At 42.7% G+C, this 288358-nt stretch overlaps 1 protein-coding gene across 2 annotated transcripts; it reads right to left on the reverse strand.

Annotated features, from left to right (window-relative positions):
- Positions 1–2982: 2982 nt before the first annotated feature.
- On the reverse strand, positions 2983–205447 carry XYLT1 (xylosyltransferase 1). 2 transcript variants are annotated; one of them, XM_037385493.1, is made up of 12 exons: positions 205155–205447; positions 151877–151915; positions 102763–103288; positions 71631–71803; positions 70774–70976; positions 46095–46175; positions 33544–33760; positions 31346–31522; positions 29137–29399; positions 25595–25790; positions 19286–19619; positions 2983–10940 (listed from the first exon to the last, which is right to left on the reverse strand). In XM_037385493.1, the coding sequence occupies exons 1-12, from the start codon at positions 205380–205382 to the stop codon at positions 10618–10620; spliced, it is 2760 nt and encodes a 919-aa protein (XP_037241390.1). In that variant the 5' UTR covers positions 205383–205447; the 3' UTR covers positions 2983–10617. The 2 variants fall into 2 exon arrangements, with proteins under 2 accessions (XP_037241390.1, XP_037241391.1); XM_037385494.1 differs by lacking the exon at positions 151877–151915 and having other exon boundaries at positions 205155–205446.
- Between the last annotated feature and the right edge of the window lie 82911 nt (positions 205448–288358).

Raw genomic sequence — 288358 nt, forward strand, 5'->3', positions numbered from 1 at the left:
AATTTCCATTTGGCTAGCGGGGCTGGGCGGCTCCGTTCCTCCAGTGCTGCCCTGCGCTCTGCCAGCAGCTGCTGTGCCCGAGCCCATTGACGTTGCAGGGATTGTGCGTGGCTGAGGATGCAGCAGCGGAGCTGAGTGGGCAGCTGGTGGCTTCGGATTGCTGCATGGCGTGTTTTGGTGGAGGTATCAAGTCAGAGGTGAAGGGACCGCTGACAGCCTGAAACCAGCACAGAAGAACATGATGGATGTTTCACGGTGAGAAGGAAAAAATAGTTTATATCTTATAACTTACAGTGGCAGGTTAGGCACAAATGTCTGTTTCATGCCTTAACTATCTGGGCACCCAAACCCATGTCATATTCCTGCTGCATCTCAAATGTCTTTTCATTTCCATTCAAGCAGGCTGACAGAAGAGCCAGCAGGGGCCACAGCCCCTGATCCCTCACGCTGCTGCAGCAGACGGCTTTGCTTCTAGATTCACAAACGCTGTGGAGCCAACCGCTTCCCCAGGACAGGGCAGTTACTGGTGCACAGCAAATGTGTGCATTTACATTACACTTTAGCTGAAGCTGAAGAGAAACATCCACCCTGGCCTTTTCTAGAAAAGGGTTGCAACTACAGGGTGGATCAGGCTTAAATCTGCAAAACTTTTGATTAAAAAAAACAGTGTAACTTTTGATCATTTTAATACTAATAGTAAATTATCCTGAAACTCCTTGATTGTGAAATTAGGATCCTGGCATGAAACCCCTTTGACTGAGAGCTGCCCAGGACAAACTGGTGTTGGCAACTGATGCCAGACCACTCGGTGTCTGAAGCTGCTCTGCCGATGTCCCCCCCTCCAGGTCGACCTCCCTCAGCTGGGCAGGATTAGCAGTTCGTGTCCCAGCTGTGCCCTATTTCGAAGCCCTGGCAGCAAGGGCTTCCAGCCAGGGACGGTCAGGTGAAGGAATAAACAACAGTAAAGTGCTGATTTGGCACCAGAATAGCCAAGACCATTTTTCCTAAAAGAATGAAAAATTGCCATCCATCTCTGGTTTTAACTATAGTAGAACTTCATTAATCCCTCACTTTTTAATCATTTAATAGACAGCAAAGATTTAGTTGTTTGCATTTGCAAAGCCTCAGAATACTAAGAGTTTCTGATTTTTAGAAAATAGGCAACAGATTCTTCAGTAACAGATGAAGAAATGTCAAATACCCGGGCACTGGAATGAAATCCCTATTGTTAAGGCAATTAAATACCTCATTCCTGTTGCACTTGGTTTACTGTGCCTGCCTGTTGGCAAACTGCTCTGCAGTAAGTTTTGTGTCATTACTATGAATTAACCATGTTCTACAGTCTATAAATATTAATTATGATGAAGATAGATTAGGCATGGCAGATGCAAAAATGTGATGATGCTATCTCAAGTAGACTGAGATACATAGTCTTTCAAGCCAGCATGACACTGTAGACAGCTCGGGCAGATCGTTCCATGCTGCATCGGGATTTTTTGTCCATAGCCTCGAAGAGCATGCAGACTCTAGCTGAAGTCCATAAAGAAACCAAAACACTTAAGCACCTGGTAGATTGATGCTTTCTGTTCTTTTCTTTAAAGTAGCAGCCAGTGACACATTTGGAGATAATTAAGACAAAGGTTGAGTTTTTATTTTTAATATGCCATGAGTATTAGCAGCTGGATGAGGAATAAACCAGCAAAAAAGCAGCATACTTCTTGCATCATCTATAAATAAAACCAGGCTTCAAAACTGAGCGCACAGTCTTTATTTTTATCCCTTTTTCCCCCCACAGAAAATCTTTCCTTTGTGCCAGGACTAAAATATTAGCACTGTGTTCCCTCTTCTGTTTTAACAGACCTCATTGCATCTAAGTGCCAAAAAAAGTGGAATTCCTGAACAGCAGGTGAAAAGAAAACACAAGATCAAAAGCAGTTCTGGCTGCCAAGAGAACCTGCAGCAGTTCTTGGGGGTGCATGAAAAAGTCACGCAGGCTCCTGGTGGTGTCAAAGACTTCTGGAAGGTCGTCAAGGAGGTTTTTTCAAGCATCCTACATCAAAAAGCAGCACTAGGAGACAAACGTGCAATACATCATGAGGATGATGCTAAAGATGCCAATCATCCACTTGAAGGAGAATTTAACAATTTTTCTCCATTGCATCTCTGGAAGCAGCTCTAAGAAATCAGTGCTCAGAGTGGAGCCTGTGGGTAAGAAAATAAAGTGCTCATGCTGGGTGAACATTAGGCAATGCTGGTTTGGGCCATAACCCACTAGGGGACCTATGGAAGGAATGTGTCTTTCTGAGCTCATCTTTTCAGTAAAGGCAAAGGATGCATATTTTGCTGTCCTTGTAACCAGCCAGCCCTATCATTACTTCCCATTTCTGCACTCAGCTGCTTATTCCTACCCCCATGACTAAGTCTTTTCTCTTTGGGATGATGAACACTTTGGAGATGCATTGCATCCCACAGTTGATGGCCTTCAGCAATGAGACCTAATCAAGCTTCTTGTTAACATCATCTGTTTACCACTCATTGATATCTTTGGAAAAGGCAGGGAGAATCTGGCACAAAAGCCGCCACCTGAGTTTGAAAACTAGGAGAACTTGGCCCAAAAAGCTTGGATGTGTCTCCAGATCCCACAGTGCAGGCAGTGCTGGGAGCCCTGCGGGGTCCAACCTACCTCCCAACACTGCTGCTGGTGGCAGCACCCTTCACCAGGCTGCAGGTGAAGCAGCACCGTGTGCCTGCAAGCCATTGTCTGGGCCAACAAAAACTGATTTCTGCAAAGTGTCCATGAACATTTCCCTCATAATTGCTATGGCTGGGAAATAAAGCCTGAGAAATGACCGACCGGGCAGCATATTGGCATCAGCACTGTGATCACCGATCGGTAGTGCTTGGTCCCATTTTTCCTCCTAAATATCACCAAGCAGCAAAGTGCTTCAGTGGGTTTGAAAATAACACAAGGTGCACATCTACTCCTAAAGACAGCCTTTTTTTTATTTTAAAATTCTGCATCTGAAAACACAGTATGACAGAAAGCATTTATATACAACTGCAGTGTTTTTGGTATAATACAGTATTTAATACATCCATTTCTTTTTCTGCAAAAAAATTTGCTTTGTTGGACAATAAAACCAAACTCCCATTGACAAAGAATATAGCTAAGGCACATTGTTTTCTGCTAAATGAAAGACAAAAGGGTGCAAAAATGGGTAGTGCAATAATTGCTGAAAATCACATTCTACTACAAGAAAAGCATTCTGACTTTGAACTTTGATTACCGGTCAATTTAAGACATTTCAATATCTCATAAAATACTCCTTTAAATAAATAGCAAAATATCTACAACTTTCAGTGTGTTCCATTTGAATTCCCAGTATTTTTTTTAAACTTTGCTGTATATACATGGTTTTCTTTTTTCTTATTCAATAGCTTACAAAATATTTCTGTACAATTTTATGCATATTATGATCTATAACAAAATAGTTATTTCTTAAAACTATATTACCACCAGTCTTTGAAAATGACAGAATAGGAATAACTTATTATGGACTATGTTAGGCAATACAAAAATCCAATCAACCCAAAACAAAACCAAAATGACAAAGTCAGAAAAATCATTTCATTAACTCAAATTAATTCTTTTTGTTTCGCAAATCTGGTTTTCTACGTAACCCTTTTCAGTAGCCTTTAGGGTTGTATCCGCATCTGAATACCTAAACAGGATAGGATTTGGGATTCCTCAAAGCACTGCAGCCTGCCGGGAATATTGGTGCTACTGCAACATGACAGTTCTCATGGAGAAAACTAGTAAAGAAACCCAACATATACGGGCCTTGGCAGAAGTCCTTGGTTTCTGCTGATTTTGACAACCTTTGGATGAAGCTCCAACAGCCAAATTTTTGGAAATGCATTTACGACTTAGATGATACAACCAGACTCCCCTGTCTTCTAAATGTACTGTTAGATTCCCAACCATCACTCAAAATCTGGCCCCACATGGTGACATTCTTCAGATTTTAAGACCATACCATGAAGAGGATACATCTACTCCCAGCTATCAGCTATCGAATCTGAAAGGAATGCTACTACATCATGTCAGAATGAGTGAAATTACTCCAGAATTTGTCTTGTGCCTCTGAGAGCAGTCTGTCCTGTTACAGTCTGAAGATAAATTAAAAGTTATTAAGTTTGTACTTTGTAGGTAATTAAATCAACCTTCCTTATCTACAGTGAGTTGCAAAAGACAGAGCTCATAATTTCCTAAGGTTTATATGAACATATGAGCCATCCTTTTGCCCAAAGGGAAGGTCATTTTCTTCCCTTAAAGACTGCATTTGTAAGCAATTTCTATTGTATTTGTGAAGTGTAAGCTGACAGCAACACAACTGTGCTGTAATAGAAACCTCAAGGTGCCTTTTATTTATTCCACAACAAACAGAAAAAGTGAGCAAGACACAGACAACATCAAACTTTCTAACACAGTTTAAGGCCACATTTAGAAAGGATGAAAGTAAGGCTTTCTTTAAGGGGCAACACACTGGATGCTGCAATGGGGACAGACACCAAGCAATCCAGAGCTGATCGGATTCACCCAAGGAAAATCTGAAACACCACCCTAATTTTGGCCAGCAGGTCTGTGCCTTCTTTTGGATGTAAGCAGGAAAATAAAACGAAATGCCACAGACATCCTCCTCCAGAATATTCCCAGCAAACTGAAGGTGCTCCCCTAGCGAGAGGTTGCTATCTTCTCAGTTGAGGGTGTTAATTACAACAGAACCAAAGACAAGTCAAGTCATTACAATATACAAATGCAGCGCAATGAACTGCGCCTAGAATTGTCACTCTGTCATCAGAGGCACCTGTACAGTATCTTGCTGTTTATTTGGCAAGGTTACAAGTAATACTTCTAGGTTTTAACAAAGTAGAAAGAGAATTTGCATAGATTGTACATTCAGTTCAAGGAGATTTCTGGTACCTTTTTTTGTTGTTATCAGGTAAACGTGTTTGCAGACACAGTGAGGTAGCAGCTGTGATAGCACCCATGAGCAAAAGAAGGTAACCAAGGCAGAAGCAAAGAGCAGAGAGTGATCTACACACTACTGTTAGTCTACAGGAACAAAATCAACATGGTACCTGCAGTATCACACCGTGAAGGTTAATCGCTGCCAACACCAAACGTAACTGGAGACAGACTAGCGCTACTGTGGCCGTGGGGCTGTAAGGTTTGTTGCCTCAATTTTAAATGCTCTCAGCCCGATTCTTTTCTCCCTTACTGCGATGGTGGCTGTAAAGGTTTTCAAAGGCCAATCCCTTCTACTCTACCCCTCCAAAAGGAGTTACAAATCAGAGCATTTACTCATCCTTGAAGAGTCTACAGGAAAAAAGGTATTTCTCTACAGAGTCTTGCTCGCTGCCCTTAACCCTAATTTGTTTGGCTCCTCTGTGCCTGGCTGCAGCAGCAGCTGCCCTCAGCCGCCATTCCCGCTCTCCAGCTCCTGCTGGGCCCCTAGGAGGGCAGCGGCCCATCCCTCCAACTCCACACTGCTCCCACCCTCTCTGGGGGCTCCAGTCCTGGAGCTGTCTTGGCAGAAGCCTGAGGGTTTGGTCTAGAAAGACCTTTTTACATGATGTTTTCAATTGCCATTTAGCATGTGTTTAATTCATGTCCTATGAATGCTTCAGACTATCCTGGAGGTCTTGAATAGCTGAAATAAAAGCACGTACGGACCATTATCTTTGCATAACCAGGCTGAAACAAAGGCCAGTGCGAAACGCTGCCAGCTACTTGCTACCAGGTCTGATGCTGGAATAACTAAACCTACTATTACATGTATTAAATGCCCCTGCGTGAAAATTGGGAAAAGATAATTGCAATCACTTTTACCAACTCCTTCACGTGTGTTAGTACTGAGCTGACTGAAGGCTGCTCTGAAAAGCAAACTTTTCTGATTTGCAGCTAGGGTTTTTGAAGAAGCCTAAGGGATTTGGCTCACACAAGTACAAAACTTCCTGCTCAATGGAAAGTGGTGGAGCTCGCCAAGGTTTCATGTGGCCAACTCCTGAAGCTTTGTGATCTGGGAAGACAACGAGGGTGTGACAGCCGGCGGGAAGCTGGCAGTTCTCTGACAGCTGTGATGAAAGAGAACCAGAGAAATCAACAGAAAGTTGGTCCTCATTGCCTGGACACGATAAAAATCTGGATCTTGTTTTCTTTTTATCTGGGAAGTCAAAGCTGAGATCTCACGGTATCAGCATTTCCCAGCCTTGCTGTGCAGAAGGTGCCCAGATTGTTCAAAGGTTTGTTGGAGCACAACTGTGTCAAACTTTTGTGAAGTTTCAGCAGCTTCTTTACCCTTCATCTCTCCCTTTGGCCAGGCTCAGAATATCCCAGTTCTGATTCACTGACTTCACTACTCTGTCCACCATAATCGTGGCTAAGAGTGATGGAGATTTCATTAGTATTGCAATTAGTGCTGTAGGAGATGGACAGAAGGTGAATACACATTAGCTGGTCCTTTTGAAGGTGCTGCAGGATCATTGATAATGTGCCGTTAAACAACTGTACATGCATTGTGCACTGAAGCCAATACTTAGGAAAGTCAATTTGTAACAGATGAATGCACATTCCTGTATCTCTAGGCTCAGCAATAACGAAGGCTTAACAACAGAGATACAGAGGGACTTTCTTGTATAACACTTGCTATCATGAAGGAATTGTTAAAATTCTCTGCTTGCCGAGAGCACAAAAAATGAAGACATAATTCAACTCTAAAAAACCCTTTCAATATCAGAAAATGAAAATACAAATACTACAACTCAATGTCCCAATGACATCAAAGAAAGAATTGGACAAATCTGAAAATAAACTGTCATTTGAGCTATTTCTATTAGCCTCAAGGCTTAACATTACCATATAAACAGGTTTGCATAATGCTGAGACTGACTTTGGATGTAATTCATTAAATCATGTATGTAGATGTTCTGCATTGTGCCACATTCTTTTTCTGCGTAATACTGATTGATCACAGAAGTGTTACATGGCTGTCGTGCAGAATGGGCAGGGAATTTGAACGAGCAAAGCATTATGCACAGAAGACAAATGTGTGCCCATGGAAGTACAGCCCCCTCCCACAGGAAGGGATGTTCACCAAAACTGGCCTTCAGGTGGAGTCCTCTTCAGCCAGGACTAGCCAGCGTGGCTGGAAAACAACACTCGCACATTCAAATGAAGATGCGTAACTCGCTTGTTTCGCATGAACTGTGGGCCCCTGCTCTGAATTCTCCTTTTCACCAAATGTAAGATCTGTGAAGTTATTCTCTTCTCACACTACATAATACTCAACACAGGCTCCAGGTGCCTGCCGTTTCAGAACCAGAAAAGCCACCAAGCAGGATGTCGCTCTTAGCAGCGCTACCACAGCATCGACTTGGAGCAAGCTCTGATCCCTGATGCAAAGTCTTGCTTTCCATGGTTTTTCTTCACAACTACAGAACTTTGTAACTCAGACACAGTGTCCCATCTATAACTCATGTATCCGTGTCTGCATACTAATAGCTATAGTGGAGGTTGTCATTTAGGTCCAAAACTTGACACTGCCCCCAGAAGACATTCCAAACTCAGCAGCTCATCCTTTCATGACTTCAAACACAGACAGTATATACTCAGATCATACTGCCACACCCTTTATTTATGCTGGACTTGACCCTGAAGTCCTTACTCAGCGTTGGCACTCCATGGAAGTTTTGCCTGAGAAAGGACTGCAGGATCAGCCTCTTCAGTTTTATATCATATATTTCAACAGCAGCACTGGGATTGCCAGCTTGCTACAAAACTTCTTTGTGTAGATGCTTTTTGTCTTTCAGAAAATAAACTAATATAAATTTTGTTTTATTTTAAACCTAGCATATAATGTAAATAGATATATCAGCAACCATTTGTTTTTCTTTCCCTTTTTTGTACTAAAAGAAAATAATTTGCACCTTCCATTTTAAATGATAAAAGTGGCAGATTTTCTTCTAACCACAAAAGATGGGATTGTTGCCACCATCTGCTTGGTCTAGTTAATAATGAAAACTTACCAACAAAGCACTTAAAAACATTCCTGCTTAAGAATAAAAAAAGTATCAAATTTAAAAACCAAGTTATCTGCATGCATGTGTGTGGGCGCACCCTTATACATATGCTTATGTGCAAGACAGACTGAAGATTTTGCCGCCACCCCAGTAGTCTTATTGAGAACAATCACTGGCTGGGATTGTTAACGAATTTTATTGTGTGCCCAAATACGACGTTCTTAATTTAACCTGCAGGGCTTGGCTTGAACCATAGACTTGCCATTGCATCAGTGTGACTAAAGCCCTGGACTTCACAGTGAGGATTGGAGATCCCCAGAAAATTTGAACTTCACGAAGGAATGTCAGATTAAAAACAAGCGCTGTTAAAAAACCTCCACTGAATAAGTAATAACACTGTGTTTCTATTATATAAACCTGTTGGCAGCCCTGGTTTTAAACACGCTTGCTACTAGAGCTGGTTGTGAAGCTGGAACATTACCTTGACCGAAATATTTCAACCAGCTCTCACTGCTACAAGCTTTCCTAAAACTACTGCTCTAGTGACTGTCAAAATCAAGACAAAAAAAGAAAAGGAGGTGTGAGGGGAGGAAGGCCTTTTCTTAATAAAGGCAGCTTCAGTTAGTAAGATAACGTAATCTTCAAGCTGCAAAAGCAGCACCTACTAATTAGTCATTGACTAAAACATAAATAATAAATACCTAAATTGTTCCTTCTATGCATCCGTTTTTGTGCCAGATAAACATTTCAATGCTTTGCCTTAATGCCAGCACAGCTGACACTGCAATTTCAAGTCCAAAGCAAAATGCAAGTAGCTTTAAACCAATACGTCGGAGAGAGATACTAGAAGCCACTGGGATCTGCGTGTTACGGTCATCTTGCAACTGTTGTTTAAAAGGGAATTCAACCTTTCTGTGAGACGCGATTACAGCATGATTTAAGGGTCTGTTTCCCTCCTGCTGTGGATGCATAACTCTCATCAGCAGAAAGTTAGCCATAGACACAGAAGGGTAAACAGATACCTCACTTCATTACATCAACAGGATTTTTCTCCTAATTAACCCAATAGCTTTTAATAGCCTTTTTGGGTTACGTTGTTAACAAGAGATTACCACAGCAACAACAAACTGCATGTTTTATGTTAATGTAAAATGCATTAGTTGGAGATTAATTTGCATACCCCCCCTATATTTTAAAAGTTCTTGGAATGTAAATAAATCTTTTTCCTACTGTAGAAAATGCAGCTTAAAACGATGCAAAACATGCCATTTAAAACAGGATGCAGCCTGCTAGAAATTCTGAAGACACGCAAGGGTAGGTTGTTGACAGAATAAAGTCAGAGCACTGAGAACTACAGCATTGCTCTCCTTCGCTGTCAGCTCGTGGCTTCGGCCAGGAACCCATGCCCTGCACAAGCCTAGAAGGACCCTTCATGAACACGAAGAGCTGGCAGATCTGAGATCAAGGGAGGGAATTAGTGTTAAGACGTACTAGCCACTATTCGCATTAGGGAAGAAACATGTTGTTACAGATTTAGGTCCCAATTCTACCATTCTACTGGCTCCACACAACTCCACTGCCTGAGAAAAAACTCAAGCTCAGCTCACAAGCAGAATCGGCAAAGGCTGTGAGCAGGCACATTGCAGCCCACCCCCAGCCTACAGACACACCTGCTGCACTGCAAGTCTGCAAAAGTGCTTAGGTACTGGTGAGCTTAGAAAAAAACCCGCAGATTCCAAAGGGCTGAAATCCAAAATACTTCTTTGTTCTTCAATTTAATACTCTTCCTACCCAGACCCTGAACCTGACTGCATGAGACACAGAAATCTAATATAGCAAACTGGTTCCGTTTAGAGTTTATCATGGAATTAAGTTTTAAAAAATCTCTGAAAATAATCTGGAAGTTTCTGCTTTTGCTTGTTTTTTCCTAAGCAGGATAACAGACATTAACTAAGTTTAGAATTACTTTGTGTAATTAAAAAAAAAATAAAAAAAAATAGAGTGAGGCTGTACCATAATTATTTCAGGTCCTGTGAGGTAATGCAGCCATACAGGCTCTAGCCTGCAGTAACCGACCTCCCCAGGATGCATAACTAAAAGGGAATTTTGCTGTGATTTATTCAGGGTAGCAAAATAAAGAAAGCCTATGAAACAGCGGAGGTACAGACAGATTTATTTTTAAGAAACACTTTTAGCAGCTGCTCCTTTGCTGCCCTCTCCATGGCTTGCTGCTGCCGTTCTGGAGCCGTTCTGGAGCCTGCAGAGGCGGCGGGTGCAGTGGCACATGTGGCCGGGGCACCTTGGGGAGGCAGGGGCTGCGGGGTGGCCGAAGCTGCCCCTGACAGCAGGATGGAGAGGGCAGTGCCAAAGGCCTTGTCAATCTTTTTTTTTTTTTTTTTTTAATGAATTATATTGCAATAAGTAACAAAAAATTATAATGTTCCCTTAGGTTTCTGAAATGCGGTGTGGGATTCACATACGAACAAGGTTAAATTCCCTTTTAAAAACCTGTGCTGGAGGAGAGCGTACCAGATGCTACCTCAAGCGACCGTCGGGTTTGATGGGGCCCAGCTCAGATTTAGGGTCCGGGCTCAGGGAACTCCAGGCTGTCTGAGCACAGCTCTGCATGACTGGGCAGGCGGTGGGGCCGGTGCTGCAGATGTCCACGGCCGACCAGACGCTGCTGACCAGAGAGTCCACCCAGGCTTCTAGCCGGGCACCCACGAGCTCTGCGTTCCTCTTGGCCTGGTCCACACGGGCAGCGCTGATGGGGATATTCAGGACAGGGTTCAAGCCCTGAAAGCTCTGCTCCATGTATGCGTTCTTCGGAGGCCCGCTGTGATACTTCATGGCTTCCTCTGGAAATGCAGAAATAAAGCCAGACGTTAGTGCATTAAAAAAAATCCCTCGAACCTTCAGGGTCTAAAAGTACAGCAAACAAAAAGGCGAGAGTTAGTGGTGTGCTACAGTCTGTTTCCCCAGCGTTGAGGACATGCTGCAAGCTGAGAACGACTGGCTGCGTGCAGCAGTTCAGCTCCTGCTCACCACCAGCAGCTCTGCTCACCACGACGCTCGCGCTGCAGGTGCTGCGTGAGCAGGGCACAGCGCTGAGGCTGGAAGCCGCGTCCGCCTTACTAGCATCATGTACAGCCGGCGTCCCCAGAGCTGCCGGCCAGCCAGGCACCACACAGGGCTGTTCTGCACAGCACAACGAGGCAGGCCCAGCCTCAAGAGCATCTCAGCTGCAAGCTCCTATCTGTCCCTGGAGCCTGATCGACGTGCAGCTCCTCCTCAGAAGCCCATTCTGCGTTCATGAGAAGCTGATTTTGCCTCTTTCACCAGAGGAGCAGCCCGGGAGATAAGCCCCGCACAGCTGACATTGCCGCTGCAGACACCCGCGGAAGGCTGTGCTTTGAAATCAGCAAATAGTTCAAGGACACTTGGTGTGAGAAGGCTGCCGACTGTCGTCAGACCTTCAGGTGCTATCATTAATTTGTCTCAGATTGGTTTTTTTCCCCCTAAACTGATGAACCATGCCCTGCTGTGGAAAAGTCACAAAATTTGTTAGCTCAGCCTGCCTCCAAAGACTGGGTGGTGCCCCCCTGGCACTGGAAGGACACCACCACGGCCTCGGGCAGACCAGAGCCATAATGAAATACCTGCAGCCCCAGCATCATCCCTGGAAGTGCTCCAGTCTCGCTGAGAGAGTCTTCTCTCATGAAAATTACATTTTGAGCTCTTGTACCAAGTAACGGATCACAACCATTTCCTAATGACGCTTCTGTCTGCGCTGTGGTTGCTCCCCTTACGGCAGCTCTTCTGCCTCAGCAGAACGCAGTAGCTGCCCCGAGTCCGTGATGTTGCAGCTAAGGTGGTGTCAGGCTGTGACACCTTCAAAGACCACGAAGTGGCCACTGCTGGTCAGCCCGCCCTTGCCCTGGCTGGCTGACTGCTCCAGGCCTGCGAGCGCACCAGGGTGCTGCTCATAGAGGCAGTGCGGAACCTCCCAGAAATGTTCACCCAGTGCCTCCGGGGACTAAATTTTCAACCATTTCTTTCTGTTCTCAGCTGGCTTCCCTCGCATCCTCACTCCGGCAGCACAGAGGATACGTTCAGCTCTGCCAACATACACACTGTTGCACACAGAATGGGCCCATTCAGGGCGCTCCGGGCTAGGAAAGCCACCGTGCTCGGATAGCGTTAGGGGGCCAGGAATTACATATTCATGGCTACAATTCCTTCCACATGTCCTTGCTGCTTCCACCGCAGCCTGACACTGAGTCCTTTCTTCCATGCAGAGGACAGTGTCTCAGGCGCTGGCAGTAAATCAGGACATTTATTTAGAGGGAAAAGGGACGTTTAATTGGAGCTTTGCTGTTACATTTGCAAAGTCTTTAATGTCAAATACTGTGCAAGTCCATTACTTCAAATACCCAATTAGATTAGTTTGGCACATCCCCATCACCATTATACATCATTTAACTGCTCCTGCATTCATCTAAACTCCTCTCTCTATTTTTAATGGTAGATATCCACAATAACCTCTAGCCAAAATGAGTTTATTCCATGCACATGGGTCAGAAGTACGCTCTGCTAGAGCACTGCAGTTTAAGAAACAGAACAAGTACACATGATTAAATTTCCTCCTTTGGAAGCAATTAAATATGGAAGACTGTTTGTCAACATATTAATTAAATAGGAACTTTCTAACTAAAAATCCCCAAACAAATAAGAGTTGGCATTACTAGCAGGATCATCTGATTGAAACAGGCAATTCAGAGAGCTTGCTAAATTAAAGCCCGTTGTGCATGTGTTTAGCACACGGAACAAGAGAGATCTTTTTCAGACAAATAACAGGATAGAATGGAATTTGCTTTTCTCTCTGGTTCAGCCCTGCACTCACCCCAGGCTTCAGGACCTGGTGGATCACCGGGACTGGAAGGAGCGAAACCTTCAGGAACTGTAGGACCCAGTGCCTGGCAGTGCAGCAGGTCACCTCTCCCTGAACCTGTGACCCTCGCTGCTTAAGATCAGCGGGCTGCTTTTGCTACAATACAGGTGACAGCCCCAGCAACTTCAACACTTCTAAAGGTCTCCAGTCTGCTGCAGTTGTGTTGGACACGCCGTGCTACTCACACCAACACGCTGCTGTTTCATTCTGCCCCGGAACGGGCTGAGCTGCAAGGGCGTGTGCCGGCAGGTACGGCAGCAGCACTGCTTAACAGGGCTGAAGGTAAACTTTCTGGAAAAGCCACCCACAAGAATCAGCAGATATGAAAAGACTGCTGAGGACGGTACTAAAGGGAACAAGACACTGTGTTTGTCAGCATGTTGGGGGCTACTGCTCCCACAGCGACAGTGTGCTTCTCTGACGTGAGACACGGTGAAACCCTGACCTGGTACTGACAGGGGACTGCAGCAGAACAAACACCCCGAGTTAGGTGTCTGCATACCCTATAAAGAAAAAGCTGGGAAACAGCAATCTGAGAGCAGAGCCATGTATATAATCAATAGGAAATGCTGAGGATTCAACCCAGAACCCTCTCCTGGAGCCTCCAAGTCTTTGCTAAAAAGCTCACAGGAGAGCAAGGAGGATGCTGCTCATGCAAGCTACGGCACACGTGGGCTATTCTTCTTCGCATTAAAGGAAAGACGACAGAGATAATCCCGACTCTGTAACTCACTGGGCTGGGACAGGAGAAGGACAGTGTGGAACCCAGGCCCTGAAATACTGCATGAAAGGAGGCTGGAGCTATTGGGCATGCTTTTAAAGCACTGACACTTCAGTCCATGCTCATGAAAAAATAACAAAGAATGTAAGGCTTGCCCCATGGGATGTGTGTTTAGACATTTAAATCTGTACAGTTAGAGCAACCAATTAAAAATTAGCTAAATTACAGACACTAAGCCAGACTTTTTGGCCAGTAAACGCATCCAAATAGCCTGTTGACTGCAGGAGGACACATATCAATGCAAAATATATTCCACTGACTCTAAATTATATCTTTAAAAAATTAGTTATTTTTGTCCCCCATTTTGGTTTGCTCTTCATTTTGGGAGGGCACTTCATTTCTCAGCTGACTTTTCTTGGTATCACTTCTTTGCACTAAATACACAGTCTATAGTGGGCCGCAAAGGCTGGGTTTTCAGCATCTTTGTGTGGGTTTGTGCTTCTTTTTGCAGAAAAAGCAAATGAGTTTAGACAGAGAGTAGTGGGCTAAGGAATGAAAAATGTGGTTACCTTGATACACATTAAGGTGCCCGACCTGTGGGTTTTTTTTTTTAAAGCAACAGAGAATGTACAGCTTTATTTCTTCACTTGAATGGTGTTGAAACCCTCTGGCAAAGAGGTAATTTTTTATTGACATTTTGTTTGTTTTCTCTTGCAGCAAACAAGACAGTGCTGCATTTGCTCATTGTGAAGCTAATCGACTCCTTGTCAACTGGATCTGAGCTAAATGATTCCAAATTTCAAAGTAAATCCCTGTCTTCAGAGTTTTTCTCAGAATGACAATTCCGGGGCATGTCTACTTTTCTGCACTTAACGCGCTTGCCTGCTGCTATTACTGCCTTTATCAAGAACATGTCATGGGACCTCTGGTTAATTTAAAGAAATCACAGCAGTTCTGACACAAGTTGCCACCCACTTTATAATCCGTATAGATGCAGTTAGAATTGATTGACCCACTGCAAACAACCAATGGCAAAAACAAAGGTTTCCCCAGTATATACTTAATTAAGATGATCTATAAATATGGATTAGGTTAAAAGGCCTTTGAGACGCACGTGTGCATCGCAGTATGTCTGCTAATGCTGTCAAGCCTTTGAAAGAAGTGGCTGCAGTCTGAGGGCACAGGGAGCAGGAGATGGTGTTCAAGGCCCCCTGTCCTGTCGCAGAGCAGCAGGGATCAGAAGCCCCGTGTCTGGGGAACGTGATCGAGCCAGGAACCAAACATGAAAGGTCTCTCTTTAGGCAAAGAAGGAGGATGCTCTTCTTCACTGCCCTCCTTGTCTGAAGGAAGCAGGGGTTTATTTATTCACTTATTTATTTATTCGCAATCCAGCGTTTAGTATCAGCTTGAGGTTTGGGACTTTTTCTGCCCCAGAAGTGAATCTGCCCCTGGCTCACAGTAACCTGTTGAGCTTTAATCAAACAGGTATCCTGCATTAAATGCATGACAGGTCATTATCATCACTCCTGCTAGGAGACTGCTGTGGAAACTTTGCCATGAATATGAACTCAAATTTTAAAATGAAATTGCTTTGGCTTTTTCTCTGCCCCCTCTCACTGCCCCTGGGAGATGTGTGATCACACCTGGCACGACTGCTTCACATGGACTTTGGAGAGCACAGAAGGGTGGGAACGTGGGATGACGGGGATGCAGTGCCAACCTCTATTGATTATGCTGTTTTCTTAGGAATTGAAATCGACTTGGTATCTTGGATTATAGTCAGCGAACTGCTGGCTAAATGCTACAAATTATACCTGTTGTTTGGCTCTGCCTCTCCAGTCCCTACACAGGGGACCCGGACATCTGGCCCCAGGTCTCCAAACTGCGCTTAAATTCAGGCTGCTTAAAGCAGACAGCAAGAAACCCCCATTCCTGTCTATTATCCCTGCTGGCGATCTACCGATCTCCCCGTTTTGTCTCCTCCGTGTTAGATTCCCTCTCTGTCTTGGCACAAGTTAATCCTCGGGCATCCTGCTGGTGCTTGGCAGCCCTCCTGTGTCCTTACAATAAGCAGAGTACTTAGCTTTAACACACTCAGCCATATGGTGTGAAACTAAAAATCACCATTTAGAAGAGGAATCAAACAGAATCTGGCTGTGCAGGACATAGAGGGAAGGAGACAGTGGTGGAGCAAGTGAACCTGATTTCTCCCACAGATTAATTTAATTTTCCCTTTTTTTTTTTTTTTTCTTTCTCCAACCAGGCAAACATTTGAAGGCACTCTTGAGCCAGAGGATCTGCTGAAGGCAGAGTTGCTCAGTGACACAACTCAGAAGAGAAAATAAGACACAGATTTGGATGACTGCAGGGGGAAGAGGAGCAAGAAAGAATAAGTAACATTAGATTCTAGACTTTGCACCGAAAAAGTTTTGGGAGCCTTGTTTACAGTGGAAATACCCCAAACCTCCCAGCATACTCAGTAATTCCATGTAAGATCTGATCTCTTATAGATACAGCTTTTGAAAAGGTCAATTAATCTCCGTTTTTAAAACAATTTACATTGTCAGTTATGCACATCTGGACACAGTATCAAAGAAAATACCTGCTCTTGATTTCCCTTTATGGTTTTACTTGCATGCACAGACTTCAGGCCAAAATTAATAAAGAAATGGGAATAGAAAAATCAATAAACTAGCTGCATATACTGTTTTCATAAACTGCTAAACAAAATGTCTTTGCTGGTTGCTGTCTTTTTTCTTTTTTAATTGTAATCATGAATTTTGAGAGTCATGATACAAGAACAAACGTGTTTCCCTCTGATTATTCAAAGGAGGAGCAAGTAGCTCCCTTCATGATGCTGGGAAAACCAAAGCAACTTTTCCTTGTAGTGCTCTGTGCTGAACTGATGTGTAGGTGAGTAATGATTTAGGAGAGGCAGTGATGGTTGTCACGTCCATACTCTCAAGATACAAGACCATAGTGGCTGTTGTGCTGCTGCCCGATGTGCAAACACTTTTTAGAACAACGTGCACAAATTACACACAAGGCCATGGACATTTTTATGCGCGTAACTACGTCGACTCCAGTTTCTACATCTGGAGTATATAAGACAGAGAGGATGAAGCAAATGACATGCAAAGTGGTATGAAATGTATCAGTCATTCAAAAAGCTTCTGGAGTAGCAAATTACTTTCCAGGGTAATTTTTCCAACCCTAAAGCTTTTTTCTTCCTCTTTTTTTGGGGGGTGTGTGGAATAGGTGGGGTGGGGTGAGGAAGGATGGTTGAAAGAACAAAATTTTAAAGAAATACCTAATGAAACATATTCCCTTCCGCTGCTGACAACTCCTGGCTAAATCTGACGTATGTTTTATTTTCAGTGTTAAAACAAGACAATAATACTGTTCCTTCAGTTAAGAAGATTTTTGGCAGCTTTTGCGTTGTTTACAACAGAAACAGAAATTGCTCTTTTAGAAGTTCTAATTCTTTTGTCATACTCTGACAATGCCTTTATTTGGCAGAGAAAAATATATTTAAATAATAAAGTGGTGACAAACTGACAAAAGCTAGAAATCAAAGCTAAATGACAAGTGCCTACACAGAGCACAATAGTGTCACTGAAACAGAAAGCCTTAAAAAACCCAAACAACGGGAATTTGCATTGTAAATACAATTCTAACTACAGTGGAGTGTCACTATTTGCCCCTGTAATTAATTTTCTTCTTTACCTTCATGCCTCAGACATCTGGAGATTATACATCACATCATCAGTAGCAAATCACTCCTGAGGCTTTTCTCCTAGATAACATTGTTCCCAAGCTTTGTACTTCATCCCTGTAGTAGATTCTAGTTACCATACAAATGTGCAGGGCACTTCAACAAACAATAGGAGCCAGGTCGTCTCCCAGTGTACCAATGGGCAATACGGAGTAACTCCATAATTTCAGTGGAATTATTCCAGATTCAGAGTTTGGGCCAAAGGGAGTTCTGCCTTTACACCATCAGGTGTGGGCTCATGAAGTCTGAGACATGCTTAACTGTGTGCCAGGCCCTCATGTTATGGGGAAAAGCAGGAAGGTTGCTCGCTACACACCACGTTTTCCATCCAAATTATGCCTTAACTGTTAAATTACCAAAGAACATGGAATCCATTAATTTCCAGGAGACAAGTCAGTAACAGCTGCATTTAGAAGTAGGCTGCCTCAAACTTTAAAAACTTACTCCTTCTACACACAGTGTTTCTTTACAGTTTATCATTGCCTATTAGCTAAAAACAGCAGCAGGTTGTTGGTGGTTTACTTTCTGCTTAAGAAATGATGCCACCAAATGTCAGAAGAAGAAATCAGTAAGTTAGCTCTTCTGCTGAGAAATGTGTAGACTCAAGCTCCCGTTGAGCAAGAAAAGGGCTGCATGAGCTCTCAGCAGTTGTCTGGTGGTGTTTGCATTACAGAAGCAGCACGCTATCCTGTAGGTAAATGCCTGACTCAGTTTATTTGCTGCCTTGTCAGAAAGAAGAACTTCTGAAAACTTAATAGGATCATTCATGTATCTGGCAAATTTAAGATGTCTAAAGTTATGAATATTAATACAGGGCAGATGGAAGCACTTGAGCACGTTAAGAAGAAGAATGGTAAAGATATTCATAACAACAAACTTGTTTTGATCTTACTGAGAGAACAGGTGTGGCTACACAATGGTGGCTCTCCTCCCAGCCCAGTGTCCTCGGCGTTGGCTGAGGACCTGAGCGCTCGAGCAGTGCCTGTCCCAGTGCAACCTGCTGCTGGGAGCCCACAGACACCAGCAGCCCGGGAACGGCCTCTCCATTTGGATGGCTCGGGGCTGCTGTGGCAGAGAAGAACATAGCTTCTTTCTAAAAAATCAGCTTGGGTCTGATAGTAGGATCGCCATATCCATAAATATTTCTGTAACACAGCTCAGCCCCCTCCCCAGCTTCACCTTCGGGCTTTGTGCACACACGATGGGTGCAGCAGCCTCCTGGTGGCACGTACCGGGCACGTTTTGGCACCTGTTAGGCACAAGTGAATGCCTGGACCTGACAATATGCCAGGTGAGCTCTGGCCTGGGGTAATTTTTGTCTAATTCAGCATTTTGGGTAGTCATGCTTTTATCATTGAACACACAGACCTTGTCGAGGTAACAGTTTAAACCTCTGTAACTCTTTAGGAGCAAACGTGAATGAAAAGCAGCAGAAAAGGGTCCATTTTTCTTTCTATTTATAGATGACGGCTTTTACAATAGCTGTTAGATCACTGAGAGTCTGAAGTCCTCTGGATTCTGAACTGTGCATATTTTAAAGATATAAATAGCCTTTTGTTCAAAGTGGCTATGTTTTACGGACTGGATACAGGCACTTTCGCTTGTCTTAGTGCAACTATTTCTTCTGATTTAGTATCTGTAAAATTCCTTTCTTTTCTCCTTTTCCTATATAGCAATCCTTCATTTTTAACAGCACCATTTACAGTGAATACAGACACAATAACTGTATTATTCCTGTAGCAAACATTACACTTACCTTGTTTGATAGGCTGCCGATTAGAGAAGGTGAGAGGGGTAACAAGGAATTTGGTTTCAGCTACCTGTACCCAGTGATGCAGAATTTTTATCGTCCAGACACCGGGTCGCAGGGGCAAATTCAAAGGTGGTTTGTAATGAGTAAATTCGGCACTGGATTCAATAAGAATATCATATGTTGCTGCAATTACATTAACAGGATCCACCCAAATGACAGTAACGGTGACGTTGGGGCCTTTTCCCCATTTCTGCATGCCAACTGGCTCATCTGTCGGCCCAAGGAGTCCTCCGAAATTCCGGAAAAGCCTTTCCTTGGCGTCCCATTCGGTGCCAATCTGAAATTGAAGACCACATTGTTGCTAACGTCATCTCTGTAAGCACCTAAGACCCTTACGTCAAATAAGGGCTCTCAAGACACATCACGTTTCTCTAACGACATGAATTATGCATATATATGAAGGGTGATGGCAACACGACCTGAGATCATAATGTGTACACAAATTGTGAGACAACCTTGAATGCAAGGCTTAGGTTTTTTGGTCCAATTGTTCACTTTTGATTGATATAAAAGTTTTCTTTATCTTAAGAGTGACATAACAGGCTGTAATAGCTCTGCTTTTCCTCCACATGGAAGCAGTCAACAAAGGACCAAGCCTAGTGACTGAACACAGGCTATGCATAGAAAAAACAATATGATCCATCATCTCCTGGGTCATGAAAATGTATTATACATTTGAGAGATGGTCCCTGCAGTAGAGACCTACCCAGTTACTGCTCAGACCAAGGAAGAGGCTTTTGCTGTCTCCAGGACAAGTCGCATCAGATCCTCTACTACATCCTCATGAGATGCTGTCTCCTTCACTCCCTGCCTCTTCTGTGGGAAGTTATTTCTGGTAAACTCTTTTCTTAATGTCATAATAGTGACATTGTTTTTTATTTATTCACTAACCAACAGTAAAGCAGCTGATTCACAATATAGTGTAAATATTTAATGGACCCTTCTTTTTCCTAGCAGCTTTCATATTTCAGTGCTCTTTATATGAATTTTAATGGTTCACCCATAACCCATGGGATGATACAAACTTACAAGCTGTTGCCATTTATATTTGTACACGACTGAAAATAAGCATCTCTGAACAGATAGCATGGAAATGTAGAAACTGGCCTTCTTAGGCCAACTGAAAGACTTTTTACTGTCCCAGTACTAAATTAACCACATGCTTATGAGGGTGATGGTTAACAAACCACTTCCATCAATTCTCAACAAGGCAACCTAGCGGATGCAGTACTGAGGGCTGCAGGTTTGCTTTTAGAGGAAGTGTCCACCTCACTTGTCCCATGAGGTCCTGTTCCCATGATCTCAAATCAAAAGTGATCAATATTAAACACAAAAAGATTTGAGGGACCCCAGCTGAAGTGAAGAACAGGAGAACCCCTTGGCTCCTTTTGGCAAGCAGACATTTGATGTCATTCCTTGGAGAGACATAGAGATGTTTTGGCCAGCATGGTACTGAAACCCCTCACAGTCCATCAGGTCTTCTTTGGCCTGAATCTCCAAACAAACAGTGTAATGACCTAAGAGTTGATTTGTTCCCCACACAGAAATGATGGGATTCTCTCAAGCGGTCTCCAGAGGCCTGTGCACACCCAGGCAGGATCCCCTCTTTCAGCATATGTGGATATTGAAGACTCCCCCAACACAGAGCTGTCCTTGTCCCCAATCTTCACCTCACACAGGCATGGTCAGAACATGCTTTCCTGAAAGCATGACAAATAATTGTAGCTCATTTGCTTCAGAGATTTTTCTTCCGAATTTTATCTCATGTCATGAGAATATGTGGTTCCAATATAATGCCAAAATCCCCCCAAATCCATAAAATGTAACAATTACCTGATGTCTACTACCACTGATACCTGTGCTGGAAACCGTCCAGTCCTCAATTCTTTCTAAATAAATCACTGTGGTTGGCAGACAAATTACAGGAGGACTGCAAACAAACGACGACAAGGCCAGCAGAATAAAACCCTACCATCCTAAATCCATCTGTCATCATACGGATTCCTCCTGCCGGACTATGACACTGCAGAATATGAGACAAAATGAGCCTTCCACTACTCTGCAATCAACACAGCAGAATCGCTGGTATTTCAGAGGTATTTCACCTAGCACACCGGCTAATCAAACCAGACAGCGTAGCCCAGATATCAGACCCAAGCATCGACTGCCTCGAGGAGCTGTCAGTGCATACCCTCCTGACAAGACTGACTGACTATGTATGGAAATAAGCCGAGAAGAGAAAATTTCCTGACCAGATCTTATTATCTACTCCACCAACCATCACTGAGTGCAGCCACATGAGTCACGCCTACTGGAGCTCAAGGGATCTGGAAATAATAAAGCCACAATATGTGAAACAAATCTACACCCTCCTGGGCGAAGAAAAGCCCGTAAGGAAGCTCTTTCCACCACATTCAATATTTCTTATTGATGAACTCCTTGAAGAAAGCTTACTTCATTCTCAAAAATCAAACGTTCAACCTCAACATCCAAGAATTTCCCTCTCTTTAGTCTCTCGTCCCTGGGAAAAGAAATCAGAAAGGTCCAATCCCCATGCTCTGACCTCCAGGTGACACTGCACAACACCAGGGTGCACAAAGGATGCTGAGGCACGTTCACATGCGTTTATTAGAGTGGTCTGTGGAAGGGTGAAGCTTGATTTTGGGGAAAAATTCTAACAAATTTGTTGACTGGTTTTGCTTTGCGCAGGCACGTCACTGCGTTCCCTAACATTAAAGCAAAATTCAGAGCCAAAGGGCAGGAGAAGAGGGGGAGGATGGGACAACTGTCACGCTGGTAGCCATCGCCTCCCACGAGCACCTGTCCCACCACCCCTCTCGGGGTGTGCAGGTCCCCACAGACAGCAGCACAACCCCCCAAGGAGCAAACACTGCTGCAGAGCAGGTCCTCAGCAGCCAGGGCAAGGCACCCAGGCGCCCGCCAGCGCCCAGCCGGTGCTCGAGCAAGGCAAGGAGCTGGTGCTGCCTGGGGCTGTGCACCACCGGCACCCGAGGGGAGGGAACAGCCGGGAGCTGCCCACCACTGACATCTGTTTACAAGATCTGCCCTTTATGTCCAGTATCCAGCTGGGGACACACCTTCCCAGGCTGCACGGCTTGTAGTACAAGCTGGGTTTGGAAGAACAGTATTTTAAAGGGAATTTTACTCAAAGCACTGGTTAGAGGTTTATGCCTCTTCCCTTGAACTCTGCACAGCTGAGTTCCCAGTCCTGAGGTGTCTGATTTTATAGGCCAAGAGATACTACAGTCCTATAATATTTTTCATAGCCCCTTAAAACACTATAAGTAGGCTTTCACTTTCAAATGGAGTACACGAAGTATGGGATGGAATCAAGCAGTAATGAATATCTGATAAATTATGAAGGGAAGTGGCACAGAAACTGACATTTTCCACATCATTATTTTAATCACCATTATTTTGGGCTTCAAGAGCAGGCACTGTGCACGGGGCACATTTGGAAAGCTGGAACTCTCTCATTGGCTTAAAACTCCTGTTTCTATCTCTGTTCAGTCCCAATATAAAATTTTCCCAAGATAAATTATGCCTTGATTATGGGTTTGTATCTCGTTGCTCACCACAAACAGGACCATTAGGTTCACACAATGCACACTAATTGCCTGCCACCTAGTTTATTTTATTCTCTGTGATGAATCACAAGTCTTAACAAGACCAGAAATGAACTTGGTGTTCAACTGATATATGGTGAGCTGAGACACTCAGTACTGCACAGCAAATCAATCTTCTGCCCTCCATGTAGAAGTTGCACGAACCCAGGCTGGTAGGATACATACTGCGTGCATTGTGCACAAGCCGGTTTTAGGAGGTGGGGGAGTTTCATGCTTGGAAATAATTTCTCTTGGATTTCCTGTAAGTTTATTTTATTTTACTCAGCTCAAGACTGAGCGCAGGAGCCGTGTGTCTTAATTTCTTAAATTAGAAATTTCTTAAATTTGTTTAAAAATTAACCCCAGCTGGCTGATGGTTTTTTCCACTTGTCTTTACGCGGTGTATGGTGACACCTGCTACTTGGGAAGCAAAGGAGCGGAGGGCAGGAAGGGCTGACTGAAGGGGTCCCATCACCTCCGCTGCAATTTCAGTTGTACCTCAGGGTCACAACTGCACCTGGGAGCGCATGCAGTGCAGCATGTTTGTGCTCTTCCTGCCGGGCCCCGTTGTGTGAGCTGGGAGAGGGAAGAAAGCTCCCAGCTATAAATACCCCATTCAGATTTAAATTTCTGCCAGACCATGGGGTGGAAGTCATTGAAGAACCAGCAGTTGTATGTCCCAGTAAGCACAAATCTTCATTTTCTTATCTGGTGCTGACCCTGTAAACACCGATACCCTCATCTTAGGTGAACTGCTAAATTTGTTTTACACTTGCTGGACTTTGACAAAGAAGTGGCATTTTAATAAGCAGTAGCAGATCAAAGGTTTTCCAGCCACACTGAAGCTGAAGAGGTTAATGCTGGATTTATACCAGGGTAGCTGAGAGAATAATTTGGCTCAGAGGCAGAGATGCCTGCAGGCTGGAGGAAGGCAGAAAGTAAAATAAACAATTAAGAAATGATTGAATTATTTACTTTGTACCTCCTGGTCTTTTAAAATACGAAGCATCTAAGAAAGGAGAGGACAATTAAAGAGTTTCGGTGAAAAAAAAAATAATGAAAACAAGTAAGTAGCCACCAAAACTCTTTTTCTGTGTTTCAAATAGAAGAAAATGCTTCCTTAGCCTGAACAAAGCTCGCCAGTGATGAAATCCTTCCCATGCTTGGCACTCGCGTGGCCTCACTGCAGCAGCAGTTCCAACAGGGCTGCTTACAGACCAGCTGTGGTCTGTGAGGCTGTGAGGAGCAGCTCATTAGTCCCACGGGATCCAGGGATCCTCCCTGTAGGGCGACACACTCCACAGAGCTGTGGGCACACGGCAGCGAAGAGGCCACCTACATGCTACCACCTCTCCCGTCGGGGGAGGCTGACCCGGGGCAATGCTGCTGCAGGACGGCCACCCGTCAGGCTCACGCCCGCCGCAGGGCCAGCATGGGAAAAATGGGGCACTGGGGCCGGGGGGACCTGGCAAATGGCTAGCGAGTAGATTCTGGTCCCAGGTTTGTTTCCTCCCTACAACCACAGTGAAGTCAGAGGTATCTTTTCTAAATAGTTTTATTCGAGTTCTAGAAGACTGAGATCAGTATGTTTCTTTTCATCATACACTCAGAAAAAACTGCTGCTGCCAGCTCAGTTGCTGAAAGATCCAGAGCAGGCATCGGGACCAAAGTGAGATTAAAAGTACCAAATAAACAGCAGAAAACCTCCTACAAATCACAAGAATTAAAGCTTGTATGACCATTTATCACTGCATGAAATGGCAAGCCTACCATCAGACACATTGATAAATGAAACACACTTTCCATCCATCTCTTTAATGGCGCATTAGTGTCATGGATTTGCCATGCACACCAAAACACTGAATCCTACCTAGGCATTTCTTAATTGCCCAAGAAGATGGTAATTTATGGACTTAGCCATAATGACTGGAACACATTTGTTCAATCAATTTTATACCTTAATTGAAATTTGTGGCTTAACAAGAAAAATCATGAAATTAACTGCTCAGACAGTTATATCTTTAAAACAGAACACAGATGTCTGATTCTATTAGTGGTCAACATAAATTTGAGGGTATATTTTTTACACTCTATGTCAGATCCTGAGACAAATTCCTAGAAGAAAAAACAGGATTTGTGGGAAATCGCAGCCACCAGTGCGATAATTTTCTCTTTTGTGTTATAACATCAATATTCCGCTCACATGTGGCATCGGTGCCTGACTATCACTAATTTTATGAGGGTTTTTTCAGCATACCCTTGAGAGGAATGCTTACCACATCCCTGTTCACATCTGGAGCTGCAGAAACACGGCATTTTTCCCAGGTATCTCTCACAGCACCCACAACAATCAGAGTCACAAAACTTTTAAGTTACTGAGCCCCTTTTACAACAGCAAATGCCTCCAGTTTGTGCTTCAGTCAAGAGGGAGTGAGGATACTCACAGGACCACAGATCTGAGCCGGCAACAGTATCTACTTCAGCAAAGAGGATGTGCATTAATTACACTAAAGAGCCACTGTCAACTAAAAGTTACATGGAAATACAGTTTCCAGAGGCTGCTGAATTAGTGTGCAATCTCTCCAAAGGCGCCTGATGTTGTGCATGGGTGGCTGCGAATACTTACCTCTGAAAACTGCAGCCTTCCAAAATCACTTGGTGGACTTGCGATCTTAAAGACTTTCTTGGGCATCACCCACGTTTCCAGAGTTTCTAGTTTACTGACAGCCAGATTCGTTGCGTGGTGTCTAATTAGGAAGCCTTGGAAACGGTCAGCAAGGAAGTAAAGGTGGACGGAAACTGGATGGCCCATGGGGTAGTATCTGTAAAACGGCACACGCTCATCAGTTACACGAGAGAGACATGAAATCACCATTTACTTGGAGCTAACGGCTTAAGAAGTATTCATTTCAACTAGAAAATTCACCACTGTACATTAAGAGATTTCAAATGTGTTCATGACTCATTATCAAATATTCTTAGGCTGTTCCGATTACCTTGAAACATAAAAATATGCTACTAAGAATATATGCTCATTTAGAACATATTCACGGCTCTAAGCTCTTTAGGAGATACCTCTGCGTGCCCGAAAACTCCTCTCCTTTAATCTCTCTTCTGGGTAAAAGGCATGTCACCGGAGATACATATTGCTAGGCTGCAGCACTGTTCGCCAGGGCAAAGGATGCTTAAGAAATGTGTCTCGTTCCCAAACAGGTGGTTGCCTTTCTCCAGGGTTAGAGCCCAAGATGCCTGGCGGTGGATCCTGGGGACAGCAGCCCACACCGTGTCCTTGCCCGCACATCTGTCCCCAACCCACGGCCCAAGGGCTCGGTCCCTGTCGGGTGGCACTGCATCAAGGACACCAGAACTGCCCCCCCTGGCAGGTCTCCTTTATTTTAGGAAATAAACTTCACATTCCTTAAAGACTTGAGGTTGCTTTTTGCTGTGGATTTTCTACTCCTAATTACAAATAAACTGAAAAAAGGTCAAACAAACAGGAAAAGCTTGTCTTCAGGAGATTTGGAAGCTTTCAGCTACAGTTCAGATTCAAAGACAGCGTAGTCCTGGTTTTAATAATTAAAATTAATGGTCAGTTGTCTGCTATAGTCTCAGAAACATCTGTAATTATGTTTGTGTACATATGGATGCATAAATAATCAAAAATACATTATTCATAGCTCTGCAATCAGATATTTTGCTACTTTACAGCACCGTCATTAATTGCAAAACAAGTGTTTGCAACACATTTAAAAACCATCCACTATCACACCTTCCCTGCCAAGTCAGCTAATTCTGACTCCTCATGCTAGTTATTACATCTCAAGACATAAACACCAAGAGAGGCTAACCAGGAAGGACCTTTCATTACATGAAACCAGCAACACCCAGAAGGAAGTCTCTAGAGCTTAAGGAATAAACATAACAAGAGGGGGTACAAACAGGGCCAGCACTGATGGACTAAGCAAAGACACAGCAAAGTTATGCAGCCAATACAAGCAACAATCTGACTTCTGTTCCAAGTACTGAGACCTCCTGTTCTATATGTGTGCGGCAGCAAATATTTACAATATCCTTGAAACAGTCTGAGTAAATTGTCTCTTGGCAGCAGTGAGTAAAAATGCCTGGAGATGGAGAGAAATAAATTAAATCTCAATCACACATTAATGTTGCTTCCACTGAAGATGCTGATATGCAATCTAATTTGGTACCAGAGCAGTCTGCAGGGGGCACGGCTTCCTGAGGCTGGGAGCTAGCCCTTGGTAGAGCAGTGCGCAGGGAACAGCCTCCTGGGCCACTGTGGGTGGCAGCATCTCCTGTGAAATGAGCTGGGGTGGCAACTGCAGGATCAGCCAACTTCGTGCTGCTGTTAGCCCCAACAGCAAAGGGAATGCTGCTGAGGTGCTCAGTCCAAATACATCCCTGCCCTTCCCGCGTTAGAGGCATGCAAAATCACGAGAGGGACAGAGGCAGTGTACACATACATGCACACGCTCCGAAAGACAACATAGTATCAAGAGAGGAGAGGTGCGAATCATAAACCTGAGGGTCATCCACCTTCCTGTGATTTAAATGGGACACTGGCGCACAGCGTTTTTGAGGGGGCTCCGGTAGGGATGAAAATGAAGCCTTCAGCCCCGTCCCTGTTTGCACTCCTCCCTGCACCGTTCCGAGGCTCCAGCCTCTGTGAAGGCGCCATGCTTTATCCCGGAGACAGCTGCAATCAGCGGTGGATGACACGGCTGCCCTATCTATAATCTGAGCAAGCTTGAAAAGCACCTTGAGCTCCTGTGCAACGAAAATCTCCCCAGAAATGAAATTGATTACTGATATAAATCATCATCAGAACACCGGCAAAAGGAATAAGCACAAAAGTAATTGTCAAATTATTTCAGTAGTGGTTATACATAGCTCCCATCCTCTCTGCTGGCTTCGCGCTCTGCAGGACAAATGACCCAGGACTTCTTTAGGTCTCCCTTTATGTCATGTAAGGAAGACATGCTACTAGTGATTATTTCTATCTAATTATTATTGATCTTTTATTGCTTTGCACCGGTAACCTTTACTGGCAAAGCTGTAATAGGAATCTGGATCACTTACTGCTACATCTTTCTAAATGGGACATTACTCAGCACTTTCATGACTAAGTAGGAAGGTCAAGGCACTTTGGTTCCCTCTCGAGAACACAAGAGGGGCAAAGTCCATCCGTCAAAGCACAAGGAGCGTCTTCAGTATTTGCTGACTTAGGCTGTATGTTTTCTATTAGGATAAAAAAGGGCAAGGTCCAAAAAATACATTCTGAAGAAGGAATTAAGAGACTGTAAAGTAAGACTTTAAAAGATGAACCCTCACTGCTTTGAACATAAAGAGCTTCAGATGTGTTTGCAGGCAGCAATTATCTACCATGAAGAAAGCCTTTTCTGTGCAAGTCTAACTCCAGGAATTCTTCCTTCAAATCCCTTTTAGACTGAATTCTTCTTTGCTAGGCTTATAGGTGAAAAAGGAATCCAGAATGTGGGGGGCTTTCCCTTTAAAGAAAAAGGACCTTTATTTGAGAGAGAGTGAGAGAGAGGGAGATCTATACATGCATTCATTTTATTTATTTGATGCTAATGGATCCCATCAGTTACAGCACTTTTGGCACAGACAGCTGTACCAAGCAGGCAAACTGAGCTCAAGCAAGTAGTTCTCTGTGTTCCATGTATGCACCCAGGGGAACAAACAAGCAAGGGCCATTAACCTGCCTGTGTTCAGATTAATTCTGAAATCCTGTCCTCTGCTTTTGGTAAGCATAATAGAGGTGAACACGACCTCTGCTGCAATCACACAGAGGGTTTGGAAGCTGCGGGTATAATACACTTGCTGAAATTAATCAAGAAAATGCAGCAGTAGGGGTAGCACTGCCCAACTGGATCCTGTCTGTCTTCATCAGGCTGGAGAGGAGCTCCTTCAAAGTGCAGCGAGCAGGTCACAATGTCAACCCTGAATAACCAGTGCTTTGTTGTTGGCACAAATACTCCCAGAAATAAGCACCGTACGCTTGCAGCTCCTGGCCCTGTTCGCGACGGTACGCTCCATCTGGCACAGCCAAGTAGCTGAACATCTGCCGGCACGTGGCAGCCCACCCCGTGTCCCTTGGAGCACCCAGGACAAAGACAGACCCGGACTGACCTGCAGCTGTTGTCTCCAGCAGCGTGGAACGAAGTCTCCGCTCTCCTCAGGCCCAGGCGGGAGAAGGCATGGTACATGGTGAGGGCGACGTCGCTGAGGGTGTGCACGCCGTCGGGCTCGTCGTACACGTTCTCCCAGTACGACCGGAGGCCGGGTGTGCCCGAGGGGTAGTTGCCATACAAGTAGTAGTCCAGCTGGCCGATTATCTCCTGATTCACTACAGCTTCAAATTTGCGGGCAAAGAAAGTTGGCCTGGCAGTCTGCTGTGGTGATACGAAAGGAGAAGACACTGGGGTGAGTTTCCCATCTTCAGCCATGACATTTTGTCTTAAGCGATGGCTTGGAGCTGAAGACATGAACTGGTTCTCCCCATGGGCAAAGCTGTCTTAAAAGAGTCACTTTTCTGACAATTTGTTGTTAAGATTCAGATTAAAAATACATAATTACTCCATGAAAATATAGGTGTGCCAATCCCTCCGTAACAACAGCCACCCACTGCTGCCTTGCCCTGGCCGGGTCTCCAGCAGTGCTGGAGGGGTGAGGATGCTCTAAGCGACGGCGTCACCCTGGAGGTGGGACAGCACTGGCACGTGTTACGGGCGGTCGGGCCGGGGGCGAAGGGTCCCGTGGCACAGGGTCTTGGAAGGGCCAGAGCAGTGTGTATGAATCTGCTGCTGTGAGGGGGCACGGGGACCCTGGGAGAGCTGCCATCGGTGGCTGAGGTTTCTCAGCTTCTGACCGGTCCTATAGAGATGTTTTGCTCTGCCCTTGACACAATCTTGGGTGTATTACTAGTTTAGATGCTACTCAACTACCACTGGCTTTTAAAAAGCTTTTATTCTGCCCTGCTTATATTTAAGCATGGGCATTGAGGTGCCGAGAAGTTCAGAAGTGCCCCAGGTGGTTAAAAAATTCTTTTGAGGATGTTCAGTTTTACTCTGAGATGTTGCATGCTGCGGGCTCTCCATCTCCTCAGCAGCTTGCTTTGTGCCTCCGTGGGAACCGCCAGCCAGCCTTCTGGTGCCACGTGTCGCTGAGAGGGGCTCTCTCATCAGCCAATATCAGAAGTTGCCCTTACACATATCCTAATTTTGAACTTCCCCTTGCAGCCCAGTTTACCTGATGGTTTTCTGAAATGTCATTGTGGGTTGTTTTCCCAGTCTGGAGCAGGTCAGCCTCTGCAGACCGGCAGGAGTTTTTTAAAACTTGCCATTTATTCTGTGCTGCAGACTTTCCTGGGACTGGCGTTCGGGGCAGCAGCACGCCTCTTAGATAATGTCTCATTTGCTCTTTTTGTGAGCGCCTGTGTCACTGCCTTCAGCCTCGCCTAGTAGGCAGCATATTACAATAAAGAAAAGATCTCTGTTTTGGAGCAGTCATCATTTTTGTGCTGTAGGGTAACACATTCCCCATCCCACACAAAGCCTGAACAAACATGCTTTATGCAGGGAACCCCAAGGAGCTGCAGGGATGGAATTGCAAATCTGGTGACCTTGAAACAAGCAGTTGTTCATTCTTAACAGAAAATACACAGACCAGATACAGACTTGAGACTGAGTGCACCCTCAAGCACAAGGATTTGCTCTCATGTCTGCCTCGAGGAAACTGTATCACAAAGGAACAGATTAAACTTTTTAAGCAGTTCTGTCAAGCCTGGGTGATTAAAACCTCATGACTCTGGCCCCCAAGTAAACTTAAGTATAATCACGTTGATGAATATAATCACAAAACCTGATTTGCTTTGTGCTATGTAAGCCCGTAGCAGACACTCTGGTCAACTTTCAAGTTTTTTTCAAAGATGAAAAACATTACTTAACAATGAAAGCCAGGGGTTTCATGAAATCATGACAACACCTGAGCTGGAACTTAGGAAAAAATCCTTTGCAATAAATTCACAAGAGTTGCCAAGTAATATTGGTACAGTGAGGAATGTTTCAAGCATCCCTCCTTTCTAGCACAGCAGACCTACCAACGCCGAGTAGTGCAAAGAGCTGCTCTGTGCCCTTACCATGCAGTATTAAGTCTCAAGGGCCAAAACAGAGAACCAATCTTTCATTCTCCTGAAATTAACAGCAGAGCTTCCTCACCTTTTCTCCACCTTGCTTGATAGGGTAAAAGCTTCCCTTCCCACTCCCCACTGCAGCCATGCAGCCCGAGGGCTCTCCACACCCCAGCAGAGGGGGAAGAGCGGAGAGACTGCTTCAGTTACCTGGAATCGGTGGAAGTCTGCTGGTTTGAAGTCGTTAGGTGAACAGCCACACCAGTCAACAATGTGCTTGTACTGACACTTGCAACCGAGTTTTCGGTTCCAGTTCGTGATGCGCAAGTTGTTGTCCACCATGGAGTCACAGTACGGGCTGTTCTCCAGAACAGTGTGAAAGAAGGACTGCAACGTTTGAAGACAGAGCAGATCAGTACATTCAGCTCCTCAGACTTCCATCTTCTCCTTCACTTCAGCCCACGGGCTGAACTGAATGCAGGTGACTTTCTTTTGAAATGACAGAATTAACAAGTGCTGCTGTTCTACCATATAGGAAAAGCACTCCACATGTACACATTCCATACAGTATGAAAAAAACCACAGCATGCTATAGACCCAGCCAAACTGGAAGAACATACAGTTGAAGCCTTGCTACAATAACCTCCAGGAAAGGCACCAGTGCCAGGAATTATTTTAATTTCATCTGTATGAGCAATTTTAAGAAATTCCCATTATTTCTCTTCTACAAGTTACTCTCTGGTCTAACTGATTTAGGACTATTATCCTGAGCAATGTGTTATATATCTCAGGCTGTTTCCTAAGACAATCCTCAAACCTTCACCACAACCCTGGTTACTATGAAAAAAATAGTCTCAGACAGTTCTTCTCTATCTCCAGCACTCCAAAATGCATTGCCAGTTGAACGGCCTTGTTCTGAAACACACAGCTCACCCAGGCACCAAAAGGACATTCTGCCTCCTGCAATTACGTCTGAAATCATAAGTCTTTATTTGCTGACTCAAGGCAGCAAGGAATTCCTATTGGGCTATCCTAATTGTACCATCATAATATCAGCTGTTACATAAATCATGTGTAATGGGGACTGATGTAGCAGGTTAACAGGTCAGTGAAGGCAGGGTGATTTTAAGAAACGAGCTATGTGACTTGCAAGGAAAACCTTGTAGAAAGAAGCTACAGAATATGATGAAATTTAGCCCTCTAAGAGATGCTTTTTGGAGCAGTGACTTCTCTTTAAAATCAGCAATAGCAAGACCTATAAATAACTAGCATAACATTAGCATGGCTGGCCCCCAAATAATCCCCCTACCCTTTTTAATGTTAAATGACAGCCCAGTGAATATGGATTTTATGCTTGAGCTGTTTGGTTAAACCCATAAAGGCTCATTCAAGCGAGAGGGGAAAAAAAAACAACCCTACCCAATTACCCATTGCCCTGTGTCCTTTTATAATGATACAGAAATTTCTCCTAGATAATGGATAAAAAGGTTATCAGAGTTGAAAGAAAAGGTGATTTTTAACAGAAATAGGATTAAAGCAAGATTATTCAATATGTGCACGGAATAATAAACCCCTATCAAAAGATGACAGTGGCTGTGCTCCACCGTAAGCTAATGAACCTGGCTTTGCACGATCGGTCTCATCAATCCCTCAAAATGTTCAGAGGCCATTAGCGAGGAATGAAGTTATCGTTTTAAAGACAGTCATCAGGCCCTTCCTTGGGATGGCTGCACGCTACGTACCCTGGGAGCAGAGCCTGACAAGCCAGGGGAGCAACGTACCTGCTGCAGCAGGGGTACCACGGCCTGACAACCCGCCAGGCTCTGTGCTCTATTTGCAGATAACGCACATCTCCCTGACACGCTGCCGCATGCTGGATGAAACCCATCCTGGTGTGCGCTCCCCTTCTGCACCACTTGTAGCCAGAGCGATTCCTGAGTGATCTAAATGATTTGTGACTATGCCTTGTAGCTGAGTTTTCAACTGAACAATAAACCTTTGTTTGTAGGATTTTTATTTTTAAAGAAAAGGGCTGGATAATAGTGAGGAAAGCTACTTATGAAGACAATTTGCCATTTCTAATAGCCTTCAAAGGCTTTGTGGAGGAACAATTTGCAAGCAAAGGGCAGTTGGATTTTGGTTGTTCAGTAATAGATTAATAGGCTTAATAGTATAAAACAAGGCCACTCCTTGCAAAAAAGTCCCACAAACAAAGCAACAAAACAACTGCAAAAGTTGTTCTAACACTGAAGGACTTACTCGTCATGGGAGTAAAATTATCATTACTCACTGTGGGATGGCCCAAAGCCCACCAAAATCAGGTGAAAGCCCTTCTGACTTCAGAGATCTTTGGGACAAGCACAAATATTGAGCTTTGAACAGAGAGGAGCTGGTTTGAGTTCACATACCTCAGCAGGAAGCAACGTGTAAGAGTAAAACCTCTTCATCTTTGTTACCAGATCATCATTAGAAAAAGTGACATACTCCACAAACTTCCTGTTCAGGAGAAACCAGTCCGACCCTCCATCGACTGTGATTCCTTCTGGGATCCTGCGGTCCCCCAGGCGCCACATGTGGGTATCGCATTCCAGGAACAGCCGATCCAGTCCTTGTTTTCTGATAAATCTGAGGGAATACAAAAGCAGTCATTAAAAGTTAATTTGTATTTTGTTATCATCACGAGCTCTACAAATAAAGAAGCTACTTTCTCAAGCAAAAAAAAGGATAAAAAGGTCACTTGTTTATATTTCTATTCTACTCATAAATAATGTAGAGAGGTTTAATAAATGATTAATCAGTTATACATTCACTTATAGAGACAAAGATCAACAGATTCCTTTTAAACACTGTTTACACCTTCTGCTGACCTAAGACAGAACTGTGCAAGTTACAGAGCTCTATGGCATGAAAATGCATAATCTTCATTAACTCTTAACAAACGACTGCAGAAGAACTGTAACATGAACATGAACTAAACACAATCTGTGTGATTGGCTTCTGCCTCTAAATAAATGCAGTTTTTGAAAAACAGCGAATTGCACATAAAGGTAAAATGACCAATTTTCTCCTATGTTATTATACCACAAATTTTTCTATTGGGGTATAGTTAATTAGGAAGAAATACAATTGCTTTGCTCTTTGCTGTAGAATGAGTATGTCTGCTCCATTTTCAAGTCTATTGGGAACAATGTTTTGTTATGGCTGAACCGTGAATAAGAGGAGCAACTGCAGAACTGTAAAGTTATGGAAATGAATTATTTGAGACCAATATAAGAAGAAAAAAAAAAACGACTTGGAAAATCAATCTGTGTCTGAAAACAGTATGAACTGGATGCCCGCACATGTTTTGAGACTGTCCGATCCAGGTTTCTATTTGTTATTCCATTTTCAGAATTATTTCCCAGAAACGGGAGCAGGGCAGCCACAAACCAGCACATACCTTCGCAAGGGGGGTGACTGCTGTTAATAAGGGTGAGCTGCTGCACTGACTACATCCCACGAGTTCTGAGCAATAACAAATGCTAGCTAACCAGACCGCCACAGTCACTGGCATCCACTAGACCACCGGTCTCACTGGGTGCAAGAACTGCAGCTAACAAGAGCCGTGGCACCTACAGTGCAGAGGACATCCTAAGACCTCTCCTTCCTTCCTGAACAACACACAGCTACACCAGGGCTCTTAGGAATTTTTTAGGATTAGGAAGTCAAGAAGACATTTTAGTGGTCCTCAAGTGCATGCAACTGAAGGAAAAAAAAAGCCAGGGAACACCATCAAAGCCTTCTGGACTCCTGCATCTGTAAACATGAGTGTTAACCCTGTAGGCTAACTCCCCGGTTTAAGTTTTGTTCTAAACCCATCAAAGAAGTGAGGCGCAATTATGAAATGGTGCATATTAATTTTCAAAAGGACCGTAAATTACTCCAGGGTCTATGTCCTACTGATAGCTATATCTCTTCTCACAGTATGAGAAGAGGAGCTCCTCTGTTAACACAACAGTGCAGAAAATGTGTAGATGAGAGTGGAGAAATTTTTCTTTCCATGAACAAGTTTCTAATTTCATGTTCCATTATGAAGGATAATAGAAAAGTCTTGCAATTTTAATGCAGCGCTCTGGAATGTAATCTTCAAATTCAATATTTATGCAGTTATCTCCAAATAAAATATTAATGTGCCTGAAAGTTTGGTCATTTATTTATTTTCCTCAAAACTAAATGCTCATTTGAGTTAATTATTTTAAGAAAATAATAGAATTTTATCGACCGTATTTCAATAGGAACATAAAGTTCTTTTCCATGAAATAAATTCTTTCAGCTGCTATGTCTACCAATTTATCATCCTTTATTCTTGTTTTCAAATACAAGTTTTCTTTGACTGCAATAGAAACCTTCAAACCAAAAACCCACCCGACCATTTCAACCCCCCCCTCTTATTTACAAACTCCCTCAGCCTACAGTTCTTACAGCTCTGTTATACAACTTCAGCCTCGTTGTCCGAAATTGGCAATAGAAGAGTATGTCCACACTCAAGATGAGAAGGTCTCAGCAAATCTAGCCTCACAGCTTCATGTTTTTCAAAATAGCTGACAGGCTCCTTTTATATATATGTACACAGTGTATGCAGTTCTATGACTTTTTTGAGCTAATAGCTTGGTCAAGCTGCATATGGAGTGAAATAAGACAATTCTTGGAAGCATGAGTGTTTTCACAACAAATCTCAGTCCTAAAATCCTACACAACAAGGTTACTAGAAGAAACCTCAATGGACTGTCCCCTCTTTCATCCTCCACCAAGGCAGTGTAGCCCAACTGAAGAGCAGCAACGACTTTGGAGACTGGCAAAACAATGACCCTTTCGCTAATGCTTCTTGAAACCTCCCTAGAAACATCCTATCGGGGTTTAAATGCCAGTAACAACCCAAAGAAAGCAGGCATTCCTCAGAAGGCTCACCCTTCCTGGGCCCACCTCACACCCTCATAACACCTGAACGCAATAACGTGTTGGCACAGCAAATAACTTCATTTTATCTATGAAGCAATGATTTATACAAGAGGCTTTCAAGATACAGCTCCCCATTGGGCAGCTGCTTGCTATCTATGTTCCTTGGGAGCCGAGGGGACCAAGGATATTTTAGATCTGGTAGATCTAACAGATCCTGCCTGAGGTGGCAGTCGGTCACCCTTGCAAGCCTTGCCTGTGCTGCTGGCACACAGAGCTGAACCGCAACCCAAGTGGAAAAGGTGGATAAGCCTTTATTTTCCCTTTCAGACTCTCTTCTAGGATAATGGATGCTCCTAGCTATTCCAGCAACAGCAATTCTGGCATCCAGGGAGGCAAGAACTTACCCTGAGCATATTGGATATTGCCTGAGGGAAGGGAAAGGTGCTATTTCTATGTCGCGTAGCCCTGTTAAAGAAATCAAAAACCTTCAGACACTACAAATTGTCCACAAAGATTCTTGACTAGCCAGCCAACAATGCTGGCAGCAGCCACCTCTGAAAAGAAAAATAAGAGGATGGAGGGCAAAAGTATGACCCTACTGATTTGTTTCTAGTCTATGCTGTATTAGTTTTGGTTATGGTTGATGTAATACCAAAACAGTGCATTTGATGAAGGCACATCAAGCTTCAGAGAGAAATGAAATGCAAAAAATGGTGGGGGTTTCCTCAAGTCTTTCTCTCTTGGGTTTTACATGACACCTAGCATATAACTCCCAAATTAAGTAGAAAAAATGGATTAGTAACAGCATGTCATTAATCTCAGTGAATGTGGAAAAATTCAGGTGCCCTGAACTTCCACTGAGCCTGGCACACCTCCGAGAACTGCCATACTTGCCCGGACAGTGACACACAACTGACCAAGGTATGGTTAGCCAAATACAACAGACACTGATGTCAGATGAAGACACTTGGCCTTTCTCCTGGTCTAAGATAACCAACAGAAAGAAAATAATGATGATAAGCGAATCAACCAGGAGAAAATAAAATTGAAGTAAGAAAAAACATGCCATTTTTCCTTATTTCATAGACCACCCCATCTGAGATATTTTATGCTTACCCTTAATGAATTTTAACTCTTCCTAAAAAGCCTCCAGTTCTGAGCAGCCTGGATTACCCTTGCAGGTAAGCAGCAAGCATAGCACGACATGAATGCAGCAAGCATAGCACGACATGAATCATCTTGCCAGCTGAGCTCAGCGATGGGGCAGCGACATGCGTGAAAGGTGCCGTTTGCGCGCTGGCTATGTGTGGATGCAGCCTCAGGGGTTAACGGTTCCGCATGATTATTTTTATACATTAAAAATCCTCCTGCCTGCAGCATGTGGTCTGTCACACTGGGTAAAGATAGTTAACTGTCCAGACAGCTCATGATTGCAATCCAGCTTAGGGAACTCCTCTTACTTTGTAATGTATTTACATATTTATAAATACATTTCAGATGAGGCTCTAGGACTGTATAACACAGAAAGCATTTGTAAGATGTTTAGCACACGCTCCTACAACACAAATATAAACACAGCTCGGCTCTTGTTATGATATGTTATATCTACTAACAAATATCGTTGCACAGTTACTTAATACCAGCAGAAATGTCACAAATCTCACCCTTTTGGATAGCTTTCTCCAAGTGACACTGCCTGCCACAGCAACCCTGGGAGACCCCCACTCCTGAATGCTCAGGCTTACGCAGTATGTAAAACAGTTTGCTGTTTTCTTCTTTCCAAAGTTCATGAATGAATAAAACTTTCTTAAGTATCAGAGACTATCAGATTGCTACATGTTACTTATCACTAACAGGTTTTTGTCTGGAAGGAATATATTTTTTTAAGGTGAAAAGGTTTTTCTTAAATCTTTCCTGTTTCCAGCCCGTTGCCCAGAAAACCTCCTGTTGACATTTTGCTGTTAATCAGGTGCGCCTACCAGAACCTCATCATCATTACTCACAATACAAGAGGAAGAACTATGAATAAAAGTTAACAATACATCAGCGAAATAATTCACCACAAGTTGAAAGTCAACGTCAGAGCAAGGATCTGCAGAGCTGGTAGCTCCACTAGCACCACATCCATGTTCTCCTTAATACATGTGGACAACCTCTGCACGCCGCTTTGATGATCTGCTCCTCTTTTAACTCTCTTTAGACAAAAATTTGAAGAAGTCAGGCAATTTTCGTGGGAGAAGTCAGGAAAATATTTTTATGGATGAGAAATACCAGAGGCTCTTGCCAGCAGTGTTTCCACAGCCACCATGCAACACTGACCAGAATCAATCAGTTGGGGAGCATAAAACAATCATTTGCAATTTAGGTGTCCACGTAGAAAGCACAGAACAGTAATTTGACAATCTTGAGCATAACAGTCGCAACAAGTAATTTGTGAGCAATCTCTAGGCTACAATATATCTCCAAAACCCAGTCACTGAGTAATTCTTTGTAATAAGCAACTTCATAAAAGCCAGACCTGCATGGAGCATTCCCTGCCTGCTGCAGGCCAGAAATCCTGGCCGCCACTGACTATGTGATGGATTTCCAGTTGACTGTGCCGTAAGGCTGACTTCACCCCATTTCCATGAGGAACTATACTATGGAGGGTTATATAGCATTTAAAAAATCTGAAATAATTAACAGTTGGCTATCTGAGCACAATGTCTGCACTGTACCAGATAAACGCCTGTTTTTCTAAGATATGATCTCACAGTATGTTTCCCAAGACCTCTTTTTGTCATGCCAGAAGCCTCCAGGGCTGACCCCCTACTCCCGACATGGAGTTGAAGCTTGAGAAGGGGAACCACATCAAGAAGAGATAGCACCTACTCATCTGTCAACAGGGGGAAGGTCTCCCGGTATGACGGGCAGCACGCAGAACGCGCAGAATGCACAGTTCCTGCTGTTTCAAAAGGCTATGAAAGAACTCTCAGTATTAGTTAAAAACAACAGAAGAAAAGAGGGAGCGATAAAAATTGTAACCTGCTTTTCGGTGTGCTTAAACTGCAGCATCCTGAATGCAAATGTTATGAGGTCAAAAGCAGAATTCTTCTTACCCTTCTTTAATTCCTTTACTCTGTTTTACTATAAACACAATACTATTCTACCCCCCTAAGCTTTAATGCCAATGCACAAACAAACATCAGCAATATCCTAAAGAATTTCTCTCTGGACTGGATTTGCTATAGTGAGATCGGGCTTATTTCACATGCAAAAGCCAAACCCGTAAGTAAACACACATACTGAAGGGCTTTAGTAGCTTTGCCCACTGTGCTAAATGCTTGGAAGTTAATAAGGAACGCAGGGAAATCTTGCTTTTAAAATATGGTTAGTGTTTGTCGTTCCTACGCCCTACAGGAGAGAGGGCACCAGACCTGGTGGAGCAGCAGAGCACGGCGGGTATGTGACAGGGCGGCCAGCGCCGCACCATGGGGTCACCGGCTGCCCCTCGGCAAGGACAGCATGCCCCCCCCCCCCCCCCCCCGTGGGAGGGCAGGGACTGAATTCAGAACAGAAAACACAGGTGACAAGACCTCAAAATTAAGCCAGCCCTGACAGATGCAGTTAGCGACGTTTGTTCCTGCAGTCTGTGTGGGTCTCCAGGAGCTGGGCTGCAAAGAACCATGAGACCAAGCAGCTCTACTGCAAGGGCTTTCTGACGGTCCACGTTACCACAGTTGCTCCCAGTGCATGTTCAAAAAGTTTTATACTTGGTGTGCAACTAAATCTGGGGCAGACAACTGGTCTGCTGCCACAAACACTTGGACAATATAAGGTTAAGATCATTTACAGCGTAGCAAAAAAGGAGCAGTATTTTAACTGGCTCTTGCAAGTTACAAGTCCACCTCAAAATTTTATCTTAAATATGGCCTTTCCCAATCAATGGCATCTTTATGGAAACCAAATGTCCATGGCATTTAGAGCATTCCACATGAGATGCTGTTAAAAGCCAATAGATACATTTTATCTGGTCATTATTCCATCTCTATATGGGCATAATTAGATTTTTCAAGCTTTATAGTAGGTGCCTCATACTCCACATAATTTGTTTCTGCTTTTTTCATATGTAATTTTCTCAGTATATCCATGTAACACTTTAGTCATATCACATCTTTCCATTATGTTTAGAAGAAATTCCTCAGGATTTTTTCTTCTTGTCCACCTTTTCCTAAGTGTTAACTTCCACTGGTTTAGAAAAAACTTACTTTCTATCTTCTGGAAATCTCTCTTTCAGAAGAAGTCTTAAAAAGCCTTAATGCTTCTCAATATTTTAATGTTGCAGGTCATGCAGCAAACTCTTCAAGCGTCCCAAAATAAATAAAAAAAACCCTCTCAAATTATTTTTAGTTGTAGGAAACTTGCAGAGTCTATTTTTTGCAGTAATGACTCTACTAGGAATTGTCTTGTTTTGACACCAGTTCCATACTCCTCATGAGTACAGGGCTCGAGGGGAACTTTTAAAGCCTTTCCTGTGGGTTTCTTTTCACCACTCTTCACTTACAATGTCTTTTAAGAAACACTGGAACAGCTTTTATAAAGACAAAAATTTAACGGCTTCCTCTTGCGATCTGGGAGGCCATAGCTCAAGTGCTTTTTTTTTTCTTTTTATATAGTACAAGCAAAACAGGGAGAAATCTGCAAATGCTCGTGTGCAGCATGTACCACGAATCCACCAGAGACTCAACGATATGAAACCTGACATTTTGCCATCTGTTTGTCTCCAATAAATGTCTTCTCTAGAAGATTTCTTGTCCTGTCTCCTCCTCCTCTTCCCAACACCCACAAGACCGAGCAGTCTCCAGCTGGGAATGCTGCTGGGCCTGAGTGACTGAGCTTGGACTGGCTGAGTGACAGCTAGTGCAGAGGACACCTGGGTGTCCACCACGACAGCACCTCACTGGGTGCTTCTACTGTGCTTAACGTCTCGGGGTTTGCATTCTAGGTGACTGGAGAAAGAAAAGGAAGCGGGGATTCAAACTCTCCAAGTGACTGAGGGCAAGTCTGAGTCACTTTCACACAGATTTTCAAGCTACCAAATCAGGTTATCGACCTGTGGGTAAAACAGGGCCACAATATCCAACTTAAAAGGATGTTCCCTGCCATAATTATTTTATAAAATGTCTCAGGACCTTGGGTGAAAGGACAAAAATGTTATTATTTATACCACTAAAAATGAAGTGCGCAGCTCAGCGTTCTTAGACAGCAATCAGATTTCTGATTACTTTACCTCAGTTTTCACTTCCCTCCTAATTCCCACCCCACTCCATGAATTATGGCTACTTCAAACCTTCACACTTACTGCATCTTCCTGAACTGCTGGATGACCTTGCTTGTATACTCTATCAAGACCAGAAAACATCCTGCTTTGTCCCATGTCAAGACATATGTCCTTTTTTACTACATTTTCCTACTGTCTTCAAACTATTTTTGGCTTTCTTTGCACTGACAACTTAGCATTGTTCTCCAAAAGTGAGCAGAAATAAAAGCCCTACAAGGAGGCAAGTTGTCAAGCTGAAGCAGTAAAGGCTTTACGGCTCCCCTAACACTTAGCATAAAGCAACAAGGAACATTTGAAAGTTAGCTGTAAAATCTAAAACTTTTAAGTGCAGTCTCTTTGCACAGAAGATGCATCTTGCTATTTCAGTCGCTACAGTTCACAGGCAACCGTTGGGCCGAACTACTTACAGGCAAAGAATGGATCTTCTTAGTCCGTGTGCTTCAGAATACCGAAGCGTTTAAAAAAGTTAACAAAAAAAAAGTATGATCAAGGGAAATTTGAGCCAAATGAACCAGAACATGTTTTACACGAGCAGCAAGGTAGGCTGGGACTTAAGTGGTTAAACTACTCCAACAGCAGGGATGATATAGCAATTTTTTTTCCTAGTATTCGGGTACTCTGGGCAATTCACCACTGCAATAACAAAGTAGCATTTTCTGTGTGAACCATTTCCTAACCGATAGCCAAACCACCATCAACCCCGTGTACAGAATGCCAACAAACAGCACGTGCCACAGTGGAAAAAAGGCATGCCTGAAAAGGTGAAGAAACAGATCCGCATCAACAGAGCTGGGCTGACAGAGGTGGAGATTTTGGGAATGTGATCCAGCCCTTCGTGATTTAAGGTCTCTCCAGCCTCTGAGAACTGGGATGGGCTTGTGATGCTCCTTACTAAAAGCTGAACAGTTCAGCATTGCCTCTAGAAGTATCTGGAACCCAGAACCCAGAAAGAGGATGACACAACTGGGAAGAATAACATCAATGAGGAGAAAAAAGAAAAGAACTCAGATACATAAAAACTTTTAATGGCCTTTCCTTTAGCTGTTTGTATTCTGCCTATGAGCTCCAGGTTCCTCAAAGATGTCACAGCATCCAGCCTTCACAGCATATTTACACTGCTTCCCAAATGACTACTGCAGCAAGGTTTCTATAGAAAAACCCCCACTCTTTTTCCTGTCTGTCGTTGAAGGTGTCACTTTTGACTGTCTTTATATTTTATAATACATTAGCCAGGTGCTGCTCCTGCCAAAACCCCAAATCTTCCAGGTGTTCCAAATTGTAATAGCTTATACAACTACCAGGTTATTCTTTTGCTTTTAATAGTCTAAGACACTGAAAAGAGGAGAAAATGTGTTGCCCGCTAAGTACTATGTAACGACTCCAGCCACTGTATGCAATTTCATTTCATACATCCAGTTCTCTAAGGAAATAATGCCTCTCCAGCTGAGTTAAGGAGCCATTTTCACATCCATTCCCTCTTCTGAAGCCACTAGAGGAAAATCAGAGCGATGCACTTTTTAATGACTTTGGCATAACTAAAAGAAAACTTCACTCTATAAAAGGAAGCCTGTTTTCTCTCCTTATTTGGCAGTAAAACATGTACTGATTGTGAACATGGCTTGAATACAAAGTACATTGTAATTGAGCTGTATAAGCATTTCAGTTTGAAGATGGCACTTCTAATTTTTCTCGCCGTTGTATGATCGAAAAACTATGATGACTTAAAATTCAGAGCTTCCAGTTGTTCACAAAGCAGACTTTAAGAGTTGAAAAGCTTATCGCTTAGAAGCCATTATTCACCCACAAATTAAAATAAAAAGTACCAGCAAGGGTTGTACATTGCTTTCAAAGACATTTAAATGCTGAGCTCCTGTACTATTAGTTCAAATGTTTTGAGAAAAACACCTTGGAACAGCAAAATTATTATTGTACATGGGGTGACAGTCAGTCTAGTCCAGTGTCCTCTCCCTTATCATGGCTTCAACTAGCCATTTTAAATAAAAAATACTGTTCCGCTCTGTTTTGAGATAGGATGTCCCAAAGGAGTTTTCTCCTATTGCCCAACAACTTGGAAACTGGCCTGTGTCCTAAATCCTTTCCAAAAGCTGTCCTTTAGGGTTTTTTTTTCCCTTTAAATTTTTGTTGCCAAACCTTGAGGCTGTTGCTTCTCTTCCAGACCTTACTAAGCGCTTGGCTATACCATTCCCCCTACGGGATATTCCTTTTCCACAGGGCTGTGACAAGGCAAAGCAAATGGCAAACCTGAAAAAGTAACTGGAAAAATTAATAGAAAAAAATAAAATCATCTCTCCCTCTAAAATGAGCAAGTCACCAAGTTTGGCTGTGGGAGTTTGCCAAGCAAAGGTCACAGGAGGCTGGGAGAACGTTGTAAGGAGGCACCACTACCCGCCTCTCCTTCTGCTCCTCTGGGGATGCCAGCCGTGGGCGGCGGGACACCGGGTGACAGCCCAGGTGCGCCCGTGGTCTCGTCTCACCTGCCTGTGCTTATACAAGGTATTTCAGCCCAGAGGATTTCACCGTTTTAACCAGAGGGACACATCTCACCGGCATGACAACGGCTTACAGACCTCAGGCATAAAATCAAAGTCAATTGGGAACTGTGTGTCAGAGGGGCAGAGCAGAAGGTCCATCTACCGGTTTAGACAAGACTGAGTTACCGAAACACCAAAACTGAAAGACTGGGCTAGAGACCTTCACAAGATACAATTTCTCTCTCAGCAGGTGTGAGTAGAGCTGGAAATTCACCCACGATAGAAACAGAGGGCTAACTGCTTTTTGATCAGCTTTTGACACCAATGGAATTAAAAAAAAAATTACCAAACGGCAATATTACTCGGAGGCTTCTACAGCTGCTGGCTTGAGTCCTGTCTCTACAGCCATCTGGGCTATGCAGGAGGAGGGCAGTCACTCTGTCTCCCTGATAGAAATTGTGGGGAGCTGCCAAGGGGCGATGTGAAAGGCTCCATTCATCCAGTGGTCAGCACTGGAACCGCTTATGGTACTCAGGGACTACACAACCACAGCAGACAGGGGTGGCAAATCCGCCCTCATGTCCCACACTATGTTCCCTGATGCACAGAGAATGTATGGTAGAAATCCAGGAGAAAAAAAGAAAAACACGGTGACATGTTTTCATAGGCTAAAAGGTATTTAGTTGTTTATACAGTCAAAGGGAACCACTGAACTAATAAATGGGTTGTTATTCCTGCGAGGGGAGGACAAGTGGCACATTAGCTCATTTCATTATTAAATTAATACCAGATTAGTGTGTTTAATTGATCCAAACTGTTCTAACCCAGCTGAGGTTGGCGTGTTCAAACCAGCTTGACGCAGGCATGTCATAATTCATTAGTTATTTTCCTTAGCCAGCTCAGGGAATTTGAGAAGAATCAGGTGCACCAGAGGAGCAAAGAGACGTAAGAGACCGACTTCTTTTCCCTGGCTGTTTCTCTTCCATTTTCTACTTTAACCCTGCTGTCGATCACTATTGCCAGCTAGCGCTGAGCCTGCCAATCACCCTGACACTCCGCATTGCCTAAACCAGAGACTCTTCTGTGGAATCTGTTCACTTGGATTTAAGTATTATTCCTCACAGTATTATTTTTTACTACCTGCTGTAGAATTTCTGCATGCACAAGATGAATGCTCATGAAGACTTCATTTAAACAACAACATGACAGAATTGATAAATCTAGTGACAAGAGCAAGAGCAGGCAAGAAGCAAGAGACCTGTGTGTTATTCTACCCACCCACTGTGCTGAACATGCGACTCTGTGTGTCACATTCTCTGGGTACGCAATCTGAACCCAACCTTACAGTACACTTGATATTTTCCAAAATAAAGAGAAGACCTGGTGACCCCAAGCACAATAAAACAGTATTTGTGGGTGCAAAGCCGCTGGGACTCAGCATATGGAGTTGTTGGAACTGTTGTAAGACCGCTGTTATGGTACAAAACTAGTGATAAAGAGGAAAAGCAAAACTATCAATAAAGAGGAAAAGAGGACCACTGCAATCAGACAGGAAAGTTCTTCCACCTGTAGAGTTTCTTTGACTATTTGGAAACACGGTGTTTGGTCACTGCTGCTCCCTCAAGCCACTAAGCTGGAAGTATTACGGATGTGCTGTGGGAAACACAGCACGTTCTCTTCTCCCTGGGACCCGCATGGGGTGCATGAAGAGGGATGTTGATTCAAGGACTTCAAAACTGTAGCAGAACATGACAACCCTCCAGCCACCGTCCTCACCCTCACTAGCCTGTGCAGGCTGGTCCAGGCTCCCACACCTTGCAGAGATGCTCTCGTTGCGCAAGGCTGTGCTGCAGACTCTGGCTGGTGCATGTCCTGGTCACCGGCGTGGCTGAGACTGACTCGGTCAGGGAAGTGCTGCTGTGTGCAGCAACTACCACTTGCTTCTGAAACATCGCTCTGTGCCAAGTCCCAGGAGGGCACAAGCGTCAGTCTGCTTAATGTCTCCCTCCCCACCCAAAGCATCTTTGCAAAACTGACTCTGGGGAAGAGGTATCCTGGACCAACAAACAAGTGTCCTCAGGGGAGGGTTTCCTCCTCATTCCACTCTCTTTCCTGAACTCTTCTTTACTCAGATAATACTGGAAAACCATCACTATGCAAAAAGTCTCAGTGCTCTGGTTAAAATAAGGTGAGGAAAGGGCCAGCTTACCTTGCATTGTCCCTCCCATGTGATTTCAAGAAGTTCATATCACGGTATCTAGACAGGAATGCTACTAGCTGGTCATTTGTCCTGCAAGAGAAAGAACAAGGGATGCACTGTGAAAACTACTATGTTTAGATTAATTTACATACTTCTTGTTCTCATTTGGGGACCATCAGCAGACTCTTTGATGGAGGCAGCTGCTGAAAAAACTTCCATCCTGCTGCTAAACTTCACTGCCTCCCTCTACTCAGGAAAGTGTATTTGGAAAGAAGTACAGCTTTATTAATTCTTAACAAATTTCATATCAACTCTTGGCAGATGTTTTAAGCATTGTAACAGAATATGTATTAAGTAATACTGCTCAGCACTTTTTAAGTATGAAAATCCGGCTGTGAGATGACTGCATTGATAGTCCCATTTTACATGCTTTGCTAGACCTTTCCTAGAGAATTTGGTTAAGTATCTATTGGCATTTTATTTGTTTTCATCCTTGTAATAGAGAAGAGGCCAAGGTTGGAAAGCATACAGCAAGAGAATTTGGATGTCAAAATGCCAATATAATTAATAGGAACAAAGGAATTTCGAAGGTTAATTCCAATTAGTGTGACTGGCAATCCAACACCAGTATTTTCAGATTTTCAGCTGACATGTCCAAGAATCTATTTACACTTGACAGCTTTTGTGGTCTGTTATTTCTTTAACAATGGAGCAAGCATGTTCTCTATAGGTCAGCATATTTAGGAAAACTGAATAAAACATATTAAAAAGGTCTTTACATCCTAAGTTGCATTCATAACCACATCATTATAGATACAAAACCATTTAAGCAATGGTTTGTAATGAAGTTCATGACAGAAAAACTAAAGATAAAGCAGCTGTCAATAGCACTGCACCTTGAAAACATTTCATTATTATAAGCCACAGAAAACCAAGTTAAACCAGAGTCCTGCACAAAACGTGTTTAACTCCTGGGGTCAGGCTGCAACAACTTGGAAATGCTGTCAGCCTAGTAAACTATCTTCATAATCTCATTGATTTTATCTGCACCAAATTAAGTATCTGCCTATCAACCAGCCGGAACAGCTAGGCTGTCGGAGCCTGAGACCCTCCTTCTATGCTCACTCATGTGAATTTTAATACCTCCTAGGGTCAGACTCTGCATCTCAATTTGGCAACCTCAGAAAACTGCTTTCTGTATAGTCAGCTGTGCAGATTTTCACATTTGCTGCTCCAGTGATTCTCCATCTTACTGGGATGAATAGGCATTTAGTGAATTTACTTAGCAATGCTTCCACATGAAATGGTTTCAATGGCTGACATCTTCGGGTGAGTTTCTAGGCAAAAGCTGGTAAGCAAAGTGATCTTTAGAAATATAACCAAGTTTGGAAGCACTTGAGCTTTAATTTCCTTACAGGATAAAAATCAAATCAACCAAAGTAATAATCCGCGCCACTCAATAAAACATCATCATTTCTAGATTGCTCACCAACCTATATTTCACTACTCAGTAGTGCTCTAACAAGTGTATTTGTACTTGTGGCTGCCATACAAACTTTTCAAAGCTTCTCGCTTTTTAGATACTGCTTATAAAAGCCCACATGACGTTTAGCTCTCAAAATAATTAATAATTGACATTTTACCACTTCTAGAAAACATGGGTAGCATCTCGATCCTACTTAACAATACTCAAAAAAATATACAGAGTTTTACTCTTTGTCAATTAAGTATGCTTCTTTTCATGTGTTGACACCTTGGAAATAAACCATCACATTTCCATTTGGTAAAACTTTCTAGTTATTTGACATTTAGATTTATGCGGGCAACCAATTCTGTGCTCAGCATGGCAGCACACTGTATTTCTATTAAGCTTTCATTCAAACTGCTTCTTATGGCCCCAATATCATGAGGACGCTGTACATCACCTCCGAATTATTCTACCACATGACATTAAAAAGAAAATGAAAGGTACTCAACATGTCATAAATGCTAAAATCCTCCTCACCTTTCAGGAAACTGCCTTCAGGAGTATATTTCCTAAATGCCTCTGGCACAGATTGCTACCACACTTGTTCATGTACGTAGGGAGCAGAGTCTCCACGCCATCGCAGTGCCTCTGGCACCAGCTATTTACAATGCCTCTGGCGCTCCTTCTGAGAAACTCTAAAGACATGGGGCTATTTATTCTCTAAGTAAGACAATGGAAAGCTGAGATTTTCAGCTCAAGACATCACTGGGAGCAACATCAACCCCATGCTGCCAAATTAAATTCCGCTATAGCTTCACAAATTTCAGGGACAATTCACTGAGCATAAATCTGGCACAGTCTTGTACCCACCATCGTGGTGTAATAGAAAGTAACAAACGCAACATACCCTTCCCAAGAAGGATATAAAAAAGTCATGGAGATGGGAAGAGTAGTTCATGCTACTGACTAAAAGACGCTAATGTACACATCAGTTTCCCCAGTGCATAACGCAGCACGAATACAGATCGAGGAAAAAGCCTTTCCACAATTGGTGCGTGAGGCCGTGGCCAATGGATGCATCCACACAGCTCCCACTTTTATTTCCTTTTGTTATTAAACTCACTCGGAGGGCAAGGTAGCAGGGAGAAGGATTAACCAGCTGGTTACCTGTGCCATTAGCAGGGAGGGAGGACGATGCCAGAGTACAGAGAGAAAACGTGCAGTGTTCGACGGTGCAGCATGTGGAGAGAAATGAGAAACTAATTCAAAGTGTGAAGAAAGCTCGTGCATGTGGGAGGGCTTCCATGGGAAGATGACAAGTGAACATGACTGATGGGGAAACAAAGCATTGTTGACTCCATCGATGTAGATCTGGTGTTAAGCAAGGGCAGGTCTGCCACCTGGGATGGTGGTGTCCATCTCCACCAGAATTTTAGTGAGGTCGCCTCAAATAAGATGCTGCTGCTCCCCTCCTGCAGCAAGGGTGGACGGAGGTGGCATGGTGGGATGCCGCTCAGCAAAACCCAGCCAAGCCTCCCGGGGGGTCAGGCTCAAAGGATGGGAGCACTTGGCTGGGCAGGTGGGGGGGCTCCAGAGGCTGCAAAAGCAGCTCCAGGGCTGACAGTGACTCAACCCTTGGCACTGCTCAACCTGGGGATGTGGCTGAGCCCTTGGGCTGGGGCTCAGCCTGGGGTTAGTGTCAAGATTAGAGTTAGAGGTCAAAGGAAGCGAAAGGTGAGTCCTATAGCAAGACGGGAACTGAGAAGATATTGCCAAAGCAAAGCACGGTCTGCCACCAGGGTTTTCTCATGAGCAGTCCCTGGCCTGGGACTCAGGTGTCCCAGGGTGTGAGCAGGCACTCAGTAAGCACATATATATGCTGATCATTGCAGTAATTTCAGAATATACCGTATACACTGGGGACTGAAAAGGAAAACTGGAAAGAGAAACACTGGCTTTGTGTTTGCATTGTCTGAACATGCTGGCAGGCCTGCCCGGGAAGTGGTACGAGTGCATCCCTGCTCGCAACCACGGCTGACCACTGCGGAGGACAAAAGGCAGTGCTGGGCTTGCTGGTTTTAAGCAGCCCTCCAAGCCTTGGTGACTAATCCAAGCAAAGAGCGGAGATCCCCTTAGTTTACAGCTGTGAAAATAAATTAAGAAAGTCTGGAGAATCTGAGAAAAGGAAAACAAGCAATTGTTACTTTTGGAAGACAGTGAAGGCTAACATTAATGTCCTTGATTCGGCAAGGTACTTTAAGGCATGGGCAACTCGAAGGATGTACGGAATAGCAGTCACTTCAATGGGACTATTCATACGTCAAAACTTATACAATTGCATAACAATTTGGCTAAGTTCAATCAGAAGTTCAGATACTTTTGGCAGCACACAGGTATGGATGATTCTGTATAGGAATCAGATGAAGGAAAGAGTAACTGCTCTGCTGGATTCTGGGGTTGGACTGACATTTTGGTACCGCGTGAGCTGCCCCGTGTGCCGAGAGCCCGGTGCCCTGCTCCAGTGGGGTATTTCAGACATGCTGTTGTTGGTCCGCCTGCCCCAGTATAGACTCAGCCTGGACTGGAAACTGGCGGGTTGCCTGGGCACAGAGCAGGCTGCAGCTCTGCACACAGACAAGTCCCTGCTGATTCAAACCGGGAGCAGTGACAGTAAGAAAAACTTCCAGGGCACCACAAATTGCTGCAATGCAAAAAGCCACAGATTTAATTGAAACCCAGCCCAAGCTTCAGAGCCCACCCACAACGATGCTGCGGCAGAAGCAGTGGTGCCAAAAATCTCTTCTGGTTTCTTTTCTGCTTCAGTGGGTAAGGTCACAGGTGGGAAGGTTCAGCTTGCCCTCTGCTTCAAGTGAACCCACCAGTGAGTTCTTCAAAATACGTCCTCATTTCAGGTAAATCCCCATGGGGGGTTATAAACTCCTTCCTTTATCAAGTATTTATCTTATATTGTCCCAACTTAAAAGTCTGTCATGAACTTATGCTGCATTACATGCACAAGCATGGGCTAGGGACAGCTGCTAAGCTGAATCCAGACTAAATTCCATTTTTAATCATTATTTTCTGGCATTATTTTGTTTTCTTCTCTTTTCCTGTGTGTCTGCTCTTACATGCAAGCAGCAGCACTGAGAAGCCGATTGTGCTACCCCTTCCAGGCAGCTGTAACTCACTTTAATCACAAATGTGGTTACGTGTAAATTACAATGTTGGAATATGAAAAGCTAGAGCAGGACAATTAAAATGTGGCTTTAAATTTGTTTACAACGGACTCGCTCAGTTCTGGTTCCACACTTCTCCAGAAGCAAAGGGCAAAGCCTGCTGGAAGCAACAGTATCTTGGCTTCTTAGCAGTTTCCCTCCCCAAGCACTAATCTGATTTGAATGCAATTTTTGCCTTTAGTGCTTTTGTCACTATTGTAATCTTAATGTGTGGAAGAGTTTTTTTCTTATGCATTTTCTAATCATTCAGGAAAAAAATTAACTTCTTATTGCTACATGCATGGGACAAAAGAAGTTTTTTGTTACCCTGCCTACTGACACACTCCCAGCAAAAGAAATGTCAGTGTGCCTAGGTTGTGGCAATGCACAGTACTGGTCACAGTAAGTAATTGCTGCGTTAAACGTGATATTATCGAGATGACAGGCAACAGCAGGGCTGGAGCTTCAACAAGCTGCCCAATTTTTCCCTAGCAAACCATCCCACTGCATTCAGGTAAGTGCATAATTGTTGTTAGCTGCAGCAACCACCAACCACCAGACCTTGCAACCGAGTACAAATCAATCCCAGTCCTTGCAACTGAGTACAAACTGGCACCTACAGTCTTGCTGACAACCCTTCTGCAGCCACAGCTCTGAGACTTTTTTTACGTATTTACCATATTTTGCAAAGACAATGGCTGCATTCCCTAGGAGAACAATACTGAAGTGCTGAACTGAAACAGTTGCATTGCAGTGACTGCGAGGATGCTGTGCTGGGACACCAGCAGCTGGGGTCTGAGGCCAGATCCTGAGTTCAGGCAGCAGGTCTCGACAAACGCAGATACATGTGCCTCCTCGCTTGCTTTCGGTGCAATTCAAACAGCCCAGGTTAGTACAGAACAACATGCCACTTGGGAGGAGTGGGCACACTGAAAATGGGTGAAATCATTAATCACAATTAATTTAGTGTTATCGAAAGGCAAGCCTGCTAGCTGCTGCACAAAACTATACTGCAACAAAGAGGGGTGTGAGCACAGGGAGGGGGTTAGCCACTGCCAGGGTGAGCAGTGGTGTCAGCAAACACAGCGGTAGCTCTGCCATAGCGTGGGGTGCTGGAGAGGTAGGCAAGTATCACGAAAACAGCTGAACAGACAAAAAATCCCAGAGTAACAAACATAAAGGGGAAAGTGTTTGGGAGAGTAGGGCAAGGAGGCTAACGTGGTTTGAAGCAGCAATGAAGGGCCTCGGAAGGAAGGACAGTGAAGGCGAATACATAGTCAGAAGAGGTAAAGTCAAAACTGCTGCACGTTCTTTCAGTGCCCAAAGCTTTGGTACATCCACCCACACCCGCCTGACTCCTCTCCACAGTTTCCTTTCCCAGGATCACTGTGACTGTGAGAAGACACAGCCCTGCAGGGCCCAGACACACAGCAACCCTAACAGCTCTCTGCCAAGAAACTATTTCCAGAAGGTCCCTAGAGAAGAAAAAAAATGTTGGAGAAGAAAACTGGAATTATGGGGCAAACTCAATCTGCTCAGTGTTAAGCATGACATTACCCCATGGTTAAACATGCAGATGTGCACACAAAAGCCTGAAAGTGGAAGAGCTGAATGCCTTTGATTTTGCTACCTTCTATGCAATAAATCCTAATAATCATGATTAAGCTCACTGATTTCAATAAATGATTAATTTAAACTTACTTAATACATTAATGTAAATTATTAGGACATGCCATTGCTGCCAAGAGCCCTCTGGCAGGACACTTTATTCTCTGACTATTCCTGACCTGGGGCATCCCACTCTGCTGCCCTCTCCCCTTCTGCAAGGAGTGAGTGCTCAGAGCAGCATCCCTGCATCCCTGCCTGGTACAGAGAGGGGGACAAGGAGAGCAATCTAGGAAGGAGACAGGGAAGAAATATTGCTAATTCCCACCTACACCTGTGTCGCATCCAGTCCACTCCAAAAGCTTCACCTCTGTGTCTGCTGAGGACCGGGCAGTGAAGCTGCGTGGGATCTTCCTACACCAGTAAGGGACCCTGATCCATACTGGCCCTTCCACCACGCCAGCTAGCAGACGTGTGGGTGTGTGCACACTGTGCACAGAACAGTGGAATGATTCAGCAGAAAAAACCCAAAAACCTACAAGACCTCTTCCTGAAGGAAATGCTGACAGCAAGATAATCAACCATGTAACTGCCGCACAATACAGCAAAACCCCTCTCATTGCAGGGTCAGCTTTCGGACCCTGGATATGCAGCTGGACCCTCTCACCGATGCTCCCCAACAGCAGCTTAGTGCGAGGGAAGGCTCAGAGAAGCCTGACTCTGGCTATAGCAAGAAAAAAACCTCTACCATCTAAATAAAAATGCAGAGAAAGGGGAAGACTATATTTAGCCTTTGCTATCTATCACAGAACAAATATTAGCATGGCAGGCATTTCTCAGGGAAGCTGATTCCCCTAACAGCAGTCATTTCTAAAATGTACCATAAAAATGAGAACGACAGATAGGATTTCAGAGGGCATCTCCACCTGGAAGGCTCCAGGTGACTGTTAACACCTCTGCTTTTACAACAGCTTTGTCTTAAATGGTTTGTTTTGTCTTTCAAGTCAGGTTTAACAGAGGAACAAGATAATGGGAGAAAACTATTGCCTTAGCAGCTCAGCTTGCTGGAATACTTGAGAGATTATAGAGTTCTGCTCCAGCAACAGCGCTGCCATCTGGGCTGGGAAGTCGCACCCGTGTATTTCAGAGCATCAGCTTTCTGCATTTTGATGCTCCAGGCACTGATCAGTCATCATACAGGATGCAGTATGCTCAGTGCAGCACTGTCAGTGTTGTATGACTCTCAAGACATTTTATTAGTAATACAATGATCTTTGCTGTACTTTCAATTATTGCTTTCCATTCAACCACTGTTTCCTATGGAAAAGAAAAGAACTAACATAGTGACAAAAGAGTGAGTGTCTTCTTTAAATGTCACACTTCTGAATAAACCTCTTCCTAGCGAGAGTACGTAAATCCTTGGGTACAAAGGAGATCCACTGAGAGAAAGAGAATATACTCCATCCTCTGCTTCCTGAGCCACTCCACAACCTATTTTCTATAAATTCAAGGCTTCAGATGGCATTCATAAAATAAATAAATAAGCCCATTGCTGACAAGCAGCAGCACATGCTTAAATGAAAATCCTAAAGAGACCATATAAGAGAATTCCACCAAGGATTACTGAACAAATGTGATTAAAACTACCTACAGTTCTGGACTGCAGCCAAAACGCTGCCAGCAGTATTTGATATGTAAATGCTTAAAACATTTGCTATGTGCACAGCCGTTGATGCAAAGCCTCTATAGAGAGTTTCTTCATCTAATTAGATATTGGTTTAGCAAACTTTGGAGTTTATAAAAACCCTCAACATCTCATTATTCTTTTAAAATAGAATATTCATTTGTTTGGACTGTTTTCCAGCTATATCCCATGAAACCCTGAAACGCCTTTGGCTAATGAAAAAATCTAGCCCTGTATCAGCTAATAAACCCTACAGATTTTTTGAATACAAAATACTCACCACATGCACTCATTAAAACTTTTAATGTGTTGCATTTGACTTTCTGTAGCTATTTGCTAGGCATAAAGTAATCTACTCTATTTCCAATTATTTTATAGTTCAGTTTCAACACAAGCATTTAAATTACCCAGGACCTTATCCAACACAGCACAGTATAGCGCAGTCACCGTGTCTCCCATCGGTAAAGCACTTAACAGCATGTGCTTAGCTGTAGCACACTTGTAACTCTTCTGAAATGATGCAGCTTTCACATTATATTCTCATGAATTACTTTATGGGTAAGGGTCTACATGTCCATGTGTTAGGAAGCAGCACGAGCGATATAAGAGCTGAGAGCCGTCCTTTAACTCATCTCAGGTCTCTTAGGCACACAAGCACACTTAACTAAGGAGCCCTTTCCAGGGAGGTCAATCCAGTTGTACTTCAGTTTGTCCATCTCCACCACAAATACATCACACAACTCATTGATGGTTTGAGATTTAACTCACTCACATTTATAAAACATTTGAAAAAAAATCCCCTCAGTCCCAGGAGTACCTCTGAACTGATCTTAGGAACTCACCTGCCTGTGACAATGACATTTTCTGAGCATACCTACTGCTGTGATAAAAAGTAAAGAAATAAGAAAAACGCTATCCTATAATACCATGTCATATGGAGGTCTTTTGCCCAATTTTAAAGCAACCTAGATATTTTACAGTAAAATTAGAAATGCATTATTTGAAGCAGTTTTCCTTTCATAAATCTAGTTTTATGCAATTGCTAAGCCTAGATTATACATCTGCTTATCAATAATGAATGCACTGAAAAAACACTTGAACAACAAAAGCTTCCAAAGCTCCTTCCAAATATGCAACTGCACAGAACCTGGTACACATGAAAATAATCAAAGAAAATCAGCTACATGCAGGATGAATCAGTCCCTAAATAACCCGGGTTTAATGCATTCAACTCAGAGGCATTTTTCGAGAAACGAAGGAAATGTTTCATCCTGATTTGTTAAACAATTTTCTATTTATTTCTCTATTTAAGTTTATGAATGATCAGCACATCACCACTAGTATTGGTTCTTTTTTTTATCTTGCTATCCCAGAGCCTGAGTGCCTGACAGATAACCTTTGCTAAAAAGGCCTGTAATTGCCTATTTCCAACAAATATTTTTAAGTGAAGGCAGAGATGTGTGTCTAACTTAGATAAGGACTAGAAAACTTGTTAAAGATATATATTGTAGTAAAGCAAAATTCCTTTCCTGCTACATTCACAAGAGATGTCAATTTAGCTGAACTGCATGTATGGAAGCAAGCTCATTTTTATCTGTGCTGGCAAACACTGTTTATCAAGCCTTGCTGGCATTCCTGTTATTCACACTTGGAAATTAAAGCAAAGCAGACTGGTGAAGAGGAAATACAGCAATATGGGGTTTAGACACTTCAAACTAAACCCCGATCCAAAACGCCTAGCATTTTTAGATAATAGCCCAAAGTTTTGATGCTTACTCAGCATTATCTCAGCTCCAAACATGAGCTGGTTCTCCTGAACTAAGACACCAACCTTGAGTAAGCAGATTTCCTTTTGGCATTGGTGCATTTCATGTTCACAAGCAGAAGTTTCTGTTCATGGGCATAAAAAGAGAAAAAGTTGTGAAAGTTATTTAAGAGAGAGAGCTGCCACGCTTGCCTGCTCCCTACTTCAGTGTCTGTCTGCCTGGAGTACGAACAATTTGGCTAGCCATATTTTAGTCTGTTTATCTTGGCTCTGGCACATAATTTTTTTCAAGCCTTTTTTGGCTTTTGATCCCAACCAACACAAATGTGCAAACTGAGAAAAAAATAGCCCAACGTACAACCTTCTATTTTAATTTTTGTTCTCTGGTAAAGTCATTAATAAAGTTAAATATTATCACCCTGCTGTGGTGAACAGGCATGGATGGAATAAGCTATATAGGTGTTTTGGGTCTCTTTTGCCTTTGCAGACAGGATGCAAGATCCTCCAGCAGCAGAGTGAAAGGTGTCTGGCTGGCCGAAGGGGATGCTCCTAGAGGGGCAAGCTGCTGCTCCGGAGCTGGGCCGGGCCCCTCGACACCAGCGACGCAGCTCAGCTGAACCCGCGCTCCCCTGAGCAGCATAATCAATTACTTGTTCTCGTCCACTGTTGCTCTGCATTCTACACGGCAGACTCTCAGAAGACAAGGCAACAACAGTCATCACTTTGGTTCAAAACGAATTCTTCCCAAATCAAGGATACAAAGGGAGGAGAAGCATCAGTGCGAGCAGGGGCAGGTGAGCAAAGAACGTGATGGGAAACTCGTCACACGCGGCCAGATGGGTTCAGACAAAGTACAGCAAGGCCGGTGTTCCTAGTCACTTCAGCTGACCTTCCGCTAACAGCTGCCATTAACACTTTAGTCAGCAACTTTCCAAGGCAAGTGAGGTTAGGATAAATGGAAAAAATTGTGATTTTTATGATAAAACTGTACCAGTTAGTGAGTGACATCAATGAGTCCAAGTCTGAACATTTTTAACCTTTTTCTATTAAGACTGTATGAAGTGATTGAATGCAGAGTGTGAAGCTAATGAACACGTGCTATCTGCTGGTAATTCGGCACGGAAAGGCTATTGCAATATTATACTGCCAAAGGTCTATCATATTTTACATTTCCATCTCTAAGGAAGTTGAGTGTTGACGTAAATGATCATTTTGATAGACAGTGAGCAGGAAGCAGCAGCGTACCTGAATAGGTTAGCTACACAGCTTTAAGCCACATTGCTATTTACATTGAGATGCAGGTTTAAAAAGGATTCATGCCCAGAATGTCTAAATTTAATGATGTTATTTACTTAATTTTAACCCTACAAGGAAAAAAAAAATGTCTTGGGTGTTATTTTTTTCTCTTTTCAGCATGTTCCTGTTTAATAACTGCTGTGATATTAAGGGTTTTCTCCCACTATAAAAAAAACCCAAACTTGTAGAATGACAGAAGCATTGGCAAATGCACTATCTGCCTATTCTTCTACCAGGTGCATACTGGAAGAAAGCAGTATACAAATTAACTATTATTTTGTTCCATAAAATACTAATATTCTTAGTACCCTCAACAGTGAGTCAAATTCCCTCTTGCAATTCCTTTAAGCAATGAAAAAAATACTTTCTTCCTGTCCTCTTCCCACGTGATAAAGCCCTATGCAAAAGAATGCATTTAATTCTGTTTTCATATCTGTAATGCTCCAAAATCAGTGCAGTGCACTCAGTTTATGCTAGCGTAAGCCAGACCATAAGCCTGGCTCTGTGTTCTTGGAATGGGCTACAGAAAATTTTAACAGAAGTTTTGTGGTGTTTCCCAGTTTAGAGGCTAGACCGATTAGGCTGCGAAGATATGTTGTTAGCATGTGTGGAGAGCATGTTAATAAATGAAAATTAGCACCGTCTTCCTATCACTCTGGGAGCTGCTCTGTTTTTCCTTGCTTAGGTGTTTCATAGTAGGTAATTCTCCATAGGAAAAGTTCCTGAGCAATCATTTTTTTTCCATAAGGCCCATTCACTGATGTGTCAGAATGGCACAAAACGTTAATTGCTGCCAGTCATTACCACATGACTTGTAGAAGCTGCTGAGATGTATTTGCCCAGATAACTTGCTGTTCACAAAGTTGCCTCTACCTGTTACTAAAATAACAAGCTATTCCATTATTAAGCAACTACAATGCAGAGATCAATACAGAAAACTACCAGTTTTAACAAGCTAACACAAGAACTCATGATGGACCAAAACCCAAGCCACCCCCCTGTTAATGCTAGGGTACTATTTGTAAGGATGCAGCACTACAAAGAATTAAGAGACATATGCTATCCTATCTCACAAAAATAAATGAGCCCACTTAATATTTGCTGAAAAGTTTCTAAATTACAAAAAAAAAAAAAAGGTAAAAAAAAGTAGTGAAGTACTTGCCTAGCCAGCGCATAATACCAAAGGATATTTAAATATTAAACTAAACATGATTGATTTTCAGATTTATCAAAGCACTGGGCTTTTATTTAGTACAGAACGATGCTCCCTGCGTTGTGTTTTTTCAGTGTTTCTCTGCCATTGCATATTCATGTAGAACCTCATCTGCCTATACGATACATCCCATTTTGATGAAAACAATAATCACTGATTGAATAAGCAAGTGGAGTGAGTTGCAGAAATGACCAAGTCATTATTCAAATTAGGGAGAATTTGGTTAAAAGAAAAAAAATCTAGATATTGGGCTGAATGGGATCTTTTTGTTTGTTTATACTGTGTGTATTTTACATGGCATATTTGATATACAGCATTGTTTTTCATCACCTCTAAAATTAAATTACCAAGATTTTTGTGCAAAAGAGAAGAAATTAGAATTAAATATGAACATAGATTTAAAGCAACCATTCAAGTAACATAATTTATACATTCTCTGCATCTATCTGAAATTTCATTTGTACAAATCAATAAGAAAAATTATTTGCTCATTAGGTTGAGTAATTATAATAAAAAGTGCTCACTTTCTTGGAAGAAAGTGGGAAGAAAGAGACCTTGAGAATATTTTATGTGAAGTAAACTCAGTCACAAGCAGCATTACCACTACTGCCTCCTCCGCCCTGCTCATCGTCGCAGAGCTTTGCCTGCGGATCGCTGAGTCTGTCAGCCTGGGGGGTGACCTGCTGTGCCGCTCTGGCATCTGCAAAGGGACACAGCTGCGTGCATGGCACTCCTCTCCCCCACATCTCACCTTGGGGCTAGGATCCTCATCACCACATGCAGAAGGATTAGGGGAGGGTGACATGGACAGGTATCGGGCTAGGTCAGGCTGCGTACCAAGGACAGATCTACCCAGCCGATCCACCTTGGATTTAAAGTCCATCGTTGTGGTCTGCGTGCTCCTCCATCACCTGTGACAGTCTGGCAACTTAGGGGTCATGAAAAACTTTTGCTTTTCTGGATACAGTTGTTAAGGTGCCACTTTTCTAGCTTAAATGTTAAATTTCGGTCATTTCTCAGTTTCTGAAACGTAACTTGCTTTCGCTGTGACTGTGAGCTCCCCACGGGCCGTGACTAACCCCACCACCCCGCCCTCACCCATCCGTCACACCAGGAAATGAGAGCCATTCAATCACATCTTCCCCACATCACTTTCAAAATCAGCGCGTCCCTGGCAGAACACCACGGAGGGGGTCACTGCAGGACTCCAGTGGAAATGTTTCCCACCGCACACTCAGCTCACCACAGCCCCTCGTGGCAGGGCCACCCTCCGGGGCTGGGCAGGGCACAGCATGGCAGGCATGCTCCCCAACGCAAAGGTCCAGCATATTCTGCAAAACTCACCAGGCACATCCCCTGCTGCCACAGAACACAGTGGGCACCCAGCGCCGCGTGTCCATAAACAGAAAGCGCTCGTGCTAAGCGTGCAAGCAGCAGGAAAGCTGAGCGCACCATCCCAGCACTGGGAAAGAGAGCAGGAAAGTCCCTCCTGAGAGGCCACAACACATAGCTTGGTCAGTATTGGTCTTGGGTCCTGCCATCTCCCTGTTTAATTTGCAGCATCAACCTAGACAAGAAGTGGCCAACATAGTCTCACCTTGCTCTGAGAGCAAACGGTCCTTCTGATGCAGCGGGAAATATTTATCTGGGTAAAGAAACTTTTTTTTTTTCCATCCCACACTTTCCACGGAAGAGACAAGAGGGATTATTCACTCATCCAACAATGAGCTTCAATCCTAACTGGAGTTATCCCAGGAAATGAGTGGTGGGATCCCAGCAGCGGAGGGGCCACGCCGTGCTCTGCAGCAGGGATGCAGCCGGGAGCCCCTCCTCCTCCTCCCAGCAAGACCCCGCTGCTGAGGCCCTTTCACAAACCTCATTTAGAAGTAAAATGAATTAAGAGTAAACCAGGCCCTTCCCGAAGCTCCTTGCGGGCCTGCCACTCCCTTTGATCCCTGAGCTGCTGAACTGACCTGTCAGAGCGCATCAGTTCAAAGGACCATAAGGCAAAATGGGGGAAATGGGGTCAGGCTAATGGGATTTAATATTAATTCTGCACCAAGCCTGAAAAGATAGAAGAACAGGGCCTGGGGGGTGAAAGGGATAACGAACTGAGAGTTGATGGAAGGAAACTTAATTGGTTTTAACAACAGAAGGTCACATTTTGTTACCTTTATTTGGGTTGTCTAATAATCTTATTTTGACAATTCGTGCCAGCTGATGACCTGCCCTACTCTTCATTGGGTCTGCTTTGGAGTAAGTCAGTGAAGAATGCAGTGCTGGGATGAGGGGCACAAACATGTGGTAGAGGAGGTCTGACCAAGAAAACTACAAAGGGAACGTAAAGATCCATCAACTGGTATAACTGGGGCTGATGAGAAGACAACTGGAAGGGTGGGAGGCTCGTGTTCCCACTTGCTGCTGTGCTCAACAGAGCTGCAGCCAATACAGTCTTATTTAATCATGAAGAGAACCAGTGGTTCACTTCAACTCAAGAAAAGACTATAAAGCAGGCATGTGAATTTCAGTTAGGCAGTTTGTCCTGGACCCTGCCAAGCTCTACTGCCAGGCAGACAGGTGACCTGGAGCAATGTGCTGGCTGCCTCTTCCCTCCTGGGTTGCAATGGTTCACAACCCCGGAGGTTCTCCAGACATTCCGTGATGATACCCAGCACAGGCATCTCAACACACCACATGTCCCAGTTTCACATGCAGAAGAAACCAGCGTGTTTCAGTCTCCAGCTACAGTTCTGTAGCTGCCACCAGCAACAGGGAACAGTTTTGAGAGCCTACATGATACCACCTATATGAAGGTTTAACAATGACATCAACCCTCACAGGGCACACATAGCTACAGTTCCCGAAAGCCCTCGCCACAGAAACCATCTGGAAGCTACCTCGCACCTGACTGGCACGGTGCATCCCATCTTCTAAACACAATGATCTAAGCCAGAGCTAAATCATCCTCCAAGGCTGCCCCAATTATTTAAACAAATAACCAATTTGGATTTTAGACCTTTTAGTCTTCAGCTGCCCCAAGAATGCATTATTGCACAATTACTTGCTAGAAATTACTTTGGGGCAGCAAACTTTTAAACGGAAATCGACTCTGTATTTGTAAAAAGGCTTGGCCCCAAACCAGTTCTTAATGTAGCAAAGAGTACAATTATCCTGATGAAAGGTTAGGGATGCTTGTGCCTACAGCTGGTTCATGAAGTAATGCTGAATGATGGATATAATTAAACAGCGTGCAGCAGAGTGGAATGTGTGCTATGATGAACCACTTAGGGGCTAATCCCCTCTGATCAGCCTGGAACTACAGAAGGACGGTCACAAACAGAGCCAACAGTACTCAGCACCACTATTTATATAGAGGGAGATTCAAAGGTATCATATAAATGCATTGCAACTAGTAGTGCCATGCAGGATGAGCAGAAATTAAGTATGCAACTGGAATAAGGTACAACTATAAAAGTCAACTAGCCAGTAATTCTACCTGGGATGGCACAGCAAAATGTTGTCTTCAACTTCTGTACCACCAGGTCAAAGCTTCCACAATATCTCCAGATCTAAAGTTTTGATTAGTCGGCACTAGTCGGGACCATTAAAAATAATAATAATAAAAAAAACCAACTAAAAACCACCACCACCACCACTCTCCACCTTGGGAGAAAGAGCCATGTTCTGCAGCACATCCCAAAGGACAAAGCGTGCACGGAGGTCCCTTACTCTCCTCGGAACATGCACGTAGGTATTGCTTTTGGTCTACAGAGGCATGAGAGCCGAGCCAGGCCCCCTCTGCAGAACCTACGGACTGATGAAGGGGGGTTTGTTCCTTGCAGAAAAGAACAAAAGCAAAAGAGCCTCTCAAAAACTCCCGTGTAAAGGAGCACACTGGAAGACCTCAGCCTTGTGCTTCCCACCTCTGTCCTGCATCCGCTCTCGTCCATCCCACAGCTCCCAGAGCCTGTGGACTGGAGCATCAGCACATGGCACGGTCTGAGGGACTTCACTGGGTGATGACAGCAGGCAGAGCAACACCGGATAGTATCTCCTAGCAGTGCTCCCCACAAATCCTAGGGAGTAAGGCAGCTAGTGGTCAGGTGGCTCTTACCTTGCACCGCGATTCTGGTGAAAAAGATCAGAGTAAAGGGAAGACACAACTGGGACTGTACACTTGTGCCACCCTTGCTCTGTAACCATAGTGGGTTACTACTGCATTTTATTTATACAGAAGCGCTTTTTAAAAAATATCTGTTGCTTCAAAGCAGCTTTAATTCTGTTGCAAAGTATTTCATTCAAACCAGCCCTTCAGCTCATTCACATGCAGTAATCCTGAATAAAAAAATGTCCAAGTGCATAATTTAATATCAAGACAAGAATTTACATACAGATTAGTTGAAAAATCTTTAATATCAAGTACCGCTCAACTCTTAGATTTTTAACCCTATTTTGGAGGAAAAGAGTTAATCTATTCCTCTTTTTCTATTTCAATATCACCACTAAAAGACTGAATCAGAACATTTTTGCTCACCTTTTAATGGCCTTTATGTTTGCAACTATTTAAGAGTGACTTGGGAAAGGTGTGATAACACATGTTGTTGTTTCATCTTCACTTTGAACTGCCACCAGATACTATTTTGCAGCTGTTTTATTGTAAGTGGCATCCTGATATCTAAGCAAAAAAGTGTCTTAATGGCAATTTCAACAGATTTTTAATTTCCTGAGAGAATTCAGTGAGGCCATGATGGGAGAGCATGTTTAAAATGTAATGCTATAACAGGAACGTTTCCCTCTTTCAAACAGTTTTAGCTTTTGGAATTTGATAATGATTTTTCTGAACTTTCTAAGGACAACCCCCCCCCCCCAAAAACCAAAAACAACACCAAGCCCAGCTGAAGAAAGATTAAAGAGTTTCTGCTCATAAAATCCAGGTAAACACCACAACGACCGGTTTCTCTTCAGCTTCTGTTACCCACCTCACAATTAAATCCAGAGTAAAAGCCACTTGAAGCAAAGCTGCAAGTCACACCTGGGATTTCCTTAACAACCCACATCCCTCTACACCCTCAAACCCCACTGCAGCTTCTTGCCCAGGAATGCAATAAGCAGCCGAGTAGCATGGGAAGGGCTTGCCACTATGGGACAGCTAGTGGGGAATTGTGCTACCCATGGATTTAAAGTACAAGAGCCATTCTGCACAAAGGAACTTTTTCTAGACTTGGTTACCTCTGGCTATTTGTCCACAAAGACAAGTTGTAAGTGAAAAACAGGTTTCATAAATAGCCCTGGAGCTATGAAGGAGAAATGGACCGCTGGCAAGATGCCCCATACTGCTCAATGCCTTCCTCAGCCTCAACACATCAGCTACCACTACAAAAATACTATTCTAGATATTATTCTAGCATCCTGAAGACAAAAGACGTAACTGCGTTGCCTAGGAACCAATGGTGCACATTAGCACAACATTTGTGCTGTTATTGTTTATAGATCAAGCTGAACGGTATCCAGTGAAGAGTTGCATTTAACTCTCTTTTAGGGGGACTTTCTTCTCAGTCATAAATAAGTAAAAACATAAATTGCATCCAGAAAGCAAATGGCAAACAGATGAAAACCCTTTGGCTCTTTGCTAGAGAACCTCCCTGTGAGCAGCCCCAGAGCCAAGACAGAAGAGAAGAGGATATCAGCCAGGCAGCCCAGCAAGGCTCAGATGCTGTAATGCCCATCAAAATGTAAAGCCTGGCATCTGGGGCTTTCATCTGAGTGGTCTCAGATGCTGGCTCAGATGCTGCAGTTCACATAGGAAGAGATGAAGGGCTGAATGTTTAGCACTGTAATCAACAAAATAATGTGCTGCCAAGTACAAGGGTACTTTGAGTAATACTGCTATTCTAAAAATGTTCTTTATTGATGCATCTTTAATCTGCATGCACTATAGAGATGCCTGGATAGCCAAACCAGTCTCCAATTTAGGGTACCTTTATTTCTGTTGCCAGACTGAGGCCGCAATGAAGAACATTTCAGAAGCACTAAATATCCAAAAAAAGTTACTGAGAGCTGCAGATGTCACAATTCTCCAAAAGTAAAAACCACTTTATAACCCTAAACCCAGGAGAAGAGGTGGAGAGAGAGAAACCTCAGCTGCTGTGGCTGCACAGAGAAAGGGTGGGTCTCCCATCACTGACATTTGCCAGCTTGAAGAAAATATTATGTTAACACCAGATGTAAATAAAATTTTTAAGCCACAATAATTTCAACATTTCACCCCACCCATCTGTGACCATGCACAAAACCACTGCTTTGCCAGCCACTGATAATGTAATGGTAAAACAGAGAAGTGGGATAGCAAACCAAAACGATAACCTTCAAAATTTATATAAATCTCAGGCAAATGTGCTGGCAAAGTGAAGAAACAGGAAGAGAAAAGGTTAGAGGGATTTAAGAAAGAAGCACATCTGAAATTCTCAGAGAATGCAGATTCAAGAAAAACACCGATAAAGTTCCTTGGACAGGAAAAAAGATTCCCTGTGAAGCATTAAGAGCAGATTGACGTCTGGCTTGCCAGATAAAGATATTCTGAGCAAACAAAACCTCACACAATGTCAGCGACAATACTGAGATAAACACCTCAGGCACTGGGATCTCAACAGATGTACTGGAAAAGCTACCTGCACGGTACTCCCATCTAGATGTACAGATATGACTTACCAGTGCTTCAGCTCAGGATAATGTTTGAAAGGGCACTTTAAAGAACACTGTATTATTTACCTAGTGCCTAGTACGTTATTCTCGTGGCAAGGCCTGCATTTCAGAGCAGCATTGCAACCGGTGGCTTTGTATGGGGTGTAAGGTCAAATTCAGCCCTGGAAAGTCAGTATCCTTTATACAGGATTTCACATCCAGCACCAGCTTACCTATTGCCAGGAAGGAACTTGGTGATCCTATGCCACTACACAGCTTCCATCAGCCTTGCTGGCTTTGGAGTTTCTAAGTTCATAACCATTAAGAGGGCACAACTGGGTCTCAAACATTCCTCACGAAGCTAGAGTGCTGTATGGGAAAGCCAAGTGCTTTGTTTCAGTTCTAAGAAGAGATTTTCCTGCATTTCCAATATTGCATTTCAAGCCTGCACATTGCAAAAGCTGGGAATTTCTGCAAAAGCAGATGAACAGCACGAGTCTGGTTTACTCACTCCATGCCAACTGTATTCTCCCACTATTTTTCTCCCAGTCACCTGTTTCAAAGGTTCTGTCATTTGGTCAGTTGCAGAGGTGAAATCTGGGCAGGTCACGGTAAATTTGACGGAGCAAAAACCATCCCTGATACAGTTTATATAGAGTGGTAGTCACCTGTGTTTTGCAGGGGATGAATCTGGACCAGTGGCTGAAACAAGGAAATTGTTGTTCTCCCAGGTAGTTCTGGCACCTTGAAAAAGTGCTGAAGCATTTTTCTCAAAGATTGAACTTCTTTCTAAAACCTGTTGGTTATAATTATTTCTACCCAACGCCAGAATGAAAGCCTGAAGTCCTACTCCCTCCCCTCCCACCTTTTCACTCTTGGCAAACACTTTGCTGCCCAGGGACCTCGCTCAGAAGTCATCGCTTTGATTTCATATTAAACAATACTTTGTCTGGCTGCTTGCAGAAAAGAATAATTTTAAATAATTAATTTTCCTTACAGCCATTTTGTCTTCAGTTTTCTTTCCTGAAATCCAAAGGCAATAGCCCCGCTTTAGCCCCAGTGCAGGACCTGGTCATGTAAGCTATTAGAGATGAAAGCTGTGAAGACGACAGATGAGTGAAAGGACAGCTTTATCGCTACTAGGCAGTCTACCACATTTGGATTTGGCAGGAGTTCAAATAAAACTGTTGATTTTGGGCGGTTATCTTTGCTAACAACTCTCCTAAGAAGTCAGGAGTGCAGATCTGCTGGAGGAAAGACGGAGAGTCTGGCTGCCCATCTGCTGCTGGCTGATCAGGCTGGAAACATCGACCTGAGAAAAAGGGTTTACCTGCTTCAAAGGGCATCCTTCAAGTTTCTAAAGGAGCATTTAAATCTTTAGATGAATATTAACAATGTTACCTTGACCATCAGAGGACAACACAATGGAAGAACAGCAAGTCAGTCAATAGTTCTGTGCTAATTTTTCTTGAGTGTGATTCTGACTGACAAAGACGATATCCATAAATTACACCAAGTTGGCACCTGTTTAAAGAACTAGTCCCAGCCAGATCATCCCATTTACTCCTTGGAGTCTGTAGCCACCCTTCCGCAGGTGCTTTTTGTATGATGACACACATTTCATTCAAGTTCCAGACCAAAACTTCTATTGAATTCATCTCATTTGACTGAATCTTCACAACAGAGGCTTTTACGGAAAATAAGGCTGTGCAACCTTTTTTCTAAAATAGTGCCAAAGAGCAAAACACAAGCGTTTCACTGGGTTTCTTTCAAGTCCCTTTGTTATACCTGATTGCACATAATTGAAAATGTAGTCAGATCTGCATACCTGGCTCCATCAATAAGCCACTCTATTTTCTTACTATTCCGAAGCACTCCCCAAGCTTCTGGTATATAATTTTGCCTGACCTTTATAAAAGACCAAGCATTAGCTGGCAATTAATTTGGTGATCCCTTTGGTGATTGAGGCTCAGTGATTTACTGTAAATTCTAAATAGTTCAAATGTTTCATTATGTTTATTCTTTATACAAGCTTTGTGGCCAGGTAAGCACTGACATGACATTCACTGTTAAACGATCTCATTAAACTTCTTAAATTAAGTGGTGCAACACTTCACCTGCCACATTATCCAAGGACTCCTGCAATGCACATTAAACATTCAGCATCAATAGATGCTCTACCATAGTTCACCTTGTTGGGAGTGAAATTTCAGTCCCTGAACATAAGGTTGACTACCTGATGCTGTTTGTCTGAGACAATAAATAATGCAAATAGATGCCCATGTAAAGTAAGAGGTTAAAGACACAATAGCTTTCCCACTGAGTTTTGAAAGTGGCTCTCAAAAGAAAAGACTTTAAATCATTAAAAAATGCCATTAAAATTAAAAAAGTTAAGGGAAAGCAAGGAAGGTACGGGTTTCTTTCGCTTCTTTATAAATGCAATGACTGTGAGAGATGATTTCTTGAGAACCTTGAAGGCATGTGCCCTTTTTTAATTCACAATCCCAGAGCAAAAGGAGGGGAGTCACACAACTTCCCACCTCAGAGCTGCTTGTAGAGGTTTGTCTTTAGCCATTTCATCTCTCGTTTTCCTGCTGAGAATGTTTAACAGAGCTGAATGGAGTCAAGGTTGGATAACGCACCACATCATTTCACTTAGGGCAATAAATAGCATATTGCTTCATGACTAAAGAGAAACACAGCATTTTTGTTGGAGGTGCCTTTATGTCCAGACTCTGTTTGCCAGCAATTTCTACTGCAGTAACAACTAGACGCACATGGATTAGGACCTCCTTTGTGCTAGACGCTGGACCTACAGACTCCACAAACAAAACGTTAAGGCATGAGGAAGAATAATAAGGGTATCTGAATTTTCCTGACTTGCATATGTTTTATTTTACACGTTAAAATGTTTCCCTCCCAAAATGAAGGGTTCTAATATTTTTTTCCCCCTGCCTTTATACAGTATGATCCTTGACATCTGCTCCTGGACGTCTCTGCTGAAGGATGAAGGGCTCCTAGCAATTGTAGTGTAGCCTGTGAACATACCAGACTGCTCCCTGGACAGATTTAGGCTTCATCATACAGTATTAACACCATATACTGAATGTGTTTTTCTGACTTAGGAGGCTGGATTAGCTTTTATTATTGGAAGAGAAGTAGTAAAGGTTTCAGTGTTACAGATGGAATGGCAGATGGGAAGCGAAAGCTTAATGTGAAGCAGCTCTGGATAAAAACTATTAATCCACAAAATTCATATGTTTTGATGCAGGGAAACCTAGCAAAAAACATGGCAATATGACTAACCAGTGAGAGAAGCGTAAACTGTCCCAGCCCATTATCTGATAAATCATGGCATGAGGTCTGAACGAAAGAAAAAAAAAACCTTCAAACACCCTATTTACTCTTTCCTGGAAAAAATCAGTTCTTTATGGGATATGCAGAGAGGTAATGCCTTCCTAAAGATTATAAAGAATATTAATTTATAACATCTCCACTATGAAAATGAAATGGATTCATGTATATATTTGATGAGATAACATTTTCCAGGGTTTACAGCTGTAATATTCCATATGCAAAAAATTTTTACAGTACCTATAAGTCACTGTCATTAAAGTTGTAGCACTGAAAAAGGCTTTTTACTTTTTGTGGAAGTGCGTGGTGTGAAGAAGCACCACTTTTCCATCATTTCTGCTAACAACACTTTGGCGGGGAGGGAAGAGAGCACTTCGGATGCCTGCCTGGCTGGCAGAGCCCACCGTGCATTTCTGACAGCATCCGCAACGGAGAAGAACAACCTTCAACAATTCCTCCCGTGAAGAAACGAGTGCCTGGAATTTTCCCAGCTGAATGGCACTTGTTTAGAGTTTGAATGACTGCAAGATACCACGGCACTATTACAAAGAATCCATTAACACTGAACTGACTACAGTCTACTCAACAAATCCAGTGATTGTTTATGGCCATGTCTATAAGTGACTGATCCCATCTGGCCTTGTGATTTAACTTGTTCCACAGGGAACTAAGAGCAGTTGAGACTGCCACACTCACGGTCTCAGCATTACATGATGTTTAGGGTGGACGTAATGCCACAGAAGGATAACTGGATACATCTGCTGGAACCAGTTTATAATTATACTAGACCTTTAGCATTTATTCCTCCTACAATTTATCTTACTTGATTCCAAGTGTCATCACCTACCTCTTCCTTTATGGTCTTCCATTTAGTCTAGTTTTTATCATCAGTGCAGCATTCCTCACCGGGAAAGTGACAGGGAATAACAAACTAGCTTTTCCCAAAACTTAAGAGATACACAGAGAACTACATACTCTCCCTTTCAAGCAACGGTAGCGTGTCAAAATTGTTAGGTCTTTTGCTGTTGGACAACAGAAGCGTTTAAATTGGGTCCAACATGAAATATCAAGATTTAACTCAAACCTCTATGTTCCAATATCAATGCAATCTCTGTGACTCTTGTGCTCTCCCCTTTTCTCCCCAGAGTGTGTTGCATTTCACTGACAGTGCTTAGAAATGGGAACCAGCAACAAAGCCTTTTGTCAGTTTTCACAAAATCCCTCCTAAGGCGTACGCTCATGATTCTTTTCATTTTTCACTTCAGTGGGGATTTCTGTCTGAGTGGCAGCTTCAGGAAGGGACCTATACTTTGAGAGAGATCTTGCAGAAACCTTATCAGTGAAAGGCAGTGAAACCATCTAATATATTTCTTTTCTTTGAGTATTAAAAGCATGTTACGTCATCACTCATCAGAAAATCGCCCAAAAAATTTACTTCCCCTCTCATCAATTCATTTCAACATAGAGGGAAACAGAAGTCACAAGGAGAATTTCCTCTTTCCCTCTTCTTGATAATTCTCATAGCTTAAACCCAACAGTTTAAGGACGCTTGGGGGTTTTTTTGGAGTTGTCTTTTTTGGGGTGGTTTTTTTTGGGGGGTGGTTTTTTTTTTTGTGTGTGTGTGTGTATTCTGCGTTTTTGTTTTGTTTTGTGGGTTTTCGTAGGGACTACCCACTTTTGCACAATATAGTAAAACTTATGGAATGCAGCTGTGGGGCATGGGTGATGTAAATCCAGAAAGAATATAATTTCACTTAAAATCACGAGCCTTGTCATGTGGCAGTGTGTGAAGTTCTTTGCCTGACACCATCTGAATAAAGATATTCAGGCAATGACTGGTGCTGAAGACATAATTGACTCCTAGCAACTTATTCGTCATTTCTACTATCATTATCCTCTGCAGAAAAAGTACTAAAAAATGCAAGAGGAGATGAATCTATATTCGCATCTTCAATAGTTCCTGAGACATCAAATCAAACTGTTGATCAGAGCTCTGGGAGGGAAGAATCTCTCCATGCCTGGGGGTCATTTGCTGAACTCCAGTACTTCCTGCTACTTTACTCATCCTCTCTTGTAGGTGCCCTTTGCTGGAAATAGCAACTAAATAGAGCAGCCCCTGCTCCCACAGTAGAAGTGAAGAACCAGTGCTGCTAGCCTGCTCAGAGCTGCAGTCCCTCCCAGGTAAGCGGCAGACACACGAGATACAGCAAGGTGACTGTCTCCTTGGCTAAAGTTTGGCTGTCAGACACTAGCATCACCAAGAAGAGCATTCTGCTGTAAGACAGAAAAAACTGCCCCTCTGACCTCTGCTGCTTGCAGCACAGCACGGACATGTCATCCCTTGTATCCTTCAATACATATTTCCAATAGGAAAAAAACATGTACATTCTTAAAATACTCATTGTACCTGATTGGGTAGTCAGCAGCACTGAGGTTAATGAAGAAATCCCATGGCCAGTCATTCATCTCCATTAAGTCCCTCATGGTCCGCAGGTAGGTGGACAGAAGACTTGCTCCTCCCCAGATAGTTGCCATTCTCCAAGAAGTGACTCTCACATTTGGGTACCGGTCAGCAAACTGGAGCACTTGCCGGTGCAAGTAATTGGATCGCTTTACAGGAGAAAAAAGTAACATATTCAAGTTACTCTGTCCATACTTGTCCCTCCCTGTATTCACTAACCACCAACTCTACTTCTTGACTCGCTGAGCATTGCCATTGCTTTACCCTCACTTGGTGTGGCGCACAACCTTCTTTTGCTAAATGCTAATTTGGAAATGTAGAGACACCTCTGCTTAATTCTTTTTATTACAACAACTAATCAAAGTAACTACCTCTTACTTATCATTTGTCAACAGTAGATCCCAAAAGGCTTTCATAAAGGAGGTGACTGTTACTACCTCCCTTTTACAGTGTGAAGTAAAGTAACTTGCCCAGGGGACCTCGGGTCAGCTCTCCATCCAGTGGGCCACCACTGTCAGTCTGCATCAACTTATCAATTACTGTTAATGAAATGTACAACAAACAGACATGGATAGATACTCATAGGCATATAAGGAGAAATGAAGGCTGTTACATAGAGAAGATAACAAGAAACAAACAAACAAAAAAAACCAAACAAAAAAGATGCTCCAAATGTATAAAAGATGGAGAAACAAAAAGTGACATGCACTCTGTGAAGCAGAGGTAAAGAGAAGATGAAGATGACAAAGATGGGTAGACTGACAGATGGCAAGACAGGCAATTTATAACCAGTGATATATTACCTTGTCAACATGAATGTAATAAAAATGGTCTTTATGGTAAATAGCCTTAAACATGCGTTGGAGCTGCCGAGAAGCTCTGCCATGAACAACCAAGACAAATACGATCCTGACTGGGTTGGCTGGCATGTATTCTACGGAGTCCTCATCCCACTGTACATTGTTGTTGGCTTTTCCTGTTCAAAAACAAAACATAGGACATCTCTGAGTGTATCCACAGGGCAGGGGTGCAGAGAGTAGTACACATTTCACCGTGGCTCCTTCTTTAAAAGCACTTTCTAAGGAGAAGCGAGAACTCATGCATGGCACCAGCCTGCATGCCCATCGAGATCGAACCCCTCTCCTCTGCCACCCTGCAGGGTCACCACCCCAGGAGCAGCAGCCATGCCAGTCCTCCCCTGGCAGCCCTACCTGGACAAGGCTGCATGAACACGGGTAAGCACCCAAACGTTTAACAGTCGGCCCTGCCCCATGCCAAAGACCCTTACCTCTCTGCAGCTCCTCAAGGAACATCTATCTGCAGTAGGATTGCTCATAAATTAATGCAACTTTATTGTCCCCAGCTGTATTCAGGCTACCCATCAGGACATTTCCAGCCCCATGAGATACCCTTAACTTTAAATGGGACACAAACAACTTAAATGATTTCTTTAAAAAAACCCTCCACCACTAATTCAAATCAGAGTCAGATGAACAGCATTAAAAGATTAGGAAAAAGCTTAAATTTAATTACTTCTATCATTTTCAGTTTGTTTATTATGGCCATTTGCCTATGCTCTGTCCTACCTGTTTCTCCCACATAGCTGATGGGCTTCCCCATGCGTGTGCTTAGGGCTTTTGCACAGCAACAGGGACAGAAAGGGACTGGGAAAGAAAAAGGTGCCTGCAAGAACTGACAGGGAAATGAAGGGCAATTGTAATGGCTAAAACAACCCATTTTTCTTTTAAACTGCTTTGATTTGAAGCTGATTATGTTCCATCAATGGACTAAAAAAATTTTAGTGGTTTTCATTATATTTTTTGATACCTCTCTTCTGAAATTAGTGGTTTTCTGCAATGATACGTAGAAGGTTAGGGGACTTTAAAATAGTCATATTGTGGGTCTTTTATTTTAAACTAACTTGCTTTCAATACCCACACTATCATTTATCTAGCAACTACTGAGAACAAAATCCTCTTGAATTTTCACCTGAAATGCCACCTCACTTCATTGGGTTTCTCTAATAAATTCCTGTAGTGACTTATTTTACTCTCTGCTATTTTCCTACTCTAACCTCTTTTCCACGTGCTCACTTCTTCACTCTCTTTTAGGTTTAGGTTTTTATAGTCCCATTTTCCACCTGAATACTATTATGGCTTCTTTAATCTAATCCCATTCTTGGCTGCCTGGAATTTCACGAAGGTAAGAACGCTGTATTTTTTTCCATCTGGCAGGATATCTGCTACTTCTGCCCTATGCTGTTACTTCCTTGGGTTTAGCCCGTGGCTGATTAGCACCCTCTATTTTGCAGACTACTCTGTTGATAAAGAACCACCCTGGTTTGCAAATAAGACTAAATTGGTAGGAAACCTTCACTTGAGTACCTGCTTACTAAAAAATACAGTAGGGTTTCAGAGCTGTATGAACTATGTCAAGATCTGAATAGCTCTAGCTACTGCATTTCTATAAAACTTGTGCGTACCAAAGTCTTGCACATCATGTTAATACCTGCATATTAATGACTTGCCTCTCATGTAGGAGCACATCTTCTCAGTGTTAGGACTGAAGGTGCATCAGATGATTTCACTTAACATCATACCATTCAGCAGCGCTACAAATCTAGATGGATTTTAAGGCAGCACTTGCATTTGATGGCTACTTTAGTGCCATCACTCTATTGCCATTTGCCACATGCACTAAAGCTCGCTCAGAGTGCTAATTCAAGTGGCCTCCAGCCCCAGTCACTCCAGTTACAAAAAACAGCTGCCAAGATCACATTTCTCTCCCTGGCCCCAAGCAGCCCCTGACCATATTTTCACCTCTGTTCACTCTTCTCCTCCTTGCCCACCAGGTGCAGAGGAGTCACAGGCAGCTCCCCCTACTCTGCCTTCACTAACATGTGCCACCACCCGCCCTTCCAAGAAAAACGAGTCAGGCCAACACAAGAGAATTCCCATTCTCCTCCTCCCTCCTCCTGCACTGGTCCCTTGGTGCAGTCTCAGTGGGACTGCAGCTGTACCCCATCCCACCTAGAAAGCTCCTCAGAGTGTGGGCACTGCCTGTCGAGTGAACTTTCCTATTTGTTAGGGAATTCCCTTTTTCTAAGATAATTTGCACAGACCGGCGTTCTGTGAAATGTAATAAAAAGCCCACAATGTTAATACAAGGTAAAACAAAACCTGTGAAGAATATTATGTTACAGTTACATCTTATGAGCACGGCTCTAGCCTCGGAAATCGCTTTGCCTATAGGTGAGTGTGGAGAGGGAACGGAGTGCCTTCTTTATGGCCCTCTGGCACAGACCAAATAGCAGCTCTGGCCTGGAAGCAGCAAGACTTGTCCTTAAACTTCCTCAAAGTTCGCAGTTCCGTTACGCAATGGAAATGATGGATAAATGAGCGACTTCTCATACTGCCTTGCTTCGGAGAAACTGCCACACGGAACCTCAGCAGACATGCCAGTGCTCACCCAGCTCATAACACACATTTTCTAGCCTTTGTATCGAAGTGTGTTTATTTTGCTATTGCTTTTGTATCATAGTGTGTTTATTTTGCTATCCTATACTGAAAACAAACCTGGTGTTTTGCTCTGTGACTAAACGCCTTTCACAAACTTCTGAGAAAAGCAGAAGTTGCCCTTCTGGCTTCCTGCTCATAGTGTGCCAGGACTGGCATCAACATATGTTAGCAGGAAAACCTGGACCTATTTTTCAAGTAATAGGAGAACCTCAGCACTACCGCAGTTTCAGCTTGCACTTTCTAGTGCTCAGAGAAATCAATACTCATAATCAAGAGTTTAATCTTCAGCTATTGCAGTATTACTAAATGCCAGGATAATAAACATAGTGCAATCATTTCATATTTGTTGTAGTGCCACATTATGCTCAATCATCCACCAAGATCACTGAGCCAACCTGCTAATCTTTTACTTCTATTGCTAATTAATGAGATCATCAGACTTCTCTAGCAGCATGAAGCAATCTTTTAATGAATTTTGTAAGCCGTATTATTTTTTGTAAATCAATCCATCAGCTTCTGTTCTCAGCTTGGTATTATGCTGGCTGTTCAACAGAATTCCTCTGCGCAGAGATACCTGGATGCTGCTGACTTCATCTGAACACAGCTCTATGTGTATACCCTGCCCTGATAGCATGAATCAGTGGGCAGAGAACATCAGAAGAGTTATTGCTGTGTAGTTCAGCACACTATTTATTGCTATTACATCCATAAACGCAATCAGAAGCCCTGTCATTACTGCAAGAAGTACTAGCCATAATCACTTTGAAGAGGCAGAGCTCTGCAGTCCCTACTTAAACTCACAGGAGCAGCCCCATCCCTTCAGCGGGACCATTTCTGCAACAGCCAGCTGAGTGGTAGTTGCCAAACTCTGACTTCCACTATAAACTTGTCCTTTTCAAATCTTCACAACTCGTAACGGCACAGCAGGCTGAAAATTTCCAGGCTTGGCTTTTGTCTGAAAATGTTTTCCATTTTGCTTAGAGCAAAACCAGTTTTGCCTTGTTCAAATGGTGCGCAAACTCAAAAAAAAAAAAAAACCCCAAACCTCAAAACAACATTCCTTAATTTAGAAAACCCATTTTTTTGTGACAGTCATAGAAGTAGTTTGGAATTCTATAAAAACAACAACGAACTTCTCTGAACAATCTACCTGGAAGCCACCAGGACCTGAGGAGAAGTCTTTGTCTGAGGGCTTGGTAACACCAACATTTGTCTGGACCTAGCCAGAACTCTTGCTGGAGTTAAGGTCCAATGATCCATCACAGCAAGTGCCTCATTTGCTCGAGAGAGGATGTTCTGTCTTGCTGCAGTACCCTCCAGCAAAGATACCTTGTGCAGGTGAGGTAACTCCTAAAGCACAGCATGTGTTAATCATACTTAGATGAAAAAGCAATTTCTCCTATGCCAGAATCCAGAAAACTATCTTCAGAAACATTAATCCCAACTTTGAGATGCTAATTTTCACCTCCAGCCTAGGAAATGATTCATTTGTTTCCATGGTGGCTCCTGTGGATGTTTTTAGTGAAAGAAAAGATTTTAGGTGAGCACTGATTTTTATTTTATTTTAAAGTTATTATTACTATTTATCTATAAAATGCCCACTGGTCTATTCCCAGTGTAAGAGAATCCTCTGGCAAATAAGGCTATTCACCAAAAAGCAGGCTGAGCAGCATATGCAACTTTGGTGAATATGTACACTGAGAGCCAACGAGCTGCGCAGAGCTCTGTGTGTCGGGACTCATCCTGCTTGCTGCAAGGCCACTGTCTGCTTCCCTGTGCCTCAGAGAAGCAGCAGGAGCTGATGGCGTTCAGCATTCCAGGGATCAGCACCTCAGCACGCCCGCTGGACCAAGCACATCTACCGCTGAGGTCGAAGAGGGACTGGGTTTCACAAACCAAGCTCCTGAAGAAGATAATTAACTTGACCAGTCGTATGTGTGGCTTCTTTTAGTGGGTTTTAACTTGCTCAGCAAAGTAGGAGAGGTGAAATCAGCTAAGAAGATCATCATGCAACTGTCCATGGGGCACAGGTGTTTGAGAGGGATGCTTAAGGTTTACAGAATGAAATTGTTGCTAGTTATGTTACACAGGTTTCCTTAAAACTGCTGTTAGCCGTACTTTCTATCTGTGAGTTAGGGTTGAGCACTTTGGATAAAATTTCAGAAATCATGCTGCTATTGAAAAGTGGATATTCAATTTTTTTTGCAGTAATACTTTATTTCAACAACCTCTCTCTACTATTTTTCATTCTTGGACTCTACCATTAATTACAGAAGCAATTTATGACCCTCTCTAAGTTAATATGATCAAGTAAGCCATAAGCAAAAATCAATGCAAGGTAGGCGGGAAGCAGTGAGACATAATTTACAAGCACTCAATGGCTAGTCCATTTAACATTTAAGAGGTAGGTTTCAGTAATGTTCTTTCCATGCTGAGCAGAAGCCCTGGCTTGGAACGAAGTTGCTGCTGACGTGGGCATTTTGAATCTGCTTTAATCATTTCAGAGGGTGACAGTATAAACTCAGGGCAGTCGAGAAGAGCCACTGCCTTACAGCGGGACAATATTCCCTTCAGGAGATCACTGGAAGTTTCTCTACCATTTGTGAACTGATAAGCAGCTCTGCATCCCTGCAGAACTTACATGAAAAGCAAAACTCACTATCATTATGGATATAGGTTGAGTTCTGCTGCAACCCAACCCCTGTGCTGGAGAGATTTCTACCTTGTCTATGAACAGAAAAATCAAGTGCACGGAAGAAGGAAGGTAGGAAGATAGAGGACACATGTAGTACTGCTTCATATTCACAGCTGAATCGTAAGAAGATGAATTGTTTCTATCTTTTCCCAAGGAGGAGGGAAGATAATATTTTGTTTTGGAATCTGAAAGTAAACATTTCCATCTCAGCTTTGTAATCCTTCCATTACAGCTGTTTAACATTCGTGCTACATGTACCACTTCCAAGACTCACTCAACAACCCACTGGGGCAACCATCATCTGCTAAGCAAATCCAGAAAGATACCCTGCACCAGAAAACTTTGTGGACTTTTTTACATGACTTGCAGGATTCATTGTAAATGAAAAAAATGTAAGAACCTTGAGAAGAGAGACAGAAATCTTTTGTATCATAAACCCCATGAAAACACCTGGGATAAAAAAAGGACTGTTTGAAATCAGTCTTGGTACAGAACTTCAGGTTATGTGTACGTGTACACGTATATGTGCTGCAACACCGCATTTATATCCACCGGATTTCAAACAAAACCGGGAGCATTTGGTTTGAAGCAGCCTGCCCTACTGCCAACAAAAACTTTGTTCTATCTTGCGGTCGGTCTCAAGTAGTTACTGAAGCCATTTTTATGATTTGCAAATGACCAACTAATTACCAGATACCGCTACACTGCACTTGCAACACACACTAAACTTAATTTATTACAATACTTATCTAGGCAGGCCAATGTCTCAGTAACAAGCTTGCTTTTCTGACTATTCTAATTATGAAAATGGTAGCATTCCTAGGAGACAAATCTCAATTATTTGTAGTTTTGCTGGAGTGTGTTAGCCAAGCATTTTCTTCCTTTTCCCACTGACTCTCATGAATAAATAAATAACACTCAAAAGCAACAGTAACTTAATTAATGTTGAATTAGAATGAATTTCCTAATAATAATATTTATCATATCAATTAACAGCCAATTAGTGCATAATGATCAGTGTTATTAGGGTGAATACAAAATGCCTTCTAAGTGAGCATTAGGTTATTTTTACTATATTCAGTGACATTACTGGACTTCAGAGACCTAACAGAAAGCAGACCCAACAACAGACAAAACATTCCTTGCAAACACTATTCATTCCTTTTGCACCTTGGTTAGACTGCACTCTTGGAAACCAAAAAAAAAAAAAAAAAAAAAAAAAAGAGAGAAAGAACACTATTTACAGGTACTTGTACCATTAAAGCCCTAAGAAAATACTCTAATAAGAGATTTTTGGTTCTCAGGGCTGACCAGCAGCCCGTTCAGAGAGGGTCCCCCAGCCCAGAGTCCAAGCTTGTGGAGACCAACCAGCTAATCAACTAAACAGCAGTAATTCCTGAAAGTGCCAGTTCTGTGACAATGCACCCAAAACAAAAGAAAAAACCCAGTCTTGTCTTTACGCAGCAACGTGACTAGTGTCAGGGAAACCTTGTGCTGGTGAGGAGGGGAGAGGTTACAGGCAAAAACAAAAAGGCAAAAAACCCAAACCAAAACAAAAACACAAACAGGCGGTGAAAGGGTTGAGATGAGGTATGTGTTTAGATATCTCACCCACCACTGATTGTTGCTAAGGATGCTCCTTTCAACAGTCCAAAACTGATGAGAACAGGAATTTGTCAGACAAGATAAGTCATAGCACCACTCCCAAGAAAACTGATGACACAAACTGAAGCATTTATAAAACCTCATCAACTATTTGCATTTTCTGGACACAGCTACAGCACTCTGACTTCTACAAAAACGAGACTGCAGCGCTGGAAAGTCCCCGGTCCCTCTGGGCAGCTTGTTCAGCTGGTGTGTGCTGTGGGTGACTGCCCACCCACCCATCCTTCCTGCAGAGCCCCCACAGGGCTGCTGGCACCGAGCTGCCTGCAGTCCCCTGCCCCTCCGGATCAGTGACAGTGGTGAGCTTCACACAACATAATTAGGTGCCTAATTTAACACATCAGACTCTCCAAACTGTCTGTGGAGACAGAAGGAATCTCCAGAGGCTCTTCTAGCGATGGCAGAATTGCTCAGAGTGGCAACCAGGCCCCTTTCTGCTGATAGACTCGGGTTTCTCTGAAGCAATAGTGGTGGACCACATGTACATCAGTCTCCTCTTGGTACCATAAGCTGTTCCCTGGGGACATGGGTGATGGCAGCCCAGAGGTGCTCCCAGGTCCTGCAGTTTACCCTAAGGGCACCTAAATCAGACAATCAACTACTGATTTAGGTGGCCTCAATTACACACCAGAGGATGCCAGCCTTCTGGCTGCAGATGGATTACAACCTAACCTGGACACCAATGCCAGGCTCAGCACCATTCATGCCCAAACCAACACTGGGCTTCAGAGTCAGCTCTTCTCTACACTGAAGCACTTTGCTCCCTTCCTTGCTGGAGAAGCCTTTAGATTGCTTGTGCAGGACAAGAAAACATAGAAAATGTCCTTAGTTCAGTTCAGTTTTCTTCTTCCACCTCAATTCATCAGCAAGTTTAATCCTTCAAGGAACAGAAACTTGAAAGCCAACCAGTCACTACAGAGCAACCAAGGCATACATTAAACAAGAAGTAACAATATCAACATTTCAAATCCCAAGCATAATAGTGACAGAGCTCTATCAAGGCTTATGCCTCAAATTAGCATTTGAAACAGCCTTTGCTGATTCCAGTGCCTGTTTCTTTTTTGCAGGGTGTCTGGAGACTGGCACATCCGTAACCTTTACTCCATCTCTTCCTGTCATGCTCACAGCACGAATAATCAATAAGGAGTGAAAACATAAGCAATTACATAGTTAAAATAAGTCTCTACTTCACATAACCTCCCAGGAGATATTTATGTACTGCTGAGACTACGAAGAAATGAATAGGTAGATAAAAGCATGTTTGTTACCTGCTTGATCAATGCCTTCCCATTCTGTTTTACTGTGCTGTCATCTTTCAAGTCCTATGTAAAGTGCATTTTCCCCAGATATTCTTAAGAAATGAACAGTTAATCATTATAATCAGTTGGTGTAAGGCCAGGATCAAGTTAATTTATACCATACCAGGACCTGGTTTGCTAACTCAAAATTAATCCTTCCTTTGAGGTTCCCATTACATCTGTCTCCTATTTTTTGAATGCAGAATTGGAAGGACAGAGTGCACCTTTATTCTGTGCCCGAAACAATTACAGACATAATGTTGGAAACAGACCAAAAAAGTCAAGATTTTCACAGGTATTTTACGTAGCTAGTTTGAAGGGGACTAGTTAGGCACTGAGAATAAAAACTGACAGTAGCAAAAGCAAAAATAAGCCCACAAACCTCTGCCTTGTGTCCATGTGCTGTAAAATACGAAAGTTTAGCCTTACCTTTTAGCTGAAACTAGTTGCACTACAAGTTAAATTAATACAAATTTCACAACAGAATCAAAAGAGAGAAGAAAAGATAAACAGCACATGTCTGGGCAGATTCACTCCAAAGCTGTCAGGCTTTGCTTCCTCCTCATCCCTTTGGGTTAAGCTATATGGATTTCAAAAGCTGCAGGGCTGGGACATAGCTGAACACTTCGAAGAATCTCACACTGTGACAATAAAAGATGCGTGAGACATCAGATTCATGTATGTGCAGGTACCATAAATACATATATATGCCTTGTGTGTGTATACACACACTGTATATACTGGTAGGTTATTTAAGACATACCTGGAATTGAAATACTTAAACCAAAGTGCCACACCTAAAAATCTACCTTCCCACAGAAACACATGCAGTTTCTGCATTCAGAGTATAGATTTTTCAGCAAGCGTGCTGACACATAACCATAGCTCTTGTCAAGCATCCTTTATGTCAAAGGATACAGGTAAACATGGTTTTCCCAAACGACCCAAAGTAAATCCCTCCCATGAACGAGCTGCAGAAGCCTGACCAGTCAGTTTCTGCAGGCTTTTCTCTGCAGCACCAGTGATTTCTTGTTATCTCTGGTCAGCAAAACCAGCACTATACAGGGACATGAGCTCCAGTGTTCGCAGATTCACTTCCAGCTCTGCAGATCGCAGGGCTCAGCTCCACTGGCGCTCCCACCAAGACCAGGACATGTCCAGTCTCCTTGCTTAAAGCTCCCCAGTTTGTCACCCACTGCTTAAGGCTCCTCAGGCCACAAAGTCCTTTTGATGAGCAGAAGTGAGAACCATTAGACAGGAATTAGAGCACTACATACTTTTCAAAGATCCACGCCTTCCCTTAATATTGACATTGATCTATACGATCATTTTACTTTTGTCTGTATTATGTGCATTAAATGAGCTAACTCTATGTAATTGAAGTTTCTAAACAAGTACATAACCTTACCTTGCCTACCGCACAATCACTATATAAAGTACTTCTTATTTGTCCATCTGAATATAACACGAGTTATCTTATCACTGATCTGCTCTTGTACTTCAAGCAAGCTTACTACTATGTATACTAAAGGATGAGTGTGAATAATTTTACCCAACACCGAAGAAAAAGAGAACCAATCTTCTCCTAGCATATTACTTCTCAGACAGAGGAATGCAAAATAATTATGACATTTCCAACAGCAAATAGATTTTACTGTAAGCAAGTAACACTGGTTCCTTTGGCAGACATCGAAATATTACTCATATGGTATGCTAACTTACAATAACATTTTAGCAATAAATAACACCACACTACTTCAGCTAGACTTTAACATATACGGACAGGTCAAAACGCAGGAAAACAGATGTTAATTCTTGCATGGGCCACCCTTATATTGCAAAAATGTTCATTAACATGGAAAATGTTCAGGAGGTAAATAAGTGCACTTTTAGAAAAAGCAAGCACTGGTGACAATAAGCACTCCGGATCAAATTAAAATGGAGAATTCTGGTCTGTGCACCGTGTATTACAACCTACATCTCTTTTCCTGGAAACGGGAAAGGTAGGACCGGGCTCTCCTTCCTGGCTGGAATGCTTTCCAGAAGCTGCTTCTGATCAAGAAGGATTAGTAAAGATGGCTTAAGAAAAAAAATCATCAGGCATTAATCCTCTAAACATTACATAGCCAACATATCTTTAGTACAATCCCTCTAATCCAATTAGGGTGCCTTGAAAAATCATATCTTGAATTCCATGCTTCATTGTGATCGGGTGGAACATCCGTTTACAAGACAGCTGCTAAATGCCTTCCCTGCTTTCCAGCCTGCTTCCACCCGCCACTGCAAATACACCCCAACCCTGCCCTCCAACAGGCTGACTCCAGCCCTGCAAACTGCATTAGTTTGCCCAAACACATAGTCTGGGTGAGCATTCCCGGGAATTTCAAAAGCAAGTTCACCACTCGGAAGAGAGATTTTAGATATTAGATAAATCTCTTTTATTCATAAATGTATTTTAATTGAATATGTATGAGAAGCTGAAGACATCATTTAACTCCCCATTTCACACCTGAATAGTAGTTACTTACAAACATCACTAGTATGAGTAAGCGAACTACAGCCTTAGTAGGTGGGTATGGACGCTAGCCTTCTAACATTCATCCCTTTGAGCCAGCAGGGAAAACAATTCCTAACGCAATATTTTTGCAAGCAAGGAACAAATTACTACTCACTAACTGCGCTTGATTTTATAAATGTTCCCATGAAAATTATTTGGATTGGTTTTCACAAGGATGTATATTCACACTTGCATTTATAGGCAAAGAATAGAAAGGAACAGTGTAGTCTTGTTGCTAAAATAAAGGACTTTCACTCCATTACTCCATCACAGTATAAAAAGATCCCATTAACATACCACTAGAGGAAAACAAAGGAAAATCAAATTGCTGGCAATGGAAAATGTTCAACAAAAGCAAAATAAAGTGACTTTTCTGTATTTCACTAGACATTTCAGTTTTGCTGGTAAAAAAACCTAATGTGCAGAAAATGTCATTTTATTGACTAAATAAGTTACTGACTGCTGTTAAAAGCATCTGGGGAGAATTTCTATGTGAAATAAATTCTTGCAATAATACCATAATTTATAAACCAGAGTTATAAAAATTTTCTCAGATTTTAACAAGGCTATGATGCTCTTGGATGTGAAGGAGCTGCTTAAACAGTAACTTGTAGAAGAGTTCGACTCTATACTGCAAAATATGAATATTTGTGCAAAGTTTAAGATAAAAAAATAATGCTGACCTTTTACAGACAAAAATAGCAACAGATACTATTTCTAAAATTATTATAGGTCTGCTCCTCAGAGTCTGCCTTCCCATTCTGCAACTCTCCACTTCATGTTAGCAGTCAGAGGCACTAAATTTGGCAGCAGGTGCTTGTCATTTACTGTGGTTGTGACTGATCCTGCCCTTCCAACGCTGCCACCCATGTGCTGGCAAGGTTTTAGCAGGACCTTGGCTTCCCGGAGGCTCTGCTTGCATGCAGCTTATCCCACACCACTGAATTCGGGGAGTTTGGCAGAAGTGAGCATCATGTATTAGCGTGGATCTCTAGGAACAACTTAACGGTGCAGTGTACTATGAGACGGCACACGTTCAAGCAGTTACGCATTTTAATTAGGTAAAGCAAGCACTAAAAAATGTTTTGATGCTCTAGATGTAATTCAGTAATATTGGCTACCAATATAATTGTTTTTTTCCTGCGACCTGCTCACTCATACACAAGGTATTTGACCACCTCTAACACAAGGGAAGGCTTAAAAAAAAAAAAAAAGCTTGTGTTCAGATGTAATTCAGCTCCTTCTCTAAAAAGATGTGAAGCCCCAGACTAAACAAATTCATTCACAACTTGGGTTTTATGGTATAGCAGGGCATAAAAATATCAACTGGCAGCAAAACTGCTAAGCAAAACTAATTTAAGAGACAAAAAAGTGTGAAACGCAAGAAACATCTCACAGATTGTAAAACGACATGTTTATTTAAAAAGGAGACCAGGGAAAACATGAAGTACTGGCAGAGCATAGCAGTAACAACTGAAAGACTCCCTGGCTGTCAGTTGGTTAAAGCTTGCCATTAACTGCAGGCTCCTGGACGAAAGAGCAAGTGCTCCGCAGCCCTCAGACATGTAGCACCAGCGTGACAGCAACTACATCAGCACTAGAGCAGGTTAAGCCAGCCCTTCTCATAACTGATACTCGAGCATCCTCAGGAAGAGGAGGATGAAGAGGGAAAGACAGACAGGGGAAAAACCCTCAATAGATTTGTTGCAAAAATAGTTACATATTTTACTATCTGCAAGGGTAGGATTAGTAAGGATCTTAATGCTAGCACCTCAACTACAGAAAGGTACAAAGTCAGCACTGGAGCATCAGCAGTCGGTGAGGTCTCCAGTTATAGCAAGGTCTCCAATTACTATCACAACTGCTGCTGCCAACACTTCTGTGTGGCTGTGGATGATCAGGAACTCATCCTTCTCGCAGCTTAAAAGCTAAAACCCCCCAAAGATTATTTTTAGTTGTAGCTAAAGATAGATAATACTTTTTAAGGCAAGGAGTTAGTTAATACGTAGTCGCAACATAACTTTTTTCAGTTCATCTGCTAAATTCATTTCAATCCATCTCCTGCTATGCAGCAGAAGTCACTCATCTGAAATCAATGGAGAATCAACAGTGTAAAATTAGTATCAAAAGAGAATTAGCATGTCTGAACCAAATTCTGCTCAGTTTGCTCATGTTCCACTTCTGAATAATTCTTGATCTATAGAAATGCAGATTAACTTTGAGCTTCCTTAACAATCCCCCACTCCAGCTAAAAGAATCAAATACAACTGATCTGCAATTTCCTTCAAATATAATTTAATTTTCAATATCTTTATTTTGACATTAAAAGAATGATAAAAAAAAAAATCACTTCATATTAATTCCTAAGGCTGTACTGCTAGAAGGCAATCTGTTTATCCGTACACGCACACCTCTCACTCTCTCCCTTTCTTGGTGAGACTGACAGGGCAGGGCTCACCACCTGGCCCCCACAACAACCGAGGCATTTTTGAGGATCCTTCTCCTCGTGCCTCAGTGACACCTCCCGCTGGAAAACTGCTCTCTACCAACCTGAGCACCTGTGTCTCGCCACATGCACTTGAAGTGCTGGAAGACTGTAGATCTGATTAATACTGTCAAAAATACAGGCCAAAGTGGCCTGTTAAGGATGCCTGGAAGAGCCTTCAGCGGTACACAACTTCTATTCTTCCCCAGACAAAGCTGTCATTCCTTAGTAGATCGTGCCCATGCCTCCCCTTCACAACTCAGTTGGTTTTGCTGTAACCTGGCTTTAAAATGCGTAGTGGAAATGTCTTCATATCTAATAAATTTGAGTATTTATTTTTAGAGTCAGAAAAAAGTATTTTTTTTTTCACATTACAGAATCACAGAATACCTTGAGTTGGAAGGGACCCATAAGGAACATCAAGTCCAACCCCCTGCTGCTCCACAGGAGTACCAAAAACTGAACGGGATGACTAGCAGCATGGTCCAGATGCCAACATGCAAAACTTCAAAACTAATTTACAAAAGCTTTAATCAAAGCCAGGTTACTATTCAACTATTCTAGGTTATTCCTGTTAAACAATCCCTTCCCCTTCTATGTTTACATTCAATTTAATGGTACTGCTTATCGTCAAATGGAAGGTTTTATTATTACCACCAAACTTCAATGTTAAAAGAAAAAAACCAGAGAAAACGTACCTCTAAGGCGGTACTTCAAGAAATTTCTTCAGAAGGAAATATTTTAGAATACTTCAGAACATTATTTTAGAATAGGTGAAGTAAAAATAAAACTCAGTTTGCTTACCACCCTGACCGTACTGTCACAGTAAGCACCATCTTTCCATTAATGTAAAAGTACTTTTAATTTTTTAATGACTCTTTATGTAAACTAATTCAATGCCTTATGATTCCCGATGTTTACCATTCAACAGGACAACTTTCACAGAGTTGAAGACAACATCCAAAATAGAACGTCTGTTTGCTGGCAACCCTTTTATTAGAACAAAGTCAGTTTCTAAATCTAAAAGTCAACTAGTATGGAAAGGGTTAATATTAGGTTAAATGAAGATGTATTTAAAAATAACATTTAAAATAAAAATAAAATTTAAAAATAATTACACCTGACACTATAATTACATTGCCCTAGCACAGAACCCCAAAAGAATGCAGAGACCTTCTGCCAAAGGTGATTTGAGTGTTAATATGAAACCCAACGTGTGCTCATTTTAATTATATATGTGCCTGCTGAGAACATATGATGGAGTCCAAAAAGCTAATTCTTTGTCAGCATGACAGCAGGAACTAATACTAAATCTTGCACACCAAGTAAGTTTTCGAGATTACCAATTACCACACAAAAATACAATGTATTGCAAATGTGGTAATCAGCATGAAAGTAAAAGGCGAACAAAATATTGCTAAATAGAGCTCATCTCTGAGCCAGCAGTGGGTGTCGGGAATCTCCAAATAGTTCATCCTTTCTCTCCAAAAGCAGCAGCATTCAGCTGGCCTGACTCTAACACCACCTACACCAGGTTTGCACTGACTTTCACCATGTTGATCCTCACTGACTCCGAAATAAAGCGGTAACCCTGTTGCCTGTGAATGTCATTAATTAGTTAAAGTACACACTTCAACTGCTAACTCTCTTCAGCAACATATATAATAGCAATTCAAAGCAGATTTTGGTGTTTTTTTCCTTATTATACTGAGGCTTAAATTTTCTGCATTTCAAAAATGTTACTGAGTGTTTTGATGTTCTCTTCTTAAGAGTCCCTGACAGGTTTCTGGCACTGAAATCATGTTAAAGAGTCAGTCTATACCTTTTACCCCACACCAGCGTGCTAACAGGCATTGTGATTTACTTTTAATTATGGACATATTCATGCATCAGTCAGTATTTTGTAAAGAAAGTGCCTGGAGTATGAAGAGGAGAACCTGGAGTCAACGTGCACTTATGAGCTAACCCTGGGGAAACAAGACATAAACACAATTTTGAAGGCAGCAGAGACCAGCCAATGCTTATAACTGCATCTTTACCTGCCTTTTTGTTGCTTTACTGATGCATTATTAATTAATAACTACTGAGCCTTCCCAACAGAGCATTTAAAATAGCAGTTGAATTTCTTTATAGATGATTATGAATCATAAAAGTATGTCTGCATGTTCAAAGCAATAAACAAGCCCAGGTAGGGAGCCTGAACTGCCAGGGAAACTGCTCTTTGAAGCCTGAAGTTTTAGGGATGCTAAATGCCTACTGTGCCGTATTACGCAATTTCCAGTCTAGCTTAATCCAATTAATCTGAAGAAAGGTAAGATCCAATATGTTTTGCCTCAGCATAGGCAAATTCTGTTTGAAAGGAAGACGGTGGCATTTTAGAAAAGCTGCAGGGTCAGTCAGGTTCACTGCTTTATCAAAATGAAGCGCTGCCAATTTAGGCCAGCTAACAATTATCCTTTTCAGTTCTCAGCTGAGATAATGAAAATTGTCAAATCATAATAATTTCTACTCAAGATTTATGCAAATGATGAAATATGTTTCATCAGCTTTTAAATGTATTATTCAGGGATGATGCAAGGTTTTTATGTTCTGCTTGAATTCTGGACAAACTCAGCAAGTGCTGAAGGTTTACTTAGGGCAGCTTTACGCTATTGCATAAAAATGAATAGTTTTAGATGTAGGTTGAAATAGATTTGTAACACTTGAAGATAAAAATTCATTTGGAGATCCCATTTATCCATAAGGTAATTTTTTCCATCTCCACCTCAAAAAATAATATTTGAGGAAGATTCCAGCATTACTGTTCAACAATATTGCCGGCTTGAAGGAGGAAAGGAACTTGTGCTTCCCATTCACTCTTCATTAGGTTTAGTTACCATCTGAATGCGGATTCTTTTTTTTTTTTTTTCCTATTGACTGTGCTTAATATTTCTTTCTCATGTTTAAACTGGTACACGGGCAGCAAAAGGGCAGCTTCAGCTGTGGCTGTGTTTACTCATCCTGTTATGGGCCTTCTAGATATATAATCCAGGCCCTTCCGATATAACGCTTGGTAGGTGAGAAAAAAAACCCCAAATTATCTACACTGTTTACTAGACAATAAAAAATTGTTACTCTGTATTTAGACAAACTCTGGGCAAGAGAAGATATGCAAAAGGCCGTGCAGGGAAGAGCATGGGTTTCACAGAACACGGGCTGCTTTGGTGGCCGCTGGCATGGGATTAGTCTTAGCCACTAGCTCCAAGGGACAAATCCAAATGCCATCCTGCAGGGTTTTGTTTACAGCTCTTCCAAGGCCACGTGTTTCTATTCCGTGGATCCACCATGGATCCATGGTGGTACCTTCTAATACCCTGAGCACAAGCCAGCAAAGGTAGGATTACCCATCTGGAGCAGACACCTGATACGCCGTGGCCGACAAGGCAGCAGTGGTCCTTCTCTTTGCCTCCAGGAACAAGCCACCCCACAGACCTCTGGAAGGGTTTGTGTGCGCCCCACCCCCCCCTGCAGCCACTCAGCATGTGAATGTCAACCCACCCTATCCTGCTCAGTCCTGAGGAAAATCTTCACTCATCTTTCAAAGCAAACAGAATTTGCTCTCAATTCCCTAGAAAAACTACCACTGTGTGTTTTCTTTCTAATAGTTCTGTCTCCTAATCTTAATTCTTCTGGTTTATGGCTCACTTCTCCTACAGGGATTCATAGCAAATAGAAAGAATAGCTTCTTTCCTACTTTTAGATATTAAGATGGATCATTATTCCTTCTGATATGTTAGAAGATATTTATCAGCTTGAGTTATGAGGCCTTTCTGACTGTGAAGATTTAAACATCGATTTAATGCCAACTTAAAGACTCCTAAAAGTATAGGAGATTGCATTAGATAAATAATTTAACAATAAAAGGTATATCAAGGCAGACATTATTGCAGCCTTCCACCAATCAATCACCTTATTCCATGTTTATCCAATTTTCATCTCAAGGCTTTGCACATCAAATCGCCTAGACATATACTACACAACTGAAATAACTTCATCATTGAATAAAATCGCACAGCCATTAAAATTCTCTAATATCAAGATAGCTGACATTATGTTAAATATTGGCTTCAGTTCTGTACAGTAATAAATTCCGACCTAAATCCAATCTTTCATGGATAGCTGATTCATAATGAAAAATTACTGTTTTGTCACTTTACCTTAGGAAATTAATACAGCACCAGACAGTCTTCGAAATATATGATAAATAAAACCCCAGTTCCCTTTCTAGCCACCCTGAAACAACGGGAATGGATTTGGTTTTGATGCAAAAGTATCAGACATGCTAATACCTACCAGATCAAGACAGCAAGTTACTATCATGCTCTTCCCAGGTCTCTAATGCAGAAGCAACCAACTGATACACTGCACAACTGCTACATCTTACAGCAGACATCACACACAAGCTCCTGTACTGGGTTCGAAGCTGCTGAGCTAAACGGCTGAAAAGGGAGGGGAAACACTGCAGAAAACTCTTCCTCCAATTTCACACTTGTGCATCGCTGTGATGCAAAGCTGGAGAACTGCACCAGTGATGTGTTAACAAATTCACTCAAAGTACAGTAAGACTGGACCTACAGCTGGACTGCTGCCTTGCCTGCCCTCATGCCCCCAGGAAAACACCAGGGTCTTTCAGGGACAGAACTATGGATTTCAGCACTTAAATGAAGTCACTTCAGTGAAGCTCTGTTACCATTTTCCTCCTTAAAAATACTTCCGTTCAGCAAACTCCTTTAGCAGACTGAGAAAAAGTTTTTATTATTTCATAATAAAATAATTTCCAGGTCTCTTGATAAACAGGATTTTGAACCCACTTAAATACCAAACAAACAGCAATACCACCGCACACCATTTTCCTTTGCATAGGTTTGCAATGGAGTTAAGTACATGTTAGCCCTGGTCTGTATATGGCATGAGTTGTTTGAGGTGTCCCAACAAACCTGTGACACATCAAGGAATGAAACGCAGGTTTCCACAGTACTAGCCTAGGGCTCACCTTCTAGTTAATGCTTTTATGGTTGGCTTATGACATGGCATAATGGAGCATACTGCTTTTACTCCAGCTGGGAGCTCTCTAATGACTTCTCTGACTATCATTCACATTCTCAGGTGATAATAAAATAAATAGACTTTGAAAAAATGTTATTTCATCACAGGGACAACAAAAGAATCTTTTTCCCTTCTTCTTCCTAATGAGACTTCGGCTTGGATGGATTCCAGTAGAACTCTCTAAGCCATTTTAAGCTTGCACTGGGGCTTTCTAATATCGCTCATTTCTTTCCTAAATTTTTGCAGTCTGCAGCAATAGAAAGCAAACATCAAGAAAAACACAAAGATGATCCTGTCTGCATGTTTGGCAAATTATGCCTACAAATGGCCATAAATGATTGAGAGAAATGAAAACATGTTAACTTGTGTGTTAACTGCAGCCTTTTCATTGTAAATGATGGAGCTGAATCTAATGGGATTCTCATTAAGACCCAGAATTGAACCATTTTGAATAGACTTCCTGTTTGCTGACTAGGTGAAGAATGCCAGAGATATCTGAAGTCTCCTCATAGTATTCTTCAGGAGCTTGACAGAAGTGATTTTCCAATTTGCTTTTCAGGGATCTGCTGGTAGAACATTTTCAGAATTAGAAGTGCCATAAAGCTGGTCTTATTCCCAAAACACTGAATGGATGTGCTTTGCTTTGGACCATACTCTTCCACTGACTGGTAAGACAAGAACCCCAGCCCTGAACACCTCTTTTCTTATCTTTGCTTGCTCCTGTAGGAACAGAATTGCCTTGCTTTTTCTTAGTGATCTTGAAAATACAGAGATGGAAGTGCGCAAAGACATTTCAAGGTGCACTGATAAATGTTACTGAATAAAGTTACTGAAATAAGACATCATTTAAGTGAGGTAATCATAGCTAGTGCAATATATATCAGTTAAACCTCTACTCCACTTTGCTTTTAATACTTCATGGGGAGCTTGGTTTTGTGTTCATCTCCTGGCAGAAAACAGTAGAATTATCTACAAAAACACATAAAACTCCCTCCATTGCCTCCCTCTGCTGTGGCTTGGCAAATACAGTGTGTGTTATGTAGAAGTCTTATTCACAATTTATCTCAGTAGCTCTATTCACAGTTGATCTCAGCTACACCTCTTGTTAGCTATTTGCTTACTTTGGCAAGGTGGGCCACTGAGCCAGGCTGGATTCTCCTGTCTATGTCTAACTTTCCTTTCTGTAAGGCAGTATACTCCTTATGATGCTTTTGAATAATTGACCAAAGAATGTAACACTTCCCCAGACACAGAAAGTGACTGAGATAGATCCTTGAACCTGTTCAGAGACTTAGAGATATATTAGTGAATTTTTTTCAGAGCACCTACACCTAGGTCCCATGCAAAAGAGAAAGTACAATTGGGTAAAACAAATATTGCAGTAAATTCCTCTTTTAAAATTCCCCTTCTCCCCTCCTCCTATTCAGTAAATTGCCCAGAATGAATCACAGCCCACAAATAGATGGAGAACATGAAAATGTGTGGTTTTGTTTAGTCATGCTACTGTTGAGCTCAACAATATTATGCAGCACAGTAACACACTGCATACACAGAAGCTTTCAGTCTAAAAGTAGCATGGTTTAAAATACTCCACTGCACAGTAATAACCATTGGCTGGATGGAAACCTCCATTTCCAATTAAAAACACAGGTGAGTAAGCAGCAAGACTGCTTAAGCTGCTATTTACAGCCGGTCACAAACAAAGGTGCATTCTCACCAGTCAGATGTTTCTCTTGCAATTTTTAATGAGTTACACAAGTGATTCAAGACTCCAACAAAACACCTCACCATTAGCTTGGGCAAGAAAGTCTCCAGAAAAGAGAAGCAATCACCTCACAAAAAAGAGAATGATACAAGCAATTACATTCAAGTCAGAGGGCTGCCCTGAACATCAGTTGAGTAGTGAGGTTTCCAACAAGATTTGTAGAAAAAGATCCTTCCAACAGACAGCTTTTGTTGTGGTGCTCCCTGGTAAGACCTACATCTGCTCTAACTATGATGCCTCCAGGACAATGGGTCACTAAAGTAAACAAATGCAAGTCAGAGGAATTAGCAAGAAGAAAGTGGGAGATGACCTTCTTCAAGCTGATCTACACAAAGATGAATCAACACCCTTACAGTACCATAGTTTCATGTTCAAACTCACAAAGCTGGCCACCAAACCATCAGCGTGACAGAGGTCAGAAGGATGTCCTACAAGAACCTTCATGAGCCATGGTAGTGATTCCTCAGAGAGCAATACAGAGTAAGGAGAGCAGTGTCTAAACGAAAGCTTTTGATTCATGAGGACACAGGCATTTTTCTTCTAAACTCCTGGCATAACTCAAAGGCAGTATCCATTCTGCTGTTAATAAAAATGTGCGAAGTTGAAGTTGCCACTGACTTTCTCTGCCTCAGGAGAACAGTATGGTCCCTCCAAAGCACAGCCAGCGTGTACATGCAGTGATGATGAATGGGAAACCTGGAGCCAAGTCTGAACCAAACCCTCACTTGCTTACCAAGAAGCTTAATATGTACCACCCACTGACAACCTAAATGCACCCACTCTCCTCAGTCTAGACAAAACCCACTGTAAGGATGCAGAAGGGCCTTCAAAACCTCTAATGCCCAGAAAAGCTGTAGCAGAGCAGGTGGTGTGGCAGAGGAATGCAGCCACTGCAGCACCGCCAATGCTCTCCTGGCCCCACTGTCTGTAGGAGATTCTGTTTTGTCATGAGAACAGAGTATGGAGAAATTCTTTTCTGAATTGCTTGTTGCCTTTTAGCCCTACAGAACAAATCCTACAGATTTCAAAATTGCTATGCAAATTATTTTCGATAAACTGCCGAGTTTGAGTTAATAAATAATTACTTTCCTGCAGCATAATTCAGTTTTTTTGGCTTAAATCTCCCACCATTCTTACAGTGACATCCACTAGAAGATAACAGACAAGTAAGCACTGAACACAGGAGATGGTAGCGATGCTTCAGCTTCAGCAAGCTCTAGGAGAAAGGACTGAAAAATTCTCTGGCCTCCCGGGAGGCTGATGAGAAAACTAGAGAAGGAGAATGATGGACTTTTGCCACAGACCTTTCAGTAGGGCCATGACTTTAAAACTGATATCTTATTTTATAGTACAACTGTAAATAGAACTACTTCAGCATTTAATGTGCATTCAGTGAAGCCTGATGGTGACAGCAGTAGATACTGGGAGTTGGGAGTATACTATGCTCTTCCCTACAAAGGTGCCAATCAGAAATAATTTCTTTAACACAAGTAGATGACAAATCAGTGACATACCATGGATATTAAAATAGCATGAGCAGGGAATCAGGGCTATTCACTTCTAACATGCTCTCAAACTATCAAAGATGAGCATTTATTTGGAAGACTAAATATACATTGAGCAATTTCAAAATCTTTTCCAAGGTTTCTCAGCTACACATTCTTGTCATTCACTTTTTCTATAGGAGTCATGATTACTCAGGGAGAAAAAAAGACTGCTGTTTTAAAACTACCTTCTGCATAAAAAATATTTGCAACAGAAACAACTAAATTACGGTTTGGAGTCTTAAAATGGCATTAATGTCCTGTAAGACTGGCTTCATGCCTAGACTGCTGGCATTTTAATTCAGAGCAGATCCCTTAAACAACTCCAAGGAAAGACATTACAGAACAGTCACTGGCCTCATAAAGCCCAGTGACTCCTGAAATACATCAAATAAATGTACACTTCCAAAAACCTGTCTGAAAAGGAGTGCATTCCCATTAACTATATATTTAATCCTGTAACAAACTCTGTAAATAGTTAAGGCATGGTTTCAAGAAGCCACAAAAGAGGAAAATCTTTTGCCCCAGCTCAGGAGGAGGAAATTAAATGTCAAGACTTGTCCCCTCAGTTATTTTTAAAGTAATATAGTCAGTGACACTGACTTCAAACCAAATTGTGGCAGCCTTGAGCCACAGATAGCGTGGGATTTCTGGGATGTGACACTTCCCCATTCTCAAAATAACAGTTCATCAGCTGTAGATTCCTGTGAAAACGAAGTATTACTTCACAAAGTAACGGTACTTAGAGAAGTGCCATGATTAGCAAGGCAGAGCTGAATTTCCAGCGAGTCAGCCCCAGCAATCTCCTCGTGTCCTTGGTGACATGTTAGGCCTAAATAAAAAAGCAAATCTGAAAGTCGCTGCTGCCTGCTTGTAATTAGTGCATAACAATGAGATTTTAACAGAGTTTTTGTTACGGCTGCAAAGTCAAAATAAGAAAGAATATAACATTGAGGCTGCCTGTGCAACCTTAACTCAAGCTTGGTTCAGTACTACTGTGCATTTACATCGCACAGCTGCAAGCTTAGCACTGAATAAAAATAAAAGAATTAGATGCCATGCTTTCTCTTAAAGGTCTGTCTACTAAAATCACTGTAGTGAATCCACTCCAGAGGTCCAACACCTATCTTACATGAAAAAAACTATGACTGCCAGTATGGCTCAAGCTTTCCTGCTACAGGGGAGGCAGTTTTGTTTTTGGTTTGGGGGGGGTTCTTTCTTTTGTTTGGTTTTTTTCTTGTCATCTGCGTCCTGTCCCCCCTCAGTAATTTTCTCTAGCCATGGCTGTATTTGACCCTCCCGCCAGCGCTCTGTCCACACATTTCAGGATCATCACGAAGCATTCACAATCACTTAAGTACATTTTTTTAATCTCTGTACATACACAGTAATCTTTATCAAAACATTCACTGAGCTTCTGTTACCCTTGTGCTCTCTTCCCAGGAGGTTTGCAGTGAGGACATACTTAGCCATTATCCTCTCCCACGCTTGCCCACACTCCCCCTTTAATGCTCCATAAAACGATATAATTTTCCAAAACAGAAGTTTGGTGAGAAATAGGACTGCTGACCATAAATTTTTCAGCCCTTCTGCCCTCCATTCCTTGTGTCATGCATTGGTCTCAGCATTTCCTCAAGATGCCATTTGTCAAGATGTTTTTCTGCAAGCCTGCTGCCCTGGCGTGTTAGAGACCAACGCTGCAGCCACCAGATCCACAGGGGACCAGGCAGGCCTGACATGACAGTAGCATTCCATGCAAAAAAACGAGGACCAACAGCCTGATTGCAGTCTCCCACTTCGAAATTTGCAGATGATCAAGACAGGAACTTTCTGTATTTAAATGAAAGGGCTAATTGGCAAAGACACTCAACAGAGTTTTCCTCTCACTGAATTTCTTCTAAAACCAAAGCTGAAACTACGCAAGACAGTGCTGACAGAGCCAGCCTGCGCTCATAATGGCTTTATTTTTGGAAGAATCCCTCAGCTCTGCAACGCCACAAGCTCACCCATCCCTGAGAAACACGAGTCTTCTGTCCTCTACACTGCAGCTGTCCCCAGAGATGCAGGGAGGTGGCAAAACAATGGCACCCTGTTCTGGGATGCCACAAGGGCACTGCTAGCAAATCCAGCTCCCTTACAAGGTGTACACGATCTTCCTTCTGCAAAGAAGCTTGTCCAGTGTCTGACCCACCAGCCGGATTCAGTTTCTGAGGATAATTCATGCATTTGGCCCCCTGCCCAGGGAGCAATTCAGCTGTCAGCGAGGTGACACCTACATCAGGGCTGCCTCGTCCCTCCCTTCCAATGACTGGAGTACACTGGTCACCCAAACGCAACACGGGCAGCCCGACGGTGGGATCCCCGCCTGCACACCCAGGCTGGTGACAGGGGCTTGTGTGCACTTCAGGTCCTAGCATTTACGTGCATTTTCATCACATACATGATATATCCTAGTCCTCATCCACACGATGAGGCAGGGTCCATTTTCAACCAAAACCAATGAAGTATCTTCTCATTGCTTACACACTAATTTTAACTAACTCAACTTGTACATGTGGCTATGATAGAAGTTAATCTGAGAATCCATGGCCACATACATTCTTCCTGAGATCTCATTATACTCCCTACAATGCCACAGCCTTACTGATTTTATTAGAGTTGGTTCTGCTTTACACATGTAAGGGGAGAGGAGAGAGACACCACTTTACTTCATAAACTCATTTAGCCTCAAATGCAAGTACTGAATCTTGAAACAGCCCTTTCTAATGAAAGAAGTGCTGGAAACATGGTTTCTAGAACAGAACACAATCTCTGTACACAGTGTAATTACATCTTAGCGTTCTGCAGAATACCAGTGTATGGCTTAAATGCTATTAATTGTAAGCAGTTTTGTTCCACAGGATGTAGTTTGCTGATAACTACTCAATTAGGGTTATTTTGCAATTAGTCTACTCACAGTAAATTTATTGCAGCCGGCATCATCTGTGGTGCAGCAAATTAAAATGCTGTCTGGGCTGTGTGTGCAGTGGCTCTTACATGCTCCTTAAACCGTGTATAGCTCACCACAGCAATTTTGTCACACTAACAGATTAAATGTACAGAAAAGCAGCAGCCGCCAATGTCATTGGGAATCCTGAAACCAGGAGAAAAAGACAAATTTGGGCTTCAATCTTTTGACAGAACCCAGTGAGTCCAAAAATTCATTGCCAAAAATGTGAAAAGTAAATGAAGCCATACATTTATATGTCACTGTGTGCATATATGTGCACGTTGAGTGGATGAAATTCTGTATTTGCTTAGTTACAGCTTCCTTTCTTTTAGAATTATATACAGGATGCTTTCATTTCCATGCCTTGGAGAACTCCTTTGCTCCACCCTGTAAATATTTGGCATCTTAGTGGTTTATCTTCTCTCTTCCTGTAAATCACATTTCTTTATGTTGAGTGCTTTGAAGTAGTAGCATAAAAATATTGGAGACATGCAGATTACTACTACCTGTGCATATTATTCAGTAAATTGAGCTCCAGAGCTCTTTTCTCTCAGTTTGAAAACCAAAAGAAGGATGTGTTTTCTAAAATGAAATAGAAAATTTTCTTCTCAACAGCCTGTAAGAAACTGAAAACTCTTGCTTCAATGTGCTAGAGCAGTATTATCAATAAGCAACCAGGGAGAACACAGTCTAATCTACAAAGAACTCTTTTGGTGCTGATGAATGATGTGGAATAAGGGTAGCTTGATTATTTTTCTACTTTATTTATGAGTTGGGTTTACCCCACAGGGATGAAGATAGCAGAAAACCTGTTTGATTTATAAACTAAGAAAAGACAACAGAAGAGCCAAGGGGAAATAAATCAGGCTCACTTGAGGCTCTCTCCTTTCCTAGGGACCCTTCTTCTGCCAGAAATGCATCTTAGAAAACACCCCTCAAAAAAATCCTGTTATATACTTTGGTCTATCCAGGGCCATAGATCCGAGTCAAGCATAAACCCAGTAGGGTAATTAATGATGAGGATTAGGCCAGTCTACCCTGGGGATACGGCAGCCCTGAGAAGCTGGTCCAGAGGAGGACTGGTGCAGATACCACCTGGCACCATGCCTGTGATGACTCACTGACCTCGCACCAATGACTGAGGAACCCTGCTGCACACCCAACCAACTTGCAAGGCAAGGGATTCACAGCACAGTCCACGTGGGAGTGAAAAACCGAATTCAGGGACTGAATCCAGCCAGTGGGTCGGAAGCTGGGATTTTTTCATTGCAGAAGGAAGACTGTAAGTAGAAGTCACAACTTTAATATGCCTGTTGAAATGTGGAGCTGTGTAATTGTAACTGCATTGCTGCCCAGTAATCTGGGCAGCAATCAGGATCGCAGTGGCCATTCTAAACTGAACTCCTGCCCATGGTATAATAAGGGATTCTGCTGGAGGAAACATGGCACAGATCAGGTCACTTGTGCTTTGCCAAAGAGGAGTTCATCTAGGTACAGAGTAAAGCTATTTTAGAGCGAAGAATTCACATTGAACCTTCCACTTCTTCCCAGTACCTCTGCACAAGGAGGGCCACATATGATGACAGACAAGGAAGGGAGGCAGCTGGTCCAGGTCCACCAACAGCTTTGGTGAGCAGAAGAGTCTGGCACACTGGGGGAATCGGAGTCTCCAGCCGAGCCTGTATAGGACCAGGCTGGAGATGGCCTCAGCAAGGAAACAATCTGCCACATTGTCCACAGGTTGCTGATCTCCGTATCGTGCCTCCTGAGAAGAAATGAACGCCTCAAAAGGATGTCTCCCTGTACCCCCAACCTGCACAGGACTGGATTTGCCCTTTCCTCATTTAACCTTGTGCTGAATCTACTTTTCCTCTCTTAGCTTCACCGACTGCATTTCCCCTCAGAACACACTTCTACAAACTAGACGTTCCCTTCTGAGGGAAGGGTGACTTGCAAGTTGCCTGTTGTCCCAGTCTCAGCTGTGACTTTGGATAAGGCTGTACCTAAAGCTGCTGACACTAATCCCCTCTCCTGTAGTGTTCGTGCACCGTTTTCAGGACCGGCTTGTCAGGCAATGCCAGCTCACACCGTCTGCACATCAAGTAACTGGAAAAGTTGCCATGTCCCATTTCGTGTTTCAGCAGCACTGTCTCTTTGCAACCCCCTTGGAGGGACTGCAGCCCTTGTACTCCCATTCTCACGCAAATAATAGCTGCATGTCAAGCAGGTAGTAAACATGATGCTCTTCATTGTAACAATCCTTTCTTTCATACAATGAAGATAGTTATAGTCAATTTCCTTTGCCTGTTGCCTTTGGCAACAACAAAGCACTTAAAAAAGAAACAGCCTGTAAGATCCTGCTCCCATCGATAACCACTCAAATGAACATATCATTTAACATTTTTCTGTGCCCCCCAGCATGAGGAGGACACGGGCCTGCTGGAGCGAGCCCAGAGGAGGCCATGAAGACGATGAGAGGGCTGGAGCAGCTCTCCTGTGAAGCCAGGCTGAGAGAGTTGGGGTGGTTCAGCCTGGAGCAGAGGAGGCTCCGGGGGGACCTTACAGCACCTTCCAGTGCCTCAGGGGGCCGGCAGGAAAGCTGGAGAGGGGCTTTTTGCAAGGGTGGGAAGCAACAGGACAAGGGGGAATGGCCTTAAACTGGGAGAGGGTAGATTTAGAGAAGATTTAGATTAGAAATTCTTCACTGTGAGGGTGGTGAGGTGCTGGCCCAGGCTGCCCAGAGCAGCTGTGTGTGCCCCATCCCTGGCAGTGCCCAAGGCCAGGCTGGATGGGGCTGGGAGCAGCCTGGGCTGGGGGGAGGTGTCCCTGCCCGTGGCAGGGGGGTTGGGACTAGGTGATCTTTAAGGTCCCCTCCAACCCAAACCATTCTGTGATTTGTTCTATTAGTCTATGACAATCCAGCTGGATGGAGTAACATCCGTGATTGATAGCCACTTGCAGCTTTGATCAGATGAGACAGGATCCAAGGGGATTAAAATCTGGATGACATCTCAATGGAAACCATTTATATGGAAAATGGTTATATGTTGGGATAATGGATGAATGTGCTGTTCCAGTGCATAAATATTTATTCTTTACAGCTCTGCTGAAAACACACAGGAAACCTTTTTTCAAACCATACTGAAGGGAACAGTACTCACATACTGAATATACAGACTCAGTCCCTGGATATCTGACTTTTGCTGACAAACAGCATACAGATTTTTTGATGCATGAAGTGCCAAGATCTCTACGCAGACCTCCCCCTACCAGTGATCCTAACAGTGGGGTGTCTTATATTCCCAAAAGCTGATGGGCGGTGCTTAACATCTCCTAACAAAGTTCAACTCCTTTAAGGGACCTCTGGAGCTGATGAAGACACCTTTGATGAGGGACAGAGACAGTCTGTGAGTGAACAGCAACAGTATTTATGTTCTGCAGTGAGGAGGAGAGAACTGAGATCACAACACACAGTCAGGCAATGTATCTTTAATGGGGCTGTAAAATTTATGGGACCCACCAAGTTATATACATATAAGGCCTTCTGGTAGGCACCATTTTGGAGCTCCTACATGTCTGTCTTGACAGCCCTGTATTGAGACATTTGAGAATCAACTTTGAAAGTCTGGATCTCCTCTGTAGGTCTGGCATCCCAATGTGCTTGTGCATTGGCACCTCCTGCATAAGCAACTCATGTCTCATTCAATCTGTTCCTGCGTTATCACTTCCCCACAGCAAAGCTCCTAAATCTGCTCTAGAGAAACCCTGTATGTCAGGCAGGATGTTCAGATTTTCTGCCAAGGAAATCTGGCTGTTGAGGCAGTTACCTTCAGCTGTCAGCATGGTCAGGAGGAAATAACCTTGAGGCAAAGAAAAGTCAACGTTTTCCACAAGGATCCATCTGGCTAAGTTAAGAGACGTCCCTCAATTACTCTTTCTAAACAAGCAACACTCCCTAAAATAAAAATCAAAATGAAACTCTAGCACTGCAAACTGAAAACCTTTAGCCACAGTCTTTTACACGTAATTTTTTTAATGTGGTATGTATCCATACCTTGTAAGTTGTTACTAAATTCACCTGTATTCTACAATAAAACCATATTTGGACAAATTCTGCATTTCTCTAGTCAGGTTTGTAGCTCCCAGTTTTCCTGGATGTTTTACTATGTGTTATTACAAAGGAAGCATTTATATCAATGTGCAATGTACAAACATGCTGAAAGGCTTCAAGTGTAAAAGGTGACACTGTTTTTTGTTCTAAGACTACACTATTATCCTGACTGCAGGACATAGGAAGTAAATTCTGTATTTAAAAAAGCAGCAATAAGTATTTCTTGAGAAGCCTATTTTTAAGAATGGTAGTTGTTTAAAACTTCTGGAAAGTCACCCTGCATCCCTGGGAGACAGATTACCAGGCAGGGGATGGAATTATAGGTGTGTGCAAAATTGCACACAGCTGCAGTGTGTGTGTGCCTACACTAATGACAATAAATCTTCCAGCTCTCTCCAGGATATCACTTGCATATTAGTGTGTGATGCATTTACCCTAGACCAGGTATATAGCTTTGATGACATTACTAAGATATGTCCTTGATCCCAAACAGTGTAGGACAGTGTCTGCAAGGTGCTGACCTCCATCAGCGTTCTCACAGACCACAGCCGACTCTCCTGTCATTAGAGAAGAAAAGGGAAGGATATCAAGGACACGCTTATCACAGTGGATTCCACCGGTGGCACCCCCATGGGACCTGAGGGATGCCCAGGGGTACTCACTGATGCTCAGCCTGTCACTGATGTCTAGTTTTGCTCAATTCTTACCTCTCTACTGTTCTTTTATCTTCAAGTTGTACTGCCTTTGCTGTCTTTCTCCCTGCTACGCACTCAACCCAAGTCTTCTGCCTGCTCTATTAATTCTTTACCTCCAATGTTTGCCCACCCAGCTTAATGATTTCAAGTACCACCGTGATAAGAAAGGGAGAAAAAATACCAAAAGAGATGTGGTAAAAAACGAAAATGAAGGAAAGAAACCAAACTAGTCACAGATGCACTGGGGTGGGAAATGTGGTGCTCACACTTTTCATCCTGGTAATATGCATCATCTAAATTAAAAGCCTAAGCTTCCTATTACAGAGAGATTCTTTTGTTTGGAAACATACTCCGGGGCACCTCCTTTTTTTCCACTGTCTGTACAGGGAGTTTAGCCTCCTAATTTAGGCAACAGCACCATGGATCCTCCTCCCTCCCACACTGAAACACCCAACAGTAACCACTGCTTTGTGATGGTGCAATAAACAGGTGAGCCATGGGGGTTTGAGAATGTAACTAAACAACCCCTAATCCCCACGGCTCACCATGTTTAGCGTACCATCTCAAAGCAAGACCTATTCTCTTGTTTGTAAAAGTCCCTGTGCACTTTCAGCACGGACAAAGACATCAGCATATCCTCACATGCATGGGCTGAAGTGCCAATTACAGGATGGGGACTTTGGACTGCTGTACAAACAAGTGCTGCTGTGGATAATGCTGTCCTTTGATCAATACCTACTTTGATCAACTGATCAATGCTTTAAAAAGGAAAGCACACTTTACTGTATGGGAAGCACTCTTCTTGCAAAGTAGGAAAAGGTCAGCTCACACATGCAAACTGACAGCAAGCTGAGAGACACGTCATTCATCTGACTGCATGTAAAAAGCAAAAGCAACGAATCAAAGCTCGGCTTCGGCTAGCAGAAGTCACTGACTCTCTACAACGGTGATTTTGAAAATTACTTTTGCTGATTGAAGAACATTAAAAATAGAAGTGAACCACAAAATTAGTTTCCCCACACACTTTTGGATTTTTTTAATTATACTTCTGATAATTATCTGGGTTATCAAAATGCTTAGCAGTCCTGGTTACTAGCTAAGACTCCAACATGCCAGAAAAATGGCCACACGGCCATTAACAGCAATGCCACTCGTTTATCGGTTAGCATAAGGCACCAAAATTCACCATGGCTGTTCCCTGATCCCAAAAACCCACACAACTTGTACAGGATAACAAGACTTGAACTACACTTCTCTGTGTCTTTAGATTAAGAACTAAAAGAAACAGGAGCAGCAATTGAATACCTAGATCACATTGTGTAATAAAAATCTGGTGGAAGTGCAAAAAAATGATACAGGAATTTACAAAGGATCTTGTGACATCCATATAATTCCCTGTTTACAACATCCTCAAACCCTCCCTCATTTTCATACACTAAGTACATTACACCTTTCTGCAACAAAGCCATTTTTCTGTCATCAAGCCATTTTAATTACACAGAATCCCCTTCACCATCTACCAACTTACCCTCCAGTGTACAGAAACGCGTCACCTTCTCCGGCATCAGCTTTCCATGCTTGTGCTGACAATACACCTCCGCGATCTCCTGCCGACACTGCTTAGATTTAGACCGGGACATGGCTGAGATTGCCTCTTTGCCCGTTACCTCACACTTTGGTGGTTGGTCATATCTCAGTTCAGGGGAGCTGTTTCCACTTTTTTTCAAATTATGCTGTCTGGGAGACCTGTGAATGTCCTTCAAACTGTTGTTGCTGCTGCTGTTTTTTCCAGGGTGATCGCTGAATTGCACCACCTCATTGGAGTTCTTCCCCAGCAGCAAATTCGCCTTCATCTTCTCCTCTTCCAGTTTCTTTCTCAAGTGCTCCTTTTGCTTACTAAGGGGTTTTTTCACCAGCTCAGACTGGTGTTTTTGCCTCTGAGTCCTGGGAGCAAAGTTACTGTTATCAATATTTTCAAAGTCCTTGGGGACTGAATTTTCATTATTGCTGTCTGTTCGCATTTTCTCTTTCGGTCGGTGGGAAAAATAGCCATCCTATAAATGGGGAGAAAAATTATACTCATCTTACTAAAAACAGTCACATCCCATGCATTACAAGCATTTCTTACATGAAAACATAAATCAATTTCAATCCAACACACTGCAAAAAACCTGCACGTTAGGGTTCATAATAGGGAGATGGAGCTGAGAGGCCTCTAAGCCGTCCAGGTCCGTGCGGACAGCCACCACCCCGCATCACCCAGCCAGCATCCAGCCCCACCTCGGATGGAGCAGGGAGGTTTTACACAGGTTTCTGAGCTATTATTAACCACAGACTTCACCTTGACACCATTAAAAAAAAAAAAAAAATCAATGGCCAAACGGACACAGGTTTCAGTGGAGTGAAAGCAGCTCCTTCAATGCTTTCCCTCACTCCTGGTGGCGATGGCCGCAGTTTGGCACCCCAGGAACTGCCCCACTCCTCTGCAGGAAGCACCACGTGACTTCACAGCCCAAGATTTCTTTCGGTGAAGTAACTTTCCTGCAAACCAAACCCTTCCTAGTTTTCTGAGTTTCTACATAATAAAACTTTGGAGCGCTGCTTCCTGCGGTGTGCAGTGCAGCAGGTGGCTCAGCTGTCAGCCCTTAACCACCACGTTCGGCGTGCTTTGATAAATACACAATAACATCACAACATTTAAAATATATAATTTAAAGGAAAAGGTATAGACCATGTAAACTATTTGTCTGTCGTAGAACAACGCTTTCCTTCATGATTTCACTCCCACCTCCACCGACTACCACAGGAACTTGTCCCAGCCCATCGAGAGCACAGCAAGCTTTAGAACACCAAAGAAAAAGAAGCATTACCCCAGGGATCCTAGAGACAGCACCAAACATGGCAATCTGCTCGAGAAAAGATGTGACAGACCAGAACAGAACCAAGAAGCACTTATATGTGCATATTAGTATCAAATGGGAACCTGTCTGACAGTCGGGGCCAAGTGAGGTTGAGCTACCTTTGCTCCAGCCGCAGCAATTAGTCCTCTAGCTAGTGGGGGACACCGTTTTTAGACTCACAGAACAGGAGATATCTCCACTCATTAAAGTGATCAGTATCAGATGAAATAAATAAGGAGTTGTTATTAAAACATCTGAAGACAGGTTTTTTTTAATCTGTCCTTTTTTCCTTCCACTCATGAAAGACCTAACCAAAAATCAGAGGCTGGTAAATGACAGCACCCGTTAATGAAGACTGATGGGAGCCATGCTTAGCACCTATGAACCACATTTTGTATTCAAAACATTTTATCAGCATTAGCTAATTGTTTCTCACACCTCTTCCAGGAGGAACTATTTAAGTCAAGTTTTGCAGGGGAAGGAGAGGGAGATAATGACTTCTCCAAGGCCATGAAGGGAGTGAGAATCACTTTGACCTCTGCAGCTCAGCAATGAGAAATGTTTGAATAGTTTACTTGTTAGAAGATGTTCTGTAGGTGACTGAAGTGATTTTCTCTCCATTAATATCTTCAGCTCACAAGTAACTTTAGCTATCAGACATGGAGGAATGCAGGAAGTTAAACAAACCAATCAACCAAACACCAAAAAAGCCTACAAACCAAAACCCAAATGTTTTTCAAATAAAATACTTCTAGTTTGGAGAGAATGTTATCTTTAAAAAAAACCCCATACTTTTTAATATTTAAGGGTACATACGAAATCAATTTTTTTTCCATCTTATTTTTTCAAGGAGAAAAAAATTAGCATTTTCAATAGAACTGTAGAATCACTTAGGATGAAAAAGACACTTAAGGTCATTGAGTCCAATCGTTAACCCGGGACTGCCAAGTCCACCACTAAACCATGTCCCTAAGAGCTACAGCTACGCATCTTTTAAATACCTCCAGGGACGGTGACTCAACCACCTCCCTGGGCAGCCTGTTCCAATACTTGACAAGCCTTTGGGAGAAAAAATTCTTCCTAATACCCAATCTAAGCCTCCCCTGGTGCAACTTGAGGATGTTTCCTCTTGTCCTGTCGCTTGTTCCTTGGGAGAAACAGACCCCCACCGTGCTACAACCTTTCAGGCAGCTGTAGAGAGCAATAAGGTCCCCCTGACTCTTCTTCTCCAGACTAAACCACCCCAGCTCCCTCAGCTGCTCCTCATAAGACTTGTTCTCTAGACCCTTCACCAGCTTTGTCGCCCTTCTGCGGACACCAAAGAGAAAACAAAACCAAAAATAGTTTCAAGACAGCCCTCATCCCCACGAATGATCAAACTAAAAACCCTCAATCAACCCAATTACTTTCAGATCCCAGCTCCCTTCACTTAGCCTGTACCTCCAATGTATCTTCAAAGAAAAAGACCAGCAGCAAACTGCAAATAGAGCAAGACAAATGTAAAGCTTATTAACATCATACCCAAAACATCTCCACTGAGGTGCCACTGCTCTGAGACTTCAGATATCTGATAGTTGGCATGTTCCCTTTGTTGTTCAGCCAACTCCAAAACCTCAGCTTAGTTATGCCACTTGTATATTTTGACTTACTTCATTTTAATGTGCTTGGATCTTGGATTTGTATACATGAAATAGCTCAGAAACCTTAATTGTTGTACTGTCACGCTTCCTCTAAACTAGTGCCGGAATTCACTTTTTTTCATCATTTAGCGTAAACTGAGACACAAAAGGGTTGAGGTTAATCTATGTGGATGGTGCAATCCATAACCACAGTGGGTCACCCAGGGCTTTCCTTTGCCCCTTTGAAATGTTTTGGTTTTGAAATGAAATGGCCTCTATACAAAACTTAAATACAAGAAGGATCAAAGACGGTATTAAATTTATTTCTACAAATTTTATATCCCAAAACACACAGAGCTATTCTTTGTAAGTAGTCCTTAAGCTTCAACAGGTTAAGTATATGAAATATGAAGGACACTATGAAAGACTGAATGTAAACTTTATTTGCTGTGTTTCAACAGCAGCAGCGCAGAGAACTACAGGGACAACACTCCACAGTAATCAAAGCATCCCTATCATTAGTTTTTATCATTAGTACAGTTCAAAGCATTTATTGGCAATAGAAACATTTCACCATGCTGCAATTTACAACCAAAATACCTAGCTGCAATGATGGGGGCAAAATAAATAAATAAATAGATAGATAAATAAATAAATGGACAAATAAATAAATAAATAAATCTGCCTTCTTCATTCAACTCTTTCCAAAGTCTCTAAAGGTGATGCTGTGATAGGATATTTATGCGTATTTTGGCAACATTCCCTCTCACAGTTTGACTCTTAATAAACAATTTTTGTCTTTGAGCTAAATAATAATAATAATAATAATAATAATAATAATAATAATAATCCGTACAGCAAATGGCACATTGATAAAGGAGAAAGTTCACTGTTGTTGTTTTTTCGTGTAATTCTTATTACCCACAAAAGAGACATTGTCCTGAGCCAGAGCGACTGGCACATGCCCCTTCCCACGTCCCAAAGAGTGGACAGCGCTGCCCCACGCTCTGTAGCTTGACACAGCATCAAAGGACGAGGTGCAGGCCCGTTAGTGTTGGAAACAGCATCTGACATGACACTTATGTGACATTTCAGTTGGGATTTTCACCACCCCTGCGCGCTCATGAGTGGGGCTGGTCATCCCTACCCAGCCGATGCACTGTGCTCTGGCAGAAACCTGTGATGAAACCTCAGCAGAAAAAAGCAAAGAGCAGATATTCTGGTGTAGGGTTCACCTCTTCAAACTGTTTTCCTCCTTCAAGTGCTTTGCCCCCCTCTGGGAAATGCTTTTCCAAGTCTACATGCTGGAATCTGAAAAGACAAATAAATTCTAAATGCTTCAAAGCCAGACACAAAACTAAGCTGGGCTGTAACTCTTCCCTGCCTGCAGGGACAGCAAGCACCACAAAACCTCACCCCGACAGAGGACACCCAGTGTCTGAAGAGAAGTCTCTTTAGGAGAAGCAAGGACTAAAAATAAAGCAGTCTGTAGAACAACTGCACTAACCAAGAGCTACAGATATACATTGAAAAATAAGTATGTGTAACAAACACCCCAGATGGACAGTCAAATCCAGCCTCACACAATCCCACACCTGTTGATGCAAGTGATAAATGCCACAAAACCAGAAGTCTCCACCCTCCTCTAATCTGCATTTCTCTTTCTCAAAAACTTCCAAAGCCAAGCCTGATTTTTACAGCGTAATGATTTTAAGACAGGATCCATAAGTGATAGCAGAACATACATGTTCGCAGTGCAGGGGAAATGAAGCTCAGCACTCCAAGCCTAAAACAGCAGCAGCTGCTGACAATAAATTGTGTTCAGTTGTGAAGTTCAGGGGTACAAACAAAAGCAGCACATCTGGTCTTCAGCTGGCTATGGGAGGATGGGTTTTACTTGCTCTGCGATATATAATTTTTACAGTGCTGGCTTAATTGCAGACTTTATTTGCCATGGATGTCTGAGACAGTCAAGTCAGGACAAAGTCATCCTGCAGAAAAATGACACTGAAACCAGGCATTCCCAGTTCTGACAGTACCATGGGGTGTATGTCGGTGGGTTTGCTGTTTGAATCATGCTCTTTTTCAACCTCTGTCTAGCTATTTGTTAGCAGCACCTTCTTATTGCCCTCTGTGCTTGCAAATCACATTAAATACGCTGAAACATGGAAGGTTATGCCAGGACCAAATTAGAAGCAGAGAGCCAACTACTATAGCCCGTATGTATCCACATTCAAAGATGAAAGCAGTATTTTCAAACCGACACCTAATAGTGCTATTTTTTGTTGTTGTATAGACTTAATCTTACCCACAGAACGCACAAAAAAGTTACTATGGAAAGCACCATTTAGGTCTTTGCAATAGAGTAATACTCTCTAGAACAGCCGCAGCTTGGAAGAGGCTCTATCCAAAGCCAACTCATCTGAGAGACTACCCTGGCCAAACTACTCAGCATTACAGGTGTCAAACACAACACATGCCACCCAAGAACACATATTTCACCTGTGCTTCCACTACGGCCCTGGGAAAACACTCGCTTTGTGTGACTCTACGCATGCTCCTCCAGCAGCCTCAGTGACACGGCCTCCCTTGGGGACCAACAGCGAAAACTGAGCACCCTTCCTGCAGGAGGTCACGTTTGTCACTCAGTAACGACCCACGCCTGCTCCCGATGCCAATGAAAGCCATTCCACTCTGGCAGAGGAGTGCAGGATCAGGACAAAGTATTTTTTCCCCACATTTTAAAAGCCAACTCAGTGTACAGACTTTATAAAGAAACCTTTGGAGGGTTTTCGTCACTTTGCAGCACCGCATTTCAAAGACCAAGTGTGACACTGTGGATATCTATCACAGAACACAGGCCTAAGGGAAGGATTTCCACAAAGTTTTCTGTCCTAGCATTATCTGCTTCTCAGAAGATACACGGAGAGGTTAACTGCTGAGTAGTCAATGGTAAGAGCCCTGGCAGGGAGAGTTTTAACGGGGCCTCTTCTGTGTGTGTGCACACTGCAATTCAACAAAAACAAGCAAATACTCTCAAACTGGGAAAGAACAGTCTGTACCCAGGAGTGTGCATGAAATGCATGAGATCATTGCTAATTACATACTGATTGCCATTGATGCTAAAAATAATAATATAACATTAATGCAAAAACAACATTTTAAGCTCAGAGCCACTGCATGTAATAAGAATTTGAATTCTGCTCCAAATTCTGCTCCTTGATGAACACACAGGTTTTAATTCTCCAAACTCCACCTTTAGTGTGTTTTATTAAAATCTGCCACACAAAATGTGTGCTCTTTGGTATATATTAGCCACTGCATCCACAGTGATTGAAGGTCTGGTGCTCAGACACTGTGAGCTTGATTGAATTCGAAGTCTCATCTCTCTCAGGAGAGAAAGTCTGGGTTTCAGCGGAGACAGTGGCAGAGCCTTTGCGATCTACTTGAGAAGACCACGGAGTAAATTGATGCTGTCACCTGCTACATACCCAAGAACAGCTGCTGCTCACTGTATCTAGCACAAATACTGAGAATTTTGAAGAACTTTACAGCCATCTATGACAAATGGATTTTAATGACAGCCTGCTAACACTCTCAAAGGCTTCTGCATGTACAATACATACCTGCTCAGCTGGACCGCAGGTAGTTCATGTACCTGCAGACTGCCTCTCTCCACACATTTTTCACTTGGATCTGTCATGTATATTTGCGTCTAGATTAAGTACATTCAAGCATAAAAGTGCATTTTTGGGTATGCCCAGTTTAGAAAATCTAGGTAACAAATTCTCACGTCGTCTTTCAGGTACAGTTCTGTATCCTGCATGCTAAAGGCAGGAGGTGAAAGACTATAGCTGCAATATTGACCAAGGGAAAACTTCAATAAACCAGCATGTCCTCTGTGGGGCATCCCCATGGTAAGACAAGAAATATGCTACAAACATACTATGAACCAACTCAGACCAACCCTGGAAGGGGTGCTTCTGCCAACAGCCAGGGTTAGGCAGCATGACTGTTAATTTTTGCAACATGCAAAAAGCCAACACCAGAACAATTTCAAATCTGCTTTCAGAAAGACAAGCTAATGCGTATATAAATCAGCAGACACACAAACATCAACAGCCTGATGAGCATCAGCTCTGCACACAGCAAGGGCACACGGGCTTTATGTGGCTGAGGGATCCAACCCAAGACACCTAACCCAAGGGGAAGAACCCATACTGTGGCAGGTAGTCACTGCTCCAGCATCACCTGCTACACACCTGTAGAAATACAGTGCTGCTAGATGACTCCTTTTGGAGAGGCTTTGTAAGGAAAGTTAAAGAAAATCGTAATCAGTTCACAAAGGCACACAATAAGAGCTTGCATTTATCTGTGAAAGGTGTTCACTGCATTGTGCAGAGCATTTCCTCCCAACAATAAGAAAATGCTCCCTTCTCAGGAAAAGTTATTCATTGTATGATTTTTGTATCAAGGAAGTCCTATAAAGTCTACACAGATGGACAGACCATGTGCAATCAAGCCCTGAATGGCAAATGTTCACAGTTTCAGTTTACCTGACACAGCTGATTTTCTTCCCAGCACGGAAGGATTTGTTGTCTTTTTGTACTAAGAACGTATTCTCGTGTTCTTCCCCTGGCTAAGCTTGGTTCCTTAAAGACAGCAAAACAAACTAGAAATATGCATATGCACACGCTGAGCAGCAACAAAACACGCAAACCTTCCTCTAATTACAAAGTACTAGATGTGCTGGCCTTGAGGGCCAGGTATAAATCAATCCCCTGTACTATAAAAAAACCTACATTTTTTTCTTCTCCTGTCACATAATAAAATATATAATAATTATTGATCTCATGTGAAAATATGCAATCACTGGGCAGTCATGCATGTCTTAGACAAAATAAGCTCTCAGAGCTGGTGCAGATGCCGGTCACCGTGCTGGGGCGAACTGTGCTGCTGTGGGCTCCAAACCAGCTCACGGCTCTTGGAGGTGACAAACGGCTTCAAAATCTGCATCATATGCCAGAGCCTCCAAGAGGCCTGGTCAGTTTTTACAGGACCACCTATTTTACCTGTCCTGTGACCAAGAATTTAAGTAGCACTATGAGAAGATAATTAACACAAGTTTCTGTTCAATTAATTACAGCTCTGTGACGTACTATATTTGTAATGCTTGTTAATTATTCAATAATGATACCTTCCAATTGCCAGAGGAGTCAGAGGATGGCATCTCTACAAGCAAGGGCTGCTCCTCGTAAATCATCTTTTTTTTTTTTCCTGTTTTAACCTTTGCATATTTGAGGGGTATTTCTTAGCTGAAATCAAAACCTTCCCCGCCCCCCCCGCCCCCGAACTACATATATTACACTATGGTCTTCAGAACAAGAGCGGAAATTATAAATACTCCTCATGCTCCAGTGGGCTCAGAAATCGGATTTAATCCCATTTTTGAAACAGCTGGGCACCCGCCTCCCTTGGCACATGGCCAAAGAAACATCTTCAGACCACTCGTTCCACGGGCAGCTGCAGGCTTCCCAGCTGAGGAGTACGGCAGCTCCAGCCCCACAGCCGATTCCTGAGACCATCATGGGAAGCAGCTTCCCTCCATTCTCCTTTTGAGTCCAAGAAAAACTCCTTCTCCATCACTATGAAGTAGAACTACAGGGCATTTGCCTGGAATTGCCCATACGCTCACTCTGCTGCTAGATGGATACAAAAGGCTGGTCACTATCAGAACGATGATAAACAATAATTAAAAAAAAAGTCACAGCAAAGAACTGTTGAGCCAGTTACTTTGAGAACTGTTGAGAACAGGTTAGATCCTCTCTCCTTTCCCACTGTCAGACCAAGCAAGCCCATTCCCCGGGATGATCAGGCACGTGGAGCCGACACACCGCTGGCTCTGCAGGAGCTTCGGGCACCTCACCTGTGCGCTGCAGCCCATTGTGTTCCAGAGGCTGAGCATCACAGCAGTGTCATCTCCTGTGCTCAAGGGCAAGGATTTCAGCATCCTTGAGACACTCGTTTCAATGGCTCAGAAAGCCACTAGGTCAAGGCAGCTGTTTCCCCAGTTCAGGTAGGAACCTGCCGATATAAAACCGACAAAGCGTCACCTGTCCTAGCCCATCCACATCTTTCAAACTACAAAACAACCACTGCTCTCGTTGAAGTTGTCATGCAGCCACAGGGATGCAGACATTCTTCCATGCCATCAAAACTTATAAGAAATTGTGAACTTTAATCAAAGACAATTGGAAAACTAATACTTTTTGCAGGTTTTGACAAAAGCACAGCCAAAGAAAGCAGATAGAGAGGACAGATGTTAATGTCTCTAGATTTTTCCATGTATTTTTCCATTTTGCTGTAACAAGTACATTGTACTTTAATTATCAGTGTCTGAAGACTTGCAAGAAACAGTTTGTGACAAATGTATTAAGTTACTTTATGCTTGACATTAAAAAGGGAGATACAAAAGGTGAACACAGATTTATTGCCTTTGAATTTGCAAGCTGGTGAAGACAAAAGATGTAGTTGTTTCAAATACAGTCCTTTCTGTTACATAAAAAGGTTATGAGAAAAAGCCATCATCTGGGTTAAAAGGGGGATTCTGATACATGAAAAAGCATGAGCCCTTCAGGATTCAGTGCTAATAAATACTTACAGGCACTGCTTTCCCAACACTATTGTTACACTTGCATTTCAAAGCTGCAGAGTAATGGCTGGACCACGACAAAGTGCACAGACACAGGGGACCTTGAGTGCATTGGTAAGTGATTGCTTGGAGGATTATTTCCCCCTCCTTTCCAAAAATATTATCACTGATTATTTTTTTTTTTAACTTCAGCAATGTGTTCCAAAACACTGGAATCAACATAATATCATTAATAGAAGTTGCTTTCTTTCCTTCTTGCATACGTAACATTTGTACATTAAGGAAAGATGTTCAGGTTTGGAATGGAATGAAAACAGCTTAAAAACTTTGGTTCCTTTCCTCAGGAGTTTTTCGTTTCCTGCTAACAAAATGTGACTGACTTTCAGAGTAATTTTGATTAGGGAGTAAAACAATATTGCACCCCTCAGGAGTCCAAGAAGATTTTCACATTTGCTCCAGCTTAGCATAGTAACTGTATGAACAGCCATATTCTGTTAACAGTAATTTCAACTGTCCATCTGGTTATTAAAAAGTTTGGAATACTGCTACAGGGAGCTGTGAAAGCACATATCCACAGTATTTCAAAAACTGACAACCTCGTTTTCTGCTAATTTACACATCTCAGGAAAACTTGTACTTACACAGGAGGGCTGAAAGACACCACAGTCTAGTCAAATTCATTCCATCTGTAACAGAACTTGATTTATAACCAGTAACTGCCCCCACTTTACGCACATTGTTCCCTTTCAAATGATGCTTGATCTCAGTAACAGGCTCCATACCAGTACACACATCCTTCCTCTTGGCAAAGGTCCCTCCCAGTCAAACTCACCAACAGGAACATCAAGACTGACCGCGTTCGGGCAGGGTTTTTTTGCCTGCATATACATATAAATACATATTCACACACATGTATCTGAACAGTTTCCATCTCTGCTTTGCAGTGCAGTTAGTTCTGCCTAGGTGCAGGCAAGGGAACGCACCCTTGCATGACATGACACATTGCTCCATTCCCAGGCGAACAAACCCTCAAAAGAGCATCCACTTTGAGCAACTGTCCTGGAATATGTACCAGCGTTAATAAGCCTCTTGGATTCATTTCAGCTTAACCTCATCTTTAAGCAGAATTCACCACAGAACTAGGAAAGACATGAAGGAGGACTGGCCTGACAGCACAAAACGCGGCTTCTGAGGAAGCTCAGGAAAACCCTGGAGGTTTATTTTCCTAGAGCTTCTTCCCAAGAGAAGGTGAATCTTATAATCCTTCCAATGAAGAGTTCAGACATGAAGGACCTTATAAAGAAGTCAGCCCTTTCTCGAGGGAAAGGTAATTTAAGTCACTTTTTATATTAATGTCTATTACTTTGGGGTCCTTAACAGGACCCTCAAACAGCATTTGAAGTGACATACACTTTTGTAGAGCAGCAGTAGATGCTTATGTCCCACAACTTTTTAACAGGCATAGGGCTACCTGTGCGATGCTGGTTCCTTCCTGAGGAGGCTTCACACCCAGGGACGGTGTGGCACAGCACAGCGCCCGTGTCCACGGCCTTCACTTGCAAATGCCATCTCCTGAGGCATGGGACAGGAATTCAGCAGGTAAGGTCAAGAGCGGTACATCTACATAGTTGTTTTTCCTGATGGTTATTCTAATACTGAAAACGTGATGTTCTGTGTCTTTAATTATCACCAAATTGTACTGCTACATTATTCAACAAAGGTCCCCCCAGAGAAATTGTAAATAAATAAATAACACCAAGTAAGCACAGGAGTAAAGATCAGTCATTTGAATGTTCAGAATATGGAAGTGATAACCACACTGAACACCCGTTACCAGCCAACCTGTTCATCAGTTTTTTCCCCCACCTTCCTGTGACCCACCCCATAAAAAAACAACATGGCTAATCTGAACTGAATTCCTCTGCTTTCATCTCTATTTCTTTCATCCAAGTCACCCAATATTCACTTTATATATTTCAAAGCAGTAGTAAACACTTGAAATTGCTTCCTGGTGACTTGTTATTAACTAGATTCCAACTAAATTCATCTGGAGGCCTATTCGAACTCCAATCTAAACAATCTTGAGCAGCCCAGGGTGAATTCCTGAGACGCAGAACAAGATCACTGGCGGCTACAGAAGTTAAACATAATTAAAACATGGATGGTAGAACCCAAAGACGCCCTCACATACAAATGAAAACATCCTTGTAAAATATGGTCACTTTAGTTCAAACGTATTCAACCTTAATTAGGTAGAAAATCTATTTAGATGAATACAATGCAAAGAATAATAATGAACTTCAGGATTACATTTTGTTACTTGGAGGGAAAAAACAACACAAATAAATGGGAAGTAATTGGAGCTTATTTAATAGTCTCAGACTATCAGCTTGAACAACTATAATCATTAAAGACCCTGCAGTGATCTTCTACTGATAAATGTTGTTAAATCAGAATTACAAAACGACAAGCATGAAAAGCAAAGCCTATTAATATGAGCAGCACTAAAAGAAATAGATTCATTCACATTTTTTTCATCTGCCCAGCATCACAAGAAGTCTTTGAACCAAGCACATTAGAATGAAAGGCCTCCATGTTTCCATTCTCTTTGGGCATGGATGCCTACTGCAGGGTGACTGCAGGTGAGCAATGGTTATCCACTGCTGGATATGTGGCAATGCAATGTTTGGTGTCATGGGGCCTAAATGTATTTTCCTGTATCTACTAATTGCAACGAGCCACACAGACCCTTTGATGCAAGTCCAGCAGCAGTGCTCTACACCCTATGGACTGGGAGGGATGCATGGACATTTGCAGCGTTTGCTTGTAGTACAGACCATTTTCTCTAGCAGTTGCAAGCTTAGCTGCACATGTTAACCTTGGAAGGTGTCCTGTCTCTTGGTCAGGCGGCAGGCTTCCAGACTGAGGACAAAGCATCTCAGGAAAAGAGGTTTTATGAATACTGATTTGTATCTTCACAGAAAGTTCTTCCACAAGATCAATAAGTTACATTAATAAAATAAAAATTGAAAAGGCCAGAGGATGAGGATATTATTACGGTGTCTGCCACCCGCCTCCTCAGCCACCCTGTCAGCAGTTCAGCCTGCCTGAAAATCAGCCCGGGACCTGGCCTCGGCAAGGGTTGCTTATGTGGTACTGCATTCTTTGTTCTTCCAAATACGTTCACCAAGAGCTATACAAATGAGCAGTTTTAACAGCCTGATGAAACGTAACAGAGATTTGGGGTTAAAAGATGTAGCAGAATACAAACTTACAACACCAAAAAAAGATGCACCTTAAGTTCAGAAACTTGTCATTTTATTGGCTCCAGTAAAGATCATGACGAATAGATGCATTAGTGGAAGCCACCAAAAAGTTTTCCAGGAAACTGCCCTCCACCCTTACTTGAATGGATATTCATTTTGCAGACCAAAACCTTTTTCTGTACCACACTAAACATGCTGACTACATCTGAGCCAAACACCAGATTGTGTAGTGCCCTACTTTCTTTAGCCACATAACAGCCTTTCACTCATGCTGGAAGCGCAGTGCTGTCAAAACAGTGATTTGTAATTACACTACATTTAACAATGGTTATATTTCCATAACTCCCCACTTACAATTATGTCAGAAACAAGGAATCACTCCACACACAGTCAATGACCATATCCCAGCATACACACATCTTCAACTGACAGAACTAGATCAACAGCACAGCAGAATGTTAACTTAGCTAGTCACTATTCATAGACGATGCCATGCAGAAAACTCAGATCACAATATACTCCATTGTTTTAACTAACATCATTACGTTACACAAAAATACTTCTTTCCGAGGGCAACCGCTGGCCTTGCAACTATGCCAAAGGTTTATTTACAATCAACAGTTCTTCATGTGATCTAAAATAAACTTTACTCCAGGGACCTTAAGGAAATATACCAGCTTTTTCTGAAAGCATGGGGAGATTGAAGTCCTATTACGCTTTTATATTCTCGGTGGATACGTAATTCAGTAACTTCAGGACCCGGACCTGAATGTTCCCCAGTCCCTGTTCTGGAGCCTTCCTTAACTCTTGGGCAAGGTCTAGAGTTTACTCACAGTCCTCCATCCCGGTCTGTCTCACAGGGTCAAAACTGCCTTCTACATAAGCCCAACAGAGTCCTTGGCATTACTGTCGAGATGTATTCTTGAGTGAGGGTTAAATGATTTTTTTTGTCCATTTCTAGTATAACACATGCTCACTCACAGTTTTATTAATATGTACTTACCTGTATCTGCCATTCTAACTCCCTGCTTATGCCATTTACCATTCCTAAAAATTCAATGAACTAAAGTTATGGTTGGAATGGCTACCATGAAACCCTGTCCCATACAGGCTATGAACAACTTGCACACCTCAGCACTTTTCCCAGAATATCCCCTCTTAATCTCCCAGTCATTTGCCCACCACTAAGGAAACCACAAATAACTGCTAATAAAAATTCAATCAAAATAGCAGCTTTGGGCTGCATTACGAAGTCATTTGTTTGCTCAGTCATCATCGGAGAAGTGCTTGCATGTGTTAGCAGCTCCACACGACATGCTCTCTCAGGTCTCATCAATGAGCAGTTTGTCAGAACCCACACGATTAACTTCAGCAGCATGAACCTCAGCAACCTCTAACTTGCATATCTAAAGGCTCAACTGACCAGCCTCTTCTGCAGTAGTCAGAATTTTCTTTGTTAAAAAAATAATAAATATTTACTGCCAGAGAAATAGTAATGAAAAGCAGGTCTTGTCTGTCAAGAAATTCTGTTTGTATCTTCCTCATATCTCCCTATTCTAAAGCAGCAAAATAATGTAAATTGGCACTGAAAACTTTAGTCAGGTCTACAAATACACATTGTGTGAATTTTATCAAATTACCTGAGATTTTCGTAAGTCTTCTTCTTTAGCATCAGCACTGATGCCAAACAAGCATCTTTTACAGTTCTCTTTTACAAGCATATTTAATGATCTAATTTGTGTACATAGTACTGTAATACACCTTTTAGAAAGAAACTTTGGATGGAGAATTTTCTGATTCATTTGCAGAAACAGTACCATGATAGAGCATACATCATGCTATGCGTATCTTCCAAAACGTGTTATTTCCCATCAGTATTTTTACTATACAAAGCAATTCACAACGTGACACCTGGCAAGTATAATGCTATATATTTACCAACATAATAATAATGCTTCAGCAGAGCAGTATTTTTAAGGGTTTGAAATGAAGAAAATCTCTCTCAAATTTTATCTAGGATGCATAAACTGCAAAGATGAGACCACTGCCAGAAATCAGCCTAAGGGAACTTATCAGTATTACAGATTTGAAGCAGACAGTTTCTAATCCACGTTTTGTAAGGACGGATAATATCAACAGCTCTACATGAAGCAATACCAACGAGAGACATACACACGCTGTGTACCTTTTGTGATGGGTGCAGATAAAAGTACTGTCAGTTTGCAGACTTGGTCATTTGGTTGGTGCTTTCTGTATATCCAAGAAAAAATGACTATTATTATCTTATTTTGCCTGATTACCTACTGCCTCTCAGTGACATAATGCTCCCATGAAAGGAGCAAATTCATCAAGTTTCCAGACTTTGGGTCTTTGTGCACATCTACCAGGCTGCAGATTGCTTCCCATGGAATCTGCACTTTCCTGGGAAGGCCAATTGTGACAGGTTGCGCATAATTCCAACTGCTGAGTTCAAGGAAAAAAAGCATGGGAAAGATGCCGAAACACAGTTTTACTAGCTCCCCCGCTTCCCATCCCATCGCTCCCCATGCCAGGCAAGCCCTGCTGCACAAGAAGGATGGCACGGAAATGTTTACTCAAGACTCTGCTGGCTGGAATACCAATGCAGCCCAGCAAAGAGCTTAACAGCAAACAGGAAGGAGGAAAAAAACCTCTGCCACAAAAGAAACAAATAGCCGGAGACGAGCTTTCCCAGCAGGTACCACACTGCAACTCAGCGCTTGGCAGTATCTGAGATCAGTGCTTGCGACACAGGAGGCTCCTCCAGGAAAACAAGCTCCAGGTTCCTATCACTTATAAAGGCAGGACCACCAGTTATTGTCAGTGGATGTGAAATTGTTGCCCTTTATTATTCTTTATTAGCATCAAATTACGTTAGCCGAGCAGATTTGAAGAAATCTGATGCAAGCCGAAGGCTGCTCTAAATACTGATGTGAAAAGATGCATTTTGCATGCAGTGAAAGCAGAGCATGAGCTGTCGTCTGTACTTAGTTTAATTCATGTGTTGTCCTTTATAACAGTGAAAGCCTTTATCAAGAAGAAACATTAGACTCTGTGTATGGCCCAGATTCTCTGTTTATGCCCAAATAAATTTTACATTCCTCTGAAAATAAAGACTTTGAATGACAGTTAAAACGTACATGGGCTATTATTGGCTCCTGGATTGCTCAAGGAAGTTCAAAAAGAGCAACACAGGAATCTATTAGGCAACATTTTCTCTGCATTGAAACCTCTAAGATAATGAATGACTTGGAAAAAGCAAGAAGATTGTTATCATCCTTAACGGTTTGACCCGCTGGGCTGCTTCCAGTAAACAAGTGGTTTTGTGATAATTTTACAGAAGTGATTAAAATAAGTAAAGAGTCACTTGAATTATTTTTTTCCTTCCCTGTTTGTGAATACATGTGTGCTAGTTAGCCAAAAGTCCCCGCTGACAGAAAATATTGCAGCAAGACAGGAGCAGTAGTTGAAAAAAAAAATGCTCTGTTAGTCTTATCTGCCATCAATTGTCCACAGAGAGAGGGAATGACAATGTTGCACAACAGATATTGATACAGATTCCTCTGTTCTGTACAGTCAACAAGTCTGTTCCCACATGTAAGTGTATTACTTTAGTGCTGGTTTTACAGGTGAAGGGGAAATTCTGGCAGTCCTCACCCAGAAGTCAATAAAAGGAGAAATTCAGCCTTTCCCTGCTGGCAAGCCATACTGTGCCCCCACTGACCCAGCAGGTTAGAGCATGGCCCTGCTCAGAAAATACGCAACAGTCTTCATTTGTGGGTCAGTGACTGAACCTGGAGCAAATCTAGATTGTAAACTACAATCCACAGCCACCAAGTGGCAGATACATCTCAATCCATGACATCAGCTGCCTGCCTCTTACCCAGACAAACTGCACTTCTACAAGATATCCAGCAACACTATTCAGCCCTTGGTCCCTCCAAAGATGCCAACCATGAACTATTTCTTAAATCATGAACAGCAACTGCTGTGGTAAAATAGTTTGGGGTGGGGTTTTTTTTTTTCTTTTTTAATTTCAAGCTGGAATATTCCTTTTCACCAACAAAGATGCACAGGCAGCGAACAAAGAAGTGAATTAAGCACATGTTTTTAACTGTACTGGGCAACTGCATTGCTTGCGATTCTTATTATTCCATGAAATGCCTGTATATTAGTGCAGTATCTTTTAGGGAACCAATACTTGTTTACAATGTATTTCCAGATATTTTAAAAGATTTTTGGTGAGTTGGCTGGGTTAGAAATTTCTGAAGCTCTAAACACACCTACCAAATGAAAATTGCCTCCAAGTATGTCCAAAGTAACAGACTTCTTAGCAAAGAACCACTAACAAAACAGGATGACACTGCACGAGAAACTTGCTAAAGAGTGAGTTTTCCCCTCCCCTTGTTCCTTACACCACTGCTTTTATTACACAAAAAAAAAAAAAAATTATCACAAACCGTGCACCAGTCTCTCTACAGTTACACTCGTGCAAGCCATGTGGAGAACACTGCACACAGTGGGGATTGGGAAAACCAGTGGAATTCAAAGCAGAAATAAAATAGCAGCAGTTGTATCTACACTGTAATTCATCTCCTCACTACCTCCCTGTTTAGTATCTCAACCAAGTGTTAAGGATTCAGTTCACTAGAGGTACCTAAGCTGGAGCACTTCCCAAGAACATGGGATAGACCGCAAGAGCAGGGATCTCTCATGGGCCCATCGCCACAGGAACAAGGCTGTATTAACAGGGCAGCAGATGGAACAAAGTTGTCCTAACAGAAGCAGAAAAATGTATTTACTTCCACTGCTCTTCTGGGCATTTGGGGAGGCAGAGCAGGGGAAAATGGTGAAATGAATATCCAACACCAGACAAAAACCATGCATGAAGTCTGATAAAAACTGAGTCTGAGTGAGGAAATGGTGTACCTATTGCATACAAGAGTAAAAATGCAGATACACAGCTCAACAAGCAGGGAAAGTGCAGTCATGTGTGTCAACTGCAAGGCAACTCTGTCATGAAAAAATTTGACAAGTATTTGCAGGAAATTGTTTAACACCAGATCTTGACTGTAAGTCTGACATGCATTGAGAGGGGGAAAAAAAAAGTCTTTAAGAAGCGGCATCTAATTACTCACAGAACGTTTTAATTGCTATTACAGAGCAGTAGCTTTTAGTTACAGATCTTATTAATACAAATATGATCTGATCTGATCATGATCATTAGGATTTACTGTAGTGATCTTGTTCACCACCACAGTGTCTTTGTATTTAAAGTAAAATGTCATTAAAAAGCCATGGGAACTTCATCATTAATGTGTGGGTAGTGTAATCTTAATTTCCTCCTGCAGATAATGAACTGAGACCAATCATGCAAGATTTTCCAGTATGTAAAACAACTGTCACTTTTCATTAGGAAGAATATGAAGCCAAAGGAACACTGAAATAACAAGGCTGAAACAATTTTCCAGATTTAGAAAATCCCAAGCCACGCTTTGTCTGGGAGCACTTCTTTCCAGGGCTAAATTTTCCCAGGAATTCTAAAAACAAGGTGTAATGTCCCTTTGTTCAGAGTTCAATTCTGGGTCTGTGAGTAAGCTAACAATAGCCTATTCAGCCTACCTCTCATGCAGATAATGGTACAATTTCAAGTGTCTGGCAGTTTTTATTTATTTAAGAAAACTGACTGAAGATCAGTGCAATTGCCAGAGGCTAAAGGTCTTAGCTCTTGATAATGCAAAAACGGTCAAGCAGATTTAATGGCAAAATGTCTAAAAGCAAGAGTAATGCATGACTCAGAAAAGGGAGTTACAGGGGGGAAAAAATTATCTTCAATAATAACTTATGTCAAGCAAGTGCAGACTCTGACATCAGCACATATGGACATGAAGGTAGACAGTCAGCTTTCAGAAATGTTAAACGAAGGTCCCAGACTCCCGAGATCCTGAGCATTTTACAAAGTCAGGCAAGAAGGAAGGAAAATATAAGGCAAACAACTTTCTAAAATGTAATACATGTAAATCTAACAAAAGTTATATACATTCATCAGAATGTACGTGGTATAAACAGAAAGAATGAGGAGTTTATAAATATTATTTTTTAGAAAACATGGACAGTTTAAAGAAATGAACTCTGGATTAAGTCTATTTATCACTTATTTAGCCCTCAATCTCCTTCAGACTATAATTTCTGACCCAATCTTGAACCTTGCTGTTGGGCATCCTTCCTGTTAAATGGCATCTACAGCCGATACAATGCCCTTTATGTTTGTCTTTTAATCTTGTCACATCTCTTGGCTTCTGCTTTGGTGTTCGATAGTTCACCTTTTGTCTGATTGCTGCCCTTGTTCTGGTTCTAACCTTTGCAGATCTGCAGACCTGTCAGGGAAGGAACAAAAGTCTCTTTTCTAAATAAATAAGGGAACACAAAGACAGCCATGGGTCAGGTTCCACTGGCAGACAGGACAGCGCCTGGATTCTGTGAAGTCCTGTCAAGATGAGTCAGGCTTCCTCATCTGTTGGCTGGCTGGTGAAAGCAGATGAAATCTCAAAAAACTTCGCAGCCTTAAAGCTGTAACACAGCTTCAGGTGAGGACCAGAACACCAAAGCAAAGGACAACTGAACTAGCTCCCACCCCATCTGTTCCTACACTTTTGTATTTACTTTTTTTTGATCCACCTGGGTGAGGCTGCCTCTTGCCCTTAGGTTTCTCCCTAATAACTCTTAAGCTCAAAATCTTACCTCTTCTTTGAGTGACCCAACAAACTGGCATCAACACTTTGCTTTCTTCTTCCCTTACTATTATTTCCAAAGGTCTAGATAAAATAACATTTTCACAATGAGTTTAATAGTTTAGATCTAAAGGCTTATTAGTCAAATCACAAGTGATTTGAGTATAAATGAAAACATGGATTTGACATTTCTAGCAGTTAACTCCCCAGGACATTGTTGCATTTCCATTGCTGTCAAAGAGCTGGAGCAAGCTTCAGGATTAACCATGCAAAGCCAAAACAAGGCTTTGCTTGCTGAGGGCTCCTAGGGCTTTCCAAATACACAGGCCACACGCTGCAGTGCACCTCGAGACACCCACTGGAACAATACAGTCTCCATCCACTCGGCAACAAGCCACACAAAAAGAATTTGCAGGCTGTGTTGGTCTGCAGGACACGGATTGCCCCCAGACAACATGATTGAAGTGGTATTGCAGCTGCAACCATTGTGGCCATCATGTTGATATGAAGGTAGTGGAGGCTAAATCAAGTGGAAGTCACTGGAAAGGTTAATAGCATCCTAAAGTTACTAAGTCTTGCATGGTGTGGTGCTGCAAAGCCAGCTAACTGCAGCAACAAAGGATTTGCCAGATCTAGCAGGCATTTATTACCCCCACAGCAGAAGGATATGGCAGTTTGCGGTGTTCAAAGAAACATGTGTTTTTTCCTATCACAAGGAAAATGCTCTGAGGTTATGCTCCTTGCACTATAATCTCAGTGCTTATGTAGATAATCTGTAATACGGCTGTATTAATCAGTCTCCCTATGATGGTGGTCTTGGAAAGACACAAAAGAGGCATCAAAAAGGCATACAGACTACATGTGTTACTTAACAGAAATATTTTCATCTGTATAAAATTAAGAGTTAACCAAGCCATTTAAAGTCAAGATAAAGCTACTCCAGTCCAAAATGTGTCCCTCTAAAATCTGGTTTACGTTATCACACAAAACAAATAAAGATTGATTCCTTGTTCCCTTTCCAGACATTTCAATCAAATTCTGACTCCTTGCAAGTCTCTGCCTGTCCTGCTGGTAATGACCTTCAGCCAGCAGACTGGACAGGGAAAAGCACACGGCACGTTCACAACTTTCTGCCTTCCTTTAATTCACCATCTCCGGCACCACTCTTGAATTATCACTCCCTCAAACAGGCTCATACTGACACTGCAGATCTGCCTCCTACTCTTCAAGTACCATTACTGTCCTTATGAAGATGCACACAAAATGGAAATATTTATAAAACTGTGAAACTCAAATAAGGCTACATATGCCAAAGACCAAAGTAAAAACAGCAGATGCCATTATTATGCATACTTATTATGTTTTACATATATTTTACATATTACACATTTTCCAATAATTTTTCCCCAATATTAGATTTATGTATCAAATAGCTTTTTAAACAACGCTTGGGAAAAGCCTGTTTGTGTTCAGTGCAACCTCATAAATTTGCAACCTCTCCTATGAAGAATCCAGTTTACAACAAAACAAACAAAGGAGTGGGTGGAAGGAAAAAAAAATACCTTTTTTGACAAGCATCCTCTTTGCTGATCCAGTTAAGGGAAGCTGGATATTCAGACAAGTAGGTAAAACGGTAAAATGCAAAAAAAAAAAAAAAAAATTTCTGTTTTGCATTGGCAACAAGTAAAGCTGCCGATGTGCCACTTTTCCAGTATTCACACACAATGTCTAAGAATTACAAGGTTTGCGATTGGAAGCTTTTCATGCCCCAATGAAATTTTAGGTGCTAAGGTGCCGAGAGGCAATTGCTGCTGCTTATTCAGAAAAGGCTAGGGAACAAAGGAGAAATCATCATGTTTTCTTCATCTCATATATTCACACAATCATGGTGACTCACAGCTGCTGACGAAGCCTGGACTCCCAAGGAAGCCTAGGGATTTTGGTGTCATTTTTTTAATTCTGAAGTGAGGACAGCTGTAATTATGATGCAGCTGACACTCATCCCACTAAAACTAGTATGTGCATAAAACAGCAAAGAAAACAAACACATTAGAGTGACATGATTGCTTGGTTAAGGGACCAGCTCTGTGCAGCCTGCACAGACTGGCAGCAGCGCTGGGAAGCTACCAGTTCACACTGGTTTTCCAGAAGCTTGCTTCCAGCCAGAAGGCATTTCCTTCAGGCAGCAGCAAACTGCGCTGGTCACAGACAAAAGACAATCCAGACTGAGGCCTGAGGCGTATGAATATGGTAGCACAGCACTGGATAAGTAGAACAATCCAGAAGTAGTACCTATCTAACTAAAGCTGTCCATACCTGTAAGAGAAACAGAAGGCGTTTTCCAGAGGAAAACTACAGCTCATCTAAAGCAAAACAGAAGACAGCAAATTCAATTTGCAGATTCAGCAAATTCAAAGGCAGAAAATAAGGATGATTAATCTCTCGAGTTCTTGCTGCAGTCTGTGGCCAGCCTTCACTAAAATGCAGTAGGTGTCTAATGCTTATACAGCATCTTTCATCCCGAACGCTCCACAACACATCTCCACTGAAATATTGGACAATTCGGTATTAGCACAAGCAATAAATAATTTCCACAAAAAAACCAAACCTAAAATGTCTTCCTGAACTGGTCTGGAAAACTGTGGGCAAAAAGACTTCCCAGTGAAGACATCATATACAAACATTAAGACAGGACTCCTATAATCAACATTCCCTTTCTAGAAAATCTAAACAAAATCTCGTTTGGGCTTATAGTTCACTTTACATATTCACAATCAACTTGCAAAGCCCATACAAAAAGAAATGAAAACCTGCACCGATACTAAATTTAGGTAAATTATGAAGTCTTTCTGACAGAGTTCTGCAGCTGACAGGCTGTGTTTCACTGATTTTATAGGTCAAATAATAGGCATTGTGATGCCAGACATTTGAGTACACGATCATTAAGCAATACTTTAGCAAATCCAAAAGAGCTTAGAAGCTACCCATATGGTCCACAGCTGATTTTAGCCACCAGTACAGCAAATGTATGTTGCTATAATAAGAGATACAACTCCTGCACTCAGCTGACACCATTAATCTAGAAATTACTGAGCAGAAGCTAGCAGTCCCTGCTATCCTGATTGTTCATCTGCAGCAAGGAACAATTTGTCAAGTGAACCACACTGGTTACTCAATGACATACAAGTCAGGACCAAGCAGCTTTTCAATAGCTCATGGCCATCACTGAATTACTGCGGTCTGTACTGTTGCTCAATGTGACATGAAGAAATGGAAAGCCACACGTGCACATAAAGAAGTGACAGAAGGTAGAAACGAACAGGAAAGGGAAGCAAGGAGATCACATGTTTTTCTGTATGTCAGGGCCCTGAGAATTTCACAGGAGTCTGAAGTGACTACAGCTAACTGACATCAAATAAATGGTAACTCCCGCTGTACTGGAGACTGTTTAATTACCTCGCTGCCAGCATGGCTTGGTCGCAGACAGTGCTGGAGATCAGAAAGCTGCAACTGTCACAGCACAGCCAGAAAAGTTATGCAGGCAACAGATGTAATACAAACACTCACTGATCAGCTTAGCAACTGTCAAGAGGGTGCCTATTGATACCATGTAACATATATGTGTTATTGCAAGCAGGCAGTCCAGCTGCTGACATAGCCTGCATGCTCTCTGCATGCCTGAGCTACACTTGGTACTTGCCACTGATCATCATTCTCAACTGCTATTGTCTTCACAGCCCTTCATTAGTTCAAGCAAACCACACGCCAAGTTTCCCCACTGCATTCTGCCATTTTTCTAGCCACCAAGCACTGGTGGCTGTGGCACCCACGTGCCCAAGCCTGCTGGCCACCTCCTCAGCCATGGCAGGAGCCCACCCACGTGCCTCTCAGTGACGCCGCCTGCGCATTTCAGCGGCTGCACCTTTCCAGAGTACAACAGAAAACACGTCATGCCGTAGTTCTTGCATGTAAAGCACAGTGACTTTCCCCACACGGTTAGGACGGGTTAAATAGAAAATGGTATCGAGGTGAGGCATTTTCCAGGAATTATTTACATATCTCATCAAGAAGATTATCTTCTCCTGATAACCACCTAGTAACTATTACAAGAACTATATGGACAGGAGCACGTTGACTTTGCCATTCCTAGCTCCAGCAGTAATGGTTGCCTCACCAGCTCCGTGGGGCAGGAAACGTTCCCACAAGTCCATGTCCCTCCCATGCAGGACAGCTCTGAGCAGAGGCCTCTGAGGACATGCCAGATCATTGCTGACAAGTGGACACCAACTCTAGAAACTTTCTTTTTTGAAGAATCACCCCTTTGTAGTGAAGTTTCCCACAGAAATGTCCACAGGCTTTCAGAGTCCCCCGTTGAATACCTGGCCTTACAAGCCAGCAAAGGTCGCGGCATGGGCGGCACTAGCACAGAAGAATGCCGCACTCTGCCATCCTGGAGGACCCAACTGCATGGCAATACACAGTGAGATGGAGTCAGTCAGAAAATTATCTGTTCAGATTTTCTTTTGGAAATGATGGGAATGTGAATCAGTGAAAATGTGTGGTCTACTATGCAAGAAGAATAGCATAAATCGAGAAATAACTGAGACAATCTGTAAAATGTTACGCACGCGTGGCTCTGAATTCCTGTTGCCATTTGAAGGAGCGTAAGGGCTCACTTAGCGCTAATGAATGACAGTTTGCTGCTTTGCGGGTCCTGGGGTTTTACCAAATCAACTATTACAACAATGCTTTTTAACTCCACACAGGGACTTTTTTCATGTGAAGAGATATCCTAATATAGAAAAAGAATTAATCAAATCAGGGACCCAAGTAGGTCCCAAAACATATTGAAGTTTTAAACAGTTACCCTATGAGATGTGTACCTCCTAAATACTCTACCTTATTTACTCACGTGAACATACACACAGAGGGTGATGGTCCAGGCTGTGAAGTTACCTGCAAAACCAGGGAGGAGACATGTATCACAGCACTACAAATTATCCCTTAAGTAGGAGGGATGTGGGAAAACCTCAAGGAGAAAGGATTGCTCATGTGCTATTTCTCTTGGTTAGTATGTCTGACTAATCAAAATTATACTCGTGCTACTGTTAAGAGTAACAGCCTCTGCAGAGCAATAGCCAAAAAGCCTCCTCTTTCTGCAGTGCCAGGAGGAGCCCAGGAGCCGGGCACGACCCCGTGGCTCAGCACCAGCACATCTCCATGGGCTCTGCCCATGCTCTAAGCTCCCGAGGAAATCTATAGCTTATACACAAGCTATAAAGGCTAAACTCTTACGTGATTTCTCAGCATCTAATGTAATGGGGTTTTGGGTTTTTTTTTAAACAACAGGTTAAATGAGAAATGGATTTAATATATTTTTAAAAAGCACTATGATTAGCAGATGTCAATAAAATTTCAATTTTTAAAAAAATCTTCTTCCAGTCTTATGTATGCAAAATAGAGAACACCAGGAAAATGAAGTTCACTTTTTTTCTAAAGACCTGGCATTTTCTGTATTTGCCTTTCACCCTTACTAGACAGCCCCAAAAGACAGTATGAAGGGATACACCCAAAGGATAACATGCTGAGTAATGACAGGTTTACACCCCTCGTTAAAGATCTTAAATTTCATACGGAGGCCATGCAGGGTATAAAATACCAACTCTTTGCTGTATTCTCCAGCTAACCAGTTTGCCAATTTTACCTCACCCCTTCTTTCTCATTTGTTTCAAAATAATCCTTGTAGTTAGTATTTTGAGCAGAGACAGACCTGAAACCGACTGTCACCTGAGACTGAGGCAAAACTGTAACCACCACGATATGACAGCAAAGGAGGCAAGAGGGCAATCTGGATTTTATGATTTGAAGATCTGGTATGTTATATTAAGTGGCTGAAGTACAAACACGGAACAGATCAATGCAAATATTTTCAGAGTTAAAAGAAACACCTATTAGTACTGGTGGCAAACCACAAACCAAAAAGGTTTCCTTCAGTACAGTATACTTTTTGACTCAACTAAAAAGTGATGTTCGCTGCTTTTTTTTTTTATAGCACAGAAAATGAATTGTTCTACAGATCTACCTTAGAGACTTTGTTCAGAGTCCTGTTTTTTCTGAAAGAATAACGTGACTGTCACACAGCTACTGAAAGAGCGCCCTGTCTGCAGCTGCAGCCCCACGGCAGTGGCCGCATGCTGCAATCGTTATCCTCCGGTGCACAGCCTTGCAAAGCGGTCCTTGAGCAAGCCCTGGGCGTCTCAGGACGGTCTCTAGACAAAAAGGGCCTGTGCAGGACCACAGAGGTGCTTTCAGTGCCCAGCCAGGGTTCGTGGAGGGCAGAGCCCAGCTGCGGGAAGGACCCAGCTTTGCCACTGTGGCTCAGCCGCCCGCCCAGCAGCTCCGCACAGACGGCGCATTGTCAAAAGGGGAACAAATCCAAAACGCCAGGCCAGCTCCGAGGAGCCGGCGTGGGTCTCAGAAGCACTGGGTTTGTTACCAACCCTTGTAACTGCAGGAAAACAACCTCACCGTGCACCCTTCCATGGTAATTCTCAATGTAATTCCTCTGAAAAGAGAATTGTTGGCTGCTTCCCATGGAAGCCTTTGACACACCTTGATTGCTCCTGCTAAAATTCAGAAATTCACACAACACTCAGCAGTTATGATTTAAAAAAAAAAAAAAAAAAAAAACTCAACAAAAAAAAAAAACCAAGAGTACAGGAAAAATAATAAAAAAAAACAACAAAGGAAAAACACCCAAACAAGCAAAGCCTCCCCTGTCAGAGCAGATCTTCAGCTGGTAGATCAGAGAAGCTCCACTGCTCCGTCAAGAACTGAGTTTAAACCAGAGAAATGCTCTGATGGAGTCAATTGATTTCCATTCATTTCATTCAATTGTTTTACAGGTGTATAATGGTAAAAGAACAAACACAAACATTTTCCTGGTCCTGCTAAGTGGCCTGACAGGCTCCTGCACCATTTCAGGTGGCAGTGGCACTGCCTGCAAGCCCCAGGGACCGTGGTCACTTTAGGTTACGTGCTTGCTCTAGAAGGCAGTGGCTTTTCTCAATCATACACCAGACCTTCAGGGGTACTTTATGAAGCAAAGCCCTACACAGCAGTTCGCCAGCAAGAAGCCCACAGATATTCCTACAATTTAAGGCCAAATTATATTTATTTGGGAAGACTTGTGCTTTCCAGAGCTGTGGGAGCTCTCTGTACTGGAAGGGGTGGGGTGAGCCCTGGCTGGGACAGAGCCTGGCTCGGGGGCTGATGAAATCATCTCTTCCACACCCTCAGCTCATGGCAGCCCATAACCAAACAAGCAGCAAAGCGATGCCTGTTTAAACAGAAAACAGAGTATTACCTTTTTAACCAGCTCCACAGAAAGTCCCGCAGCAAGATGTGCTTGTGCGATTCAAAGTACATGTACCTTGATTCTAATGCAGTTTTATCTCTGAAGAGAAATTCTGCTAGTCGATAAGAGTCAGCACAGCCTACACTTAACAGTCGAATGGAAGCAGCTCTGTAAATCCCAAAGGATTACTGGAAACAAATTATAATGAGCACATCACCAGCATAATTACACTGCAACTCAAGAAGCAAAGAACAGAAAGTTTCATGTTCTTTGTTGCTAACTAAAAATCTTAAAGTAACAGTTGCAAAAAGTTTAGGTGGCCAATTACTGCATATCACTTGTTTCTAGATGCAAGATTAGGCAATGAGAATTTCCTTGCACAGCTGCCAGGGTTGCTCAAACCGCTGGGAGGCTGGTGCCTCCTCCCTGCAGCCCAAGAACCGTTGGCCACTGCTGAAAGCAGCAGAAAGACCTCTGCAGCATTTACGCAATCAGGATTTGCATGGTAATTAGTTATTTAAATTCATGTTCAGTAACACATTTTCTGTAGCAACGTAACAGCCACAAGACAGGATTATGCAAGTCCAATGACACTGCAGGTGATTTTACACCAAATAAAGCAGTTTTTACAATCCTGCTGTTCAGATGCACCGCTGTTGAGCTTGAGAGAGATCAGAATTACTAACCACATCTATACATACTAAAAATCCATAGGTTGTATCAGTCCACCCCTCCAAGATACTTCCAAGGTGTCTCTCGGGGTCAGACAAACACCAGAGAGCACTTACTGGCAGATGGAATGTGTGGACACGTTTGCCCCCCACTGCCCCAAATCTTGCAATTCCCCTTAAACCCACGTGAGCACAGACCGTTCCTGCCCCCAACAAACCTGCCTGCTGCACTTCTCCATCTTGCTTCTTTTGGGCAATTCTAGCTTCAGTTTCAAATGGTGCTCTGCAGAATATGAATGTACAGAATCAATGTACATTTTTGACAATGAGAGCATTTATGCTTGCCATACAACTTATTTATGTCTGATATATTAAGTATTTATAAAAGCCAACGATCCCTTAACTGCATGACAGTAGTCTGCTGCTCTCTATTTATTCCAATCAGAAATTTCTGGGTTTATTTATGAAAGAAATTCTGTAAAGCGTGCCAACCTGAAAGCCATGACACTTAAAGATCTTTTACAAAGAATAAGTAGTTTTCATCAACAGAAGAGTGTTTTGGCTTGCCTCCGAGGTGAAAAGACTAATGTAAAAGTCTGATGATGCTGTGTTTTCTGAACCTGCAAATTCTCTGCCCATTTTCAGCTCGTCCCAGTGGTGTAAGTGATATTGAGCTTACTAACTGCCCCAACTTTTTTTGTTGTTTTCAAGACATTTCCTGAAATACAAAGTTAAGCAAATGCGGCAACCATTTCAACTTATAGCAAAATCAGCAATTTTTGGCAGTGGAGGAAGGCAATGTAATAATTAACAGCTCCCCCTCAGGTTTTGTGCAGAGAACTTCATATAATCAGCATGTTGCCTGCTAAGTCTATATTTTCTCTTACAGGAATTCAAAGTGGTGTGAACATACTGTGTCAGAAGCAGTAAAATAAAACAAGTTGGTTCCATTATACTGTGATTGCAGAACTAGCAGGAAGACATCCTGACTCCACAATGCCCATCAGTCACTGGACCTAAATACTGGCAGAAATCACATCCAGAAACCCAGCTGCTGCAGCAGGTCACACATTTACTGCCATCTCAGATTTCCTCTATTCTAAAATTCTCTGGGTTTAACTGTGGAAGCACTAGAACTAGCTCAGCTTATTTACACCAGCTTTAGGAAACCTTCACCAGGTTACACCTCAGCATAAATGTAAGCGGTCAGCTAATTACTGCTTAGCTCATTCTCCTCCTGTGACTGATAGAAAGCAGTAACTGCTTCTTGAAGAGAAACCAGACTTAATTCTCCAACCTTTTCCATCTTACATTGATTCAGCTCTTCTGATTTCAATACTTTAACCAGCCTATATTATTTAGTATCTCCTTACAGTGTAAGTCAGTGTCCCTTCACTGCCCACATTGTGCAAGACCCAGCAGTGTTCTGGCTCATTACCAGGTTTCTTAAGCTCTACGTGAAACAACAGCAGAATTCTGTTGGTAGCTGGATTGTGTTAGCAGGGAAGTTTGACTGGACAGATGGGCTGCTTGGTGTAGAAATGGTTCTCTGCACAACAGCAATGGTCACGCATGTTGGAGCTCACCATTTTCAGACTGAAAACCAGCCAGTACCATAAGAGTTGAGCACAGTATTTTCCCTAAATAGGCTGAGGTTTTCCACCCCCACGAAAAGAAAACACAAGCAGTAACCCTGGATGATAAATGGTAGGGGAAGGTTGTGTCACCATCACGCATTATTTACCTTTCAGTCCTTCTCAGGTACAGATCTACTTCAACTGATCAATTTTAATATTGTTACTGCAAAGCAAATAGTGAAAGTGGCAGTAAATTGGATCTATTAAGTGCTGCTTCTGATAGAGCAAATGTGGTTACATGTGTTTTTAAGGGCACTGGGATTATATATGGTTATTTCCTCTTCCTACTTTTACTCAGGTCTATAAACTGGAAAATGATAGATAAACCAATGAGAAAAAATAGCATCTTTCTTGTCTCCTTCCACATATATTTTACAGGCAGAAAGAATAAAAGAGCAGCATAAAGCCAACCTTACTTAATCAGTGCTTTGATGTAGCCAGTTTCATATTTTGGTAACATCCAGCTTCTCAAAACACTAAGCACTTGCTCAGTGACTTCCACAATCACAAAAGATTTGGTTTAGTGATAGGGAGCTTTTGTCTTTCACGCAGTGTATCTTCAAATGAAATAAACTAATAAATGCATTTAGATTTTAGTTGAGGTTATTTCTCATTGGACTAGTACAAAAGCCTGATTTTTTTAGTGGTTTCCCTGAACTGGACTCCTGCTGTAAACCTGGATCAGCTCCTCTGCAGCACTACTCAAACAAGGCATCAGATATCAGCTTGGAAATATTAATCTGACCCTTCTAAAAATTAGGGAGAACCCTTCAGATAACTAAAAGCATTGAACAAAAACTGTGTGAGTTCTTTTACTTCACTGACAAGACAATGATTATTTTTTTGTATTTGTAAACTAGATTAATCTTGATACACACAAAGTAATCTGATACAGATGTAAACTCACTTCTACTCTTTCATTAGCTCACCCATAATTACAGCTGTTTTTCTGGAAGTTTAGTTGATTTTGTTTGTGCGTCTGTGTGTCCAAAGCACTGGGTTTAGATTCAGGAATCTGGAGTTTAGGTGCAACAAAACCTGTTTTCTTTAATCTCCTAACGATGATAACATCATCTTATTTCATATGGCTTAAGAAAGAATAAACTCTTCAAGCCCCTGAGATTTCCTGGGTGTATGCCCAGACGAAGCATTTCCCAGGTCTGTGCCACACCTGCACTCTGACATACAAAACCTGAACTTACGCTGCCAATTCTGCTGGTGGCACTTGAGCATAGCGGCTCTGTCAGATGTCACCAAAAGACATAAGAAGTTGTATCAATTACTTTACAATAACATAGCACCAGCCAAATTATTCACATTTCCAAAGTCTGTGACTACAACCATTACTACAGCAATTATGTTTCTCTGGGAACGATCAATTTACACTCAACACCACTCACTTTAAACTGCGTGACCTACCTTAAGTCTGCATTTTCCAAGCATATTATTCCAACTTATCCCACATGCAATGATACTCAAAACCAAATTTACAAAGGTTATTAAGGACAAAGAGATAATAACTGGTAACTCAGCAGGTACCTCAACACCATCAAAGCAGGCATGGAAGCTGTACTTCTATCTCATGAAGCAGTTTTCCTGTATCTTTACATGGCTAAATACCATAATCTGTTCTGAAACAGATCTAACACATATGCTTGTGCAGAAATGTTCCTTGGAAAGCACAATTGCCCACTACAAACGTACCACTGCAGAGCATCTTTGAGCCTCTGAACAAAAACTCAGACAAACATAAAATAAAAACTCATCTCTTTGGAGAATATTCTGCAATTGTTCATATTTGGCAAGCACCTACTTGCTTTGCATGGTGGCAAGAATGACCTTCTCCTAAAAAGTGGATTTGCATGAACCTCAGCGACAGTAAAGATTATTTTGAAGCTTGTATTAGGGCTTCACACAGGATGGAATCTCCGCGTCAGATCCCCAAAGGCTTCTCTGCAACAGAGGTGGTTATTCTGGTGTTTTCCCCCAAAACTGGGCAATAAAGCCATCCCAGAAGTATGGTTATAAACCAACTTTACAAAGCAATCTGCACTTCATGGTAGCTGCTCTTTATCATTTTCCAATCAACACTAGTTGGCTTCTAATTGATTTTATATTATGTCCCTTACCAGAAGTAAGAATATTGTGTTTACTAGGGCAGCACAAAGAGGGCAGGCCTATTCTTACTGCTGTATTTAATGCTGCTGCTAATCATGGAGATTAGACTGAAACAATTACAACAGCTAATTAAAGAACAATGCGGTTTTTGGCATCTTTTCTCAGACAGCACTACTGGGAATTCCTAACTCAGGCAAAGCAGGGATAATTAAAAATTGAGCTCCGGTTTCCCCTGCACTGGCAGCTGGATCACGCTGATTAAACTGCGAATAAAACACATGAAACCAACACTTTGTAGTGTATCCAATTTCACTTAAAAGGGCCTTTAAAACTGAACCATAAACAGAGAAACAGTGCACAGCAAATTATTTAGCTGAAGCTAGATATACAGTCTCCACTGCAGTTGCCTCACAGCTTACTATCTTTTGTGTAGAGTGTGGGACACTAGTCACTGCAGGGCCTGATGAGGCACTCAAATCATTAAGGTCCCCTTCCAAAGGCATTGCTGTTCAAGGTAAACACTAGAAGCAACTGAGCACAGATTTACACACAGACATAAAAATTTGGAAGTCCCTTGGGGAAAAACATAGAATCGCACCCAATGACACCTCAGGTCATCACTAAAGGATAAAACAGGACTCAAACCCCTTTCAGCAAGACTCTGGAGATCTGAAGAGCTGGCACAAATAGCAGCTTTTTTATGACAGCTAGAAGTTCAAGACAAATTTCCATCTGCCTAGTTAGGGCAAAACTGTAAGTAGAATCAAGCCTTGTCCAGGATTATCTGCTACTCTGCTATAAGATACCACTTATAGAAGAGCAATCACTGCATCCCTTTCTCATCCTCAGACCACAGCATCACCCCGGTAAAAATGCAGTTACCCAGACAGACTTGCACGGCTTTACTTTATAATGATGATAATAAAAATAATAATGTTTACTCTTGGCTAGCATTTGCCTATATACTTTGAGTCACACCAGAACAGTATGAAAACAAACAAACCCAAAGGGTAAGACATGAAGGGTGATGCAGAAAGACCAAATTACTTGCCTGAAGCTTGTTTTGGTATTTAGAAATCTGCCTGAAGGTTGTTACTGTGCTCTCTGGACAAGTAGTTAATGCTTTGTTAAATAACAAGAGGATGCTGTTAAAATTTTGAAAGTAATGCCAAGAAATTCTGTGTTTATGTAGCTTTGTGGAGAAACATCAGTATTAAATCATTTTCACTGATCCCACTAACAGGACATACCTCATATGAAGTTGATATCGGGACAACCCAGCTACACCAAGACTGTAAACCAGAATGAGCACCAGATTCCTTCTGAAGCGGAACTACATTTAGCTTTATATATGAAGTAAATACATTTAATAAACAACAACAAATAATAATAAAAAACAGGGAGACTGCACTCGGCACCAGCAGCACTTACATTAAAGAAAAGTGCTTAAGGGACAGGGTACTGCAGCCAGATGATCCAGAGGAAGGCATACAATGAAGGGGAAGTTTGCTAAGACAAGGTCTTTCCAAGTTTTCGGTAAACATTTTGAAGTTTGGGCTACAAGGCAGAAAACCTGCTAGGAAAAGTCATTATAGAGAGACCAAAGAAAGGGGAAATACACACATCTTCTGCCTACATACGGTCTGAGAGATTACACAACAGTCCTGCTTCAGCCACATGTCATGAGAACAGTTTTGAAGGCTGGCTCAAAGTTAATTAGAAGAAAAGCAAAATTATAATAAAAGTCTTTGTGGAAAAAGCCCAGTTAGCAGAATCATATCTCAGAAGAAACCTTCAGGTGCCCAAGAAACAACCAGCCCGGGCATCTAAGTGTTACCAACATTATGTTGGCTTTTGTTAAGAAAATACCATCAGAGTGACAGATAGGGAGCATTCCCAGAGAACCCTCCTGTACCCTCTGCCACGAGGGGACAAGCCCAGGACAGAGCAGCCAGTACAGCTCTCCATTACCCAAGTGTCAATTCTTTTTACAGGGGCAAACAGGTACGCATGTGAACAAACACAGCCCTACCTCAGCTTCATATATGAATTTGGTGAAAATTTCAAAGCTCACAGAGGATTTTCAGACCCTAAACTGCAGAAGCCATGGTGAGTCGACTGAGGGTTCACCATGTATTCTGCCCAGAATCACCCTGAACTGTCACCTTTTATTCTCCTCATTGCCAGAGCTAGAATCCTTCTTTGCATTTAGCTCCATTTCTTTAACTTTTATTTACCTAAGACGAACTTCCAAAAGTATTTTAGCACCCTGCACTGCCTAGAAAACAATAGCAAAAACAAATAAAAGCAGCCTTACAAAAAAACATCACCCTTACAAAGGGCTGCAAGAAGTGGCTGTCAAGTAACAGAGGAGAACCAAAAAGCCTAATAACAAACGTGGTGATCTGGCTAGTGACTCATGATGTGGTCTTGAAGAAGATACTGCAAGTGCTTTGTGACTCCCATTTCTCCTCCAACTGATCAAATGATGATTGATAAAGACTGTCATGATTCCATTTTGTCCATTTTCTTGCTTAGTTGCATATATGCTTTATTACACGGGCATGAGATAATCTTTAAGCTATTTGTTCATATTGCTTTATTTTTCTGTTACTTTTGTTATAGTCTCTGGTAATACATAACTAGTTTAAACTAAAGAAGCAGCTTTCATATTTTTCTCTGAAATTCCAAGTTCCTTCTCAATCCCTGAGATAGTATCTCATGTTTAAATGAAATTTTGGCAGGGAAAAGCAAAGCACTTCACAGCTTCCTTCTACATCTAGCACCATTATATCTTTACATATCTGTGTAGAAGTAAGCTACACAAATTTTCCTAAAAATAATGATGCTGGTATAATTGTTCTTTCCAAGCTATATTCCAAAATCAGTTTTAAACTTGGAAAAACTATGAAAGGGGGATAGCTGGAAAAAATACTTTGGTTTTTACTTAGTAATAAATGCTTGAAAGGATCACAACATTTTATAAGGTCATATATAACACCAGTTAGGCACTACAGTAATGCATTATTCAGCTCCAGCAAAGAATATAAATCCTTGTAATGTACATGGTTAAAATGTGGTTTAATTCTTATTATCCTCTGGCTTTGACTCAAAGTTCCTGATGAGCGTTATAATGTTCAGACGATGCATATTCCCTGAGATTCTTTAATTAAACCTGTAATGTAAGACTTTGCCTCTGGCTATTGGTCACACTACCTGGCACTTGCATTTACAGAGATACCACCTACTGCTTGTGTTCTACTGCCCAGCCCTGAGCCGGAGCTCTGCCCCTCAGTCAAATGTGTGCTTTTGATATTTCTCAGGCTGAGGCAGACTGGTCCTTTGGGCAGACATTCAATCTTTGCTACTGCATGGTTGAGGTTTATGGCAAAAACATGACAACTAGGAGACTAAGAAAATAAAACTCCTGCTCTAACCTTTCCTCCCCCCCCCCCCCCCTTAAGAATTTCTAGGGGGCATATGGATGCTTAAGACCAAAAGTTTGCTGCACACATACTGCTTCTCTCCGTCAATAGGACACATTTCCACTATGCCCTGAAGGCTGGTAAAGAAAAGGCCTCTGAAATTTGTATTACCTGGTGACCACCGTTAATCACACAGCTTCCTACTCCACAGCAGGTCAGCAGGGAGAACACCTGAACCTCTAGGACTTCTCTAGTACATGCATGCATAACACAGCACTGTGTTTAAGGAGTATCTTCTGTTCGCCTTTTCTGAAAATATCAAAAGATCTGGTTTTGTTTTGAAGTGAAGTGAAAAACCACTTCAAATCTCTAAAACTTCTAACTGCTAAGAAGAAGGTTTCCCTACTCAGCACTCTGGGTCTCTCATTCAAAGGCAACAAGAGCTGGATGCCTTTAAGTACTCTAGCAAACACCCTTCAGCATTTTTAGGAACTTCACCATACATCTTTGCACAGCATTCGTGTTCCTGTGATTGTGACCAGCCTAATGGATCCTTCTTCCCTAGTGAATGCTGAAGCAGGCATTTTAAATGTAGTTGTTCACATGTGTTGACTTAAAGTGCATGCATCTTTGAAATTCACTCCCTTTCAGCATTACTGCCAATAAATAATTAAAAAGCCTATTAAGACAGCAAAAGCTGAAATTATAAGCAAATGTTTTTGCATCAAGGGCCAGACTCAGGGAAACACTTAAACATCTTCAATTTAAAGCATGTGAGCGTTCAGATTGATGCAAGCTCCCAACTTGCAAGTCTTATTGTGTTTTACTGAGTAAGGGCTATTACCCAGCTCTGTAAATTATTTTCCCTTGTGGAAACATACAGTTATTCAAGATTTCAAAATATCTAGTGGAAACATCAGTTTCATAAGTAGAAAGACATGTTACAATTCTAATTTCAGCCCAAGTCCTTCCTGTGATTTTGAATCTGAATAGAAAAATACTGCATTTTCCAAGCAAATAGCACTGACAGAATTTAGCCCCTGCTGTAGTTTCAGACACCAGAATGCTTAGTTATTTCCATTATTGTACGTCTTTGTGATATTGTATGCTTCTGGATAAGGACATCAAGCAAGTGTTCTACTCCAGTCAGCACATTTACCTATAGAGAACAAAATAAACTGCCACAGAGGGAAGACAAGACATTAAACAGAAGAAATCTCAGTTTGAAAAACATTCAGATAATGGAAAATATCAAACTAGAAGTTAAAACCTAATTAAGAACGTGGAACTAGGAGAAAAAGCATATGTTGTCAGAGCCACAACAGTTACATCAGGAGGTGACAAAGGAGGACAGGAAGGTTTAAAGAGGGACACGGACACTTTAAAGAAATAATAAACATTCTTTTGGGATAAGAGCATCTCTGCCAGACAGAAACCTTCCTCTCGGCCAAGTGACAAGCCCTGTTGCCCTCTACAGCTTGAATTTCCCAGGATGACCTTCTACAGCTTGCTAATGCTGTATTTTCATCACCAGCTAAGAGTCTGGGCAGGGGTTGGGGTGATCCCAACAAAAAAATGAAAATTCCATCCCCGACATCACAGGTCCTTGACCAACTCTTTCCAACTCTTTGCCATGCCCACTTTCCCATGGGGAGCTTCAGGTTCATGCCCCCTCACTTGGAACAATTTCAGCGCAGCAAATGGATGACATTTTCTGAATGATGCCAGTATTTGGTGTTGGAGTTTGTGGTTGCACCCAGCAACACAGCTGGGAATGAGGGAGCAGACAGGGTCAGCTGGCTATTTCAGCACCATCTTCAAGGAAATCACGGTTTTGAAAATAGACAACCTAATCCTGGAGTTGAACAGATTAGATCAAGATGCAGGACTGTCTACCGTGGAAAGTCATTCAAGCTAAAACAGAGCAAGAATACACCTTGGACCAACAATTCTTGATTAACTTCCTCTGCTGGCAAGCTTAGTGTAAACTAGGCGCTATGCCAAAGCCTCCCAATCCACTCTGGAGTAAATGTAATTTGAAATAACACTCTCGTATTTTAACAGCATGGCCTTCGGAGTGAATTTTCAGGTAATGGTCAAAAGTAGCACAGACCTGCGAGTCAGTCATGATACTGGTATTCTATGTAAAAATAAAAAAAAACCCCAGGTCTTTACTAACTTTTTCACTGAACTCTAAAGGAACAGCTTCCAAACCAATGTGTATATTGTAGCGTACGATGCAGAGGAAAGAACTGTTGCTTCTAAGCTGGAACTAGAGTTTATCAAAAATACCAAATTTTCATACAAGACAAAACAGTGGGAAATTTATATTAAAAAGATTTTTATATGTAAGCACATATCCAGACACAATCTATAAATGTCTGTCACATGAACCCCCACATTTACAGGCATCACACAGGCTCCGCTAACTCCACAGAAGTTATTCAGCATTTTGCTGTCACTTGAGACAACCTACAGGCAGTGGACACGACCTGAACGTCCACCTTCTGGTGTCACAACAAACAGCTGCACACCAAAGACCTCTGCTTCCCATGGGACAGGGGCCAGCTGCTTTGTCAAACACGTAGGCTACTCATACTCATGTCCTGTGGAAGAGCTCCTCATGGTCACTACTGCTGAGTATGGTCCCGAACAAGAGTTTCATCTGAATTTTATTTTCTCTGAAGCTTACAGCCTTCCCAAGCCTGTCAGAGTTTGCTTCAGGTGAGCTGGAAGCATGGCAGGATTCACAGCCCTCCCACAGGGAACCCAGAGAAGTTCTGCCCAGCAAACATCCACCCACCAAAAACCTACAGACCTCCCAGCTGCAACCAGAGCAGCTCCTCCTGCACCACACAACCTGCAATCAGGTACCTTTTAATTAAACCCCACCACGCTGCACTAAATCATTTCCTTATGAATGGTCAAGTTATTTGCATGCTAAATCTTCCACACAAACGAGCGCACCACTGACAGTAACAGCACATGCAGATCTCCAGCGCTTTCTGGCCCAAGCTGCCAACGGCCATAGGACCAGGGAAGTCACAAAGGGACTCCTGCACAGCGTGACACAGCAAGTCCGGAGCAGAGACCAGGCTGTGCTTTAACGGAGGGTCCACATCAGAATTTAAAAATAAGATCATCAGTTTTATGAAAGGCTGGGCTGTAAGAATACAGAGATATTTAACTGGAGAAAAAACTACGAACGGGAAAAGAATTTTAGTTCAATGTCTAAAATAAAAAGGCAATGACCTCCATTTACGCTACACTTCTGTGTTTTCAGAGGCAAAGGAATAGGAAGCAAACCTTGAGAAAGGTTAGCATGAGCCTGATCTGGCACTTACCAATAAAGCATCATCGATTTGTTATTTAAGTTCTCTTTTGCTTTTTTTGCGCCCGCCGCCCCCCCCCCCCCCTTTTTTTTTTTTTGACACAATTAACCAAAACTAACTTTTGGACCTTTGTAAGACACTGTCCAGCTACCAAGCATCATGCTATAAGTGCCAACGAAACTTCAAAGCTGAGCCGCCAGAAAGGTGCTGCAGAAGCAGCAATCAAACGTTGCATGTTTCCTGCCTACCAAGAAACCAAACGCTGTTGAAGGCCACAACCAAATTATCATCTGGATAATTTGCAAATAACGAACTTAGTGTCATTTTATAGGCACTAAGTGCTTGCTCTTTTAATATCATGATTTTATTATCAGCATTTATTAAAGATATTTTGTTTGCTGTATGTAAACTCAAACATTAGAAGACAGGCATATTATAAGCAATTACAAATGTTAGGTAACATCTACTACATAGGACAAAGTAAAATAAAACACCAAAAGACACAGGAACGAAGAAGCAATAATAAAATTTCTTTCTGGTTCCTGTGAAGTCATGGACTAATATGTATAATAGATTATATTACATGAAAATTTATTTCAGGTCCACAATTGTTTTAAAGCTGACTCTCCACGTAGAGCCAGGAGCTTATCAAACCTGCTTGTAGCACAACCCTTCATGGAAGGTCCTCTTCTAGCTTGGCTTTACTGTAATGCATACAAATTATTAACCCATTACAAATGTCAGCACCTGGCACTTGCTACCTAACAGAAGCCAGCACCACAGGCTCCCCAGCTGCTATTTCCACCTTGATGTGAATTTTAAAACTGCAGATTTTTTTTCTCCAGTGTAGCAGCACATACAAAATAGAGAAACAATCCTGCAACAAGGAGCAGGGAACTGACCCTTCCCCTGAGGGACAGCACAGTTTGCATTCTCCAAAGTGCCACTGCCCCGCTCAAGCAGCACAGGGCAGCATGACCAGGGCAGCTGTGACACTGGCACTGAGGGGTTGTGTCCTCCCGGCCCAAGGAGAGGGTCCCTCTGGGGCTCCTACCTCTCAGGGAAGCGCTCTCTGTGGGGGAAAAATCCCACACCATTCACAGAAAAAAGCAAGGCTTGGCAGGCTGTTGTCTTTGGCTTTGTTTTGTTCCGATAAGGGACACAAGCAACGCTTTGGGGCAGCGAGCAGGCAGAGAGGGCACGTTGCCGCTCCGTCCGCGCTGCGGTGGTGCCAGACTCAGAAGTCTCACAACCTCGGTATTTTCGCTGCATGACAGATTTTGCTAATCCTGTTCTGAGGCTGTCAGCTCTCTACATTCACACAATGCACGGAGCTTAGGCAGTAATACAGGGCCTGGCTTTAGCTTTGAAAGGCAAGTCCCAAATTCAGATGCTCTGCTGATTACTGGACACAGCTTCCGAAAGCTCAGACCCTTCATACAACCTTATCAAACAGACAGTTTGCTGTGGCTGGTTGCGGTCGAAACGTAACTGATGGAGGAGTGCGGGGCTGCCTATTGACTGGATGCAGTCATTTGCAGCCAGGGCCACCCTGTCATCATGACTGGGATGCCATAAAGAAGTGCTGAAGAGGAGGGAGAGCAGCTGGCACACGTGGGACACGCAAACCAAAGCACCCTGTTTGGCCTCGGCCAGCGCAAGATTTTCAGTCACAGAAACGACACTGAACCACACAGTTCCCACCAGTATTAACAAGGGTCCAGACCAGCAAGTCACAATTTTGGCTTCTCTTTCCTGAAGAGCAAATATAGGGAACATTTCAAGTAATCAAATATTATTAGCTTACTTCTAACTTCCCATGGAAAAGTGTTCTCAGACAAATTCCATCACTTCCATGAATGTCCAGCTAGCACCCTTGGGAGTGACTGTCAGCCAGCTGTCACTCAGTAGCCCACTGCCTCAGTGTCAACTGTAGCAATGAACACTGTTGTTAAGACAATAAAATGTTTGCTTCTTTTTCTTTTAATTTTTGCTTTGGCTTCAGCACTACAATCTATCCAGTTGCAGTCATTTTCCCAATCATCAAACAAAACACAAGAGTATGCAATAAAGATGTTACCTCCATAACTCCATTGGATTTACCAGCTACTAAAATGCTTTTATTGCCAATCTACAGCACAGTAAATTCCTCTTCTAGCAATACCAGTGAACTCTGACAAGGCAAAACTACCAGGACTGCAAAGTTACATCAACAAGTCTGTAAAATAAGGCTGACATGGGAAAAGGAACATTAATGTGAAAAAGCGCATGTGTGAACTGTGCAGCAGCACAGGCATGCGAGCAAAAGAACCTTCTGCATAATTCATCCTACTTCTGTAAACCCAGAATAACAGTTTTAGAAGTAGGTTCTCCTTGTACTGCAGTCTCCACTACTTGAAAAACCGGGTAATTGCAAAAACAGAAAAAACTTTGAGTGTTTCATGAAAAAGTGGAGGTAGCCACTTTGAAGTTGCCCTGGCTAGAAAAATACTGTAACTAGATCTGGAAAATGATGCATGCAAAACACAGCTGTGCATGTCTATACTTATCCAGTAATTATCTGACTGTTTTTCAGACATTATTTGTGTGTTTTTATTTTCTGTTCTATGCTTCACTGCCCAAAAAATGGAATTATCGCTTTAAACCACTTTGCTATACAAGAGCTATTTATGCCATTAAGGTCTAATCCCAGCATAACCAGAGAAAGAGAAAATTGCGGGGGGGGGGGGGGGGGGGGGGGGGGGGATGGAAACCAAAGTAACACTACAAAAGCCTTTTCAGTTGCATTTACCTGTAGGCATTACAGAAAATGATTAACACAGAAACAGACCCCACATTTCAGTATCATTTCTAAACCAACCCCAAAGCAAAATGCATCCCAGATGTCTCCCAAGAAATGCCACACAGAGAACACTGCACAAGTGCTAACATCAGAAACTGGTCACCTGCATGTAGCTTTTCATTCCACCTGCTGCACACAGCCTTCCACAACTACACACCAGTCACACTGGCAACTTGGCAGGCTGGCAAGTCAATCTGCATCTGACTCGCTGCTCACATTAATACAATTAAGTCACATCCTCAGCCAGGATAAACCAATACTGCTCTTCCTCAGTCAGGAGAGGCCCAGTGAATTAATTACTCACCAGAAGATCCAGTTTCCTGCATGTAAAAAGTCTCCAAAGATAAAAATGTATTTTAAACTACTGCAAAGTAAGAAACAGAGGTGTGATACATAGCGGGGCTTATACGAAAAGTTTTCCTGAAGTCAGCTGCACTTAAGTAGGTGCTTGTAATTAAGTATGCTCTCAAATGTTAGCCTAGGAGGTGCTAAATGGGGAGCTACCTAATATTTGACTAGAAAATAATATGTGAATTCCTCGTATCTTGCTGTTCTGAGCTGTTATCAGAACAACTTCTAGATGTATTTCACTTAAAGAATGGGAACAGATACCCAAGGATTCAATTAGTCTCAGAATATTTTGGTTTGTTGGCATCATCCTCTATTTGCTATCAGAACTGCATTAGAGCTTTATTTAAGCAATCAGTCAGACCTCATGTTATTAAATATTAATCTTTTAGCCTTTAGCCCAGTTACCATTATTCTGGAATAATCAAGAATTTTCCTGTTCTGTGATGTCATTTGAAGTACAGAGCATAACAGACAGTGTACAATAGCATTACTGTACAGCAGGGACAGGGTCATAATGAACTGTTTGGTTCTGATGGTAATTGATTATAATCAACATAATTTGTATATCATCCCTTCTGCCAATTTGCCCTATAGAATAAAAACAGGCAAGCACAGAACTACATTTTACAATTCTCTTTCCATCAGAGGCTAAACACAAAATTAGGTATTGCTGGTAAGCATTTCGAATGCTGTGCAAATTAAAAAGATATTGGCAAATCAGCTTCTGTTGGGAAATATCACAGTTGTCATATCTTTTTAAGATCTTAGCTTGGGAGCTTAGGGCTTTGGTAGTTGTACTGTTAAAGATATTCGTAACTAGAAGATAACTGTGTAAAAGCACCTTGTTTCTGAAACTGCAGCACACATGAATGGACTCATGGACAATTAGAAAATACCTTGTTTCTAGAAAGGGCAAGAATATTTTCTCAAATTAGTATTAAAAGGGACAGACAACCCACTGGACAGGTCCACTGAACACTTCGAGGAACAGAAAAAAATCAAAAGCAGAGCTGACATCCACAGAATATGAGCTGTAGTTCAGGCTTGATTAAATGAGAACAAGGATGCCTAGCAAGCTCTGGATGCAGAGTTCAAAGAGTCAAAAATACCATCCATTCTGTCACAGAAGCTCCCTTCCACATGTGCTGGGTCTGGGAAGTTTGCCCAGGCTGTACCTCTCAAAGATGAGATTTCATTCTCAGTGCCATTCATGGGACAGCTTTTACAAGGACCAAGCAGACTGAAAACATGCTGAAAATATCACATGTCCTCCAAAGAACAGGAGAAAGGAATTACATGCTTACATAGCACCCTGGTCACTGTGAGCTGATGGCTAGGTGCTTTTTTCTTTCACTACAAAAATAATGTGGAAAGCTTTATATAAGAGGTTTTTTGATTTATTTTTTTTTAAGAAGTTTCATATTAAAATTCAAGATTCACAGCATTAGTAGAAAGGAATCTAAATGACACGTGGTGTGTACCCTCCTCATGCAACAGACTGTTGCAAAGGACTCTGTTGGCCTTCAATGCCAAACTTCTCATGGTTTGTTCATAGAAATAACGGAGAACACAAGTGCTAGAGATGTGAGTTCTAAGCCATATGCTCTTCCCTTCTTCCTCTCTGTGTACACGGCCAAATCACATACAATGACTCTGTGTGTAACTAAAAGCTATAACTTTCCAAGATGCTGCATGAGACTGTACCTAGGTATCTTCAATGCAAATACCACCCAGTTAATCTTGCAGAGTATTTCTCATGTATATCCAAAAGGATCCACTCAGCAGATACATTTAAAAGACGTATTCTCCTAAACAGATCTAAATTCTCTTTGTGTGATTTAAAAATTGAGACATTTCTAGCCACTGTTTTTCTAGGTTTATCTTTGCCAAAACCAGTATATCTGATTAATAGGCAATAACAGCTCAGCAATTTGATTGCATTGGATATTTCTACGGGGACTGCATCATGAAGATTTCAGAGGTAAGTCCATGAAATCTACCTGTATTTTCATGTTCCTCAGCAGGAATGAAAACATGCTGTTTCCTCTTCCCTTTGACAGCAGAATGCAAAATCTTGCTTTTTAGTGACCACAGTGCACTGCAAGAAATTGCATCATTTTCTCCAGTGGCTGTATATCCCATAGGCATTTCAGCTCTTTACTCACTTCAGCGACTTATGAAATGGCATGGGTTCCTCCTTGCCCCCCAAACTAATTAGCTGGAAGAAAAATACTTCCCTGCGTTTTGAAAAGCAAGTACCTGGAAGCTTACTTTATCTTCACAACATGATTTTATGAAAGACTCCATGTTAACAGTGTTACCAATCACAATTATCTTGTTACAAAAGCTGCAACATGCTCTTTTCTAGAGGCTACAAGATTCTTGGATTCATGTTTTTTTCACGAATATTGACTAGAACTGGAAAAATCCCCGAGTTTCTAACTTGAGATAACCATAAGACTCAGAAAGTAATCCCAAACACACCCAAAACCAGACACAAAAGATTTGAAGTATTATTTTTTAGTCATATTGTTCTAAAAAACAGTTTCCCAGTTATTTAATGATTCTTTTCCATACGATACTCTAACAAATAATGCAGGGATTGTTTTCTGTTCTTGCTTTTAGTAGCAGATACAGTACCTTTCTGTATGCAATTCTTATCTACTCTTACTGGGAAATGCTGATTACATGGCACAGAGGTGAAATCATCTGCGCAGCCCCCAGTGAAGCAGATACTGACCAAGTCCAGGCACAAAGGGCAAAAGGATCACTTATCTGCAAAGGCAATCAGCACAATTAGGCAACTTGTATGGCTGCTGCTGCTGCACTTGTGCTCTGGATCCAAGCAGGGCTGACAGCACCCCGTCGTTCCCAGACAAGAACCAGGTAAAAGGTGCGCGAGCTTTCCAGGCAGCACAGCTGAGGGTTACAGTTTTAAATTTCAGGGTTGAACAGAAGAAATAATTAAAGGTCAAACAGCTGAACATGCAATTATTTAGACTCCTATAGGCAATGAAATTATTTGACTTGTACCTAATGGCAAAGACATCTTGCAAGAAACACACCAAGAGTACGTTTTTGCTGTTCAAAGCAGCCACTTAATTGTGAAGTGCAACACCCACAACAGTGGCGCACCATGAACCTTCAGTTCCGAGTCTTTTATTGAATTAATCCAGAAATCAATTTCAGAGAAAGGAATTACAAGATAATAAGTACCTTTTATTATGACAATTTTTGTTCCTTACATGACGCTCTCCAGGGTAGGGCATTTTCGTTCTAAAAAGAGCTAGCTCTTTAAAAAAAATATTAAATGAAATGGTAGAGAGGACAATGACAAACAGTCTCTTTAAAGGCACTACTGCTAGAATACAAATTCTGTCTGGGAGCGCTCAGTGTCTGAGCTGTTCTTAGAGACAGGAGGCTGACACGGGTATGAGGTGCTGAGCCGACACGCTGAATGCTGGGTATACGCTAATTACAGGAGGGTATGTAAAAGCAGTCTGGTTTTACTGTATTATGACAAGCACACTGCTGCTTGTACTCAAGCATCAATATTTACTTCACCAATGTGGGAGAGCACTTGTGTGTCATGGGAAGAGGTCTTCAAAGCATCCTTCACACCGGCTCTTTGCCAATGTAACCCTCTCCGGACTGGCATCCCCCCTTGGCTAAGGTAACTTTCCAGCTGAAACCCTCCTAGCGTGGCATGCGTTACACGCAGGTCTCGTGTTTGGATTCTGAATGCGCATGTTATTTCAGCAATCTCCAAGTTCCACACCTCAGTAGCACCTGGGAACCATATCCATCACTTCAAAGGCAGGCTGCAAGCCACCAGCTATTCTCACACAACAACCCCAGTAAGAGCATCTTCTGGAAACTGCACAGCAAAAACCAGTTCATATTTTGACTTCTAACAACACAGAAAATTCTGACTGGTATTCTATAGTCTGGGAAGACTGTAATTTTTCGATTGGTTGGGTTTGGGGTTTTTTTTGTTATTGTCATCAGCTTAAAAGAGATGCTGCTGACCCCCAAGCGGTGGAAAACCAACCACTTGCCACACAGGCACAAGGGTGCACATCTGCCTGCTGCAGGCTTAGCACAGCACCCCTCAGATGGTGGTGCCTCCCTGGGCAAGCACCGCAGCACACTCATGCTGGGATAGCACCAGCAGAAGGAAAACATGTGGCAAGATTTACCTTTCACAGATGAAGGCAGAGGTAAAAGCTGCAATTGGTGCACCAATTACTCAGTCCTGTTACCTGATACACAGATCCCCATTTCCTCCACCAAATGCAATACTCCGTGGTGTCCCATATCAGTAAGCCTTAGAGGGCTCCCCAGCATCCAGTCACACAGCTTTTATCAGTCACAAAGCTACAGCTTTGGAAGAAGACCAAAAACGAGCTCTCTAACCCAAAGACACTAACAAAACTCCATTGCTCCAAGGGAATGAAAAACTGGGCCAAAATTTCTCTCTGGGCTAACTGCTGCTGAAGCCATTACATTTGGCTCCTGGTATTTTTGTGAAATGAAGGATGGGAAGTGTGAAATGCAAACAGCCACAGTCTCATTGATGGAGATAGCTTTGGAAATCATGAGAAAAGTAGTCAGTCACCGCTGTTTCAGATGTAATACACAACCATCTCAGCTGCCGAAAACAGCTTTCATTCTCTCTTTGTTTTCTTCATTCTCTCCAAATTATGGTCAGTTTCCCTTTGCGTGACAGTGCAGACAAACATGCCTGAACCTTCCAAATGAATGCTGACATGACCTTATCAAACACCTCAAGGATGCTCAGGGGTATCTGGTTTTAGCATTAGGGCACAGTGAGATTTAGAGGTAAGAAATGGGAGGTTTGTTTTCAAACTATTTTTTCCAGTACAGTAAACCCCAAGTGTCTGGGTTTCACCCTAAATGAGTACTATTTTGCAACACAGTGCAATGCAAATAAATGTGCCACATCCTACTCCCTTGAACACAGCTTATTAAATAGTTGTTAATCTGCTGCACCAAATTTATACATTACATGAGTCATGCTTGTTACGCACCATTTAACATGAAAAAAGCTAAAGAACAGTTGTTTGTGAGCTGTATAATCTCACTTACAAAAACAGAGCAGGGAGAACAGGGACTGCCCAACTGCATCATCTCTTGGCATCCTGTCCCAGCACAGGTAGGTATAAATGAATCAGACTGATCCCCAATATACTGCTATTTGATTAACGTGAGTAGTGTGATTTGGCAGGTTCAATTTGAACAAAGTATTTTGACATGCTTCTAAAAGAGAGAAGAATGCGAGGGAATTACGTGAGGGAATTGTGCAAAAATTATTTTGTTTGCAGAAGCTGTCTATTCATTGGAAAAATATTATCTGAAAACACTTGGCTTAGCTCTCAAGTAAATGTTTTCCCTCTGTTCACTTACACACAACCCAAAATAGACCTTTATAGAGGAATTCAAAAAGAGAACTGCTGAAGCTGTGCTGGTTGGAAGAATACCCACATTCTCTCTTTAGAAGATCACTTGCAGCCATACCTGTAAAATTTGCAACAGTTGTACATCTGATTGGAAAACTAGGGAAAGGAGGGGAAGTGACATGAAAAATTCATGAGAAGGCCTCCATAATATGGTCCCCTTTCGACACACAGCACACGTTTGAAATGTCAACATTCAAAATACCAAGCAGAGCAGAGTCAAGACAGGAAACCAGAGGGCAGCGGAGTGAAAATCTCAAATGAGCCAACTCATCCCAAGATTGTGCAGGAAACCACTAAAGCAGAGAAGCTGCTCACCAGTCTACTCAACATGTCTCAAACACACACACTACTATTCTCCACTCACATCTGTCCCCAAAGAAAAAGGATGAGAATAAAACATGTGGGGAAACTTCTGCAAATTTGAGGATTCTTTACAAACCATGTTAGTTAATGTTATGTTTGAGTTGGCAAAACATTAAAGCTGCTGATGTTGTTTTTCTCATGCTGCTTTTTCACATCAAAGAAAACAGATACCCTTGCAGCTAAGACGGTGGCCCTGTCCTGAATTGCTAACTTCTCAGTCTGGATATAAAACAACTACAGCTAATCTGAACGCTTTTCACCACTTCACCTAAAGAGAAATGCATCCCTAGAAACCGAAGTTGTGCCCTGTCCTTCAGCTATGATACCCAGACTTACTTCCACCTCTCAGAGAGTCCCATCGCTGCCCACTCCAGGATACATGCCTGGTCTCAGCTCCTACATTTGAGCACCCCCCAGCAGTCCAGAACACTTTGGGATGTAAGTGTGTTGGCCATGAGACTTTGGTTTTGGCTCTTCTCACCTATTTCAAGGTCAGGAGTAAGCAGCTTTGTAGAGAAGATGGGACTCAGAATTGGATGTGGCTTTCAGTAGCACTGAAATAAACATCAACACCTATGAGCATACACTTAATTTCTACCTTATATATTCATTAAACAATGTGTTTATGCTCTCCCTGACCCCAAAAATATTAAGGCCCCTTGAAAGCACAGTGACTTTTGGAGTCACCCAGCACCCCTGCTGACAGTCTTAGCAAGGAGGCAACAGGCCAGAAGAGTAAAGGACATGCAGGCCAGGGAAGATACAGACTGGCAGGGCAGAACAAGGAAGCGATATGCTGGGGCTGAAGGCATCACCTCAGCCAGTAATCTGTGGCAGCTGTACCAGCTGGAGCTGATAATCTCCCTTTCACTTCCTTCTCCTTCAGGTGTGAAATCCTCACAATGTGCATTCTCCCCTAGTACCTTCACTAACACAAACTGCTGCTCTTACACTATTTTAAGTCAGTAATAAAATAAGTCTTCATTATTACTGTATATTTCCAGTTCTACATCACACACAGATTAGAACTTCATTATGTACTCTGTGTTTTGTTACAACTTTATAATGCCACTGTGTATAACTATTTTTGTGATTCTTCCTTGCCAGTTTCAACTCACAAAGGCTTAGCTCCAAAGTGAGGTCCATAAAAAAAAGATGTAGTAGGCTTGTTGAAACAAATAGCAAAACAGTCAAAAGCTTTCCCCAGAGAAAGGCCAACAAAAGACAAAGGTAGACATACTTATGCAGTCACTAAGGGACATTGGAAATGTGTGTTCTGAATAAACACCCATCTTCAGTATGCAAGTACCATTGCCTTTGCTGCCTCCCAAAGATCAGCGAGAATGAAAATCAATGATACTGCCTTGTTAGAAAACACAAGTCAAAGCATCAATGACTTTGTAAAATTCCTTCTGTCACTTTGACCTTCTGGTGCCAGGCATCTCCATGGATTCATTACCACTCACTGTAATGTCTAAAGAGGAAATCCACAATGCTATAGTATTTTAGAGTAACACGCTAGCAGCAGGGATCATAACAAAAGCTAGGAAGCTGAGTATGCAAAAAGAAAGGAGAATTAATTCCATGAATGGATTCTTGCACTGCCTTGAGCACTGCATCCTCTCTTCTAACAAGCACAAGTCAATTCTGCTGTTGCCCAGCTGCACACCAGGTCCCTTCCTCACCATCTGCACCTGTTTCCTGTAAAGAGTCTGTTCTCTCTTGCCCAGTCAGTCATGCTGGGAGCTACTGCTGTTACAGTTGTACCTTCTCCAGGGTCACCAACACAGTTAAATACCATAACTGCAGTGGGCAACAGCAGATCAGCCTCTTTCAGAGGATCTCTTAGACAAAAGAAGGGTGGTGGGGGTGGTACTAACCTGCGTCTCCAAGCTGGTGTAGGGACTAGGAGGTTCAATCTACAAAAAGAGCAGATAGAAACAGCCATTACTCTGGAATAGTGGAAAAGATGGTGTTTTGAGCCATTACTGGTCCAAAGCAGCGATGTAAGGAACAAACACATCTGCTTGAACAAGGATGGTGGGATTATTATTTTTAAGAGATCCCCTTTCCAGGCACCCTACCATCACACATAAATTACAGGATCTCTACAATATCTGAATGTGTGAAGCAAGTTGCAGTAACCAGAGTATATCAGAGACAGATTAGCTCCAGAACAACTCAAGGCTACACGCAGGCCCTTACATCTTTGATTTATCCCTCTGTTACATTTCTTTCTTACATTACAATTGACTGGTGCTCCTGTAATTTCAAGGCATTAGAACCTTTTCAGAAAGTTGATCAGGATTTGATGATGAAAGCACTGGCTGCATCATTGGCAACATTTTTTGCTCCCAACAGCTGCAGTTACGTGATGGTTGTTTTATTTTCCATTAAAATTTCATCCTGATGAATGCCTTTCTCCAGCTCTATGCGTTATATGTGCAAGTGCACCATGTATTTTCTGCAGTCTGGCATCTTCCTTGGCATCAAAATCTGAACTCTTAACTTTGCTTGGCCAGAGGATTCAAGCCTCATTAAAGAGCTTCTAAACACAAAAGCACAAAAATTGTCTATTTAGCCAGTTAATTAAGAGATTAGAAAGAGATAACATCCCTCCAGGAGACTCCATCATTAGTGCTCTGGGACTAGTGCTCAAGCAAAATCTTTAAAGGAACATCTTTTAAAGTACAAGGGACATTTCAAACCTTAGTCCTGCTGGTCCAGGTATTACTCTGCAAGGTCTCGCTTTCTACAACATTCTGTTTAATTGGAAAGCCTAACAGAGTGGAACCAGGTCAATGATGCTTTCTCTTCAATCCATCACATCTATTGAAATTAGACAGCTTTAGTTTCGTAGAGTAAATATTCTTATCTGTCAGATTATTGGGCTCCTGAGACTAATTTTGAATTTTGATATCCCCAGGTACTCAGGTCACTGTGATTCTCACTTTGGCTAAACCACAAAACAGAATGAAAAAAAAGACCTGGCTTTCCTCCAAGAAACCATGTATTCCTTTTAATTATACCTATAAAGCAGCTTTTGGTTTAGTATTCATTGTAAATATACTAATGAAGAAACAAGCTGTCAACTCGGGGGAAAATAAAGTCAAGGAGGAAACTGGCCTTGAAACCCTCAATACATCTCTCCCACACTCAGTAAATCCTGGGCCAGGCAGCACGCTATATCCAGATGAAAAAGTCCATGATTACCTCTGTCACACTGCTAACTTAAAGGTAATCTTTCATCAACATGTCCTAACATCGGAGTAGCACTATTATACAAATAAGTAGATACTATCTGACAACTGGCCAAATGATATCAAGACTGGAAGGAGACTGAGAAACCTCAGGGAAATCCAAGTATCATGTAATCAGCTAAACTGGGGTGGGCACTGAAATTATCTGAAGGTGAGAGGAATCTTGTCCCTGGATGGCTTTACGTTTCTAAAGACAAATGGTGTCAGCACTCACAGCTCTTCTTCATAGACTTAGCGGGGATAAACTCATCTATTTTGCAGATGGAATTGTAAGCAATGCTCGTTTGGTCACAACACGCTCCCACTCACATTTATATCATAGCAGGAAGATCCCAACACTGGCAGGTGTGCGTGGCAGATATAAAGTGTGTTTAAACAGAGCAAAATACTACTTTAACAAAGAGCAGTCCCGCTGCACAGACTCCCCTTTGGGAGATAGCTGGATTTTCTCAGTCACTGCCAATTTTATCGCAGACAAAAGCTTTTTCAGCACGTACTGTTCACTTCCAAATGACATGATTTCTATAAGAGGAAGCAGCTACTGTATGTATACAACATCCTGGAAAGATCTGGGAGTTCCTGTAATAGATAAGGCTTCAGACTACTTAAAAGCCAGACAAACTAAGTCCAACGCTTGCTGAACAGAACAGATTTCTGATATAGCAGGGGGACCTGTTTCTCCCTGTCATTACAGTCATGGAGTCATTTAGGTTGGAGAAGACCCTTAAGATCACAGAGTCCAACCATTAACCCAGGACTGCCAAGCCCACCACTAAACCATGTCCCTGAGTGCCACATTTACACTCTTTAAATACCTCCAGGGACGGTGACTCAACCACTTCCAGGGCAGCCTGTTACAGTGCATGACAACCCTTTCAGTGAAGCAATTCTTCCCAATACCCAATTCTAAACCTAAACCCACCTGGCACAACTGGAGGCCATTTCCTCCTGTCCTGTCTCAACATCTTTCTTAGAGCGAGGGGCTCAAAACCGAACACAGCATTGGAGGTGCAGCCTCACCAGTGCTGTGTACAGGGGGACAGTCACTGCCCTAGTCGTGCTGGTCACACTGTTTCTGATGCAAGCCAGGACATATCAATCACACACATGACACTGTGTTTGCTTTTGAATTATCTGAGAAAAAAAAATAATGAAAATTTGACTTTTATGGGCAAAAGTAGCAACAAAATAATGTACATTTCTCCCTCCCCATTTCCCACTTTCTTGCACCAGCACAGTTGCTAGAGATGGTGTAGGTTTGGGGGTTTTATCCCTTTCTCCCAACAGCAGTTCACACCATGTAACATCACTGCCTCTCCGCACCCACTGACTGTGAAACAAAAATGAAGAGACTTTGCCAGTTTGTTGCTGGATTCTGCCTCACACAGAGGCAGCTGCTTTCCCTCAGAGCTCAACTGCCCACTCTGCTTTTCTGCTTCACTCATGCGGTTACAGGTACTGCACTCATCACAGCTCTCAGAGCTGACCTGAAGGTCCCCAAAACAAAACCACAGAGTCTGCATCCTAATTCCCCTCTTTAAATGAGGCACTAAGGAAGCTGATGAGAGTGACGAAGGAGGGAGAGCATAAACATAGTTAAATTCAGTTTTCAACTGCAAAAAATACTTTTAAAATTTGAGCTCAATGTCAGCAACCTAAAAGAAAGACTTTCACTCTTACTGTAGGAAGAGGTATATTCTTAAAATGATTTACCTATCACTAGTGCCAAATAAGTATGTCACATTTTGGTAAATCCCACTGCTCTTTCTCCAGCTCCTGTGTGTGGCCTGATGCACAGTTATGTATGCTAACAATAGCCCACAAGTGAGGGATGAGGGTATGCACTTTTTTCTTTTTTTTTTTTTCTTTTTTGAAAGTTACAGCCTCTCTGCTTTGTCTAACCTGCCTGGTCTCATGAATTATTAGCTGCTAATGAAAGGTCTGAGTCAGAAAGAGTTATTGCTTGTCCTCTTATATGCACAGAAATGCTTAGGAACAAACAGCAACAAACAGCACTGTTCTGAGTGAAGTTTTGCTTGGTCTGTGCATGTTTCACTTAAACTCTCCAAGTTACAGCAGCCTGCCATAGTACCACAAGAGTCGTTACAACTAAACAGTGGAGACATCGGCAATCGTCCCATCTGAAATTTCAGACTGCCATTTTTGAGCGCCATGAATGATTAATCTCCAGTGCTTGTGATCAAATGAAATCTGTCGTGGAACTGGAGTGTAAACAATATGTGACAGTACCGTATAAATTGCACGACACATTTATCACGTTTAAAGACTGATCAGGGTAAAACTCTTCACTATTGAAAGGTGACACTGAGTACAGCAACTCTCTGCTGGGGTCTGGTTACCGTATTTTTTATGAAGCGTTAATGTCTGTCTCACATAAAGACACAGCTGTTTTTACAGACCTTGCAACCTTCCCAAAACAAAACTAAAGGATGGGAAAACTCAGAGAAACTGAGGTACAGCCAAATAAACCAACTACTCCAAAGTCACACAGGAAATATGAGAGAAATCCCTAAGTCACTGTCTAGAACCTTGACCACAAGCCACATCTCTCCCATACCACAAAAAATTTAAATGTTTTTCTAGCACCATTTTAAGAGACATCAGGTTTGAATATGGTAACTCAACTTACCCCTCAGTCTAGTCACACATATTTTTGGTGATGGTACAAGACTGACTGCAGAAAAGCCTAGTGCTTAGACTCAGCAAGTGCTGCTGTTGACCGCACTGGACCGTTCCTGCAGATGTGCCTTCCACTCACTGCCCCTTCTACCACTGTGCGGTTTCAGTCCTCATGCAGCTCTGTTCAGCTTTGACGAGCGTGGCACACGCTTGAAAAACGGGTTTTTTTCACTCTATGAGCTGATTTCCACTCAGTTACTAGTCATCTCTTTCCATCCCTGGAGCAGCACGGACCCGCATGTGGCTTGGCACAGGGCAGCAGCTCCCCAGCAGCATTCCCAGTTGCAGGTGCCCTCATCCCAGAAGCACAGCAGTCACACCACAGCCGTTTTTGCGCCTATGTTTTGTGGAGCCAGGCCCTGACCCACACAGGTGAACCAAACCAGTCTGTTCTTTTTTAAATTTTATTTATTCTGTGTCATTTTACAGCTCAATAAGTTCCTCCCGCCAGCTTATGACACAAGGCACAGAGAGTTGTGCTGGCACAGCAGAGGGGTGGCCAGCAAAGCCAGGAGGGGGAGGATATGAAGGAAGAACCAGCAGCTGGCGACAGGGTCAGCAGGCAAGTAGCAATAGCAAATGTCAGCATCACCACCAAATACTTCTTCCCATGAAACCAGAGTTTCAGATGAAGACACAAAACATTCACCTGAAGGTGACATTTCACACATGCTCTCCAGCTCGGCTGCCTGCAAGGCAGGACCACGTAACAGCAGCTCCCTGTGTGGGCAGTGCTGTTTTCACAAACTGCAGTTGAGGGCTACAGCTATCCCAAGGGACTGTGGCTTTGTCTCTTCTGCTGACTCATTTTATGACCCAGGGGTTTGTTAGCCTGCCAGCCTGTGGTTTTTATCCTACACTCAAATTTGGCTCAAAACCTTTGTATATTCACAGAAACAAACAAACAAACACAAAACAAAAAAAACCCAGGACTGGAAGAGACCTCCTGGACTGCCATTTCCCCACATTTCTGCCCATCTGTCCACTAGCAAGGGGGAGCCCACACATTGCAAGGACAGAGGTGGGACAAGTGCCCTGGACCAGAACCCTGGGCACCAGCACTCAGAGCTTCCCTGCAGACGGAGGAGGTGCAGCACATCCCTGCAACGAAACCAAGCGTCTCATTACAGGAAGTGTTCAGTAACCTTAATTGTAACCCTTAGATATAAGCCACATTAACAGCCGCCTCTACACCACCCGCTAGCTCATGCACGCCGACGTATTTGGGGAAGAGAGACTTCCTGGTGGCACCAGCACCGTTAGCCTGGATGGGAGCCGCGGGGCAGGGGTAAAGGCAATCCTGAATTCACCAGCTCACGTTCCTGTACTGAAAGGCAGAGGGGTCATGGCAGCAACACCTCCAACATGCCTAGGCACTTTCTAAGGGGCAGGGCTTGTGCAACAGGATGTCACTTAGATATAAAGAAAATAAAACCCAAAAATACTCCTGCAGAACTGCTTTTTTATCACACTTCCCACCATCACAAACTGCACTGATGTCTGCAAGCAATGACTCAAAGGGAAGGGTAAGAAGGGTTAGCATTACCAGGGTGATCTGCATGGCACTAGCCTCATTTTTCTTTTTCTGTTTCTTGGTCTTAGCATCACTTCACAGGCTCCATAAGAGGGTTTGCAGCAACAGGAAAAGATGGGAAGGACTCACTAGTACTAATGTACCCAGAGCCTCAGTATAACTGCTCTGCAAAGGATCCTTTCAAGCAAATACACCAATTCCATAAAAAATCTCAGCTTGTCATCACAGGCTACATAAATCATAATTCTATTATTTCTGCTGGACATCTTAACACACATCCAGGAGGCTCTAGTACACAAGGTGTAAAAGCTGTTAATTGACTTTTTTCCTCCTGCAAAAGGCAGCTACGAGAAAGGAAAAAGACTATAGAGAATGTTTCGTACTACGCATTAAAACCAATTATTCAATGAAAGGCTGATCTTGAAATACCAAGACTGGAAATTAGCACATTTGCACCATTCCTCACCCACCCCACCAACACTGTTCAAGCTAATAGTGGTTCTCAGGAAGAAATTACTGTGTTATCAATATACCAATCTTTCCACCACTTACGACAGCTGCAATGGTCTGGAAACAAACGTTTAGCGAAGACAGGATTTCAGCCAGTGCGGCAGGCTCCGAGCAAGTGGTAGCAGAAGCCAAGCCTGAAGCTGTACAACTTCCTGTTACACAAACTAACGGTGCAGAAAAGGGGCAGCCAACCTGCCTGCTCTGCAAGCCACATACCCTAATTTTCATATGACAAAGAGCCGCAGACACTTATCATGCCCTTTGAAGAGACAGAAGGGAGATGGAGCATGCAGGCAATGACAACAGCTTCCGAGGAGCAGAGACACCGAAGGATGTAGTTAGCATGAAGCAACCCGGTCAGGCTGAGCTCCTTCAGCAACAGGGCCTCCTGTCACCCAATAACAGCACAGCCCCACTGCTGGGCACGAAGTGTCAGGGCAGGATGACAGCTGCTGTTCAGTGCCTGACAGTGACCACCTACTGCAACTGGTACCCACCTGAGCCCAGGTCTCAGCCCTGTCTGTGGTGAAGATCATCACCGACAGATGGTGAAGCCCCAGGAGAAGGGAGAACTCCCACAGCGAAGCCAGCATGAAGAAGGTGCAGACACCTCGGAGGGGCTCCTCTCTCAGCTACTGCCTGTGACAAGGTGTGGCCATAAGGGAGGTGGAGCAACCCCAGCTAAATGTGCCAGGTGGTCCCGCAGCTCCTGCAAGCATTCAGGATGCTGGAACATGCAAAGGCTTCTCCAAACCACTGAGTTACAATTAGTGCACTCACTGCTAATCGCTTCACTGGTACACAGCTTAATGAACCTGTTCTTCAGTAGCAACATCAGCCCACGTGGCCTCTGCCAGCCCTTAATTTTGACAAATGAAGTGCTTGTGCGGCCAAATTGGAGAACTGATCCTAAGTAAAAACAAACCATCGGGGGAAAATATATTTAAGCAAGATCATTTCCTCATCCACTTTGCTACGAAACTGCAAAGAGTGGGAGGGCAGCTTAATCCAGGACATCCACTAAAATTCAAGACACAGAATTTCATCATCAACTCCATAATACTACTATCTTGGTCAACATCTTTAAGTACACAATACAGGCACTTAATTTGGATTCTTACTCATAAAATCATAGAATCGTTTAGGTTGGAAAAGATCCTTAAGATCACCAAGTCCACCACTAAACATGTCCCCAAAGTGCCACATCTACTCTCTTAAATACCTTCAGGGACACTGACTCAACCACCACTCTGGGCTGCCTGTTCCAGGACTTGACCACCCTTTTCATAAAGAAATTCTTCCCAATATCCAAGCTAAACCTCCCCTGGCACAACTTGAGGCTGTGTCCTCTTGTTCTGTCACGTTATCTGGGAGAAGAGACCAACCAACCCTACCTACAGCCCCTTCCAGGGAGCTGTAGAGAGTGATAAGGGCCCATGCCAGCCTCCCTTGCTCCAGGCTAAACACCCCCAGTTCCCTCAGCCGCTCCTCACAGGACTTGTGCTCCAGACCCTTCATCAGCTTCATTGTCCTTCTCTGGACACGCTCCAGCCCCTCTACATCCCTCCTGAAGTGAGGGGCCAAAACTGAACAAGGATTCAAGGTGTGGCCTCAGCAGTGCCCAGTGCAGGGGCACAGTCACTGCCTCGGTCCTGCTGGCCACACTGTTCCTAACACAGGCCAGGAGGCTGTTGGCCTTTTTGGCCAGCTGGGCACACTGCTGGCTCATGTTGAGCCAGCTGTCAACCAACACCCCCAGGTTCTTTTCTGCCAGGCACTTTTCCAGCCGCTCTGCCCCAAGCCTGTAGTGCTGCGTGGGGCTGTTGTGACCCAACTGCGGGACCTGGCGCTCCTCCTTATTGAATTTCATACCGTTGGCCTCAGCCCATCGGTCTAGTCTGCCCAGATCCCTCTGCAGAGCCTTCCTGCCTTCAAGCAGATCAATGCTTTGGCCCAGCTTGGTGTCATCGGCCAACTTACTGAGGGTGCACTCTATCCCCTTCTTCAGCTCATCGATAAAGATGTTCAGCAGGACCAGCCCCAACACTAAGACCTGGGGAACACCACCTCTGACCTCTGCACACCAACTCTAGATACTACCAGAAACAACTGCAATCTCTTTAATAGCCAATGGCTTTGGTAAAAAACACTCTACAGTCCTTGGCTAGTAAAAGTAAATCTGCGTAGCTCCTTCAAAGTTAAAAAGCTGAGGGTTTGCCCAGGATTTGAACATGGCATACGTGTCTTCTGCCAAATGAACAATCACATGCTTAGCGAGCAGTTGAAGGGCAGCTCAGTTAAATTTAAGACCTGCTGGTTCCCTGCTTTTCCACAAACATAAAGCTTTTTTCTTGCCTGCAGGAGCTTTACAGAAGACTATATTCATTTACAGAACCTGAACTACAGCAAGACCTACTATTCCTTAGCCTGCAATAACAGACAGTGCCCAGAAATAGCACAGAACTCTCAAATGCCTCTGTAAAAAACATTACCCAAAATAAATCCACACCATATTACTGAACACTTAAGACAGACTGAATCTGCTGTCTATTAAATCCTGAAATTCCATTTACAAATGAAGCTAGTACTATCCCTTATCTTTGGTGTCTCTTACCACCTGAAAAATATCTGCTGCTACCAGCTCAGCACAGACCCCTGAACTCAGCCAGGGCCAGCGGCAGCAGCATGCAGATAGCAGTAGGAAGCTTTCCCAGATGTCTATAAAATATGTCTGGCCACAGAGATGCTGCTGCCCAAGTACTGCTTTGACATTCTGAATATGTTAGCTACCCAGGCCAAACATGCTGTCTCACAAGCTGAAAGACAGTTAATATTTTAACTTATTAACTCTGGGCAGGCTTATCTTTCAGCCTTGACACTTTAATACAGTATAGCTGCTCTGACACCACCTTTTTGAATCTGTGCTTAAGAATGATACATCTGACCGACTCAGAGCAAGAGTCAATTGTCCTGCTTTCTTTAATAATTTATAAAAAGCCGGCAGGCACAGTGGCTTTGCTGTGTTGTTCAGCTGTCCTAACAAACTGGACAGTTTAAGACAGCAAACAAAATGTAATGGAAATGTGTAACAAGACGAGGAATACTAATCTAACAAATCAATATAACAGAGTTGTTAAGAGATGGCAAAGTGTACCAGATGCTACTGAAAAAGATGTTTCTCCCCCCATGCCCCAGCTCATCTCTAAGCCCCACAGCTCCTCGCTGCTGTGAAATGCAGTTTCATGCCTGCTTTTCCAGCAGATGCTGCCATGGAAGGCTCCAAGAGGGCACCCCAGGAGGTACAGCCTGGGTATGACTTTGAGTACAATTATATTCAGGAGCATGGATGCGGGTTATTTGTAGTTCTAGTGATAGAAATGTGAAAGCAGAAAAAATGTCTATGTCCTTATGCAACATTTTCACAACTTTAATAGAGCTAGGAATCTACATTTATAGAGTAACCAATGTTATAAGAAGCTACATTAAAAACGGTACATGGAGGGAGACACTAATTCAGTTCAGTGTTTAAGCACAACGTTTAAAGGAAAAAAAGAACTGTCCTGGCAGATGATCACTTCAGCCACCATCTCTTACAAGAACAATCCCAAACCACTCTGAGTATTATCCGAGACAGGACACAGTGCAGAAAATCAGCAGGAAGGCCGTGACCAAATTCAAAGAGCAGGCTCATTTAAAGTTTCCAGAAGAAAATTAAAGCCTGTACTAAGTAACATGTTCAAAACTTGAGCATGAACTGCGGAAGAGGACAGACTTCAGGTACAACAAGCTTCAAAGCAGAGTCAGGCGCTGCTACGGTGTGAACACAAGTCTGCCAGCTGGCAGAAGAGTTGCAGTTTCACTTGCAGCTATCACAGGCAATCGAGACTGAAATCTGTATCAAAGCACTTGGATAACTGGTGTCTGCACAACCCCAACAACAACAAAAGAAAGCAAGTGCATTTTTACCAGATTTTGCACTGCACAGAGAAAAAGGACACCCACCCGATCCCTTGTCTCAAAGCAGAGTAAACCATGGCTATTTGGTGACAGCCACACTGTGGACAGATTCAACTCTCTGCTAGGTTCAGCTCTTCACAATCTTACACCCTTCTGCAATCACTTGGGGCCCCTCCAGAGAGGGGCGCAGCCTGGCACAGAGCCTGGGTCGTGCCCCGAGTGCTTCCATCCTGCTATTCTCATGCACAGGATCTTTCAAAATAATAAACTGAGGACAGCCAGTGGCTGGGAACACAGCCCTAGGTCTTTCAGGAGGGAAAGCAAAGAAGAAAAAAAAATACAAGGGAAATCCAGCTAAAAATTCTGAGGGCAACAGAATGAGAAGCAGCCTGTATACTTTATACAGAATAAAGCCTGCCAGACAAATTTAATTGCTTTATTTGTTCTTTGATAGAGTTACAGACAGAGTGGATTAAAGCAACACAGTGTAGGTTCTATTTTTTGGATTTTTGGACAGCATTGGATACTGTCTCATGAAATCCTAATTGAAAAATTAATTCAAAAAGACTTGGGAAGGACCAGTGCACAGCACTAGAATTGAGAACTGGCTGCAGGACAATAAACAAATGATAATGATAAATGGCACTGTACTGGGATGAGGGGAGGTCGTATTGAACAAATTCATTAGGATTAAAGAGCACACTAACAAAATCTGAAGATTTCATTAAAGCCAGATTGTGTCTGATGGACACAAGCCTGCTGTAAGGTGAAGACAACACATCCAGCATCAGGATACTGCCGCCAGCTCCCTGGCAGGCAGATCAGACACGCTCCAGCAGCAGCCACTCATCATCCAACCCCCGGTCCCTCACACAGACCCATGCACTGTACAACATCTCCTCCCCCACCACTGGCCACCCTGAAAATAAACATAACTTTTCTCTGTTTCCTGAGAGTCAAATGAGATGCATCATAGAAATTCAGTCCTTGGCAGATGTCAGGTATGCAGGAGTCCACTGATGGGAGGAAGAGCAAGACCTTCTGTTCAGGCACAGCCAGAAAACAAACAATCCCACTACCACAAATAACACAATACATTAAATCCCACCAAGATTTGTTTTCCCTGCTTCTTCCCTCGTACAACTTAAAAAATTGTGGGTTTATGGAATAACATCCCTGATTAATTAATTTAGGACCAGATTACTTCCTCTGCAAAAACTTATTACATGCGAATCTTTAAGACAGAAAAAAAAAAAACAAAAACACAACCAACCAACCAACCAACCACACCACCACCCCACACCCCCCCCAAAAAAAAAGCCCTAAAAGCCACAACAAAAAACTAAACCTGAGTCTTCCCAGGAAATTCTTGAGCACAGAACTTGGTAACGCTGATCTTTAAAGGATGAAATACATAAATAATTTTAAGTACAGCTGCTGATTTTCAGCTTTGGCTGTACTGAGTTTAGCACCAAGCTTTGAGTTTAATCAATACGCTACAGGAAAAGATAAAGAATATGCAGGTTGAACAGCAGTTTTGGCTCCCTTCTGTAGTTCTCATGCCAGAACTAAAACATAGTTTTCCCAAATAACAGAACCTATCCATCATTTTTATTATCAGCCTGGATGCAGATCCAAGTTTCATCACTTGGTAAGTTGGAAAAACTCTCATTAGCATCTGTGTGTGCAGGAGCCCGTAAGAACACCTCATTAACTCATTAAAGAGGATTCTCACAGAGATTCGTTTAGTCAATCCTTCATTTAGCTACCAATCCATTCATGTGATGCCATTAAGCCCCTCATAAACAGCCAAGTACTTAGTAATACACTGTAGGTGTTGGTTTTGTATCATTATACTAGCATACACCACCCTGGTATCACTAAACTGGTATACACTGCTAATGTATTTATGCTACATCAGTGTGAAAATTACTGCTGCCCAACACGATCATGTATTTTCAACATAAATAAAACATGCCCATGTGATCAACTGACCAGCTGAAGCCAACATGGTTATACTAAAAGGGGACACAATTTATTAATGCTCAATTCCATCCATTTTAAAGCATTCCTGAACCAGCCTTGTTCCACGTCATGCATTTAAATGGTACGGCAAGAAACAGGCACAGGCAGAAGAAAGGGTTGCAGTAATATCTACTGCAAAGTGACTTCACAGCTGCTCACTGTCTGTATAGGGAAGCAGTCCAGAAAGGAACCTCTCATCTTCATCCTTAATTTCCAGGTCTTCTTTCTTTTCCTCCACCCCCTCACCTTTCTTCTGTGCATCGCAGCTGTCAGAGCAGCCGCAATCTATTTCCTATAAGTAGTTTTCTTCACAAACAGCACAGCTGCCTCTGCCAGAGGAGCCTCCCTCTCCCTGCTGGAACAGGTTTCCAGCACTGCTTTGGCTCACTACAGTCGTGATGATGGGAGAAAGGCAAAGTCTGCCACTTCTACATATAATAGAATCATTTAGATTGGAAAAGATCTTTAACATCATAGAGTCCAAGACAAGTATTCTGTGTTGGTAAACAGCAGTTGTCATCTAGACATGAGACAGCCCTACAACAGCTTGATTTTGCACTAGCCTTCAGACACCACAGTGATGACTGCTCCTATAAGAACGTGAATAGTCTTGCAATTCCTGCCAAAGCACCTCCATTCACCACACTGCGGTCAGTACTGCTTCCACACATGTGTAGGTCAGGGAGATTCAGCCCATCTGAATTCCTAACTTTAATAGAGATGCACGATTTTATTTTCAAACTGAGTAATTCTAAGAATGTTAATTGAGTCCCACCTGCTTAAATGAATCAGAGTTTTAAGACCCTGATTAGCTCGTTATGTCCACAGTGCCCTTTTACACAGACCTCCAAAACCAACTTAATGGTCTTGTTAAAACAGGCTCCAAAATTGTTTATTGCAATTCACTTAGTACCATCCCACTAAACCAGCAAACTGCTCAGCTCAGACCTAGCAACTGCTCTGTTCCTAACTGCACAGAGTATATGCCCATCCAGTCCAGTCTGGAAAACATAAAATAACCTCTGTTATAGAGGATAAACACAGCAGCTTACTGGACATGCAGGAGAGGAGAACCTGCTGCCCTCAGCTGAGCTGCTTGGTCCCAGGCAGCCGTCTGGAACTGAAGCTGAGCGATAAGTGGCTTTCCGTATTTCAGGAAGTCCGACAAAAGATGCTATTAATGGCACTTGGGTCTGGAGGGGGGAAATCCTTGAATGTGAAGTTTCAAGTGACCGCGCATTGATGAAGTAAATAGCAAAAAAAAAAAAAAAAAAAGAGTTGCCCACAGTAAAGGATTTTGTGAAAGGGAACTCCACAGCTTGATAATATCGCAAGCACCCTAGGAATCTGGAGAATGAGACTGAAGAAACTGTGGGGAGACTGAAGTTAAAAACTGCACACTGCATGGTTCATTTTCCTGTAATTCCTTTTATTCATTGCTATAATCAACTTGACATGCAAAGCTGTTCCAAATTTACTGACAGCTTTTCAGTTGACATCTAGTTCTCAAGGTATTTTTTTTAATAAAACTTAAATAGCTAATTATTCATTGCCTTAAACCAGGATATATAACAATGTCAGGAAATCATCTGTTCAAGTTATATCAAAAAGCCTTTGGGGATTAGTTCATCTCTTTTGTATGCTGCAGAAAACACTCACTTGTAAACAATTAAATCATCATTTGAAATCTGTCTACACTTTTAGCATCTCTGAATGTAGCCTGAAAAACCATATAAACAAGTACATTATTGTTGCATCCAGGATCCAGTGCTGAAAGGTTTTCCTCTATAATATTTTGTTTGGGGGAGACTGAAGGCAGAATTTGAGGGCTCACATAGGCCCTCTGTAAATCCCATAACAGCACATCTAAATAAATATAATAGCTGCTTAAAAAGATTAGAGCTACAATATTCTCAGGTTATGCTGAGAGCACAAGACATACCATGAGGATATCAGTGTATTTCGACAGAGGCATATTACCTCCATCTAACATAGAATCGTGTCCGATAAAAAAATAAGCATTAAAAGTGGCCATAAGGCTCAGCCTTTGGCCTGAAACTACACTAACCAAACCTCAAAGTACCCCGCTTTAAGATGTAAAGCTCTTGTGTAACATACATGTTAAAAGAGATAGAAGAACATTGCTGGAGCAGAAGCATTTAAAACTGGCTTTAGATTTCTATTTGAAATTGAACCTATTTCTCCTTGGTGTCCTACTGACTTGACTGAGTTTTTAAGGGCTGTATCATTGTGGAATAACACAAACACAATGTAAGCAGCACATCCCATAGGAAAAAGCTCCCTTATAAGTCTGCCTTGGGCTGAGCGCTCTGGCAGTAAGTTACCAAGCCTGGACAGCTCTCGTTTGCACATACAATTATAACCGTGCAGCATACAGGCTGTTTCCATAATGACTTCTGAAAGTGAACAGCAGTATTCCACTACCCACAGCATTTCTCAATTTTGAAAATCTGCTTGTGCAAATACATACTTTTACAAATCTGGTCACCTAAGGTTTTTCTTGTAGAGTTATATCTACATTCAAGAATTTGACATTCTGTTTCTCTGAATGAAAAGTCTGTACAGTATTGAGATGAAAGGCCAGCTTTGCTGTTACCATTTCACCACTAATTGTATGATTTTATGGCTTTGGTATCTTGATAAATGTTTTGGCTAATTCATTTTAATCACTACCGCTATATCCTTTCTATGATATAATAGCTGACCAAGTAAAGAAAAAAAAAAAACAAAAAACAAAAACCAGAACAAAACAAATTCCATTGTCTTCTGTATGGAATGAAAGGCCAGTAAATCCTTGTGAAACTACAACTTCCTTTCAATTTGTGGAAGAAAACACATGGCATTCATAACAGCACACAGACGAAAGGGATGCAAACAGTCCACGACTGTTTCAGAGAGGAACTCCTTCATAGCCAAGAAATCTGCTGAGATGGTATCGCTGAGCATTAAGGCACAAAGCCCTCACTTCTCTGGCACTCAATATGCCTTGTGGCTGCAAAATGGGTCCTGTACACCCTCTGCCAGCAAGTCAGTGCCACTATCTGGGACAGCGTATTACTACAGTGGAAATGAAAAATACAACTGTACAGCAAGAATGACTTACAGAAATTCCAGTAGTGTTTCCTGACGTATTGCATCCCCATCTCAGCCACACAAGAAAATCTCAAGGCTAGAACTAAAGGCAAGAGGGATGAAACCAGTTCATCCCAAACTCCCAGAGGACAGAATTCCACAGACTGATACTCCACAAACTCCAGACCAAGCATTATTTTTAACAGCAGAAAAGGGCAATACACAAGCATACTCTTCTTTCTGACACACAACAGGTAAAAAGAAATAACTGACTCTGTTACCTGCACTGCTATCCCTCTGGACAAAAGACAAAGAAAAAAGCAAATTCTTATATTTTTATTTCCTGGAAGCAGGAAATCACCATGTAAGGCTAGCAAAGAAGATTTCTACTGACACTCACGTGTATTTGAGCACCTTACACAGAAGAAGCAAGAAAGTGCAAATTTCCCAGTGGGCTTCGTGCTGCACATCTAGCATTTCTCCCCTTTCTGAGCTGAATTTCAATGTCATTGGGGTTATTCCTACAGTTTGATTTTTGTTTTTGAAGGCTAGGAGCTACTAGAAAGTGAGGATTAAAATGACTAGGTGAGTTATGATTATGATGAGCCCTGTCTCAGGGGCTGCTCTATACCTACATGCACAACAATTTATTCTCGGCTAATGTGAAATTTCCACTGTCCAAGCACTGCACGTAACTGTTGCAGGATGCTCACAGAGAAAAATGCAGGGGGTTGGGGGGGGTGGGGGTGGTGGTTGTTTGGTTTTGGTTTGTTTTTTTACTGTTGTGGTGAATGCCAGGTACCCACCAAAGCTGCTCTATCACTCACCACCTCAGCTGAAAAAGGAAGAAAAAATAACACAAAAAGCCTGTGAGTTAAGGACAGGGAGATCACTCAGCAATTACCATCATGGGCAGAACAGGCTTGGCTTAGAGAAATTAGTTTAATTTATTACCATTCAAATCAGAGTTGAATAATGAGAAATAAAATCAAATCTTAAAAAGACCTTCCCCACCATCCCTCCCTTCTCCTTGGGCTTAACTTCACTCTCTATTTCTCTGCCTCCTCCCCACCAGTGGCACAGGTGGAAGGGGAATGGGGGCTAAGGTCAGTTCATCACACTGTCTCCGCTGCTCCTTCCTCCTCAAGGGGAGAGCTCCTCACACTCTGCCCCTGCTCCAGTGTGGGGTCCATCCCCCAGGAGACAGTTCTGCATGAACTTCTCCAAGGCGAGTCCTTCCCACGGGCTGCAGTTCCTCATGACCTGCTCCAGCGTGGGTCCCTCCCATGGGTGCTGCCCTTCAGGAACGGGCTGCTCCAGCCTGGGTCCCCCACGGGGTCACAGCCCGGCCAGCAAACCTGCTCCAGCCTGGGCCCCTCTCTCCATGGGGGGGGCACACGTCCTGCCAGGAGCTGCTCCAGCGTGGGCTGCCCACAGGTCACGGCCTCCTTCGGGCATCCCCCTGTCCGGCGTGGGGTCCTCCACGGGCTGCGGGTGGACATCTGCTCCACCACGGACCTCCACGGGCTGCAGGGCACAGCCTGCCTCGCGTGGGCTTCAGCACAGGCTGCAGGGGAACCTCTGCTCTGGCGCATGGAGCCCCTCCTGCCTCCTCCTGCGCTGACCTGGGGGGCTGCAGGGTTGTCGCTCTCACATGTTCACACTCTCCATCTGCAGTCCTCTCGCACAGCAACCTTTTCCCCTTCTTAAATACGTCATCCCAGAGGCGCTACCACCATCGCTGATGGGCCTTGGCCAGTGGCGGGTCTGCCCTGGAGCCAGCTGGCACTGGCTCTGTTGGACGTAAAGGAAGCTTCTAGCAGCTTCTTACAGGAGCTGCCCCTGTAGCCCACTGCTGCCAAAACCTTGCCATGCAAACCCAATGCAACTGTCCTGGGAGCCATTAATTGCCTTTAAAACACAACTGAGGCTAATTGGGAGGAGTCTGAACACAAGCCTGACATCTGCCTAGCAGCCTCGATCAGGGGAACTTATCACTTCTTTAGTTTTTTCCTTTTAAAAAAAAAATAAAACTGAGGACTATGTACTTCAGTTTCTGATATGATACACTAAAGTAAACCAACATCGAAACTATAAATTAATGGCATGTTGCAGGCAGGTTCTCACCCAGGGATAAGGAAAAATTTCCAACTTGCTGGAACAAACCCAGCACTATTGGAGATGAGTGCAGCCTGATTATCCAGGCTTAGGAAACAAAAAAAAAAAAAAAAAAAATCCTAATTGCTACGCATACATATCTTTTCTTGAAGATAGCATCACTGATCTAAAGCATAAACAAACACTCTTGCTCTGTCAGAGGCAGATAATTTACTGAACATAATATTGCTAATGGCAATATTATCCAAGAAGCAAGTGTTTCAGAAAATAAATAATAAAAATAAAAGGAAGGTGTTTCTCATTCTAACTGTTCTGCAACTGACAGGTGACTGCCAGGCTGCAGATAGGAAATTCAGTTTTATCCAAGAGGAAGCATACCTCAACTCATTCTGTTGGTAGCTTCCGCGAGCAACAGTTCCTTTAAGCAAAGGCAATGTACATCAAACATCTCAAACTACAAATGACAAGATCCCTACATTTGAAAAACAATGCAGTTTTCCAACATTATCTTGCATCTGGAGTAATTATGTTTTTACAGAAATAACAAGAAAGTTTTTTCCACTTAAAGACTTAAAACAGAATTTCCACAGAAAAATCTGTCAGTCAGATCAAGGTTGTTGTTTTCTAAGGTGATGGCTTTTTTTTTGTTTTGAAGAGACTACAATATTTTTTTATTATTATTTTTTAGAAAACATCTGATGTATTCTTACTAATTTGATTGAAAAGAAGCTGAAAATTTCAGGGGAAATAAACCATAGGTCTACTTTAACATGAGCTAACACTGTTCATGCCAGATCAGCCAAGAATTTGACTGGGTATCTTTTAATTTGGGACAAAAAAAGCAAGTCACCAGACTGGGGGGGGAAGGGGGGGGGGCGGGTTTCGAGGGGAGTAGAAAGGTTCATCAGAATAGCAATCATTGGCTTTTTTAAGCAAATGTCTTTGAAAGCAACCAAACACATACTCTGAATTCGTTCATTCCTTAAGTGACCAGGAAAAAACCTGTCCTGAGCACCTGAAATGGAGCTCATGCTATCTGAAGTCAGGGTTTTCTCAGTAAGCAAGAAGTACCATTGTACTAAGCTAAGCAGAAATGTAATCAATGCACAGCCCTTCAGAGCTGTGTTAATGGACTGAAGGGTAGGAACTCCATGACCTTCCTTAACATGCGGTAAGTGGGATCTTTAAATAGTAATGCATGGGTCTTATCCTCAAGTTCAGCTAAAAAAGACAACTCGTTTCCAAAAAAAGAAGCAAGGAAATGAGCTTCTCTGTTTTGGATTGCTACCCCAGGAAAAGTAATACATAAAACAACAACAAAAAAAAACCCCAACAACAAAAAAGGAATTTACAGTATCAAACCAAGATGACTCAGAGTACTGTAATTAACAGCTAAAACCTACCTTCAGGAGGGTAGAAGCAGAGGCCAGGGTGGTCTGGCTCATATTAATCCTCACCACAGTTTTCTGGAAGTAATGAAAGATCCAGAGTTGGATTTAACAACGGGAGATGGAAAGGATGTATGCATATACCTCAGAAAAGTCACTGAGTTACTCCCACTCAAACAAATAGAAGTTGCAGCAGTTTACAAGGGAGATCAAGTCCTTTTCTTACAGTTTATTTACCCATAGCAGGCAGAGTGTTTGCAAAAGGGAGATTTCAAAGCAAAGTACACAAACTGTTGCACCCTGGAAATGGAAGCAAGAAAGTGTATAAACTGTGCTATAGTTTGTAACACTGATTTATTTTAAAATATTTTGGTCAAAGCCAGTATAAGCAGACGAAATTCCACTCAGACAATAAAATTTGCTCCATTTTGTATCTGGAGTTAATGTGTGGTTCTCAGGTGCTGCTAGAAAATGTAAAGTACCTCTATTCTCCAATTTCTATACTTTTTCTAAAACAGACTCTGCAGTTGTAAGATGTGCTAAACTAATGATCCCCATTAACCCTGGTTACAATTCTAGCAACTAACACCTGCCAGTAATTTGATCATGGGTTCCTAGCTGAGTTGATAATACAAGTTATTACAGAACTCACGCAGTATTACTTGCTAATTACAGCACAGATCTGCACATAAGTGGGCAGGATGAGAAAACATCACTGATGAGGAGAAAAAAATACCATCAAGGTAAGGGCTGAAATGTGTAATTGATGAGTACTTCACTGAAACGTGCTTCAGCAAGAGCTAGGGAAGAAAGGCACTGCAGAAGAAAGCAAGCATGCATTGCTCTTCCTGAACACTCAAACGCATACATTCAAACACCGATGTGCTGCAGCACTGCTCCCAATAAGCCCAAAATGCCTCTTTATAATTAGGAAATTGCAGTCTTTTGCTCCATCTGTATCCACAGGTATGGAAGTCTCCATTACAGAGCATTACTCTGTAGAAATTGAGCATTCAAGGTGTCCACACCCTTTCTACACTGCCAATGCTATCACAAAACTTCCAATGGACTGAATTATTTTCATTCCTATTCTGCATCACAACAGATTTTAAAACTTTCTCTGAAGTCACCACAGCAGGTCTTCTGTGCCTTCAAAAACTCTGTTAAGGCAGTAAGAAAGACTTGAGCTTGATTTCTGATGAAAAAATAAACAGGCAATTTTAACAGAAAGCTCTACATGCAATAACATGAGTTGATCACCTACTCAGGAGGCAAAAAAGGGAATTTTGTAAAATGCTTAACACATTTATAAATACCTTTAACTACTCAGCAACTTTGCTTTTAGCATTAACTTCTCCAAAATCTCCTTTCTTACTGCATGGGATGTAACAGCCATTAGGATGCTCTTCCCTTTCACATGCACATCTTGGGATGAAAACAATGCCGTATAAATCAGACTTCTACTGAACAGGGAGATTATTATACCACTTTACAGCAATCTATTACAAACTAATGCCTTCCAATTTAAAGCCAAGTATGCCAGCTGATGGTGTCTAAGGAAAAAAAAAGTATCAGGCAATGAATAAACTCTAACGGCAATTCTGCTCACTGCTGCACAGGTCTTGAAGGCAAAGCAAATGCTTTCCTCCTGCACAATCAGTCCTTGTTAATGGCAAGGCAGAGATCTCTCAGAATGCAAACACTCGCTGTGCCGGCATCCTATAACATTTGGCACCAGAGCTCTAACTTTTTTATTTCCCCAAGGAGCAACAATTTTCTTTGTGCAACAGCAGGGCAGTGTGTCTTTCCAAACCTGCCTTACAGCCAAGTTTTACACTTTGGTGAAAGAAGCCCATTGAACATGCCTGCCAACACGCAGACCACGCTCAGGCAGCATCCCAGAGAAGCAAGGGCAGAGAGAGAGGGCTCCTTGTCAGACTGCACTCACCTGCGAGAGCCCAGCGCGACATGTTAACACTTGGGATTATTAAAAAGCGTGCTGGCCAACTTAAATGAATAATGATTATGAGGTTTTAAATGAAGTGGTTATGAAATTTTACGGGGCCTCGCTCTTCTTTTTCTTGGACAAGAACCTACTTCACTGAGCCCCACACAGTAACGCCTGTTAAGTGAAGAAAGCTGGGACTGACTCTTGAAATTAGCAGTTACACAGAGATCCAGTTTTCAGCTGCTCAAACTGCAGCTGAGACAAAGCTACAACTGAGACACCAGCTGAAGATCTGCCACGTTGTCTCACTATGTTTACACACCGCTTTTTCTATTCTTGCAAAATACTGGCCAAAACTCTTCTCTTTTGGCTATACTTCATGAAACAACTAAGATACTTGCTTTTCAATTTTTAGGAGGCCACGAACAGTTTCAGTGTGACCATAAGCTGCTGCATGGTATTTTCCAAGTACTTCCTAATGGGCACATAGACACAGTCAAGCCCATACAAGTTCACAATATGAAACAGATGCACATTCAGCACACATCAGACCTAAAATTTCACACAACAGTGTATTTAAATATTTCTGCGCTGACATGAGACACTGCTGCAATTTCATCCCAATAATAGATTAATAATAGCAAATACATTTGACAAACTTGTTTTGCTGGTTTGGGTTTTTTTATTCTGCTCATTATTTACGTAACTGACCTTCTCAATTGCCAGCAAATAGCATGGTTAAATGTGAAAGTATCTTGCCTAGATACCAAGGTAAATTCAAAGTTTATAAAAGTAAACATTTAAGGGCAAGTGTCAGGACCTGCAGCAATAAATAGCGTTTGCAGAAAGAAAGTTCAGTGGCAGTACTATTTAATTTCTAGGTAAAGCAACCATAAATCTCTGTCCATGCTGCAAACTGAACAAAGCTCCATCATCTGGATTACGTTATGCTTGTTAGAGGACACCACTGCCAAGACTGGTGAGAAAAAAAGATTTTTCTGGGGGGAAAAAATGTTTAAGTGGAGAACACCATTTTTTATGGCTTTCCACTCCCCAGCACAGGAACCATCCCCATTCTCACTGTTGGTCTCTCTTGCAGCCGCATATCCTGACATTTGATTTTATATTCTTACATGCAGCCACAAAGCAAAAACGTACTTCCAGCATAACTGCAGATGAGCCCAGAAACAGGACTGTCTTGCAAAAACCCAAGTCAACCAACCAATCTCACAGCAGTTCAAAGCTCAGGACAAGTTTTGCAACACAAACAAGTTGCGAAGAGCGGTGGAAGGCAACTACAAACATCTCCGGCTGTTCCTGAGTGGTGCAGGGAGATGGATGTGAGTGGAAGCAACGTGCACTGATGCACGAGGCACACAGTGCAGTGGGGCAAAAGAGAGGCCCTCTGCATTGCTCCACTGCTCAGCTCCCAAAGGGACCAAGCTCAAACCCAGTTTAGCCACCAGACCAAGATTTACCCCACCCTGCTTCATCTAGTGCTTAAAACATTTAATCAGATGCAGAAGAGAAAATAGTGATATTAGGCATGCAACATAATTTACAAGCCTTTTTAACTGCCAGGTGTGAGTATCAGGAAGGGCGAAAAAGTCAGAGGCATGCCACCACAGAGTATTCTGAAAGTAAAAACTGGTAAAAAGGATCCTCAGCTAAAAAGAAGCAAACCCTCCTAACTTTAATATGTAACCCAAAAGCTTTGTAAAAAAAATAAAAGAGCCGAGACAATTACTCACAGACTATCAATTAACATGTTCTTATTCATATCCTCCCAGCAGCCGCCAACAGCTAGGAGCCAGGGTACCACGTGGTAGAGATGAACCAGCATATCGTGGCCACCTTAAGCATGGAGCCAGTCATACAGATGCTCCCTAAACTTTTTTCATGCTGCCATTAGAAGTTGCGGCCAAGAACAATTCGGATTCGTAGCTCAAAAAATTATACAATTGCCTACCTACATATCCATAAATAACAAGGATAAGCAATATTATTAGTAACTTAAGCCAACCTACACAGAGCACTTAGCAGGAGAGGACTTGTTTGGGATTTTTTTCACGGTGTATGTAAATATTTCTGCTTGACATACCCTTTTATGTCAGGGAGGTAACACAGCACTGTTTGCTGAGCTTAATTTATGCCCACTATGCAAAGCACAGACATTTGTGATTTCAGTTAAATGAGAAATCCTTACTGCAATAATAACCTCATCACTTCAGGCATTAAAGTCATACTTCCACTTTCAAACTTAGCCTGCTTATTTAAAAAAACAGGGGGGAGGGTTAAGACAATAGTTTTTAGGTGATCAAGCTAAAAGCACAAGTAAATGAGTTGCTTCTATAAAACAGGTTTGTTCCTCTTTGCATCTGTATCCAGCAGGCTCTGCTGTGGCAGAGCTCGAGCAATGGGCTAGGGCTGCCTCAGCCACCCCACTGATCGCAGCCATGCTGGGACACAAGGCATGGGAACCCAGAAAATGAAAGACAACTCTGTTTTGATTAAGATGAACGATGCATGCACACACACAGTATCAGTTTCTGACAGGGTTCCAATGCTTTGCCACACCCTTGCATCACAGTTTTAACAGCCAGCCAGCAACTCCAACACATCTTTCACTCCTTTGGTGAGTAACTGAGAATTTTTCAAAACTGCTTAGTATTCCTGCAATGGCTAAAGGCAATACTATCTGTGGATGGTGTGGAGAGATGTATGTCATCATTGATGGAAAGAAAGCATGGATCCAGACAAACGAGAAACAGATTCAGGTAGTCCAGATGTCTTGAATTCTTATTCTAGATCTGCCACCAATCCTTTGCGAGGCCTCAGGCGTACCTTTCCGCTGCAGTTTCCTCATCAGATGTGGCAACGTGCTCATGCACATTTACAAGGCATTACACTTGCACCAAGATCAAAAAATAGGAGTCTTAACTTTGCCACAATGTTTACTGCAAGCTTTGAATGCAATGAAGCAAAAGGAAGTCTTACTGCTCTCGCAATCTCTCAAGTATTTGCTGCTGCTACGGTGGATATCACACACTGTCGTGAAAGGAAAGGAAGGAAAAATAAAAGAGAAAAAAAAAAATCAATCAAATAATGATCTGTCATTTTACCAGATTTCCAGCATTATTATGAAGTGGATTACTTACTCTAGCCTAATTCAATCTAAAAAAAAATTGATGGCAAAAAAATTCGAGATATTTCAATTTCATATTACAGCCCAACCTCAGCAAAATATCACGGGCCAAAGAAGAGGCACCTCCTTCACCTGAGGGCTCTCTTCCCTTCAAAGTTTAAAGGCTTACCACAAAAACAGGTGTGACAGCATTTCAAAAAAAGGTTGCAGCCCCATTTTCTTCTGTAGGTCTGCAACAGAGCAACTGAAGTGACAAAATTTACTTTTCTGATAATCTGCATTTATTTTCTTTTTTAAAAACACATCATATGACTTCCCTAATGGGATGACACCTGAAATTTTTATAAATATAACTTCTCATTTGTCTATTACATCATAACTGTAAGGGGATAAAAGTTAGTAATAAAAAATTAATTCCTACCTATAGTTGGGTGGAAATTTCACTGTTTTAATTAAAGTTGGTTTTCAGCCAGCCCATGCTCTCTACCCTTAGTAAGCTGCATCCTCATAGAACAGCACTGTGGAAATGAATGCATCCTCATAGAACTTACACCACTACTACCTGCCAAATGTCTACCAGTCCCAGCTTTCTGTAACTGATGCTGACTCCAGAGGTAACTATGTGTGCCTCAAACATGTCTGAAAAACCACACACACACGGGCAGCTTCTGATAGTGTTTCCCAGTGCAAGCCCACGGTGCACTTCCCAGAGACCACAGGGTGCCTAGCTGATGTCCATAGCCCTGCCTCGCCACAGACACCACGCAACACGGCGCCACAACACTTACACCTATCCCCAGTCCAAACTTAAGTAAATCAGGCATTGACCCCGATCCCACGCATGGCAGCTTTTTCTGAGTAAGCATGCAATACAACAGATTTGTAAATTATTATTTATTTTTGAGATTAAATGCCATTTCTGTAGAATGGAACAGTAAAACTTCTTGTAGGTAATGCTGTCAGACTACTAAGGGGAAAAATGTATGTGACAAACTAGGGATCCCAACATGGTGTAAATGAGAAGCAACTGGTGATCCTAATGTTAGCACTGAAGAGCACAGCTGAGATTTTCAAAAGGAGACAACTTCACTCAAAACTAATGGTATCCATATGCCTAAGTGTCATAGGCTCTACAAAATCGCAAGTGTTAACAAATACCCAACTGGGACCTAACTAAAAAGAGTTTCTCTGGACAGTGCCAGGGATCTTCAAGTCTTTACTGAAGTTCTTGAAAACCAGGGGTAGTTGGCACTCATAAGAACGGGGCTCCATATATGTAGCCTAAAAATCCCAAAGCTTCAGCCTGGGTGCAGTCTTCATTTTGAATCTCGTAACTATACCACCTAGCATCACATTTCAACAGAAAATCATCCAGAGGCAACAGACAAAAGAAATATATAAATATATATATATATACACACATACTGTTTCCTTTTCCTATGTAATGTTGGCTCAGCCCTGTCAATAAAAACAGCAGAGATGCTCCTAATTGTGCCCATGTAACCATTAACCTCTAAAAAAAGTAGCCACTGAAAATTCAACAGTCATTTCATTTCAGAAGACTCAAAATTCCTACGGAGGGGAAAGGGGGAAAATCTGTTCTGCCAACAGAGGACACGTCATCACAACAAGCATATACATAATGCCATAGGCTTCATCATCAGCAAATGCAAATTATTTTCAGCACTACACAAACTATGCAGATCATCTAAGCAATTACTTATGCAAAGCTGTGAAGCTGCTGAATGTACATCAAGGATGATCTGCTGAGCTGGCTTCAGCCACTACGGGAATTTAAAACAGATATCAAGCATCAGCAAAACCCAGCACACAGCAACCCTGCTTATGTTTACAGGAGCAGGAGGCAGATTTATACAGCATTCTGGCTGTATACAACGCCGGCCTCATTGCAACACACATCTGTACAATAAAAAGCTTTCTTAAAACGATGTAGCCTAGTACAATGACATATGTTAAATATAGCCACAAGTGAGCTGGAAGCAGAAACCCATGAATAACTGTATTGATTGCAGTAAAGAAAACCTGAACATATTTGGAGACATTTCCTGATTAAATTCTTTCCGTTTGGTAAAAACACAGACATTGTCTTACACTTTTTCACACAGTGAAATAATAAAACAAAACTCCAGACACCATTGTTAGAGGTAAAGTATGTATCTGCTCAACTACTGTTTGCAGACAAGGATAGAAAATGGATCTTCCAGCACAAACCAAGCCTGATGCTTTGAAGTTAACTGTAATTCTTACGACTAAACAGAAGTTGAAAATTTTGAATTTAATTCTTTGGAAATTATAGATAAAATTCTTAAGTGTTTTCTATGCTTTTCACTTCAAGGACATAAAAAATTCTACTATTGATTAATGCACACATTATGCACATATACTTAGTAATAAGTACCATATATTCAAACATTATTGTAACTAATGGGATAGAACGAAAGATGAAAATGCTAGGAGGGTGGCAATGCGGTAGTGCCTCTTCTGGGCACCAGTTATTTAAAATCTTACATTGAGTTTTCACCCATGCCAGGTGTGCTGTTCTCAGCAAAACAGCACTTCCCAATGTCAACTGCTTGTTAACAAATAAATAAATAAAATAGAACAACTACACTGGCTAACTAGTCTATCTGTGAAACTCTTCACAGAAGATGCTGGCTGAGATATAGATTATGGCTGATTTTATCACCTCTGAAAATACAGGTGGATACTTTATGCAAGAAAGCATTTCACACTATTTGCCAATAACTGTTGGGAAACTTCCCCAGAGGAAGCTTTTCCCCTCCAGAATGCAGAAGCAAGGCTTTTGAGAATCACCTTCCCAGCGGTCCGTGACAGTCACTTGCCTGACACATTATCCCTTAACACCCCTAACTTTCTGTGCTGCTGCTTGTCCAAGTTTCCCCCAGCAACAGAAGAACAAATGTCCCAGTGCCCAGTGGCTCTGCAGCCGTGCCGGTTTGTGGCCACTGTGCAGCACTAAAAGAAAACAGGAACTGGCTCAGCCACGGCCATGCCTCGGTGGGCGGCTGCTACGAGCACCCAGCAAGAGCTGGGCTGAGGCTCCTTGCAGAAACCCTACACAGGAAGCACCACAGCAAGAGTACAGCACGCACACTGCCAGGATTTACAGTGGGGGAAAAAAGAAAAAAAAAAAAAAGAAAAAAAAAAAAAAAAGAGTGCTTAGAGGATGAGGAACAGTGATAACATCCAGGCAGCAATTAGGAAAAGAGAGGAAGAGGTAGAGATAAGAGAAAACCACATAAGATAGGAAATTTAAAAGTGGGAAACTGAGGCAGACTTTTACAGGAAGCACAAATGTGAGCTCATCTTCTTGAGTATCTACCTGTTCTGCAGGGGTGTGAAATACCAAACGCTAACATCATCTCCATGACAAGCACTTCAGCAAAAATAAAATCTTCCTCTTCCCAAAAGCTTAAGTTCTGCCCTGAAACATAATCCTCTGCTGTTTGCTTTTCTGCTCGCCTGCTTCCATCAATCATTTCAAGCACCCAGAAACACACAGTCCTAGCTGTTTCCAACGCAGTTTTCATTAAAGATACCCCTGCTACCTTATCCAAAGGATTAGAATTTCAAAATCTGCAGTTCTATGACACCTCTAACATTCTCTTTTAAAGAGACCTACAAACACGTAACAAACATCCAATAACCTATATTGCTACTTTGTTTGCCATAAACTTCTTCAGGGAATCCTCTGCATAACATTTATAATCCCTTTGCACAAGACTTCCAGCCATGCATGAATTAGACTTGCAGTGAAAAACTGCATGAGAAAACCATCCTTTTCTCAACAGGCAGGTGAAACGGCAATGTTCCAGCACAGAATGGCTCCCCTACACCCAATAAAACTCCTCCTTTGTCATTTACTCACATTTAAGTGTTCATCTTTTTGTTACCGAAGTAGTAGCATGGAAGACTCCTGCTACACCAAGCAGTACAGTGTGAAATAGAGTTTTTAAGCAGGTAAGCAGTGGTGGAAGTATTTCAAATCAACACAGTAACGAGCAAGAGTGGTACATGCTAATTTGGGGCTCTGGACCATCACGTTACATAAAAGTCTGCTGCAACTGAAAAATCAATACTGACACAATGATAGCCCATAACAACTAATTACTCCAGCACCGAAACCGCCTGCAATATTCTGAGTATGCGTGCAGTACAGTACAAATAAAACCTGCACACGCACAGGATGGACCACTTGTTTACTTCAGATAAGACTAGCAAAACTTCTAAGACACTCCATAAATACAAAGATACAGATGGAGACACAGGCTAACCATGTACTTATCAAAGCCCAGTTAATTTATGTGTTCCATCAGCTATGCTAGAATATTTTGGCAGAGAGAAGCAAACTTATTTTTTTTAAAGCTTCTGTTCTTTCTGCTCCCACAAAAAAACACAGCATACACTGTTTAACACCCCTTTTTCCCTGCAGCACGTGCTCCGAGAGCACCACCCTGCCTCAGCAGCCATCCCCTCGTAGCTGCTGCTGATTGATGTCACGTTAAGCTGCCTCCTGACCCCCGATCGAGCGTGGTATGAGGCGCTCACTGCTGTAACTCACAAGGACCGGCGTTTGCAGCCCCGCACCATCCAACAGCAGCTGGCAGTCGGGCTCATTCAGGCCCATTAGCATGGTCTGCCCAAGGTAGGTCCACGCGGGTGGAATACTGATGGGCTCTCCACCACTCTTCTGCATTGCTGGGCTTTGTAATGATACCATTTTGACAACACTGGGATCTTTTGAGACACTGTGAATGAGGCTATATATATTACTGTGATTTTACAAGATGACTTGAAGCATCACATCCCAAACAGTGTCTACAAAAAACTGGCCAAATGCAGATCAAGCCACTGCATCAGGAGTCCCCAGAGGAGGAAGAGCTGTGCACCTCAGCCCACAGAAACCCATCTGACAATCTTGAAATAAGGCCTACCAGAAGTTTCTCCCTGACAAGAGTCCACACCAGGCCTCTCGCTCTCCAGAAAAATAGGATCAGGCACTTTTGTTTGGAAACACTCTGTTCCTTTGCCTCCCGAAGGCTCTGTAATCACACACACACTTAGTTATTCCATGCAGGCATGTGAACCTTTGCACTTGGGTGTTGAAGGAAAGATTTATCCTTGAAGTAAAAATCAATCACATTAACAGAGCGACTTTCCAAACTCCTGCAGGTTCACTCCAAAGACAGCACTAATTCTTTTTTTAACTTTGAATGAGTTAGATAAAGCATCTGCTCAGGGCTTTGTTTATAGGAATTAAATGTTTATGTGAGATCCCTGAAAATTTTACGTAACAGCATTAGACAGAAAAATAGTGTTCCCAACCAATTTTTCTTTGAATTAGTATTCAAAACCACATTTCTCATGTGTTGGTATTGTAGCAACTGCTTCAGAGCTCCCTTACTTGTTCTCTTCCAAACTAGGAAAACCTGGTAAATCGATCAAAACCTATGAGACATTTGAAAGAAAAGGATAAATGGCAATACAAAGAGTTTGACAAGTTGATGAATAATCCGAAGGCTAAAAGGAAGAACATCTTAGCGGAAAATGTTACAAGGTAGTAATTTATCACAGAGTAATATGCCTCCATGAGGTACAATTCAATTTTAAAAGGTTTACCTTCCCTGCAGTTCAGGGATTTGTTTAACTATCATAGTTAGGCAACAAAATATTGCAGTTTCTAACATGACTGCATTTCTGACAGCAGCAAACAGCAATATGTACCAGTCAATGCTTGTAAATCAATGCACTGGGAAACAAGAAGTGTTAGACACATCAAAATTCCTAGTCAACAGTATATTGTAGAATATATCTATAAAGAATACAAATAGGATGACATAGAGCGCTGAAGAGAATCTGATAGAAGAATGCAAAGGTAACACACAGAAAGCACAACTTCAAGAGACAACAATAAAGTTCTAAGAGTCTTCCAGTCAAGCTACCAAAAAAAAAACCAAAACAGTTTGAATAAAAAGAAGTGGTTTGCCCCTGTTGATAGCTTCATAAACCTCCTCAGACCAGTTACATATATTAAAATAGCAAAACGGTGGTTTGGAAGAGGTATTTTGCTGGACAATTTAGATGCAAGGAGGAAGAGGGGGTGGGGAAGAAAAACTGAAACACACAGAAAGCTACTGCTAAGCATTTCTTTTGAACACACTTCAGTTTCCTAAAGTTGAACAGTTATTTATGCACAAACCTGCCTTCAAATCAGAAACACATACACTTCCTTCTCTTGGTTTGTTTACTTTGTCTTTTTTACAGTACAGACTGATCATTACGTGTAACACAAAAGCCCCCGAATATCCCTGCTGAGCAGGGCCTCTCTGCGCTAAGCATATAGCAAAGTAACATTCCTGCTTCAAAGAAAACTTACAAGATCCATAGAGACAAAAGACTAAACACTGAAAGAAACAGAGGCACAAAGGCCAGCAAAGGACACAAAAAAAGGTCAGCAAGAGTAAAACTTATGAGTCCTGTCCCCTCGCATCCAGTATTACCCCTGCAGAGTCAAGAGGTCTCCCAGCATCATCTGATCCTTTCTCCCATTCCCAGTAATAAAGTCTAACATCCTCTGAACTCCGGAGGAGACACAGGACAATAAGAAGCTACACTTAACTCTGGGCAGAACAAAAGTCATCTGTATATAGCCCTCCTCGCAAGGCTTAAGTGTAAAGTTCACCACTCTACAGGAATCAAGCATAAAGATCACTCCGTATTTAATTTAACAGGGGGAAAGTTACTGCAGAGGTACTGGACAACTTCACTAGATGGCCTGAACTGCAACTTGTAACATTTATCTGAAGTTATTGCTAGAACTCAGAAATTCAAGGTTTAGTAAATTATCAATGCTTTAGTAATAAAAAAATAATTCAGGTTATGAATTAATTTGGAATTATAAAACTAGAGAGCTTTCAGATAGTTATTAATTTATCAATCTTTGGCTGCTTTATCATGAATAGTAATTGTTTCAGTATATATTCTTACCGTAAGATACATCACTTTAATACGGTTTAAAACCTTACAGAAGACACTACCAACTGTAAGGTGGCAGCAAGAACTGTAAAAATAGTGAATAAACAATGCATACGGTGGTAGTTTCTGAAAAAACGCCAGATGACAAAGATAAACAAGGTCAGCCCCTCACTTGCTATGTCACCTTGTATTTCTCCAAGTTTACTACAGGACTTAATCTGTGGTATAAAATAACGCGCTTGTTTAACTGCAAGCACAGTTTACTTTCTAAGAGAAGGCTCTGAGGCCCTTGCATGTTGTATTTTCCTATCATGTCTGCCCCTTCATTTTTTCAAGCTAGAAAGATGCAAGCAGGCAACTGGAAACACAGGTGCATTTAAAAAATAATAATAATACTTTGTGAATCAGTTCCTCTGTGGTTTTAACTGACATCACATCCCTACATCTGAGGTGGTACTTCTGATTAGTCACTGCTTCAGCTGAGGTTACCAAGTTCTGCCATATACCATGTATCCTCAACCATAACATGTTCCAAACACTCCTTACAAACAGAGTACTCAACCCTCTTCACGACAACATGCCCAGTCTGGTACTGAGAAGCAACTCCTATGTACTGGGAAAACACTTCCTGAGATCTCTTAAAAGTGGACTAAAAAAAAGCAAGCCAAGAAAGGAGAATCAGTTATTTCTTTGACAAAGAGGGGTTTTTTTAATACAGCTTTAAAAAAAAAAAAGTTATTGTCTTGGTTATGCACAGAATTGCCGGTCTGTATTAGACAAATAACTCTTTAGGTTTAAAGGAACAACTCCACTTAGACACCTTTGAACCTGAGGTTAGAAGTAGCCCCAACAAGGAGAAATGAGACTGGTTTTCGGTTTGGCCTTCTGGGGCTGTATTGTGCAAGAACACAAAGCATCAACTGAAAGTCAAACCCATTTTCCTCTCCTCCTGAGCTTCCACAATCCTAGATTTTAACCTGGATTTTAAGCAAAGACCTAGTGATTCTTCACATCCAACAAGTGGATCAGGAGCATGGCGTGCTGGCAACCCACAGGTTCTGGCCGTGGGCTGGGGAACGTGGCTGGAAGGGGCAGACTCAAGGTCCAAGACCCAGAGAGAGAGAGGGAGAGGAGCAAGAGCCTCTCATAGAGTCCCTACAGATAAATAAGTCAGAATATCCACACGCTTTTCAGGACCGTATATGAATAAAACTACGAGACTCACTACATCCACTCCCCCCTGGATTTCCCCCCAACCTTTCTGCTTGCCCCCAGTAACACTCCCTCTCCTATATTTCTGCTGCCCACTTTGTCTCCCAGCAGCAGGAAGCCACTCAGGCTTAAGGAAGTTGCTGGATGTGCAGCTGCCCAGGAGCACGCCACAAAGCAGCAGAGAGGTATCTGTTTTTAACGGCAAGATGTTTAAAGGTACACTTTCTCTGGAGTGGGCTCATGCACATAATAGAGTAGTTGTTACAAGGACCAAGGTGCATGCAGTCCCTCTCAGTAGTCCTACCAAAAGTATTCCATGTTTGTTTTTGGACCTCAGAGAAAACCCTTAATATGGTTAATTGATTTTTAATATTTATTTTTAATCTTTCAGGCAACATCTAATCATTGCAGGATGCCACTCCTTGCTTCCTAACAACTTTACTTTCTCTAGCAGTGTCCTGTGAAGGGCTCTGGAACGGAATTGCTCATTACTACGTTGCAGACTCATAATTCTTCGCCTCCTTATCATCTATTTTGCTGATAACTTCTAGTAGATTAGCAAGACTTCATTTTCCTGTACAGAAACTGAACTGTTTATGCTCCTAACTCCTGACGACACATACATAAACACAGGGTGGGGGGTGGAATACAGAAACTGGCAAGAGATGGGTAGGATCACACTGACAACCTCAATAACCAGGGAGACTGCAAATAAGTAACAAGATATCACACTTCTATGCTGTTAAAAAGGTCACCAGATTATCAACATTTGTTTTAGATAAAGACAGGCTACTTTCCAAATCCTTCTGTTATGGTGCTCTCTATTCCAGCTATATAGAATTTGTGCCAAGGATGTACTTTGGTATTTTGCAAGCAGGAAACAAAATTTTGTTGGCAGTTTTTGTTACAATAACCAAGAAGAAAAGTTACATGAGGAGAAAAAAAAAATAAAAATGTAGCAGGCAGACACCACTTCCCATCTAAAAGAGTAGGAAAATTTAAGTATGTTTCTAAAACCTGAAGGCTTTGCAAAGCTATGTTTCTAAAACCTGAAGGCTTTGCAAAGCTTAACCTGAAATCAAACCTGACAAGAGCTTTTGGATGTGCTACAAAAGACTAATAGCAACAATTTTGTTAAGAATTGGAAAGCTAGTTTGTCACAACAGCACAACTCAGTACACAACCTATACTCTCCAAACACCTGAGCCACGTAAGAATACAAATTTCACCTTGTTATCTGTTGAAGTTCTTTTTCCTCAAGATTCGCTCCCCACAGATGTAATGTCCTTGTCTTCCTCTATGCAACGAAATACAATATTCACTGAGAGTCTAAAGCTGATTCATTCAGCATGAAAGTCCTCCATCAATCCTTTTATACAGTAACTGGGATGGGCTGACATCCTACTGCCTTTCAGGGAGTTAAAAACAGATACCCTTTGATCTCTGACGTTCACGTTGAAAGCAATCTCCTCCCCCAGGATTCTGAACAGGCCATGGGCAATGTGCATGTATAAACACATATTGCATACACATATACATATGCATATTTCAGTAAGGCTGGCTGGTTTGTCAATAAATGGACCATAGGGAAAAACATTTATTCTAGATGTATTTGCTTATGCTATATTTGGGACAAGTGCATTTGATATGCAGGGAGAAAAATCCATAAATGCTTTGCATTGGCAAAAGAACCCTAAACACTAGCTCAGGGTGTCCAAGCATCTGCCATCATATAAATGTCACGTCATGGCACACTGCTTTAGATAAGGGCAGATTTTGTAATGCCTCTTTGGCAATGTGAATCAAAACTGAATTTGATTTTGATTAAGAAATGTTACAGGAAACATCAACCTGAGCTTAGAAAACAAATGTCAAATTGGTGAAATGCTCCAAGCGACTCTGATGACAGTCAGCCACTACCAATCACTACGCAGTATTTCAGGTCTGACAGCTGTGCCGGGAGTTTATAACTCTGAGGACAAAAGCTGGAGCAAACAAGCCTTAAGGTGAAATCTTAACTCCTCTAAAGTAATTGGGAATTTTTCCACCAGCTTCAAAGGAGTTGAAAATTCACACTGGACACGACATATAAGAATAGTGGAAATTCTCATTCTAATTTAACTCAAAGTGATATTGGAAAGGTAGAAACTAGAGATATCAAGTAGCATGGTGTCCTTGAGGCTAGCTAACAAAGACATTAGCACCAGCTAAAGCTCCCGTACAGTGATGTGGATGAATCACACACAGATGTGTCCAAGGACAGTACTTCACCTAAAGCCTGGGCTCCACTACCCCCACCTCTCCTTTGACCTTCCAGAACACCACATGCAGACATGTCCCGCTAAGGCCAGCATGGCAGAGGTCACAGAACATTACCCTGTGATACCTGTACTAAATTCTAGTTACCCTAGAGCCTCTCTAGTCTTCATTTAAGAGATCTCAACATTAACCATCTTCCTAAGAAATTGCTTCTACTTTTAATTTCTTTTACTGTTAATAATGTATACGCTACTTCAAATACTGTTCGGAATTTTCCCATTATACCATACCATATCATGCTACCCTCGTGGGACACAAACCACAGTGCTCTTTGAGAAGATGCACACCCACCCAAAGCTGAAATTTACTTCAGAACTATTCACAAAATGTAAGAAGTGTGCTATACCCTGTTGCCATTGGCTCTTTTAACATCCATACGAGCAACTACCAACTTTTCCTACAACTAGTATTGAAAAGCAACACAGAAAGATGCTCCCATAAAGCAGCTGGTTATCATAACAAAAACACACATGTGAAAGGAGGAACTTCCAGGGAAACGGAGGAGAAAGGGGATGGGGCAAAGTAAGTTCATGTTTTATCCTGCTTCTTCAGAAAGTTCACCTTGGAGTTTTCACAGACCCAGAAGCATGCTCATCCCTTCTCAGCTGCCCTTCAGATTGAGTAAAAGAATACAACTGAGTAAAAGAATACAAACTCAGCAGCAGCTTCCTAAAGTAGATTGCTTAGGACCCCAAGACTTCAGTAATTGCCACTTCAATACGTTTTCCTCCAGCCACCATTATTATCAAACCTGATTTTTCTGACTGAAAAAATGTGTCCCCTATTTATTCACATTTCTAATTCTGTTTACATTGACTTCAGAGCAGACTTTCCAGTGTACTTTCTACTTCAGGATAAAAACTCACCTTGGAGTGGAAAGCCATGACAAATTCCTTTTACACCAAAACGTGGTTTGATGAGGACTTTTGAATAAGTTTGACACAGGATTTCACTGACTTTCTGCACAGAAATAAGTGTCAGCCATGGAGGAAAAATGCCATCGATGCAAAATGGGATGCAAACGGAGTCAGACATTACAAACCAGCCAAAGTAAGCAAAGACTGCAACACAGATGCAGCTAGCAAAATAACCTCAAGTTAACACAACATAAGCTATAAAGTGTCTTCCAGTACCAGTTTGTGTTGGTTCCTATCACCTCTGACCCCTCCAGCTGTCATCCAAAGAGGAAACTACAGCAACACATTTGATAGAGATAGAAAAATGACTTATTTTTAAACTTAAAGTAAGACACACAACATTATCATGGATAACATAACTTACTGTAAATACTAGTTTAAAATTACTCTCAAAGATCATGCTTAAAAACAGCAACTTGTTTGAAAATAAACACTTATTTCAATTGTTCTTTGCTTTATTTATATAAAGAATAAATGGCCAAAAATACTGACATTTTGGAACAAGTCATATACTCAGGACATGGGTCAATAGCCCAGAGTAACTAATCCTCATCTGCTTCCTATGTGGTGGCTTCCAACCATGGTACAAGCACCTATCTGCTGGACTTCACCAGCTTTGGGAGTGGATCAAGCAAACTCACAGAGCAGCAAGCACCCTACACGTGGAATCAATGTCCACACAGGGACTTAGTATCATGTAAACTACCAAGGTTTAAACTCACACCTTCACTTATTTTGCCATCACTCTCCCACGTTGCTAAATTTTTATTTATATTATTCAATATCTAAAAGGACTGTGGGTTCATATCAAACGTGAAGCGTGTGCAAAGGCTGCATAAATAAAAGCTACATGCCAGAAATGTGCTTCCAGAGGCAATATGCTAAGTACCAGCTACAAAGACACTCTACAGAGCACATGAGAAGTGCACAATGTGAATTTCTACAAGCATTTGCTTTTGCTGTTGATCAAAGTTGGTCTACCTCTGCAAAAAGGTAACAAAACTGTGTTACTTGAATGCTTAGGAACAAGAAGTATTCTTTGTTGAGAAAAGGGACGGAGGAACAGTAGTGATGTACATCAGTGAGAATAAAAAATGAAAGGGAAAGCAGGAAAATCTAATCTTCAGAAAGAAAAAAGGTGCCAGCAGAGAGGGACCACATAGACATGAAAGCAAGTTTCCATGGTGCACGGAGGGGGAAGCCAAACAGAAAGTTCATCTCTGCACCAGTGATGAGTTGTGCTGCAGGTGAATCAGACATGTTGTGTGGGATGAGGGGTGACTTAAGTTCAAGCCTCCAGCATTTTTGATACAACTCTGGCAAAGCGCTGGACAGCCTCGTACAATCGGTCACACATGTGGGCCCTGGGAAGCAGCCATGCCACCGTGCAGCAACTGAACACGCAGCTGAATGCTTTCATGTGTCACTGCCTTGGGCTAACAGAAACAGCAGCGACAGCCAGCTCAGTCTGATGGGGGAATAAAGTAAGTTTTCAATGAAAAGGGAGCTGGGGATAAGAGCCACAACCAAGAGAGGTACCAAGAAGAAGCAGGAGTTTATAGAGTAGTAACAGAAATCAGCAGCTCTGAGACAGTATCATCCCATACAGGTTGTTTCTAACAATTCATGAGCTAGATGACTAAAGTTATCTTCCTTCCAATAGCAACTGATACCTCTAAAATCCCTGAAATACATAGTCTGAAATAATTACTACAGGTCTTCAGACACAGGCACCAAGAACGCACTCTTTCTTTTTTATGATTATGTTTTTAAACACAATAGCAGATCCTGTAACGACAAGCAGGGTGTAAGTGCTCAGATTTCTCAAGTTTGCCTTAATGCCTTAAGGCAGAGCTACTCCACAGTTCAAACTGTGACCTCGCCTATAGGCAAGCTGTGAAAGCTGTCTAAGATCAGGTCACCTTGGAATCACATTCTGCTCCCAGGGCAGACTCCACCACTGTGGCTCAGGGTCACTGAAGAACTGGACATTGTTACTGGTTTCCCCCCTCTACCTACATCAAACTCTGTTCTATAAACCTTTATATCTGAATCTTGAAAAAAATTGCCCTAAGAAGGAAAATAATTGGAAAAAGAAAGAGTTAAAAAAGCCTGAGCAGTGTAACAGCAAAGGGTTGCTTTTTTACTAAATACAGACTGCAACCAATTCATAGTTGTTCCTCTTTCATTATGTGAAGAATTCTCTTACCAAATTGTTAAAATTGGTGTAAACACAGTTTAGCCAGAATTAAAACGCCCGTAAAGGGCTTCTGTACAGTACGGATTTTGATTCTGTTTCCACTCGAGTATGAGCCAATAGCAGCTCCCCAGAACCGCAGGCAAATGCCTGTTCCACGCGGTTCAGCCCATTCCTCCAGGAACAGGGCACAACCTCAGCAGCACATCACAGTCTCCTCGCAGCATCTCCATGTGGTAAGAAAACAGCTTTTTGACTAATTTAATGAATTACCCAGAAGTGTTTAAGTGGTTAATAAACTGCCAACACAAAAAGTGTTACTCAGCAAGCCTATTCAACTTTGCAGGAAGTTTTCTTGAGTAAGGCTGAATTGTTTGGTCAACAGATTTCTGCACACAAGTTCAAGTTGCAGCTGAGTAATGCCTTTAGTGGTATAGTCTTATGAACCATATCACCAGCGAGGAAACATCTGTGTTCATTTTGTTTATTCAGCTAGCTTCAGAGCATTAGGGATAATAGAAAAGCTTCTTCTCAAGGACTTAGTGCTCACAATTCAGCAGCTGGAATGGTTGAAGTATTTTGGATATGTTTGTTGGGTTTTTTTCCCCTTCACACACACACACAAAAGGAATACTTCAGGAGATCGGTAATCCTACTAGAAATATTAGGCTTGCAGTACATTAGGTATATTCAGAAGATACTCATATTTATGTTGATGTGCAAACCAAAGGACTTCATAACCATCAGGATTGATTTCTTACAAATAAAATGTGCAAGAGTGAAGCAGCACAAGCTTCCACTAATGGCAAGTGAACACCAGGCTGTGGGAAACGTCACCTTCCATTGACTACCTCCAGGCTGAGCACAGGTTTTAGGTCACAGATGTGTGCAGCTCACAGAAAAATTATCCTGATTACAGCTGTAGCAGAAAGAAGATAAAATGGGTTCCCTCCCACCAACTGCTCTGAAACAGAAACAGCTGCTGCAAGGCAAGCCAGGCACAACCCCAACTTTGCTTTGTTGTAACAAAAGCTAACTGGCACGTTTACCACACTGTCCCGCCCTGGACCATCCATCCCACCAAACCAGAGTCTATCAGACAGCTGAAGCAAGAGGGACTCTTCGCTTATGGCAGGAAAGATGCTACACAACCCACCTGGATAGGTTAAGGGCTAGCAACAGTTTTGTCAACAGCCAGGTTGTTTGTTTTTTTTCTCAAACAAATTCAAGCCTCTGAAACTGAAATAAAGATAAGAACTTGCCGGTTTCTGGGAGACCTGCATGTGCCTAACACACATAAGCTGTGTAAAACAGCTGCTTTCTGCACTGGTATTGGAGTAAGAATTAGTCACAGTGATTTACTTCTATGCAGTGTCCTTAGTCACAGTAATGACCAACAGATACTGTAGAAAAAAAACATCATCTGCCTTTCTTCAAATACACCTTCCTTTCTGTATTCCCCAGTGAGACACTTCTCAGGTTATGAATGCCCTTAAAAACCTCAAAAATTCCATTGGTTGACTAGTCTATCCAGGAGAGTCACTTTTCCAAAAAGAAAAATAATCAGACAAGGATATTTGGCAAATGTGGCCTCCCAGTGCAGCTTCAGTACATGTGTTTGTAGTCTGTCAGGAAGCAGTACACACAAGCAAGGTCTGCTATCCACTGACTTGGTCCTTCTGTTTGACTAACGAGAAGCAGAGACAGACAGCCCTGTATTTTCCTCCTCCACAAGAAGGCCACACAAGCAGCATCCTGTAAAGCTGGGAGTTGAATTCACATCCAGTTGCTGCCACATAGCCTCAGACACAGCACCTTTCTTCTAGACCCTGCGGTTTTGTTTTATTTTTTCATCCAAGTTAGACTTATAGAATCATTTAGATTGGAAAAGACCCTTAAGATCATCAATCCAACCATTAAAAACACTGTTAAAACTGACACACCGTAGAAGCTGATCAGAATACAACAGACCTTCAACAAAGATGTTCGCAGTTTAACCTAGTGCTGGCTGATCCCCGGGCAGACCACCATGTAAGAGTAATTTGGGTATCTCCTTAAGTAGGGATCAATACATTTAAATTAAATTCTAACACAGGTAACCCACTTGAATACAAAGCAGGCATTTTACATTCCTTTCAAATCTGGCACAAAGCAGCCCACCAATAAACACTTACTGAAGCATATGACCTTTAAAAGCTGACTGATAGTATCAGAGGTAAAGCAGAATGCAACACAGATGGAATTTAATGCACCTTCCATCAACACAGTATTTTCATGCATCAAACGTAATGCAAAACTCATGACTGCAGTCCTCCTGCATGAGCATCTTTAGTAATTCAGAATGGGATGAAATCATGAACATTGCTCAATTTAGAAAGAGACCCAACAAGGCCAGCAGAATACTAAGGGCCTTTGAGAAAAAAAAAAAAAAAAAAGAATTACAAGTTTCAACACTCCTAAAAATACTAAAAATAAGCAGCGATTGTTAAATAATTCCACCACTGCCAACAGAAACATGCAGGAACTCAAGCTGTACCTGTCCAGCCCCATTAATCTCTCCTGTAATGGGTAATCTCCATTCAGAACACAGAACAGGAATGAAGAGTTAAAAGAACGTCATAGCTTATTTTGGTTTTAAGTTACTGCTTAACAAAAATAACCATATCAGATTTACACCAGTTTTAGAGAACCAATATTTATAAAACCCACCTAAAGAAGTGTTGCTATTAAATACTTTTTTTTAGTATCATAGAACACTTTAGGACAACAGAACAACCTTTATTTGAAGACCCTTTTCAGTTTAAAAACTTAAATGAATATAAAAGAGTGACACAAAAAACCCTAACATAAACATATTCATGAGACTATTCTTGCCTCATTTTACACTTGAGTCTGCGCTCCAGCTCCTAGTGGAGATACTTGGTAGCTCTGAAGAATTATAGAACCATATAGGCTGGAAAAGACCTTTGAGATCAAGTCCAATCATTAACCCAGGACTGCCAAGTCATCACTAAACCATGTCCCTACGCACCGCATCTGTGTGTTTTTTAAACACATCCAGAGACGGTGATTCCACCAACTCCCTGGGCAGCCTGTTCCAATGTTTGACCACTCCTTCCACGAAGAAATTTTTCCTAATACCCAGTCTAAACTTCCCCTGGCATAACTTGTCTTCATCCTATAGCAAACATGTGAGTACACTGAAAAAGATACTACTACTACAACTAAATAGTTGGCAAAAGTGTTTCAAAATTAGTCCTGTACCTAGTCCCTCACACACAGGATCATGATCAAGGTCTGAACTAACATTAAATGCGAAGATTTTCAAAAGTGACTGGCTAGTAGAAGAGCATAAAATTGAGAAAGTGTTGCCTTGCCAAGTCCTAGGCTCATTTAAATTGGATACTGCAAAGCAAAATATGTCAAGGGAAGAGGCAGTCTGGAAAATCCTGGCCAAATCACCCAAATGGGCAACTCTTGCTCACTTTAATTGGCACTGAGATTCACAAATATTTGACCACCATGGAATACAGGTATGCATGCATGCCTGCCTCTGTTCACTTAAGAACTGCAAAAATAGAGCCCTGAGTACATTTAACCCTAGTAAACTGGGAGGGTGGGGAAGGGAACCAAAAACCACCAAACCATCAACTCTCTACTACAGAGATGATTCAGACTCCTGTAGCACCTCTACATTGCTACGGAATCTACCATCCTAACCATAGCAACAGATTTAAACATTTGAGGTTACATTTTGCTGTCTGCAGGCAGTGCAAAGCAGGCAAAGGCTGCAGAAGTGTTTATTTTAAGCAAATAGGAAACAGTCTTTCAAACTGGACAACTACAGTTAGGAAGAAAACAAGCTTATCAAAGACAGCGAGGAAAACAAAACCACACCAATTTATTCAAAGTAGAAACAACGTACCATAACAGAGTTACTATTTACCAAGTGTCTAACAGAGATCTCAATTATTTTCCTCTCCAATTACATTAATCCACCTCTTAAGCAGGTGTGCTGCCAACACAGTCCCAGTCGAGCTACTGAAGTCAACACCATAAGCCCCGGTGACTTCAAACCAGAGCTTGAAGCAGCCCCTGCAGGTACTGAGATAACCAGAAACAGGAGTGAGTTGTTCAAGGAGGAAGAAGTTAATATACAAGACTATGTTAAAACTAACAACAAAATAAAACATTTACTAACAAGCAAAACAAATATCACCTTGCTCATCGACTACCAAAGGCTTTAAAGCACTGAAGAGGTTTGTTGAGGTGACAGACTCCAGATCAAAGCCTGGCTACGTCTGGTAACTGATCTGGAAACATAACCCTGATGTTGAATCCAGAACAGTATGAAATTCAAGGGCTTCCCTTCACTTACCCCTTCCAAGTGACACACGCTCCTGAAACAGAAAGCATCTAGAACGTACTACATGACTGTTGAATGCTCATTACAAATTCAAAATGACACTTCAAAAGCAACACAATGCTCCATCAGTTGTGGAGGTGTCCACATTGTCCAGATACAGAGACCCTGAAGAACCATTTGAGCTGGGAGACCCTTATTTTCCTCTGCAATTAACGTTCATTCACGGGTTCTTCATATGAGAATTATTGCAAATTTACACCACCACAACTAGAAAGTGAAAACCCCCTAAAGGACTTAAACTACAGAATAAAATATTCTATTCATAACATTCTGACAGCATGAGATTGTTGTTCAGTCTGACAGACTGGTGATGGTATTAAAATGGACAAAACCCAAACCACCTTAAATAATTGTGTCAAACTTGTCTGAACTCTAGCAAAGCACTTTTTACTCATATATTTGGTTGTATAAAGGCAAAAAAACCTATAACCTATCTTTCACATAAAATACCTTTGGGTCAAATTCTGCTCTGTGGAATATGTGCATCTGGATCCCACAGCAACTGCAGAACCAAAGTCCTGGGCTACGTGAACCTACCCAAAACCCCAAATAAATCTTGTTCTTTCTCTGCATCAACTACATCTCAAAATGAGCACTCATGAGATTCACTTCTGGAAAGTTTCTGTGCTCTGAAATTGCAATAAATGCATTTAGATTTATCCAGTTTTTAAACTGGTTGTGCTCCCAGAGGCCCCACAGAGCTTTACAACCGCCCTCTAACTTTCTGTTCTACCCCATACAGAAGATTCTCCTGCAATGTAACACCTGAACTCTCCTGCCCATTTCACAGGGCATTTTGCTGAAGCCCAAAGCAGAGGGAACAATCATCCCAAAACTCACACTCCAGATTCCCACTGCAGCTTCACACTGGGGGGCAGGCCATGGCCAGTGGTGGTTGCTTTTCTTAGATATCCCGGGGTGAGAAAAGTCTACTTCAAAAGAAACCAGACAGAAAAATACCACAGTCTGTAACTGGGGCTTGGGGGTGAGAAGGGGAAATCACTGTTTACGCTGTCTGGAAAATGAGCAAGTTTGAGACCATCTTTTTCTAATAAACAGTCATTAATCACTTACAGTCACTTAGCACAGGAGGTCATGCAGTGGCAGCCCTGCTAGTGTAAATGTTTAATACCGAATTAGATTAGAAAGGCTCAGGGAAGTGTCATCACAGCTAGAGCGCTACCTGCTAATGGAAACCTTCCTTTGGTTTCAGTGTTATCAGGGCCTGACCCAGGCTTTTGGAACAAGATGACACAGTCTTGCCATGAAGTCGCAGACACAGCAAACTCCACAGTGCTAACTACAGAAAGCCAGACAGCCACGAGCTTATTACACCACTTTACCACTGTAAAACACTATCACCTATTTTCATCATATCTCTGTTATTAGAGACACGAACACAGGGATGACAATCAGCCTGTAAGGCAGACTGTGCGGGAATCTCCGGCTCTTTCGTATGGGGAGCCACGCAGCGCATGGGCGCTGCCATGTACTGGCACATGACATGCCAGAAATACAGACACGGACGTCCTCATCCGTGTGCACATAGCTAAGAGAACAGTATTTGGATGGTTTTATGCGAATATTTCATAATCCTCCTCCTGCCACCCCCTACCCAGTCAGCAGCTCTGTCAGAGCCAACTACAGTTATAATTATCACCGTAATTATTATTTTAATTAGCACCAATGACTTATCAAAATATTGCGCTGAAGACTTGCACATCTTTTCTTGTAAGACTGCCAAAAAGCTCGTTCATTGCTGAGGTACCGCTCCATGTATGCTGCTAGCAGACGGCACCTCCAAGTTTCTATTTATGCAACTGAGTGACTAAACTCAATTCAAGTGAATGCCAAAGCATATGCAATTTGAGGCACAGTAGCTGTGCAAAGTATTATTATTATTCTCCTGGTATACACACACTAACAGCTTTGTTTACTACATTTATTCCTCTTCTGCTTGTTTGCTTGGTTTTTACACACTGTAGGCCAAGTCACTGAACTTAGACACCTTAAGGTAGCCAACTGAATCCGTTTTTACATATTTAAACATGTGTCAGTCATCCACAGAAAGTTTTAAGGGCATAAGCTATCCTGTAAGCATCTAAGTCAGTATAATTAGGTGCCTAGATTTATCCCCAGCTACCCAAATGTGGACCTCTGCAGGCAACAAGTTGCTATATTTCATCAGAGTATTTTTTCCTACCAGGTAACATTAGCTTGATAGTAGGTAATTTTTTCTTCACATGCTTGTTCAAGATGACCCCAATCCAGATGTCTGGTAACACTCATTTCTACGCAGAAGTCCAGTTTAAATTTTCATAATTAGCAAATGGCCATTTAGCTAGGTACAGCTCCAGGTATGCTGCCAGATTGAGGAAAAAGTTCCTCAGTTAAAAAGATAACTAATACTGGCAGCTGTGGGGCTCTTCATCAAGGGTGGCCAGTTGTCACCTCATTAAGTTTACAGATATAACATGTGACACAAGGACTCCACCTGCCTCTCAGATATGCAGTTGTATGTTTCTGAAGAAGCAAAAATTTTCATGGAGATATCATTTTTCAAGTTTGTCTGTCCATATCTTAAGTAAGGGTCAATGGGCCGGACATAGTTTCAAGGAACTGGTTTCACTTTAGTTAGTACAGCCACAACCTCCATCACTTTTTCTTTCAAAGATGACATTCTAATGGAACCACATGTCCTCCCAAATCAAAGAGTGCAATTACAAAGAACAAAGCTAACTACAAACAGGCTGAGTTTTAAGAACAAAAGACCTCTCAGAATTTCAGAGAGCATGAAATTCAAAACTCACTGTTAAGAAAAGTCAGCAAATAACATCAATTCTAAGAAAAATACTCAAGACTCCACCAGCATAACCAAAAAAGAAAGTATATCTGCAGGGCAAGCAAAGGCTGCAGTATGAAGTAAAAATGAGTGTCCATGACTCATTCAACCAAATCCAAGTTAAACTAAAGTTTGCAGTGTCATTCAGCTTTGTAGAATTGTTTTAAATAAGCATCCCACTTACACTCTAATAATATAACAGAACAGCAATAGAGCAGTAGCTTGGAAACAAAATACACGTGGGAAGCATTCAAGATCTGACCTCAGCGTCAACCACACACTAGTGTGAAATCTCTTAACTATCTTTTTTTACTAAACTGATATTCATTTATCATGAAGTTTAATTTCATTACCACAGAAAAAAGAAACCAATTATAGACTTGCTATAAATAATTCATCCCTTGGAGGAATCCTCTAATCATCTCTAAAAATAAAAGTCACGTGATTTAAGCGTCCTGCACTGACCTTTTTGGTTCGTCACATAAAAGAATGAACTCAGAAAGGTTACACCATATACAAGGTTAAGCAATGCTACATGTTGCTCAGTTTTTATATCCACACAATTAGAAAGTCTGGTCTCTTCACTTCTAGCTCATACTCAAACTCCGTAAAGCATTCGGTCCTGAATCTGATGTACAGCTTGGGAGTAACTCCATAGCGGGCACAGGTCCACAAGGCATCGAGACCATTTTCTGTTTCCAAGTGAAACCTAAAAATCTCCTTTACTTGCCTGAAAAGAGCTGGGTTGCCAATTTACAATACTAACCTCTTGTTGATTTCTTTCTTGATCCATCCATGCTAATCAACTCTTTGACTCATCCTATCCTTAGGCTGTATAGTGCCAATCACAGAAATTCTGACTGGTGAGTGGAAATCACCGAAGAAGAGTTTGTGGAAGTCCTGCGCTGAACAGGTCCCTGATGGTAGTAGCACTGCACAAGCTACACTCTTGGCTCTTCTTGGCTCTTTTTAGGTGCTAGTAGCTATACTTGCTATTCAGCCTGTAAGCTCTTCAAGGCAGGGACCTTTCCTCACATGTGTCTGTAAAGCTTCTAGTGCCCAGATGGTGCTATACAAATGAATAATAATTATATTTCCATGTAGACCATTATTGTGCATAACCTAAATTACTTTGATTGATCCAAGAGGAAATCATTTTCTCATTTTGAAATGAAAAGAGAGAGTAAAAATAATGATTACTTGTTTGACACTATTATTATAGCAATAATTACATTTGCAGGTCCAGAATCCTCAGCTGGTCTGTACTGACTTTAATGGAGCTATGCCAACGCATGGCAGCTGATAAGCTGGTCCCAGTCTTTGCTGAAGATCTCAAACTATTTCACAAGGACTGATTACTTCAAACCCACACCACTTCCATGAAAGATGGGAAAAGTTAATTAAGCATGCTTTGCATATTGGGGAAGAGAAACACCAGACCCGGCATGTGAAGGAACGGATTCCTTCAACGGCATGGCAGGTATCTGAGCATCACCACCACGGCACCCCTCCCTTGCAGGCGCAGGGGAGCAGGCTTTTGCAGAGGTTCAGACCTCAAGCAAGCTGTGTTGCCTTCCAGAAGCACTCACCCCTCTCCATTCATTAGAAAGCCTCAGACGGCCAGAATTTAGCACCCCAGTGTTTGTGAGATTCAGCCTGGGCTTAAGTGCTCAAAAGGGGACAGCTGTAATCAGCAGCACCAAACTGAAAGGGACAAATAAAGTTGGAAAAGTTGGAACCTGCCAGGGCTTGGCTCCTCTGGAGAGAAAAAAAAAACCAAACCCAAATCACACACACACCCCCCAATTATCAGAAAAAAAAAAAAAAGAGGGCTAGTCTAGACAGCCAATAACTGAAAACCCCAAAACTACCTGTTGCTTTTAGCTGTGTGGCTTTAAATGCTTTGCTACAAATGTCATGAGGTTACTGATGGGACAAGGCAACCAGGACTGTGAATTTCCCTGCTCCCACAGAGCACTCCCCTGTTCAAAACATACTCTGTGGCACAGCATCAAAGGCCTACCTTTACTTAAAAAATAAAAAAAATAAAGAGGGACCAATTCTGATTTTTAGACTCAAACACTTGAAAATGCTGCTCCTTATAAACTGCACTAACACAAGCAGTCACACACACCAGCACTGATGCACCCCTCAAGTATCCATGCAGGGATGCTCCTGCATCTGCTCAAATCAGACACCCCATCAGCCAAAATTTGAACAAAAAATACAGAACATTGTATCCCATTTAAAGAGTCACTGTAAAAGCTCCAGTGAAGTGCCAGACCCAATTTTAACACTGTAAAGAAAAATCAGGAAGTATTTGATTAAAATAATCCTTGAGCTTATATAATTGGACTGTTCCTACAAATGAAGTTCACCTCGTGCTTTCATTGTACCCCTCTCCCTTCACTAAGCATTAATAAGATGCTGTGTGATATATCGTGGACTTTCAATGCTGAAGTGAAAAAATATTTTGAAAAATATTTCTCAATACAGCTGGGATGTGGCAGGTAATGCGGGCCTTTTACACAAAAAGTACCCATTTTGCAATAGCTGACAAGAAGTAAATGGGATTTGTATGTCTCCTGTACAACAGCTGGTCTTCTCTTACTAAAAACCGAAAATGCTTCTATTTCAAAGGGAACATCTGCAAAATCCCATCATACATTAAAAGAATAAAAAAAGAGCACAACAAAAATACACCAGTGGCCTGAAAAAGACTTCCGATGGCATAACCAATTAACACACATCCATTTCATATAATACCTTCCCACATCCCCACTAAGAAGATGCTTAACGAGGTAACTGCTGCAGAAGTCCATCAATCTAATCTGGTTCTAATACTCTTCTTAAATAATGCATACATTAGTTCTCTGTTACTGAAAAGATTTGTTTGTTTTATTAACATGTGCCTTGTTAAGTGCTAAGACTTCGTAAAAATCGTTATGCAGCTTCTAGCTGCAGATGTATTGTCTCCTCCCTTTCCCATTACAAAATGATTAATTGTCTCCATTCTCCTTCTCAACTGTTATTAAAGCTGTACTGCAATGTGATTAAGCCTCTGTTAACAAGCAAAACTGTACTTAATGGTCAAATCAGTACTGTGGACCCATTCTCTAACAAATAGATCATTTTTGGCCACATATGAGCTTGATGCCATTAATTTTCTTCATGACCTAAGGTACCTTAACTAAGCTGTTTGACTGAGACCAGCAGGTGTACTAAAACGAGTGAGGACCCAGTTTCCAGAGCTTGATTCGCACTGGGCTGAAGTTGAACACACGAACTATTAGTTCCCATTAAGCTCCACTGCACCTTTCAGGTCTGGAAATTTTTCTGAAAACCTTTTTTCCCCTCGTTTCTTGTGTTCGGAGGTGAAATTACCAAGGCCACATGTCTACACCAACAAGCTACTTGGAGGGGAAGATGTTTAAGTAGGTACCATCTGGTTGTGTCATCACATATGGAAACCATACATTCACTGATACTAGCAAAAAGTATAAATTAGGGGTGAATTATTTTTTCTTGAAATTTGTTTTGTTTTCCAGAGTTTAACAGATTATTTTATGCTTAGGTGCAACACGGTAGAGTAAACTCCCAGTGACTACAGTGAATCTGTCCTGATTTCAGCTGGGACAGAGTCAATTTTCTTCTCAGTAGCTGGCACACCCATGTGTTTTGGGTTTAGTATGAGAATACTCATAACACACTAATGTTTTTACTTGTTGCTAAGTACCATTTATACTAAGTTAAGAATTTTTTAGGCCCTACCAGCAAGAAGGCTGAAGGGGTACAAGAAACTGGGTGAGGACACTGCCAGGACAGCTGACCTGAACTAGCCAAAGGGACATTCCATACCACAGAACATCATGCTCAGTATATAAGCTGGGGGGAGTTGGCTGGCAGAGGCCGATCACTGCTGGGAGACTGGCTGGGCATCAGTCAGCAGGTCGTGAGCAACTGTGTTGTGCACCACTTATCTTGGGGGTTTTTTTCCCCCCTTTCTCTTTGGATTTTACTCCTCCCCCCTTCTCTCTCCTTTTCATTACAATTTTTTTTATTTCAATTATTAAACTGTTCTTATCTCAACTCTCACATTTTACCATTTGCCTGATTCTCCTCCCCATCCTGCTGGGGCTGGGGGGAGTGAGTGAGCAGCTGCACAGTACGTAGTTGCCAGCTGGGGTTGAACCACAACACCCAGTTCCTTGCCCAAAGCAGAAGGTCTCTCCTTTGATGCCACCTTGCTACCACGCCAGCACAAAGCTATGCTTTAATGCAGGTGCTATACTGAAACCTGCGTGCCATGCAGAAACTCACTTACATGCCTCCCACACAGCTAACGCACTGATGCTCAGCAGACGGTAAGTCCGAGTTGTGTATTTGTTTCTGACAAAACAGCACTGGGAATTCATCTGCAGAATCTCAACATTACAGGGGCAAACAGACTGCAAAAGAAAATTATTTCCAAACCTGAAAAAGCACCAAGCTTCTGCTTGATATGCAAAGTGAACTCCACACTGTTCTTACTTTGGAGAAGCATTTGGAAAAGGCGGGGGGGAAATATTTGATGGGTGGACTTTAGAGGAAGTGGAGTAAAGTTTCCTGGGGGTTTTTTTGCTGTATGACTCTCCTAGTTTTCTCCGACACCTTCCCTAGTTTCAGTAATCAACAGGTGTTACAGTTTAGGCACAGATCATAACTTTTGGATTCTTGCACCTTTAACCTGGTGGAGCACAGCATGCATCACTAGGAGGTGACAAGGAAGGAAAAAGGACAAGAAGGAACAAGCAAGAAGAAATATAACCTGCTTGAACACGTTCAGCTGACCAACACATGGAAAAGCAGCGGACCCAACCTCACTCCACGTTCCCAGGAGAGTATACTACATTTCCCACTACAGAAATGAAAACAAGGAAGGGCACTAGTGATCCTCAGGACTGTCCTCCCCAGCTTAACTTTTGCATGGAGTTAAAACAGATAATCCTCAGTGTCCCCAAATATACAACAGTTTATCTTCATTTTACAGTTCTGAACATTCTGAGCAATCGACAGTTATGCCTGGTTCCTTTGACAGCTTCATGCTGAAAGAAAAATGCCATTTCTTTAAACTGAATACACAAAATTTCAGACTAAAGGCTTTGATCCCACACCAGCAGGCAAGAGCTGTATTTCACTCAGCTGACACAGTAACAATGCACTGGCATTTTTGCTCTATGGCAAGACAGGCAGTAATGAAAACCCTGCAGTGCCACAAGGCACGAAGGAGCATTACATACCCACAGACATAGCCTTCAACGCCTAATTCCAAGGCTGGGGCCACAGCTGGGTAATGTTAGCGCATCACTACAACTGCCTCTCAGTGCAGTGCTGGACGTGAGCTCAGACCACAGCAGATGCTCTGCTGTCACATCCCTCTCATCACCAGCTGCCCTAAAAATGGGGATTTGCATTCCTTCTTTTCCCCTTTGGGCTCCCAACACACAACACCCACCAACAAGCCCCTTCCAACATCACTAAAAGGCTGCATTAAAAAAGCCTGAGACTAAACGGCATGCTTTTGGTATTTTCACAAAAAGCTGTTGCATGCTTTTCAAAGATAAAGACCCTTACATAAAAATCAACCCATTCTCGGAAGGTAGCTTAATTCTTCCATGCTCTTGATACTAGAGTTTTGCTGAATGAATAAAACTTGTGCAAAGGGTGCTGAACAGCTGCAAAAATGGTTGCAAGTATCCGCTGAAGTCGCTGCTAACGATACAGTTCATACTTCTTCAAAGATATCTATAAGCTGGTTTAATTAAACCAGCAACTGCAGGAAACTACTTGTGAGTAATGCAAACCCCAGATGTAGCTGGCCAGGGGACCCAGCACAGTAAGCATTTTCAGTTGCAAAATAGCTCAACTCAAAATTGCTTCTTCCTGCCAAGCTGGCAATTCGTATTCAATTATGCACAGGTACAGCGGCAACGTTTTTTGCTATGGTACCTTGTTATTTCATTTTCCAAATGAAATTGCTTATTACACATATCTGACAGCATTTAATAAAAATCTAAATACCTCTTAAACACCTAGTTCAAAGGATTATGCTTCTTTTCACACAGACGCAAATTACCAAAACCTCACACAACTTAGGCCCAGCTCAGTAAAGTAAAATCATTTCAGTCTTGTACACAGAGACAAAATAAAAACAAGGTAAATAAAACACTGTACATGGCAACTTTCAGACATAGGTTTGAGAAGCACAATCTTCTGTGCTGTGTCCAAAATCTTCCCCAACTGTTGCAAAACAATACACAAACCATGGAAAACTTGGATAATAACTTTGCTTGGGCATTACATAAATTGCCTTGTAAGGTGGAAACAAAGCATTATAAAACATTAAAAAAAAAACTTCTTCTTGTACAGCAATTCCATATTGTGTAATTCCATTAACCAGATATTTTCCTCATGAACCGAGTCTGAAATCAAAACTAGGTTTGCCTCAGAGATGGGCAACATTGGTAGGGTTGGATAAATCATCATTTGCATGTCGGCAGTGCCTGTGAGCTTCACCTACCAATTTAAGCAAGCTGTCAGGTTGTTAAGGCAGAAGTCTGCACAAATCCCATTTCCCTATCATTTTTCCACCAAGCACACATTTTAATCAGTAGGCGGATGCTTAAGCATAGGGTTTTGTATTCCGACAAAGTAATTTTAAGGATGGTGGCCACTTCCCTGTGTGTAGGTTAAGCAAAGCCACAAGTACAATAAAGTCACCTTGAAGAAGCATTGCCAAATCATCTTTTGACAAAGCACTTTGTCAAGCACGCTGCCACTTGTCTGGAGCGTTGTTGGTTCGTTTTTCTAATACTGAAGTCAGACATTGCAGGACAGCCTAGCATGATCCATACTAGCCTTTTAGATAGCGAAGGGAAAATAGGTACACTCAGCATGTATTTTAAAACATGTTTTCCATTTGGAACCCCAGTGCTCCATCTTTAGGTCTTTGATCAAATCTGTACGCACAAAGGCATGATTCATTACTGCCAGCATCAAAATAATCATGTTGTACACCTGCATGTCACCAGCACAGAAAGAATTAGCTCTCGGCCCCAAACTCAGTGTTCGTCCTGACGCACCGGGTGCAAACCAGACGTGGTGCCAGGACGTTTGTAGGACAATTGCTAACACTACTCGTTCTGACAGCTGCCCCGGAGCCCAGAGAAAAAGGCTTATTTCCTAGAAAGCCTGGTGAGCTGGGAAGCAGGGCTGGAGCCCCAGGTGCAGCCTGCCCCCTCCCGGCCCCCCTTGTCTGCCTGGGTACCAGCACCCACCGACCTTCCACAACCCATGCTGGAGAGACCATGAAGGAGAAAAGCTGGAGAAGAATGAAAGACAAAAGAATAAAAGACTAGACAGACAAAGAGGCAGAGGGCAGAGTGCTTGAGGAGAAACAGCAGAGCCTGAACAGTTACATTGATGTACACAGCACGTACCAAGATAAGAGTACATGTAGAGAGGAAAACTGAACTCAGTAAGCAAGAATTTTGATTTTCACACACAGAAAGCACAGCGGGATCTGGACACACTGAATGGGTACGTAAGTACCTTTCAGAAAAGTTGTCCCAAACGTTAGTGTCAGAGCCCTCATGTGCTTGGGGCATGGTTCTCTGCAGCCCTTCTGTGGCCAGTAAACACCCACAGTCATTTATGAGGACAAGTCATCTCTGAGCCCCCTGCTCTTGCTTTCAAGATGTAAACAGAAATACAGAAGCAGACAGAAATATGCATGCCGACTTTAAACAGCAACACTCATTTAACACAAGCCTACTCCTAAAAGAATTGAATTAAAACTACAACTCTTGAGCTGAAGAACTGTACATACCGGCGGTACACACCAATGCGTATTTCTGAGGTTTGCATTAATTGATCAAGAACGCCGTTCGTTTGATTTTTCACGCACCTATCCAAAAATTCAGAAATGCCACCGGCAACAGGGCCAGCTTTGCAACCCCTTGCGGCTCCAGGCCTGAGCCTTTTAAATGAAAACTGAGGAGTTTGCAAAAGAATTTGGTAAGAGGCACGGAGAGGGCACCGTTTCAGTATCCTTGAGTTTTTAGCGTTTAATAAAATGATTGCATTAGATTTCATTGCCTGTCACTTACTGGGCCTGTTCGAGCTGTGCAATAAAGAATAGCGCCTGTGCGGTTCTCAGGTGGAAAAAATAAAGTAACAGTAAAATAAGCCCTGGGGGACACACGGGGCAGGCGGCTCCCCGCGAAGTTGCGATGCCGACACGGCGGCGGGCAAGTGCCGGGAGCAGCGGGGAGCGGAGAGGCCCCGGCGCTGCAGCCGCGGCCCCTCTGCCCTTGGCCGGGGGCAGGAGCCCACGCGGCGGGACCGGGCGGCACCTGCGCGGCGGCGTGGGAGACACGGGGGGACACGGCAGCCCCGGGCCACCGCGCCTCGCCCGCCCCCAGGCCCCCGCGCCCGTCGGGCAGCCCCCTCGGCAGCAGCGCGGAGAAACGCGGGGAGACGCGACCGCCGCCCCTCCCGCCCCCCGCATACCATCGCCTTGCCGTGCGGGGCGGCGGGTCCGCGGCGCTGCGGGTGCGCCCGCTGATCTCCGCCGCGGTCTCGCTTCCCGCGGCCGGCGCCGCCGCGCTGCTCCTCGCCGGCGTCGAGGGAGGTGAAATTCCAGACGAGGAGGGTCTGCAGGAGCAGCACGGTGAGCGCCGCCACCAGCGCCGAGCGGGAGCGCCGCGCCAGCCGCCGGGCGCACGGAGCGGCCACCATCTTCGCTGCTGCTGCTGCTGCTGCCGCCGCCGCGCTCCCGAGAGCCGCCGCATCCGCCGCGGCGCGGAGTTTTCAGCCGGGCAGGGCCAGACGTCAGCAGGAGGAGGGCGGGGGTGGGCAGGGACGGGCGGGCGGAGGAGGAGGTGTGCGCGGCGCGTGGGGCCGGGGAAGCCGGCGGGGAGCCCTGGCGGCGCGGCAGCCCGCGGCCGGGCCAGCCCGGGGCGAGGGGTGGGGTCGGCGGAGGAAGAGGAAGGAGGAGAGGGAGGGTGGGCTGGGGCGGAGGAGGGGGGGCGGCGGCGGGGCTGCTACTGCTGCTGCTGCCGCTGCTGCCGCCGCCGGCGGGCGGGCGGGCGAGCCCCGGCCCTTGCGTGAGGGGAAGGGGCCGGGGCGGGGCGGCCCCGCGCCTCGCGGGGGGGCGGGAAGGCGGGAGCGGTGACTGCCACCCCCTGAGGGAGCGCGGCCGCGCGGGAGCCGGCGGGCGGCAGGCGCGAGGCGGGCGGCGGCACCTTGGCGGGCTGGCGCGCGGGCTGCGCTTCCCGCCAGGTGCCGCCTCGCGCCCGCTCCCGCCCTGGGGCGCCGTGCCGCCCGCCCATCTCTTTTCTGTATTTCTCTCCCCGCCTGGCCGCCGCCGCCCCAGCGGGGCTTCTCCCGCCCCCGCCGGCCGCGCTAAAAATGGCCGCAGCGCCCCGGCGGCGCGGCTCGCGCTCCCTCACGGAAGGAGAAGCCGCCGCTCGCTGCGGCTCCCCGCGTGCGTGCGCGTGCCGCTGCCGCCCCGCCCCCGGCTCGGCGAGGCCGCCCCCCCCCAGCACGCCCCGCAAGGGGCGCCGCCCGGCAGCCGCCCCCGCACGACCGAGCGCGAAGCGTTGCACGGGCAGAAGTGGTCCGGACCCCCAGGGCGGGATCCCTTCCCCGGGCAAAGGGCTGCGGGCAGCGGGCAGCGCTCGGCCTCAGCAGGGCGCGGCCGCGAGCAAGGCCAACACCTCCGCGGCCCTGCGGGCTGGCGGGCACAGGCGCCAGGTGACTGCAATTAAATGCCCCGTGTCTCAAAAAGCGTACGTAAGGGATGCCATCAGCTGCCTTTTTCTTCCGTAGCGGTATTGCCTTTCTAATCTGAAAGATCTCATTATCTGATTATAGTAGTGAAGTTGGGAGTTGTTTTTTTTAATCTGCCTGCACAGTGTCTCTTTTTGTAAGCCTAATTCCACTTTACAAACCAAAGGTGAAAAATAGTATCTTCTGATAAGGACAGTTGCTTTTTCTAAATGATAGCCAAGTAAGATCTGCACAGACCAGCAGGGTTTTGTTTGCGTTGGAAGTGCTTTGGTTTCTGATCTGAAGAACAATGAAATACATAGTAAGATTCAGAAGCATCCTTTAAAAAAAAGAATATTCTTCACAATCCAGTGAGGCCACAAGTAAAATTGCATGGGAGGTGTCTTTTGTGGCAATGTTACAGAAGCAGATGAAGCAATCAGCAGGTTAGTGGTAAAAAGCACTGCACCAGTACGTAGCTTTACAGAGGTGTGCGTGATCGGACAAACAGGCTTCCTCATATTACAACTAATTTTTAGTAATAATCTCATGATCTGATGGAAGAATCCACTTTAAAAATAAATCAACTGTTGTTCCTAACACATGAATTTTGAGTCTCCAGTGAGAAATTGTATCCTCAAGAAAACAAGCAAGGCATTGTCCCATGCATGGCGGTTCCTGGGCTCTTTGGTGCCTGTACTGTCCTCTGATGTTGCACACTCACTTCATAGTGACTCTGTCCCAGTGTAAAACCATCAGCACACTGCAGTTACTCTTCACTTATAGTGAGATCTGAATTGGGCCCAAATACCCACAGGCAGTTTCAAAAAGGGTGGCGGTCAGAGGATCACTGACTTCAAGGTGCCTCTAAAGAAAGATCAAAATACATCGCTGGTAACCTCCAGGAAAACCAGAACAGGAAGTCTTCCTTCTGTGTGAAGGCTTAGCATCATCTGCCTGACCTTCCGTTCATGCCATGGCAGAGCGTCCATTTTTGCCATCTGTGGTGACGGCAAGTGCTCCTCACGGACAGAGAGCCCGCAGTAACAGATTTCAGCAGTGCCAGACTTCTGCACCAGTTGCACACGCATCAGATTTGCTGGTCACACAGCACAGGGAAGTAAGCCGTTTGAACCAAAAAATGACAAAGATTCAAAGTGCTCTTGAATATTCTGACAGAGTCTGCACAGCTCAGGAAGTGGATGGATAATTTTTATTCCAAATCATCAAATAATTGGGCATTATAAATTCACTCCAGCAAATCTGCTAACAAATACTAGATAAAAGTGTCTTCCATTTGGGATTAAGCTCCGCCCTCTGCAAAGGAAGTTGTGGTCTTAGCATGTGGTGGCCCCGTGCAGCCTTCCCTCGGGCTTTTAAAGGGCACGAGGTGCTCAAGGAGCCAGAAAGAGCAAATTTGGACAGATCATCAAGAGCTCTGAAGAGCCATGGATCTCAGGGCCCGATTCTCACCCTGCGTACCTTATTGTGAAATGGGAGACACGTTCAAATGGGTGCCCTGAAACGGCTAAAAGCAACATTCAAGCCAGGCAGTGTTTTAGCACAGGGCAACACTGCTCTCTATAACAGGAGCACAGTGGTAGTTATGACCAAATCGTGATCCGTGTTCCTTAAAATTTTTATGACCCATTGGAAAACTTCCTCCAGATTTTCAGGGGTAATTTTTATACTGGAAAATGTCTGTGGATTTTCCTAATCTCTGTATATAATTACTGTGACTGATAAGGCAGTGAGGAACAGCAATGCATGCTCAGTCTCACATGTGTCCTACTGAAAGCACGTCTGGAGAGAAGGTTTGTTTCCAAACCACAGTAATTTATAGGCCATAATGATCTGAGTCTTCAGTGTAAAGTCAGCCCTGCATATGGGTGGGAGCCTCAGCACGAGACACTTCTGCACTGAGTGAAAAAGCAGAGCGGAGAGAGGAGCGGGCTTCCCCTCTGACAACATCCTCCTTTCCCTGTATTTATAGAGATTATGTAAAATCTGGAAAGGGGGTCCTTTCCAAAGGAAAGTAGGTATGGCATTCATTTTTAAAACTGTGTTATGACCAATGACCACTAACTGCTCAAAACATCCTTCTTCTGTTCCTAAAGAAAATGGCCAAATAGAAGTAAGGAGGAAGATAATTTAACTGATTATTTTTTCCTGTGCAGATTCAAACTGGAAAGCAAAAAGGGCAAGGCTTAGCTTCTTGAGAATTTGAAGATGGGGAAAAAAAGAAATCTGAAAAACAGAACCATACAAATCCTAAGAACAAACTAAATTCAGAAATTACATAAAAATTAAAACCATAAAATGGAATCTTCTTACTATCACGTTCATATATAATGGCAGCTCAAGTGAGCTATGTTGCATCAAAAAGTATGTAATTCGGTTACACAGAGGACATTTGAGAGAGTTATCACTCTGAAAATTCCTGATGTTGCCCATGTTATGTGAGACTATTAGTATCTAGCAGAAAGTATAGAAGAGAGAAAACAGGTTTGATTCTTCATAGACAAATATTATCATGGTTGTACTTAACTGTCAAAGAGATGGTGTTTTAAGCAAGGATAACTAATATGAGACTTGGTTGATTTGCCCTAAAATCCTAATAGATAATTAGCTTAAATATTTTTTACCTCCGCATAGGTATAGTAAATTTAGCCTGGGTGTGTTTGGGAGGAGGTGGGTTATCAATCTTGGCTATTTAGAATGATGTAAAAAAAGACTCTATTCCAGCAAAATTTTAACTCTGATCTACTTCACTATATTCACCTATCCTGTTACAAAAATACATTTCCTCCTCCTTACAATGTAGATACAACCTAAAATTGCATCAAGTAACCAGACTTTGTACAAAGAAATAAGTGAAGTTGAGAGCAACATTAATAAGCAGTATCCTTTTCTCTACTTTGAAGAGCTTATGGTCCATCTGCTGAACAAACACTACAGGCTTATCTGAACTCCAACTCACAGGCTGACTCATAGGCGGTTTAGAAGCACAGTCTGTAATCAGTGAAAGACTTAAGTTATTTAAGAGTGAAGATTTGCATTTTTCTTAAAAACAGTCATGTTCCTACCACATCAAAAATTAGATTTCAGATACATGTTATCGGCGTGAAGGGGGAAAAGGCATATGTGGGAACAAACTGATTTGTTTAAGGATTGGTATCTCTAATATACTCAATCTTAAAATTGTGAAGAATCCAGAACAATTAGCAAATCTGTGTATATTCTTACGATTTCAAAAAAACAATAGCACCTAAGGAATGCACCTCAGGAATACAAAAGATTGAAAACAGGCCACGAGCATGAGCAGTGTTTTGTGAGTAATCCACAGCAGCAGTAGAGGTTTCTTCTGGAAGTTTGGGCTTGTCCCCAGAAGTGGCTTTTTTTTTTTTTTTTTCTTTTCCTTCTGTCATTAGCCAGAAAAACATACCACCCCTAATCACCTTCACAAAGCATTGTGCATATGGAGGACCCAGACCTTTTCCCCAGGAGGCTGGCCCAGTCTGACTGGCCAAATCTGAAAGAGCAAAACAGGGTAGGGAATTATGCTGAGAATTTAACCATGTCAGACTACAGTTCAGTGTCTGCTCTGCAACAAGTTCCCAACTCAACTGTTTTTTGTTTTTAAACACTGGTGAATTGCTATACTTTAAAGGTATGGAAAATGTATCGTGATAGCTTTGGAACCACAGCGTCATCATTAACTTATGCCATATTCTCCAATTCAGTCACTTTATGGTTTACACATACATTCTTCACCACTCAGGTATACTGTACCACAAATTCTCACTATTCCATCTCTTCTTTTCATAAACAAACACAACCCCAAGATTCCTTGCTACATACTTGTTTTACATCTAGCTATTCTCCAAGTCATTTTTAAAAGCCAGGTTCATTCTTAGCAGGCATTGGCAAAACTATAGTCAATGGAGATGTGACCATTGTGTGCAAGAAATGCCTTTAAACCACCTTTCTGGTGGTTTTGTAAAACGTGAGATTGCAGCAAGCCATTCTTAATCCACTCTTTGTTCCATTTTGCCACTTAATAGTTTGCAACCACAAACTCTGGTGTCAACGTATATGCAAAAGCTAAATTTTTAACACCATTTCATTCTGGTAACAGTATCCATAAATTAGCAACAGAAATAATTCTTATTTTTCACTTCTGGGTCAGTATAGTCAGTATATTTCTATGTTAAATTTATATAAAATAAATAGTATGTACATGGAATTTACATTACATCTTCCTTCTGAGAGATAAATTTAGTTCAGGACCTTGGCATATGCTCCACTTCAGGAAGTGAAGGAAAATGGAAGAATTATTCCCTTCACCATCACATTAAGGCATCCCTTTTTAATCTCATAGCATATATAAACTTATACATGACATTTCCCCTCATTGGTAGTAAGTGTACTTTATATACAGCCCTCAGTATTGTGACAGCTTTTTCTTTCAGCCAGTGGTTGAGGATAATCGCGGAAGGATTTCCCATCTGTTCTTGCCATCCGGCATTCTGTCTTCAGTAAGGAGATAACTGCAGTTCACAGCTTCCTGCAGTTCTTTTTTCTGATGTTCTCTCATTAACTAAAAATTGTATTATTATCCTTCTGAGTTACTAAGTTGGAAAGTCTGGAAGACTCATGAAGGTGACCTACTTTGGATTATCTAAATTAGAGCCAGCTACTGACTGTTGCAAATAGCAGTTTGTTTAGATGCAGAAGGAACTGGATTCTTTGGCTTGGGCTTTCATTCTGGGTTTTGCTTTTGCTTCACACACCCCTTTTCCTCTTTCCACTTGATAGAAAAAAGACAGGTGGTACCTATAAAAGGAAAATCAAAGGGGACAAGAAGAAAAAAACCAAGCTTTTTTTCACAAAGAGTGACACTGTAGATTGTGTTTGCATGAGCAGCCAGTTTTTCAAAATACCAACAGAGCAGTTATTAGACAACACTTATTACAACAACATATAAATGCCAAGTATATGTAAAGATTTTTTCCTCTAGTCACCTGCAACATTTTCCATGCGTCTAAACTTTAAGACATCACTACTGTTTGCTGCAGAAACAATAATTAGAAAGGAAACAAGTTTTTTAAAGAGGATTTCAATACTCTTTCATTTATCCTAACACTGAAAAATACAGTATATTAAAGACAAAGTTTTGTTCTTAACCTTCTGATACTACACAAGTTCATTGGTATGAAAGCTTGCTATAAAGAATATCAAAGCTTGCTATAAAGAATATCTAACAAAACAGCGTAGCTGTTCTTCATAAACTGGGCCATTTTGTGGTAACTGATTTAATACAACTTTTTATGCCAAGGAAAATTGCTTATGATATTATATCAAACCCAGTACTGGAAGCTTCAGCGGACCGTTTGCCTGCCCCTGATTCAATCATGTCCCTTGACCACACTGGGTAGTCCCACAGAAGACAGCATGTTAGGTGGAACTGGTACTGTACGCCCATGTGTGACAGTGAAATTTTGCTGAACTTTTCCATAAATTCTCCAAACCCTTGGACCAAGTTGCCCAGTGGAGAGGGGAGGTGTGGTCATGCTGTTTCCCCCTGGGAGAGAGGGACAGAACAGGTAGCCTGCAGCAGTTCCTAGCAGCCGAGTCAGCTAAGAAGTGTTTCAGCTTACCTCTGAAATTGGTCTGTCAACACCACAGGCTTATCAAGGATATTATAAACCAAAGACAATTATACACATGTAAGCAAACAAGGTTGATAACTATCATTAATCCTTCTGTATTTAGATAGGCATTAACAACAGCGGGTACAAAAGCCTGCCTGGCTATCATTTAGATGCTACAAGAAAAGGAAGTATTCAGACAAGTTATCTGATGTGCCTTAAAAGAAATAGAGTTTTTGGAGGAGTAAGGTATCAGTCCATGGAGAGCAAAGATGACTGCATTGTACACTACACGAGATTTTAACAGGTTTTGAATTTGTAGAACTGGTAACACATTGTAAACACTTGCTATTGAATCAGGGAAGATTTTGGTAAAGGCGATTTCTCTTTTACAGTCTTTAAGAATTAGTCTCATTTTCAATGGTTCAAGCACCACCTTTTGTCTGTGCCCCAGATCTTCCATCACAATGAAAAGAACTCCATAAATAGGACCAAAAGATGCAAGGTTTGTTGAGAATCTAGCAAACATACTCCTCTAGGGAACAAGTTCCCATCTTTCAAAGACAAGGTGGGTTCTGGAAGCCCTAAGGAGACTGAGGAGCCAGAGGAAAATCCTCATGAGCTCGCTAGCTAACGGCAGTTTTGCAGTAGCAGACAGCAAAAGCATCTTGAAATGCTCTTCTCCATCTGTATGGGTTTGGACTCATAATGATTTCTGCTTTGATGAACTTAAGGACTGGGAGGAAAAAGAGCTGGTAAACCAATCCGTCCACATCAGCAGTGTCATACAAAACATATCAGCTGCCCGTGATTTCCAGAGCCATGCTGCTGACCATGCCTAAACAATAGCTACTATGCACTTGCACACACATGTAATCAGTGGTTTGTCTGCTGGTTTGCATGCCTGCAGCTGCACTAATTATGTACATGGGGAGATGGCCAAGTTACACCACAGTACAGCACACGCTGTTGTAACCACCTTAAGGAAAAGGTGTGGTTTGGTGCCCATCATCATGGCTCCATCAGTTTTGAGAACTGGCATTTATCTCACATCAAGAGCACTGTAGACATGCTGACTCTTCAGCAAAGGCCACTGGGGGTAGTGGCTTGCCTCCCCTCTGTGGTCTCACTGCGGGAGAGTACACATGAGGCACCAAGTCCTGCTGCTTCTGCTTCCTTCAGGTCTGCCTCCTAAGACAGAGACACTTATAACTGCAGTTCTACCTTTTAGATAGTACAGGTTCTTGCCATGACAACTCAGTGCTGAAATTACTGGTTCCTTCCACCCATCTTATTATTAAGTTGTGGGTATGGCATGTCTGACAACTTGTTTGCCTAGGGAACATTCTGCTCAGCAAGGCCAAGAGGCGTTTGCTGCTGTTCTGATAACTGTTTGGATAACTGTTCTGGCAGTGACGTGAAGTCCAGGAGACATCCACTTCTCATGTAAGAACTCAGATAACACACTCCCCCCCCCCAACACACTGTAGGTACACAATGCATATGCTATATTGCAGAATCACTCAAATATCTGAATGTATGAGCAAATTTCAGGCATGTACCTGTATAGGCATTTTTGAATAGACAGATAGATGCCATGGGTAAACACCTTAGCTCACAGAATACAGATTAGGGGTTGGAACTTAAATTACAATAGTTTGCCCCAGGAGTGACATTAGTAAGTGTTACTTCTCTTGTAAAGGCAGAGATTTATAGAAGAAACTAAATATTATTCAGTGAAAGGGAAAATAAGTAAGTAGACCCTACAGTGATTACACTGTGCTTGTAAAACAATTCAAATATACTCCCATTGTCTCTAAGTCTTTGACACTAAATTACAGTATAGAATAAATTCTTCAGGAAGTTCATATAGCAAGTTACTTTATATAATGTGCAAGCCACCTTTAAGATCAAACAAAATGTTAAGTTTTGGTGAATTTTAATTCTGAACCATGTAGTAAATTCTGACAATGCATAAATGATCCAATTCAATACAATCTACGTTCTCAGCAAAGTGACTTTTGCAATATGTGGTGCTCTTTTGCCCTAGAGTGGCTTCTAATACGTAGCTGCAATTTTGCGTTAATAGTGGGATACACCCTTCTTGATGATTAGCCAGAGCAAAATTTTGCATTAGGCTTTTACTTTCCTGGAGAACTATTACAATAAAATATTTCAGATCTTTTATGACCTGAATAAGCACCTGGAAATTCCTAAAAATTCAAAGACTTAGGTCTCAACCCAAAAAAGCACATAATGACATGTATGATCCCATCAAATCTGGTGACATCTGCAAGAGCTTCAAATAAAGCATGTACTTATGAGCTTTGCTGAGTTGAGGCCTTATGGAATGATCCTATGCAAATCAGTTTTAAAATATTCAGAAACTAACTTGGCTTGAACTTGAATGTAACCACTGATCAACAGTGATTTCTTAGGCTTTTTTTTTTTTTTTCTTTAAATGTATTTGTGAAATAATTGTATGGGTTAAGTTGTTCTCCCACCTGCATATGCAGAAACATTTTTCAGGTTGCTGTTCACTAGCAGGTGTGAGGTGTTTTTTTCCTGAAAATTCATATGCACACGTTACTGTCTCTGGATGAGCTTTGCCAGTGGCTGAATGAGGAAACAAACTGCCCAGCTCAACAAAAGCTTATCCAGTTTATCTGAAGAGAGATCCATTTCTCCTCCATTGTAGACCTACGAAAGAAAACCTCAGAGGAGCAGAGGATGGAGGTTGGGGTCAGCATGCCTGTTTCTCCATGCTTAGCAGTGGCCTGCTAAGCTTTTGCTTAGGAAATGAGCTTCTATACTTTGCTTGGCTAACAGTAAATGTTTTCACATTTCATGAGAGGTATATTTATATCCAAGTCCCATGGTGACATCCAGACTGAGAGTCAGTCTACTTCATAGTCAGATCACGCAGAGAAAATGTTCTGGAAATGTTCTGATTCGGTATGCAGGCAGGTCCACAGCACAGTCATGATCCTAAATCTGTTCTCCAGCATCGTTGCTGCTCCAGGAAGCAGGATATAGCCAACTCTTCACACAGATTTTATACATGCATGTGCAAGCCTGTTTGGTTTAACATATAGCCCTATATTTATTTGTAAAACTACTGCTAGAACATCATTGCAAATACATTCATCAAAAAAAAAAGTCAGTTGCAGCTGGCTGGTAGCATAGGTTGATTGCATTTCATAGCCTTAATCTCTTCACCTCACTTTGCACACAGCTGCCATCATCACAATTATCTGTTTGCAACCTCGGAGTGAACACCAAAGATGAAGCTGGAGTCTAACCCATCTCCCTGTGGAAGGAGCCTCTTCAAGTCAGTCTTTCCAAGTCACTGGGTTAAGGGCAGAGGCAAAACCAGACTTTTTCACCAGTTTTAGTACATAAATTTTCTATGACTAAACAGAGGGATTTTTTTGATGTACTGTCAATCTAACATCTGTTCTCTAAGCATTAAAACAGGAGCAAAAAGCCAGGGTACATACATTTATTAATGATCAATTACTGTTTATAAAACACATTTAAGTGAATAAGGTAACTTGCTTGTTAGCCAGCAGAGAGGCTCTAGGTTTCTTCTCAATGAGTTATACACAAGTAGATATCACACTTGTACTACTTCTTCAACCCCAGCCCTCCAGATTTACACAGCTGTTGAGACTGTAGCTGACCTTGTACAACACAAATTTCTCCAATGGCCATATTCTTGCCTGGAAACTGAACCCAGAAATTTGGTAGCTTGTTTTGCTAGATGAGTTATGCTCAAACAGATTCTTATCTCAGACTTGGATTTACCTGAGTACAGATGGAAAATGCAAATAGGATCTGTAACGTTTATTTTTAAGTCCCATATTGTGAAGGAGGAGGCATGCATTAGTCTCTCCTTTGTGCTGCACATAATTGGCAGAGCTTTTCAGTGAAAAAATATCTGGCCAAAATCTCTTACAGCCTCATGCTCTGCAGAAATCTGTCTTAGGTTGATCTATATTAGGAGCAATATTCAAGTTGACTCTGCACTCATACGAAAAATGTGTTTAAAAAGCTCTAGCAGATACAATCCTTTTTTGTCTGACTTTGTTCCCTGCTGTTGTTGGTCTCTCATGGGATTTCTTGCAGAGCGGTTAAGTGATCTATACTGAGGTTTCAAAAGCATAGATAATAGGAGCTCTATTCATGGGTTAAACACTTAGCTCCTTTAATACAAGATGTGTAGGAGCAGCCCCTAATGACATTCAAATCTTGTTATTGCTGTACTTCAGTGTAGGATGTACTTGGTTTTGTGGCTGCAAGATGCAATTGTCAGAGATGACTGTAAATCCTGAACAGCAAATAAATCCCACAGCATGTAGAAATGATGCCTAATTCTGCTATTACAGCAGCCTTTATCTTCGGACTTCACTGTGCTTGCTCCTGATTTACACCAATGCCGGTGGGATACTGCAATCCATGGCTTGTACCATACCTACCATCGTGTCTGACTCCAGGAGCATCAGCTCTTCATATTGGCATAAAATTTCTAATGCTTCCTTTAGAAAAGACTGCTGTCTGTTCCTAGTGCCTTGGCTTGTGAGCATTCCCTAAAACCAGTATTGTGGCAAGCTCTGAGCCTTCAGTATTTCTGGATCTCATGTCCAATTACTTTTTCTTATGTCCTTTAGGGCTTGCTAGCACCTCCCTTGCCTTCCCCCACACTACACTAAACAAATTTGCTAATACTGTGGAGAAAAGCCAAGCTTTCTTCCAAAGAAACGTAGATTCTAGCTGAGTACACGTTCAATAATTTCATTGCTATCTGTGCCTCTGGAACCTTATGAACTGTCTTTGCTGCAAGGAGAAGCTGTAATAGACATAGATCCAGAGGCATATCACCAGAGGCTTTGTTTTACTCAATCCTCAAAGACATTAAGCACGAATATTAGAACCTAAGCTAAACATAAAGGAGGAGCTGCCTGAAAGCCAGGCTCACATTCATAAAGCAAAAGCTAGCTAGAGTAACAGATGAAGACATCTATTGATATTAGTTTTTATAGATGTTAGTTCAATTTTTTTCACACACTTGGTAGATTGGAAAAAACCCTAAGACTAGATGGAGAACCACTGGTCGATTAAACAGTATTGTAAAAGTTATTGCTAATTAAGGCCAAAGTATTTAAAGGTGCACAAGTGAATCTGGTGTCCAAATGCCACTGAATTTCAATGGATGTTGAATGCATGTAACCAATTTAAGTCTCTTTGAAGACAATGATGTAAACTTTGCTTCACAGGCAATGCTAACATGATACATGAAATGGGATTATAGGCCCTTGTTAGCCAGATAGAGTAATTCTGGCATTTTAAATGGCAACATAACCTGTTGAATGACCATAGGCATTTTCTCAGTTTCACGTGGTACAGTACACCAAGTGTTGTAGGTGTCAGAATAGCCTTCAGAAAGGTTGTGCCACCTAGTCGATGACAATCGCTGCACTGCTTACACAGCCTCAAGCTCTACCAGATTTGATGATGGCAAAATGAATCATTCTACCATATGAGCTCTGAAATGCAGGAGAAAGTGTTCCGAAGATATAAGCAACGGACACTTGTGGATCAAATACAGGTGAAATTCATAATACTGCATTTCCATCAAATTTGTAATTTTTCTTTCATGTTGCCTTTATCATCACTAGCTTGGATTATGATTTATTTGGTATATGTATCATTACAAACAAAATATTTCACTAAAAATTAAACATGATGAAACTAGATATCATATAGAAGTTAAATTTGGTACGGGTCACAGTTGCTACCACCAACTCAGAAACAGGTCCTTAATTCATTTTTGCTGTGCATAGTGTATTCAAAAGAACAGTTTTGCATGCTTCTTCCCTTCTCACTCCCAGTTTTCAAATTCAATGTGTTTGTTCAAATACCAAAGTCGTCTCCTTACAAACAATAGATGGGGATTCATCTGGAAACAGTTACAGTGCCTTTAAATAACCTGGTGTATTTACTTTTTATGTTTATTATTGCATGACAAAGATGAAATCACAGTTTATCATGGGCTAAGAGCACGCATAGGGTAAGTTAACATAATTCAGCTGATGCACACTAAGTTTCAAGAGGCAAGGAGAAGTTATGCCGGACTAAACTCAGGTGTAAATTCCTATTACTGTTTATAATTCCTGCAGGGATAACAGGATCTTTGTTTAAGGTATTGAGGGAACGGTTACACTAAGCTGAGAGAGTCAGCATGGATAGAGAGCGTACGGCTGATAAAACATTCATACACAGGTAAGTCCCCTCTGAAGACACAGCCAGTGCCACTTGCTGCTGGGGACTGGGCTGGAGACACATATCATCTCCCCATCCAGCTGTCTTAGTGGGAGAGAGCAGCAATGCCAGCCACTTGTCACCGCTCCCTGGCTGAGGTAACTCTACTGAGTACATTTACAGGAACACTCCTACAGTCCTTCAAGCAAATTTGTCTGCGGTAGCTCAGACCAGCCATTTAAAAACTGTTTAAACTCGCCCAGTTGGCTCTGTCAGAAGCCTATTAGGCAGCACTCTCACAAACTGCTCTCCTTCAGAGTGATAGTAAAGAGCATTTGAGGATGGTGACCTTGTCCTCTGACACAGCTGGATTGAGAAAGAAGTGGAAAGGAGTGAAAAGAGCAACTCCTCCCCGGGTTTCTAAATAATTGTGCAAAAGGGCTAAAAAAAGCACTTAGTCTTGCTATAGAGAAATGAAAACCAGTACCCTGAATGAGAAGGAACCCTTCTAGCTCTGCTGCTGTTTGTCTCACATCGCCATTTGGTTCCTCTTTTGGCTTAAGCTGTGAAATACCATCATTGACCAAGCACAATAACTGAGAGCCAACAATAAAAGCACAAGTATCATGCAAAATACCAAAAACCTTTGGAGGAAAAGGCCCTGTACAGCATCTTGGGAAATGGACCTACATCCTATCATGTTAGTCTTTTAGAGGAGCCTCTGAGGTTGGCTTTCTTTACCAGTAAGACAAGATATTTTTTACACCACTGTAACTGCATGTCAGAATTATAGCTTACTGTCAGATAACTTCAGCAGTGGTGCAAATTTAAACTGACGTGCAGTATCCCAAAAGGGCCATAAATAATTAGGAAAGAAAAATCACATATTTGCACTTAGTACATATAAATACATACTGAAAACATTTCAAGTTGACAAAATAGCATTGAACACCTCAAAATGGTTTTTCTTTTTTACAGATGAACAGTTAGGCTGATTGAATTTTGAGATATTGCTGAAGAGATAAGAAAGGCGAGAAGTCCAAAAAAGAAAGGTGGCACTAAGCCAACACAAGGCAATGAAGACACACACAGATTATGAAACAATATACTTAGGTGAGCTGCTTCTGCTACTGAAGAGATCTGTAGGCAGCGATGAAGCCAAGCCCTTAGGCAGGTGTAGACCCTACTGATGGCTCTGACCTACCTTCCGTGGTCAAGAGACATAGCCATAGCTTCATCAGAAAAAGAGGGGTGGGGAAAGAAAACTGTCATTTGCTAAATAATATTGGATACTGGCAAGAAAAGTAATAATGAAGGTAAGTCTCAAGACAAGTCTCTTGTTCACTGTGTACAGACCCTCCACTCTCTGAACAGAGTATTGCCTGGGCCAGCATGCCAAAGAGCTGTCTCTGAAGTTAATTAATCTCTGTTTCTCTCTCTTCCCCACTGTCACCATATCTGGGCAAAACATTGGGTGTTAATCCTTTCTGCCGCCACCAACAAAGAAGTCCTAAGCCTGGGAAGCAGTGCGCTAACAGCATGTAAACCACAGCACGTTGCTTCCTGACTGAAGCAGTGAGGCACCCAGGAGGGCAGAACAATAAGAACTTTATCCTTGCCCTGTTCCTGAGCTGATGTGCATTTACACCACCTCCTGCTAAAAGCCGGTGGGCACACTTTACCTAAGAGCCCTTACCACAGCATGGAGTATCACTGGACATGGTAAATCCAACGACACAGCTTATCTGACTGCATGTGCTGCGACGCAAAAAGGAAAGGTAAATGAAAATACCTATTGTACATCCTGGAGAAAGTATTAGTAAATATGCTGATGTCCTTCAAATATACATAAGACCATTGCAAAGAGAAAGGCAATAAACTGTCCTCTGAGTCCAAATGAAGACAGGACAAGAAAACTGCAAAGAAAAACATTTAGAAAGACATTAAGAAAACTTTCTAAGCATCGCTAAGACCACCTGAGGAGGTTGTGAAGTCTCCACAAAAACAGGTTAGACAAATAAGCTGCCAGGAATGGCTTCAGCATTTCTGACTTTTCCTTGAGAGCAAAACAACTTTCGGGTTCCCTTTCCACCCAATATTCTATGATTCAACAGAATATGCTGGCAGGTGACCGGAGCCCTGCCAATTCCACCTGGAAACTCAATGTTTCCCGTCTGCGAATCGCAGGATGCTAGAAAAATACTTTCACAGCCATATGTAGTAATAACTATGATTGTACTGAAAGGATCTAAAGTAGCAATTGCAATAAGAAGGTCCAAATCATGGCTTAAGGAACATTTGCAAAGAGCGTTATTTATCTGTCAGAAAAAAAGAGACATGACCTCAGTGCTTCTGGAAGGCTGGCACCACCCAACGAGCAAGCACCGCCTTTACCATGCCAGCGGGCAACAGCAGCAGGAGACACTGCAGTACCAAGGAATTCAGCCTAGACCTTTGCAGGCAACTCCTTTAAGTAGCTCATTTAGCCTTTAATTGACTGAGATATTCCTTCGGCTGCCAGTTGTTATTTTGCATGTAAATACCTGGCTGTTTCATGCACGTTGCATGCGCTGCGACTACTGGCCTGAGATCGCTGATTCCCTTTGGAATTGATGGTGCTCACAACCATTAGAAAGAACAGCTAAACACAGCTTTTGGCAGCCAAGTGCCAGTTTCATTGCTGTCAGAACTTCAGTTATCATGGCGGGCTATAATTTTCAGGCTGGTAAAACCTCAGTTGTTATGCTTGGCGGTTTCTTTAACATTTATTATAAATGCACGAATTTCATTTGTGTAGAGCGGAGTGACTTGCAGCAGCTCAGGGATTTGGCAAAGAGCTCCACATATTCCACCAAAACTCTGTTTAGCCTAGAGGGGTGTTACAATTCGAGATAAAGAATATGCTTTTCTATACAGAAGTCATTTGTAATAGAGTATGTTCCAAAACAATTCTGTGTAAAAAATTAACCAAAAACAAAATTATCTTTGCGTCCCCACCACAGGAATTAATTCAGATTCAGAAAGCACGGAATTGGAAAAGTCATCTTGGACAGATTTTGCAGAATGCACTGTGAGTGAAAGCAGGAGAAGGAAGCAATCCCATTACCATTAGTCTTGAGCAAGAGACCTAGAGATGAACCAATTAAGTTTCCTTTCAGTGATCTTTTGAGCTGTCTGGGATGCTTACATAGTGTTAGGGAGCAGAAACATTTGTGTAAATCATATCTAGTAACAAACCAAATTACAGTAAAAGCTCTTTGATGAGCAACAGAAAGGAGGAGACTACTGAAGTCTGCTCCCTTTAAGTAGGATGATTTGGATTATTTGGAAGCATCTGAAGATTTGGAAAAGTCTGGGAAAAATCTGAAAACGCTGTATTTTCTAAAACAAAAGGTAAAATTGTACCCTTTTTGGGCCATATAATTTTGACCTGTACTTACACATGGTTGCACCCACAGACTAAGCAAATACATTATGTGTGAGGTCCTATTTTTACTTTCAAACTTGTGGTTTTGGTAAATGCAAATGACTAAGAAGTTGAGATGGATACGCTGGCACCAGTTTGCAAGTTGTCTCATCACAAAGAAAGAGATCTGTGACTGTTCACCACCTTCATACAGGGCCTCTGGTGTGAACTAAGTCTGTTGCATGTTATGTATTGGTAATGTTTTCCACTTAAGGCTGAGAAACTACAAGCTCTGAAGAAGCCAAGGAAGAAATACAATATTTGAGCATGTTTACTGTAAAATGGAGGGCTATTTTATCTCAATCAAATAAAACAACAAGTGGGCTGCAAATCTGATATTGAAATAAATCCACTTTACTCTCATGTAATTGCTTATTTGATTCTCAAATATGACATGAAGTTAGAAAACAAATTGATATTCTGTCACTTCTGTTTCAGTAAACTTAACTCAAACAAGTTGCCCTTTAGGTGCATCTTGGATGGAACAGTACTTGATCTTCATCCCAAAGAAATCAGTGTATTACATTTGTTTGAAAAATTATTATCCGAACCATGATGTCTTTTCAGACAGTGTTTGAACTGCATACTAAAAAGACCAAATTTCCCCTGAGAGCCAGCAGAAGCACAGAGAAGATGAAGTACTGTAGTATATCCTCCCTCTGCAAGAAAATGTATCAGCAGTAAAGGTATATTATAAGCTCAGACAAATACAGTAAACACAGAAAGTGCACAAGTCTTGTGGGCACGGGCCATCTTCCTCCTCCTTCCTCCCCCCTCCCAGCCAAAACAAAGACAGTTTTATATGACCTTGATGTGCCTCAAGCATTTAAAGAATAATAAGTTATATAGACTCTATACTGTCTCAGCCATTGTTAGAATGCTATATCCAGGGTCAGAATCCACACTGGGTGAAGTTAATAAATTGAGGTGATAAAAAAAACAAACCCGAAGGAATAATAAAAGGGGGGGGTGAGGGGTGTAGGAGGAATACTGCTGCTGCTGAAAGTTTCTGGAGGTTGAAAATGTTTATTCAAATAAGAAAAGAATTAAGATCACTGTTCCAAATTCAGTCAAAAAATGGAGACTAGGTTGTTTAGCACAGCAGCCAAGGTCAGCAAGATATGCTGGCTGACGCTGCGCCTAGGCATCGTAGGGAACGGCTGGCAGCAGCGGCTGAGATAGCCTATGGAACCCACTAAGGACTCTTAGGGAAATCATCTTCATCATCTGCAATTTTAAGGTCAAATCAAAGCAGGTTTAGGGAAAAAAAATCCCCCTAAAAGGTCCAAGACATAATTAATTCATGCTATGCAAGCTAAGAGAAGATTACAAAAATGGTCCCTGGGATTTTGGTTTTTTAAATTATGAACATAGGAAAAAGGTTGTTCTAGACAGATTACCATCTTTAGTGATACATTCTACTTTAATTATAAAGAATTTCAGATTAGTTGATATGCTTAAAGTTACAACTATTAAAATCTGTGTTACACAAACAAATATTAATACAATGATGATGAGGAATAACAAGAGTGTAGCACTAAGTACCAACAGGTATGGGTTGCCAGTTTGTAGGAACTGAGAACATTAACTGAGAACTTTCAGAGCAATCCAGTTCCACCTTTCCAAGAATTCTATTAACGTATATTTATACTCTGCACGATAAGCACAACTACCTCTAAAACACGTAGACTTGACGTAATATGTCCTGTTTCCCCTGCTATGGTACTCTCGACCCTTAGGTAACAACATTCGCTTTCGAGGCTTGGCAAGACATGCCTCTAGGAGGACCTGTGGGCAACATCCAGACAGCCCCTCCCCGTATCCTCCTTGATGAAGAGGTTTGATGCCATATGCTTCACTAACAGAATAATTTCATTCAGATTTCACTACAGTTCTACATTTTCTGGTTTATGTCCTGTATTATTCTGGCACATATTTGCTTCTAAATAAATGTATCCTGTTAGATGCGGAGGGAGAACGTGATACTTTTCCAAGCAAAATATTTGCAGACCAAAAGACTGACAGAAAGCACTAGTAGAAGCTTTAATTCACTACTTAAGTGTGTAGGGCAATACAAATCAGTTAAAACCTCTTTTTTGCTGTGCTAGGTGTGACATCAGGTCAGGAGACAGCACTCATTTGTACTGATTCTCACTGCCAAAGTCAGCACAACTGGAAAGGAGTGTCATCCAAGAAGATGTGGCTGGAGACACAATAGATCCATCTGATGGAGCAATTGCTCAGCTTCCTACATATTTTCATGACAACCCTCCTTTTTGAGCTGCTAATAAATCACTGCCATGTTTCAGGCTGAAACTCCTCAGGTTTGTAAGCTCTAGGTGAACATAAAGCTGAAGTTCATACTTGAGATACATCCAGGCTTCCCGCTGAAGACTAACATTGATCAGGCGAGGGTACGCCACACAGATCAGAACGCTGTTACTGTAGGGAGTGCCGCAAAATTGATGCATTTGAAATGGGAATCAATCTGTTGAGGTGGGCAGATTGCGAAGAGACCTTGTATTTTGGTTACAGCCCTCTCTGCAGGAACTGGGGGCAATTCAGTGAGCTAATGGCAGGGGAGGGGCAGTGGGAGGGGAAGAGCACTCATCAACATGTTACAATAATGTTGTCCAGCGGAAATGAAGCATGGATGCAAAAGTCCACATTAAGCCAAGTTCTAAGCCTTGAAATTGTTCATTTGGATTACTATGGGAATTTTTAATGTAACCTTTAGCAATATTCTCAAAAGTATGTATTAAGCAGAAAGGAATCTTTTAACTTTTACTTCCTCAGGTGGAACTTAATTGAAGTGAATCCAAGGATGCTGTGAAGAAGGCAAAAGCAGCCATCACACTTCATGTATCTTGATAATGTGTCTGTCTACACAGCCCACGGTACGGTATGAAGATACTAGTTTTGGTCCCAGAAACAACCACGTCACACTAGTGCAGTGAGTTATCCATGGCAGTCTTGAAGGAAAGTAAATGTCAGTGGGATGTGGCTAACTAGCTCATTTAGACTTCCAGAAAAAAAAAACAAACCACAACAAACCAAAAAAAAACCCAAAACCCACCAAAAAGCAAACCAGCGAAACCCAAAACAAAACAAAACACGCCCCCCCCTAACAACAACAAGACCCAGCCTTCTGGGTTTTCTTGATCTGCCATCACTGTCCTCCAGCGTTCTCCACAGTCATTCCTAGCGCGAGACCTTCCCTGCTAACCCTGTTAGCTTTATCTCCAACTAGTCAACCCTCTGCAGCCATATCCATGGCCGTCTCTTCCATCATGCGACTGCAGTGAGGCTGATTTTGTTAATGCCTTCTGCTCGGGCCTCTGGAAAGTGCTTCTGTAGATCACTTGTGCCAGCAAGACTAACTAGAGGGATAACTGCCAGAAGTAGATACTAATGGGGCATAAAGGTGCCGAAAATGTCAGAGAGCTCACAGACCTAGTTACAGCTCAAAATATTAATCACAACAGTCACGTCAGCTGTAATTCCTGTGGGCTAATTAGAGAACTGGCAGCCATGCTGCTGCCATCACGGCCTCCAGCTCCACAGTCCCCATGCAAACCCAACCCAGAGACTCAATCTGACAGCCCAGGGACAAATATGGGATCAATTATCCATAATTTTTTTTTAATTTTTTTTTTTTTTTACACAAGGACACAGTGGATATTATTTGATTGCATTTTTAACAGTTCCTCTGGATTCTTGCATCAGTGGAAGTGCTGCTTTGTACACCAAGTAATCCTTTAACTAAAAAAAAGGAGGCAGTACAAACTAGATGTGTATGAAATATGATATAATAAAAAAAAATAAAGAAATGCAACCCAGTTTCCTGGAATTTAGGGCAAAATTCTGCTGAGTTACACAGATACAAGTCATTCCACCAAAACCAGGAAGTTAGCATAGCTTTACTCAGTACAAGGCATAACAAGATTTCGCAAGATCTTCCTAAAAATTGAAATTATTAAAGCTTGTCAAAGTAAGGTCTCTAAAACTGAGTGAACTGTTTTCAAAAAAACCCAATTCCAAAACATAATGACTTTCTCTGACTGGGTGTTTTCTACAAGCAAACTACATCTTCTGAATTTGCTCTTCACAATTACTTTAACAAATGGGTTATTACCACTTGTTTCAATGACAGAATTTGTGCTTTGCAATTCATTACCTGAGTCACGATTATCCAAGGGGAGAACATCCCATGGGAGAGCCACGAGACTCACAAAGAAGTTTCTAGACCTGTGTATGAGTACCTGCAGGGAGTAAGCAAATGTCTGTTTACATTTGCACAAGTAGTTACAGCATTTTTATTTAGGACCACGGATTTACGTGTATAAATAAATGTAGGGCAGCATTATTTCCAAAAGAAATCAGTGACTTGAAGAATTCTTTTGGTTTTTTTTTACCCCCCCCCTTCATCCTTTTGTGGACATGTAAGTGTTGATTATTCTAATAATAACAAAAATGAAGAAATAACAAAGCCCAAAGAAGATGTAAGTGATTTTAAAAGTGTAATGAAGTCTAAATCTGTGCGACTGAAACAAGGGTTTGGAGCAGCTCTTCAGGCTGGAATAAGCTGATACTCAAAGCATTTGTGTTGGTCTAGAAGTCCTTCCCAGGACCTGGCCATTAAAGGTCACTTAATGGCCACTGGACTTAAATCGGTTTTTGTCTCCAGCCCAACCCTCGTTTCTGCCTCCAGGATTTTGCAAGCAATAAGGAGCTTCCTTGGGAGCAGAAGGTCACAGGTGGGCCAGAGAGGAAAGAGGTATCATGGAGAGGCGTGCCGGAGGGATAAGCAGAGCAGGACTGATATTAGAAGGTTCAGAAGCTAGGGTGAGTTTGGTTAAATGACCACATTTTTGTGTGATTAACCAGAATTCTTCTGTTTAGAACTCAATGGAAAAAATCTTACGTTAGCACCACACCAGAACAGAACAACATCTTCAGTCCCAGCATGTAGTTATGTTTGCCTACCAAGACTTTTTTTTTTTTAACTGTTGAATAAATACCTGCCCGAATTTATGCCTAATGCAGTGTATTACATTTTAAATTTTTATTCTGTGTTCACCATAGTACTTTCATCCCCACTATCATTACATTAATGATACCGTGGAATAACACTGATCTTAAAGCTCTTCTTTTCTGCCTGATTCAAAAAAATAGATGAAGGCCCTACAACCTGATTTCTGCCCCCAAAACAGAATCTCGTTGGCCTGTGCTACAACATATGGACTAGAGACAAAGGCGAAGTCACAAAACCGAGTATCAGGAACTCACTTGAAATGGGAGTGGAGGGACAACAAACAACCCACAAACCAACAGAAAAAAAAAAATCACCAAACCAAAACCAGAAACAAAACTAAAGGAAAAATGCAATAAAAATTGGGTAAAATTATCCCTTGAGTAATGCTGGATGAAATCCAGACTAAAATCACTGAACAGTGGAGCCATTCCAATTTATGCCACAGTAACATCAAAATACTTCCTTCTCCTCTATAAACATCCTTTAATTCTTTCTGGAAAATGGAAGAGTACCTACATGAGACAAGTGTTCTTAAGCAGCATGCTGAGCACCAAATGTGAACTGTAATTCATAATTCATGCTCAATTAATCAGAATTTATAAGGAATGGCTCTGTTAATGCTTCTGCTAACTACCTAACGTATTTTGAGAGATACAGCCAGAATTTTAGTTATTTTGACTTGCCATTGTGAGTGACAGACTATGTATACCTTGGCAGCTGTTAAAGACAACAGCCTTCCCTCAATGAAGAGGAAAAAGTGATTCTCAGAATTGCAGAAGGTTAAGAAAAGCTCTGAAAGAGAAGCAGAAATGAAAGTACATGAGGGTGGAGAACGTCATCTATGTAAATCCCATTAAAAACCAGTGGGAGGAACCCTAAGGTAATCCACAGCCTTGGGTCAAGCTAAGACTTGAATAACCTTGATTTGGCAAATGAGCAATTTCCAAGCGATAGAACTGAAAGAGGAGAGGTCTGATATTTCCAGATATTGTTCTGGAGTTATTTTTACATGACAGCCAGATAGCAAATCCTCTTGATTGCCTTCATGCATTCATATTTCTGATGGTCAGAAGGAGGAGTTACAGACAGACGGGCCCGTTGTCCGACTTGATTCAGATTCTGACCAAAGAGAAACCTGAAGTTTGAATCGTTAAGGCCACACACACAGCTGATGGACCTGAAATCATCCTCTCTGCCCTGGGCCAACGTGTTCATGGGCATTAAAAAGCTGGACTTGATGGATCAGAATTTCTTAGCCATGTAAGCTGGCAAGAGGAGCAGTGACTTAATGAAACCTTGAAATCGTCTGGCCTAATTTGTGTCAGACATCCATCACAGATATGTGGAGATATTTTAAAGCTTCCCAGCACATATTTAGGTAAATGTTTGTGCTAGAAATTGTATAGAAAAGTACCGTAATGAGAAAGGAGAATTACATGCAGAACTCTGATGTGTTTCTACCAATAACATTTGGCTTACTCACCCCTGCTCGTTAAAACTTAGGGGCAATATGAAATATATTTTTCAAAATTCTGGCAACATCATTCTGCCAGTTTCCTGCAGCCCTCAGTACTTCAGGGCACTCCAGCCAGGAGCTCAGCTAACTCTCAGCGCGAGTTTGGGGGAGGGTTTCCTTTTCCTTCCTCTTCGCCTTCTGATTTTTAACCGCTATTTTCCATCTCAAACCGGTAAAACCTGCCACAGAAAGCTGAGCTCAGCAGCACCACTCTCGGAAAATCTCATGGGAAACTGTTAAAACAGGTAACGAGGTAACGAGGCGTTTTTCTCCCGGGAACGCCGATCCCTGACCGGTACGCCACGGTGGGCCAGCGGAGTCGCCAGCGACCATCCCCCGGGGGGCAGCAGGAGGCTCCGGAGATGTGCGGGACGTGCCCGCGGCCAGCGGAACCCCGAGCGCAACGGCCCGGCGCGGTGGCTCCGCGGCGCAGGGGGGCGCGGGCACTTCCGCCCCCGCCGCCGCCAGGTGGCGCCGCAGCACAGGCTTGGGGGCGGTGCGAGGGGCCGGGGACCGCCCTTCCCCCCCTCCCAGCATCCCGGCTGGGGACCGGGCACCGGCACACTCACACCTCCGGAGAGCGGCTGCTGCCCCCTGTCCCTCCCGGGTCACCGCGATTTAATGCGCAAATCCCGGGGGGGGGGCGGGGGGGGAGGGGGGGGAATAGGCCAGAGCTCACAGACAGATCCTTCCCCCTTTTTTTGTAATTCCGTGATTTAAACCCACGTTTCAGAATATTAATTTAAATTTAGGGAAACATTGCACTGCACAGGACTTCACATGTTTGCGCACTCGGATCATAGACTGTGACAGTAATAAAAAAAACATAATTGCAAAGCACTTTATAAAAATAGTTTGGATACACGGGGGTAAATTTATCCAAATTTCCCCAGATGAAGAGAAAGCAACCGAGAGGTTTGACATCCCTGCACAGCACGCTCCAGTGGTGCTTTGCAAGCAGGAAACGTGGCAGAACTCCCACGGGAGCCGACCACCCGACTGCATTTTCCTTCCTTAACGCACACAGGCACAGCCAGAAGGGCCCCAGTGACAGGAGCCCCCTCCAGAGCACATCCCGGCCAACCTCCCCTCACCCCGCCAGCCCTCCTGGCTGAACACAAGCTTTCCTCTTGGTCTGCTCCTCGACGCCTTTTTAAAGGGGAAAATTAATCCTGCAACTATTACAACATGCACCTAATTTTGAATCCCAGTATGTCAAAAAGCTTTTTACCTGGGGTCAAAGGGCTATATTCACACTTAATATCCATCCGCCTGCGTCCCCAAATATGTCACGTCCCTAACTGGGAGGTGGGAAAGCTGAAGGCATTCCAGCAAGCACAGAAAGGGTCAGACTCCTGCTCTGAATTGCTGTGGCCACAGCCTTTCCCTGCAGCGCTGCAGCTCAGGGCTCAGCAGCAGGCAAGGAACGGGAAACCTGCACCAGGACAAGCATCCAGGCTTGGCTTGGACAAGATATGCAAGGCTGATGCAGCGCCTGGCCTGTGATGGTTTGGGTGGCCAGTGACCTACCTTTACCTGGTACATAGGCTTCCTATCCCATCACTGGGTTTGCTTCAACTGAAGAAGCCAGTTTACATTCAGATTTGGCCTTGGAAAGGACAGAAATGGTTTCTTCTAGTGTTGCAATTTTAGCAGATGCCAGGGCCACAGCCCTCAGCACTTGCCAAGTTAGCTGCTGCCCAGGTCAGCGGGATTCCTGTGCACCAGTACAGGGTGGGCAATGCAGGACAGAGCAGACCTGACACCCAGAGTCAAATGCGTGGCTCACCTACAGTCACTGTGAATTTTTTCCTCATTTCAACAGAAAAAGTACTTGCAGCAGTGTGCTCCTGAAAAAATGCCCATGCATGAATAAGCGTACTCAAATTCAGAGTCCCACAGAATCCAATTAAACAACCCAAGAGCATAAAGTTATTCATGTATTCAAGGCTATGGACAGCTGGGTCCGACATTTATTTTGGTCTGGTGCCAGGTACAGTAACCATCCTTTTATCCGTATTTCGTTTCTCAGCTGTACAATTAAAAGTTAAATTCAAACCATCCTATTCCCAGTGAACCCTCAAGAATAAAACTTTTATAGGTCTTTAAATACATAATGTATCAACTACTTGTGTCTGTTTTCTAGCAAATCTCCTATGGATTCTATGGAGAAAGCACAAAACAATGAATTATGTATTCAGGATTTTGTGCCGATCTCAGTGTGTAATTGTTACAGTATTCAGAATAAAAGGAACATAGCTTTTTGATAATTAATTACACTAATGGTATTCACCTGGGAAAAATAGATAGCACTAAGAGGCAAACAGGGGTCAATAATATTAATATAGTTGATCACTAATCTTGCATATACAAGTACCAATTAGTTAAGCAGAGTTAAACAGAGTCAGTGATAATTTGCATGAGGAATTCTGAACGTAGAGATAAATTAAACAAGTAGAAAGCAAGAGAAATGAAGCTACCAAGTTAAACTGAAGTAATGATCTATTCTCCTTTTCTCAGGTTCCATTTAAAGGACTGTCATCAAGGCATGTGAGGTTACATTTAAGGCTTCTGTGTACCCTGGAAGTCAAGCTCACCACACACGTTACTTCCCTTGAGTGTAACAAAGGGCAAAGGTGCATTGTGGTTCAAAAAGGAACGTAAGCAGAAGACATCAGTAGATGTTAACTGCTGGAAAGAGGAACAGACCACAGCACAGCAAAGATATTTATCGAATCTGACTTTAAAGGTGGCGCTTGTGCCTACACCACTCTCTCCATGCTGGTATTCCCATACAAGCCCTGCACATGGCTGAACATGCAGATCTTTAACTTCAGTGAGATAACCGGACCATGCTGAGCATTAAACACATGCAGGTTTACAGGATTAGAACTTAAAAGAGAAGAGATGGAGGCTGTAGCAGTTTGGTTTGGTACTTCTTTTACCTATCAGGCAGGAGAGAAAGCAAATGAGGCTTAACAGTGTCAAGGAAGGGTACCTGTGCTGCTAGGAAGCCTCTCTGAGCTGTTTTGCTGGTGGTTCCCAGCTCTGCACACCCAGATACCAGGTGATGGGGGTGAGCAATCACACAAAAACAGCATCTCCCTCCTCTGCAATTTTCACAAAAGGCTGCTTTCTGCTCTGTCCAAACCGTGATTCTGAACAGTGCAGGTGTTTTCTGTGGGCTCCCAGGCAAGCTCAAGGCTGCAGCAGCAGGTTAACCCTGGGAGGGATGGGAGCGCTGACGCCTGCCCACCACTGCAGCTGCTCTGTGCGCAATAGAAAGTGGCAAATTTCTGGGCTCACACTTCTGCAAAGAGCTGCTCTCCACGTTCCAGAGTCCAGCTGTGCTATATTAACATATGTAAGTGAGAGAGAAAAACAGGCCGATTCGCTTTTTTATAATGAAAGCCAGATGCTACAATGTAACTTGACACAGAGAGAGCTGAAAACCAGCTGACCGCGCAGGGAAGCAGTTCGTCCGTCCGCTGTGGAGAAGAACTGCTGGTGAAACTCTGTTGCCGAGGGAGGGTGGGCCCTGCTCTGTCATCTCACAGAAGGGAAAAAATAGATGAGAACAGCCTTAACAGCCACTACTGATTCATAGGATGTTGCACCAGACCACAGAGTGAATTTTGGGCTGCTATTTTGAGAGCTCTTATTAATCCCCAGTACAGCAGAGCTTTTCCCCAGCCATTAGCTCAGCGGTAACAACACAACTGAATAGAGTCTTTCATGGGTTTGATAGTACCGAGCTCACCCAGGACTCCTTGGCTGGTGCCTACAGTTATCTGGGAGTCACATGTGAACCCCATCCAAGAACAGCATAAAAATCCTTCCTGTGTATCAGTGCTGCTGATCACATGCATTTAGCCTGGAGCAGTCAAGAAACAACAATTTAACACTTACAGTGAATGAAAGAATGAGATTTGTGACCCCGCTTTAACACTTCCCAAGCTGAAACACTGAGGGCTCTATTGCAGTTGGTACCCAGTCCCAATGCCACAGGTGCTGATGCAGCACAGCCCTGTCAGGGCTGCTGTGTTCAGAGGGGCTCAGCTCTGCCCCTCTCTCCCACCTTCACGTCACAAGTTCTCCTCACACATTGCCAGGGTAGGGGAGGAGAAAATCCATCACAAATAAGCCTCGCAGCATGCCGAGAGTACATCGTGCTCAGTTATTAAAGCGCAAGTTCTGCTGTTGCCCATTTATATCACCATATAGTAATTACAGACTGATGCCTCCTCTCTTGGGACTTGAAGCTAGTTAAGCATTACTACTGTCCTTCCCGTTTCTAATACTCAGTAGACATAACCACTGCCCATTCTGCTACATGGACCGCTTACGTGATCAAGTGTTTGTATACAATTCTGTTACTGTCTTGCTAACTACTGCTCTTACAACTCAAAAGCTCTTGCCTCTCAGATGGAAGGCTGGAACCCAAAATTCTTGGCCAGGGTGAAGAACTATTATACACTATTCAAACTGCATTATTTTTAAACTGAGCTATGATTGAAGATACCAACTACGAAATTATCTGTAATGAAGTTTCTAGACCTCATAAGGACTCCAGGACTCCTGTGTGGCTGTTAGAAAAGATTCCTCATTTCTGTTCTTGAAATTACTGTGACTCCCTGCATGTTCTTTTTTATCTATTTGTTTACAGCACGTTTGTAAAAAGACAATTTCTCATCAAAGGCCCCATCTAAAGTCCACTGAATGAAGAGCAGGCTGTCCAGCACACGGCTGGCATCAGGCCCTGGCAATGCACCTGAAACACAGCTGTTAACGCACTGCGAGAACCCAAGTATGCCTTTGCTGGTGGGATCCACAACTGGTGCTGATTACAGACACAGCCACGTACATCCCAGATCCTCAGTAGCATTATTCTCCCACACTAGTTCCAACCTTGAAGGTAACTTCAGCTCTCTTGTCAGTTATCTGCCTTACAATAAGTCTACATCCTTATGTGCTCTCGCTGCCAAAAGGCAACTTTTAAAATGCTATAAAATGAAACCGTGTACAAATTAAACAGTCAACACATTTTACTGCTGCTCAGTAACTAAAATGCTTTCACTGTGCTATGCAATCTATAACTGCTGAAATTACTTTCATGTGTGTTTATAAGTCTTCCTGTATTTTCTCCTCATTACTCCAAATACATTTTAAAAGCTTGTTAAGATAGATTTGTTGGCATTTTGTATCTAGCTGACTGTGCATGTTAAAGGCTTTGAGTGCGACTTTCCTAACTTGAAACACTATTTTTCATGCTGCTTGTTAACACACGTATCATTCCAACCATGTACATTAATTGGCTTGTCTAGGGAAACAGGGCTCAGTTTATGAGGTCTGTCATCCTGCTTTGTAGCTTAATTATAAAATAAAATTATTTTGCTTCCCCCCAGTCAGACTATTTGCTCTAGGGTTTGTTGGGGGGTTTTTGTTGTTGTTGGGGTTTGGGGTGGTTTTTTTTTTGTTGTTGTTGTTTGTTTTTATCCTTCCTCATGCTGCTGTTTTAAATTCCAGGGTTGTGTAACTGATCCATTAGGTCTTACTTCAGTGGCTGCTCCCAGGGCTGGTGGTTAATGCAGCATTCGTTAGTAAATCTGCATGCACTGTGAGGGTCCTAACTGCACTTGTAACATCTGAGTCTGAGATATGCTGAAAGAGAATAATTTTTAAAGCCTGCCATTTGTAATAAAGTCAAAGGACTATTTAAGTTATCACATGCTGGCTTGTGATGTTATGTATACCCGGTCACTCTACAGCACAGTGGGGGCTGCCACATACCAAGAAACCCAGAAAACAAGAGACCTCAAACATGATTTCCAGGTAGAAAGAGACAAAAAACCTGTAGAAAACAGAGGCATAGTAACTCTTACCAGAACCGACCCTCAATGACAAGAATGACATCAAGCTCTTTTGAGATGGACACTCTGAATAAAGCGCCCACCACTGAAGATACCATTCTTAACTCCACTGGGGCTGCTCCTAAGGGCTTTTTCAATAGCACGAGTTCTTACTCAATAGTCTATGGCACAACTAGAAGACAAGAGGAACCCGAATTAGACTGTCTAGGAACAGAGGTGAACTGTGGTGGCTCACTACAGACCATGAAGCTGAAGCGTAAAGTCACGGCTCAGCAGCTGTAGTCCACGCAGAACTCCCACTGACTTCAGAGGCACTAGGAACTTACCCCCCCCCACAAAAAAAAAAATAACAAACAACAAAACCAAAACAAAACAACCCCAAACTACCAAAAACCCCCACCCAAAACCAAATAAACCACCTTATTTCTACCAACTTAAATCTAATAGACTAAAGAAGGGATTTAAAAAAAATACCCAGAACTATAAAAAGATTCCATGAAAATTAACTTTCTTTGCTACGCCATCCTGCTCATGGTCTAAATCCACAGTTCCTACCCAGCAAGTCTCAGCTCCCCAAATATTCTCTCTGCTGAAGAAGTCCACTTCAGAGCTTGAATTTAAGGCAACTCTTCAACAGTGGAGCAGTGCAAAACAGCAGGAACCTGAAGCACTGTAAAACTTTTAAAATAGTTAGTTATGCTCAAACTTTCTTCCCTCTTAAAACTCCAAGTACTGTATTTGTTAAAGGTCTGATCCTGTAGTAAGTCTTCTGAATCATAAGCCATAATTTTCACTCCCTGCTAATCAATACTCCCAATTATTAACAGCTCCAAAATGCTTTTGCATAGCCCTTAAGAGTTTTTTAGGATGGATACAAAAAGATAGATATGCTTCACTTGCACAACCTCCTTAACCCTGTATTTATGCTGTGAAAAGCCCTCACTGCTTAGGTAAAAAAAAGCAAGGGACACAAATGGAACATGTTTTTCTCTTCAGATGTACACAGATCCACAATAATTTCAGATAGCAATCAAAATTATCAAACTTCACAATACACATGCTACTGTTAACATTACTTCCCATCACACAAAACATAATTTCCCTCTACAAAGAGATCAGTCTTAACCAAGACATGGGTGTTCCAGCAAGCAGGGCCCTCTAGAAAAATATTCAGGTAAAAATCCTTACTTTAAGAAAAGCACCAGGATCCTCAAAGTTCTCCCTTCTAACTGAGTCAGCCCACTCCCTCCCTGGTGGCAGGAAGGCCATATGTGCCAAAGAGTTATTGGCATCATCTGTGACTAGGCATTCTGTTAATGATTTAGGAAATCTGTTAATGGGAAATTAATTGGAGTCAAGATCAGCCAATTGCACAGATTTTCCCCTTGATTAACACACCCACTTATCAACAGGATGAATTGCAAGTTGTGCCATTCACTGATATAGCTAAGCCCCAGGGAACTTCTCGGTGTGTTTGCAGTATGGTGGCATTTAACGTGTCCAAGAATCGGCCCATGCTAGGGGGGTTTGCAAAGCTGGAGGTACCAAAATAATAACTGTGCAGGGAGAGCGAAGCTCCTTCCCGCACTGCGCCGGCCTGCGCCGAGCCGGGGATGGAGCTGGTGGCTCTCATCTGCTTCGCTTCAGACCTATCGGTTCTGAAGACTAGAACGACAGTATGGTGGCAAACACTGTGTAAGACTGCCTGTTAGCTGGGCAAGTGCAGCACCTGGGCTAGAAGTAGGGAAGCACTGAGTGGGGAAAGGTTAGTTAAGTGCAGATGTAGCCCAGCGCAGCGTATGGTGCCTCCCTGCTATTGCCAGGGCTACAGCCTGGCAAGGTCCGGTCGCCATTCCATCTTCAAGCCTTGCTTGCCAGCGCTTGCGCTATTAGAGATACCCTACAGGCAGCACACCTGCTCAGCCTTTGCTCTTCCACCCCCCCTTTTCCCTTTTTTCTTTTTCTTCCCCTGCCCCGATAAGCAGCAAGAGCTGGTATTTCTACTGTGCTCACGGCTAGGGTCGAATTTTCCTCTTTCTTAAGTTTGTAACTTTGGAAGCCTCCCGGTGAAGTCGCTGAACTCAGCTGAGTGCAAGGCAAGTGCGGAGTCAAGCCAGGTCAGCACAGGCCCAGCAGAGCCTCTGGGCTGAGGGCACTCAGCCCCCCAGGAGCACTCAGGACCCCGAGCTCTCTCCTTTGCCCACTGTGTCTTTCAACAGCCTCTTCAGACCGTGCCGGAGAACACCCCCAGCGAACACCAATGGGTAAGTGGATTATTTGTTTCTTCAGTCCCATGGGTGTTACCAAATTATTTCTGAACAAAACCCAGATGGGACCACCACAAGCATTCGGATCTGGCCTAACGCTGCTCTACCAGCGCAGGGAGAGCACGTCTTGCTATGACAGCGTGCAGTTGGCCACGTAACTTGAGGCAGACTGTTTTCATCGAGTTCAGTGTTTTACAATTCCACATTAAAACCAGTGAATACTAATAAGAGAGCCCTGTAGCTGCTCGGGCTGGTCTGTACCATGCAATGACAGGTCCTGAAGGAGAGGATCAGACTCCCCTCTAAGGTGACAAGTCTGGCCGTGTGATGCGCTGTTCTTCTGACATTTCCCATGCTGCCCTGTGAAGAAGGACGGCCTTTTATCTCAGGTACAAGGAGATGGGTTGGAGGCAGCTGACGATCAGCGTTGCTTTTGCATGGAGGAGCATGAGTTGCAAATTACCTGCTGTCAGTAGAAGGCTGAAGGCACAGCGGAAGGCAGTCCTGTGGCCAGGCAGGGTGCTGGGCTGGAAACAAGACATTGCACTAAAAGGGGAATATAATGCTTGAAGGGTACCGAGTCTTTTCAGGCAGAAAAGGTTTTGCAGATGCGATGTCTGCATAAGTAATGTCTTTATAAACAGGGATATATAGAGATGAGAAATTGTTCCTAGAGCTCTGAGAAAATGAAGATTTACTGCTTTAAGCAAAAAGGGGAAAAGGGATGCCAGGCTGTGCCCCTGCCTGGCAGGAAAAATATTACTACTTTGAAGTTTTGATGAACAGCTGTAAGGAAGGCTGAGTGGGCTTAGCTCACTTTGAAAGACAGAGATTGAACCTGAGCTCACTTACAACAGAGCACAATTGACCTCTGCTTGGTGTGAGAGAGCAGGTGGGTGATACTGTCCCCCATGGTGCTCCCGTGCTGCCTGGGGTATCCTGCAGCAGCACGTGCCCTCCCAGTACCTGGGCAGCCTGGCCACACACGGGGCCCGGGGGTGTGCAGGACTCAAGCCCTGGGAAGTCCCCAGCACCCAGTTCCATGGACAGGGAAACTGTTCTAGACACAGTCTGGGGAAGCACTGAAATTCTTTGCTCTCAGGTGTAACCAGAGTTCCTACAAAACCAGGTGGAGCAGGACAGCATGGTAAAGCTACCGGTGACCTGCAGTCAGAGCCTGCAGCATTTGCCCGGGAGGGATGAGCTGACATCAGACACAAAATCCACCTTGTGAGGCCAGTGCCAGCCCACTGGGCACATGGCATCAAGGCACATCACTCCAGCAATCCCTGCCTGTCACAAAAACACACATAAATCACAAACTCTGCATCCAATTAGTACTCAAAGGCGTGAAGCTTTTTCTGCATTTAGAAATTTCTAAGAAATTAATCCCTAAACTATTTGCTTTCACTCTAATGCCTCCTGAGGGCTTGGAGGGGGATTATTTGTTTGGATTTTTTTGTTGATTGTTGTCAGGCTTACACTGATTGCCAAGCTCCTGTTGATTTTACCTGTGTATAAGAGGACACTGCAAATACTGGAGACTACAGTTTTCTTTGCAGGAGACCAGTGCCTCCAAGCCAGTAAGGGTAGACACCCCCCCTCCATCATCTCTGAATTCCACAATCTGTACAGAGCGCATTGTGGTACATTAGTGATCAAAACTATGTCAGCTGTGAAAAATAAAAGTCTTTGAAGATTAAGCAGGGAAAAAAAAGTCTTTGAAATAGATACTGAAAAGTTACATCGTCTTTTCACTTACTCCAAAGCTTCCGACACTGGTGTCTCAGAACAGAACTGACCAGGGATTTCTTTATCATGCATGAAATTATTTTATTTCATCCTGGTGGAGGAAATGACATGAAAACCATGCAGAAAATAGTCAAGTTTTAAGTCTGACAGGCAGGAAGAAAAGGCAAACAGAATGATTTATGCTGAGCTCAGAAACAGTATCCCTCCTTACCCACTGACCATCCCAAACCATGTCTCCGTGTGGAGCTGTTAATTAAAAATACATCAAACTCCATTCAATTTGCAGGCAGCGGAGAGGTTTCAACTGGAAAAGATTAAACCATATCCCTCTCTCTCATGCCACTTACAGAAACCACACAGTGCACAGAGAGTCCCAAACAAAAATGGGATCTTATCTTGCTGGGAGACAAAGTTGCACAGCTCTTCTTCAGTCAGTCCAGCTGTTAGTAATTACTAGGTGAGTGGTAGCATTTTTTTATACCTTAGAAAACTTTATGAATCGTACTACACAAGAGCTCAATTCCCAATATTAACAAAACTATCAACTCACATCAACAGATTTTCTTTTCTTTAAAAAAAAAAAAAGACCAATGGTTAAGGCAGAACAGATTTTTAAGACTCTGCAAATGAAAACTTCTTATTCCACTTGTGAGGAGGTAGGGACTGTGTTTCTGATGAAGGACGCATTTATGTTCTGGGCAGAGGCACATATATATACCCACTCATAGCCTACCTTTTAGAAAGACCACTGGTTATACCCATCTCTTGAGTATGCTGCTTCCCGTTATTTTTAGAATACAGGCAACAAAGGATTTCCCTTTTCCCTCCAGAAAGCTGAGGAGCTGTTGTGTTGTACAATTTACCATTTACAATTTACAGTGCCCTTTGCGAATGCCCCAGCCTCAGCTGAAAACAGCAGTCTGTCTGCTTGTGTCACCCACCCCAGAGTGCCTTGAAGTTGCGGCTGCAGTGGCCGTGCTCTGGTGCGCTGGATTTGCATTTACCACCAGCTGTGAGCACACTGCCCCTGCGCTACTGAACCTCGACCTAAGTCAGTTAAGCAAGAGGAACTATTGCTTCGATGGTGTTCCCGTGCTCTGCAACCATCTCCTTGCTGTGTGCTGCAGCACCTTGAGGAAAGCTGGCAGAGATGCATCGGTCGCAGCTGAACCTTTGCTGCCGGTACCAGTGCATGGAGCTCAAGTTCCTCTGCTCCCAGGGCAGACACAGGGGAATGTGCAGCCTTCCTGGAGACTGCTGCCCTTGCTATTGATTCTGCAAAGTAAGTTGGCATCTTTGAGTGGCCATCATATCTGCATCTGGTACTGATGTCCAGGAAGCCGTTTGGAGCCGTTTGGAGAATAAAGCAAGCTGTGAGTTTTGCGGTGGCACACGAGGAGATGGTGGCCAGATGTGCGTACTCTGTGCTGAACATACAGGACGCAGCAGGTCTGGACTTCTTTAAGCTTTGTCTGTCTATCTGTTTGCTAACAGGATGGTTCATCTTTTAGGCTTATATTACCTTTATCAGAATTATGCAAGAGTGACTAGAAATAGCAGCAATTGCCTATCTGACCCCACATATTTCCCCGCCTCGCTCCCTTTTTTTTTTTTTTTTTTCATTCCAGAGGAGTCAAGGATTTGTTAGGGCAGCCATTCTAGTTCCAGCTGTAATGCACCACTTTGATATAAATCCTAGATGGATATACAACTCTTCCTGCTGGCTCCTTTCCTTCTTGCTTCCAGTTTATCCAGTCTTCATCCTCCTGTAATCTCATCCTGTGGCTGCAGTTCCAGTTCCAGAGCATCACCCCTATGGAGGTGGAGGGGCTTTGCCAATTTTTGCTGCCTGAGCATCCAATCACAGGAACGCATAAGGTTTACAGAGCTCAGAAATAATTATGTGAAGAGTATAACATCTCCTGCAATGCCAGCTGGTGCTATTTGTGGCAGTGAAAAGTACCTTCAGGCCTTGGTCTTGTCAGTCTTCGCTGGCTACAATGTCAAAAATGATTCAGTGGTGTGATGTTCGGAATGCAATGAACACTGGAGGTCCCTGGGCCCACTGCTCAGCAATAAATTTCTCCATTTTCTGGGGCTCTTGGCAATTCTAATGGAAGAACAGTGATTCATGTCACTGCTCCAAGCAGTTTGTGGGCCAAGCCGAATCACGCTTCACCTGTGCGTCCCTAATGGCCCCAGGTCCTCTCCTCCAGCAGCCACCACCCACTCCAGAAGCTGCCACACACTACCAGCCTGCGTGGCTCTGACTGGTACCAAGGCATCTAGACCTACCTGTACCATATCCAGGATTTAATATGGCTCTGCTTTCCCTTCTGCTGCTTGGCACCAGGACAGACCCCAGGGCCCTTAGATAAATATAATAGACTGTCCTGTCCTTGGCTTAGCAGTGTTGGGCTGACCCACAAGGCAGGCAAAGGACCTGTGCTTTACTGATTCCTCCTGCTGGCTTCCAAGTTAGGGTGCCTTATTTATATAAAGACACATTCCTGCAGGTAACTGCTGTGTTTGTGTGTAATATATAGAGAAAAAGAAATGTTATAAGCTGTTTGTATTATACCATAAACAGAGTTAACACTGACACTGGTTCAACAGCATCTTCAGCTGATGATCCTTCTTCCCTGTTAACACACATAGTGCTGTTAGAATGACTGACAATAAAACCACGTACCAAACTATCCCGTACTCCCCAAGTGCAGCGCCTTAAAAATAGAGTTGCCAATTCTAGTTTACAATTGCAGCAGTAATTGAGCAGCAAAAGAAGAGCAGTAATCACCATGATTTTTTAAGACAGTTGGCCCAGAGCTGTAATGTTGCCACTGCACACTGCACCCGGTGTGCCACGGCACCAGGGCACATGTAGCCCCTGCCTTTGCCAGCCTGGTGGGTCCATCCTGCACTGCCAGTGCTCTGTGCCTGTCCCAGCTGTATGATACCCCTAACCCAACAGCCTCATGCTGTCCCCAAGCTTGTATCCACCTCAGAAGTTCCTCATTGGGGTCTGGCCCCAAGAGCATCCTGGGGGTGCCCTCGGGAGGAGGAGAGAGGGATACAGCACCCCAGCCCAACACACCATCCTCATTCCCTCAGCCCCCCATCATACAGCCCGCAGACCTCCCACACATACTGCTTTTAGCCCCTGCCACAGGGCCGCCACTTCGTTTGGAGATGAATTCAGCACAAGTTCATTCTAAACCAGCAGCTTTAAAAGCGATATCTAAACCGACATTCAAACAATCACAACTCCTGTCACCAAAGTGAAAGGTTTTGAACTTGAAAGCCATTCGATCAGTAAGTGTAAAACCTGCTTTGAATTAACCTGAGAGCCTGGAACTGCAGTCTTGAAATGCACAGTCCCAAGCGCCTGCGGGAGTAACTGCCATCGTGGCTTGTGGAAAACACAGGAGAGGAAAGGAGAAGCAACGCTGCATCTCTGAGGGAAGACCTGAAGATTGAGCTGTTAGATATGGCACTTCCCAGGCTGCAGTTCTGGGTGTTTGGAGCCCATAGTGAGGTTATTAAACCTTCTCAATAAGGTCCTTGTGTACCTTGTCTTGGACGCAGGTCTGACCCGAGCCCAAGGAGGACGTGGCCCTTGGTGGGGCACCACTCACACGCTGCCAGTACACGGGCAGAGTCGGGGGGCTGGGGGCGAGCTGGGTGCAGGGAGACCTTCTGCTCCCATATGTAACACCAGCAGCTTTTGAACTGCAACAGGCACAGCCAAACACTAACACAACAGCCCTCCCTCAGCTGCTAGAGGTGCTATTTTGTACGTTGAATAATGGCACTTTGTGTCTAAGTTATTATGAATTCACCAGGAGTATTTAATTAATTATCACAGACATTTGTTTGCACTAACAATTATAACTCCAGGTAGATCACACACCTAATCTGAACGCTGCATGTGAATCTCAGTGTCAGTCTTGGTGTCTGAACTGATTGCTCCCTGGCTTTGCAGCAGCAAATCAGGGCCATGCCAACTCTGCCGTGCCAGAGGGTGACATCCAGGAGTGGCACTGATGTTAAACCAGCCAGACTGGGCACAGGCAGCAGGCTGCTCCTCCTGACAGACTCCCAAGCAGGAGAGGGCTGCCACCATCGATACTTGTATCGCCATGGCAAGGTTGTCCCCAGTCCCTGAGCTGATGTGTCACCCTGGAGAGCAGCTCCAGAGTATGTTCTCCCTGTGAAAAGGTGAGACCATGTACATATAGGAGTCTCTCTGGAGAGCTACAGCATGTGCGAGCGGCATGTTCCCCTGACAGCAAGTTTATCTGCCTGAACACATGCTCATATCACACCTTTCCCACTCAGAGTGCTCCACAGGAACTTCACATTACATTTAATCTGGTGCAACTGTAGGGTTCTGTCAAAATCAGCAGTTTGCATGCTCTCCGGCAGTTTGTCCCTGCTCCAGGTTCCTGTCCCCTTGCTTGTGTTAAATTTGATGCCTGAGCTGATCAGAAGGAAAAGGTAGGGTTTGAGATTTTGTGGGGGTTTTTTAGTAGGTTAGTTTTCCATCAAGTGTGGCCAATCAGCCCTGCAAGATCCTATGAAAAAGGGACAGCAGGAATGCAAAGCCAAGAGTGGAGCTGGGAGCGCTTCTTACAGCAACTGCCATTAAATAAGCTTAGGTGTAACGAGACTATACCTTAAGGGAACCATGTTCCCTGTTTCTGAAAGCCAGAAACAATGCTGATGAAAAGAGTGAAACTGGAGATATGCAGGAAAAGGCATGCAAAATAGCAGAGCAATCCATTAATATACTCCAATTCCAGGCAACAGATCTGATTCTCCTATCGTTCCTAAGGAGCACAACACATCTGCTTCACTCACACTGCTTCAGACTAACTGTAAACTTACTCAGAATTTGTTCAAAATCCCACAGCCTACCTGAAAATTCGGCTATCAGTCATGTCCCACTGCTGGGTTTCATTGAGTAGTGTGCTTGGGTGAGACCAAATATGTATGACCTTGCAAAATTCAGAAAGCAAATCATGTGCAAAGGAGTTACCAGATAGGCTGCCTTCCCACGATGGGTATAGGTGAGTTTTTAAAATGATTCTGTAGTTACTCGTTCCTTTGAAGTCCCCAGATCTTAGATGGCATTTCCCCTTTAGACTTCCTTTAAGCAACTGTGGGTTTTTTAACTAGAACTCTCTTGGATTCTTTTTGACAACTGATTTCTATTGCCACCCAGAGAATAACAGGCTCTAACTTCTAATCTTGCATTGTTCATCCTTTAAAGTGAAAATTGGCAAAGTCATCTGTTAATGGAGGCAGAAACATTTGCGTGCTAATTTGCTTCTGAATGACTTAAAAAATATGTTACCATTAGCTTAGAGAATTAATTATTTAAGAAGTCTACCCAATTTAATACTTGTATTATTGTTTGCTGTTTATACAACACCACAGATGTCCCTGGTGTTTAACAGGGATGCTCATCATTTACGTAGCACTTCACACTTTAAAGACCCACAGAAACATTAACTGCCTAATCCTAGCAAAATCCCTGTTGGGAAGATCAGTATTGTTATCTTTCCTCTCCAGATGGGGATGTTTCAGTGACACATCTCTGCATCTTGCCCAAGGCCACAAAGCAAGAGGCAAGAGCAGGCTGGCAAGGGGACAGCTCATGCTCGGGGCCAGCTCCAACCACACCAGGTGGCTTTCCTCAGTGAGAGGACAGTCTTATATCTTAGAAGAGCACTACCAGATTCCTGGTCAGTTGCCCATTTCCATGGCCTTCCTGTTTCTCCATTTATTCATGAATATGAAGCACACACACACAAATTAGAGTACACTTTGTATCTGTATGTGGTATGTGCCTACATGAAGCGTATGATGCAACACTGCATGATGCAACACCTCCAGACATAGAGAACAACCCACTCTCTGTCACTGCAGCGCTGGAGACTCCAGGTACAGGCAGGATGGAGCACATACGAGCACTTTGTACCTGACCCAACTGCTAGTAAACAGTGTTAACCTTCACGTATGTAACTATCACCTTCACGAATGTGAAATATCTTCCAGGTGACCACTGATCCGCTGACACACAGAGACACAACTATCCTGCTCGTCACCTAAAACCTGGGGACCATTCTCGCCCCTGGGCTCCAGGCTCGATCCCACTGCTGCCCGCACAGGAAGCTCGCTTCACAGCAGAACAACAAATACCTGGAGTTTTTATTTGTTTATTTTCAGGCCTCAAAATGGGGAAGACAAACCCATGGTGCCTCTCTCCAGAACTGCTGCCTTGTCTATTAAATCAACAGCAAATGGTTTATCATTTCATATAGACACTACTATCTTGAATTTCCCAGCTGTCATCTGACAGATATGAGCACTGGGAGAGAAAAATAAAACAAGCACAGTGTATAAACAACCCTAGGGACAAAATTTTGCAGACTCTGAACATCAATGATGTGCAATTCTTTGTTTGCTGAGGTGAGCAAGTACACAGGGAGATCTGTACACAACAATTATGTTAAAACACTGCACAGCACTTGAGTTTTAAATATCTCAGAGGGACAAAACATAAGTGCAAGTTGCTCTGAAATGAAAAGAGATATTTTCAGCTGCTTCTTTACCAGGGAGAGGGGAAGGTTACAAAGGCACCAGCCGGCTGGTGCGAGCAACGGCAGGTATTCTGAGAGCAGTTGTACTGGAAGAACTGTAGACATCCCTGGGATGTCACTACAGAGCCCAACTAGAGACCTCGCAGGCATGAAACGGAAGCATTGTTCCCAGAATTTCAGGTTAAAAATCTAAACCAGAAGAAACTAATTAGTTTTATTCCACACAGTATTTCTACTAAAACACCAGTGGGATGTTGTAAAGCAAGCAGATGTATAACAGATGACGCACACCCTCAGTGGCTGCCGCTGCAGGTGGGCGAGGTTTGCTCAGGAAGGAGAGCTCTCGTCTTGGGGACATCCTTGGAGGGGCCACATGCTCTACAGTGACAGCTCTCAAAAAACCACCTCCCCTGGCAAAACCTGTAAAGCCCACAGCAATATCGGGCCTCAGATGTATGCCTCTTCTCTTTGAGACAGACAACTCAACACTTTATAAAAACAGATCTCAACATCTGGTTATTTGCCATTTTTTGAGAGAAATGTCTATCAGCAACAGCACGTAATTTCATACCAGCATCCTCCACTCTTTCAAATTTCTTCAAATAATTTGACAGATGTCTTTCTTCCACCCAAACCTGTTCTCTTTTAAGGCTTATTTTGAATAATTTACTGACACAAAATTCCCCACTGATCCCAAAGACCTCAGTTCACTCTGCCACAGATTCTTTTCCCAACCACCCAGCCCTAAGAGTGAGTTAAAGAGCCAAGTATAACAAGCACAAGGAAAACAACCAAGAAAGCTTTAAGTAGCAGCATACTCCCAATAATTTCTTTAGCATAAATAATATTTTCCAAACGATGCCTATTAATGTTGATTTTCAACACCAAAGGAGGACAAAGTACACTACATTTAGCATAATGGGACCAGAGTAATTGCAGTAATGGTGCGTGCTTACAGGAGTGACACAGATGTGACATTAATCCTTGCAAGCAGGGAAACCCAAAAAACTGTAAGAGCAACAAGTGAAAACACAACAAAAACATCTTTCTGACCTCAAAATCAATTACAAAAATTACCTTACGGTTCCATATAAATGGTGGCTGTCTGCAGAACAAGTGCAAACATCAGCTGTGGCAGAGCTGACCACCCACAAGCTGCTCTGCTGAGCCAGAGGCCAGGGAAGCAGGGGAGGGGGGCACGAACTGGTGAGACTGATTTTCCCCAGAAAGGCTCTGGTCCAGCAGCGCTATTCCTGGGACTGGCGTGGATGTGGCAGGGAGGGCTGGTGGATCAGATCCAAGGGAACCATCCTGGACTTCTTCACAGCCCTCTCCTGGACCAGAGCTTGTAGACAGCAGGCCATCCTTAAACTAGGCAGATAAAAAACCACAAAACCTTTGTGGTGTTTTTTTTCTCTAATTTTTTTTTTTTTTTTAATATTATTTGCTTTCCCCCTGCATGTTTGACATCTTTGCTCACATTCAAAATTTAAAATATTTAACAAAATGAGAAAGTAATCTCCTATTGAAATGCTGGTATTTCAAGCCAATGGTAAATGATACCTCAGGTAATAAAAACAACAGCCAGGGCCCCTAAAGTGCTTGGAGAGGTGGACCAGCACCATGCACAAAGTCTTCCTTCCATAAGAGGACAGCACTGCCCAGCCAGATCTGGAAAGCCTGTTACAACCACAGCTTGCCTCTAGCGCTTCATTTCCAGCAATTCTTGACCTCAGGTCTCCCTGATCCCCATGGCAGGTCTCCTAGACAGACCAAAATGCTCAAAATTAATGAACAAAATTAACAATCAGAAGAAAGGCAGAAACCTGATTATTTAAATAATATTAAGATTTACACTCAATTAGGCCTGTTCTAATCCCCACGTGGAAAATATGAAATATTCTGCACTACTTACACCAACGAAATCCTTGGTGGCAGACAGAAGGGGCATATGTTTAATGACTAGAAAGGATAGACCAATATTTTCAAGACAAATTGAGGCAGTAAGGACTACAGAGCAATCAGATCTATTTAAGGATCAGCTTGGGAGTTTTTACAACTACAAACAGAAATAGGATTTTGCTGTAAGCATGCTATAAATGTAGAGCCACAGTAGACATTTTTGCAGCATTTATAAACACATCACAGTACAGAGGATAACTCCAGAAATAAGCTTTGGTTTTCAAAGAAAATTTGTAAGTGGTTGGAATAACTTGTGAAGTTTCAGAAACATTCAAAAAGTTTGGGGTCTTCCCATCTGCTATGTAACAAAACCTCCGCTTTACTTATGTTAAGGTTATACAAGTATACTTCCTAAATATAGTGGTAGGTACATTTCCTTGACAGTCACCTGTAAAATAGCACAGGTATTGTAAATAAATAGCACAGTACAATGCCTGAATTCTGTTCTTGTGGCATCTATATACTGCCAGAAGCAGTGGCACTTAGCAGGTATAACGGCTGCAAAGTTATACACAGAGACCAAACTTGGAGAGGTCAGTTCTAACAAAATAAAAAATAAAAAAGGTTTTTAAAGTTTCCTGCAGCACCTAGCTCGTGTGTTGCCCTACAGGTCTCCCTGCAAAGCCTGACTTCTGATGGTCAGCCCTCTGCCTCGGCCACCCTGCAAACCCTCACCCCTTCTGGAGTGCCCTGTGGCGTCACACTGCCAGTGCTGAAAGAAAACTAAATGTCATTGCCAATAAATCAGTATTTCATTAAAAAAACACACAAACACCTAAGTCTCCCAACAGCAGCAACATGCTGTAACCAGAGCCCCAACACCGCTGTCTGGCCTGCTGCCCATGCTAACCTTGCATCAGGACAAGTTCTGCCCCAGAAGCCCAGAATCAGGCCCAGTGCCTGGGTTAAGTAATTCAGTGCTGGGCCAGTATCAAGTGATCCGTGACCTCAGACCCGGCGCGCAGGGGAATGGCTGACCCGCCCGTGCGTCTCCAAAGGCCCACCCTGAGTAACGACGTGTGGCGACATCCAGGCATCTCTCCTTCGCCAGCCTCCCTGCTCGTTTGAAGGTTTTCTCCCCTCCCCTTATTGCAGAAAACATCCAAACCAGACTGAAACGCTTCCTCTAGCCACATGTTAAGACTATCGAAGCAACAACGAAAAGCCATAAACTGGAACTCCAGACACACAAGCTATCATTTTCTAACTGCCATGTGTCCTGCCACTGGTTTTATTCACACTCTAAAAACTACAGTAAGAAAACATTAAGGTGATAATGAGAAACCATAAAGGCACAGAAATTCACAAGTGAGGACAAAACAAGGCATATTTCCTCAAGTATCCTGGCACAAATGGGTGCAGGAAAAAGCTGTCGAAGAGCACCCCTCGGTGAACGGGTAATGAGGGACACAACATGGCAAAACCTGCACCAGCCTTCACCATGATTCTTCTTTCTCCCTGTCTCTCTTACTTGGCTTTAAGTGTTTTTAATGTGATTTTAATGCAATGTGTGTTGCATGAATAAAACAGTGCAACGGAGACACGGACTGACATTTATCCTAATTTTTGATGGATTAGGAAAGAATAGTTCCTCAGTGCTTTGTAACGTGCTGAGCTTACAGACGTATGCCGGTCTCTACAAGAGGACATCGTATTGATGCTAAGAGTTTGACAGACAGCTCCTCTTGTCACTGTAGAGATCTGACCTTGGTGTCTGAGACTTCCCTGATTTCTTCATTTCAGGAAATAAACTGCTTCCTTCCACATTAGGAATTGATCCTTGGAACTGCCACATACCCTAGCGAAGAGCAGAGCCTCTCCTGTCCCACTAATGGCTCTGGCAGCTGCAGCACTCGGTCTCTAACAGGCACGGGTCCCAGCAAGCTGTGCCATGCACATCCCCACCCCAGCAAACAGCCGAGGACACATGCAAATTGCCCTTGGTCATGATCTCCAGCTGCATCTCAGGACTTCTTGAACATCAGCAAAGGAACAAGTGCAGCAATGAAAGAGATGAGGGGGGTGAGAAGGATGTTGCAGTCCTAGAACCTCTAACTTCCAAAGATTTCATTCGAAGCATGCCATGGCAGGACAGTAGTGCTGCCGGACTCGTACCCAGGGGCACAGAGGACTGGGGACCAGCACCCCAGCACCCTCACACAGCGCTCGGCGAGCATGTGCGCTGCAAGCCAAACGCCACGGCTCTGCACAGCCACTGCACTGCGAGAAACGTCACAGCCTCTGCCAGGCTGCAAATGGGTTTATCATGTGATTCGCTTGACGATGGGGGGGAGCAGGGGAGAAGTCAAGAGGGGGACAAGATGTCACCGGCTGGGTGAGACGGTAGATGACAGCGGTAGGTCAGAAATCTGTCCCCATGAAGGGACAGCTGAGGCTGCTGGTGACTGCGAGCTGTACTGTAGTGCCACCCAGGGAAAGTCGCTCTGGTGCTAGACGAGGGAGCTTTGCTGTAGAAATTAAAACAGCTACAGAACAGCTTGCTAAGAGCCATCCTCGCTATTTCTGATTCACACCCGACTGTGCTGCACAGAAATGCATTTGCTAGCCGCAGCCTCTTCCCTCCTCCGGTTTCTTCTTCCCAGTCAAGAGCTGGGATGGGAGCCAGCAGGCTTTTAACTTTGTACACTTCACAGTTAGTCACTTCTTGTGACAAACCCTATCCTCGCTTGGTCTGCTTGAGTGCGGTGTGCAGCATCACCCCCGCACACGGGTGCGAGCCTGTTAGCCGCTCAGCTTCCTTCATGTAACCGCTGCCACTCATTAGAGGTCATTAGCAAAACGCCTACGCCATAGCAGCATTCACCAAAGGCTCGCAAAAACTTTCACTCAAGCTTAGATAGGGTTGTGTTAATAAAAAACAAGGGTGCCGTTACAACACTTACCAATCTGTAGTGTATTTTTGGAAGAACCTATATCGAAGCCACTCTCTGCTGTGGGAGTGGTGCTGAGAAGTTTGCATACAGCATCTCCAGTGCTCACTGCCAAGCCAAACGCGATGTCCAACTGGGGGAAGATTCACAAGTGAAATGTAGGATAATGTTATACCTCTAAGTGGAGGCAGAGGAACACTATGAGTGTAACATGTAATATTTATGTTAGGTTGCAGTCAGAAGCTTTGAAGACAATAAGGGTCTTGTTATGCTAAAGGACTGTGATAGGAAAGACACAGTTTCATCCTCGTAAGATCTTCTGTACTAAGGAGCTGAATATGAGGTGTATACCATAAAAAGCAACCAGCAGAGAGATGTAAAGTGTTCCTTACATTTGCATTTTGCTCGGTTCACCTTTCAGCCACTGTGAATTTTAAAACCTGAGCTCACTGCATGGGAGCTCTTCTAAAAACTTTGAGAAAAACCTCCACGTGCAATCAGTGGCCCAGCTGCAGGGGCTTTAACAAATCTGAAAGTGGTGTCATGCAAGCGAGGACAAATGACTGGGAGAAGACCAAAGCCATCCAGCCAAGCACTTACAGTAGATTTCTGTCAAGAGCTATAGGCAAGGTAACTTCAAACCTGAAAATCAGGAGTATAGGGACATATTTATATAAAATAAACTAACTAAAATAAATAAATGAAGTTAACTAACCTTTCCAAAATGTCCCAGATGTTTTAGTTTCAATTCACTTTGAATTTTGAACCAGAGGTGCAGATTCTTTGCTATTTCCCCCAAAGATATTTCCACAGACTTACACTGTTCCTTAGGAGGAGGAGTGTGAGACGTGTTACTGAGCCTCTCTCCACATCGTGTGTAAATCTTAAATGCTATAGGCTACACCTAACTATGGTACTGCACACTACTACATTTAAGACATGACTAAACTACCTATACATCCCAACTTCTGGTATAACAATCCTTTCTTCTTCAAACAACTGAACCAAGGACCCATGAGCCACTTAAGCATTTTTAGTAGCCTTTAAGGAGCAACAGCACATCTCAGGTCTGGCCCCTTACACTTGGCTGCGACCCAGGGACAGGCACAAATACCCAGAACCTCGCTATGCCAGCACAGCTTAGTCTTCCAACCACAAGGAACTTTGCACAGCAGATGAAAATACTTATTCCACAGCATCAACATTCTTTACTATAATCTTTGCCTTCTTCCAGGAGAAGAGCCTGGACCCAAAGGACCAAACCAAAAGTGCTGAAGAAGCGGTTTGTCCAGAGAGACCTACTGCACCGCTGGAGGAACCGTGCGCTCCGCAGCCCCACCAGGCAACCTGGGCAAGTCTCAGCCATCACCTTTGCTGCCACCCACAACAGCCAAGGAAGGCACATCCCCACAGAGAGCTGAATTTTGTAAATCACATGAATATTGACAGCCACCTTTATGGATTTCTGTTGTGCTTTACCGTATGAACAGACAAATCCTGCCAGAACATCAGCTTGTTTTTCCATGGTGAACTTCTACTGTTTTCTTGCACATTACATCACTTTCTCAGACACTTGGTTGCTCTCAAAAGCTTCTGAAGTTACTCGTTCTGGCTTTCATTTTTCCTTGGTGAAGTGCAATCTAGAAAGCCCTACTTAACTTCTCCCACTTGCGCATCTTAATGTGAAGAGACTACCCAGGCGGAAGCAGAGGCTGGGGAAGAAGCAGATTTCTAGAGCACAGTAAACCTCCATGGTGTTACATTGGCGCAAACTATTATATAATTTAAATACAGATTTCCTGCGCTTTCTTAGACAAGTTAGTGCTCGCTGAGACACGAGTGGTAACGGTTCTCTTCACAAACAAATGGCTTTAGTTACACCCTGGCAGCAGCCAGGCTGTTAAAACCAGACACATTAGCCATTCATCCGTCAGCCCCGCAGCGCCTGGCTCCAGTGGTGTTAGCAGCAAATGGAAGAGCACAATGATACTTAGTTCTTCACAGCCAAGAACTTTGATAAACAGCAGCAGGCAGCAAAGGCCAGTCGATTCATATTTCTTCCAGTATATATTCTTAAGAATGGCAGTTACCATTATGGAAGCTATCAAAAAGCCAGCCCTGACCTTAAATAAGTGTGCTCCTATGTCAGGCAGTTCCAGGAAGGAGAATTTACGAGGCATATGCTAAATTCAGGGAAGGAAGAAAAGTTGGGTTACTCTTGCTAGAGATGCAGTTCAAGTTCACAGCGCATGATGCAGCCACTGGTATTCAGCCATTTGGTTTATTTCATTGTGCCCCTTTAGGATAATAACTTAACCACCCTTAACACTTGGGTCAGACTAGCTCCTGGTCTACTGAATATGACCATCTAAAACACAGCACACAAATTCACAGGGCTGCAGGCTGCTAAGTGTACAGGAGGCAAGCTTAGTCGTACTTGCATGCTTTAACTCCAGGTAAAGAGTAGAGAGGAATACAGTTAATTCTGTGACTTCATAGACAAGAAGAAGTAATGGAGGAGCAATTCTTACAGTGCAGGTTGGCTACCTTTTGCATACGCTTTCCTCACTGGAAATTTTGTGTAATAACCAAAAATCTTTTATATCTCCTTTGGTATTTCAGAGGATGAAAGCATTCATTAGTAATTTACTTTGCCTAAGTATGAGATTCTTTTGCAAAAATGGAATCCCAGCCATACCACAATGTGTTGGTCATCTTTCTTACATCTCTTTCTGCTTAAATAGTGCTTTGCAGAAAATGCTTATTTATGTTTATGAAGCCAGCTGAAAATTATATTGCTCAAGTTTCTTTAATATATTAATTTGGAAAAAACAATTACTTGACCCTTCCTCCAGCTCTATTGCATTTTTTATCATTCATTAAATTGACTTATTTTAAGTTCATTTGCAAGCAAAATGGTATTAACTTAAGATCCATAAATCATTTTCTTTGTAAGAAAATAGCAATGAATGCAAACTAATTATAAAAGTAGGGGGGAAAAAAGAAGATAATTGATGCTGTTTTCCCTTACTAAAAAGATACTTGGGGGGGAAAAAATACAGAACAAACTTTTCTATGCAGCCCAGTCAGCCAGGTACTGCTGCATTACCTAAACACACCACTTCAAAGACTTCTTAACCAGTGGGACAGCATGTCATGCTATCAGCTTACCATGCCACCTATTGCTTTGCCCAAAGAAATACTAGATTATTGCTAGTTTTCTCAGATATTGTTCCTCCCACTGCTGCTCAGCACTCTGCATCTGCAGTGTGCTCCTCTGTCAGTGCCTGACCATAGCCCCCTGGGGGCTCACGGGGCTCCCAGCCACTGCAGGCTGCAGCCAGGCTCTCGCAGGTGAGCCCAGGCTATCTATGCCCTCACTACATCTGGCTTGTCCAGAAAGAAGCAGCATTTTCCCTATGTACAGCTGTTTTCAGATTTTCATCCTAGGAAAAACTGCCTGGGAGGAGGTAAAGAAATCAGGGAAAAAAGTAATATTTTCCTTCATTTTGCACTGAGCCAGTAGAAACATCTGGATTTGGAAAAATGATAAAATGGCAAAGACAGAAGTAGCAATGGTTGTAGGAGGAAGGAATAAAAGCAAAAAGGGGCAGTGTTTTTCAAGCATTTCTCTCCTAGTTTGATTAATTTAAAAGCAATTTAAAATACAAGTCAGCTTTACACAGAGCACGGGCAAAGCAGCACCTCCTTTGTATCGCTTCCCCCGCCAGCAAGGGAGAATCACTCCCTCCCTGCTCCTTGCCAGCTATCACTTTACTTTTTCTTGTCTCCTTGCACTGCTTCTGCTGCCTCCCGTCCTGTCTTTGTCTCTTCGCGAAGCATTCTGGAATCCAGCCCAGCTTGTTCAAGCTCCCAACACATCTCGAATTTTAATTCACTCTCATTTCAAGTCATCTATCTCTTTTTTTAAACCAAGTCACAAAGTGAAAGAGAATATTATTAATATAAACCAAAACAAATCTGCAGAGAAAGCCTGTCCACTCTCAGCACATCACAGCATGTCCAGCTCGGTGGGAATACTGACTCTAAGGGGTGCAGGTAAGCAAACTGGGGTCACAAAACTTACTGTTCAGTGACAGCCCCCATTGGAAAGGAGCTACAAATATTGCATACATCAATGGCGAAATAGATGACCAACTGCATAGATCAATTTGACCTGCAGGTCAATGAAATGCCAAATAGCCTTCTGGTGGCCACCACTAGTGTACCGTGTCCCCTTGTGCTCAGTCAGCTGCAAAATAAATCAGTTACCGCTGGCAAAGAGCGGGTCAGAAAGGCATTGCCTCCAAAAACTTGAGTGGGAATGTTCTCTGTCTGCCACCATGGAGTGACCATGCTGCTGCAAACCTGTCTACTCCTCTGGCTTGGGATTGCTCCCTCCGCCCCGGCAGCAGTGCGCATCATCGAGCCAAGTGGGATCAAAATTTGATTTTGACGAGCTTTGCTTCTGAGTTACCCTAACACAACACTGTCAGCGATGACCGCGCACGGAAATGTTAAACCTCCTTGGCCCCAGTTTCAACACCAAGGGTACACGAGTGGCACCTGGCCTCCAGCAGGACATCGTGCCCCTAATCACAACCTCTTGTGACCACCGAGAATTTCTGAGGGCAGTTGCCAGGCTACTGCAACTGGACTGAAAATTAACAAAGACCTCACTGAAAACTGTGGCGGGCTGTATATACTTTTTGCCGAGTAATAATTAAGCTACTTTTACCCTTTCATACAACTGCTTTCATCTCTTCCCTGAACCTCCTCTTTCACAGCCTGTGCGCTTTGCAGTGATGCTTGTATGCTATTTCCTAGTATTCTTAGGAATTCTTTTCTCCATCCTGCTGACAACCTGCCAAGCTAATAAGAACAAAGAAAGTGTGAAAGTGAATGAGTGTAAAAGCACATGACAGGTTTCTTCTCTCTCCTCATGCTCACCCAGCACATATTTCTGAGATAAGAAGATACAAACCCCATCTAATTAAGCCGCCCTCAGGACTCAGTAATTAGCGCATGTTCCAGCAGGCAGCACCCCTGAGACCCTCAGCATTGCTGGGACCAGAGAGGTGGGCACCACGTTGGAAGCCACTTGTGGTAGGGAGGCCACAAAGGGACAAGCACTCAGTGACCCCAGTGCCCTGCAGATAGTGGTATGGCCCAAGGCAGGGGATCAGGCCTGGCAGTCTGCTGCAAAAGGAAAGGGAAAGCCCCAAGCACCCTCCAAGCCTGGTGGTGCCGGCTAGAGCACCCTGCGCTGCAGCTCCAAGTAACCCACCCGACGGCTCACAGAGACCCTGCTGGCAGCAAACTCCTCCTGGAAGGCACCATGTATTTGGCAGGGTTTCAATGACTGCTGGCTGGCAACAAGCGAGCTCACCTTGGAGGAGACTTGCCTTATGCAAGAGGCGGAAACAGAAGCTATAGTTTACCCCACTATTTCCCTGCTTCTGCTTTCCTGGGGGGAGTCACGAGACATGTCTGCCCTGGGCTGGCAGAGTGCTCTGTGGCCAAGCACCCAGGGCAGTGTGAAAGTATGTCATTTAAGAGCAAAGGTGATAGAAGAAGTTGTAACAGCATCACAGCCTGTTCTCAGAGCACATTACTGCCTTATCTGGACTTTAATGCTACCTGGCCCATGAATTTCCTGCCAGCCCATGTCACATTTCATTCTAATCAGCATTTAGGTTGGTTGCAATGAAACCTCTTTACTATATATTTCATAAAGAACAAGGTGATCAGAATTAGGTTTTGTCTGTGAATGGAAAATCTACAACAAAAATAAATGGGGTAGGTGAAAAAAAGGATCTTTGTTGAACATGAAGATAGCCCACAAACACTTTCCATTAAAAGAAAAAATCAGAATACTCAGAAACAATTAAACAATTCCAAAGAAACACATTTGGAAGTAGGAAAAGCTGCAATGAAGGCCTGCCAGTGGCTACCCTGTAACTGCAGACATCAGCACAGATCTGGTGTCTGCCTCCTGCCTGTTCTGTGTGCTGCCCATCACTTATCACGTGCAGCGAACATGAATTTGAATGGAGGTAATCTATGAAAGCCATTTAAACCACCAGTATAAATATTATTTTAATGCATTAGGCTTTTAATTCTTGTCCTAATTTATTGATTAATCATCTTAACTGGTGAGAAGACAATTGGTCAATCCCTTTCCATTTTACTGCCACCCAGCAGTCCTTCCCCATTGCAACTCTCTGTCATCAATACAGAAAATGCAACTGCTTCAGGTGCTGACCACAGAACGACACTTCATGTTTCCTTCCATGGGAATACATTTGTAGGGATACTAAAAAAACACTGGATTATTTGTTGTGTCTATAAATAGGACTCCCCTGTATGGGATGTTTTTATGTCATTTGGAGCAACTTGGATGCACTTATCCTAAAGTATAGCCACGTAATTTTCATCTCATTTTAAAGTTCTGCGCCTGCAAGGAGTAATTGTACCAAAGTGAAAAGCCAAATGAGAAACCATGAGGATCAAGTGACCCAGGGGTGTGGTAACAGGACACAGAGCTGCTTCAATTTGTTTCATTTTATTTACAGCTGTGACTAAAACTTGTTTCCCTTGTGGCTCTTCTGATGGCCTGCAGGAAACAAGCTGACAGTGGAAAAACGTCTGCTCAAAGCAGTTCAAAGCCAACGTCAGATGAAGTCAGGAGGCCAGTGGCAGGAGACCCTCAGCTTGCTTCCTCCTGCCACAGTGTGAGAGGCCGATCCCTGGGGTGGGGGTCATCGCTGGTGCTGGGACAACTGCAGAGAGGCAGAGACAGCAAAACATTTCTGCGTAATGGCATTCACCGTGCTGTTCCTGCTGCCCTCATTAAGCAGCTGAGCTGGAGACCTCCAGCTTCATGTGATCTCATTCACACCTTTTCTTTATAAAAGAAATCTTGTGTCAGCAGCACATACTATTTTTTTCCAGATTTGCAAGTCCCATTCATAACTTGTAATTTCTATCCCTGGAAAACTCATTTGTTTGCACCATTTGGTTTAAAACAACCCTCAAGGTTATTATTCTCAAAATAATTAAAAAAGGTCAGGCATGCACAGTGAAACACATCACGTGAAACCCCCTGTCACTTCATCACCAACCCAAAGCACAACCTACTGCACACGCTAAAGGCACACATACACCAGCTTTTATGACAATTCTACAACTGTAAGCCACCATTTACTTTTGCTTCAAAAAAAAGCAAAGAAAAATCTGTAGAGCATTCAGAAGGACAAGGGACTAGCTCGCTACATATATTGACTGAATATTTATATTTGCAGCATTCAGGAATGCAAATCCAAATGAATCAATGCCAGCAGGGATGCCTAAAAGACATAAGTGAGAATTACAGCAATTAAGAATGTTGTCTCAAAGGAAATTAGAACAGTCCATTAATTACAATGCCTGAAAGGAAAATGAACCAAAATGAGAAAGAAAGAAATTAAAATATCAGGGAATTTGCAGAAAAATTGGGTAATAGAAAAGATAATGAGCACAGTAGGTATTTCCCACCCTCCTTTTATTGACAACAAAGAAATAAAAAAATAAATGGTGATAGGAAATGAACCACCATAAATAATGCAGCTGATCTACTCTGCCACAAGATCCATGACCGGCATGCTCAAGGCTTTGCTGATATAAGTCCAATTTGTCATTAAATTCTGTTGAAACTGGTTCTGCGGAAAAGAGTGCAAAAAAGAAATTGCCAGGCTAATAGGTACAGCAAAAGCTGTATTTATGATACAACGTAGCTGGAGCCCCCAATAGCTGTGAGGAGAAAAATATATGTTTTGCACCCTACAGATAAGTGGGGTTTACGGTGCTAGGACCACACGCACACTGGCAGCTCTCTCACTTCACCTGCTGGGGCAGTCCAAGGGCCATACGCTCTCTGCCTGGCCCAGGTGTGGGCTGTTGCAAATCCCGTTGCACCCTGTAAAATCCAAATCCAGTAGTTAGAGATGGCCCTACACAACTCTTACAAACTCAACTTATTTTTTATATGGTACAGAACTGACACATGAAAAATTCTTGATGAACAGCCTGAATGTACAAATGCTGGAAATGGTCTCGGTGCAGCACATCTCCTGGCCCTTTATCTGCAGGAAGATGAAACACCAATGGCCCGTTTCAGGGTCTATACGGTATCTTGGCTAAACAACACACCACTATCTACTGTGTGTGTACTTTCAATTCTTTTTTGTTTTGGTTTGGTTTTTTGGGTTTTTTTTGTAAATAAAACCTTACCAGGTCAGTAGCAACACGTTACAGTGCACCACAGGCAGCTGTCATTGGTGGCAACAGCCACCTTTCACTGAGGACACCTATTAAGCTTCCCCTTAAACAGCAGCTGCAGACAAAAATGGAGGCACACACACAAGTTTCCATCAGCTGCTCTTCCAAGATTTTTTGCCTGTTTGTGTGAAAGAGGCAAAAATGAACAGTGTGCAAGCAAGACAGGACCCCAGAGAAGCTGTGGCTTGAATGAGCACTGTCACATCACACAGAGGGCAGCATCCCCGCCTGCACGGCCAAGTACAAAGACAGCATGGGGACACTCGACACCTACCCTTGCATCCCAGCTACCTCTCTAAGATCAGAGAGGATGAATTTAGGGCTGCTTTGTGCCCGATTCCTTCTCCAATCCACACACCACAACTTTTCAAAGAAGCAAGAGCACGCCAGAGACACATAACCCCATAACCTTCCTCCCCCTAATGGGGAGCAGCTACAAACCTCCTCACTTCGGCTTGTCATCCCTGGCAGAGTGAGCATGGCGAGGTATTGTCTGTGTTCCTGACTAGTGTGACAGCAGCGAGTTTGCTTGTGAGACAGCCAAGTGTTTCTGTGCAGCACAAGGGACAACACCAGATGGGAAAAGTCTGCTGGAGAAAGTCCTTCCTCCCAGAACTGAAAGGTCTGGAGAACTCAATGCATCAGGTTTATACTGTTGTTTTTTTTATTATATCTAAAACCAAATTTAAAAATACTTTTTCCAAAGCAAACTGACTTATGAGTATGTAATTTTCATCCGCAGCTGAACATCAAATATACTCAGCCTGTCTCCCTAATGACCTCATTTCACAGCAAGCCTGTGGACAATTCCTCCCTTCATGAGAAGTGCCACCTAAGTGCATATTTCTGGGCCTCAGACACCACATCCAGGAAGACACTGAGAACGCGTCAACCCTGATGACAGGATCTGAATGGAAAGACACAAACAGCTTACAAATAATAATCATTGATGCTTCTTGCTGATGGCATCATGCCGTCATGCTGGTTTTCAGGTTCATGAAACACATTTATGCAGCTTCTAACCTGAAAACCACCCTTGCCTGTGGAAACGTGTTTCTGCTTTCCTAAGTTATAATGCTTTGCCTTTCCTCTTTCAGGCTCAGCCAGACAAATCCTCAAGAGCTGGCTGAGTCCAACTGCTGCTGCTTGACTGGATTTTAGCAGGAAGAGGTTCAGCTGTGGAAAACTCCAGAAACTCACAATGAAAGTGAAAGAACCACCTCCGTGCCCGACTCCCAGTTAGGATAAACTGGTGTGGCCACATTCACTTCACTGCAGATCTGGGCCTGTATCTTTTCTGTCTACTGTCCAACTGTACAGTTTCAATTCAAAACAACTTTCAAATCATTGAGTTCTGGTGACATTTGAGGCATTCAGTTATTTCTGTTAGTGCAAAATCTGCGTTCCTTCTTCTATTAGTTGTATATACGTAGTACAGATTGAACAGCGCCTGCTGACTGGATGACTCATTTCCATCCAAGTCACAAAATGGGAACTTAAGGACCTCCAGTGTTGTTGAAATTGATGCTACTGCTGCTGCCAATTCAACTCCTGTTGCTGATACTAATCAGCATCTCTTTAAAATGATTACAGCATTCACACAGGGCCATAAAGCTACCAGGTGGGCTATATTTTGTAGTGCTTCCTGGTTTTTCTACAGTCTTCCCTATGGGAATGGATTTATTGGTCCCATCAATCCCTCTTACAGTCTTTAGCATGGGAAGGAGATGTCACAGAGTTTTAATGTCTCATATATTTTCTGAATTACACGATCATTATAACCAGCTTGGCACAAAATACTGTTTTCATTAAATTCAGTATTTAAGGCAAAAATAGCATTTGTTATCTTAGCTGCAGATTAATGTAAATATATATGCATGTTTGAAATAGACAATTTTTATTGCTTATTTAAAGGTCTTCTAAACTGCATTTGCATGAGAACTTTATGCAAAAACACACAACTTTTATCAGGCCAGATTGCTCTCTAGCAAAAGTTGGCACAGCAAATTCAAGTCAGTAAATCTGAACCTGCTGAATCCAGCTCCATTGGATGTCAGGGGACTTGATAAAAGATTACTGTTTTTTAAAAGAGAACTCATATGAACTATAAGATGGCTCCTTGGGTGTGGGGTGGTTTTATTTTGTTTGGTTGGTTTAGAGCAGATGTAAATTTTAACGGGAAGACAAAAGGCAGCTTGTCATTTTAAGCACAGTAAACTGATATTTGCTAACAACACTGATACTGTTCCTTAACAGTACTTTCAGATCAACACATGTTTATTCTCACAATGCTCCTGAGGAGGAGGCAAGCTAGATCTCCTTACAGATTCCCTACTCTGGAAAGCAGTGGCACGCCACGACCGCAGGGAATCTGGTACCACTGAGCCCGCCTGGTGTAGTGCCGGACCACGGCGACAATGCAGCAGGTGCCCAAGGCCCAGCCCAGCGCCCCTGCCCCTTCACTTTTAGCTTGGGCTGAGCATGCTCCAACATCTGGTCCTGCAGATATGCCCTAAACAACTCTGTCAAGGTCTTGCCCAGTAACACTGACAGAACCATCTTTCTACTGCTGCGGTTTATAGCACCACTCCGTCACAGGGAAGGAGATGGGCCCTTCCTTCATGCCTGTGGAGACTCGTTATGTTTTATGATACGGGGAAGGGAGAAAAGTCAAATTCTGATTTACAGCAGCGCTCTTTCTGTTACTTGCAATGCGTATCGAACACATTGACAAGTTTAGAACTCCGTATATTTGCTCCTTCTTTTTAGTTTTATTTCATTTTTACACCTTGCTGTGATCCTTGCGTGTGCACCAAGGAAGGGTTGGTTATGAACTTCAGGACTGACTCCTTCACAGCTGACATACACAATTTGGGTTTTTTATATGTAAACAAAAGAGAATACTTTTACCTACCTGTCCAAGGCCTTCCTTGTTAAAGTCCCATCAGAAAGACTCAGATGTCTCTAGTACACCTTAACACAGCACCTGGGGCTCAGAAGACCATGAAGAGTTTCCCTTGTTGTCACCAGGGCTGTCATGGTGCTCAGTCACCCTCCTGAAACTATGGCTGGATGTGAGCAAGGGAGGCGCCCGTCACTCCACACCCTCTCTTCTCCACCTGCCCACCTCATTCCGCCTTACACAGCGGTTTTGCTCTTATGCCCCATTGAGAGGGCAGTGGCACGGCAGCCATGGGACATGAGGGATGCTGATGGGGAGCTCTTGGCTGAACAGGGTCACCCTGATGCAAAGCGCTGAGTTGGTACAGAGTCAAGCTTGGTCAAGCTCACTCAGGTGGGGCTGCCAAGGTGGTTTCTTTGGAAATGCCAGCTGTCTGAGTGCCACAGCAGGTTCAAGCTACTCCAGAGACTCCTGTTATGAGACCAAGGCATACCAAAGGTCTACCCAGCCCTGCTCCTGCCTTTGGCAGTGCCAGGAGAGCACAGAAGTGGCTGGGCAACTATCAGTCTGAGTTCCCTGGTACACTCACACAAAGTTGCTTTTGGTCCTTGCCTACAGGGCACTCCTCCATCAGCATGTCTAACTTCAAAACAGAACTATGGAGCCTCTGATCACCTCCATCCTACGTTTACTGCAAACCACAATGAATGGGTCCCACACAAAATTTTTATTTTACTGTTGACTTTTCAGATGATCTAATGGTAGGCAGCAGCAGAGCCTTATACCAAGGTTACTTCTGAGTGAGGATTCAGGCAGCCAATATCTGCAGTCAGGTCCCAAGCCCAGCCTGGCTTCCCTATCTACACAAGAGCTGGCCATCTAAGAGAGGAGATTGCCAGCAAAGTGTTCCCCAAGAAATCTGGTATGTAAATGTTATCACTAAATGGCAGCAGTAGGTACATACAAAACCACAGCTGATGCTTGTTGAGAAAAACACCCAAACATCAAAATCCCTATCATCAGGACAGAAATAAACCCCAGACAGGACGTCTAATCCACCTCTAGCAGCTGGTGTGAATGACTGCCCACAGATGATCGTCTAATGCTGCTCTCCTCGTAAACAGCTGGGCAACAGAGCTGTGAAAGAGGCTGGCTGAAAGCAAGATTTATAACTGCAGAAGTTTTCCACCTTCTCTGTGTGAGGTAGGGAGAAAAACACATAAGTACTCTTACACTGCAGCCATGAGAGAGTTTCTTTCTACATGGGGACAGCCCTCTGGAGGGTCATGCTGCCAACGAGCCAGGGCTATACCTGCCCCAGAGCCACCTCAGTCCCAGCACAGACCGCCTGTCTGGGATGGACAGACTACCTGGCCTGGATGTGGCACTGGAACTGTTGCTGAGTATAGGGCACTGCCCATAAACCAGCAAAAGCAGGTCCTGCTGCTGGAGGTTATTTGCCAGAGTCAGGCAGGAAAGAGGAAAGATAACCAGACCAAGTAATTCAGCTGAGCAGTTATAGACAAAGCCCTCGCCAGTTCCCTGATGGAGACTTTGGGGAACTTAAGTATGTTTGAAAAGTTCACGAGTCTGGCTTTGGTTCTCTAACCATCAACTGTGAGTTTAAATCGTTCATTTTCTTTAATTAAGGAGGGAAGAATGACTTCCTCTTTCAACAGAGTATTTCCCCAGTGCTGCTTTGGCCTTTCAGCATCACGATGTAAAAGGCAGAAACTCGGTGAAAAGGACAGCAAGGCAGATTTCTTTCTGCGTTCCCTTTTTACTTCTCTAAAGTTCAGTGAGTTAACACTGTTAACATTAATTTATTCCAAATTTTAGCAGTAACTTTAATACAAACTACTGAGTGATTACATTTCAGCTCTAAAAACTGTTAGGAAAATTTACCAAAGAACACTTGCCCTTCAGAAGCATGAAGAATAAATAAAGTGCTAGCTTATTTTCCAAAAACATTATTCTTGGCCCCAGGATGAATATGTTATATTTATAGTTGATATAGACCTTCACACAGATCCATACATAAGAGGTTCAAATATTTCTATAAAGATTTTCATAGAGATTATTGCTTCTCACCCTTTATACTTTCTCCATCCCCTTCAATATCTCTCACACCTGTCCATACCTTGGCAAAGTCCTCAGCCCCCAACCAGACACCCAACAGTGACCACCCCCCAGTTCCTTCCCGCTCCTCCACCCATGCATTCCCATTTCCCCACCATGGCATCCTGGTCTCCTCCACACCTCCTTCCCCTGGCCTTAGTCCACACACTTTTTGCAAAATCTTCCCATGGCTTTGTGCTAACCTCCCACTTTCCTGCTTACATTCCATGCTTCTGATTTGGCCCTGCAGTCACAGCATCCCAGCAAATACACACAAATAAGACCGTGCAAACTGGGGTTGCCTTTAACCAAAGCCATGAGTGCTTAAGGAGGCTCATCTGGTCCCACACACACAGTCAAGCAAAATTCAGGTATCTGAAAATTTCTGCCTCGGACTGCAGGCACCTTATCTTTGCTACAGCTCAGAATTCTCCTCTGAATTCTGTTTTTCCCTTCAGCAATGTCACATAATGAGTGACACAAACCAGGAAGAAAGTGACATTCAGGGTGTTAATTAGCATCAGCAGTGCACCATCCCCTGGACATGCTCTTGTAAACAAAACACAGGCACATGCCAGGCAGCTGTCTGAATGCACAATAAAGGGATAAAATTAAAAGCAGCCTAATTCTTCACTTTAACAAAAATTCTCTGCTCAAAGAAATTATTCCAAAAAGGCAGAGGAGTACCAATGAAATTATGACATTTCAGCTGTGAGCACTCAGGTCACTGGTTACCATTCTTTCCTACTTATGAGTTAATGAAAAGTTTTAAAACCTCTGAATGCCTTGGCTTTGAATACTAATATTTTCTCGCCTTTCTGTAATCAAGTTTTCTATGGAATATTTAGTGTGAGAATTTAGACCAGCCAAGTCCATATCCATGAACATGTCGGACCTGAAGAAATTTCTGCTTCTACCATTCCTTCCTCCCTCATAATGCCAAATCATTAGGCATTAGCATTTTAAATACTTGTCACATTGAATTTGGGTTAATTTGCTTTTCTGCCTGAAGAAGAAGCTGGATATGGGCTGAAGGAAGTTTTCCCTGACTGTCAGAGATGGCCCTCGCACCCTCCGGCGGGTACCTGACATGCAGCAGGCACCTTGTGGTGGAAATGCAGTCAGCTAAAAGGCAGCTGGCCAAACTGACAAGCCTCTGCTATTGTGGGTCATTATTCTGTGCTTCAGTACAAATGGCAATCAATTAATTAACTGCCTACCATTAATTATTAATTGCAATTAATTACAATATTATTCTGGGGGTTCTACAGGCACAGCTTTCAGTTAAGTCAATTTACCAGTTTGGGAAACTGATTATCTTTTCATGCAGTGTGTTCGATACTCGCCATGTTCATACATCATTCTTCTAGCCAAGCTATTCTGCTGTCTTCTATAAATCAAGAACTGGTGGGAAGAGAGCTGGTCTGGCGGTAAATGAGGCCCAGAGTTCAGAGAATCAGGGTCCCAGAACTGCTGCAGCCACCTGGCACCTGCAGGTCTGAAGGCAAAGCTCTGTCACTGGTCCCTGCTCAGAAACAGAGGCTCCAGACTTCGTGGTGTTACAATAATTGAGGCTTTCTGAGCTGGTCTGGTACGAAGGGGATATAAGACATGGCCAGAATTTCAAGTGTTTTGTGTGTTTTCCCGATGACCCTGATTCTTGCTCACCTGCACCTTTGGCTGCCACATCAAAACAGGTTGCATGTCAAAGGAAAAATATATTTTGCCCTTTCTTTACACTGGTAAAAAAGGCTGGCACAAGCTGTAAATAGTGAAGAGCGAGGTCCACTGGCTTTAAATCAAAGACTAAATGTGTTCCTGTTCCCTTTTACTCAGCAATTTCTATACTCCTTTCTCTCATGTAACAGGATCTCCTGAACCTGGATTGCTGTGACAGCTTCATCTGGAAGGACAATAGCCTAAATTCTGGAACAGAGAGACTTCTTCCATAATTGCATAGCCAAGAAATATCTGAGACACATTTTTTTTTTTTTAAGTTTTAAAAAAGTCATCTTTTTCCAGCTGGTAACTTCTGATTTTAGTGGGAAGGGAAATTATCAGACCTCCATCCCTTCTCTTTCATCACAAGTTTCCTCAGGTGTCTGAGCTTTAATGACAGCCCAAATGATTTCATAGAATTTAAAGTTCAGAAGACATCATTTGCTTATCAAACCTAAATATGCCTTTCCTCTTCCTCCCCTCTGTAAAGCGCAAACCATTAAATACGATATATTTACCTCTCAGCTGAGCTCAGTAACTGGGGGTGACTATGCTACCGCAGTTCCCCAGAGATCAATTATCCATGTAGCAGAAGAAGATGGAGGTACAGCAGCACCAGGGCATTTGCAATGGAAGAGAACTGATTGAGAGATGATTTTCTAGCACACACCATAGGCAAAGAGCACCCTCAAGGCAGGCAAAGCAGCTTTCTTCTGCTGAAAACTTTATTACGTGGTGGCATTTTGCATCTATCTTAAATAGTCAGAAGATTGTTTTGGGCATACATAACTTCCATGCTGCAAGAAATTATTTTAATGTTGGAAGGATTTCCTATGAAAATGAAGCAGGTATAGAGGGATGATAGAAGATCCTGTGAGTGTTAAATGCAAATTACTGATGCTATGATGATAAAAGGAACTGTCTTTGCACACTTCTGTTGGCCACATAATGTGGTGGAGAACATCTGCACACTGCATATGTACACGCTTTGCTCTTCATTTCCTGGCATTCTTCCAGCTAATATCTTTAAGATGTCCATATTGACTTTTTTTATTCCTTTTTGATAGCAAATGTTCCACTAGTAACAATACAGTTAATGGATAGGAAAGATTTGTTTCTGAGTATTTGGGATAATGTAGCTTTTCAGTTATTATGAAGCCATATTATTTTATAGACTCAATATCTCAGGCTTTCTCTTACATCCCTTGAATTTATGTGCACAGCATCCTAGAGCACAACAGCACACAAGCTCTCTACCAAACACATGGGAATCACTACTATGGGAAAACATCTGGAACAATCTTCTTATAACTTTTTAATGAAGATTTACACTTTCTATGTTTGTTGAAGGTTTTGTCTGAAGACTTTGGCAACTGTTGTAAAGACAAAATGAAATGTATTAAATATGCAAAAAAAGTACTAATGTAACATGAAGTTTGAATGGATATAGTTATCATGTCAGAAAAATGTCATGAAAAAATGTTAATTTCAAGAACAGGGAGCGGTCTGTAATACATTTAATAAGCAACAATCCAGTACAGCTCCACACCCAGTAATCACAATGTTTGATGCTGAGACATTTAAATAAAGTCTATATAATAAAAATTGAACTGAACTAGAAAGAATGAAAATGACACATCCAAATTCCCTGAACTGTTTCAAAGTCTCCAGAAGCAGCTTCAGTGGATGCCAAACTTTGTACAGTCTTTATTTCACCACACCCTCTTCCTGAAATGTTTTCATCATGCTTGTTGTCAGTGGTAGCAGTGGTGGGAGAAAGTAACATAACACTTCAATAAGGCAGGGCATGGATCAGACTGGGAACATGGCATCTCCAGTTCCACCAATCTGCTCTGGGGGAAACCCCGGTAACATAAACTAGATCTCTCTGAACACACTGAGGTGGACATCTGAGCTTCAGACAACAGAGCTATGTGAGTGGAACCAAACTTCATCCACTGAGCTGGAGAAGCGACAGGCAGTCTCCAACCTTATTTTGAGCAGTTTGGAATCAGCAGCCTGTTAACCACCATTGCCATGTCGAAACCCAGGCTTAGAAGACCTACTCTGAATGCTGAGTTACAGTATCTCAGGTACTCCTGGTGCCTGGCTATATTAAGACTCAGAGGTGAGCATGAGTGGGACTGAATGTTGCTACCACGACAGGTTTTCCCACAGCAGACAAGGTTTGCCTGAGTCCCACTTCCACTCTGCATAGCAATTTCTCGGCAAGGGGAGTCCCCTGAACTCCTCTTCCCAAAGCACAGCAGATACCACCTGGCAAACAGAGAAATAACCAGTTCTGCCTTCTCTGCCTTGCTTACCAGCAGTGGTAAGCTCCTGGTTTCCACACGAGGCTGCCCACAGAAAGCAAAGATGCTCACAATCTTTACTGCACAAATCCTACGAGTGCCACTGCTGTTCTCTGCTACCTGTTGAATGCAACGCTGCAAAACGTATACTCTGAGGTCCTTGGGAGAAAATCCTGTAGCAGCCGCCAGGCCGGTGTGCCCAGAATGTGCTCCTCCTGCAATCCTTTCTGTCCTCCCTCCCCAGGGGAGGGAAGTTCAGTGCTCAGCAGCTAGAGTTACAGGTTAAACAATGTCTGTTCAGCAATGTCACGTGCAGCAAAGGTTGAATGTAGGACTAGAAGCATTTTAAAAAGTTACTTGCTCTTTCTGTCTGTTGCCAGGGTGCTTTGAACAGATTCCCTTGCCCCGAGCTCCCGTTCATGGTTACCTGTTTGCTTGCCACACACGTTGCTGCTCTGCTTTTCTGCAGGAGCACAGAGCTCGCAGGCACTGCCTGCAGTGTTAGCAGAGCTCCCTGCCAGCAGAGGTTACTTACACCTGCAAGCTGGGGAGACTCCCCAAAGGAAGGGAAGCAGGGCTATCAATCAGGCACAGCAAATGTATTGGTAGTCTCAGGCTTTTGGGTGTTTTCACAAAGAGTCAGGTAAAATAGGAAAAAAAATAGGGTTTTTTAAAGTCATATATTTGGTTCTCAGAAATAACTCCCTATCTCAGCAGCCCTGGGCAGTCAGAGCAGGAGGCAGCAGTGCCCAGTGTCTTTCCCAACAAAGTGTGTTGTCCTTCATGTCTGTACTTGACAGAAGCAAAATCAGCTCCACTAACACAAGGTTACTTTTTGGAATTTTTTTTGTCTTGATTAACTCCATCTATGTAATTTATTTTGGTCCTCTGATTCCTATTAGTGGGATCAATATTAATTTAAATCAGAACCCTGTGTATGTTCTCTTGCGCCATTCATAGAGATCAGGTATATTGCATTTCCCCTAATTGTATTGCTGACAAATTAACCTCAGTCAGAATTACTAAGATCAAGAGAGAAGAGTGACAACAACCTGTTTTTCTGTTCTGTTTTTGGCAAGGATCAAATGGTTAGCCCACAGCTAAACTTCTAAAGAATTCTATACATCAGACTTGGGAGTACACATAGAAAAAACCTGGTCATCGCTTGATAAAACCAGGTAATACCTGTGACAGCTCCTTTGCCCCCAAAGAAAGCACTAGATGCTACAGCTGTTGTCCTGTGTGCAGGGCTGAAGGCCCTGCTCTCCTCCTGAAGGTGTGCATGTGGAAGAGGGCACAAGCTGAGATGAAAACTCTGTGGCTTCCAGACAGGCAACAATTTAGATAGGATGGCAGAAAACATACTTACCCAAGAGGCAGAACAGAGAATCACCTGTGCACCATGGCGGAGTAGGGGGTAAACACCACGTGAACAGTAACGTAAAAGGCAGAGTGAGACTGGAACAGCAGCAGAGCACGGAGGAGGATCCTGGACAGCCTCACAGGCACTACTCTAAGCAGATGTGGCTGTCAGGGATGTGGATGCTTGGGCAGTCAGGGCTGACTCCTAGTAACACCCAGCAGCTGATGGGTCATTAGCAGGAGGGCTGTGCTGGGTTACCATAACGCTGAGTGCTCAGTAATATAAACAATGAGCTAAAACTCCAATTAAATCTGATAAAGGGTCAAAGGCCAAAAGTATAATGTCTCTAGCAGCCATTGCAGGTAGTGGCTGGGGGACTGGCTTTGGGAGTGATTCAGAGCTGAGGACTGTGCTTTAAAGGGGTCTATGACATTTGTGTAGTTACTAGTTAAACAGTGTGATGCTGGAACGTCAGATCTAGGAAGAAACAGTAGTTTGGGAGCAAACATAGCTGTTAGCTAGTGCACAGAGAGGCTCCGACACTACCCACTGCAAAGGCTGGCTTTGCAAACGGATGGGTTAACAGTTACATGCTGAGGCAGGCCACTGCTCAGAGCAACTCCACATGCTGGGTTTCATTGGGTCAGAGTCCTGACCACTCTAAAGGTCCCTGACATTTCCTTAGATGCCTACACTTTACTTGCATTTGGATTCGCAAGTCACCTGGAATTAGTAAATGACCCAGAGGAGGAGTTACACTGAGCTAACCCAAGTGAAGCAAGTCTTTTAATTCATTTTTATAGCAGCTTTTACAGCAAAGTTGAGTGAAAGATGTAAAATGCAAGGCACAGTCTGTTCATATCAGAATTCATCATCATTATCATAAAGTGCTAAGTTCGTGTAAGGCTTTCCCTGGGCAACGCTAGGCTGTCTTGTTCAACTTCCCTATGAGCTTAAGCCCTCACCAGAACAATGCTACTGGCACCATCCTCCAGCAACACGGACACGGGGTGCACTGTCACCCACTACAGTAGGTTACCACCCTTCACCTCACAGTGATTACTATGGCCAAAACCCACCCACAAATTTTATCCCGGCTTGGGTTTCAGAGATGACTCGTGACAAAGCGCAGCACTGGGAAGCCCCTCCAGCTGCAATACCAGTGCTGCTGCCCACGGCGGGGCTGGCAAGGGAGGTGACACAGCTGTACATGAAGCAGGACACCCCCGGCTCAAGTGACCCCCGATTACTCCTGTCTGAAGCCACACAAGTCTGCTATCGCTCCCAGCTAGAGAGTCTCACCCTCGCAGCCTTCGGCACAGACTCTTATCACTTAGGATGGCTGCTGTCACTCTCACGCAATGACTGAATGGCACCAAAACAAATCAGCTTCATACTCCAGCAGACATTGAGTTCATTCTTGAGGTCACCAGAAAGCACGGGCTGGACTCTGTCGCTGAGGTATGGCTGCCTTTGGGGCTCAGAGGCAGACCCCACACCAAGACGGTCAGAGGGTGAGGCACACATCTCACCTGCTGCTTAGAGATCAGTGCTTTCAGATAAAACCTACTAACCCAACCCAGAAAGGCCTTCTTTCCAATTTATTTAAAATTCACTGCTTGAGAGAATTGCCAAATGTAACAAGTGAGTAATTCGCATCGGCCGAGTTTCAGATTTCAGTAGTCTTTTCAGGAAAGAAGTGGACTGACAGGGAACATGTTTCACCTTCCAGTTATTTGGAAGGTACAAATGAAAGGTGGCACAGCCACTGCCAACTACTCAAAAGAACAGCTCTGCCACATCCCCCCGCCAACCCGCACCAGCCGGACACAATGCTGCTCTCATACTGGGGTGAGCACTGGGAGAGCCCAGCCATCTGCTACCACACAGCACCCGCACTGCCAGCGACGTCTCTCCTCATGGCTGATACTCCACCCAGGAAAATGATCTCTGAATACTACTGTAATACAAACAGTAACATTATTAATATAATTATTAGTAATATTAACTTGTGCAGTCACTGTCATTAATAATCCCACAGCCTGATGCCGGGTGCTTTGGAAAAGCAGTGTTTCCAGCACGGATCGCAGCGGTACGCCTCTTGCAGCTCACACTGCCGCAGAAAATGAGTTCCACTGCTCAGCAGCTCGCTGCTTAGTTGCTGCTTCTACTTTTTCTTGGCAGCCTCAATTGTGCCAATGATTTCAACTGCCAGATCCAAGCTGGTCTTCCACAAGTTGCATAGCTATAGAGCAAATATTTCCAACACGTATCACTTTACTGAACTCCTTGGAATTTCTTGCATTAGAAGTAAATGATCTTTCCTCAACTCCAGGCCTGCTGATAAACTTCCCCCCACTTTGTAAACCTGGGCCCTTACACTCCCTCTCTTCCCCCATGAGAGCTATGGGGTTTCTTCATTTGAGGGCAAGTGAAGAGAAAGAAGTGAAATGGGGAAGGGAGAGACTATATTTTTTCCTCTTTACGTAGTATTCTTTTTGCACAAACACAAAGACTTTCCCACGAAATTACTTTGTCGAGAGGAACAAGGCAAAGCAACACAGCCGTCCTCAATTTGACAAGTCCCACCAACCCTGTGCCCTCCTTTGCCTCCTCCTCCTCCTCACATGCCCTGGGATGCACCGGCCCTCCCAGTGACAGGCATTTCACATATAGCTCTTCTGCACTTCAGTGTTCTCCCCCTCTTCAAGTCTGCCTTCCAAAACTGGGTGCTGTGGGGAGGAAGGATGAGTAAGGAGCATAACTTAACCTTCAATTACAAGCCACAGCTATGACACAGCCACGCTACCATTTCTATTATCATCAAATATGTTTTGATTCAACATCGATTCCATTACAAAGGAATAAGCTAACACTGACTCACGGACACCCGCCGCAGTCACTACATTGCTAATGTTTAGTCACCAAACCTTCTCTCAAGAATAACACATCAAAAGCAGATGGGGGAATGTGATCCGAACAGAGAATGCTACGTGCTCAGCCTCCAGAGCACCGATCTGAACAATGCTGGTAGATACGGAGACTGCTGTGTGGAAGGGCGATGCGATGTTTCCCACAGGTATCCATGAGGACACGTACAGAGTGACCTAAGGGACAGTACTTGCTGTCCTGTGCTTTAGGGGAGGAGCAGGGAGAAGCCTGGGGAATAGGAGTTTTTAAAACCCATCACTGACAATCAGGATTTAAAGCAGTAATTATGTTTTGTAGGGGTCAGCTGAATGGATTCATGAGAGTGACTACGCCTGACAAGTTGATAGAAAGCAATTTGTACATTTTGAAGGCTCCGTAACGAAATAATTATGGAGGGAATTAACATTTAGCACGGGGACAGGGAATGCAGGCTGTCAGTAGAGGCAAAAGTATCTGATAGAGGGTGTAACATGAAACACTGGTAAAGCCAAGATCAGAATCTGTTTAATTTTCTATGCGTGATTAAATTATATTAGCAACACACTAACAGGAAAGCTTTTAAATGCAGAAAGGGGGTTTAGCTATGCTTACTTTTCATGGGAGCTAGGAGACAGATTCTCTGTGCCTTTCTCAAGACCTTTATTAACATGAGATACATGAAGTCCAACATACTGAGACACTGAACCAACAAGAGCTTTTGCTATTCTACGCTTGGTTCTGTAAGTAATGAGGGCATGACAGAATATTTACCTGTGAATTATAAATTGGCATTGAGTAACAAGAAGTTGATTGTGTTTAAATTAAATGGAAGGAAACAAACCCAAGCCTATATGGACAATCATTGGTATATTAAAGAACCTAGAAACCATCTGGACCAAAATGTTCAGGGTCTGTTGGTGTGTGATGGCCTGGAAGTTCTTGAATTCTGGGTGCTGAAATCCCCAAGAGCTTTTGTCACAGGCACGAGAAAAAAACCTAAGGAGTACTCCAAGTCTAAATGAATTATCACTCTGAAAAGCATATCATAACTAAACAGAGAATGCACAAAGATGGGGAAAAGGTACAATTGACAAAGAAATCACACTCAGAGGCTAGGAGATGATATAGGAGATAGGGTCATGATTCTCACAAATTAGTCTGAATTACATCTTGAAAGTGACATAAAACCAAATAGCTACAGGCCCTCGAGCAATGTAGTCATATAGTCACAAGACAATAAAGAAGTGGAGCAGCTAAGCAGTGAAGATGAAGTTGAAAAATAGAAAATGTTATAATTACAATTTAAATCTAAACAAGTACTTTAGATCAGCTTTCAATTCCTCTCCCTTTCTAGTCCTCCTGTTTCATACACCCTACCCAGCTTTGGCAATCTCAGGTTTGTGACCAAGTGATCAATTGATCTAATGATTAAGTGATCCATTACAAGAACAGTATTCATGTCGGGCTCCTTGGTGACAGCAAGAACTGAAGTGAAACTGGGGTGCCTGGGAGAACTGGTGTCCCTGCTCTGTTGCCTGAAAGCTGGTCAGGGTGTGAGGAGCAGCCAGGCTGAGTGCGGTCAGGCAAGGCTGTCCCCAGGATACAGGCTTCGGAAGTCTTTGTTTCAAACTAAGAATAGGGGAAGGACATGTGCATTTAGACTTTTCCTGAATTATGCACTAAGCACGTTGTTTAACAACGAAAGCTTCTGCTTTCAGGACTGCATCTGACTGATCTGGATAAAACTTTTTTTTTTTTTTTCCAATACATGTTTTAGCTACAGCAAGTCATCATCCTATTGTCTGATGTGTAACTACACTAAATTGTAGACATAAGATAGCTACTGGGAAGAGATTTACAACGATCCAGATTTTTTCAGGGCAGCTTGTCTGCCTTATCTCAGGAAAGCTAAATAAACTTGAAGGCAGGCTGTTTTGTACAAAGGAATGCTCCACACCATTAGTTGGTGCAGTTACAACCAGAAATGGGGCAGTGGTGGAAAGGAAGAGCAGACAGACTCACACGGGGCTTTTTTTTCTCTCAGACAGACTTCTCTAACACAGCAGCATGGAACTGGCTCTGCAGAGTCCCACTCACTAGCTTTACCTAAGCTCATAGGATTTATCTAACCAGCCAAAGACAGATTTTCACAGGGCTTGCTCATCTCCAGTACACACATTTCCCACTAATAACCTTACCAGACTTCATTTACCATTAGAGCCAGAGCTCCTGCTCTAGCTCACCAAACCTGGAACCTCTCCTGCCTTCACTGCACTTCTTCCCATGACCAGGAACAAAAGAAGGACAAATATTTTGCAGAGTACTTCATTTAGTGTCACTGGGGGTTTACAGCAGCCTCCTTCAGCATCAAAACACTTTACAAAAGAGCTTGGCCAGGCTGTGAACTGGAGCATCACTCCAGCTACCCCTTCTAGACAGTTTGCCCTGGTCTGCCTTCCATGTTCACAGAATCCCCTTCTCCCAGGTCTGCTTCCAGACCAGTCTGTCAGCCTGCAAAGGCCATATGTAATTTAGGTGCCTAAACATGCAATTAATTAACAAGCATCTCCAAGATTTTCCTAAGATCTTAGGCTGAGTGCGTAATTCCCATGGGAGCTGTGTGCTGACTTTTCATGTGTGCCTTTGGGAAGCTATCAGAAAGTTCTCTATATCTTTATAGGCTTCAATTCCTTTTTGAACCCAGATCTTTATCTTCTCCCAGTCTGGATAAATTCTCCCTTTTCTTACTCAATTGAGCACCTTTTGCAGGTTCTCAGTTTTAGGACAACAAGGGAAGAAGGATTTCGAGACTATGGTTTCCTCCACTCCTGCATTACAAAACCCACAGTCCCTTCATGTTTGCCTGCAGAAGTACAAAGACGTTGGCAGCTGCACTGGAACCGAGAAGCAGAAGAGCCAGTTATCTGTGATAAACTGCTGCAAAAGGCATGGCAGAGTTCAAGCAGTTAGTTGTTCTGATGTCTCATAAAGCCATCAGATGGGCTAGGTACCAACTGCAAGATCTGGATATTGCAGGCTGATTTAAGGGAGTGAAACCAGACAAAACAGAAGAAAAAAAAATCACATTCTGGCTACCTAATGCTGGAATGTAGCAGCCTAGAAAGGATAAATTCTGAAGTGTGCCAATCCCTTTGTACATGCCAGTAACAGCTTTGTTAACATCTGTAATAAAATACCCATTTGTCTATGGCTGCAGGACATGGTGCTTCTGCAGATCTTGCTATTGCCCTCAGCCCTGCAATACCACAACAGATTGTGCAAGTGCTCCCAGCCCTTTCCAGCACAACCAGCTGCAGGTTTTTTGCTTCCACAGACTGATTCAGCCAAAACATCCCTGCCGATGCTCATAAGGTAGGCGGTATCACAATATGTAGAGAGATTGAGCTGTATGAGAATCTTGCTTAGTCACCTATAAATCAGTTTAGCATAACCACCTGCCTCTCTTGCACTCAATGTCTTAAAGGATTTCCCTGACCTCCAGTCTCACAGTAAGCTCCCTGGACTTCAGATGGGAAGGGAAAGACTGCATCCCGCTTGGCTTCCCTCTGCTCTCCCTTTCACTTTGCTGTTCAAGAAGAAAAACAGCAAAAAAACCCTGCTGCTTCAGGATTCAGCTTATGTTGCCTTTCTCAAAGACGTCAATAAATCAGAAAAGAGCATAGAAAGGATCTGGGCCACAATTTCTCTTTCTTATCACCCAGAGTTTTCAACTATCAAGGTCTCTTTTACTACACAATTCTGAGTAAGTGCTGAAGTAGTGACCTGACTGAGAAGTCCTTAGTGGTTCCCGTGGCTCCCTTGGCTCTTCTTCCTTTGATTCATTTTAATGAACTATAGAGAGTCTGAAACCTAAATTGCAACCCTAATTTTTTGGCTAATCCCATGTTCAGATTAAGATCTTGGCTTCAAATACACTCAGTCTTTTTGGAATATGGCATTTATGTCCAGATCAGTCGCAAATTATGAAAAACTCCCTAAAGCTTTATGCATGTGGGATCTTTTCCTCCTTTCCTTAAATAATGACCTACAACAATGAGAAGGCTAAAAGAGCTAAGGTGACATCCTTTTAGAGTAAAAAAACATTTGTCACACACTCAGCCCTCTCCCTCTTAGAACCTCCCATCATTTTTCACTATCTGTCAGTCTTTCACGACTTTATCAAGTGATTTATATAATTTTTTCCTTTATGCACTGAAGGTCTGCAGGAATTACATTAAATGCATTAGATATGAAAGGTTATATTTACCCATGTGACACACAAGGCCAAAAAACCATGTTGTAAGATCTCTGAATTGTTTACATGGCACAGCATGTATCTGAACTCGTCCTAAAAGACACAGAAATATGCAGGTTTTAAACCTCAGATTGTTTTTCTGAAGCTTTTGCTTTTCTCTTAGTACTCTGACTGGTCCATTGAATGTTTAGAGATCTATGTGAAATGAGGTGTGAAGAAAAATATCCTGAAAAAAATCATCATAATCTGTGCGCTGTTACTAGCCCCTTGTGCACTGGGCCCACTGTTACCTTTTCTTCCTACTTGATCAGCAAAGTTCTCAGTTAAGAATAAAACAACTCCCCATCTGTCCCAAAAAGTCCTTGTGCAGGAGCATCCCTATGCTGGTTTTCAAGCTAAGAACATCTACTTGCTTATAAACTTTGGCTAACAAGTTTATTCTCCAAATCTGTTTTTTTGTAGGAAATAAGCTCTTTAATTATTTCTTAGTATACAAGATAACTTTTAAAAACAGTGTCCTGCCCTTTTGAAGGAGTGACATTGCTTTAAGAATAAATTCATCAACTCAGCAGAGAGCAAATCTGATTTCTGTCTAGGATATCTATATTAGCTTGTGATATAATCAAGATTTAAACAGATGTCTCAAGGCTTTTGATTTGCAAAGCTGTATTTTGAGATCAGTTCTCTTTCTGTACCTGACTGTTCTCCCACATGAAGAGTATCAACCACAGCAACATGCAGTGTTACAGGGACATCTTGCATCCCCTGGTCCCACCACCTGGACCCAGTTCCATCTGGATCAAATGCAGATGTTTCCCAAACAGGAAGACAGCAAGATCTGGGTCCATCAGGCCAAGCACAGTTCTCAGTTCATCAGACAGGGTGCTCAGATACAGCTACAAAGTGAGTTAAACTTTGGGGACAGAGGTCTTCAGGTTCATAAATGCTCTTTTCTGTGGCTTTAGGACTAAAAAGTTGGAAGCTGAGAGTCAGACAACAATTTCAGTTCAAAATAGGTTGATGTGTCTGTTTTGTTTCCTTCTCGAAATTTCAGTGCAAAACCAGAACAGATGAGTGTCCCAGAAGAACCTTCACAAGCAAAGTGCTCTGGTCACTGGTTCTGTTTTGTTCTCTGAAAAGAATCAGGCCTTCAGGGGGAGATCTTTAGAATTTGACTGCACCTCTACAGGGATCTGAGACCTCAGTTGCCCTTGCAGAGTCCTGCGTGGCGAACATGCAATCTTCGGCTTCCACAACCATTTCCTTCTCTGTCCTGACAGTTAAATACCCCTTCTCCTGAGAAAATTTATTAATGAAAGATGAGGGACTACATTTCAACTTGAAAAATTAATGCTCCAGTAGTGACATCTGGGAGCTCACAGCACGGAAAGGTGAAGCAGCAAACCAGCTTGCATCCAAAGGAACAATCTTTTTGAATATTGCTGTCTTGGAACCATTCATATCTTCCTGAAACTTCAAATTACACTAAGATCCCAAGTCCCCTGTGTTCATAATCATTAAAAATGAGACATATTTGGAGAATAAGCCTCTGTACTGAGCTCCTAGAGTATCTGACATGTCAGGCTATGTAGTCCCCTTAAACCTGAATGAATGACATTACTGAGACCTCTTCTTGCTAGGAATGCCTGCTGGGAACCCATGCCCACACTGCACAAGAGTTTAGGGAGGATTTAGGATTAACGGAGACAAAAACATAAAAAAAGTTGCACAGGATAATTCAAAGATCATTCAAAGATCTGGGATCCTGTGTCTAGATACCAAAGGCAAAGTGCAAGTGTAAGACAGCCATACAGTCAGATACTTCCCTGCTACATCTCCTGATTCACCTGCAGTGTAGTCTTCCAGAGCCAGAGGTGATACGCACATGCTCAGTGGCCTTTGCCAGACCAGTCTTGTGTTAACGTACCTAATTACTCTGTGAATGTACCCACCTGCTCTGACCCAGTATTAACTTTCAATATCCACACCAATAAATGACAGGGTTTCACAGCTCAGCTGAACTGCGGTGTAAAAAAAAACCAACTCTGTTTAGTTGTCCTAAATCTTCTATGTGACCATCTTACCTGAAGATGGCTCATTCTCACACTAAGTTCCCACGCCTTTTTTTCAAGCCACTCATCTTGACATACATCTCAATCATACCCCACCTCAGCTCTCTCTTTGTTGTTATAAAAAGTATGAGTCCATTTATCCCTTCTTACACACCCTCTTTTTCAGCACTGAAAGCTTGTGCTTTACCCAGTTGTACCATCTCTTTTTGAAGGGGAGTGGGGGCGGGGGGACGGATCAAAACTGGATAAAGTGCTTAAAATGTGGGTGCAGAACAGATTTATACAGCTGCACAGCAGTGTTTTCTGCTTTATTCTCCGGTCCTTCCCTAGTAATTCCTCCCATTCCAGCTGGGGTTTTGGTTTGTTTTGCTTTGCTGCTGAATTGACAATATAATGGATAGTTCTATAAAACCACCCAGGAAAGAGATCTTGGAGTTAATAGCTAGTTCAGAGACCATCACCGAGTGTGTTTTTCCTCCCATGTGCATCACTGAGCATTTATGAACAATGAATTTCATCTGCCATTTTGTCAAAGTGTTTGACAATACGAGCACGGGGATCCATTCCTGAAAACTTGCCTTGCCCTGCAGGGTTTTCTCTGCTGAATTCACTGGCAGGCTGCTTGGGGCTCTCACATCAGCACGGGGGAACAAATCTGCTTGCAAACTGCACCAACACTGAGTAACTAATTCTAGTTAAAGAAAAGTGTCACCCAGAAGCAGAGGTACAGTGGAACTGCCCTTCAAAGTCATGGGAAGAGGGAAGGAACTGGTTGGTTCGTACTGTCAGTATGGCAGCATTAAGACTTGGAAAGCACATAGCCCCAAATCAACACTACTACGTCCTAAACATGGTGCAAATGCACATTAAGAAAGAATGCAAATGGACAAGCCCCCACAGACGCAATATATCATATTATTATGTTAGCCCTACAACCCCCTCTGACACGATTCAATGTACAGAGCAGGCTGCTTTTCTTATCCAGTGCCTTTCCTCTGTGACGGCTAATACCACCTCCCCCGCTCCAGTTTATGAAATCGAAAATTATTCTTGTGGTTAATCTGTTTCTCAGAAAGATACTTGCTTTCTCCTTTTGAAAAGGAGAATGCCCTGTATTTCTGCTGAAGGCAAGTACAACTTCTGTGAGAGACAGTTGCTTTTGGAGTGTTGGTTCAGACAAAGAACCTCAGAGAGAGGAGTTATCTCAAGGCAGTGAATAACACCACAGTTATGAGCCTCTATAAAATATTAAAAAAAAGTCTGTGGTCTGGGAAAGGGGTGTTTAGTCATGTCACAGCTCCGTGGTCTCCAACGTGACGGAGTTGTTAGTCATGAAAGATAATGTTTTCAAACACAAGTGCTCTAAATTCAGGAATTAAGCTTTGCTCCAAAATCTAGCAACGTGAACAGAAGAACTGGGGTTGACTTTGGCAGCTCTTGGGTGGTTCAAGCTCTTAAATTCATATTTGTGGCAGTTATAGAAAGAGGCCTTATTTAGACATATCAGATATCTACTCTATCAGGTAGATTGTGGCAAACTTGTCTGTTTAATGATTGAGAGTGAGTAAGAAACCTCAACATTTAGCCCACAGACAATCTGGGTCATCCTTCCTGCAGGAAAAGACACAGCAGCAGATAGATGAGAAGCCTATGACCTTATCAGGGGCTGAATCACCATGGAGGCATACAAGCCTTAACTGTGGAGTACTAATAATCCAGGTGAAAATCCTAGGGCTTCCTTTGAAAGAAGGGGATGGCATTAGCATTCCCTAATTGCAATCACTCACCTGACTGCAGAGGTGCTTGCTGTAATATCTACGCTGAGAAACATCTGTCTATACACCGGTATGCACACCTATAAGTACAAAAGCAGGGCTTGATTTCTGGAAATACAGATCTTCCCAGAATCTAATGAGCTGAAGGCTTCACAGACACTGACCAGTATCTAACAATTTTAATTTTTTTTTTTTACTGTGAGCATCTGCAGTCAGCAATATACAGGATAATAAAATGCACCTAGAGTATGACTTTCAAGAAAGGAGAATGGTATAGCTCCCTCATATGGCATGATTCATATCCTTTTTCACTATCATTTTTAACAGTAACCATCCTACTCTAATGTTTCATTAACTTTCTTCATTTAGTCAACTAGTTAATCTGCAGTGATGACCTAAGGGAAGCTGCACTCTTTTTGTGCCATGCCATTCTGTTATCCCTTAAATGAGAGATGTCTTACCACATGAATGCTGGCAATGATATATATTACATTACGAAAAAAAGGGATACAACTTGTAAATTGGGCAAAAAAAATCATGATCTTTCCAAACTACCTTGTAATAATTGTCTTCATGAAATGTCATCTGAGGGTTAGATGGCCCAGTTCAGGACCACTTTGGGAAGAGACCAAATGCAAGGAGACTGGCACTTCTGCCTCGTAAGCTTTGTCAATACAGAGGGTATTGAGTTTCATGGGGTTTCTCTGACACTTCTTGCCTTCAGAGCCACCTTTACATACCACCACTATTCTCCTTAATCCCTTCAATCCCAACAGTTGGTATGCTGTCCTTCAAAGCACCTGCTTGAATGTCAGTCTGCAAAACATCACTACAGGCAATGAAGCTGATAGCGTTATGTGAAAATGGCCATTAAATCACCATTTAAAAAATAATTTTTAACCTACACTATTGAGGTCACTAATTAAAAATCAATTCCTTTCTGTGTTGAAAATCTGACAGTAATTCTGCCTCCAGTGGGTACAGCAAGATTAACAGCATGTCAGGTAAATGCAGCTGGGAAATGACATTTTCATTAGTGATTTACTGGGTGTGAAATTTCCACCATGGTGAAATATTCATGAACAATGCAGGTTAGAATGTCTCCATAAATATCCACATTACTAATTACTGCTAAAACACACACTGGATTAAATGTTCACAAAGCAAAGCATTCACAAGCCACAGGAGAATCATCTAGGACAAGACTTAGAGGGAGAAACCAAAAATATACAAGAGCCACTAAGCAGAAAAGAGGTTTTCTGCTAATCACAGCATATCACCTTTCCCATCCCCAGAAAAACAAACAAACAAAAAAACCCAACAGAAAGCAAAGCAAAGCAATACGGTCTCAGCTGTTTGTCCTGCTAATGAAGAGTGCCAGGGACTGAGCCTGGGCCTGAAGACCAAGTGGCAGAAAAGGTACCAGCTCTTTTGTCTCCACATCCCTTCAGGCTGGAGCAAAACGTGCCCGTGTGAGCCAGTCAGAGCTGTGTGATCACCAGGGCCCGGTACTCGAGCACAGTCACTTGCTGTCTCTTCATTAGCAGCACGGATTTAACAGCGATGCCAGGGCTGGGCAGCCTCAGCCCTTGCCCCTGTCACGCTGCTCCTGCTCCATCCAACGACACCTGCCCCAGCCACTGCCCCGACTGCAGAGCAGAGCCTGCTGCCTTTTAGCATATGGCATCACTTCGTTATTGCTGTTACACTGAATCACAAGAAAGTTGAATTATCATGACATCCAGAAGGTTCAGATTGGCAATACAAACCCAGCAAACAGAGACCCCCAGCTTTTTCAGGGAAGCTCTGCATAAATGGTAAAGTCAGCAGAGCAAGAGGTAGTAATTGGAACAGACCGTCTATCTGCTACCTGCTGACCGCAGGCAGAATAGGCAGCTGCTCTTGGGGTCATCAGCAACTGGTATATGGGCTTGTGCTGGCTTTTATGGGGAGCCAGATCAGGGCCTGTGTGCTTCCAGAATCTGCAAAGATGAATTTAAGCCACATTGGCTTCTAGTCACTGGAACTTTGATGGGGTTTTTTGGCTTTTAATTAGATCACATCATAGATCTGCATTAAAGCACAGTCCCTCAAACACAGAGAACAGGCACTGTCTCTGGTGGGAGAGACTGGAGAGGAGGCCACCAAGGAGCCCCTGGGTTGGGGTGGAGACCTCATAAACTACTTCGGCTGCTGACAGAACATGGTGCCCCAGACAAAAACACATTTTGCCTTAACAAGGACATTTGTGGGCACAAAGATAAATCTGCATTGTTGATTAAACTGGATTTCCTTTCTTCTTCCCTTTTGCAGAAATCTTCCACACGATAAAGTGCTAAAGCCAATGTAACTTCTGTGTCAAATCTGGTACTCGGACACACCACTTTTTCTCTCATGCTCGATACTTTCAAACTGGTACAGCTTTAATAGTGTGTGTTTTCAGTGGAATGAGCTGCACTGGGCAACAAGGCCCAGAATTAGAGAATAAACAGACGGCTATGGTTAATAATCTGTTAGGTCTTCTCTGGCATTTGATACCGCCTGAATAAAAACATGCAATATAAAGACATTTAGAAAGAAGCACAGTCCTCAGAGTACCTCCTGGTTTGTAGATTGGAAGCTCCAAACTCTTTAAAAATAGATGTTTAAAAAAATCCAATTTTGCACAGATTGGACTGAACAGAAAAAACTAAAGCAGTCAGTGAAAATGCAAAAGCAGCAAGTTCAACTGAACTGAGCCTCAGAAGCTGCTGGAAGATAACGGCTTTGGGAGCAGTTCGTTCTGGTCATGGCCAGTCTCACACTGGTGTTTCCACATCTCCTCTTGAGCTCATTGTTAAAAGCCTCACTACATATTACTAACATTGTTGTTGCTGACTAAAATGCTTAGTAATGACACAAACATCACTCAAAATCAAATTATCAGATGTACAGAAAACATACTCTAGAATTTAATAGTGTGTTAAATGATTGCAGGGAAATGTTCTGTGAAGTCAGTGAAGCAGCAGCAAAACCTAATTCAATTCTCAAATGAGTAAAAGTGAGAAACTGTTCTTATAAAACCAATATTGTAAAAATACATGCTAGCATACATTGCTGACTTCTAGGGGAGGGAGAAGGAATTTCTTCCCCTAGCAATAAATACCTAATTTTGGTGACTGATGTAGTTCACCTTGAATCAAAACTGCTCTGAGTGCCTGGAATAACAGTGTCCAAAATAATTTTATGACGAATGTCATATGTTCAAAATACCAGTCACGATTCAAAACTATTTAATCATTGATCATGATCTGATGAACATATGGATCTCAAGTTAAATGAAAGTCATCTTAAATTTCTGGAAACTGCTAAAGAGCACGAGCAGAGTTTTTCTCTTATCTTCTGGAACAAACAGCACCCTAGCATAAAACTTGCCTGGAACGTGAAGGGTTTCACATCGCCCTAAATTAGTTGAATGTGTACTGATCGTCACTTAGCTTTATCAGCCTAGTTGTGGCAGTATGTCCCAGGTGAGTTGCCAGGTAGGAGAGAAACCCACAGCCATTACCTGCTTCCAAAAGCCTCACATCAACAAGAAGGAGTTCTCATAATACTTCATGGGAAAGTAAAAATCAGCCACAAATATATTGACATGACAACTCCAAACTTCTTCAGTTATAACCACCACAACGTTTCCAGTTTCCTTCCATTGCCTGGAGGTCAAAAACTTGTTTATGCTCGGTAGGAATGTCCTTTGAATAATGGCTATTACCTGTCCTTTCACATTACCATCTCATAGGATCAATAGCAGGGCTGCTTACAGAAAAGTCAGGGTGCATGTGGGTAGTTCAGTCTTTGCAAAGTAGATCTAATTTTCTCTTGACCATTTAACATTATTGAGGATTGCCTCAGGTTGAATGCCAGTGCCCAAGACTGTACATCAAGAGGATTTCTTCCCTCCATTCCTGTTGGTGCTCATATTTTATACCACTGCCTTAATGGTTTTTTTTTCCTTTCTTACTCATTATTTGAAACATTTGTAGAATATAATGCTACTTCATTTGAAAAACTTGAATCTAATATTCAGATTTTACAGTGAAGTCACATCATGAGAAATCTTCTGGCTTTTATGGCATTGCTCCAAATCTACAGCAGCCTTAATCAAATCAGACTGAGGCTTCCTTTAACTCCTTGTTTTGAATTCCAAGGGCTGAACTGTTTAAACAGTCAAAGGCCCATCAGGAAGCTTGTGGTATTCACTTTACCTTTAATATTGTGTTTCTGGAACGACTGAACTCCCCAACCCATAACAACTGTCAGCAGTATGAGGTTTTGAAAATATTTTCTTTACCTCAGAAATTCTTAGCTGTACTTCCAAATAAGACATACACACACACACACAGAGTATCTTAATTTCATCTAAATTTACCATTCATCCCACGGTTTAAATAAAATGTAAGGAGCTGATTAAGGAATGGCTGCCCTGCACCCCAGATGCCCATGCTGAGCTGTGCTGCCCGTGCGATAAAGGAACAACTCTCACAACTGTCGCTGGTTTGAGGTAAGGTGGAAGTGCGACCCACGGCGAGATGGCGTTATGCTACCGAGGTAGGTGTGGAGAACCAAAAAGAAATGGTTGTTTCTAGATTCTTCACAGAAGAAACTACTCATATTAGAAAAATCAGTGAAGAGCAGATGCTAATCACCATGAGGTTTCACCATCCGATCGTGCGATTAGCAGTTGTAAAGAAGGGCAGGTGGAAGTGATAAAGAAATAACTGGGCAGCCAGGTGCGAAGTGCCAGGGCTGCTTCTGCCCGCTTCCTGCTCCTGAGTTACAGCTATTTCTGCTTGTATACCCTATACATAAAGGCACTCCGACACCACACCTACCATTTATATCTGACCCCATTGCCAGCATTTGTGTCTTTTCATGAGAATATTGTTAGAAATGAACAACTGTTCAGAAGATGAGGACCTGTGTCCAGAAAGAACTTTTATTATATTATTCACATTTAAAATTAAACTGCTCCTGGACTTCAATACGTTTGGCATTCTATCAACTTCAAAAACTACAGAACTTTTAACTGTCTCAGAAACATATCGCTGAATCAATGAACCTTTCTCTATATTACAGGGATATAACGTGTTATTTTGGACCTCATGTTATTTCTCTCAGAGATGGGTTATAATAGTGCATGAGGTTAAGCAGTATGTAATTGAAAAAACACAGAATAAAATGATGGAAGTTTTAATAAAAGACATGCCAAAAAAAAAAATAAGAACACAAATCTTGTTATAAACAAGAAAGCATAGTATGGTTGAACTTTATGCCTCTCATATGCTCTTTTTTTTAATTAATGTTGTCTTTACAGTGCATGGCATGTCCTTAAAGCACTGAGCAAGTCACAGCATTCGCAGTGATATATTGGCTAAGAACGGTTGCTGCAGTAATAGGTCCCTGCCTGTAATAGAAATTAAATTTTATAAACAAATAAAAAAGGCAAAAAAGCTGTAAAGTTCCACAAAGTCGTGCTCCCTAGTTTATACAGAGTTGGCTTCTGTGAATGGGCACACAACACCAGAAATCTCCCTCCTGCTTATACATTCATCCAAGCCTGCACACCTGATGCTCTGTGCTGAATATTTCACCAACAATTCAACCTCAGGCCCCTGCACTGAATAACGGAAGGCAGCACGCAGGAGAAGGATTGCCTTCCCCCAGGCCTGATGGGCTACTGTGGATCTGTAGCCTTACTTATCCTCTCTCTTCTCCCCAATGCTAGGGGCAGATTTCAAGCTCTGACTGCAGAAGCAGTCCTCACGTTCACCTGGATGCAAGCACCAACATTTCAGCTGTGCAACATCAAAAATCCCCCCGGATTTCTGCACTCCCCAAAAGTGACTATTGCAGAGCACCTAGTCCAAGTCTCAAACTGAAAAAAACCTCTAGTACCTTGAGAAAAAGACTACAGTCCTACATCTGTGGCTTTGGTGAGCAAAATGCCAACACCAACAGAAAGACTTTTATCACTGTGTTACATAATGGGAGCATCTCATAAGCATTAACGATATTCCAACACTGTTGAAAGCATGGAGTTGTCACACGCAGCCCTCGCCTCCGCAGCAAACAGTAACAGGTGCAGATACAGCCAGGATCTGAACTGAACCCACCCAGAGCTGAAGAGTCCCAATCCATATTTCTTACTGCATGTTGTATTTTACATTTAGTCTTTCTTGCTTCCAGCTCTTACTAAACCATTATTTAACTTCACTGGCCTACTAACAGCCAAACTCTGAACCTTACTATTTTTGCTGAACTGTCCAGCTTCAAAGATTATCCCTAATTAAAATGGAAAATCCCCACCTCTAGCTACTTTCTGTACCGGGGGGAAATGGGCAGCATGATTCAACAGATGCCGCACACAATCCTTTTGATTCAGTGCTGTGATCCATCTTCCCAGAAACAGAATTCATTTACATTATAGCAAGGACATCTTTTATGACATTTATGGACTCAATATATAAGATTTCAGAGAGACCTCATAGATATTAGATATTATTTTGGGGGGTTCTTAAATGGAATATTCAAGAATATTCATTTCTAGTAGTGCAGTTACATTGTATTCCTGAACATCAAAACACATTAAAATGTTCTTAGGTGGATACCTGAAAATAGACATCAAATGCCCATTAGCTACTTTCTTACAGAGACTTACCTTTCCTAAAAGTGTTCAAGATAGTTAGGGACACAAATCCTAAGGACTTTTAATTACACTTATAATCCTGTCCCTGTCTGGCATGTTTGAAAATAAATAAAGCACAGAAAGATCCAGAACAACAATTCAGGAAGGTCAGTCCCATGGTCAGCACTCAATGCCTTTGTTCAGGTCCCACCCCTGTCCCCAGCTTTGTTTCTATCCATGGGCTGCTCGCTTGGTCTTTCTTACAGCTGGTGTCATATCCTGGTAAGGGGCAGCGGATCAGGAAACACCTAATACGTACCTCTGGGAAGAGGCACATATGCTGCATACAGTTACTACATACTCTAAAGTGTAAGAAAGACTATGCTGGGAAGCAAATAGTCTATTGAGAAGTCTTGGTATGAAAAAAAAAAAAAAAGACAACTCCAAAAAAGAAGGTAGGGAGAATATGTGGTCCTTCTAATGTTAATGGGAATTTTGCTTTGACTTTACTTCAACTCGGATTTCCCCATTAAACACAAATGGATCCTGCATTCAGTCTCTAAACTACTTCCATCTGATGCAGTATCCCTGTCCTACTTTCTGTACCTTCCTTACCTATTTCACAGCTTGGGATATAAGCAGGATACAAGGGGAATGCCGAAAACCTGCAGTCAGTGTGCTGCAGAAGAGGCCAATGTGCTGGCATGTGTGAATCAGGATTGTTTCAGTTTATAAAATAATCTTTTATAAAGACAGGGAGACAACTCCTGTAGCATTCACATTTTCCGGCACAGCCAGAATCCTTCAAAACCTGGTGTGCTCAGAATGTGATCCCAAGTTCTATGTATTACATTGATTTTATAATTGATTATATTCCTGGGGTCAGTATCTGGAAACCTGTAAGACATATTTTTTTCAACTGATTTGTCTCCCTGGACAGCTGCTGCTTACAGTCTCTGACTTTTCAATAGATGATGACAGCATGGTGAACGATGGCTCAACTATTGTGATCATTCACTTCCACCCTGTGGGCTGCAATCCAAAACTTTCCTATACTTCATGTTTTCCATACTGTAAATCATTATTGAGAAGTGTCCAGATTTCCACTACTATGAGGGCACTCAACTGTTAGCCAAAACGGGTGTGAGGGGTGATTCAAACACACCTGGTGTGATGTGCATTCCACTACTGACCATCTTTCCCTTCACTCAGCAGAAGTTCACTTGAAGACACATCTTCCATTCACAGCTCAATACTTCCAACACCTTGGTATTTTAAAACCTGTTTTCTCCAGGCATTTACTGCCTTGTAACTACACAGTTAAGAATCCAAGGTCCACTAAAATCAATGAGAGTCTTCCCACGCACTGTGCAATTTTAGATTTAACCCCAGAAAGATTTGACAAGAGCAGGCTTCCACACAGAAGCGTGGTCCTTCTTAAAACCTGATAACCAGTTACTGATTGATAAGGTACATTTACTAGTCACAGACACCAGGGAAAATGGTGAGGCTGAGGATGTAGCATTGCTGTTGCCCCGCGCAGGATTATGTGTACAGGGTGCAAAATCATACATCAGGAAAAAATGACTAACTGCCTGCAAGTGTGTTACCCACCCCTGCTCATGTCTTTGAGGGAGATCCATATCTCCATACCAGGAGCCACCTTCACACACATACCCCAGCAAACCATTGCCAGAGCTGCGTGCTGCCCAGCCCTGGAGCAGGCAGGGGCAAACACCACTGCTTAGGCTAGAGGGAAGAATGAAACAGAGAAAAACCACCTGTGAAACGCTGTGGAAAGCTAAAGAAACAAATGGATCCAAAACCAAAAGCCTCTTAGCCATAATGGTCTTCAAAGTCCCTGCAGCTTCAGGACAAGCAGCAGCAGTATGCCCTCTCCCCTCCCAGCGCCTGCAGCACGCTGGAAGGAGCTACGATTGCTACCCACTGGTGAGGTCCCTCATCAGACGGTCTTGTGCAGGGATCTCAGAGGCCTTGCAGCCCATGACCTCACTGGCAGGGCAGGTCCTGCCCTCCAAGCACGCCTCTGTGTGCCAGAAGGCACCGGCTGCTGGTTCCCTTCCAGAGTGCTGGCTCTGCCCCAGGAAGGGCGTTTGTCTCCACGTGCAGAGGGATCACTCTGTCATTTTCAGTAAGCCACGCCACCCTAACTGGCTTTAAATCACGACCTCTCCAGACCTTACCACTTCACCTTAGCTGGTAGTTATTTTGTTGCGATTAATTACTGATTTCAAAAGT

The sequence above is a fragment of the Falco rusticolus genome, chromosome 4 (assembly GCF_015220075.1).
Source record: "Falco rusticolus isolate bFalRus1 chromosome 4, bFalRus1.pri, whole genome shotgun sequence".
Classification (NCBI taxonomy): Eukaryota; Metazoa; Chordata; class Aves; order Falconiformes; family Falconidae; genus Falco; species Falco rusticolus.

What these genes read in the sequence shown, in the direction of transcription:
- XYLT1 (XM_037385493.1), bottom strand. Translation starts at nt 205,382, where the DNA reads ATGGTGGCCGCTCCGTGCGCCCGGCGGCTGGCGCGGCGCTCCCGCTCG. An exon ending in CATGGGAGGGACAATGCAAG is followed by an intron (nt 33,761 to 46,094) that starts GTAAGCTGGCCC and finishes GTATTCCCTCAG; the next exon opens with ATTTATCAGAAAACAAGGAC. An exon ending in TCGGCAGCCTATCAAACAAG is followed by an intron (nt 10,941 to 19,285) that starts GTAAGTGTAATG and finishes CTGCATTTCCAG; the next exon opens with AGGAAGCCATGAAGTATCAC.